This window comes from Pseudoliparis swirei, chromosome 18, assembly GCF_029220125.1.
Source record: "Pseudoliparis swirei isolate HS2019 ecotype Mariana Trench chromosome 18, NWPU_hadal_v1, whole genome shotgun sequence".
NCBI classification, from domain to species: domain Eukaryota; kingdom Metazoa; phylum Chordata; class Actinopteri; order Perciformes; family Liparidae; genus Pseudoliparis; species Pseudoliparis swirei.
Genome location: NC_079405.1, coordinates 17,478,675 through 17,749,239, shown reverse-complemented (window position 1 = coordinate 17,749,239; position 270,565 = coordinate 17,478,675). Strand labels below are relative to the sequence as shown.

The 270,565-nt window shown below is 40.4% G+C and overlaps 17 protein-coding genes, 2 long non-coding RNA genes, 1 other non-coding gene and 1 pseudogene across 68 annotated transcripts; 9 read left to right on the top strand and 12 right to left on the bottom strand.

The window, feature by feature from the left end:
* Positions 1-11,928: 11,928 nt before the first annotated feature.
* On the top strand, positions 11,929-16,158 carry LOC130208878 (transmembrane protein 198-like). Its single transcript, XM_056438265.1, is given in 5 exon segments — positions 11,929-13,054; positions 13,543-13,746; positions 13,749-14,117; positions 14,741-14,889; positions 15,046-16,158. Coding segments are annotated over 5 exon segments (1,026 nt in total). The 5' UTR covers positions 11,929-12,900; the 3' UTR covers positions 15,196-16,158.
* Positions 16,159-16,322: 164 nt separating this feature from the next.
* mmp19 (matrix metallopeptidase 19) lies at positions 16,323-19,848 on the bottom strand. Its single transcript, XM_056438264.1, has 9 exons — positions 19,724-19,848; positions 19,512-19,597; positions 19,255-19,385; positions 18,369-18,581; positions 18,032-18,277; positions 17,739-17,852; positions 17,430-17,594; positions 17,215-17,342; positions 16,323-17,116 (listed from the first exon to the last, which is right to left on the bottom strand). Exons 1-9 carry the CDS (start codon positions 19,814-19,816, stop codon positions 16,886-16,888), a joined length of 1,407 nt encoding a protein of 468 aa, XP_056294239.1. The 5' UTR covers positions 19,817-19,848; the 3' UTR covers positions 16,323-16,885.
* A 4,263-nt stretch (positions 19,849-24,111) lies between these two features.
* On the bottom strand, positions 24,112-27,653 carry LOC130208495 (uncharacterized). 4 transcript variants are annotated; one of them, XR_008834432.1, is made up of 6 exons: positions 27,603-27,653; positions 26,216-26,240; positions 25,813-25,975; positions 25,596-25,684; positions 25,142-25,188; positions 24,960-25,011 (listed from the first exon to the last, which is right to left on the bottom strand). It is a non-coding gene; the product is annotated as an uncharacterized LOC130208495 (long non-coding RNA). The 4 variants fall into 4 exon arrangements; XR_008834429.1 differs by lacking the exons at positions 24,960-25,011; positions 25,142-25,188 and adding an exon at positions 24,112-24,621; XR_008834430.1 differs by lacking the exon at positions 25,142-25,188 and having other exon boundaries at positions 24,936-25,011.
* A 10,173-nt stretch (positions 27,654-37,826) lies between these two features.
* On the top strand, positions 37,827-39,570 carry LOC130208786 (uncharacterized). The gene is made up of 2 exons (XR_008834486.1): positions 37,827-38,387; positions 39,008-39,570. It is a non-coding gene; the product is annotated as an uncharacterized LOC130208786 (long non-coding RNA).
* A 7,103-nt stretch (positions 39,571-46,673) lies between these two features.
* LOC130208547 (cytochrome P450 2J2-like) lies at positions 46,674-52,028 on the top strand (annotated as a pseudogene).
* Positions 52,029-52,101: 73 nt separating this feature from the next.
* suox (sulfite oxidase) lies at positions 52,102-60,006 on the bottom strand. Of its 3 annotated transcripts, none has more exons than XM_056437737.1 (5): positions 59,758-60,006; positions 56,876-56,946; positions 56,538-56,706; positions 55,084-55,356; positions 52,102-54,329 (listed from the first exon to the last, which is right to left on the bottom strand). In XM_056437737.1, exons 2-5 carry the CDS (start codon positions 56,932-56,934, stop codon positions 53,106-53,108), a joined length of 1,725 nt encoding a protein of 574 aa, XP_056293712.1. In that variant the 5' UTR covers positions 56,935-56,946; positions 59,758-60,006; the 3' UTR covers positions 52,102-53,105. The 3 variants fall into 3 exon arrangements, with proteins under 3 accessions (XP_056293712.1, XP_056293711.1, XP_056293713.1); XM_056437736.1 differs by lacking the exon at positions 59,758-60,006 and adding an exon at positions 59,298-59,523; XM_056437738.1 differs by lacking the exon at positions 59,758-60,006 and adding an exon at positions 59,315-59,521.
* Positions 60,007-60,385: 379 nt separating this feature from the next.
* Positions 60,386-60,504, bottom strand: LOC130209100 (5S ribosomal RNA). The gene has a single exon (XR_008834538.1). It is a non-coding gene; the product is annotated as a 5S ribosomal RNA (ribosomal RNA).
* Positions 60,505-63,083: 2,579 nt separating this feature from the next.
* Positions 63,084-67,737, bottom strand: mcrs1 (microspherule protein 1). Its single transcript, XM_056437303.1, has 14 exons — positions 67,604-67,737; positions 66,735-66,889; positions 66,413-66,551; positions 66,151-66,315; positions 65,933-66,042; positions 65,737-65,845; positions 65,386-65,524; positions 65,099-65,174; positions 64,952-64,980; positions 64,718-64,810; positions 64,524-64,606; positions 64,290-64,377; positions 63,590-63,717; positions 63,084-63,502 (listed from the first exon to the last, which is right to left on the bottom strand). Exons 2-14 carry the CDS (start codon positions 66,887-66,889, stop codon positions 63,416-63,418), a joined length of 1,401 nt encoding a protein of 466 aa, XP_056293278.1. The 5' UTR covers positions 67,604-67,737; the 3' UTR covers positions 63,084-63,415.
* A 12,563-nt stretch (positions 67,738-80,300) lies between these two features.
* On the bottom strand, positions 80,301-87,346 carry LOC130208381 (25-hydroxyvitamin D-1 alpha hydroxylase, mitochondrial). 2 transcript variants are annotated; one of them, XM_056437461.1, is made up of 9 exons: positions 87,064-87,346; positions 85,874-86,064; positions 85,297-85,487; positions 84,289-84,582; positions 82,683-82,846; positions 82,423-82,589; positions 82,245-82,326; positions 81,886-82,083; positions 80,301-81,441 (listed from the first exon to the last, which is right to left on the bottom strand). In XM_056437461.1, the coding sequence occupies exons 1-9, from the start codon at positions 87,274-87,276 to the stop codon at positions 81,328-81,330; spliced, it is 1,614 nt and encodes a 537-aa protein (XP_056293436.1). In that variant the 5' UTR covers positions 87,277-87,346; the 3' UTR covers positions 80,301-81,327. The 2 variants fall into 2 exon arrangements, with proteins under 2 accessions (XP_056293436.1, XP_056293437.1); XM_056437462.1 differs by having other exon boundaries at positions 84,289-84,489.
* Positions 87,347-95,152: 7,806 nt separating this feature from the next.
* Positions 95,153-106,962, bottom strand: mettl1 (methyltransferase 1, tRNA methylguanosine). Its single transcript, XM_056438413.1, has 6 exons — positions 106,801-106,962; positions 106,276-106,403; positions 105,985-106,169; positions 101,282-101,395; positions 98,045-98,146; positions 95,153-97,322 (listed from the first exon to the last, which is right to left on the bottom strand). Exons 1-6 carry the CDS (start codon positions 106,878-106,880, stop codon positions 97,206-97,208), a joined length of 726 nt encoding a protein of 241 aa, XP_056294388.1. The 5' UTR covers positions 106,881-106,962; the 3' UTR covers positions 95,153-97,205.
* A 797-nt stretch (positions 106,963-107,759) lies between these two features.
* On the bottom strand, positions 107,760-115,651 carry LOC130208415 (E3 ubiquitin-protein ligase MARCHF9-like). 6 transcript variants are annotated; one of them, XM_056437522.1, is made up of 6 exons: positions 115,376-115,651; positions 115,215-115,282; positions 114,056-114,329; positions 110,691-110,846; positions 109,643-109,835; positions 107,760-108,625 (listed from the first exon to the last, which is right to left on the bottom strand). In XM_056437522.1, the coding sequence occupies exons 2-6, from the start codon at positions 115,232-115,234 to the stop codon at positions 108,330-108,332; spliced, it is 939 nt and encodes a 312-aa protein (XP_056293497.1). In that variant the 5' UTR covers positions 115,235-115,282; positions 115,376-115,651; the 3' UTR covers positions 107,760-108,329. The 6 variants fall into 6 exon arrangements, with proteins under 6 accessions (XP_056293497.1, XP_056293498.1, XP_056293499.1 ...); XM_056437523.1 differs by having other exon boundaries at positions 114,966-115,651; XM_056437524.1 differs by having other exon boundaries at positions 114,056-114,326; positions 114,966-115,651.
* A 3,008-nt stretch (positions 115,652-118,659) lies between these two features.
* cdk4 (cyclin dependent kinase 4) lies at positions 118,660-130,552 on the top strand. The gene is made up of 8 exons (XM_056437696.1): positions 118,660-118,884; positions 125,009-125,243; positions 125,328-125,463; positions 125,632-125,799; positions 126,108-126,217; positions 127,994-128,044; positions 128,126-128,261; positions 129,771-130,552. The coding sequence occupies exons 2-8, from the start codon at positions 125,026-125,028 to the stop codon at positions 129,858-129,860; spliced, it is 909 nt and encodes a 302-aa protein (XP_056293671.1). The 5' UTR covers positions 118,660-118,884; positions 125,009-125,025; the 3' UTR covers positions 129,861-130,552.
* Positions 130,553-133,996: 3,444 nt separating this feature from the next.
* On the top strand, positions 133,997-148,696 carry LOC130207967 (arf-GAP with GTPase, ANK repeat and PH domain-containing protein 1-like). Its single transcript, XM_056436777.1, has 20 exons — positions 133,997-134,038; positions 134,490-135,720; positions 139,585-139,643; positions 139,741-139,828; positions 140,406-140,491; positions 140,610-140,751; positions 140,829-140,963; positions 141,068-141,189; positions 141,388-141,549; positions 141,991-142,074; positions 142,331-142,435; positions 142,525-142,684; positions 143,183-143,311; positions 143,408-143,545; positions 143,800-143,859; positions 144,149-144,300; positions 145,248-145,338; positions 145,796-146,018; positions 146,241-146,544; positions 146,995-148,696. Exons 2-20 carry the CDS (start codon positions 134,574-134,576, stop codon positions 147,283-147,285), a joined length of 3,678 nt encoding a protein of 1,225 aa, XP_056292752.1. The 5' UTR covers positions 133,997-134,038; positions 134,490-134,573; the 3' UTR covers positions 147,286-148,696.
* A 3,222-nt stretch (positions 148,697-151,918) lies between these two features.
* On the bottom strand, positions 151,919-159,575 carry LOC130208470 (phosphatidylinositol 5-phosphate 4-kinase type-2 gamma-like). 5 transcript variants are annotated; one of them, XM_056437619.1, is made up of 10 exons: positions 159,324-159,575; positions 159,131-159,228; positions 157,954-158,050; positions 156,613-156,762; positions 154,998-155,144; positions 154,729-154,767; positions 152,955-153,068; positions 152,616-152,871; positions 152,357-152,460; positions 151,919-152,200 (listed from the first exon to the last, which is right to left on the bottom strand). In XM_056437619.1, the coding sequence occupies exons 1-10, from the start codon at positions 159,471-159,473 to the stop codon at positions 152,120-152,122; spliced, it is 1,236 nt and encodes a 411-aa protein (XP_056293594.1). In that variant the 5' UTR covers positions 159,474-159,575; the 3' UTR covers positions 151,919-152,119. The 5 variants fall into 5 exon arrangements, with proteins under 5 accessions (XP_056293594.1, XP_056293598.1, XP_056293596.1 ...); XM_056437623.1 differs by having other exon boundaries at positions 159,154-159,228; positions 159,324-159,413; XM_056437621.1 differs by having other exon boundaries at positions 159,320-159,406.
* A 1,806-nt stretch (positions 159,576-161,381) lies between these two features.
* On the bottom strand, positions 161,382-162,677 carry LOC130207966 (insulin-like growth factor-binding protein 5). The gene is made up of 4 exons (XM_056436776.1): positions 162,362-162,677; positions 161,825-161,853; positions 161,605-161,724; positions 161,382-161,495 (listed from the first exon to the last, which is right to left on the bottom strand). Exons 1-4 carry the CDS (start codon positions 162,675-162,677, stop codon positions 161,382-161,384), a joined length of 579 nt encoding a protein of 192 aa, XP_056292751.1.
* Positions 162,678-164,288: 1,611 nt separating this feature from the next.
* Positions 164,289-179,404, top strand: LOC130208851 (SPRY domain-containing protein 3-like). Of its 2 annotated transcripts, XM_056438208.1 has the most exons (11): positions 164,289-164,371; positions 165,666-165,812; positions 166,000-166,075; positions 169,317-169,441; positions 169,908-170,040; positions 170,134-170,322; positions 173,431-173,580; positions 175,888-175,945; positions 176,579-176,698; positions 176,793-176,914; positions 177,017-179,404. In XM_056438208.1, exons 2-11 carry the CDS (start codon positions 165,685-165,687, stop codon positions 177,149-177,151), a joined length of 1,236 nt encoding a protein of 411 aa, XP_056294183.1. In that variant the 5' UTR covers positions 164,289-164,371; positions 165,666-165,684; the 3' UTR covers positions 177,152-179,404. The 2 variants fall into 2 exon arrangements, with proteins under 2 accessions (XP_056294183.1, XP_056294182.1); XM_056438207.1 differs by having other exon boundaries at positions 176,793-179,404.
* A 2,286-nt stretch (positions 179,405-181,690) lies between these two features.
* Positions 181,691-194,891, bottom strand: LOC130208694 (LIM domain and actin-binding protein 1-like). Of its 3 annotated transcripts, XM_056437962.1 has the most exons (10): positions 194,789-194,891; positions 191,711-191,850; positions 191,179-191,224; positions 187,668-188,099; positions 185,802-185,853; positions 185,469-185,566; positions 184,934-185,012; positions 184,692-184,723; positions 184,446-184,579; positions 181,691-184,309 (listed from the first exon to the last, which is right to left on the bottom strand). In XM_056437962.1, exons 2-10 carry the CDS (start codon positions 191,827-191,829, stop codon positions 183,223-183,225), a joined length of 2,079 nt encoding a protein of 692 aa, XP_056293937.1. In that variant the 5' UTR covers positions 191,830-191,850; positions 194,789-194,891; the 3' UTR covers positions 181,691-183,222. The 3 variants fall into 3 exon arrangements, with proteins under 3 accessions (XP_056293937.1, XP_056293938.1, XP_056293939.1); XM_056437963.1 differs by lacking the exons at positions 191,179-191,224; positions 191,711-191,850; positions 194,789-194,891 and adding an exon at positions 190,672-190,784; XM_056437964.1 differs by lacking the exons at positions 191,179-191,224; positions 191,711-191,850; positions 194,789-194,891 and adding an exon at positions 188,972-189,030.
* Positions 194,892-196,956: 2,065 nt separating this feature from the next.
* Positions 196,957-220,747, top strand: znf740a (zinc finger protein 740a). Of its 29 annotated transcripts, none has more exons than XM_056436644.1 (24): positions 196,957-197,417; positions 199,929-200,112; positions 200,295-200,498; positions 200,931-201,077; positions 201,759-201,879; positions 202,128-202,211; positions 204,105-204,218; positions 205,157-205,240; positions 206,039-206,122; positions 207,048-207,131; positions 208,269-208,352; positions 208,834-208,917; positions 209,321-209,404; positions 209,752-209,835; positions 210,520-210,603; positions 212,406-212,489; positions 212,856-212,939; positions 213,284-213,433; positions 213,802-213,885; positions 214,504-214,587; positions 215,020-215,103; positions 216,519-216,602; positions 217,000-217,118; positions 217,348-220,747. In XM_056436644.1, exons 2-24 carry the CDS (start codon positions 200,047-200,049, stop codon positions 217,519-217,521), a joined length of 2,355 nt encoding a protein of 784 aa, XP_056292619.1. In that variant the 5' UTR covers positions 196,957-197,417; positions 199,929-200,046; the 3' UTR covers positions 217,522-220,747. The 29 variants fall into 29 exon arrangements, with proteins under 29 accessions (XP_056292619.1, XP_056292633.1, XP_056292631.1 ...); XM_056436646.1 differs by lacking the exon at positions 196,957-197,417 and adding an exon at positions 197,474-197,769 and having other exon boundaries at positions 200,295-200,477; XM_056436649.1 differs by lacking the exon at positions 196,957-197,417 and adding an exon at positions 197,475-197,769 and having other exon boundaries at positions 199,929-200,091; positions 200,295-200,477.
* Positions 220,748-221,422: 675 nt separating this feature from the next.
* On the top strand, positions 221,423-224,360 carry smug1 (single-strand-selective monofunctional uracil-DNA glycosylase 1). Its single transcript, XM_056436819.1, has 2 exons — positions 221,423-221,938; positions 222,906-224,360. Exons 1-2 carry the CDS (start codon positions 221,462-221,464, stop codon positions 223,434-223,436), a joined length of 1,008 nt encoding a protein of 335 aa, XP_056292794.1. The 5' UTR covers positions 221,423-221,461; the 3' UTR covers positions 223,437-224,360.
* Positions 224,361-227,265: 2,905 nt separating this feature from the next.
* On the top strand, positions 227,266-233,699 carry LOC130207991 (calcium-binding and coiled-coil domain-containing protein 1-like). 2 transcript variants are annotated; one of them, XM_056436815.1, is made up of 11 exons: positions 227,266-227,582; positions 227,724-227,823; positions 228,030-228,232; positions 228,398-228,643; positions 228,760-228,908; positions 229,000-229,069; positions 229,250-229,504; positions 229,580-229,705; positions 230,021-230,113; positions 232,556-232,642; positions 233,016-233,699. In XM_056436815.1, the coding sequence occupies exons 1-11, from the start codon at positions 227,451-227,453 to the stop codon at positions 233,016-233,018; spliced, it is 1,464 nt and encodes a 487-aa protein (XP_056292790.1). In that variant the 5' UTR covers positions 227,266-227,450; the 3' UTR covers positions 233,019-233,699. The 2 variants fall into 2 exon arrangements, with proteins under 2 accessions (XP_056292790.1, XP_056292789.1); XM_056436814.1 differs by having other exon boundaries at positions 232,556-233,699.
* Positions 233,700-234,168: 469 nt separating this feature from the next.
* Positions 234,169-268,526, bottom strand: LOC130207993 (retinoic acid receptor gamma-A-like). 2 transcript variants are annotated; one of them, XM_056436816.1, is made up of 9 exons: positions 268,433-268,526; positions 256,715-257,120; positions 240,775-240,923; positions 239,462-239,603; positions 238,846-239,009; positions 238,520-238,696; positions 238,105-238,309; positions 237,805-237,963; positions 234,169-237,314 (listed from the first exon to the last, which is right to left on the bottom strand). In XM_056436816.1, exons 2-9 carry the CDS (start codon positions 256,881-256,883, stop codon positions 236,992-236,994), a joined length of 1,488 nt encoding a protein of 495 aa, XP_056292791.1. In that variant the 5' UTR covers positions 256,884-257,120; positions 268,433-268,526; the 3' UTR covers positions 234,169-236,991. The 2 variants fall into 2 exon arrangements, with proteins under 2 accessions (XP_056292791.1, XP_056292792.1); XM_056436817.1 differs by lacking the exons at positions 256,715-257,120; positions 268,433-268,526 and adding an exon at positions 249,670-251,171.
* Between the last annotated feature and the right edge of the window lie 2,039 nt (positions 268,527-270,565).

Genomic DNA, 270,565 nt, shown 5'->3' with positions numbered 1-270,565 from the left:
TGCCTGTAGTCGTCCACGTTTTGCAGCTGTGTCGGAGGTGGTCTTTGGTCCCCACATCTGGACCATGTTAGTAACTTCCTGTCACAGAGCTTCAAGCAGACCTGACAATCCACAGATACTGCTGTGAGTTAACCATGTGAGCTCATAGCTGGATGGGTGTAGTTTATGAAACTAAGAGGTTAAAGCTGTCTCTCTCTTCCTCTCCACAGAGAACTGTCCCAATACGCCTCCATGTGTTAACTTAAACCAGGCTGTGACAGTCAGTTGAGTTTACAGAGATGACTCATTGTTTTGGAACTGGAACATAAAATCCTGGAGGCTGTATTGTATAAACGGATGCATTATACAGTAAATCATGCAAACTTTCAGTCAAATAGAAACCATACTTTTACATGTGAAAACTAGAATGGGCACTCGGTAGAGCGCATACCTTCGCATATCACAAGATTGGGCATTGAATTATGAACATTTTGGCATTAGTTGCATGCCAATTGGACAAAAATGTATCGTGCTATGGTATTAAAAAAAAAATTGACCTTTCCATGACCTTTGACCCGATTGATCCCAAAATCTAATCAAATGGTCCCCGGATAATAACCAATCATCCTACCAAATTTCATGTGATTCAAGAAGATTTGACCTGTTCATGACCTTTGACATTGACCTTTGACCTGATCGATCCCAAAATCTAATCAACTGGTCCCCGGATAATAACCAATCATCCCAGCAAATTTCATGCGATTCGGTTCAATACTTTTGAGTTCTGCGAATAACACGCATACAAATAAATAAATAAATACACGGCGATCAAAACATAACCTTCCGCATTTTCAATGCGAAGGTAATGAAGACCAAGCTTTTCATTTAAAAGCTACAAAAATCGTCCTCATGTGCTGGAGTTGATACATTATCCTCAGAAATGACATGTTTAGGATTTCACACTTACAATAAAGTAACTGGGTAGAATATACAGGACTGTCAGAAAATTAGAATATTGTGATAAAGTTTGTGCATAAATGAACCTTGAGAAACTCAGCCACTGACGGTGCTAATGTTGCTGCTTATCCACAAATGGATCATTAACTGGTCAATGTGGTGACTATCCTGCTGTATGGCTCACAGTTTAGTTTAGGCAAATGTTCAAGGAAATGTACATGAGGGGTGGAGGAAAAACAACCTAATTTGTTTGTCGTGTGATTTTTTTCTTCCCACAACTCGCTTGGATTGAACTAAGATTCACGTCTCAACACGACACCATTCACCTTTACCTGTTGATCATAGGAACATTTCTTTGTGGAAACTACAAGCCATGTCAAAGTAATAATCATCTGCTGTTCAATTCAACCCTGACTCAACAGATCATAGAATGATCTCCATATGCAAATGGGGAACGTGTGTGAACATGTCAACATCCTGCACATGGTAAACAATGAACACCTGTCGGACCAGGTGTTCTACTGTTAGCGTGGTGGCCTTGTAGTCTATGGCTGTTGCTATAAACTCCCTGGATCGCACGCATGCAACCACTTTTACTTCTGAATGTACCAACAGGGTCTTATGTCAACTGTCACTCTCAGGACTGCAAATACCCAACCCTCTTCCATATGGATAGAAAAAGAGAGTTAGCCTGCAATATATACACCATGTCTGTATAGTTAAAGTCTTTACTACTTTCTGAAATAGACACCCTTTAATAAAGATTTTTAAACTGTATTTTACTAATGGTTGAATTGATACAAATTGTGTAATAGTCCAGTCATTATTAAAACATGGAGTGTTATCAAGTTATAAATGTAAGTATAAGACGATTTATGAGAATGGAACACATTTCTCACTTTCTGATAGCCAACAGCAAACATTAGAAAGTCACTAAGAAAAGTTAATAATAGTGAGCTTTATTGTTATTATTATGTGTATACCAAGATCCCATGAAAAGAAAATTTAGTCATATCACTCAACATCTTTAAGAGCCATCAACTCAGCAAAACCAGTGTGCTGCTTGAGGAGGATAAACACCATCCAACCATTTATTAAAGCCATCAATTACAATTATGACACCTACAAAAAGTGCTTCATTAGAAAGTGGTAGTGTTATCGCTAGCACTTTAGCTAATCCTTGAACAAAAGAGTTAAAATAACAGCTGTACGCAATGTGGGCCATCATTATACATTGTTGTTGTTGTTGTCATATGGAGAGTTGAGGGGGGGGGGACAAAACCCAAAGTTAACAGTTTGTTGTACATAGACTTCTGTGACTCCTAACATTTACTTATTATTTATTCTACGTAAAACTGGGTAGTAAACCCCTTGAAATTAAATTAATTGAATGAGTGGGCTCACTCAGACAGGGGCCTCCGTAGTGATCCCCCCCCCCCCTCTCTCTCTCTCCCGCTCCTCCAACGGACCAACAGACTCTGCTGGATGGAGATAGAAGAGAGAGAGAAAGACAGAAAGAGAGAGAGAGAGAGGGGGATTGCCTTGGAGCGAAACTAACTTTTTCGCCTTTGTTTTTTTGATGGTGCCGTTGAGCGGAGAGGGGAGGCGCGTGGAGGAGGATCGGTAAGATTTTCCAGAGAAGAAGGGGGTACTTGAGGTCGTCTGGTGTGGAGTCACACACGGCAACTTCTCCGGTTCATTTGGACACAAAGTTGTGTGACCGAGTGAGGCGCCGCGGAGAATGGAAACGAGCTAGCCCTCCTCTGATCTGCGGTCACCGCGAGGTTCTCCTTTGAAAAGCTTTCCATGCGCAGCGACGGGAACAAAACCAAAGCCGTTGTGTCGGTTTGATGCGAGTTGAAAAAGAGCCTCAGGAGCAGTGGAGAGAAAACCGGTTTTCCTGCCTCCCTACAGCCGTGTGTGCGCTACTGAATGGTGGGGTGCTTTTCCTGTTTCACGGAGTCAACTGTTGAACACCACCGGTAAGTTTTTGAAACCACTTTCATTAAAATTGTGAATCTTTTATTGTTAAATATGTCAAGCGAACTACATCACGAGGCTGTTTGGTTGTTGTCTGGTTCTTTTTCTCTCTGCCAGTGGAAACTTGAGGCTCATAATGTTATTTATCCTCCATCCTTTCAAGGGCAGGCGTAATGCTCCAGGATAATAAAGGTGTGGACTGAACTTCACATCCTGTACTGCTTTAATCTGTACTGACTAACAAGTGTAGGGTTTAAGTTACTTATGTGGTAGTTGTGCTAATATAGGATGGCAAATGGCTTGCAGCTATTAACTAAATAAATAAATAGTCAATACAGACTTGTTTCATTTACATATATATCATGTATAACAACATAGTATGAACACATAGATATAACGTGTATGTCTTTATCACGCCCATAGTGCCTATGTGTAACTATATGTGGACATCCTCCAACATGTCATGTGCCTTCTGGCCCACATAAGAAGCCTCGGGCCTGTGGTTCTGCTGTGTGATCCAGGCTGGGAGTGCCACTTGGGTTTTTGGCTATGTGATGATAGCCTATAGGTCCTGCCTCCACTGGGGACTGCAGTATGTAGTCCCCCCCCCCCCCACTCGACCTACTCTGTCAGACTGCACCAGATGGTTTTGCCCCTTTGAAAAGGCAGAGAGGAAGTCCTTCCCTGCTTTTGGGGAAAGAGAGGAGGCAGGAAAGGAGACACGAAGAGCAGTGTTTGATGAAAGTTAGACTGCACATGTTGTTTTGCATGGTGCCTTTTAATTAGCGCAGACCCAAAGGTGTCATTTTTGTCTTGTAGTTTGGTTGGAATTTTGGCTGACGTCTCCTATCTTCACAGAAACGTTATTGAAAATACTTTAAGTAGCTTTCAGGAGAGCGCTATTGGGGAGAGAGTGCACAATGAGAACAGCTGACCCGCACAGTAAAGCAGGAATTCCCTTTTTTACGAGGACAAACTTTAATTTGAAGTCTGCGTAATGTGTTTGGTTACATGCTTCTTCTTTAAACACAAGCAGCTTTTCCACACTTAAGACAACAGGGCCATCGGATAAGTTTTATACTTCTAATTAAGGTATGGCCTCCTGGCAGTCGCTGTGTCTTCCGTTCTAAACTGTAGATGGCTGCATTGGTAGTATAAAGTAAAAATGAAGTAAACAATTCATACTCTTTGGTGTACATTATGTCTGAGAGCCCATATTAGACACTTTGGGAACTAGTTTTAGAGATGAACTTTTTAATTTCTATGCTTTATAACACAATTATTACTCAACAAATGTTAAATAGTTATTATTTAGGTGAGTTTACCTCAGAAGTCTTCAGCATTGTTGTGTTATCGCTGCAGCTTTGTCAGGCCACATGTTCAAGCCTCCTGCACTGCACACGGACATGAGGACTGAGCTGTGTTAAGAAAGGGCTGTTCTGTATAATCTTTACAAGACTCATTGCTCTGGTTAATCTTATATGGAGACTTTAAATTAATAAACTAAAGAAGATTAATCGAAAGAAGAACTAACATGGCTGAGCAGAAACCTGAGTTTGTAGTTAGACTCAGCGATGAGGGATTCCTGGGTGCCAGAAAAGACCCATTGTCAAATACAAACCACATACAAACGGACACCAGTCATTTTGAAACATCCACCCATATGCTACTTATAGCACCTAAACATTGGTTATAGTTATGACATGAGAGGGGTAGTGAATTGGCTTGGAAAATAAAGGACACACATGATATTTTAGGGTTGTGAGATCCCTGGAGGAGGTACAATTATTGTCGAGTGGAATTTGACAAAGAGGGTTAAATGGCTGCTCTAAATGATAGAGCTGGAGATGTGCTGCAGACATATTTAGGCCCTGCATGGAGGTCTGAACCGCGACGGTTCTGACTCCCCTTTCTGCCACTACAGCAAACCTATCTACAATGTATCAGAACGCAATAAGTGGCCGATTTGATTTACTTTGGCAGTCTGCTTCAGCAAATCTATTTCTTGCAAACACACTCCCATTGAAAATAAATCCAAACATAAGTTTGATAAGAGCTAAAGACGCTATAATGATATGCCCCACTGACATTTACCCAGCCCGACTTCACACAGAACACAACTTGAACTGGTAGAGCGTTGGTGTCTGCTCACTTGTGCTCTATTAACCTAGTGTTCATCAGAAGCATATATTATCTCATACATAGTGCCACACTGTCATGCTCTCAGTGGCATATGGACATCAGACTCCACCGCGCCGCCCACTAAATGCTGATCTCGACCACAAACCCTAATAGAGCGTTGTGGAACTGCCCCTCCTCGCTGCTCCTTCCTCTGCTGCTGGAACTCCAACGTACTACAGCGGAGAGTGTTTACTTGGTGTATGGATATTAGTACTAGCTATTAGGGATGCACCGATCTGATCGGCGCCGATCCATATCGGCCGATATTCCCATTATCGGTTTTGATGGGCGTTCTCAAAACGGCCATCAAAACGGCCGATCAGATGACGTAACATCTGCGAAAAAAACTATCAGAGACGTTTCAATCGCCGCGCACCGCAACGGAGACGATGCGCCCGGCGAGGGCCGCAGAGTGAGAGGTCCACGAGGGGATCCTCACCACCGAGCGGCGTCCCCGTCCCCCGAGTTGAATCTCTGGGTCAACTCAGCCGACACTCACGTGTCTGAGCCCCTATAGACTGATGTTCACGGTAAACGCCAGGGTTGCCAGGTCTGTGTGACAAAACCAGCCCAATGGCCAATAAAACAAGCCCAAAAAACAAGCCCAATATCAGAACTCAAAATATGCCTGTGCCAAACCATATACACTGCTTTTAAAGTCCAACAGCATTGCTATCATTGCCAAATGTATTGTAATATCTACAAAGTAACACCAAATGGTTAGTATGCCAGCATTAAAAGCAGTTTTCCCGAAACAGTTATTTCACCTAGGTCCTAAAATGGCCTTGTGTAATTAGATACAGTATATTATCATAAATAAAATATAGCTCTGTGAAGGTGTAGTATTGCATCCATCGGTTGCGAGCCCGATGCATCGTTTTGGACACAGCTTGCATTCTTGCAAAAAATTCAGCAATGCTTCTGTTATTGAATTGGCATCTCCGCCGTCTAAATTTTTGATACCAGCAAAAGTAGACACAATGCGCTGCTGTGTTTGGCTGTAGTATCTTATGACAACAGCAAGCTGTTTTTGCATGCCCACGTCGGTACTTTCATCGATAATTAAAGAATACAGTTCTTCCCCTATATCCTTTAGAAGCTGGTGCTGCATGTCTGGGCCGATTACGTTGTTTATGAGTGCAGAGCATTTCGTCCTGTGCAGTTTGATGTCCTTCTGTGCAATTTCACCAACAAGCTCTCCCAGGTGATCCACTGTCAAAATGCTTGAATGGCAAGCAATGTGCGCTGTCATTTTAAGCTCGGCTAACTTCACAGAGTGGTCAATTCTCACTGTGGTTATGCCACTGTCAAACAATGTACGCACTCGACAACTGGAGAACGGAGCAGCATTTCGAATGTGTTTCCCCGTTTTGCTGTGGTTTTGGAGATCACTGTGGTGCGCACGAATCTCGGTTTTGCAGTACCGACAAAAAGCTTTGGTATCATCCCCAACCACACGTTCTATCCATTCTTTAATTCCGTTTTCACTTTCCCATTCTTTCGTATATTTCTTCCCGTATTTAGCCCACTTACCGGGTGGCATGTTTCTCCAGTGTAGCTAGCTACACTAACTACCAGACCAGAGTTGGGATCGAGCGGGAGACTGAGAGCGGCGAGAGCTTTAGGTGCGTGTGTGTATGTGGGCGTGTCCCATGTCCATGTGTGTACTGCTGATCTGGAGTCAGTTTGGTAAGATTTGGGTAGAAATAAATTATTTCATTTAAAATATGGATTTTTATTTAAAGATATTCATGTAATTTGCATGCAAAATAGGTCTACCCGAACCAGCGGACAAAAAATTCAACCCGCGGCAACACTTCAAAAGTAGCCCAATTCCGCGGGAAAACCGCGGACCTGGCAACACTGGTAAACACATTAGATCGGGAGCGCGCGAGGGTTTTGATAAAGTTAGCTGAAGGATTTAAGTGGCAACATCCGGTTTTGCAAAGTTAGCGGAAAGAACCACGTGAAACAACATCCGTTTATCAAAATAAGATGTCGACAAATCAAACACTAACGTATAAAAGTAAACAATTAACTGATTTTGTATCTTTATAGATCGTTTCTGAGATTTAGCTTAAATTATGCTCACATTAAAACATTTTTACTGGACCAAGGAAGAGTTTATAAAAATAAGTCAGACTTTTGTATGTTAAAAAAAGTCCTGTAAATTGATTTCCCCAAGAGTTCCAGGAAATGAATGATGCAGATGTGTTCCATACATATCTGAAATCCCCTACAATAGCAATCAAACAATTTTAATGTATCAATTAGGACATTTTTCAAAGTAAAAGTCCTAAATGTTTAAAGAAATCGGTAATTTCTTTAATGTTTGAGTTGCTTTATATATGTATTTCCTCATAGTCCTAGGCAATAATGCTACACAATAAATAGAATGCTTCAATCGACACCGTGATCGATGATTGGTATTATCAGATTGGCAGATACTGATTTCAGTGATCGGTGATCGGCACCAAAAACCTGATCGGTGCATCTCTACTAGCTATGTTAATGACGATGTGTATTTCTGATATACTGAAGACATTCTATGCACCATCGACATGTGGCTCTTCAAAAGGCTTCTCATTGTGTTTCTGATATTTTGCCATGCCTCAATAAGTAGCTCTCTGCATTTTGAAGTTGAAAGGCCTCCATTGTTATTTCTAAAGTCATGCATGAGATTGAGAGATTATGAGGGGGAACAAAGTCAGATACTACGAATGAAATACTGCCACAAGTGACCGATAATATGGTCCTTGGCCAGAAGCCAAGTTATTTGGCAGTGAGAATTATGAACATGATCTTATTTGGAAATAGGATTCTTCAGTTAAAGTCCTACATCTGCCGGTGGGCTTGTGACTCACATGTTGTCCAGTGGACTTCTGCCAATTGTGTTTCTATGAAGCTATTAAGTGCAATCAAATATTGCAAAATTATGTGATTTTGAATTTGAGAATCTCCGGGCGCTGATCAAGATGTTGGAATTCTAAAATGAAGTGGGTTGGTTAAACTGAGTCAGATTTGGGAGGCAAATAGTTTTGCATAATATTCACAATTTTGGAAACTGGTCACAAATATTTGGATTAAGGATTAAAGTAAAAACCTTTTTTGTTGACCCACATTGAGATACCAAATATCCATTGCAATAGTCTTATAGCTTATATTTATTTGTGTGTGTCTGTGTGTGTGTGTTTTTGAGTTATGACGTTTATAGCTGGAATAAAATGTTTGAGTTGTAGGAGATGAATCTGAATACAAATAACAAAGGTCTAAACCGCATTGTGACAGGAGAGGCTTGTGGCACTGATATAACGTCTGCATTCATTTGTTCATTTTTGCGCACTCGTGATCAGTGCGTCATGTTGGTTGGAATATGCCTGCATGGAGCTCTGACTGAGAGTATATCAACATGAAATTATCAAACCTCTGAGCATGGACGTCTGGAAAAAAGTGTAAGCTGAATATCATGTGGTTCTTTGTTCATTATTCTAGTCGTTACAGCACACCGAGCACAATCTCTGTGCTGAAATGGTTCCAATCACATAAGCAGCGATACAATGGGAAGTGTTATGTGTAGATTAGCCTGCGAGCAAGACACATTACAAACTTGTTTTCATCGTATTGTAAGGGGGCATTTTCTGATGATGTAAGACAACCTAATTGCTCAGGTCCAGTTGTTTGTACTGACAATTCTCACTTTTGAACCAGTCGCTCCCGGGTAGCGGCGTCGTGTTTCCCAGTCCCAGATTCTCATTTGAAATCAGGCCGTGTTGTTGCGACGGTGAATTGATGTTTCAGTGTTGGTGATCTAACGTGTCGCAAACACAGGGGTCAGTTCCTGCTGAAAGCTGATGTTCCACTTCCTGGTCTGGTCCTCAGCTTCCTGCTGTAGAGAGACAGGAAGTGTAATAGGGGGCGATATAATGTCTTGCTCAATAGGATTCTGAGTGAAAGCAGATGTTATTGTAGCGATGAGCACATATTTGTCCACGTTATCCAGTGTTATGCTTAGCACATTCTGGCGTCTGCTTTAACAAAGCCCACTGTGACAGTTGGCTTTATTCCTACGGTTCTTGTCGTAGAGACTCGATCTGTCTTTCAGCTGGTTCGTGGTGGACTGAAGGTTCTTGTATGGCTGCAACTGCATCTCACATCCTCGGTGGAGTCTTCCAAGTGGAGTTGTCAGACAGCCAGGTCATTCTCAGCTGTGGTCGTCACGTTGGAGGAGCACTCGCAGAATCCTAGGCTGTGATCACACACACACACGCCTTGATAAAACACACCCACATTAGCTATGGAGAACTTGTGGTCGACCCTGCCTGTTCCTCAGCAGCTGAACCCTCAAATCTGAGCGACTCAGTCCCCTGCATCGTTTGTTCGGGGGTGTATCCTCTTGGGCAGGTTTGTTTAGAGCAACATCAGATTCCAAGAGCTCATCTGAAGCTAAAGCTTATTGTGTCCTGAGCTGTACTTTGTGTTTAGCTCTAATTAGGACATTTTCGAAAGCCTGAAATATCGCTTGCGAAAACATCAGCATGTTAGCATTGTCATTGTAGCGTGTTGATGTGAGCATATAGCGACAGCTAAGCTAGTACAGCCTCAGAGCTGCTCGCATGGCTGTCGACTCTTAAGTCTTGTTGACTTGTATTGTATTTGTTGCCTGGCAACTTTAGCTAGAAGGAAACTCCACGAGGAGGAATCATTGGGAGGTTTAGGCGCCTGCAGGGAGCTCAGCCATTAAGATAGATAGCTCTGTTTCTCGTCAGGTTCTCCTCCCTTCATCACTCACCAGCCCTCTGAAGGCAAATACTTGTCACCAATCTTACGGCAAACATACAGGATCTCCTGGTCTCCTTGGTGCTCTCAGCCATCTTCATGTGGTCTATTTGGCCGTCTGCATGGTTTCCTCTGAGTGCCACTAGAGGTCACAGCATGGGCCTCAGAGTCTTTGTTTTGACCCATAATGGGTCTATTCTCCCACAGCAGCAAGGACTTCTAAGCCTGTTAGACATAGGACACCATTGTGACTCATGGAAGGGCAGAGACATGGATGTGCATGTTGAGTTCAGTAAATTACGGTTAAATTGGTGTTGAAATATGAAATAGTTCACACATAGTGCTCCCCTTACTGGTTAAACAAAAACAGTGTTTTAACATTTGTAATATAAGATTTAACAATAACAAAATATATGTAGTAAAGCGAAGAAAACTGGACTTTTTATATGAGCCCTGATGACTTATTATGTCGAACTCAATTTAATAAGCCAACCACATAAAATGAATTCAGCTGGAGGTAACCGAGGAAGTTGTGGGAAAATCTTGTAAGTGACCAATCACTGGGAAGAATAGCCTGATGAAAGCCTCAAGACAAAACGTGTTGATCTGACAATACATTTGTTCTATCTACTATTGTTGTTCAAGTTTTGACCTCCTCAAACTTTGACTTACGACTGTCATATAAACCATTGCTCTATAGTGTCTAATTACAGAAATTACTGTAAAAAATACACGACTGTGTAATGTGATGTGTTACTATTTTATCGCTGTATATATATTTCAACATTCTACAAATAAAGCTGGCTGTCAGAAGCTGTGCAGGTGTTCATGTCCAAACCATCCAGGTGGCCTCGTGCTGCATTCATGTCGTATTGGACCGACCGTCAGGGGGCTAAATGGTCTGGGGCAAATCAACGGCAATTAGTCAGAAGTTCTACTGAAGTTTGTCGGCTCACTTTTTAAAATCAATACCTTTTGGGAAGTACACTTTAAACATTTTAAAAGTTCCACAACTCCTCCTCTTCTCATTAGACTGAAACAACACCAACAAGGAGACGCAGACCACAATAAGGAGACAAAAGCCCAGAACAATGAGCTTCCTGTGTCTCAATCCCCTTTCTAACCTCTTATCCTGTTCAGGGTCACAGGGGTCTGGAGGCTTTGCTGACTTGGAAAATAGAAGCCAATCAATCACAAAACATCTACTACAAATTTGGAGTTTAACCTGAGTGTCTTAAAACATAGAAGTACCCCTTATAGATATGGTGAGAATATGAGAACTCCGCACAGAAAAACCCAACAGTCAGCTGTCATATTCGAAACCTTTGTGGCTTCAAGGCGACAGACAGACAGTGAGAACCAATGAGCTTTATAATATCCGATGAAAGAGTTTGGTTCTTTCTTTTAATTCGGCTGGGGTTGATGTGAGCATTGTAGTCTTTATTGTATACAGAGAGCTTTCTAGCAGTGCTTCTTTTGTTTGGAAAAGTTAGAAAATAGGATTGTTACTGAAAAAAGTGTGAGTGATATAGAAGAAAAGAAGACTTTCCAATGGACTCTCTTATTTCGCCATGAAAAGTAATTCATGGGCAGCACGTGTCTGAGAAGAAGGCAAAACAAATGTTGCACATGTCAGTGTAAAAGAGGAATTAGATTGAAAGTAGGAGAAGTTCCAGTTAAGGAAGTGGAAGTGGATAGACAGGGCTGAAAGTGAAATATCTGGCAAATACTAAGAAATAAAGGCAGGAGTCCTATTTCTGACTGTTCGTCTCAAGTAGAAAATGTGAGTGAGCTGTAATCGGATCTCAGCTGTGGTGAGGTCATCCAGGAGGCCTGCCAGCAGCCTCAGAAAGAGCCGTCCACCCATAAGCCTCTAGCCCCACTGCAGCCCTCTGAGGCTCTCCACAGGTCTGCCAGCTTAAATATCATGTATCATTTTTCAAGAGTACTAGTTGCAGTGTTTCCCCTCGGTTTACAGCTTCAGGGGGGGGGGGGGCAGGAGAGTGAAGCAGATGAGTGAAGCAGCGAAATGTTTAGACATAGAAACACTCTCAGACAGCAGCTTGCTGTTACGTGCGTTAAATTAACATTCGGGGCTGAGTTGCTCCTTGAAATTACAGAGGTGAAATGAGAAAGAACTATAAAAATATGTTTGAAAGCCATGTTTTGTATACAATCCGATAGGAAAAGATGGGCTTCATGCCCTAAGTGTAAGCGTGTCGCTATCAATTGAAAACCCGTTATCACCAAATCTGGTGAATCTCTTGGAACTGAAGGATTACGTGTTTCCTTATGAATTGGCTAAATGTTCCTACTTCTTCCACTAAATAAACTGTTTCACAGAGCTGAAAAAAACCTAGTTGTTCTTTACAAATCAAACGTCAACATTTTGGAAATACATGATTTTCACAGGAGAGTAACACCTTCTGCCCTGCAGGACTTTTTGACATAGATACTGTGTCCACTCGTTATCATAATAAATGTTACTGTGTGTGTATTTTTAATAAGCATTGGTGCCACGTAGGATAAAATCATAAAAAAGGTAATTCAGCATGAAATCAAATTCCTTACAGAATACATTGCTTGATGGCTCTTTCCGTTTAATTCTAAAAGGACAATTAAAGTTAGATTATTTATTTTTTGGTTGTTAGAGTAAATCTAATTACTCTTCTCAGATGACTGACCACTTACAGCTGTCAGAGCTCATGACCCTAATGAGTCAGGGGGAACAGAGATAAGGACCAGGGGTCCTGGCACATGAACTATTGTGAGTGAATGAGTTGCATAGAGTTGAGTCTCTGACAGCTGCACATACGAAGCGAAGCTATGAAGAAGTCACAGTTAACCTTCGGATTTCACACTTCATATTTGTGCCTGGAGTACTTTAGTTTTCTGTGTTGATGAGGACACGACTCAGTCTCTTGATTTCCTCTCTTACAGTCACCAGACCTGCTGAGATGGGGTTGAGATAACGCCACCAGAGGTTCCAACCTTGTGCCGAACTCCAGCCTCCCACCTTCACCCAGAATGGCAGATCCCACCGGGCTGAGCTCTGAAGGGGCCGGGTCGGGCACGGCCGAAGTCGACGCCTGTAGTTTGGAGATAGAGAGGAAGTATGATGTCATCCCTGCCGTCATCTGCTCCATGTGTTGCCTGTTTGGCATCATCTACTGCTTCTTTGGTGAGGATCCCTGCTGGCTCACAGACCTTGACATCAAGATGCTGACACGTAATGTGTCTGGCATTACTTCACTGAAGTTACTCAGATATTGATACCAGTATTGAAAAGCCTCAGATACAGCCTAAATCACTGGGTTGGATATCGATGAGGATTGGGTTGGGATATCACTTGCATGCTGCTCATGTGCAACTCTCAACAAAATGAGAAAGAAGTGAGATGGCTTACTTATTGATTATAGTCACAAATAGTATCAGAACATCTCTATACATGACACACCATCATTCCACTTGTAATGTTCTCCATAGTGCAGCCTTTAAATATATTAAATCAAGTTGGCTAATCCTGCACTTTTACTTGATTTGACACAAAACACTTAATTGAGCTTCTCCCCTGTGGACATTATATTCATAGAAAATGATAACTGTTGTTACTGATCTGTCCAACTCCTGATTTCTCATCGTAGATCTCTCCCCTCTCTCCTCTTCTAGGTTACCGCTGTTTCAAGGCGGTCATGTTCCTGTCTGGTCTGATGTTTGGCTCCGTCATCATTTTCTTGCTGTGTCACAAGGAGCATGTGCTGGACACTCAGCTGAGCGTGGAGGCCAGTGCGGGTATCGGCCTCGGCATCGGCCTGCTGTGCGGTCTGGTCACTATGCTGGTGCGAAGCGTCGGCCTCTTCATGACTGGCCTGCTGCTGGGCTCCTCCTGGCGGTTTCCGCCCTACTGGTCACTCAGCAGTTCTATACTCCCATCTCAGTCTGGGTCCCACTGGGTTCACTTCTGGGAACGGGCATGCTGTTTGCTGTGCTGACACTGCAGTGGCAAAAGCTCTTCACCATGCTCTCCACGGCTGTGTTCGGGGCAGCTATCATGACAATATGTGCTGATTACTTTGTGGAGATGCTGGTTTTGGCCACGCATGTGTATGAATGCTTGCGCCTCACACCCGGGCCACCGCTCTGCTGGTACAGCTGGGTCATTCTGGGCATCTGGCCCGCCCTCAGCCTCATAGGAGTACTGGTCCAGTGGAAATTGACGGATGACAGCTTCTCACACACTGATGGTAAGGAGGAAATGAAATGACCCTTTGAGTTTTGTTGTCAGGGCAATTTAGGAACATATTCATCAAACTTCTAAGATTTACACTTAACAAAAGTGGAGTAAAAAAAGTTGTCTTCAAAGTTTTTATCCAACTCAGGAGTTAAATCAGCCATTGCGGCGATTAGCGCCAGGTTTTGTGAGTGTCACTTAAATGGCCAATTTGTGACATCCTTTTTTGTACATATTGTACCATGATTTGTAATGCCTTCATGCCATCAAAAGCAGTGGCGTTTAGTTTTTAAGTTGTCCTTTTATCTTAACTTGATGGAATTTCTTCAAATATGTGGCAAAGGTCCCCTTGGACTGACGGTTGAACCGATTAGATTTTGTGAGTCAAAGGTCCAGTTGGCTGTGACCACACGGCCATCCCACTCTTGTGAGCGGGATATCTCACGAATGCTTGGATGAAATTTCATTACATTTGGCACAAATTCCACTTGGACTCAAGGATGAACTGACACAAAACACGGTTTGGGCCATAACTCAAGAATTCCTATGCTGAGTACGACAATTTCATAAACATGTCTAATGTCTAATTCTAGCATAATGAAGCTGCCTTTGAATTTTCTCTTTTTTATCTTGTAGTCGTTATTAGTCGGAGACAGAAGAGAGTCCAGCTGATGCGAATTCGAGAGAAGGACGCCAAGAAGCGTCAGCAGGCAGGTGGGCAGGAAGGCACGTACCGACGTAAACCCACCCCAGTGAAACGTTACGCTGGGGATCTACTGGCACCGGTCAGTGTCACCCAACATGGCGTGTGCTGTAGATGCTGATTATTATGTTTTCATTAGTTATACCAGTGAACCAAACAGATGCAACAACGTCCTTGTCAAGTTGACGCCACCGCTTTTGTGTACCTGACTCATCTCTCCTTGTGTTGTTCTTCTTAGAGCTACCTGCAAAGTCTGCGGGAAAGACAGATGGGCACAGGTACTTCCCTTAGCAGCCTGGGCACCGCCAACCACACCATGATCGACTTGGACTACGACACCGGGTCCACCGCACCCCTTACAGCTACAACCCCCGTCGTCAGGGTCTGAGCAAAAGGGACTACGTAGAGCTCTCTGGTTCTCCAACTTTGTCCTCCTAACATAGAGTAGAACCAACAAACTCATACCCTCAGCTAAAAGGTGTAGTGTGCCTTTAAATTGATTTGTAAAAAAGAGGATAATAATAATAATAATCATTTATTTTATATAGCGCTTCTCTAGACACTCGAAGTCGCTTTTCAGTCCAGAGTCCAGTAGTCATACACACACAGTCGTCCCGGTGGATGGATTGTTTGGTGAAAGAGAATGCTGCTTTTTGGGGTAGAAGTGAGAGGTGTCACCTGTTTGGTGAACGCTATAATATAACCACTACAACTTCTGTGTTTCTCAGAGAAACACTTAGAAACAGATCCTAACAAAGTAAGGTCCTCAATTGTTTTCATGATGTATTTAATACATAAATAGCAAGTACGAGCCTCAAAAACAGCTCTATTGCTGTTACTGGTAGTGAAGTGAGAAAGAAATGTGTTTTACATTATATGTACTGTACTTAAAAAGTTAGTCATTGCCATGAAGTGTTGTTGTTACCTGTTTAACTGTGTGCTCAAAGGATTTGTGAACGTTTTTCATTCAAATGACTATTTGTTTAAATGGAGTTTGGTTTGGTGAGAGAGTAAAATATGACAGATTGATACATGTATGACAAAGTGAAGCAAAACACATATATATATAATACTTTGTATTTCCCATCAGAATAGATTAGGTTAAGAACTTAAACTGTGGTGTATGATTGTGGAGTGAACTTTTTATCAGTTAATTTATGTATTGACCAAGTACATGATAGGGTTAAAAAAGGACAAATAACAAAGCATGTTTGTTGTTATTTGTAGATTTTTAAAGAATTATCCATTGGGATGTTTGAATTTTGCAGGGACAGTGCACTTGTTACCTGAATCTGTACATAACTGTTGATAGAAATTGCAAAGATAAATAAATGTGTTTCCTACAAAATCAGATTGTCTCTTGTGGCTCGAGCAACACTGGCAGCATTACTCACCCGACGTTTCATGGGCAGTAAAGAGGTCACGGGGAGGATTTCCTATGCTGTAATTGGTTGGGGTTGTCACGGCGCCTCCAAAGTTTAGTTTTTTTTGGAGACAACACAATGCAGACTGGCATTTCATCATAACAAATGCTAAATGTCATTGTTTAATTGTAGAAAAGTTTGCCTTTTAATCATGATATAATTGCAGTGTTTGGTAACATTGTATTGTTTAAGAGCACTGAACAAACATTTAAAAGAGTAAAGAGCAAGAGTTAAAAAAATCATTCTGAACACGAAGAGCACACTCCCATCATATTGCATCTTACTGAAGGTATTAACACACATAATCCAACACATATGTTTGAGAGAAAAACAGAAGGCCTCCCTTGATTTCTTCCTGAGATCACACGAAAGCTGACATAATTCTCGCAGACACAAAAGCACACATGTGTGCACAAGGAGTAAGCCTCACAGAAATCTGCCTGCCCCAGAGGGAAGGACTAGTTTGGTTAAAATCAGATCCAGTGAAATAAAATCAATTCACACACTATTTCTGTTCTCCTTCTTTTTACAAAGTAGATTCAATTTACAATCAATCACAGCTGTTGAGGTTGCCTGGTTGTCACAGCCTCTGGAGTGGAACCAGCATCCCTGCCGTGGACTTATTGACACATGCTGCCCCCTGGTGGTCGGCCCTTAGCATCGCATCCAGCGTGCCCTCTTGCTTAGTGGGTAACCTCTGTCAACACTCAGCAGCTCATTCACGCGCCAGTACTCATCTCCCTTGAAGAAGAAGATGTTGCCATTGGTCCAGGTGAATGCTGCGTCCGGACTGGACGGCACTCCAGTGAAGAGCATAGAGAGCGGTTTGGGGTAGAGACTTAGGTCAGTGTACTTCAACTCATCCCACTGCCAGTGCTCTGAACCCTAAACAGACAGACACAGATAGAAACAGATATAACAACTAAATACTGCTGCAAGGAGAATATTTGAGGACACACTGACGTGTTTAAATCTGTTGATACCTTGATAAAGATCAACTTCTTGTTCTTCTCCAGGTAAAGGACTGCATCGATATTAGGAGGGATCCGTTTGACCTGTTTGGGGTAGCCGTAGTCCAGCAAGAATGTGCTATACCTCCACACTTTATTGTCTGTGATCAGAAACAGTATAAATAGTGAGACAATTAAATCAGCTAGATAACAGAAGATCGCCTGACACAAGTATTGGGCAAATGTACCTTTCAAAAAATATGTCTTGTTGGTTCTTTGAGAGTACACTGCAGCATCCAGGTTTCCAGGGAGGGACCTCCACAGCCTGTCAATCTTTATTGGTTTGCTGTGTCCCAGATCAGAGATTGTCCAGACGTAATCACCACGAAAAGCAAAGGTTTTCCTCCATGGACCTGGTCAAACATACGGCGAGGTACTCTGAGACACGATTTTTCATTTTGCTGTTTGACTAAAAAAGTGTTGAGGAAAAGTCAGGCGACAATACAAACAGGTCCTTCTCCTGTAATTACTCTAGCAACCGCTGATCTGTAAGTTACCTAATATGATGGCATCCAGTGGGGCAGTGCAGGGGTCAGGGATGTTCTCAGTAGCAGGGCTGCTTGCTGTGGTTGGACTGGTTGGACTGGCTAAGGTGCTGGTGATGCGTTGACCTATAATACAGAGACGTTTTAGGATCTATGCTTTCCTTATTGTTTTACATAAAATACAATGATTCAAAGTCATGCAATCACATGAAGTGTCAGGTCAAGTCAAAGGTACCAATTTATGCAAATTCACAAATACTGATCCAATACACTTAATACAAAATTGTGGTCCGTGATGCACTCACCATATAACAGCTGGATGCCTCTGATATCATCTGTATGCAGCCTGAAATTGGAACGGTAACCAGAATAGACTGGAGCCATCAGAGCGCTTCTGAACTGAGAGTGGCCCAGGCCAAGGGCGTGGCCAATCTCATGGGCAGCCACAATACGCAGATTAGTACCATAATATGTTCCCTCAGTCCAGAACTCATCCTCATCGAAATGGACAATACCAGATTCTGGTGCCTCAGCATGGGCGAGTACATGACCTGTGGTTGGTGAAAACAAACAATTTAAGTTTGTGTTTCACAGGATAGTAGGCCCAAAGGCTATATCTATATATCTATATAAAAAACTGACCAGGGCCATCAAATGGGATGGAGCAGTAGCCGTCTTTCTTATGAAAGGCGATCCTGATGTCTGCTCTGCCATAGTTGACCTCTCTGAAGGTCAAAGGAGCCACATCACTCCAGTACTTGAAGGCATTGTGGACGGCCATCTTGACCTCGCCCTTCTTCATGTCAGGGCTGTAGTTGTAGATGTGGTAGGTCAGACTCCTCTTCCTCCAAAGACCTGAAAGAGAAGAATCATTTTTTTTGAGTATCTACAAAAAAATCCCAAAGTTTGTCATATTTTTTCTGTGAGACAGACATAAAAAATTGGAATTAAATGGAACTATGACATTTTTTTATATTTTAATGATATTTTATCTATTTATTAATTACTTTCTATGACATACCATCTTTTTATATTCTAATGACATTTTATAATATGACATTATTCATGACATTTTAATTAAATACCATACCATGATATTTCTCCCTTTTTTCATGCCATACGTTACATTTTGACATTTTAATGACAGTCAATAAAATTACTCTTTGTAACTTCTTTACGCCATACTACACCTGATTGATTGATACATTTGTGACACAGTATACTATCCATCTTTTACATATTATTGTCATAATAATAATAATAATAATAATAATGTCATAAAGGGATGTCTATATGTACAGATTGTAATGCACTCTGAGACAAATTTGTAATTTGTGAAAATGGGCTATACAAATAAACTGAATTGAATTGAATTGAATAATATTGCTCCTTGACAATTTGTGATGACATGTCCCACAGATGTCCAATTTAAAACTACAACACATTTTTACACATCACTTGTGCCCACTTTATTGAACCTGTGCTGTTTAAGAAGTTAACAGATCTACAGCTTATTTTCTTCACTCACCCATCAGCCTGTATTTGTTTTTTTTCTTGTTGAAGGGGTCTTCCATACCACATCGTGGCTGTCTCATCAGTTCCACAGTAGCTTCATCTAATTCTCCAGTAGGGGGCAGGTCATTCACCCCCTGGAAAACCCTGGAGACAAGAAGTGATCAAACATCTGCAAACTGAGGGCTGCTCACACCATCCTTCACTCTATCTCTGACATTAACGTATCGTAGCTATATTTGTTTACCCTGAAATGGCATTATTCTATTTTACCTAAGAGCTTCAATGACCTCTTCCAGGTAATGAGGGTCCTGTGGATCAGCGGGGTCATTCAGGTAACCATACTGCCTCAAATAGGCCTGTGAAGCAAAGGCAGACAATAAGGATCACATAAAAGAATACTTATGCATTAAGCATGTATGTATTTGTTGTTGAGATAAATAAAATTGTGAATGTGTGTTTAAAAAGTTACAAAACACCTTTACCTTTGCTTCATCGAATTCTGTCCATTGCGCCACCTCACAAACAGCTCCTCTGAGGTTGAGCAGCGACAGCAGCAGCATCCATGTGTAGTCCATATTCAGGGTCTCAGTAGTCCGGGGAGGATGTTCAAAGCCAGTCCCACAGCAGACTGTTTGTTCTCAGAGTGCTCCAGCAGTTTTTAACTCAGCCCGGCGCGTGAGTCAGCCCTGTGGCTGCGATGATCCATCCCTGAAGAATGAGGATCACAGGGGAAGCCAGATGACCTCCAGCCAACAGCTGTTTGGAGATGATGCAGAGCTGCAGCCGTGGTCTACACACTCGACCGCTGTAGAGGGTCAAATAAGATTTGACTCTATGAAAAGAGGTCAGTCACCCTGAACCAAACTATCACTATAACAATCACATATTCTTCCCTCAGGGTCAAAGCCCACCTGTAGATTCAACGGTGTCACAGTAGTGGCTGCTCTACAGGTAGGGCTTACAGTTCAATTGTGGGTCTCCCTTTCTACATTCCTGTTGTCCACACCTATCTCATCTGAGAGAAATGTGTACGTCTCCTACTAAAACACAACTCCATCGTTGGACCCGAACAAAATAGATCAGATAAACTAAAAGTATACTGAAGGTATGCTGTTACATATTGACAACAACAACATTTCCTTTTTGTCAAACAAATGTGGTCTGAAAAATGTCAAAGCACACATCAAGGTAAAAATGAAAATTGTCACCCAACCACCAACATACAACACACTGGTTTGTCCTAATATTTAATTGATTGATTTGTGTTTTAATAGACTATCACCAGGCAGCAACTACATCGAAGCTATCAATCTTTTTTTATTTCCATCACTGCATCACATCTGTAAATGTAAATCATTTTAAACACCATTAGTCCATTACCAATCAAATGCTTGTTTTTATTATTATTAAAACTGCCTCAATCAAAATGTTATAGATTAACAATACCTCACATCACTAAGGGAAGTAATAATAACAAAGTTGTTGAGTCGCTCTCAGGGAATCCCCAGTGGATGATTACCCAGGCCTCATATTTACTGTATGGTTCAGTCTCGTTGCGCTTAACACGCGAATACAACTCATAGAAGCTAAAGTATGCTATAGCTCTGGAACACTCGCTCTGCCAGATGCTCAGACAAGCAACCAGCTGGTGAGAGTCTAGCATCTAGCAAGCAGAACGCCCAGATATTTACTTTTGAGGAGTTGAGTGAAAATAGAACTTTAATTCCCCGGGTGGTCAGAAACTCTCCTCCAGAGAGCGTCTGAAAGGCATCAGAGCTAGTTGGCTTATTGCTGTAGATAATTAAATCAAAGAGGAAAGAACTAGGAACTTTTGTTGCCAATTCTTGCTTGTAGTGGCATATTTTAGATCAGTTTGCAGTTGTGAAGAATTGATTTAAACTTTGTTTTAAGCAAAGAAACATTCTACAGAGTTTCTATGTGGATGACTGAAGGTTGATATTTTCTTGTCAAATTAAAGACTTGAACGTGAAGGCGTAACACTTTATGGATATGTGTATGGTGTCTCTGAAATGTGGGATCGGACGACAGCAGACTGTTGTGTGTGTGGAGATGGTATGTTAGAGCAGCTGGTCTCAAGATGTGAGTGCATGGTTAACGTTTTGCATCGTAGCGCCTCAGACTTCAACCTGAGGCAACATACGAACACTCAGGGTTTGTCTTTGTATGCCAACAGCCAACTTTCTCTTTCAGATTTTCCTAGCTACTGCAGGTGCTGTTATGATGTCATGATGTATTCACAAATTGGTGAAGGCTTTTTCTTGTATATAACTTTAAATAATTGTCAGTCTGTTTATTCCCCACCATATCACAACTTATCACACAAACACATTAAACCAAAGCTTTAGTGCACTGGTTTGCATTTACCATCAATGTGACACAAATGTAGGTATTTGCGGACCGAAAGAGAAATACAACTAAGTCATCTGTTTCCTACCTCTTTGACATTGTTGTGACACAATCCTTATTCCTGACAATAGAAGAAGTGGGAGTACAGTACAGAGTTCTGCTTTTATTCTGTTATTCCACAGCAGCACGATAGTGTTTGGAGCACCAAGGGTAAACAGAGCATGGAGGACATTTGGTCCAAAAGATCTAGCTTTGAATCACTAATGTCTGATGTCTCATGACATACAATCAGAAACATGTATTTTCTACGTGTGTTAGACACATGAAGAATTTAAAGATTACATCTACAATGGTATAAAATTTAAGTGCACAAATAGATAACAGTGCTGTAGACAAGGTACTGTAAGTGTGTGTTAAAGTGACATGTTCAATTCAATTCAATTCAGTTTATTTTGTATAGGCCATTCTCACAAATTACAAATTTGCCTCAGAGGGCTTTACAATCTGTACACATAGACATCCCTGTCCCTTATGAAATTAAATATTAACTGTAAAGAGGTGTGCAGGGGAGTGACCGGTAAGAAATACTGAAGAGGGCGGATATTCGTCTTTTATTTTGGCTGACTTGGACTTCTGTCATTTCTAAGTATTAGTGAGTAATCCATGGTTACATCCCAGAGCACACATACTCATCGCATCGTCAGGAGTCTGAAGCAAGACAATACATCAATTCTCAGTTGGGGTCGGCTGCAAAACCACATAAATGTGTTTTCTCTATCCGCACTACAAAGTTCTGCTTGCTGAACTTTTTACTCATTGATGATCGATCAAACCAGGGGAGTCCAACCAGCTCAGTAAAATTCAAGCATGTCTTAAAGACATAAAAAACATGGATGACCTGCAACTTCTTGATGTTAAATTTAGACAAAACTGAAGTTAATCTCTCAGCCCTGAACACCTCAGAGATCAATTATCTGGTGATGTGGTTTCTGTAGACGGCATTGCTCTAGCATCCAACACCACTGTAAAGAATATCAGCGTTATCTTTAACCGGGACTTGTCCTTTAACTCCCACGTAAAGCAAATCTCAAGGACTGCATTTTTTCATCTACGTAATATTTAAAAAATCAGGCACATCTTGTCTCAAAAATATGCAGAACTTTTTTTTCCACACATTCGTTACTTCTAGACTAGATTACTGCAACTCCTTATGATCAAGCTGCTCTAATAAACTCTTAGGTCCCTCCAGTTGATCCAGAATGCTGCAGTTCGAAAAGAGATCACATTACTGCACTGGCTCCCTGTAAAATCTAGAATCACAAAGCCTTGATTGGTGATGCACCATCATATCTTAAGGAGCTTGTAGTACCATATTGCCCCACTAGAGAGCTGCGCTCACTAAATGCGGGACTACTTGTAGTTCCTAGAGTCTTAAAAAGTAGAATGGGAGCCAGAGCCTTTAGTTATCAAGCTCCTCTTTTATGGAACCAGCTTCCAATTTCAGTCCGGAAGGCAGACACAGTCACCTCGTTTAAGAGTAGACTTAAGACTTTCCTCTTTGACAGAGCTTATAGTTAGGGCTGAATCAGGTTCACCTGGTCCAGCCCCTGGATATGCTGCTATAGGCTTATAGCTGCTGGGGGACGTTTAGGATACACTGTAAAATGTAATAAGTTAACTTTACTTGAAAAAGGTGAGGAAACCGATTGCCTCAAATTTTCTAAGTAAAGTAGCTCAATAATTTTAAGTTCTTAAAACTAAAAATAAATGAGTTTTGGCAACTGATGTAATTGGAGTAAACATAAGTTCAGTCAACTCATAATATGTCATTTCAGACAACTTTAAAAATACGAGTGAAGGTAACTTAAAATCTTGAATCATGTAATAAGTTGACTTTACTTGAAAAAGGTGAGGAAACCGATTGCCTCAAAATGTCTAAGTAAAGTAGCTCAATAATTTTAAGTTCTTAAAACTAAAGATGAATGAGTTTCGGCAACTGATGTAATTGGAGTAAACATAAGTTACGTCAACTCATAATATGTCAGTTCACACAACTTAAAAGATACGAGTGAAGGTAACTTAAAATCTTTAAGTATGTAATAAGTTGACTTTACTTGAAAAAGGTGAGGAAACCGATTGCCTCAACATTTCTAAGTAAAGTAGCTCAATAATTTTAAGTTCTTAAAGCTAAAAGAAACTAAGTTTAGGCAACTCATGTAATTGCAGTAAACATTAGTATAGTTAACTTAACAATTATTAGTTACTAGGTTAACTTAAAAAAGACAACTTAAAAGATCCAAGTTATATTAAGTAAACAGGACTAATAAGAACTAGTTAACTTTACTAGTCAATGAGATCCCATTACTTAGAAATAGTGAGGAAACCGATTGCCTTAAAATGATCAAGTAAGCTGAACTAAAAACTGTAAGTTGTTGAAACAAAAGAAGGAGAACAGTTACAATGGAAGACAACGTTTATTTAGAAGAAAACACATGTTTTAAAACTCAAACAACGTGCTTAAAACGCTGAACATGTTGCCAGATTAGGTTTTGTAACGCAGAAATATGATGAACACAGCGTTTTCGGCATTTGCTAAATTTCACGACAGAAAAACAACAAAAACAGACATTTTCTAGAAAAGAGTTCAATTGGAGATAGAAGGGTGAAGTTCTCGGGCCTGACTGCACATCATGAACACAGTCCCTTATGGCATCAGTAGATATTTGAGTGATTGTATTTTAGGGTTTTTGGTCCAAGTGAGAAGCACTCTATGAATAAATTCAGAAGGTGTTCCTCACTCGTTGAGGATACTCCAAATTCAGGGGTAAATAAGTCCGAAGAGTAGCCACACGGCACGGGGAAGATGATCACGGTCACCCATCACGACTGTTCCTCCCAAAACGATGGCAGTAGTTGTAGACTCCAGGTCCAGCGAGTAAGGAGGCCACAATGTCTTCATCACCGTCAGGGTCCCAATGGAGGCGTGGGACACGTCCAGAAGGTCATCAGAGTCCTAATAACAAGAGCAGCATAAAAAACACAATTACATGTCAAATTTCACGTTGCATTTCTATGGTAGAACACACAATGGTTACTTGGATTCTGAGATTAGATAATCAAGTGAAAGATGCTCAGGAGTGAGTGCGATGATTAATTCATTGATCATGTGATTCACTGAATGATTGCAAAAGCTAATAATAAAGAATATGAATTATCATATTTACAAATAGGGATATTTGAATGGAACAACAATAATAGAGCAAATGTAAACAACAGAATGTAGAAGGGCCTGAGAACAGGTCGATGCAGTTGCATCACAACACACCTGATCAGGACCCGTTCGTGGCTTCTGCTGTGTTTCCATAGGGTCAAGTCGAAGCTTCATGCCATCCTAAACTCACACCTTCAATAAAGAAAGACCAACGTTTAATACGTGGGCAACCAACCATATTCGTGGTAAACATCCACATTTCTTTGTCACTGCTGCTTCTGGGAAATGTGCTCCTACCACAGGAGGCTGAACAGGTACCTACCATCTTCAGCCGTCACACCTGCATCATATTGGCTGCTCCTGAACCTCCTGTGGCAGTAGAGCGAGCATATTGCCCAAAAGCAACAAAGAAATAGCGATAATGTTACAAGTGAAAACCCATTTTTGGTAACAGGAGATATTAGTAGAACCCCTCTACCATCATGCAGACATGTGAAGGTGTACAGATGCCCATTTAGGTGTGATATGATTTGTAATTTTTTATTTTGAAGGCCTTTGGGTTTTGAATGGGGTGACTAGAGAGCTGCAACTGGACCTGACTGGAAAGATGGGAGATCCCACTAAAAGGGCCCCAATCAGGGATAAGTGAATCAAAAAGTAGAAGCACTGATTGGAAGAGAAGTAGCCAATACCAAAAGATTAACAGGCAGAACACATGAGATATATTGGGCATCCTGTGGTGTGGAATTAAATAATTTTGACTAAAGTCTACTTACAAATTCTTGAAGAAGTCTGCGTTGTCATCTCCAAGGATGACGGGAGAGCCACGGAGGACTGCTGTTCACCTCCCAGTCACATCTGTACTCTAAAAAAACATTTTAAACACACACAATTCACAAGTGTTAAAGGACAATCATTTGACAGCTCTGCATGCAATGCTGTGACACTACTTTATTAACCACATAAAGAAAAATGACTGCTTGAGAAACTTACCCCAGGTGTGACTTGTTGCAGATATTCAAGTTTCTGTCCGACACTTTCCCCCTCTGGGTTTTGAACTTCTCCAGGAAGCGAGGAGTATATTTGTCGAGATCTTTGAAGAACTCTGATCGCAACTCAGATTTTTGCTTGATAAGCGACAGAACTCAGCCAGAATCTAACGGAAAGAGAAATAAATTAATATTTAGTCATATTAGACCTACAGTAAACACATTACAACATACTACATCACACTGGGCAGAAAACTAGTGGCTTCTAGATTGAACAGATTTCATCAGCTCCCCTCATCGGCCCTTCATGGTCGTCACAGGAGACACTCTGTGAAGACATGGACTCAATCTGGCAACGCTTCCATGTGTTATGCAGTAGTGTGTAGAAGAAAATAAGCAATACTTACAATTCATTGCCAGGTTTTTCAAAGCCTACAAAAGAAACAACAAAAGCAATTAGTCAAACTGCAAATAACTCCTCGTCAAGATGCATTTTACGGCTAAAAGCCATCAGTTTAATGGAAGATTTCACAGACAAATATGATTACAAATGCTTATCCTAGATATAGATAGATAGATAGATGGAAGTCATAAATAGTCTGTAGGAGGTTGGCAGGAGCTTAGTTTCAAACTTGCTATTGGTTATAATGGATGTCATTTCCATTAAATATCACAAAATAAGAAATGATGTTCAAGTAAAAAATAAAAAAACGTTGTACCACATTCGCTGTGGCCGAGAAGTTCTCCATCATACGGTTGTGGTTGAATTATTCCTCGTTACTGTAGTGTTATGGAATAATAGGGTTTTGAGCCCGTTGTATCTCCAAGTATCTTTATTAGCTTAACCATACATAACAACGTGACTGACTGGATTCGGGTAACTCCAAGAGCGGACTGACGACTGTACACGCCCCCCCTCTGATCACACATGCCTTCGTATCACTCCGCATGTCTATAAAGTAGTACCATTACATTATAGTTACATTCAACCTGACATTGCATTCACTCTTAACTCAGTGACAGTAGCGTTGTGTGACTCCCGTAGTGCTGCGTTAATGCACACGAGTGAGACAGCCACGATGATGTCCGCCATTAACATTGTGACTCGTTTGTTTTGACGGTCTAGCTAGCTTACATTAAACGCTTCGTAAAGTTAACATTCAACTACGAATATACAGGACTGTCTCAGAAAATTAGAATATTGTGATGAAGTCCTTTATTTTCTGTAATGCAATTAAAAAAACAAAAATGTCATACATTCTGGATTCATTACAAATCAACTGAAATATTGCAAGCCTTTTATTCTTTTAATATTGCTGATTATGGCTTACAGCTTAAGAAAACTCAAATATCCTATCTCTAAATATTAGAATATCATGAAAAAGTATACTAGTAGGGTATTAAACAAATCACTTGAATTGTCTAATTAACTCGAAACACCTGCAAGGGTTTCCTGAGCCTTGACAAACACTCAGCTGTTATAAATCTTTTTTTTTACTTGGTCTGAGGAAATATTAACATTTTATGAGATAGGATTTTAGAGTTTTCTTAAGCTGTAAGCCATAATCAGCAATATTAAAAGAATAAAAGGCTTGCAATATTTCAGTTGATTTGTAATGAATCCAGAATGCATGACATTTTTGTTTTTTTAATTGCATTACAGAAAATAAAGAACTTTATCACAATATTCTAATTTTCTGAGACAGTCCTGTACATATGAACAATATGGCGAAGATACGACGATGTTTACTAAGGACATGAACGGCAAAACGTTATTGAGACGCTGAAACTTACCTTAAAGTAACTCGCACACCTGCACTGCCTTCTCGCTGCCGCCAATCCGTCTCCGGCAAAGAACGTCTTCAGTGGTCGACTGCGCATGCGTATTCGAGCCGAGTGCTGCCGAGTGCGCCCGAGTTTCTTCCGAGTCCGCCTCACTCATTTTTTTAAAGTAAAGCTTACTTGAGAAAATAAGTTTAATAACTTTACTCACCAAAAAGTGTTCTTTACTAAGTTTCTTAAAGTAAGGTCAACAAAGTAAGCAGAAATGAGTAAAGCTCACTAATTTTTTTAACTAAACTTTACTATTACATTTTACAGTGTACACTGAGCTCCTATCTCATCTTTTGTCTCTACTTATGGATGCATTTTTATCTCTCCATTGCACATTATCTTTGTGACTTCACGTCTCATAGGGTCCATTGGACCTGGCTGGGTCTGATGCCATGGCCCTGCTGATGTGCCCCGCCCACTTCTCCTCTCGACCTCCTAATGATTCCTTCTGTACACATGACATCTATTGCTTCTGCTTACTTTAAATACCTCATTATCTCCAGCAAAAACAACCCCAAAGTGTTATTTAACACCATCAGCAAAATCGTGGCTCGCCCTCTTCCATCGATTCCTGTGTCTTCAGACAAGGAATGTAACACCTTCCTGTTGTTTTTTGTAAACAAGATTGCAGATGTTAGAGCCAACATCACCCCCTCCCCCTGCCCCCCGGTCCCCAGTCCAGTTTCCGTACCATCAATGAGCAACTTCTCACCTGTTGAGCTGGAGGAGGTGTTGGAGGTAGTAAATACCATGAATACCTCCTCTAGTCCCCTAGACATCCTGCCCACCTCCCTGCTAAAAGAAGCTATCTCTTCTGTTGCCCCCAGTCTGGTCAAAATTATAAACATGTCTCTGGTCACGGGTGTGGTGCCTTCTTATTTTAAGCAGGCGGCTGTCCAACCTCTCCTCAAAAAGCCCAACCTGGACCCCTCCTCTCCCCTAAACTACAGGCCCATATCTAAGCTACCTTTTATTTCAAAGGTACTGGAGAAAGTTGTAGCTAACCAACTTAACCTCTACCTGGCCACACACAACATTGGTGACAAGTTTCAATCCGGTTTCCGTAAGAAACACTCCACCGAGTCTGCCCTTCTTGGAGTATCTAATGACATCATGATGGCCTCCGACTGTGGCAAAAGTTCTGTTCTGGTCCTGCTAGACCTGAGTGCAGCTTTGACACAGTCGACCATAGTATTCTCCTAGATAGGCTAAAGAACTGGGTTGGGGTGTCAGGTCTAGCACTAAAATGGTTTGCCTCTTACCTCAGTGAGAGACATTTCTCAGTGTCAGCTGGTCCATATAAATCCGACTCCGCCCCTCTGCACTGCGGGGTACCACAAGGCTCGGTGCTGGCCCCGTTACTCTTTGCCCTATACCTGATCCCATTGGGTCAGCTGATCAGAACATTCTCTGGCATCACATACCACCTTTATGCTGACGACATCCAGCTGCTTTGCTCTTTTAAACCGGAGCAAATGCAGTCCCTCAGCATCCTGATGGAGTGTTTAGCCGCCATCGGGGGTTGGATGGCTAACAACCTCCTGCAGTTAAATGCAACCAAGACCGAGGTGTTGGTCATCGCCTCCGATGGCACCAGAGCCAGGGTACTAGAACATCTGGGCCCTCTCAAAAATAATGTCCACCCAACCATTAAAAACCTCGGTATTCATTTTGACCAGGCAATGCTGCTGGATAAACACGTCATGACTCTGAGTCGCAATTGCTTTTTCCACCTGCGAAACATCGCAAAATTGCGTTCCATCATCGCCCACTCTGAGATGGAAATGGCTATACATGCCTTTGTATCCTCCAGACTGGATTATTGCAACTCACTGTTCACCTGTCTAAACCAGGCATCCATAAACCGCCTCCAACTGGTTCAAAATGCAGCTGCCAGATTACTCACCAGGTCAAAGAAATCGTGTCACATTACCCCTATACTGGCTGCCCTACACTGGTTACCAATCCAGTACAGGATCCAGTACAAAGTACTTCTCTTTACCTTTAAGTCCATACACGGCCTCGCCCCCAGTTATATACATGACCTCATCATACAGCACACCCCCAGCCGGTCCTTACGGTCAACTGACCAGGGGCTCCTGGCAGTGCCGCGCACACGATTAAAAACAAAAGGCGATCGGTCCTTTGCTGCAGTGGCCGCACGCCTGTGGAACACACTTCCGCAGGTGTTGAGAGCAGCTCAGTCCGAAAATAGCTTCAGAAATCAGCTAAAAACACATCTCTACAAACAGGCATTTCTGGGTTAGGTTTCTGTGTGTTATCGGTTTTCTGCTCTCTATGTTTAATTTACTGTTTGTGTGGTTTCTTCTACTGCGTTTGTGACTGCTCAAAAGTCTTATGTACTGGAGGTAATGCACCCGCAATTTGTAATGTAGCACTGGCTTCTGCACCTTGCTGCTATGCTTAACATGATGATATTGATGATGTTGTACTGTTTTTACTGTTTTTATTGTAAAGCACTCTGTGTATTCGTACTGCGAAGGGCGCTATATAAATAAACTTTTACTTACTACTTACTTACTTACTTCTGTCCATCCGGGGAGAGGGATCCTCCTCTGTTGATCTCCTGAGGTTTCTTACCTTTTTCCCCGTGAAAGATTTTTTTTCCATTTCTTGGAGTTTTTCCTGATCCGATGTGAGGTTCTGGGAAAGGGATGTCGTATGTGTACAGATTGTAAAGCCCTCTGAGACAAATTTGTAATTTTTGATATTGGGCTATATAAAATAAACTGAATTAAATTGGATTGATAAAAGGTCATCAGACAAGGAACAATTCCGGCTTCTAACTGCAACTTAAATTTGTTGAAAATAATTATTTCGAGAATGGAAACCAATAGACTATGTAAAGATGCATCGACATTAGTTCACGAAAAAAGAACAGCATCCGTTGATTCAACCAAGATGCATTACATCTCAATGTAGTTCTCAGTTATGCATTATGTCAAACTGCAAAGTACAATAAAAGTACTTTATACTGCTTTGAAAATATAGCGATATAATCTTGAATAAAACAAAAGATGTGTATCTACTTGTTTTTTAGTCTGCTGCTGATCAAATATACAGAGATCCTGCTGCTGCTCATAAATGTTGACATATAATGTGTTAAAACCTCTGACTGAAAACAAGATTTAAAGTTAAGTTGGAAGAATGACTAAGAAAAAACAGGAGAGATTAATGTAATCAGGGTTTTATACCAGTATTAAGGTCTGCTAGTTTCTTTATGTCAGAATGTAACCACTATATTTCTACATACAAAATGTCTACAAAAGGCTGATTCACACATGTTCTGCCCAGAGCGATGGGTCTGTGAAAACAACAAGACAGTTTTAAATGACTGAATGTTTCGTGAAAAATCATCAAAGGGTTATATTTATTGTGAAATCCCTCATTCTAAACAGTCGGTCTATTACATCGCACGGATGAATTTTCATCTCTATTTCACAAAACGGTTTCTCCCCAGAGTCCTTTTGACTTCACAGTCATAGATCCTATCTGCCTGATGGATCATCGAGCTCTGGATCGTGGAATATGACGACTACCAACTATGCCATGGCCCTGCTGAGACTCCGCCCACTCCTCCTCTCTACCTCCATCTGCCTGATGCATCGTTGAGGTCTCGATGGAATATGCCGACTACCAACTATTCATACACTCTGTCATATTCATTGATTGTGTTGTTACTGTGTTTTCATTTGTGTATAATGATTCATTCTGTACACATGGCATCTATTACACCTGTCCATCCTGGAGAGGGATCCTCCTCTGTTGCTCTCCTGAAGGTTTCTTCACTTTTCCCCCCCCCATGAATGGTTGTTTGGGAGTTTTTCCTGGTCCAATGTGAGGTTCTGGGACAGGGATGTCTATATGTACAGATTGTAAAGCACTCTGAGACACAATTCTAATTTGTGGAAATGGGCTATACAAATAAACTGAATTTAATTGAAAGAGACTCATAAATGAGACAACTAAAAGTTTATAACAAACACGATTGGCAAACAACTTCCCCATAAGCCCAGGATACAACAGTCCCACGTCATTTATCATGTGCGTAAACCCCCGGAGTACATCTGGGTTCATTTCATAAAAAGCATCATGATTTCGAGTAAATAAATAAATCACTAAAATGATTCACCGTTATTTGAATACAGGATAATTAACTGTAGTTGAGCAACACATATTACTGTACATATTGTGTAAAGAAGTCTGAGTCACTTCTTTTTTCTTTGTTTCTTCTGATACCAAATCTAATAAACATACACAAGTACATACTTAGCAGGAAAAGATATTTGAAAACCTTCAGACATATTACAATTAAACTTAAGTAAAAACAACAAGAACATTTACAAGTTTAATATATTAGAATTGTCCTCAGCAACAGCATCCTGATGTTGACAGCTACTGAAGTTCATCAGAACAAACTTCAGCTTTCAAAACAACAAAATATAAAATCAACAACATGTGAAAGTGGTCTCATCTTTTCATTTATCTAATTAAAACAGTGAGTCATCTGAATATTTTTCTTAAGTGTCTCTTCCCAGAGTTCACGTTGAGCAAACACCAGTAAAGATGACACATTATAAATCCTATATATCATGTATACAAGTCGTGGGCAACTACAGCCGTTTTCTAGTTTATCTGCAAACATTTTAACCACACCATAGATTCATATTCACACTGTAGAGCTTAAAACTGAGGTTTAACAGTAAATACTCCATACTGTAAATTATTTTATCTGTTGATGAGTTAGCTTTTCAAAAAGGTCAAATATAATCAACAATAATGGGATCTAAAGGAAGAACATTGAACATACATACAGTGGGTACGGAAAGTATTCAGACCCCTTTAAAATGTTCACTCTTTGTTTCATTGCAGCCATTTGCTAAAATCCCAAAAGATAATTGTATTAATCTCATGAATGTTCACTCAACACCCCATCTTGACAGAAAAACCAAATGTAGAAATGTTTGCACATTTATTAAAATAGAAAAACTGAAATATCACATGGTCATAAGTCTTCAGAGTCAGACCCTTTGCTCAGTAGTGAGTAGTTTTGAGCTAGTACAGCCATGAGTATTCTTGGGAATGATGCAACAAGTGCTGGATTTGGGGAACCTCGGCCATTCTTCCTTGCAGATCCTCTCCAGTTGCGTCAGGTTGGATGGTGAACATTGATGGACGGCCATTTTCAGGTCTCTCCAGAGATGCTCCATTGGGTTTAGGTCAGGGCCGTGGCTGGGCCAGTCAAGAATGGTCACAGACTTGTTTCCGAAGCCACTCCTTTGTTATTTTAGCTGTGTGCTTAGGGTCATTGTCTTGTTGGAAGGTGAACCTTCGGCCCAGTCTGAGGTCCAGAGCGCTCTGGAAGAGGTTTTCTTCCAGGACATCTGTACTTGGCCGCATTCATCTTCCCTTCAATTGCAACCAGTCGTCCTGTCCCTGCAGCTTAAAAACACCCCCACAGCATGATGCTGCCACCACCATGTTTCACTGTTGGGATTGCATTGGGCAGGTGATGAGCAGTGCCTGGTGTTCTTCACACATACCGCTTAGAATTAACACCAACAAGTTCAATCCTGGTCTCATCAGACCAGAGAATCTTAGTTCTCATAGTCTGGGAGTCCTTCTTGTGTTTTTTGGCAAACTCTATGCAGGCTTTCATATGTCTTGCACTGAGAGGCTTCCGTCGGGCCACTCTGCCATGAAGCCCCGACTGGTGGAGGGCTGCAGTGATAGTTGACTTTTGGGAACGTTCTCCCATCTCCCTGCATCTCTGGAGCTCAGCCACAGGGATCTTTGGGTTCCTCTCTACCTCTCTCACCAAGGCTCTTTTTTTTAAACGATTGCTCAGTTTGGCTGGACGGCCAGGTCTAGGAAGAGTTCTGGTCATTCCAACTGTACTCTTAGGAATCTTGAGTGCTGCAGAAATTCTTTAGTAACCTTGGCCAGATTTGTACCATGCCACAATTCTGTCTCTGAGCTCCTTGAGCAGTTCCTTCGACCTCTTGATTCTCATTGGCTCTGACATGCACTGTGAGCTGTGAGGTCTTATATAGACAGGTGTGTGCCTTTCTTAACCCTTGTGTTGCCTTCGGGTCAATTTGACCCGATTCAATGTTTAACCCTCCTGTTACCTTTATATTTACTAACATATTTTACCCTTGAGGTCAATATGACCCCAGCTATTAAAATCTCCAGAAAATTATTAGAATTAATATTGTTTTCCAAGTTTAAGTGTGAGGTACTTTATGTTTGTTTGTTGACTCCCGAAAGAACACCGACATTAACATTGAATCGGGTCAAAATGACCCGAAGGCAACACAAAAGGTTAATCAAGTCCAATCAGTGCATTTAAACACAGCTGGACTCAAATGAAGGAGTAGACCCATCTCCAGGAGGATCAGAAGAAATAGACAGTATGCGAGTTAAATATGAGCGGCTCAGCAAAGGGTCTGAATACTTATCACCATGTGATATTTCAGTTTTTCTTTTTTAATATATTTGTTGTCAAGATGGGGTGCTGAGATTAATGAGAAATAAAACAAACTTTTTTGATGTTAGCAAATGGCTGCAATGAAACAAAGAATGAACACATGAAAGGGGTCTGAATACTTTCTGTACCCACTGTATATTCATTTAAATTAGGGCTGTCAGCGTTAACGCGTTAATCTATGGGATTAATTTGGCCGCGATTAACGCACTAAAATATTTTAACGCAATTAACGCAACTTTATTTACTTCCGGTGTGCGTTGAAGTTGTTGCACTCCTGAGTGTCAAGCCGCGGCAGTCCGCCTCCTTCCTCCCGTCTGCTCCTCGATATTCACAGAGAAACAGAGGGCGACGTGTCGGTGACGCGGGGCGGAAGGTGCAGGTGACTTTTTTTTTGCTCCGCCCCGATGCGCGCGCACACGCCGGCATGGAGCTCTGCGGCGCATGAGACGGAGAGCTGAGATGACATGCTGGTGTAGAGACGATCAACAGACGTTTAGTTTAATAAAAGAACAAAGACGTCTTGAAGAAAATAACCTTACATTACTTCTGCTGTAATCTGGCGCGATAGAGAAAAGTACAGGGGGGCGGGGCCTCACCCTGATAGAATGGTGGGGGAAACACTGGGGAAAAGCCTTTAAAAGGTGAATTTACATTGTTTTGTAAAATCGAGAAAATGAGCCCAGACTCCAGAGGGTTAACGTGACACATTTGAATATCAGTTAGTTACCAAGGCCACTGGTTCTGCTACTATTCAATGTTAAAGATGACAGGACCAATGGGGTCTCAAATACACCTTTTCTTACTAATCTGGATGTTTCACTGAAGAAACAATTTATCATCCACGATATTAAATACCTCACTGGCACTTTATAGGTAGCCTCTTTGAAAACACAGCTCTGTGTGAAGTTTTGTCTTTAAAAAAGAATACAATTAAACAAGTGTCTAAAATACACGCTGTCTGAAGGGATTACTCGTTCATTTAGAAGATTTAGAAGGAAAAAAAACTTTTAATCGTGATTAATGAATTTCAAAATGTGCGATTAATTAGTTAAATTTTTTTTATCGATTGACAGCCCTAATTTAAATACATACATATGTATACACAGGCACGTGCACAGACATTTTGGGGGGCAGGTGCTCAAACCAAAAAAAAGGGCACCCAATGCCAAAAAAAAATTCTGACAAAGTTGAAGCATAAGCAGCATTGCACTGATGATGCAATACATCCTCGACCTGCGTTTCCTCTGGCAGCATCGGACAGCTAGCTTACATTTTCTTTCTGAATAAAGATGAATTATTATATAGCAACAACAGTACAAGCGTTCTGATTGGCTCATGGGTCGTCATGCCAGCCACGTATTGCCCTCCTCGCTGGTCTGATACGGATCCGTATTGCCCTCTTACGTCATTTTCAAAATGAGCGATATTGATAGACATCAACAGCCAAGAGCAGTGGTCCTCAAACTAAGGCCCGCGGGCCGGATACGGTCCGCCTCCACATTTGGCCCAGCCCTCTGAACAAGAGAGGCCTTATGGGGTTTTTTTCAGTCTGGCCACGCAAATCCTAGACTAGCCCCTGTTGAATAGAACTTTAGCTCAGTGGGGTAAGAGGGCCGTCCTGCAACCGCAGGGTTGTGGGTTCGATCCCCGCTCTCCCCATTAGTTGCAAGTCGAAGTGTCCTTGAGCAAGGCACTGAACCCCCAGTTGCTTCCCGGGCGCTTCACCGCAGCCCACTGCTCCTTAATAACTAAGGATGGGTTAAATGCAGAGAACTAATTTCCCCTTGGGGATTAATAAAAGTGTATATTTTTATATATTTTATTTTTTTTCTCTCTCTCCCTCTCTCTCTTCTCTCTCGCTCTCTCCTCTCTCTTCTCTCTCTCTTCTCTTACTTCCCTCTCTCCCTCTCTCCCTCTTTTCTCTTGAATTCTCTCTCTCCCTCTCTCTCTTCTCTCTTCTCTCTTCTCTTCTCTCTCTCTCCCTCTCTCTCCCTCTCTCTATTCTCTAAACATAACTAACGTCAGTAAACAGCTGGACGAGGCTTTGAAATCACGGAGTTTTTGTTTGTTTATTTTTTTAGGAACCGTCGGACCAGTTGTGACGTCATGTTTTCAGCAGCGCTAATGTTGTGGTTGATTTATCACAAAACAACGTCAGGGGACAAACACCGTCAGAACCTGTGTGTCTGGTGCTGCGGGTCAGAGGAGAAGGCGGTGCACCCGTTTGGTGGCGCGAGGAGCACTGTGCGGAGGAGGAAGTGGAGGGAGGGAGGGAGGGGGGGGGGGGGTCTAGGCGAAATTCTCACAATAACTCAAATAAATGCCCCGTCGGATATTAAAACACATTTGGGGGGACTTGATGACAAAAAGAGTAACTTTTATTCTTAAATACGGATGAATAAAAAAAATGTGTCTCCAGCAAAAAGGGCACTTTACTCATCCAGGGCAAAGGGGCTGGTGCTTGAGCACCACTAGGGCTCTATCTGTGCACGTGCCTGTGTATACACACACACAGTGGTGGGCCGTCAGGGCCAGCAAGGCCTTCTCTGCTGGCCTAAACATCATCAGAATATTAAAAAAATTTTAAATAAATGTTCCCACAAATATGTATTCAATTATTCCCCAGAATAAGAGTTATACTCTTCATTTCATAGCTTTCCTCTTGGTTGCACTGCTTCCAGCCCCAGGTTGAGATTTGGAGGGCTGGTCTTTATGTTAGATCTTTTATCCAATTATATTCAGCCATCGTGTGTTGCCAGGGGGCTAAAATCTGCCCTTAGGCCTTCAGAATCAACATCGCGGGCGCTGGTAGCTTAAAGTGAATGGAAATGAAAATGTTGTGTCAACCAATCAGCTTTAGAGTTGGCTCCTGTGCCGGTTCCGGGGCCAGCTAGCAGGCGTAGTGCGTGCACGTCTTTTGATTGGATTACCAATATTGAGAGGCGGGGCCTATGGGCAGCAGGGCTCTCAAGTTTTGAAGACAGGCAAGCGTGAGATTTCCATCAGCACCCGATGCTCACCTGTGCGCATCGAGCCGAGAAGAATTGTTGACGGGGGGGGTGCGAGTGACTTTTTCTTTGCTCCGTCCCGATGCGCGCAGACCAGCGTCAGAGCTCTGCAGCGACCGCAATCGACCAATCGATCACAATCGACATATTGAGCACCAGTGGCGTCCCTAGGCTAAAAAACCCGGGGCTAAAGCCCCGGATGTTTTTTAATTAGCCCCGAATGTTAATAAAAAATAAATAAATAAAAAGATTTGGCACACAAGTGGTTAACACCTCCAGGTCGCACGTGACGTCATTCACCCAAAACAGCGGAGTCAGACTGGCAGCAGGCGCACGTAGCAGCAAGCTTCTGTCTGAGAGTGTTTCTATGTCTACAAATTTCGCTGCTTCACTCCTCTGGGCTAAGCCCAGCGCCGCCGCTCCCATAACGCGCATCGCTCTGCCATGATACGCGCGGATCGCGCACACAGGTGAAAAACTCACTAGAGTGAGGAGAGAAGGATAGGTGATAAGATGGAACTGTTGAGAAACTGTTATTTCTGAATAAAAACGAATAAAATGTCCCCTGTCCTGTACATCACTGTCCAAATTACACACGCATATTCAGTCCCCTCTTCCTAGTTACACACACACACGTTCACTGTCCTCTGCCTCATGCCATTTTCCTAAAGTGACATAATAACTTTATTACACAACCTGCCATATCATATGATACGACCATTTTGGGAACATTTACACACACAGAATACATTCAAAAAATATTTTATTATGCACATATGTGATAATTTATGAACAGAAATGATTTGGTCATACATTTTTGTAATTCATAGTCATTCCCAACAGCCATAACAGACACAAAAATTCAATGCATCACATTATGTGGTTCAGATACAGCTGCCTGTGATTATGCACTTGGTCAGTAGGTGGTTTCGTGAGCACATGAAGCTTCGAGAAATGAACCCTTTCTCGAACCAATTGGCTGAAGTGGTTCGATGCCTCATGAAGCTTCATCTCACCATCACTACCTGTAACCCATTTGTAAACAAACTCCCCCGGTGAATCGAGCCCGTCCGAGCTAGAAGAACATTTGTTCGAGATGCAAATGACGGTGGCCTTAAGGGACACAACAACTCTGCCGGTGTTCTAATGACAGCGACCAGAACTCGGTTAGGAGCAGCGGACCAAACACACGTCTGTGTCGCCGTCTCCATTAGCGGCTCGTTGCAGGTAAACAAGCGCACGGCTCACACTAATTCGGCGTAATGATGAGTTGTAGTTTTGGCACTTTATGCCCTTCGTATAATTGTATGACGTCATATTTATTACGTCATTTATATTGCCGGTCCGTGAAAATAATTTCTGATACGGAACCGGTCTGTGGCTCAAAAAAGGTTGGGGACCGCTGGTTTATGGTATACTTTATGCTTTGGAATTAGCATGGTATGTTTAAATACTAAATGTTCTCACTTTTTCATGTATACACTGAGATTTCACAAATTGTTTGATCATGAAAACTTGGCTTAAAGTCATGGAAAAGTCATAGAAATCCATTGGTCGTATGACAAAATGATTTGACTTTTTTTTTAAATGTGTTAATTTGCGAAACATTATGTGCAATTCATGGCACAATTCCAACTGAATCAGTTATTTGTCTCTCACCATTGATCATTTTTTTAATAGTGGTCCAACAGAATGGGAGGGTCTATTTGAACAGTGATGCAACACTTAGCTTGAGCAAAAAGTTTATAAACAACAAAGTCAGTTACTACAAATCTGAACTGAAAACAGTGATTCGAAGCAGGAAAGTGATTTTCACCAAAGTTGCATTTTGGTTGAACTGTTTGTAGAGTGAGATGGCAGCTGGGAGGAAGGAGCTCCTGGAGAGGATCTGGATCCGTCTCTAACTGAAAGTGCTCGACCGGGAGGACCCTGTTCTCCACCACCATGCACCTAATGGTTCCAGGATGGTTCCCAGTTATGAGGTGCCCTTGTCATTTCATAATTTCCTTTTTGATATGTGATATCTCGAATGTTTCATTGATCTCTTCAGGCCAACAGTATGTACCTGACAATACTCTCTGAGCCGGACCTGTTTGTTGCAAAGTAAAAACACAAATGTACCTTTGTAGTTATTTTCAATAGGGTTCTTTATTTTGTTATCGTCGATGCCTCTTCAGTGTTGGTAAGTTCTATCATTTTGAAATAAGCACCCGCAGTGTTATACAAATGATAATAATGATATTAATTAAATTACCTGTTTTCCCCCCTATATTACAGGCATGTTTTGTTCCCTTGCACCTACATCAGTCTATAATGATGCATAAATTACTTTATGTTCTGGTACGCGATCAGTAAAGATAACAATTGTTTATGAGTATATTTGAATAAAATTGGGAACAATCATACTGCACGTTGCTGGCCGTTTCTCCATTTCATTGATATCAACAGTATATAATAATGAACAGTAATAACAATAAGGCCTTTGAGTCAAATGGAAATCAAAAAGGGAGAATATTTATATATAAAGTGTTATACATTGTCAGATATCAACGATCAGAAAAATGATACAATATAAAGAAAGACATATTGAGAAGGTTTGTTGAACATGTATATAATTGTGCTACTCAGGAAATAAACAGTAACAATACTGTACATACATGAACATACAGGATTTTATGCGACAAATGACATTTGAAAGCTTTTAGATGATTATTTCTCGTTCAGCCTGAAGCGTCAGTCTCCTCCTTGATTTCTTGTCAGCAGATGATGCAAACAGCGGATGACAGCTTCCTGTGTGTGAGAGGAACTTCCAGATGGAAACAAACTACGTCCTCTGTGCTGGTGGGGACGGGACCCTCCTCGTCCTCCTGGCTGGCGGGTGGTGTCGGGTGGGGGGGGGCAGCTAGGACCTTATTCACTGAGTCTTGGACTCTCTGGGGTGCTGAGAGGGGTTCAGAGGTCTGCTGGGGGTCTGGGCATCGGGATGGTTGACGCCCACCCTCAGCTTCCCCAAGAGTGAGAAAAAAGCCCAGTGGAGTCCTGCCTGTGAGACACAAACACAAGAGATGAATACTTTTGAACTCAACGACACATTGTTGTGTTGAATCTGGCCTCCATTGATGGAATCGTACTACTTCTGTAGTCTTGGAGAGGGATTACTTACTCAGCCCACTGAAAGAAAGACCACCGCCGCTGTCCATCTGGTGCTGTGGTCCTCCATCCTCCTCATCTGGTCCTCATCTGGTCCTCCATCCTCCTCATCTAGTCCTCCATCCTCCTCATCTAGTCCTTAACCTGGGTAAAAGAGACTTGGAGACTTTTCTTAACGTTAGTTTTTATCACACATCTGTCTGGTTCAGCCACCTTCACCTAACTCTAAAAATAACCAGAGAGAGTCAAATGAACGCCGGGAACATATCTGATTTATTGCAGAGAATACAAATACAGCTCATACTGCAGTCGCACAGAGACCCGACAGCCCGGCACCCCAAACTCTCGCAACACCCCACACAAAAGCCCCAGAGGAACCCAGGAGAAAGCCTTGTCCAAGTCCACAAAACACATGTAGACTGGTTGGGCAAACTCCCAGGACCCCTCCAGCAGTCTTGCGAGGGTAAAGAGCTGGTCCACTGTTCCACAACCGGGACGGTTTTGGTTTTTTGGGTCCCCCTGCTACCGCCTTGTCAGCTTAAGCGTATGATGGGAGACCCCGACTATGCACTGACCAACGCTTGTCACTTGCGATGCCCCTGACGTTAGATCTTCGACCCTGGTAAGAGTTCCTAAATTGAAAGGGAGTCGGGATTTATTAGTAAGGGCCACTATTGAGTATAAAAGAATTTTAAGAAGGAGAGGCTGTGGTCCCAGCTGAGTCCGGCCCCCGAGCCCGAGGTGGTTGAAGTTCGTGTTACGGTTTTTAAAGAATTAAAACCTATGTAGTTCGTTAGGAAGCGACTGAAGGTCTGTGGTAAAGTGGAATGGTGTGAGCAAGCAGGAAGCAGAGCTGTAAGGGGGGATGTGGATACACCAAGAACCCTTACTCACCTGGATAGGCGAGTCTGCAAACCTACCCGTCACTCCATTAGTTGGGAGCGTCGGGAGGTGGGAGGAGTTTTAATTTTAATTCTAAAGTAATTTAAGCGTTAATTTTATTTATTTTGATTCCTAGTTTTATTGGAGGTCTGTGTTATTATTAAGTTGTAATTATTATAATACTTGCAGGTTTTTTTGAAGGTAAGTTTTTAATTAAACCTAATGTGACATTGTATTAATTGTATTGGTGACATGGTTTTCAGGTAAGTTACTGGTAGTGGATCTCAAGTTCGAGCGTCGATGCCTTCATAGTTAGAGGTCAAAGGTCAATTTGTGGACCCATTATTCATTCAAACATCATAGGTCTGTCAAGTTGTTCCAATTCTAAAGTCCCCATATAGCCAACCACGGTCCAGATGCCCGGATGGGACTTGCTCCACTTTACCGAATGCAGAATGCATTTCCCACCAGCATCAGGGAACAATGGCGGAGGAGACAATACACAACTGGAAGGTGAAACTTTGAAATGGTATTTTCTTGAGGTGAGATGTGAGTTGTTTAGGCATCACATCTGGTTGGGTTGTCAAGATTAAGCCTCCATAAAAATGGATCTGAGGTGATGATGTCGTCAGGTGAGCTGCTGTTCTAATTGCAGGATGACCGTACTGCATCCTCCCGTGCCTGGGACTCCAAAGTACACATCTGGGGGCGGAGCTTCTTTAGGATGATCCGCACCAAAACCTTTCCTACAGGATGAAACCTATTGCCAACACCGCCACACGCGAGGGAAGGCTGCCAAAGTGGGAGGAGTCACATCTGAGCCCGGATGTAACTTGCTCCGCCCACTTTAACAGTGATGCATCCTAAATGACTTGTCCGTACTTGGGATAGACAAATATCCCAGAATGCTGCCTCCTTAAAATTGTGCTGGGACAATTTGGTGGCGTGATGTTAAAAATGCTTCACAGGGAAGAGCCCGAGTAAACTCAAAAGCAAGAGCAGCTGATGTGATGATGTCATCAAGTGAGCTGCTGTTCGAAAGGCAGAATGACCGCACTGCGTCCTCCTGACCATGGGACTCCAAAGTGCACAACGGGGACGGAGCTTCTTCAGGATTGACCGCACCAAAATCTGTGCTGCAGGATGAAACCTATTCCCAACCCCGCCAGACGCGAGGGAAGGCTGTCTGGGGCTTTATCAGCCCTGCCAGACATGAAGGTTTAAGATCCTGCAGCAAGCAAGAGGTCGGCCTCAATCCTCGTCGCTGTCCTCATCCGTCCGCCAGTATCTTCGGAAGGTAGCAACGTCCCCGAAGTCCTCTTCTCTGGTCCTCTTGGTGGAGGGTCCCGCGCCATCCTCTTCCCTGGTCCTCTTCACGGAGGAGCCGAGGCCGGAGGTGGAGGGGGCGGAGTCCTCTTCTGGCCGGGGGAAGAAGGGGGGCGGCGCACCAAGGAAGGGGATGGGAGGAAGGAAGGGCTGGTCGTCTTCTTCGTCCTCCCTCTCGGACATGGAGCCGTAGCCGGAGTCCTCGCTGTCCGAGATGGCCTCCTCTCCCTCGTCGTCATCAAATGGGACCTGGGGACGCCACCAACTGCGACCCCAACCACCGCGACCCCAACCACCCTCAGGCATGGCCTGACCCACAAATGCAATAACAGCCTCACCTCGATTACCTTCGTCGTCTGAGGCGATCCGGATGACGTCCAGCGCAGGCAGCGGCATGATGTCGTTCAGAGCAGCTAAGAGGGAAAGGTTCAAACCGTCAGGATTTTTCGTAACAGTAAATAAATATTTCTGTGTTACATTTAGCAATAATATATTATTATTAGAAATAATAGAAAATAAAAAAAACCACAGCGTATCCTAACAACCACAGACCACATAAGAGTGCTTAAGAGCCTTTTATACATTTAACAGTTATATCCAACATAGTGCAGCTCTGTTTAAACAGATGAGGGAATGAGAATCAAGTAATGCTGCTTCCATGTGACACTTCATGTTAAACTTTAATACATTTTGTAAATATTAAAAACATATGTTTCACAAAGATGGACATGTTGACTATATAATAAAGATGTATTATTTTTGGAAATCTTAATAATAATAATAATTATCGTTATTGAAAGTGTCAGCAGCATTTGCATATGCCCCAAACAACAAAGTGGGGTTCATAATGAATTAGTTAATTTAATCATTATTAATTCATGAAGTTTGGGGGCCTTTCACAGCTTTTGGTGGTCAATTAAGCAACAGTTGAGCTCTCGGCAAAGACATTTATTCAGGACGTCGGTGTTTGTGAATAAAAAGATGAATAAAACAATTTCCGGTTGTCTTAACTGTAACTGTTTTAATGTGTTGTACGGCAACCTCGAGCGCCTTGAAAGGCGCCTTATAAATACAATGTGTATTATTAATTATTATAATAAATGGTTCGCGATAAACGGCGTGAACGTATTTAATATACATTAAACCACGCGCGTCATGACGCACAGTGAAACATGGCGACACAGGAACCTCTTTGGTTTATAACTCATTATTCTCCCGTTCACGAGGTGCTGGAGGCAGCGCGCGCTCTGCGCTCCCATCAGTTAACGCTACTTAACAGATCGCTCTCTTGTCCCCCGAAAGCAAAGCACCGCAACAACGAGCACAGTGCATTTCAATGTTAAATGTCAAAGAAATCACTTTAATATGTTAAAGTAAAGGAGCAGATGTGTAGACAGTAAGTCCCGTTTCAACGGGAACAACAGAGCAACTCAGGGTCACGTGCATGCAGGTCACGTGACCGCGGAGGCCCCAGCGCTTCACATCGAACTAAATAAATGCACTTTGCAAATTTTACTTGAAAATTCTATAAAAACGTTCGAGGCGCCATCTTTTTTCTGTAATTGCAAAGTTAAACTTCGACGTTTTGATGCCTTAAATCCACAATCATAGGGGTTTCGATGCCCTACACTAATTGTCAACACACTCCGCACATCTTCAGCAATTTTCAAGACAGTCTGCAACTCAAATATCTTTTTACACGACGAATCATCGACTGAGGCTCACTTTTCACAAAACATCGTTTTCCCCTCATGGCCAGACAACATTTTAAACCTTAAAACTCAAACAGTTTCACTGATTTCTAAACTAAAAACACTTTTATGGATTTAAGGGGACACATTAATAATATAAATGCTAAATTAAATGTAAAATGGGTCTTACCGTCACAGTTATAGTCCAAATCAAAGCCCAGTCCGTTCAGCAGGGGCTCGTCCTCGGCTCTCGGTCGTCGGAGGGCCTCTTTCAGGGTCTCTCGTAGTCCGGATCTGGTGTGTTCGGTTCGCCAACAAGTTTTGTATCCAGCAAAAAGTCTCAAGAAGTGCAAAAGCATCAGAGTATCCTTCACAGGTTTGGGTTCACAGGAGAGTCCACGGGGGTTCAGCTCATGTCAAAGTCCAAAGTGCAAAGGGAAGAATCAGAACGTCCGCGCCCTTTTTATAGCCTCGGTCCGGTTTCCATGGCATTGACGTTAGTGCACGTGCGTGCGTGCGATTGAGCAATACAGAGAGATATTAATTATTTCCCCCATATTTTTCATATATTATATATTTGATTCAAACGAGAAATATTATTATTATTATTATTATTATTATTATTATTATTATTTCTCAGTGATCTATTGCTGTTCAGTATACAGCTGTATGCGCTGTAAAGCCAAACTGGATGCTAATTATATTTTATCATATATTATTATCTCAGTATTTTTTTAAAGGGACCATGAGTTAAAATATAATTTAATTTGTTGCACATACTTCTTCTTGATGTATGATAAATACAAGTGTATTGTCTTCCGACTAAACTACTTAATTTATTTGACAGATACACTTTTACCCTCTCAACTTCTTGAAACTTTTAGAGAGGTAAAATGATTAATGTCCTTTAAAAAAAAAAGTCTGAAGTCCAATATTGTTCTTCTTTTTTTTAAATAAATAATAAATGTGTATCTGCCTTTTACAATAGCAGCACGGGATCGTGGGGGATCCCCAAAGCGACTCGGGATTCCTCAATAGGTAACGTCTCTATGAACGGGCCTGTGGGCAATATCGTGTTAACTCATTCAGAAAGTAAATACAAGTTGAGCTGCCTTTATTTGTTTGCATAGTAATTGTCTTAGATTGTATTCGTCATGTTTTCATTAAGTTACGTATTAGTGTGATATGTGTTTCTTAGCCAGGAATGAATGTGTTCAGTACAGCTAACCTAGCTAACACGAACGTGACTCCGTCTTTCTAGAACCGAGCATGCGCAGTTGCCCACAGGAGATGACGAACTATTCTATGTCCCTTGTGTATAAAGGTATGTTACAGTGTGTTATTAGTGAGTTAGTTGTTCATTATTACTCTGTTACTTCATTTTTGTTGTAAATATGAATAATTAATTAGTTAAGAGAGACCGTTTCTGTTCCTTCTCATTTATTTTATTCACATGTAAAACCACTATACGATCACTTTTTCACTAGATCACTGTTTAGTATATCATTTTATTTTACTGTATTGAAATGGGTAATTCTTCCAGAGCGACTCGGGATTCCTGAATAGAACCGAGCATGCGCAGTTGCCCGCAGGAGATGACAAACTATTCTGTGTCCCTTGTGTTTAAATACAGAATAAACTGACGTTACTACAAGCCTGCCCAGCTCCATGAGATGCATTGACCAGAAGACATGGGGTTACACTTTGACACACTCAAAACAAAGTACCTTTTTTAATGTAGGGCTGTAATGCAGCCACAGTTACTGACTGTACCACTTTGCCTGAAACCATAACTTATTGTGCTGAAGTTGCTGTACTCAGATGAATTTAGGATCAGGTTGGTACGGTTCACCCCTCATGTCCAGGACACTGCTTCACTCACGTCATGACGTCACTGTCACTCAAACTGACTGTTCCCGAAAAAGAAAAGAAAACGTAGCCTTATCTGCACATAAATGTTTTAACGTACCGGTAATAATAATTCACTTGAAACAGGTAGTCTACACTGTCAGCCATGGTAATACACCTCAACACAGACCTCACCTGAAGCCCTGATGGTCCAGCTGCTGCTACTCAACCTGCACTACATCTGCACTGTTTTCTGAATGCTTTTCAAAATAATGCCTCAATGAATATATGAGTAGTATATGTATTTATTTTGAAAGCAATTTAGAATACTTACATAATAGGTTGTAAGATCCGGTAGATACACCTCCTGCTGCAGGGCTTATCTATTTTTATCAGCTCTCCTTCAAAGGGTAAGGACCCCCGTTTACATTGACACCTCTGAACACAACTATTACCTGATAACCAGTGCAGTGTTGCCTAATTTTTGGGGTCACTGAGTAGCAGTGTTTGAAACCCTTTACAAAACATGAGGAGGGCAGAGTCCTCTGCTCTGTTGCTAAGAGCCAATATTGAGTCTCTCCCTCTGGAGAGCAATAGGTGAGCTTACTGGCTCTGGGCAACACGGCAGTCTTTTATATGACAAGCAAGGACAGGCTTTATTTAGACAGGCTTGAGTCCTCGAGTGCAGAATGGATTCAATCTGTTCTGTATTTGGATCCTTAATTAACTGGGATGTCAAAAGTCTGCTGTTCTTCACTGTAGTTTTCATCCTCACTGCAGATTATATCAAGAACCGTCGGCCGGGAAGCTTCCCCCCGGGGCCCCGGGCCTTTCCTATCGTGGGCAACTTATTCACTCTGGATTACACCAGGACCCATGAGAGTATGACACAGGTAACAGATGTAAAGAAAATATAAAAGATCGAACGGGGACTGTTTGTGTTATCTGTCATGTTAAGCATCATGCCCTCCCTCCTCTCACAATTCCACTCACAGTTAGCAGAGAGATACGGAGATGTGTACAGCCTTCGAATGGGCCAGCTGTGGTTCGTGGTGTTGAACCGGTTTGAGGTTCTGAGGGAAGCTCTGGTGGATCAGGGAGACAGCCTGGCAGACCGACCAGACCTCCCACTGCTGCAGGAGATATCCCAGGGACTGGGTGAGCAGACCTCACACACACACATGACAGTAATACACAAATAGAGGTTTATTGTTCCTGCTTAGAATTTAAATGTTGTCAAATCTTCATGATATTTGGGATCAATATCTCCACCAATGTGATTGTTGTAGAATCGATTAGAACATTTCTCTTTCACATAAAAGTTCACACTTTTTTGTTTTTGCAATCATAAATAAAAAGACCAACACTTAATGTGTAAAAAAATAACATTCATTCATTTTCCATATTTCTATATAGTATCCTTTTTCCACTATCAGGTGGACAAAAGGTAACATGTTTAAGGTATGAGATATATGCACGATAAAAACAAGTAGGCTAAATTCATCTAATACAAATGTAGCTTAGTTGGGCTTCGGAACCAGAGATGAGCCGGTTCAAGTCCTGAGTACGAGTTGCTCGGGGCGCTGTGAAAAAATACATTTACCAGAGGGGACAAATAATTCACTTTTTATTATTGTTACTATTATTATTACTATTTAATATTTCTGGAAAAGAATATCCCTTATATATTTCCTCAATTTTAAATAACATTTTGTCCACGATCAGGTGTACTTTTCAGTAATGGAAATCTATGGAAGCAGAAGAGGCGTTTTGCAATTTCAACCCTCAAACATTTTGGGTTTGGCAAGAAGTCACTTGAACCCAACATCTTGGAGGAATTTTCATATTGTGCAAAAGAGTTCAAGAGCCATAAAGGTAAGAAGTACATTCACAGCTACACATACACAATGATACACAATGACAAATACACACATTACTGAAATCTTTTGTTTAATTGTGGAGGTAAGGCCTTCGATTCACACCTCATCCTCAACAACGCGATCTCCAACATCATCTGCTCCGTGGTTTTTGGGCATCGCTTTGAATACGGTGATGAGAAGTTCAGAGAACTGATCTTGTGGTTTCAAATTAATTGAACTCGAAGCCTCCATCTGGGCACAGGTACGGCCATTTAAATCTTAACGCTGATTGATTGTAACAGCGAATATTTCTCCGAAATACGGTTTCAATCTCTATTGTTCCGATCTGCTCTACTCGGCAGCTTTACAACGCCTTCCCTCTGCTGATGAGACGCTTGCCAGGGCCTCATCAGACAAACCATCACATCTGGGACAGTGTGAAGGACTTCGTAAGAGTAGAGGTCAAGAAGCACAAACAGAACTGGGATCCCTCCGACAATAGAGACGATATGGACTGCTACCTGAGTGAGATGGTAATCAGCACAAGACGCCATATCTGTTTGTTTTGTATCTACATCACAACGATCAGCTGTTGAAGAAAAGCCAAGGCCACTCCAACAACATAAACTCCTTTGAATCTAATAAAGCAAAACCGTTACAATATTTTCAAAGGACAAGTTCCAGCATAGATTCAAATATTTTTTTTAAATTAATAGGTCCACATTGTTTTGGGGGGGGAAATTCCAGCACAGTAGACCTAGTCATCGGTGATTATAACCCCGACTGCGTTAGCTGTGACATGCAGTACATTATTATTATTTTTTAATACATTTCAATACATGTATTTGTATTTATTCTCAGAGTAAGGGGCAGGCTGACGAATCCTTTGATGAGGAAAACCTGGTTGTGTGTGTCTTGGATCTGTTCTTCGCTGGATCTGAGACCATATCCACCACCCTGCGCTGGGCCTTCCTCTACATGGTAAAGCACCCCGAGATCCAGGGTAAGAGCCCCGACCGGATCCGTGAATCCCTTCGTTATCATTCAATTTCAGGGAGTGACAGTAATCCCCAATCTGAACTCGGTACTGTTCGACAAGAATGAGTGGGAGACGCCCGACACCTTTAACCCCGGACACTTCCTGAACCAGGAGGGCAAGTTCGTGAAGCGAGCTGCGTTCCTCCCGTTCTCTGCTGGTGAGGAGCAACACGTTCACTTGTCTTCTTGGTGTCTTCACTTGTATATAGTGGAGTTTGTCCCAGCATGCATTGGGACCCTACGGTGATCCTCACATAGTGGGGGGGGGGGGGTCAGCCCTCTCACGATCAAGCAGAGGACACAGGCCAGAGGCCAGGGATCATAACCACTTCCTTCTTGTGGTACATGTCGGTCTCTGACCGTTTCATTTCTCATGGAAGGAACCGGACATGTTCAAGCCAGGCTGATAAATGTTGTTGGGGGGTTTGAAGAGATGGTAATCTTTTTTTTCTCACGTAAAGTAATTTTGAGTCCTGTTAGAATGAGGAACGGGAAGTGTGTATCAACTCTTCACAGTTACCAGAACAGCTAATGTAAAAGAAAAAAAAAAGAAGCCTTATGAGAATGACTGCTACTGTTGCCTGATAGTAGTTTCATCCCTGGGCCCTAAACAGAGTCTCCAGTTTGTTTCAGTTTGGTTTTCTTGTCTCAGGTAAGTGGGTGTGTCTCGGGGAGAATCTGGCCAGGATGGAGCTCTTCCTCTTCTTCACCTCTTTAATGCAGCACTTCATCATCTCCATGCCTGCTGGGGCGAAGCCTGTGATGGACTATTGCTTTGGCATCACTCTGGCACCACTTCCATATGAAGTCTGCCTCACCTCCCGCTAAGAGCAGCTCTAAAAAAAACACAAAACTGATATTTGGCTTTAAAATAAATCGGTTTTAAGGCTCAATTGTTTAATATTGTTGTAAATCACTTTTTATTTACAAATGTGACAGACATTTTTTTTTCCTTCTGTTTCTGTCTGTCTGAAATGTATGATATAAGTAAACAAAATAAGATGTGAACTGGACCAAGAGGATATGAATTATGAATAATGTAGAAACCCAGATGCATTTAAGGCAACTGCAGTCTAATGTAAACCAAATGTATAAATCACATACACAAACACACACACACACACAAAATAAACTGGATATCTTAAATTGTTAGTTTCGGAGGTACAAGTATTTCACAAGCGACAAAGTCCGTTCCAGGAAACAGCCAATCACATGGATCGACTGAGCGCGGTGTCCTCCGCGTGGCTGTGGCTGGACGGCCGCAGCCTGCTCCTCTTCGCTCTGGTCCTGCTGCAGACCGCAGAGTATCTGAGGGCCCGCCGGCCCCGCAGCTTCCCCCCCGGGGCCCCGGGCTTTTCCTCTCGTGGGCAACATGTTCTCCCTGGACCCCGGCAACGTCCATGGAGACATGACGGAGGTAGGACTGAGGGTGCCCATGTGACGTCAGATGGAGGGAAATGCATTACTTTATAAACTAAAACAAAAATATAAACTAAAACAATAATGCTCTTGAAAATAGTTTGACACTCAACATGATCATCATATATTAAACTAAATAGGAGCCTTTTAAAACGTTAAATTGATCTCCACCGTGACCAACTATAAGAGTAAAATGATATTGACTAAATAATGCACCAGTAATAATTCTGTAATATATTTCTGCGTCATGAATACTTCTTTAGACACCTTGTGTATATCTTTTCCAATAAAACCTTTACATAAGTAAGATCGCAGGATAAAGCAGGACTTTTACTTGTAAAATACTTTTTATATCACCGTATTACTGTTTTTAAGAATCTAGAAATGTGGGCATTAATCTCAAGAAAGTCAGAATAAAATAAGTGGGTTGGATACAATTTAATGAGTATTAACCTGTAAAAATGGGTTAATACTATAATAACTATAACGTGTATGATATATAATTATTTCTTGGAAAAAAGAACACGAATATTTACCCTGATACTCGCTTAGTAGCGTTTTTCACAATAAACGAGTTTTCTCTCAAACTAAAACTAGAAATTAAGCAACAGATGTGTTTTATTATGAAATTGTAGTACTCCATCACAATTAATTAACAAAACCCCACTGTACTGTAATGGTTTATGGCAGGGGTCCCCAACCCCCGGGCCGCGGCCCGGTACCGGTCCACGGCTTGGTTGGAACCGGGCCGCGGAAAAAAAGTGAATAAAAAAAGTTGTACTTTAAAAAAAAAAAGTCGGAAAAATATATTATTTTGAAAAAGGACCGGATACACCCGTGTGTGTCGTGTTCGCTTGAACAATACCACAGTGTACGTCTGAGCCGCGTTCAGGAGTCTTAAAGTTCGGTTTATCGCTGCAGGCGAGTCTCACGCGCCGAACCCTCTGCTGGCGGCACATTTCAGTGACAATCTTAAAACATATTCAACCTGCTCAATGAATTCTGTCACTTCAGGGAAATGACAACTGTTTTCAAGTTGGCCGATAAAGTCGCTGCTGTTGGACTGCTGGGAATGCCTATTATTTGCAAGTGATCGATTTGGTGTTTGGAGCCACACTGGCTTTGCACACTTGAGTTGTCTAACCAAGGCGGCAACGAGACACCAGAGTACGGCTCGGCACTTACAAGCAATGGTGCTTTTGAAAACTTTTGTGGACACCCGAGCGGATCTACAGATCAACAAACAAGCGTGCAGGGCAACGGAGCTGCACAATGAAAAGGTGAAGAAAAATAGGGAAATATTGAAAAGACTCATTGTGTCATGTGTTTGGGTAAACAGGAACTTTCATCATCACGGTGAAACTGCTCTGGGTGACAATGCGCTGTTTAGTGAACGCACTGTAAAAAAAAGTTGGACTTAAAGCTCAAAGTTTGTGGACCAGAAATGGATAGAAGAAGAATATTAATATAACTGTTGCACTCGAGTATGTTCTTGCCTATTAGTTGAACTGTACTGTATTGTACTCTTCCCCTGCAATTCTCTGAATAAAAATGTCAATTTCAAGGTGACGTAACGCCTGATTATACTGCGTCTCTGTCTAACTGTTTTGTGTCTAGAGCCATGGCATCATAATGATGTAATAAGAGGTGGATTAATTCTGGTGGGACTGTGTCGGACCTCACTGAAGGCCCAGGCCCAGGCCCACGGCACGTCACTGCACACACATATATATATATATATATTTTAATTATCTTCACAAAGCCAAAGCAGCAGATACATACATGTTTGTACGATGCATGTTATTAATACAATTACTTCAACCTTTTTAATATACTGTGCACATCTTTAGCATAAAAAATGTAAATACAGATTACAAAAATGTGTTTTTTCTACATAAGACTATCTGACTCATGTTCACTTAAGAACAAAGTCTAAGTACATAATTGTCAAGTTCAACGTAGGGTATTAAGCCCACGTACCATCAACCCACTTGCAACTTCTGAGTCAAATCAAAGTAACAATACCACATCTTTTTTTGCTTCCAATTCAGCTGCCTTTAAAAAAAACATTAAACTACTTTTTATTTTAGTTAATTGGATTAGTCACTATTGGGTCATTGAAGAAGTTGCAAAAAACATTGATGTTGGTACTATCAGTCTATCAGAAGATTATTATTATTGTATATTTCTACTCTTTTTGGTAAATATGTATTTGTTATGTTCTATGCTGCTTCAATAAAAGGTAAACAACGTAAACAAAACGGAGATTGACGTGATGCTACAATTTGTTGTATTAACGGTGACCTCATGGGCAAGAACATTTATTGTGCTCGGCCACACGGTCAGCTGCTCCGGCTCGACTTTCTTATTGGCAATTGTGGTACCCACTCGGAAAGTACTGACATTATCATAATCTAGATCGAAGTCTAAGTATAAGAAATGTTTGAATGAATCGGGCGGCACCGATGAGGCTGCGAATGGTTTGGGCGGTTTATGACTGGATCGGTCAAACCCTCACATTACGAGACAATCTGGGCCGAAAAAATGGTTCTGACCAAAGTGTCCGACCTCATTTCCCCTCCGACGTCAAGAGGGGTGCAACCGGGTTCCAATGGGCCAAAGCTCCTGTAGCCTGAGAACAGCTTTAGTGTCAGATTTCAAACAGCGTCCACTCTCTGATGACTCTTGAGTATAAACCTTTTTGATTCTGAATGTGGATGAAACCGCAGAGTCTACTCCTCGGTCTCGTCCTCTCTGATCTTCACGGTCACTCTGTGCCAGGCGTTGCTCAGCACACCCCTCAGATTCCAGATGGGAGCAACCGTGTCCGGCTGCATGTTGTAACTGTCGTCAACCGCCTTGCACACGATCTCCAGCGTCTCCGCCTCTGCGGGAAGAGGAGCCGTGACCTCCCACAGCTTCCAGGCCCAGGCCCGTCCCGGTGGGGGCGAGGGTTCAGGCGCGTGCCCCTTCTCGCCGCTCCTCAGTTTGGCCACCTGCCAGGTCTTTCCTCCATCCAGAGAAACATCGACGCGTACTACCTCTCTGCCCCCGCCGCTCCAGGCGTAACCCTTCACAGCCACCTCTTCCAAACTGCGATCCACCACAGCCCCGTCTGCTGGGGTGGTGATGGCCGACTGAATGGGCAGCTCTTGGATGGCCGGCGCAGACTTGAAGTCCACCGTGTCCCAGTCCGTCCCCGGGGAGAAGCCCTTGTAGTCGTTCTGCTGCCAGTGGCTCATGCTTTCGTCGGCACTCACGATGATCTTCCCCAGCCACTTCACATTGCGTGCGCCCACGGTGCCCGGCACCACAACGCGGACGGGGTAGCCGTGGTCGGCAGGGAGATCCGCGCCATTCATTTCATAAGCCAGCAACACATCCCCTTCCTCACCGACTGCCTTGTTGAGAGGGATGGAAGCGCCGTAGGTCGTCCCCGTCACATCTTTGTCCAGTCCTTCAAACTGAACATGGAAAGCCCACTGGGCCACTTCGGGCCCGTATCCAGCGGCCAGCAGCACATCCCGCAGCCTCGCACCGCCCCATGTGGCGTTACTGATTGCGGCGATGCCCCAGTTCAGTCCCTTTATCTGCTTGATCTTATTCATCTCAGAGCGACGGTTACCGGCACACTGAAGCGTGGCGGTGACGGTGTGTTTAGTGAATCGAGTCTTCAATTCTTCTAAAGACAGCGTCAGCACTCCACCAGGAAGGCCCTCGACTTGCAGCTGATACGAAGCCGGGTCCACCTGAGGAACTGGCAGGTGGTTTCTTTTGAAGAAGACAGCAGAGGGGGTGATGAAGCTGTCAGAGAGGATTTCAGGAGGCGGCTCAGCATTGAAGGGCTTGAGGTTGTTGATGCGCAGGACAGGGTGACGCTCAGGGTCAGAAGAGTAGGGGTCCGATGTCTGAAGGGTTTTCTGCTTCTTCAGGTCTTCTGCACTCAGCTCACCAACCTTGTATCAACCACAGACACGTTATATTAGGCCACATGGAACTCAATGCTACAAGCATTTAGCCTCCAGCCGATCCTTAGTATACAGGAGACCTTCTAATTAGTGACAGACAAAATAAATGGGAAGTTAATATTAGGATAAATTCAACTGACAACCCTCGCTTCATAGCCGCGATAGGTTTACATTCATCATCGTTTCTATTTCTCAAAGAGAAAGAAACTTTTGAAGTTTTAAAGCATATTGAGACTGAATTGCACTTAAAGCCAGTTAAAGCGTTTGTTGAAGCTGTGACACAACTTCAAATACATGGGATCAAAGTTGGACCAAAAGCTCAGTGTGTAGACCGGGATGGATGTTTACAAACAACGGGCCGGGCTGCAATTTGACCATTTACTTTTTTTTCTCCAGTTCTGTTAGATTTTCTAGCCAGACTCAAAGGAACAGAGCGTTTGTAAAGCTGCACACTGGGAATGTTGCATTAGGCAATTTTAAATGGAAGTCAGTGATGACACTTTTGACTTATTTTAAGCTGCAGATGTCGACACATCGGCTTACAAACATCGGCTACAGTGTTTGACGCTTGCAGCCAATTCTCGTCACAGCTTTGTGTTGAGCCTTCGTGTTTGATGGAACCTTTTCCACTCAATGGAAATCTGCTGAAACCACACCTTTCTCCTAGGTACTCTGTTGTAAATACTCTGCTTCTATTCTTTTTTACTGACATTTAGTTTAACTATCAAAAGGATCTGCCCACCTTATACTCCGAGAGCATTTCCAGCACATGCTCCTGGTTGTGGACAGCATACAGCGCCCAGAAGGGTTCGAGGGCTCCACCTGCTGCCAGCAAGATTTTATCCCCACCAGGGTGCATGGCAACAAACGCAGTGATGTCATAGACGCCCCCTTTGTAAGTGACCCACACGCCATCTTCCAGAGAGCGGTGACTGGTGACCTCTTCCTGGCTGAAGATGGGAAAAGCTGAGGTCTTCTCTATTGTCGGCACTCTAATGGTGTCTTCCTGCTCCGCCTGCATCAGAGAGGAAGAGGAGGCGTTCGTTTGGTGATCGATCAAAAAGAACATTTAAAAAAAGAAAACGTACTGGAAACCAGGAATCCGGTCGAGATACTTGAAAAGAGTATGTTGCAAATACACATTTTGCTTCATGCAAGTGGAACACTTCTTTACCCGTCGGCCTTTATGGTGGCAAACTGTCTGACAACAGTGGCAGTGTGTGTGTGTTTTCATGTTTGCACATGCTGATACCACTGGGCTGGGTGTGTTGATCCTGATGTAGGTTTGTTATAAATATCTGGCCTGCTATGGCCTCTGTTATCTGAACAGCTTCTGGACAGGAAACAAAGACTAAAAGGACTCTGGCATTAGACGGATGCCATAAATTAACAAAGTAATAAACACACTCAACCTATGCTGTCATACCAAACCAGCCAGCAGTAACACGTTCCTGAACTTCTGACCAAAGCAAATACTTGATATAGACATATACCACTATACTATATACTACCCCTTGGACGACTCTACTGCAGCTACAAACTCTTCAAACTGACTTTTTGAAGCATCAATGTGTTCATTATTCCCACAAATATATGGAACAGCTGCACTGCTGCTTGGAGTAGTTAATTTTTTCTTACTGTTCATGCTTGATGGATCTGTTTGACCATATACAGAATGTTTTGGAAATAAATGTATCGGTCACGTTGGTGCGCAACTAACTCCACAGTAAGTTTGTTTTTTATATTTATAACGCATTAAAATAATGCCAAAAGATATTTCTAAATTTGCTATACACAGTTTGGAGAGTATATGTCTTATGACTTATTGTAAGTCGCTTTGGATAAAAGTGTCTGCTAAATGACATGTAATGTAATGTAATGTCATAATCTGTTCTGGAACCTGAAATTGAACTGTTGGAATTGGAAAAATTGTACTTTTTAAATTAAGTTCCATATCAGCACATTTACACCATGCTGCTCCATCATCCTTTTGAAGGAACAGACCTTTCATACAAAGCATCTGGCAAATCAAATCAAAGGCTCATCACAACTTGTCAAATTCAAAGTCATCACTTCATGTTGTTTTGTTGAACAGATGAAAAAAAGAAAAAAAGAAGTTAAATAGACACAATTTAACCTTGGTCCAACAAAAGCAAACTAAACATTGACTCTTTACAGATCGAATCCCCTCCTGACCTTGTGGTGATGGAGGCCATAAGCCAGTACAGCCCCGGTACCAGCCAGCAGCCCTGCCAGTGCATGTCTCCAGCTGGGAGCGTGGGCACGCTGGTACGATCTCTGGTCCTCACTGCTGCTGCTCCAGAGACGACCTGCGCACGAGGCCACAGCAGGTGCCTCTCCAAGCCTATACAATGAAACATGTACAATGTTACTTATATGCGGATCAAGAGGAGCACATTATTTTGAAAAACAAATGTATGATTAAAGATAACGATAACATTCTGGTCTATTCACAAAATCTGTTCCAAGTAAAGGCCAGGTAGATCACCTGCTGGCTACAGGGCGGTCCCTACCTCTGAGTGTTGAGCAGGCCAAATCGAGTCAGGCTGTGGCAGCGTCTGAGAAGCAGCATGGCACTGATGGTCTGTTAAGAAAAGTTCATTTCACAATGAAACCAAAAGAACATCTTGCAAATGATTTATATTATTACATTACTGGAGTTCCACAAAAAATATGTTGACAATAAAGGAATCAAGGAACGTGACCAATCGGGCTGCTTTACTGGGAAATGTGTATGACTGATTAACTGGAAGGGCATAGTAAACATTAACCATCATCATTTATGGAGAAGCAGAAACTTACATTGAAAAATAAAAGTAAATAATTGTCAAAAAGTAGTAATTTGGTGAGAAAAAAACCCCCATAACTTTACACACACAATTTTATGCGCTGCAGAATCAATCATTTACACCTTTCTTATCAGTCGACATTAAGTCAGGGTTATCCTTCACTGAGGCAGCACGCCGGGTGAAACCCTAATCTCCTAATCTTCTAATAGTTGGGTTTCACTACATTTTATTCAGACGATGCTGCTCAAAACAACAGTAGGGGCGAGATCCCCCTAGCGACGCTGGCACTCAGTGGCACTTGCCAGCAGGTGCCGCAGCTACTCAGTGGCACTTGCCGGCACTTGCCAGCAGTTGCCAGCAGTTGCCAGCAGATGCCACAGCTAGTCAAAAAGTGCCACTACTAGTCAAAAAGTGCCACAGCTAGTCAAAAAGTGCCAGCAGACGGAGGGTCGGCCGCAGTGACGAGTCTGCGACGACTCAGTGACAAGCTCCACTGAAGTGCCCGGACAGCGGAAGAAATCACTTTCATGATCACACAATGGAGGAGCTGCGGTTTAGCTAGATAGATAGCTAAAATAGCTAGATACACAGATGGATGTGTGTGTATATATATATATAAAAAAGACACTAATTAATATATATATATATTAATTAGTGTCTTTTTGGAGACACTTACTGACAATATGCAATAAGATAGTGCTGTACAATACTGCTGTACTATATTTAATATTGTTTTGCTACTACTACGTTTCACTTCGTAATCTATTACACTTATATGCCATGATATTGTAACGTCTCGGACGTTATGGCACTGATGACACGGAGACGGGACGACGTTATTAATCCTCCCTTTATTGGGCATCCACCAACACAGACAGCGTGTTCCTCTCAGCTTAGCAGGTCGAAAGTCAACAACAACGGTTCCCGTCAACCACCCTTAACTCCCGTTTTCCGACAGGTTAACCCCGCCTCCCCTCTACTCCGCCAATCACAGGCACGCCCCCTCGACCAGCACGCACGGTGCCACACTGTGATTGACAGCCACTTCACAGGGTCGCTACAATATATTACGAAGTGAAACGTAGTAGAAGCAAAACAATATTAAATATAGTACAGCAGTAATGTACAGCACTATCGCATATTGTAAGTAAGTGTCTACAAAAAGACACTAATTATATATATATATATATATATCTAGCTATTTTAGCTATCTATCTATCTATCAATCTAGCTAAACCGCAGCTCCTCCATTCTGTGATCATGAAAGTGATTTCTTCCGCTGTCCGGGCACTTCAGTGAAGCTTGTCACTAAATCGTCGCAGACTCGTCACTGCGGCCGACCCTCCGTCTGCTGGCACTTTTTGACTAGTAGTGGCACTTTTTAACTAGTAGTGGCACTTTTTGACTAGTAATGGCATCTGCTGGCAACTGCTGGCAAGTGTCACTGAGTGCCAGTGCTTACACTTTAGACTAACAGTGGCATCTCCTCAAAGGAGAATTTCATGGAGGTATAACAGTATGACATGGTAAAAAAATTAATTATATATTTTTTATTATTAAAGAAAGGCGGGTACATTATACATATCATGGTATATAAGTGTTATATATTACGAAGTGAAACGTAGTAGTAGCAAAACAATATTCAATATAGTACAGCAGTATTGTACAGCAATATCGTATTGCATATTGTAAGTAAGTCTAAAAAAATACATTATCTATGCAAGTCTGTGGCACTTGCCACAGACTTGCCAGTGAGTTGCCATTGAGTTGTCGGTGCCAGTGATTGCACTCGCCCTCTCTCCAAAACAATGCACAAATATTTAGTGAAATAAAATATATAGAGGAAAAGAAAGTTACATTTGAGGTTTTTAAACGTGAAGTAATTGGGTTTACATAACATGTACTTTGCCTTTTTCTATCAGAAATGTAATTAAAAAAACGAACATTTCCCATTTTCTATAGCATTAACGTGAACGTTATATTCCCAGGTGTTACACAGTACAGCCTCTCCCTACACCGGGAGTTTAGTGACACGTTAATGTCACTTGTAGGTTGTTATGCAGGGAAAACACAGCTAAAGACAACATTTACTCGCCATGTAATTATTGTGTTTTTCCTGCACAATAGCTGCAAATTAACAACCTACGTTGTGTCCACACTCACGTCCCCTGACGCCAGTTAGCAGCGAGCCCGACTGTGGACACGTTGAGTCGTACATCACAATCTAAATATCACTTTCTGCGATGACAAACTTCGTGTTAGCAAACTTCCCGACGAGGGCAGCGCCGAGGTGAACAACCTGAGAGTCACAGGAAAGTCCTATTGACTATCTTAAATAGCTAAACTAACGACATCACAACTAAAGAGAACATGTGACGTTTGCTTGCAGCGTTAAACCAGCGCTTCATCACCGCCATCCTCACGGCTAAGACTAAGTTAGCTAACACCCACGTTAGCGGGCTGGTCACTGACACACACACACACACGCGCGCGCGCGCACACAGCGACAGACAGATTTCTACAACTTATTCAGAACGGTTCCCAAACAGACGAAACGTTCACGATAATGTGTGTTTGTTTATAAACCCCAAGCTACAACTACTCACTCGTTGCGTCAGTCTTGTACTCGGATGCTCTCCACGTTTCACCACCGCAGCTCGGAAACCTCCACACACACTGAGCGAGACGCGTTCAGGGCAACTCACGTTATGTGGCGACCGACGACTGCAGCCTGCGTTTTAGTGGAAGCAATTCGATGTTGTTTTTAAATCAATAAAATAGTGTTTGTCTAAATATTTTGTGTTTGTATCAATATTTTGTGGAAACTTATCGATCTCTTAAGTAAGTTGCCGTGTAATAAGTGGGATAAGAGCGAAATGAAACCTCTTCAGCAGGGATGCCAGGGTGAAATTGGACAGGGGGCCAGATTTTTTTCAAGTGAGATCTCAGGGGGCCGGATTACACATTCGGACTGAAAAGGCCAAACACTGACTCAACACATGGATAGGTAGGCTATTTGAAAGGCCTACACATCATTAAGAAATTGCATTGGCACCAAAATTGCCTCACAATGAGGCCTACAATTACATAGCCTAAAGCAGGAGACAGTTACCCTCTAAAACGTAACATTTTCCTATCCATGCAAGTAGCCTACATATATAAATTAGAAATGCACCAAAAAAGCCACAGGCTTCATTTAGTAAAGCCTGTGGCTTTTTTGAAAGAGTGGGAAAATGCTTACAGCACCTGGTATTCCCAGGCGGTCTCCCATCCAAGTACTGACCAGGCCCGACCCTGCTTAGCTTCCGAGATCAGACGAGATCGGGCGTGTTCAGGGTGGTATGGCCGTAAGCGAAAAGTGAGTCTGCAAATGAGCCTTTTAAAGAATTGGAGACAAAAATTTATTAAAATAAAATAAAATAAAAATTCTCCCCTTATCACCCGCGGGCCGGATATGACGTACAGTCGGGCCGAGTCCGGCCCTAGGGCCGTAACCCTGGCACCACTGCTCTTCAGGGTGATTCAGGATGTAATCAACTTTTATCTTATTGTATCACCGCTGTGCATCAGCACACACACATGATGAGTTGTGCGTGGATGACGATTTCATTCGTTTATAGATGATCACTGCTTACTGGAAATCTATCAAACAAATGACTTACAACTTTTTACAAGGCTAAGCAGTTGTAAATATGCACCCGTCTATGAGGACCAAGATCTCACGCCACACAAACAGATTCTTCCCATCTGCAGTAAATAAACCCCAGGATCCCCACTGACTGACACCTACAGAGCCTTCAGTTATCAAGCTCCTCTTTTATGGAACCAGCTTCCACCTTCAGTCCAGGAGGCAGACACAGTCACCTCATTTAAGAGCAGACTTAAGACTTTCCTCCTTAATAGTGCTTATAGTTAGGGCTGAATCAGGTTCACCTGGTCCAGTCCCTAGATATGCTGCTATAGGCTTATAGACTGCTGGGGGACGTTTAGGATACACTGAGCACCTCTCTCCTCTTCTCTCTCTACTTATGGATGAATTTACATCTCTCCATTACACATTATTAACTCTGCTTCCTTATCTCTTATCATGTAAAGACATTTGTTTCTCTCTTTTGGATTTGATCGCAGTAGAACCTCGGTAGTCTTGCTAGACGGCATCCCTTATCAGCTCCCTTATCAGTCCATAGGGAAATATATATCAAAAACCTAATTGTTCCGGTCAACAACAGATAGGCCTTCGCGCAGAAGATAGAAACTCAGTAGTCTTGCTATCCCTTATCAGCCAAGGGGGAAGTCTTTATCAGGAAACGTTTGCTTCCAATCAACTCCAGATAGACTTCCAAAGAGCTGCTCGATGTGTGTGTTTGTTTGTGTGTGTGTGTGTGTTTTCCTTATTAATTCGTTTAAAACTAATGGTTGATAAACTCTGTCTTACACCATTTCTTAAAACTTAAAACAGAATACCAATAAACCCGTGGCTTTTTCAGTTAAATGTCAACACTTGTCCGCCTTCTCCTTCCCACTGAGTGAATCTGTCTTAATTTTTGTTGGGAACAAGTGTTCAAATATTTTGTTTCTAGTTGCATTCTTTGCCCCATTCCTCCCATTAATCAGTGTTGTCATCCTGGGTTGTGTCACAGGGGCGGTGTAATGCAGGTAGCTGCTTCTGTTCTTGGGTTGTATGTCTTTCTCTAGAGTAAATATGCCCTCTACTCTTTCAATGCAACATTGTTCATTGCATTTACTGCCACTAACCTGAAATGACACATATATGAGAAGCAGAAGGTTACAAAAGAAGTGTATGTTTATATATTTAAACACTGTTGCATAAATCGTGGCAGAGGTTCATCTGTCTCTCTTGTTTAAACTTTACTTGTGTGAGACACATTTGGGGAATTCAGTCAAAACATAACCTGTGGCACGTATTGAGTTAGGGTGGAGTCAACAACAGATTCCCTTGACTGCACCGTCTGTGTTTTGATTACAATATTTCCAACATCCCTGGTTATTTTTTACAGGTTATCCAGGTCTTTTCTTTGGGTGTTTAGATAGTCCAGTGTCCTTAGAGGCCTCTGAAAGTTTGTGAAATAGACCAAACATCCACGTTCTCATTTAAAAATGTTACACATAAAACGGTTACATAAACTCACAGTTAAGGGACACATCTGTCAGTCATTTCCACAAAGATTAGGCAAATTAGGATTTACACACACCTTAAATAAGGTAAGAAAGAAATGTATGCAGTTAAGGGCTATAAATGAAGGTACGGTCAATGTCATTTGTTCTTGAATAATTAAGTTTATCTATTGCATCTCATATGGATCTTTGTATGCTTTTTGTAGTTTGTAATCTGTGTGACCTACTGCCTACTTTGCTTCTATATTGCTAGTGTAGACATAGTTACATGCACTGTAATAATAATAATCTTATACTGCTTGTGCATACCGGGCTCTTTGGCACTGCCTGTTGGTACAAATTCATCACTACGACAAAAATATATGATAGAATATAGATCACAATAACTAATCTAACCATTCATGCTTGTCCAAATTGTTAAATTTTTATTTAAATCACGTTTTTGTTGGTTTTGGTCACTTTGTAAAACTAGTCAATAAAAAGTGCAATAAAAGGTTGTACCACATCCATCATATGGTACAGAGACTTCTGAACATTTGTGTAATTTTGCTTAAGTGAAAAATATATAATTGCATTTCCAGGCTTCAGGCCAAAGATAATAAGCAAGATGATACCTAAAGACCCTTTCTCAAATCTCCACGTGTGCAGAGTACCCAGTGCAATTCATCATTTCGGTTTTAACTACTTGTCTACAGCGGGAGAGATAACATGCAGGATGACTTGTTGCTCACAGTAGGTTTTTGTTGCAATGTGAATCATGTTTCAACAGTAGAATGAAAACAGAACTATATGTATCCAAGTTCAATATTTTGAAAAAGCTTTACTACAGAATTTAAATACAATATTCTGACAAATTGGCAAAAAAACAACAAAAAAAGGCTCCAACATGAGTGTCTACATTACAACGTGGAAACTGTCCAAACAACAAGTAACACCCGTTACAACCTTGCTCCAAGATTTAGCTGTAGTCCGTTTAAAATTCACATTTCATGTTAACATGGCCGTTGGTGTTGTGATTCGCAGTAGCTCCACTGCGCTTCACGAGATAAACTGTTAACCACTGGACAAAGAGGAACTGACTGGACCAGTTTGTCCTGTATGTCCACTTCTCTTCTAGGTGGCGGACCTTCACTGCGGCGTCATCTTGGCTGCTTCAGCTTTTATAAGCGAGATGAGTTCGAGGTTAATGAGAAACACAAAGCGAAGACCTGCAATCTGAAAAGACAGATACAGTAAGTTATAGCCACGTCTCACTCACTGGCACTATTCACATACTTGTAATGGTTGACAGCCTCCACACACCTCCACCACTGAGTTGTTGTTGAGTTTCCACTTGTTTCCCGACAACACCGGTCTGCCATCTATGTAAATGGGTCGTCTGCCCTCATTGGCAATGAAGAAGTCTCCGTTATTCTTGAGTTTAATAATTCCTGTAGACATCAATATGATTTAATGAAAGAAAGCACAGTTTAAAACATCAAGATGGTCGACTGATAATTGGTAGTTTGGTTACTTTAAGCAGCACAAGTACATTTCTGCCAGTTGAAACAATCACTAAGTTTCGACATGAAAATAAATCCAAGAAAATAAATACACTGGAAACAAATTAATTGTTGATTAAAAACTATTAAAAAGCTTTGACCATTTAAACTCCTTGAGACACAAAGGCTTAGCTGGACAAATGCTGCATGCATGTGACTCATTAATAAATTAAACTTATAATGGTTTCTATAACCGTCTACAGCCAAGTCTTTGTAACATGAAAGAAAGCACAATAAATGTCATTCCACCTCAACCAGAATGCTGTGAAGAATTAACCAAGCTCCTAGAGAGCACTACACTGACAGCAGGGATCTTTTGTAAAGTAAAAGTATAATCTACACCGTGGTTCCACTGGTTAAAAAATGCAATTAAGATTCAGTGGAAATGAGCTTTATTTTATGTATCCGTAGCATTAACCAAGAATATAAAGTTGCAACCGACAGCGTACGATTTTATTCACCTTGTTTTCTTGATATTTTCCAGGCAGGTCCCTCTAGCGAAAGATCTACATCTATTGGTTTGTCCTTGGTCGCCCTGCCCAACGTAATCTTTGTGAACACAAATAAAAAGATCATTAGCATCATAGTAAATAAATGAAAAAAACATCTTTACAGGGAAAATTCCTTTAACCTTTTCACAGACATATACCTCCACATGGCTCCTCTGTAACAAGTGTTTCTGAAAGATGTCTTACCTCTCGCGATCTCATGAGGTAGCGTACCATTCTTCCTCGTAAAGCGGCCAGTGTCTGGTTGTCAAAATCAGGCATGCTCATCCCTAGTGACACAAAAACAATTGAGTTGCACTAAACTGGAATCCTCAAAAAAGAAGAAACTAAAAACTCATTAAAGCCATCGGATTGTGCTTGGTGAATGAAAGTTTACAAACCCGTAATACTGTCCACAAGGACCTGCCAACGAGGCAACTCCTGCTCCAAATGTCTGATCTCTTTTTTTTGGTGACGATCAGAAATCATCAGCTCTGAATGTAAAGACGAAGGTAAATCAAATGGAAGGACTTTATGTAAAAATAAATAGTAATATATGAGATTATTAAAGATATTATTTATGCAGTTCAAGATGAATTGTATTCAACTTGTGTCTTTCTAATCTAATTTCTTACCATGTTCCAATACCTCATCTCTACTTTCCCTGTAAAAAACAAACAGAAACATGACAGCGATTCAAATTTGTGGACATATAATACCTAAGTGAGAATATGATGAAATAAATTAACAGCAACCAAAACATAAGATTAAAACTGCCTTACTTTAACTTTACATCATCAACCATCTGCTCAGCATCAGAGAAGTTGAGGACTTGGTCACCTTTCGGGAGAGGCTGGACTGCAACACACAATCAAGCCAACAAGATAATTACAAACAGAACTTAATCTAACATGTTTATTTAGGTAAACAGCCCCAGGGGGTTTGGACTCACAATTTAATTCATAGTCCAATGCTTGCGAGAACAAAAAGGGACTTTTTTGCAATTTGTCAAAGTAAAACAAAACAATGTCCTCAATGCTTTGTATGAATGTGTGGCACCTCAACATACCGCTCTGATCATCCAGGAGGTAGTACTGCTTCAACAACTGCCAGTGTACCAGCAGGCTCTTGGGGGTGCGAGATGGGTGAAAGACACCGGGGTGTTTGTTTAAAAGCTCCTGGAACCCATCCAGTTTAGGCTGACTAGTCTGTTCAATGACAAATGAAAAAGCTTGTGAATGCAGTCGTCAAATGTGAACATTTAAACACTTATATGAAATGAGCTGGATACACAAAAGCTTTTCGAAATACAATTAATTATTAACCATTAATTGTAACGTTAAGCTGATTAGATTGCTTGATATTATATGTTTATTTTACTACAACAGTGAAATGCTCCAAAAGTACCAGTTTCACTTACTGAACCAATCTTAGCTAGCAGTCCCTCCTCAGCCTGACTAAAGAGAGCTTTGCTTTGGATTGCTGCAATGGCCTCCGGGTGAAGCTGACGCATGGCCTGCCATGCCAGCCTGAAGAGAGAGACAGAGAGAATTAAATGTGGTACCTGATATAGAAACTTCGGAGGTGAGGTAAAGCTGCGGGCAGGTAAGACTTACTTCGAGATGACAGGATCGTAGAGGAGAGCGTACCACCTCTCTTTAATTTCCCGCAACGTAAAACGACAGCTGAACTTGACCCCTAAGTGAACAGAGGTCAGGTCTGTGGTCTACAGACAAATACAGACACATTAGATCAGAAACTAACAAACTAGTCACATTAATTAGTAAACAGAATCAATCCTTTCAGACAATGAATTGTACTTTATACTACTCACCTGCAACACTGCATTTATAAGTAGAAGGTCATCAGTGGGTTTCCATCTTCCCAAGTCTTTAGTAATATGTAGAGGCTGCTTGCTTTTCTTTACTCTTTTAGTGATGGGTGCGTGGTTAACTACCATCGTCAGAGGCAGTGTGAGAGCCATTCCTGATTTTGTCAACTGACAAAAGGCACAACAAATATCCATCAAATCTCTAACTTAATCTTCTTTGCCATGAGCTCCTTCAAGAATGTGTGGGCTCTAAGAACTTCTGTACCTTTTTCTTCTCGCTAGATGAAGGTTCACTCCCTGAACAGCGGACAGGCTCTATGACAGGAGGGCCTTTGACTCTACTGGATGACTTCACGAGACTGCTCTCCACCAATTCATCGTCAAACTTCTTCCTCTTTATTGATCTACAGACATAATTGTGTCAAAAATCATCCTTTGAACATCTGCAGATGTGCCACAGAAAATCAAAACAATGTACATGTAGCAGCACGAAACAACACATCAATGTTTTTCAATCCAATAAAATACACCGATTATACACTAATATATAGCTGAAATAATTAAATATACAACAGTATAACTCTAACCTGGATGAACTTCTGCGTTTGGGAACACTAATGCCAAACGCTTGTGTTGCTGTCCTTTTTACATCTTTTACCCCAAGTGACTCTTCGTCTTCCGACCGACTGTGAGCGCCAGCACCTGCCATTGCTGCACCAACCACTGGGTCCCCAGCCTGCATCTGTTCAGCCACAACATGAAACGCATGAAGGAATCACACAGACAGTTCTCAGGACAGAGTAGCTGTACATCTTGGGTTACTTCTGAGGTGAGCAATTGGTCTGTGAAATACAGGAGGAAATCATCTCAATTTGACACGCAGTGTTTATTGGGCTCTACTTTGTAAATGAATGTGGAACACATGCGTTCAGCCGTTTGTATCAATCAAGTTAATCCTAGATAATAAACTTCCTCACAACATTTAATAACAGCATGATCATCTTTATGTTGGCTCAATTGGAAACATAACGTCAACGTTATATCAGGATGGATACTCCTAAAATTAAACTAATGTATACACAATGTTACCTTCCGAGTCTGAGTGAGACACATCATCAAGTATCTGTGTTGATAGGAGTGAGAATGGACTCGCTAACCGACTCAGCTAGCTTGCTAAGCCTTTGTTTACATGCACTGCTAGACGTGGAACTTCTGCTTCTGCATTCAATGTGGAATATTTCAGATTAAATTAAAACCCGCGACCGGCACGGCAGCTTTCACCGACCACGCAGCACTACGGGTTGTTAGGTTAACCAAACCAGTTTGACCCGCATAACGGTCACTTATATCGGCTAGCTAGCGTTAGCTTAGCTAACACAACCTGGTTGCGACAGCTAACGTGAATGAAGCAACGAGTTTACACAGCTGACGTTAGTTACGCTGTTTTGTGACTCACCTTTCCTCGTTATTGTCTTTTGTTGCGGTATCTACTCAGTTACCTGCAGTCTGGATAATCTGTTTATGCCCTTTATAAGCACCTCGGTAGCTAGCTACATGGCTAACTGGCTACATGAATTTGACGTACGCTTGTTAGCATTAGCGTTAACCGCTTTGCTCGTCTGTTTTCTTTCCGCTGATCGCGTTTGGCAGCTTTGCAGCGCATTAGCGCCCCCATCTGGACTGGAGTTGTATTGATCAACTTTATTGTTCGAGAGCATGGGCATACTAATACATTATGTACATTATTGACATATTCATGCATTGGGACTAAACTTATATATGCATGTGCACCAGTAAGGTGTATATTGTTTATAGACCTACTTTGTTTTAATTTAAATAGGCCCACTAAAACTTGTTTTACTGAGGGCAGCATAGTTCATTTAGACCACTTTAGTTTGGTTAATATGCAAAAATATGGATGCAAATGTAAATACACTTTTATTTACAGCCCAGTGCAATGTAGTGAAATGTAGTATCTGCAGGTAACCCATAACAGTATGAAAAGTAGGCCGTGAAGGGCCCTGGGGAGCAGTTTGAGGTTCAGTGCCTTAATTGCCCAAGGGCGAACGGGCACCTCTCTAGCTATCTATCTGCACACCATACGTTGTCAGTTGGCTAGCTGTGTGGAATATATGATGCTCCTGCACTTTTATCCAGTGAAGAGTAACGCAATCAGCATTTCTCTCAACTCTAGTGGTGTTACTCCAACACTGATTTGAGTTTGGAGAGATGGGTATCTCTCCATACTCCAATCCTGTTAAGTTTTTAGCTTCACAGTCTTCCAATACACACACACACACACACACACACACACACACACACATCACATTTAAAGGTTGAATGTTTTGGAGGTGGACCTTTAGTTTTAGATTAAACACCATAGTTCGGCTCTCCGGTGATTTGGGCTGAATTATGGACCTGCAGCTTTTGCAGCAGAGCTCCCACTACACACTCCACATGGTCATGTCACATAAGAACTTTGACACCCCGTGTTCTATTTCTTAGAAATGACTGCCTGGTTTCACGAGCATCAAACTAAGTACACTCATCTGAATGGTTGGACATAATCTGTTGCAGCTGATGGTGTTAGAGCTTGAAGCAAATGCTGCATCATTAGAGAAGGAGATTATTTTTTGTGGGCATCACATTTAGACAAAAGAAACAGGTGATATTATTTATTGATGTAAACTGGATTTTTATTGGTTTGGCCAAATAAAATCAACAAATAATTAACAGTCAAACTTAAAAACATTTAATGACATCTAAAGTAACAGTTTGAATACGTTACATTAAAAATAAATACAGAGTTCAGATACTGAAGCTTATTACATTTACCAAATTGTGGTACATCACTCATAGTAAATTCAAAAAAATAAAGACAGATTAAGTTGCATTGTGGTGTACTGTTGAATTGTTGCACATATATCAGGCATGAAAATCCTTCACCTTTCGGCGAAATTCACCGTTTTGAAACCAAAATAGGTGACTTACGTGAATCGTGTAGATCCGAAGAGTTTTTGTTTTGGGGTGGCCGGCGTTTCTGAGATTGGAGGGGGACACGGAGAAAATGTGAAGTGGTGCTCTTCGCAATAAAACATCTTTGATGGGACGTGTCGCGTCTCGGCCAATCAGCGTTCAGATGTCCACAGCGTTTGGGAAGTTAGTTTAGCTTGAATGTTAGTCCGCTACATCTGCTGCTGTCACGCTGCACGGTGTAGCGATACTAACAAAGTACCCGTACGTTAAAAACGATGTGATTTAGCATATTTTTAGTATCGATCAGCTCTGTGTCAAGCTGTCTGCACGCATTGCGAGTGGCGATAAGTGGCGGAATTTTCTAGTCTTCGGCTTTAAATATATAAATAAAAAAAGATGCCAGAAGTGAAATGTTTAAGTTCTTTGTCTCCAAATGTATATGTGTATATATATATATATTTTCTTATTCATTAATTAATTTATTTTGTATTCATTTATTTTATCTTTCTTCTTCATATTTATATATATTTTAGATTTATATATATAATATATATAGATATAATGTTTGTATGCATATATAATAAATTTAAAAAAATACAAATATATATATATAAATTGTATAATTAATTGCAGATACATATACACATATATATACATATATATATATGTATATATATATATGTATATATATGATATGATATGATATGATATTCCTTTATTCGTCTCACAGTGGGGAAATTTCAAAAATCACAGCAGCGGTGCACATCAGAGCATCAATGAAAAATAAATATAAAACACAAAACAAAATACTAAAAACTAAATACTAATAATAATACTAAATATACAGGGGGAAAATAAAGTAAAGTGCTGAGTAAAGTAAAGTGCCGCGTTTGCCAGGATCTCCAGTGATCTACTGCAGTGTGTTGTGCAGCCTGACAGCAGCAGGAAGGAAGGACTTGTGCTACCTCTCCCTCAGACACCGGGGAGGAATCAGCCGGTGGCTGAAGGAGCTGTGCAGAGCTGAGAGTGTCATGCATGGGGTGGGAGCAGGGATGGATTAACCAACGGGCCTACCGGGCCCAGGCCCAGGGGCCCATGAGCTCAGGGGGCCCCTGGGCCTGAGCCTCCGCACATGACGTCGCTGTTATTAACATTGTATTGATATGAATATGATGATATGACACGATGTGCCGTAGCCGGTATATGCTGGGCTTAAGTCATTCATGTCAGAAACAAGGCCCCAATAGTCCTACTGAGGGATGGATTACCGAACGAGCCTACCGGCACCAGGGGCCCATGAGCTCAGGGGGCCCCTAAACCCAGGGGCCCATGAGCCCAGGGGGCCCATGAGCTTAGGGGGCCCATGAGCTCAGGGGGCCCATGAGCTCAGGGGCCCATGAGCTCAGGGGGCCCCTGGGCCTGAGCCTCCGCACATGACGTCGCTGTTATTAACATTGTATTGATATGAATATGATGATATGACACGATGCGCCGTAGCCGGTATATGCTAGGCTTAAGTCATTCATGTCAGTAACAGGGCCCCAATAGTCCTACTGAGGGATGGATTACCGAACGAGCCTACCGGCACCAGGGGCCCATGAGCTCAGGGGGCCCCTAAGCCAGAGCCTCTGCGTGAAGTAGCTGTTATTAACTTTGTATTGATATGATGATATGACACGATGCGCCATAGCCGGTATATGCTAGGCTTAAGTCATTCATGTCATGGTCATATAATTCGCGTTATGTTGTCTGCTCAGCTCCGGTATCGTTGTTCCATACGGACTGTTTTGTTAGCGATGTTTTTAAAAAAAAGTATATTTATTAATTTTATTTTTTACAAATTTTTTTTTTACTTCATTTGTTTGTTTTTTTTGTTTTGTTGCGGGTGGGGGGGGGGCCTTGACACGTCCAGGCCCAGGGGCCCGTGGTTTCTTAATCCGTCCATGGGTGGGAGGTGTGGTTCATCAGAGACGAGAGCTTTTCCATCATCCTCCCGTCCCCCACCACCTCCACATTATCCAGAGGACACCCCAGCACGCTGCTGGCCTTCTTCATCAGCTTGTTCAGCCTCTTCCTGTCAGCCGCTGCCATGCTGCTGCTCCAGAAGACCACTCCATAAAAGATGGCTGATGCCACCACAGAGTCAAAGAAGGTCTTCAGGAGTGCTCCCTGCACTCCAAAGGACCTCAGTCTCCTCAGCAGAAAGAGTCTGCTCTGTCCCTTTTGATATAGTGCATGTGCGTGGTCAGCCCAGTCCAGTTTGTTGTTCAGGTGAACACCCAGGCACTTATACGATTTTACAATCTCAATGTCCAGTCCCTGGATGCTCACTGGTACCGGAGGAGTGCGTTTACCACGGCGTAAGTCCACCACTTGGTCTTACTAGAGTTGATGTGGATTTGAGAGATGTTTGTAAGTTTACTGTACAAAAGGCTAAAAAAGGGATAAAAAGAAGATGTATTTCTGTTGGAGTAGTCCAATTTTGGACTAATGTTGAAATCGATGTAAGAATGGTGGTTGGTTTTCAAGAGAATTATTTATAGAACAATTCTTGAGTTATAAATGTGATTAAAAACATATTTATATGGAAGATGTATGTGAAAGTATGTCTATGTATGTGTGTATGTGTATATATGTATGCATAAGTATATATATATATATGTATGTATATATATATTGTTTAATTTTTTATTTTCTTTATTTTTTCTTTATTTTACATACATTTTCTGATTTATTTGATATTAATTTAGGATAGGAATATATAAGCATTTTTTTCTTCTACCTATACCTTTTCAGTCTTTCTGTTTTGTATATTATATAGAATAATATTGTATTGTATTTGATTGACTGAATAAAATACACAACAACAACACACATGGTGTATGAAACTTCTAAAGAAATGTCTGAGTGACCGTCAATTATGAAATATTATAAAATTATAGATATTCTTATTTACAGTAAACAGAGCAGGGTAATGTAAAAAGAACATTAGTAATATAAATAATTAACCTGTTTCCAACAGTAGTGACTACAGGCAGTTTAATTCATATTTATTAATGTACGCAGCAACTTTTCAATTAGTCGGTGCATTGTTTAATGCAACACAGTTTCTAATATAGTTTAATCAAAGTAATGTGTGTGTGCGTGTGTGTGTATAGAGTTGTTGCTGTTATAGTTGTCCACCTCATTGTGCTGTTTCTTGAATGAACAAAGCAGAGCCTGAATGAGGAGAAGCAGAGGAACCTTTCTACCAGTAGATGGCAGTATACGCTTATATAAACCATACATTTAATTAAATGTACCCATCGTCTCTGTTAACTAACTAGGTTATTGATAAATATGTATTTAATGCCGTTTATTTCCTCTGATATTTAATGTTCATGGTTAATTTGCAGCATAGTTGTACATACATCATGTACAGTGGCGGTGCGTCAATAGAGGGCGCTAGGGTGCCCCTCTTACAATGTTGAGATGAAGAAAAGAAAAAAGAAGAAAAATAATAATAATATATACTGTCAAAAAACATTATATACCAAATAATTTAAATCAGAAATAAAGCGCGAGCAAACATTTCACGGTCGTTGCGGCAATTGACGGCTTCTCATTGTGTGCGCCCTGGCCAATGACATTGTTTCTTATTTCACGTGATTGGACAATTCGGCCAATCAGAGACCCGTGTCGTTCCCTCACAGCCAGAGCTCCACGTATTTACGCGAGCAAGAAGCTAACCGGAGCTGGTTAGGTCCGTGTACGTTTTGTTAGTTTGTTTTTTCGTTTCATTCCAAATACGGAATACGGAAATCACGTGGTTTTTTCGTTTTCCGTTTGAAAACCAAAAACGGAAAAACGGAATACCACCTCCGTATTTCGTTTCTGCCGTCTGAAACCAAAAACGACAGAACGGAAGTGCTTAAAATGAAGTCAAAATAAAAGCCAGTGATACATATTCGTATTACCTTAGAAGAATATTAATTAATCAATATAAAGAATAAAGAATTAAACGGGGATATTTTAACGATGCAAACACATAGCAGGGTAACGTTAGAAGAATATTAATTAGTCAATATAAAGAATAAATAATTAAACCTGGATATGTTGGCGACAGTGGTGACGACGGGAAGTTTAATATTCATGTACACAGCAAGAATCAACTTCTCACTTAATCGTTGCATTGTTTGATGCAACACAGTTCCTAATATAGATTAATCAAAGTAATGTTTCTGTGCAGAGTTGTTGCTGTTATTATATTTATATTTCCACCGCAGAGTAAACGGTTCACCTTTATACCGCTAGATGGCAGTATACCTGTTCTTGATACATATGTATTTAATGCCGTTTATTTTCTCCGATATTTATGTTCATGGTTAATTTCCAGCATAGTTGTATACATCATGTATTTACTTGTTTTATTTGGGTCATTTTGTAACTAAACATTCCCACATGGAAGAGTGAGGATATGATGACCACGAGGCAATACATATTGACAATTGAAAAATAAAGAGACAGTAGTTGATTTTTTCTTATTAAGCAGCCTTCAGTTAGCACCCAGTCACAGCACCACCTGTGCTTCACCTGTAACCTTCATTACTACATCATCATTACATCAACGGTTAATGGGGACACGTTTTTTGGTTTATGTTTATATGTGTGTGTGTGTGTGTGTTTATGTATGTGTGTGTGTATGTATATATGTGTGTGTTTATGTATGTGTGTGTGTATGTATATATGTGTGTGTGTATGTATGTATATATGTATGCATGTGTATGTACATGTATATATATGTATATATACATACATATATGTATGTATATATATATATATATGATTCTTTGAAATACGTTTTTTCGAGAAATCATAGGTTAGGGCACTTATAAGCTCGTTAGCTTCAGCCTCGACCCTTTCGGTCAGCCACTTTCTTCTTTTGTTGAATTATGATTGTTGTATATTTTGCTGATCGAAATAAACTAAATCATCATCAACATGTAACCTGTTCTGTTGTGACTCTGCTGTCAGTGTCTTTCTCCTCTGACTACATCACATCATCATCAACATGTAACCTGTTCTGTTGTTACTCTGCTGTCTTAGCCCTCTGACTACATCACATCATCATCATGTAGTACTTTGGTCTCAGAAGGATGGAGCTCTGTGTTGTGTGTGAACATGTTTTGAGGAGTTGACTCCATGAGTTATTGTATCAGAGTGAAACATGGAGAGCAAAGCTCCTCTCACATCTCTAACATGTCTCACATAGTTTATAGTAGTGATTGTTAGGCGTTGTTGTCTGTGTTTAGCCGTATGGCTATATCTCTGCATGTACATTTAGATAAGCCATATTCAGCTCAGAGCCTTCTTTAGCTTAGAGCAGCAGGTCATGGCCTTCTTTAGCTCAGAGCAGCAGGTCATGACCTTCTTTAGCTCAGAGCAGCAGCTCACATGTAGCCTACTTATATCTGATCCAATGACATCTGCACACTTCTAGATTAGTAAAGAAAGACAATCTTTGGTATTTTCTAATTCTTTGTCAAGCACAAGTTAACTACTCCCCTAAAAGAGGAAGCCTTCAGAATTAGTGGTAGCATTGCATTAGGATTACATTGCTGGATCTCAATTCCTCTGATTCTTCCATCTGCAGTTAATCTGCTCGCATGATTTACATCATCAAAGTTGTGCCTTCCAAGAGCTGTTTCAAATTAAAAGTGAATGTCAGATGTATGAACCGTCCTGACTGAGCTTCCACTGAAGCTTTATACCTGCTACAAGCTCAGGTCAAAATGGTGTTTAGTATTATGTGATTTATAGGTTGGCTCAGATTGTTTATCATTGATGTTTGTTCCTGCTGTTTGATTGTCGTGCTCAGACATCAGCTGTGTTCTTAGTGAAGCAATAGGTATCAGATTGGCATCCAAACTGAGGGTGTCAGGGTCCTTAAGCTGCCCTTCATAAACAAGCGAGGTTCCCAACCACATAGGGGTCCTCCTCCAGTGGGAAATCTTCACACTGGGTCCAAATCTGTGATATCCGGCTGTCGGGGAGACCGATTTATGAGCCTGAAACAAGTGATACAATGGTGGCTAATGAATGAAGTTATCATGGCTTCACCGCCCGAAACCGGCTGTAACCGTCTTGTGTGTGTATATTTTGGGGTGTACGTTTGTTACCTGGGTCAGAGGTCACTGAACAAGCTATCTTCCAGTGCCTTACTCACACTGGCAGGGGGTCAACACACCGTGTCACTATCAATAGTTGGTGTTACAGGTCCAGCCTTTCCCATTACAGATTAAAAATGAAATTCGTGCCAGACTTTAAAGACTGTTTATTCAAAAAGAACATATTTCTCCCTTTAAACCCCCAACATTTGAAGAAAAGAAAAAAACATCCCGTCAGTTGAACCAATTAATTAAAAAGCACAGACAATAACAACTTAGACACACAAAAAAACATCAGCGTTGACAATTTCTCCTTGAGATGTCGATGAGGCCTTTGAGTCCATCTTTGAACGGTTGTGGCAGATTATTCACTGCATTGTCCAGCAGTACACTTGTATCAGGGCACTGCAGAGCAAATTCCCTCACTGCAGCTTCCTGGTCCTGTAAACTTGGAAATGGGTTGGTGCCAAAGTCTGACACTCGTGTCAGTGAGCCCACTTCCTGGTCGTACCAGTCTGCAGCCACAGATGCATTTGGCAAAAGGTCTGTCGACAGCTTATTTGGGCATCCATCTCTGGCCAAGTAATTTGGTATCCCCCTCCCTGTAATAATAATTCAATGTGGCTGTCACAACCATGCCATGTATTGCAACATGCTCCTTCTAGTATTTGATTAAACATGTTTAAGAAACATTCAATAGTAAAACATTTTGAAAATAATTATTCACATTAAAAAAGGCTTGAAAGACCAACCCGAAGACATACCAGGAATCCTGTGTGCATTCCATGCTTGCACAGTTCGGTTAACACCGATCTGGGCCAACTGGCATGTCAAAGATGACACACAGAACCGAGTCATCTGGTCCTCCATGTCCAGCTCCTCCTGATCCACCAGTTGGACCAATGCAGCTTTCAAGTTCTAGTTAACCCGGTTGTTGATTTCTGGCCAGATTCTCTCGATTCTGTGATTCTGTCATTGCAAAATAGACATTTTCAGATTCTTGATAAACAAATATTTTCCCCGCCCCCCCAGACTAATTTACTTTCACACATTTTAATATCTTCAGTTAACCATTCTGAATAATTAATGAAAGTGTGAAATAGTTATTTAATTACATGTTGATTAACTGTGTTGCATCAAACAATGCAACGATTAAGTGAGAAGGTGATTCTTGCTGTGTACATGTATATTAAACTTCCCGTCGTCACCACTGTCGCCAACATATCCAGGTTTAATTATTTATTCTTTATATTGACTAATTAATATTCTTCTAACGTTACCCTGCTATGTGTTTGCATCGTTAAAATATCCCCGTTTAATTCTTTATTCTTTATATTGATTAATTAATATTCTTCTAAGGTAATACGAATATGTATCACTGGCTTTTATTTTGACTTCATTTTAAGCACTTCCGTTCTGTCGTTTTTGGTTTCAGACAGCAGAAACGAAATACAGAGGTGGTATTCCGTTTTTCGGTTTTTGGTTTTCAAACGGAAAACGAAAAAACCACGTGATTTCCGTATTCCGTATTTGGAATGAAACGAAAAAACAAACTAACAAAACGTACACGGACCTGGTTAGCTGGATGCTTGGTGAGTAATGCGTTGTTTTGTTTCTCCTGTCTGGTGTTCCAAAGTCCTGGGACTCGGTCTCATCTATTCTCCCCGTCGCATCATCCAGCCTGTCGTTTGCTCGCTTCAATTATTGTTTAATGTCCGTGAGTTGGACCCGTTATCTATCTGTTGTGAAGTCTCGACGTTCATTACCTGCTTTGCCGGCTAGCCTCGGAGCTAACTCGTCATGTCTGGGCCCAGAGAGCCGAGAGGCGTTAAAATCGCCAACATTCTGCGTATTTCACAAAAGCTACGGGGGAGGTCGAGAATTAAAATGTGAAATGTTTTTAAAGTTTGTAAAAGAGTTTTTCGGACAATTGTCACGGGGAAAGAGCTCTTTATCGAGGAAACCCACCCTCAGACGGAATTGACTCACGCGTCCACAGACCGCCCGGTCCGGGGCGCGAACCCTTGTCAGTGAAGGATCCGCGTTACATGCGAGCGCGCTACCGCTGGACCATCATCTCAGGCAATTTCTATGGCATTTTTGATTAATTTATCATTATGAAACGCGTCACGTGACCAAGCCGCCGGTTTGAATCAAAGATATTAAGAATAAATTAAAAGAGTTGACGGGTAAATAATACTTAGAATAAATAAAGAGTAACCCAGATGGTAATAATAATAATAATACTGGGAATTTATACCGATTTTCTAGACACTCAAATGTCGTTGTTAGCTAGATAGTAGCAGGCTAACTACCCACACAGTGCAAACCTGCATCCGTGTTCAATGCATTCAGGAAACTCAAATCAGGCTGAGGAAGCAGCAGCTGGACCAGCAGGCCTTCACATGAGCTCGGACTCGTGGCATTTTGTTCATGACCATGCATTAGCAATGAAACTGAAGGACAGTTTGGGGAATCTGACCTCATTGTCAGCACTTTTGGATTGTGTAAATTACGTGATGTTGAATAAAAAAAACCAAGGCTGTTCCATAAAACCTGAACATATTGCCTAAATATTCTAAATTTCTATCCAAAAAAAATACGTATACTACTTGTTGTACTCAAGGTTGACATTAATTCATTTTGAAACGCATTCAGGAAACTCAAATCAGGTTGAGGGAGCAGCAGCTGGACCATCAGAGCTTCAGGTGAGGTGTTACATTGATTCTGTGTTGTGTATTATTATGGTTGACATTGTTAATATCGCCTACCTGTTTAATGTGAATTATTATGTTAAAACATGCATGTGCAGGCTAGGCTAAGTTTCCTTTGCTCTTTAGGGAACAGTCTGGCCACAGTGACCGTCAGCAACTTCAGCACAAGAAGTTACTGTTTCAGGGAAAGTGGTGTTGTCTGTATCCATGGCTGCATTATTATATAGCCCGACACTCTTTGTTTTGAGTAGGATACAGAATATATACTGTTACTGTATTTTAGCAGAACTTTTCTTATTCATTTCTTATTTATTTGGTGCAGAATACGGTTTTGTATTTAAACTAAGGGTTGATAACAGTAATTTTGTTTAAATCAGTTTAAAGAGACTGAGACTGTACTTCAAGCAACATCAACGGTTTGCACTTGTTTTTTTGTCCAAAGAAAGTACTGGTATTTTTCCAAATATTATGTGACTCAGTAGTTTAATTATTTGTTGTCAGTCCTTGAAGTTCAGGCAGGTTGTGCCTCTAAAGCCCCCTGACTTGCATTTGCATTATATTGATCTGGAAAACGATAACTCATAAAAACACCTTTAGTGAGCTTGCAGTGGATGAACAGCCAGCAGCAACACGGCATCGTTCTTTTGTTGCTATTCTTTGGCGTGCTGGTGGCAGTAATAACTTGTGTAACTATGTGTGATGAAGAGGAGGAGTTGCAAGCAGTTGGATCCTCCACAAGGCAGCCTGGAGGAGAGGCTGCAGAGGGACAACGCTCTTCTCCAGGTAATCAAGAACAACTGTTGTCTTCCAACCACTTCTCCCTCCCTAATGTTCATTCATGAGGTTGCCAACCATGTAGTAGACGGACGCCTTCTGGACGCCATGGGGGAAGCAAGAGCTTTCATTAAGAAATTATGCTGTGGTGATGGAAAATAATAAATAATTAAATATAACTATTGTGTGTATTATTTTACGCAACTATACTAGTCCGCATGTAGCATATTCCAATCTGTTAAAAATGTTCTCCTGAGAGCAACCTGCGTAACATCCGGTTGTACTTTTTATCACGGAGGATGGCAATTTTTTTTATGGAACTTTAAAAAGTAAAAAGGCAGCGCCGTCTATTTCTTCTGCTCGTATTCTCTGCCGACCTCACTAAACTTTAGCGCCGCGCTCTCGTCTTTTAAAATGATGATTCCATGCGAATGCAACATAAACACTGCCTCGCTGCTAGCATGGCACGCTGTCTTCACTTCGAAGATTGCAGAGTGTAACTGGACGCTCAGCTCTGTCACCTCGATGTAATGATCATACGGGGCAAGGTCAGAGGGGGTTCAAGATATTTAGACTATGCAGCGTAGTTTTTGTTTGCAGTTTCTTTTGGATAGATGTTTACAAAAGTTCCTTTCTCAAATCTCTCGCTCTCTCCGGAGACATCTTGTTAGAATATATATAGACACACGCACACATATAATTAAATAAGTCATTAATGCAGCTCAGAATACTATTTAGATCAGACTTAGAAACTGGATCACCATAATCTTTTTTCTCACTTGTCATCTTGGGGTTCTAGATCTCAAAGGAAAAAAATAAGGATAAAACGAGTCATGTGTTATTGTACCAGATGTTGACGTGTTAAGAATAAGTTCACTATTGACAGAAATGCTGGAGAAGCCAGCGAGCCAAGAGAGCCAGCAGACGTGTGGCGAGCGGGGGCCGACGGAGGCCTCCAGGATCACTGGGAAGCTGGCGGTGGAATAACGGACAGAAAAACGTCCTTTTTGTCATTTCCTTCTAAAATGTTTGACTAGTTCATATACACTGCGGGTGGTAACACACAGACCGTCTACTATAATGTCACTTTTAAGAATAGCAGTGAAATATATATGTATGATTTAAGGAAACATTTAACTTATAGGAAGATGCAGTTGAAGCACACCATTCACTAGGAAGCAGATGGCAGAAAAATGTGTTGACACTGTCTATAGTGCATTATTAACATACTCGGTATGTGTTTTAATATGCGCACATGCATTATGATGTATATGATATGATATTCCTTTATTTGTCCCACTTGGGACATTTCAAAAATCACAGCAGCGGTGCACATCAGAGCATCAATAAAAATTAAAAATAAATACTAATACTAAATATACAGGGGGAAAATAAAGTAAAGTGCCGAGTTTGCCAGGATCTCCAGCGATCTACTGCAGTGTGTTGTGCAGCCTGACAGCAGCAGGAAGGAAGGACTTGTGCTGCCTCTCTCTCAGACACCGGGGAGGAATCATGGCAAAGGCTGTGAATACTTATGTACATGTTATGTTTTCGTTCTTTATTTTTAACAGATTTGCAAAAATTTGCAAAAAACAGTTTTCACTTTGTCATTATGGGTTGTTGTGTGTAGAATGTTGAGGAAAATAATGAATTTAATCCATTTTGGAATAAGGCTGTAACATAACAAAATGTGGAAAAAGTGAAGCGCTGTGAATACTTTCCGGATGCACTGTACATAAAAATAAAAAAATAAAAATACTACAGACAAAGCCAGGGTGCAGAGGGGCCAGATTTTAAACAGTGGCATTCCTACACAGGAATAATAAACAGCTGCCTTTTTTACAAAAGAAGGAATCTGTCACTAAAAGTTCTCCAAAAGCACCTTTAAAAATACAATCTGATCAATATTTTGAACATCCTGTCTATAACAGCTGAAGAAACATGTCATGTGCCAATCTGGGACTCTCCTAATACTCAAATCATGGACAGCATACTGTGTATATCAGACTCATATACAGAAACACTAATACAATGAAATATTTACACATCCAGGAAACACAGGAAATGCTGAATATAGTTATGAGTGTAGAAGATTACAGGTCATAATCAAATTTAGAAAGGGTTTAAAATAAAATAAAAAGCTTTACATTCAAACTTGTTGCAAATTCTCTAACAGACAACACGATCTGACGCTAACAGCCTGAAGTCTGAAGCTTGTCTGTTGCAACGTACTGAAGGAGTTGACTGGCTTGCTCTTGGCCCTGTGCAAAAAATTCTTCATGGGGATTTTAGTTGAAAAAACTGCCAGTATTTACATTTGGAGTTACACCGCTCCCAGAGTAAAGCCTCAGTCGTGAGCTGTTACTGTTCATCCCTGATTCAGTTGTCCTTCTCCACACACTAGGTGACAGGTACGGAGGGCTTTGGCCTTTGTCGATTCGAAGGTTGAAGGTCCGCTCTCGCTGTGGCAGCAGGCTCTTGGCTCTTGTGATAACTCTGTCTGCTTGCGCTCTCGACTGCAAAGAGACTCACGTCCTCGTACGTGTAACAGATTAGCACAGGAGAGTCGGTCATCGTTCAATAAACTGGAGGCTAATGACATTTTCAGGAACCAGAAGCGTCCGTGTCATGGGCTTCACAGAAATCCCTTCTGGGTCCGGCTTCACATCGAACTCTATGAGAATCTAGAGTGAACAGAGAAAACAGATTTACTCAAAGGTGACTGAATAAAAAAGAAAAACAAGTGCTCCTCATGTGCTAAAGTGTGTGTTAGTGACTATTAACTGAAATCCCTAGATTAAGTAATCAAATAAATTAACTAGGAATTGTTTTAACACGACGGCTTGAATCCCCTACTTTAAATTTCATTATTCCAAGCAAAAAAGCAAGAGGATTTGTTGGAAAAAAGTTTCTGACAAACTGCATTTCATCGGAAACAAACTTGAGCACTTGTTAATATTCTGTTTTGATTTTCAACATATAATCAAACATTCAATTACTGCTGAATATATGCACTTTTCAGTTTTCATTACAGTAATAAAAAGACAAAAATAGAAAAAAGAGTCTCCCTGGTCCTATCCACAAACTACCTATCTATATCAAAGTATTCTCAAGTCCAGCCAACGCACCCTGCTTAGAGCGAGGTAGAGTTCCAGCTCAGCGATACGACGACCTATGCAGCTGCGTTTTCCCACCCCAAATGGTACAGAGGCATACGGGTGGTGAGCCTGGTCCTTGTTCAACCATCGCTGGGGCTGGAATTCATCTGGGTTTGAAAACACTGCTGGATCCCGCGATGTTGCAAAGTGGCAGAGGGTAATCAGAGTCTGGATGGAAAGAGCTTACAGTCAGATATGTGTCACATTCACACGGATCCCAGTATGACAGACTCCTCGCAGTGTGACCACATGACATGAGACAGATTTGAATCCATCGCAGTTTACGAATGATTTCAAAGTGCACAAAGTCCCATTTTTTGCACACTCACATTTTTAGGGATGAGGTAGCCTCCAACCTGGATGTCTCTTTCTGTAATGACTCTTGCATTGGCAGGAATAACAGGGTACAACCTGAAAAACAAAAGTTCAATAATGTGAGTAACATACAACTTGAGGATTAAAAAATACATGTATTCAGGAAACTAATCAGAATCGTTTGACTTATACCTCAGCACTTCTTTGACTGTGGCCTTCAGGAGAGGCATGCGGGCCACATCCTTTGCTTCCGGGATGCTTCGACCCTCCAGCACGCTCAACACCTCATCCCGGAGCGATGCCTGCACCTCGGGGTGACGGGACAGCTCGTACAACGACCAGGACATGGTGCTGGAGATCTGAAGGGGCAGGGAAGGTGCACGAGAGGTTGATGCATCTGGTAGAACTGACGTCACAATCCAGTGAAGAAGGGGCCATGTGACGTGTCTTACTGTGTCGACTCCTGCAAGAAGCAGCTCTGTGATGTTGCTGTAGACGGTCTTCATGGGCAGACCGGTCCGCGACAGGAAGTAGGTGAGGTAACGGCCCTCCACCTCCTCTCCACGGGCAACCTTCTCTGCTTCGGCCGTCAGACGGTGGTCAATGTGACCTTTCGCTAGAAGCACAGAGATTAGAGGTCATTATGACAGTAAGTAATGCAGAAGGTGAGTGTAACGCCCCCTGAATTAACTCCACCCTCTTCTTAGAAGAGGGCTGTCTATCTGTTTCAGGTCTGGCACGCCTCGAGCACCACCACCTGAGAGACATCACTCAATCAGTGGGCTGGATCTATATATTATAGATCTATATATACTATCAGTCCAGTGCTCTCTCTCTTTTCAACTCCAAGCTGCGAACAGTCGGACATTCTGTGGTCTGGTGCCTGAGTGTCGGCAACCATGTGTCATTTTGGGGGAAGCTGTGAGGGGTTGTCTGTTTTCTCCTGTCTTTTGGCTAGACAGGGAGCTCAGTATTGTTTTTGCTTTTACTACGGTAGTCCAGTGTGACCTTTATGTTCTAGGTAGCGTGGGGCTTTTGGTTTATTGTGTTGGCCTTAGATACCCTGTACCTTTTTGCTTCCATTTTAGTTTTACATTTGTTAATCCTTAAAGCTGTCAATAAATCTCTCCCACCCACGACCTGACGACCACTTTCACCATCTCCGTGTTAGCCCCAACCCCGACTGCCAGGAACCTCGGGGTGACACTAGACAGTCAACTCTCCCTGGCGGCCAACATAACTGCGACGACACGTTCCTGTAGGTACATGCTGCACAACATCAGGAGAATACGGCCTCTTCTTACTCAGAACACAGGGTCTGGTCCAGGCTCTGGTCATTTCACGCCTCGACTACTGCAACTCCCTCCTGGCTGGTCTACCCGCTAAGGCCATCCGACCTCAGCAGCTCATCCAGAATGCAGCAGCTCGACTGGTCTTCAGCCTCCCGAAATTCACCCACACCACTCCGCTCCTCCGCTCTCTTCACTGGTTACCGGTGGCTGCCCGCATCCGCTTCAAAACATTGGTTCTTGCGTACCGTGCTCTGAACGGATCGGGCCCCGTCTACATCGAGAATATGGTCAAGCCTTACATAACATACCAGCTCGTTCACTCCGCTCGGCAACAACCAATCGAATTGTGACTCCATCGCTAATCACTCGACAAAATCAAGACTGTTTGCGGTCCTGGCTCCTCAGAGGAGGAATGAGCTCCCCACTGACATCAGGACCACAGAAAGTCTCTACAACTTCTGCCGAAAACTAAAAAACACATCTTCTCCGACTATACCTTGAATAAAAACTTATTAGCACTTCAGTGGCACTTGAATGGCACTTACTTATGGTATTACTTATGGTATTACTTATAATATTACTTTTGGTATTACTTATGGTATTTTGTAGTTTGGCTTTCTTGTAGAAATGTTAGTTCCTTCATTCTTGTTGTTCTGAGTTTGTACTCATGGTTGAATGCACTGATTGTAAGTCGCTTTGGATAAAAGCATCTGCTAAATGACGTGTAATGTAATGTAAACTTGAATGATTAAGATAATTGACTTACCGAATTCAAACATATAGTCCCAGCACTGACAGAAGATGTTCCAGGGTTTTGGAAACAGCTGGTGCAACCACTTTGGCATGGCCATGGTGAGAAGCGTCATTACAAACATGGTGTTGATCGACTGGATGAAACGCTCTGTCTCTTCTGGGACCACTTCATCCAGGCTACCGATCCTGGATTCAAACAACACTGAGGAAATGCCTGTCAAAGAACGCACAAAAGTAAACGCAGACACGGACAAGGGCTGACAGAAATGTACCGTAATCTCGGCGTTGGCCCGGGCTCCACTCAACACTGCACAGACGACGGCTCTGATTAGGAAATATTCTAGACTAACAATCATTTTGACAATGACAGAGAAAATGTTTGAGAGCTGTGCATGTAACCACAATCATTGGACTGAAACAGGCTTTAGGAAAATAACTGAATGAATGAATGTCACTCTTTGATCTGAAAGGAATAACTGTTGAGGAGCCTAGAGGCTGGGAATGAGGAATACATGTGGCTTATTTTTAGAGAATAAGATACAGTGTTAAAGGTTAAACTACTCAAAGGCTGTGTATTAAAGTAAATTAGCTCAATCTTGACAAAATGTAACATGAAATACTATATAAAGTCATTTATTAGTGACGATATTTATATAACATATAACATAACACCCTGAAATAGGCAATTCAGCTTCTCCTGGTTATATTTTTAAATGCAGGACTCTTACTTATACAATTTTGAATTTTGTATTTGCAGAAATGGTACTTTGACTTGCTGAAAGGATCTGCATACTTGTTTTTATCACTGGAAAGGTGAGATAAAGGTTACTTGTTGTTGATACATGATGGAAATGTTGAAACTCTACGCTCTGGCAGGGATCTACATTGAAACAAATGTCAGTTTTATCACAAAATCCAGCTTCCTTCCTGTATCTGTCCCTAATTACTATTATTTACATGGTGTAGTACAGGGTGTAGTGATGCATTATGTTGTCATGCCTCAGACACATAAAAATATTACCTTCAAGACCAAAGCGATAGAACTCGCTGCCGATATCATAGACGAGGCCATGAGAGCGTCTGCGAAGGTGAAGTTTGGCAATGAGATCACTGACCACGGCGTTGAGGGTTTTATCGTAAGCGTCGACTGCTTTAGGTCGCAGCATATGCTTCCCCAGGAGACTCCTCACCGACTGCCACTCCTCCCCCTCACTAGGAACACACAGTCAAATTGAACAAAGGCTCATGTTCGTGGAGCATGTGCATACACAATTCAGCTGCACTAAATCAGGGTTTCAAGATTAGTTAACTGCTGAATTACAAAGGGTTTGTCCACATTATTTCATTCATAATCAGGAAAAAAAACGATTTGTAAAACAGCCGGAGGGTAAATAATTTAAAGTCTTGTAAGTTCTGTTTTACTGTTTTACTTGATCACTGTGTCTTATCTTTATTTGATTGTCTTTGTCTTCAGTTCTTAGTTACTTTCTTACATCATTCAGTGATATTATATGTTTTACCATCGTTCAAGTTTACATTTAGCCGGACCCTATCTTGTGATTCGGGTTTTCCAACAAGAGAGAAGAGGAAGTACTCACGATGTCAGGAGTCCATAGTGGTGTCCTCTGAGCTTCCTGTAGTCCTTCCAAGAGGAAAGGTCAGAGCGCATGGGGTGCTGGCCCTCCTGCCTCAGAACCTGCTCAATGAGCACCGGATCAGCCACATGAACTGTCAGGATGGGGCCGAAGCTGGCCTTCCACATGGGCCCATACCGCCGCACTCCTTCCAGCTGGGACATGAGATAGAAGAGAGACCTTGTGAAAATCACGCTGGCTACGAGGCTTTGGATGCACTGTCCTCGAGTTTGAAACCAAGTGTAGAACGGAAGATGCATTTAGGCTTTCCTCATCCAATAATGATAAGATCTTTTTTTCTGAACTTACATACACGACCGTTCAAAAGTTTAGGGTCACTGAGAAATGTCTTTATTTTTCAAAGAAAAGCACTGTTTTTTCAATAAAGATAACTAATTAATCAAAAATACACTCTATACATTGTTAATGTGGTAAATTAATATTCAAGGTGGAAGTGTCTGGTTTCTAATGAAATATCTCCATAGGTGTATAGAGGCCCATTTCCATCAACGATCACTCCAGTGTTCTAATGGTACATTGTGTTTGCTAATCGCCTTAGAAGACTAATATCTGATTAGAAAACCCTTGTGCAATTATGCTAGCACAGCTAAAAACAGTTATGCTGGTGATATAAGCTATACAACTGGCCTTCCTTTGAGCTTGAAGTTTGAAGAACAAAATTAATACTTCAAATATTAATCATTATTTGGAAGACACGAAATTGTCGGGGTGACCCCAAACTTTTGAACAGTAGTGTAACTTGGAAGGCATGGTTTGATCAGTCAAATAGTGTTCTTGACATGCTGATAACTCCTGGCTAAATTAACTGAACAGACCATAACGTTTTAAAAGGGATCTCTTTAGATTTAGATTAAAGCCCCCCTCCACTCAACAGTATGTTTCACTTTACTTTGAGCTTGATCAGAATTGTGTATATGCAGGGTGTGAAGCTGAAAGGCTAATGTCCCATATATCTGTGCAAGGGGGAAAGTGTATTTGTGTTATAAGTATTTTTCCAACAATTTTTTGCACTCATTCATTATTTTTATTTGTGTAATAACTTAGCCCTATGTTGCAGCCTATACTAAATGTATTCATATTACAAGAAAGTATTATAACTATTAGTATGTCCCTATTGAACAATACAATTATACCTGCAGCTCGTGCAACCGTGACAGCCCGCGTCTAGCGAACAAGTCCCAGGCGAAGCTGGCGACCGACGGTCCAGGCATGTCGTCCAGGGTCCTCAGTGGCTGCGGCTTGGCGGACGCGCGCTCAGCCCACCTCTCCATCCACTTCACAAGGTGCAAGGCGCTCCGGCCGGAGACTCTGAGAGCTTGTTGCAGCATCCTTCTCACAGTGATCATGAAGAGATGGCCGGACGCGGCTTTTTGGGCTGTCGGTGCTCATTTTGTTCCCCCCGGTTGGAGGCAGTATTTATAACGAGCGACCTGCTCCTCGAACCCGCGGAGATAAAGCTGCATTTGTGTTGTTGTATCTGGGCCAATCATTGGTGTTTATGCGGCACAGGTCCCGCCCCCGCCTGGATGAGACTTTGTAGGCGTGAGCTGACAGAGAGGTGTGTCCAATCAGAGAGCTGAGCTCAGACCATCCCAGAGACGGCGCACGTGGAGGTCCTGGATAAATAATACAGGATTTCTCTGTAAAATCGCGGCTGAGGCTTATCTCAACACCCCCCCCCCCCACACCACCATCTCCCTGCAGCACTTTGCTCTCTGGTAGTCCAGCTGACTGACATGTTTCAAGTGATCACGCATATGGGGAAATTAGGTATTGTGTGCTTAGTGCAGACCTAACCCTCACCTCAAGGACACTGCTGGTAGGCTATGGATCCTATTGATTCAGGCAGGCAAAATCCTTAAGCTGAAACAAATGAATCAATAACTCCCCCATCCCCCCAGTCAAAATGCCCTCACAAAGACTGGGACATTATTTTAAGCTTAACCTGAAGAAATACGCAGGGACAGCTTGTGTACTATTTTTAAGACCTAGGGGGCTTTGTTTACCCAGCTATGACTAATTATTTTTGCAGACTTGGGGGTTTCTAGCAAGAGAGAAAATCTTGACCTGATTTCATTGGAACTGGAATTTGTCCAAAGCTCCCAGAATCGGTTGTGACATTTGCTCCCCATATTTGGTTTGTTCTAGGATCAATCAGTTTCACAGAAACACTAAGGCTTGATTGGCAAGCTCAGCGGGATGCATAAATCAGATCTCTACATAAAATGTAAACTTGCCTGACTTTCTTTTCCACTCTGGTAGTTAAACTTTTATAATGTTTGCAGGATAATCTTGTTGCATCCTCTTGTCATCCTACACTGTAAGATGCATACAAAAACATGACAAAATCAATTATATTAATTCATAATTTTGAAAAGAACTACAAGAAGAAAGTGCCACACATAAGGCTAAAAATAGAAGTTTTAGATTTGATGTGTTACAGTAAGTTATTCAAACCAAAGTCTTACATGAAAAAAAATCAATTCAGCAAATAGGCAAAGATGATCAGAGTGTTTACTATATTGAGGCATAAATATGGCTTTAAATAAACTGGGTAGTGTTAATATTAATCAGAATTATTGAATTGGACTGTCATGTCCCAGTCCCTTCAAACCTCAGAATAAACAGCACGTAGCAGGTGAAGTATGTGCCGATACGTGTCATGTCTGGCTGTCGAAGGTTACCACTCCGCCTCACCCAAAGCAACACACACACACACACACATCATGTTGTTACAATGAGAGAGGGGGACGAGGGCCCCCCTGCTGTGAGAAAGAAGCAGACGAGCAGATCCGAGGTCAGGACGACGTCACGGAATGTGGGGGCTGGAAGAGCCGGACTTGGAAAGGCAGAGTCGTTTTGGGTTTTGACATGTGCTGACCGAGAAGGACTCCCGCTGTTATTGCAATCGCATCGAGCTTGTATTTTACATGTGTGATCAGAGAATAAATCCTCCCGTTGGAAAGGAGAGAACGAGAGAAGGTCGTTGGCTGAATTATTACTTTACCAGACATCCAATTTTGGAAATACGTTACAGGAGTTAAAATGAAATATATATTTATTACCCATCAATGTGTCATGTATTATGGTCTTAGATATGACATGAATATTTCAGAAATATGTCCACATCAACTGTAAAAATGAGACTCAGTATTATGAGCATAATCCAAAATACGTACCGACAATTGGGTTCAACATTTTTTGTAATATTGCAATCACACGATTGCAGCTTGAAGAAGACTTAAATCAGGCTTGGCACATGAAAATGAGCCTAGCAGCTTTCTACGGTTGTTAAATAAATAAATAATTGAATGTCTATCCTTCTAATGAAGTGCAGTATCCAGCAGCGTTAACAGGCCTGTACAGTTATGACTTAGTCATAGATTGCGTGGAATTTTGGTGAGTGAGACGTTCCATTATCCATACCGCTTATCCTCATTGGGGTCGCGGGGCGCTGGAGCCGATCCCAGCTGACATGAGACCGTGAGTGAGACCGTGAAACATTAATTCCATACGCAACATCACATGTCGAGTCAGCATGATGCTGAGTGACGTGAAATATGATCTTTAGAATTGTAGTGGCTAGTGTGTAAGGGATCCAGTGCAGAACACTTTGGGTCTGTGTTTTGGAGACATGTGCTGGCATTCTACAAAGGTCAAGTATAGTGTGTGTGAAAAAAAAATAGCAAAAGCAAGACGGTGAGATAAAAAAGTCAGATTGTGTTTCAAAATGATACAAATGTGAAGTCAAATAGACAGACATACAAATCTATGAAAATACTTGACAACAACACACAAAACAAAATGTGATGCTGAGTTATGAAGATGAAAGTGCAACATGAACCAATTGAGTGGAAGTTGCATAGTTACCTTCAAGCATGAAGATAAAAAAAAGGACGTCTGTCAACCCTCAGACAAGGTCCCCAGTGCCTTGATGAGACTCATTCCTGTGCAACACACTGCAAACTAATCAACCCAAAGATTTGATGTTGTAATCCTGATAAAATATCTTGAATATGTACATATCTTCACATTTTTTCTATGGCAATATGGCTCAGATGCTCATCTTCAGTTTCTTGCTCAGCGGGCTGGTAATTTATGACCACAAAAGAAGTTGACAATTTAAACCCTCTTCAAAACCATATTTTATGAATCTGGCCGTGGCTAAATTACAGGGGATTAATATTGCTTATTAAAAACATAAAATAAATCCTGTGAAAGAATGGTTTCTTTGTGCTGTCATGTGGTGTGAACTGACGTGGCCCAGTTGTCGATCATGCTATGGAGCGCAGCGGGATAGTCCGAGAGGTATTTCCAATTACTGTATTGGCCCAGTGCCCAAAAGGGAGGCTGCTCCAAGATTAGTGTGTCAAAGTTCATGGCTGCAGTCTGCCTGTCTGGGTGGTATCAGAAAAGTATCTATGCACACACACATGCGCACACACACACACACACACACGCACACATACCCGTGTGTATATATAGAGGTTCAGATGAAGTTCTCCCTGACTCAGCAGGCTGGGGAGAGGATGGTGTATTTACGTGCGTTCTACTGTAAATGTGTTTTGAATGTCCATGTTTGTGATATGGTACCGCATAAGCAGGAAATCACTTGTTCCCAATCTGTTTGGTTTGATCCATAACCCCACAGTCCAGTCAGGTCAGTTCTCCTTCATCTGCACCAATGTTCCGAAATACCTTTGTAAATGGGTTAAAAACTAAATGTTTATTTCTACATGAATGTTGTTTCACTGTTCAGAATATAATATTCAGGATGTGTTTATGATGTTTTGATGAGTTCAGTCAGAAAGAGGTTTCTAAGTTGAGGTGTGCACATAGTAACGAACGACATTTGCCACAGCTGCTAGTGAGCATACAGGATATGAGGATGGGGTCATGAACAATTTAAAAAAGAGCAACCAAATTACGAAATACTGATTTTTATCACCAGGCATACGGTACTTGTGCAGTTTTTCTGAACACGTTCATGTCATGAATATAAAATAGGTGTTTAAGGAGTTGTAAGTGACTTATGTTAAACTGAGAGCACATCTGGACACAAGATGTAAAAGAAAAGAACGACTGACTGTATAATGCATGCCTACCACAGTGACAGCATACACATGATAGACAATGAACCGTTTATGTCCGTGGGATGTAATAGACCGACTGTTTAGAATGAGGGATTTCACAATAAATATAACCCTTTGATGATTTTTCACGAAACATTCAGTCATTTAAAACTGTCTTGTTGTTTTCACAGACCCATCGCTCCGGGCAGAACATGTGTGAATCAGCCTTTTGTAGACATTTTGTATGTAGAAATATAGTAGTTACATTCTGATTGTCGGTACATAAAGAAACTATAATACTGGTATAAAACCCTGATTACATTAATCTCTCCTGTTTTTTCTTAGTCATTCTTCCAACTTAACTTTAAATCTTGTTTTCAGTCAGAGGGTTTAGCACATTATATGTCAACATTTATGAGCAGCAGCAGGATCTCTGTATATTTGATCAGCAGCAGACTAAAAAACAAGTAGATACACATCTTTTGTTTTATTCAAGATTATATCGCTAGATTTTCAAAGCAGTATAAAGTACTTTTATTGTACTTTGCAGTTTGACATAATGCATAACTGAGAACTACATTGAGATGTAATGCATCTTGGTTGAATCAACGGATGCTGTTCTTTTTTCGTGAACTAATGTCGATGCATCTTGACATAGTCTATTGCAGCGGTTCCCAAACTCAAGAATGCCGCGGCCCAATTTGAAATCTGAAAATCTTCTGCGGCCCACCCAAGCCTTTAATCACAACCAGCGTTGCGCGGATGTGTCGGCTCGCATCACGGCAGAGCGATGCGACCCGAGAAGTGTTAACTGGGGGGGGGGGTGCTGAGCGATTAAATATATCTCTTGTTCTGCCTGTTTTGTGACATACATGCCTAAAAGGCGCCTAATATTTCTAGACTGAAATAATATCGGCATTATAATTATTATAACCATGAGGATTTTTTTAGTTGCCTATTTTGTGGTGCCCCCTCAGGACTTGGTGCCCTACGCGCAGCGCGGAGTGCGCGTTATGGGAGCGGCGGCGCTGATCACAACTCTGATCAAAACATAAACTAGGGATGATTAAATGACCTTCAGAATTTAACCGATAAAAAATGTATTAACCGACAATGTATGTTTTGGATACCATTTTCTCCGGAGCTCATATATATTTACTTTAATACTATAGGGCGCCCCATTTGACATTGTTTTGTTTGGCGGTCAGAAAAATAGGTCAGATAAAAGAATAACACGTAATTTAAATCATAAATATTTTTATATTAATTTCAAACTTTTCAAAATTGAAAATTAAAAACATTTTATTTATTTATTGTAAATGACCTCCCACCTGCAGTACCTTCGCGGCCCACACTTTGGGAATCGCTGGTCTATTGGTTTCCATTCTCGAAATAATTATTTTCAACAAATTTAAGTTGCAGTTAGAAGCCGGAATTGTTCCTTGTCTGATGACCTTTTATCAATCCAATTTAATTCAGTTTATTTTATATTGCCCAATATCAAAAATTACAAATTTGTCTCAGAGGGCTTTACAATCTGTACACATACGACATCCCTTTCCCAGAACCTCACATCGGATCAGGAAAAACTCCAAGAAATGGAAAAAAAATCTTTCACGGGGAAAAAGGTAAGAGACCTTCAGGAGATCAACAGAGGAGGATCCCTCTCCCCGGATGGACAGAAGCAATAGATGTCATGTGTACAGAAGGAATCATTAGGAGGTCGAGAGGAGAAGTGGGCGGGGCACATCAGCAGGGCCATGGCATCAGACCCAGCCAGGTCCAATGGACCCTATGAGACGTGAAGTCACAAAGATAATGTGCAATGGAGAGATAAAAATGCATCCATAAGTCGAGACAAAAGATGAGATAGGAGCTCAGTGCATCCTTTAACGATCCCCAGCAGCCTACAAGCCTCTAGCAGCATATCCAGGGCCGGACCAGGTGGAAACACTTAGCGAGCTGCAGCTGCACAACTCAAAATAATTAGTTGTCCATCCGAAGCAAAGCTTACATTTCCTGACATCTAGCACTTATATTTGGTGCGACAAAAATGGACTATAAATAAAGATGATTGTTAGATTTTTGTATTTGGTACAACCCTATTGGTAATAATCTACACTAAAATACGCTTTTCGTCTATATAAGAATTGTGTTTTCAGAAAGATACATTTTAGTTTTAGGGTGTCAACATTTCAACAATATTTACTTCATTAAATGCAAACTGATTCTTGAGATATACAACTGGGCTTTAGCTGTTAATTCTTATTATAGAATACAAACCAATTTTGGTTGAATTATACGCGGACAAAAGTAGAACAGTAATTTCAGAGGGGAGGCAACACATTTTTGACTTTTTGGGCCAAGGAATGAAAAACTATTGAACTAGAATTTAGATTCAACAACAATTGGATTTTTATTTCCTTCAAGGAGTCACAGGCATTCAGTAGGGAAATAATGATAATTGGGAGAAGTTGGAGACCAAGATAATGTGTTTTCTCTGTTGAGTTGAAAGGTCCTATAAAGATTAGGTTGGAAACTTGGGTCAGTGGAAGTTCGTCATTGGTCCAAACCTGAGAAGCCAAAGTGAGGAAGGATTTGTTTCCAAAAGCTTGCTACAAGATGGCAGATTGCATGTGTGATGAAAGAAAAGAGTGGCAGAGAGTTGAATGCCAGTGCCTTGGCAAATGGAAGGGAATTATGTGATTATGAATGTATCAGGTCAGATACCTTCTTTATGATAAATGATGAGTTCAGTTGGACATTTCTAAAGGAAACACAAATCCAGAGATCCTCTTGTTGGAGTCTGGTGGTTGACAGAATCAAAGGCTTTGAACAAGTCTGAGAGGGGAGACTGAGGAAAAGCAAGGAGTTTAAAGGAATGGTTCAACATGGTGCAAAGCTCACGTGATTGCTTTCTCGCTGAGTTAGATGAGCGGATCGATCTCACAAGTGCAGTCAATGTAAGGCTACAGCCAGCAGCTAGTTAGCATAGCTTAGCACAAAGACTGAAAACAGAGAGGGAACACCTATCTTAGACAAGATAGTATATCATTCTAATTATCAGAAAGAAAGCAAATATTTCTCAAATAGTAGATTGCTTTAACCGAGTGCTGACAGGATTGAGTGCAGCTTGAAGTCTAATTATTTGCACTAGCAGGGCTCTCAAGTGTCACGCATTGAGCGTGAGACTCACGCATTTCGGTCTTAAGTCACGCATCCCGCCACACATCGTATTTCTCACGCTGAAAACAACTCTCGGCTATTTAATGTTTTAATGTGCCGCAGCGCGCAAACATGAGCTGGCCGCGCTGCCCTCACCGTGGAGGAATCAAGCGCTCCCCTGGAGTTCTGCTGCGAGGAGCCACTTATCAGCCAATCAAAAAAAAGAAATGGTCTACACAATAGCCAATCAGAAGAAAAAAAACGTATCTGTTGTATCTGGGTAAGATTTAATCCAGCAACCAATGAAAATAAAACATCCTGGAATTGCGCGCGACTGACTGATAGAAACCTTAGAAACCTTGGACCTCAAAAACATTGCGTTTCAGATGAAAGAAATTATTTGGGTGTGAAGGCAGCATCCGCATTGCCTTACTATCATTAATGAAAGAAAGAAATGTACACTTTTATTTATCCCCGTGGGGGAAATTATTCTCTCCCGGGGGGCAACTGGGGGTTCAGTGTCTTGCTCAAGGACACTTTGATATTAGATTTCTCTTTCTTTGATTCCCCTGTAGTGCATTTAATAAACTCTTGTTTGATGACCTGATGGTACAAACATGTTTAATACTGTTTGTTGGCGTTGTTGCCTCATGGGGATAATAAACGACAGAGCAGTGGGTCCTCGTCACATCCCAGATTGGATGGATTAGATTGGTTCACATTTTCAAACCGTAAAAGGTTCTGTGAATATTTTCTGTGTTTGACAACGGTGTTGGGCAGAGGAATGACCAAACTATTGAACACAGGAGTATAGGCTCGACTACATTGGGATATTTCTTTCTCTTGGATATGAGTCACAGGCAGCCATGTAGTATTGGAAAATAGGACAATCGGAAGAATTGGTTGAGTTGCAGAGCATCAAAAGATTAGGTTGGAAACTCAGGTTCCCCAAAGCTTCTCATTTGTCCAAACCTGAGAAACCAAGTAAATAAGATCATTTTTTAATGTCTATTTCAGATTATTGAAAGAAGGATAAATCAAGTATAAAGCATATCCACAGATAGCGTTTCAAAATCAATTTTCTCTGAATACTGGAAGCAATCTAAATATTGCTACACGCAATAAAAAGAACAAAGTACACAAAATTATTAAACAAATGTACGATCAAATATGGTCAACCGCCAGAATCCAAATAACCTTGTCATACGTAGATTTTATATTATACAGTATATTTATGAGTGCATCAATTGCTCTGCCATTATATAAAGTGTCTGGGTTCCCATTACTGAGGCATATGCAGTCCTGTTTAAAAAAAATCACCAACCCCTCCCTGCAGCGTCCAGAGGCTCAAAGCTGCACTGCCCCCATTCTCCTGACAGACAACGCCAACCTGTAATAAACAGCCAAAATCATAAAATGAGCACATATTATACTGTTTCTGTTGGAGACTTCTGTGATTTGGACTTCAGATCCTCAGCAGACATGTCTATTAGACGAAGATTTTGTTTTGAAAATCCTATGGCATGTAGGAGCACCCTACGTGTTAATTTGTGGGTTTAAATAAGTCATTTCAATATAAATCACATCAGAGAACTTTTGTTCATCAATAAACATGCCAGTATCAATTAAACAAGTTCTTTTCACAGCTTTATCAAAAAATATTCAATTTAAACATAATTGTGTGACAGTTCTTTTTAATTTGAAATAGCAAGGGCTGCGTTCACTTCCCACAGAACGCAGGTTTATTTTTAAACCAGAAGATGAACCGATGCAAATAAGGAAGATGAAGATTGTTGGCAAACATCTCAGTCTAATTCATTCCATATTTTGCTGCCAATACTGCAAATTATTACTGTGAAACCAACAAAGTTGATGTCATCATATGGAATTTGTTGTAATTTCAAATGTTGATAAATAGCTTAATCTAAAGTCCTCTTCAAATCTAAAATCTAAAAATATTGAGCAAAGTAAGAGCTGCTCCTTTTGGTCATTCCTGTGATGAAGGCCCTAAAGTAACTGTAATGAAAAACAAGACATACAGGACTGTCTCAGAAAATTAGAATATTGTGATGAAGTTCTTTATTTTCTGTAATGCAATTAAAAAAACAAAAATGTCATGCATTCTGGATTCATTACAAATCAACTGAAATATTGCAAGCCTTTTATTCTTTTAATATTGCTGATTATGGCTTACAGCTTAAGAAAACTCAAATATCCTATCTCTAAATATTAGAATATCATGAAAAAGTATACTAGTAGGGTATTAAACAAATCACTTGAATTGTCTAATTAACTCGAAACACCTGCAAGGGTTTCCTGAGCCTTGACAAACACTCAGCTGTTATACATTTTTTTTTTACTTGGTCTGAGGAAATATTAAAATGTTATGAGATAGGATTTTAGAGTTTTCTTAAGCTGTAAGCCATAATCAGCAATATTAAAAGAATAAAAGGCTTGCAATATTTCAGTTGATTTGTAATGAATCCAGAATGCATGACATTTTTGTTTTTTTAATTGCATTACAGAAAATAAAGAACTTTATCACAATATCCTAATTTTCTGAGACAGTCCTGTATAGACGTCATTTTCTATTCACCTGTTCTCGTCATCGTTTACATGTGTTGATTAATACAATGAACCAAACCCAACACTTGAATTGTTTTCTGTGGTCCTAAAATAACTTAGTTTTACAGTACATCCAAAAAAGCATATTGGAGTTTAACAAAAGAAATGGAAGTTAATTATTTAAAAAATCATTTTAAAAAAGTGACACGAAACATTTCAATAGTCTAGTCTGAATAGAGATGCTTGTATGATATACTTCCCTTGTGCTGTCTTTTGTGAGATGAAAAATTAAAACACATAAATTATGGGAAGGACACTCAAACCCGATGTTGGGTAATGATGTAACTGTTGGTCCATTAATATCACTGTTCATGTGCTGGGCTCCAGATCCACAGAGCAGCATTATCCTCCATGTATACCGAACTGCATGAGACCATTATTTAAGTTCATCGCACGTCCAAACTGTTCCAGTCTTAGTTTGAATCCTCAATCCTTCGGAAAACTGCGAGGAAATTCTTCCCTCCATTTCTCTGCACTTTCTTTCCTTCCTCTGTACAGATGCCCAACCGATTTATGATCACATCACCAACCTGTCAAGATAAGATATAAAACAATTAAATCAAAAGGATGCAGCATCAGATGAGCTTTCATTTGGTTTCACACTGTTCATTGGTTTAAAACTCATCATTATTAAGACAAGAGTTTGTTACTCATTAAAAAAAGAAGTAACTAAACGTAACTTATTTAGTTAAACCCACCTGTCTCGGTCATTTGTCATTAATGGAAAAATTACACATTTTTAAAAGGAATATACCAACATCGGAATCACACATTTCCTTTCTTGCCAAGTTAGGCGAATAGATTGCTCCTCATGTCTGGAGAGACGGTGGGAACAATCTTCCTATCCAACTCTTCGCAAAAGAGTAAATAAATACATTTTGAACTTGTACTTTAAAGGGAGCTATACACAGCGTGTTTTTGTCAACAAAAACAAAAAGTAGCTAATTTATCTAGTGTGACTTCAAGGTCAATCCTCTAAGAAGAAAGTGTGAACATTCCCAAGTCAAAAGAACGAGAGGATTTGTGCTCGACCAACTTTTCTAACATTGCCTAAATGAAGCATAAGGCTGATGGCTGATGGCTGTAACTTTGCTTCTTAATTAGTATAAAGAGATAAGAGTGATATGTTCAAAGTGTTTATCCCAAAATGTATAATTATTACTTCTTCCAACAATTTCAGATGGCATGTGTTAGACCTCTTTTCCTTCAATAAGCAGATGATGAAGGGATGAAAAGTGCCAGATCAACGTACCAGTTCTTCATCGAGGACACGTGTGAACAGCGGATGTTCACTGAAGTGCTTCACCATCCAGACGTGCACTTCCTCCACATCTGTGTTGGTATACACCAAACCCTGAAATTCACCGACAAACACAGGGAGATTATGAACACAGTTCAGTGAAAAACACGTTAAATACGCTTCACTCGTTTAAAAACACACATCCAATTTTTGATTAATAAATAAACCTATGGCATTTATCACATACATTTAATACACATGATTTATTCCATTTTCAACACAATCTCAAAGATTTCAGAGTAAAGTGGTTTCACCATCCCTGGAGAGCAATGGTCATTGCTAAAAATATATAAAAATAACCTCCAGACAACACAGAGGTTAACCACCGAGGTCACTGTAGTTTACTTTGGTGGCGGAACAGATAACATTACTGGAACGAGGGTTTCTTAGAATTCAGCAATGGCACAGATTTCAACACAAGAGCACACAAAAATATATTCACTTGTGAACAATAGAAAATGTTAATTCTGGTATGAAACTGCCTCTACAAATGAAAATGTTCTTGACACAATCCCCAGCCGTTATGGCTGCATGCCAAGGGCATTTGAAAAGCAGACAAAGATATACACACACACACACACACACACACACAGACATACACAGAGAGAGAGAGAGAGAGAGAAACAATAAAGTTAGACACAAGCCTTCCTTTGTTCCCAAAACCTCCTCAGCCATGCGTCTGATTTGAGTGTTTCCCTGTAGCTCTGACAGGCAGAAGCAGGTTGTGTGTGTGGACGTCAACCAGCTGCAGGCCACACCACTGGTTGCTCAATTTTATTGCAGTGAATTCATGGATTTCTGCACACAACAATGACTTGTTGCTCAACTTGTACAGAAGTTGGGTTTCAGTGCAATTAAGTCAATGAAATCCAATTCATTGTGTTTGGGTGGTGGCAAAAGGCTCAGTGGCAAATATTTAAAAACCTCTGATAATATGACTGACACAATGGTACCTGAAACCATTATGCTGGTAATACTTTCTTTAAAACATTCTATTGTCAACAAATTACATTAAGTTGTTTCTACTTCTGAGTATCGTCTGTGGAGCCAATGCCTGTCAGATGCTATTCCTCTGAGCTCCACTGTCTACAAATGAATAAAGACACATCAGTCACCGTTACACGAGCTCACAAGTTCCTTCATTACGTTGGCAGTATCGTTTATTGTGAGTCGATCCATTGCTGCCATAAATATTCCTGACCGCATTAAATGTGCATTAGTCTTCAGCTGAAAAACATCTGCACAGTTTACTGATGTTTTTTAACAGCACCTGGCTGTTTTTCGGAAATTGTTTAACCATAAAAAATAAAATTGACATTTGTGACCTTTTTTAATCACTTCCTTCTTCAGTGGGAATAAATGGGCTTGTGGCTTCATGCCAACCAACTACACACAGAGTAGTGATGTTGGATAGTACGAAGAGACGGACACAATGTATTGTTGGCTGAAGTCTATTCATGGGATTTGTTGACAATGGACAAATACAACAAAAGGCAAGTGTGATTTTTAAATCACAACGATTATAAAAATGATTGCAGGTTACATTTCATTCGATTGTCTAATCATTTCTGCACTAGCTGGAACAAGTCTTTCACATATTTATATATTGTGATGTCATAAGAGGAATGGTGATTAATGGGAGGTACATTCCTTCCCGGTGGTTGCAGCAGGGACTACAACCAGCATGACATCCAGTGTAAAAGACTACAATTCCCACTCAGCAGTGCAGGCGGGCCAAGGCTGCTGCACAGCTGAAAGGGATGAGGCTGATGAGCCTGCGAGAAGCTGGTGTGAGGGTGAAGACAGGATAGGAGCTCAGGAGAGTTCTGATATCATGTTAAAGACAATGAACCAGGAGAAGACTGAAGCACTGATGTTTGTTTTGTACAACGACTTTTGTTGGCGTTAAGTTGACCTTTTTGTTAAGAAGAATCTAATTACAAAAACTTTGAGTTAAAGAAACCCTCGCCTGTCGTCTTGATTTGTGTACCCACGCCTCACCTCACGATCCCGTCCTCTCAAGACATCACAATATGTACTGTGGCATCACAAGGGGCCAGGCAGTGGAGGGACGCTACATTCCCACTCCAGTACAGCGGCCACCTGACAAAATGGCCACCTGGGCGGAAACTACAGCTCCCAGAATGCCTCACCACTCACCCAGCTGCAGGTGCTTAGGACAGCTAATTGAGGCAGGGCTGGGAAGCTGAAGAGGAGACAGAGGGCAGAGCAGAAGGAGGGAAGGAGCTGGACAAGCCAGGAGTGGAAGGGCCTCCAGGACGAAGACAAGCCCAAGCGGACGAATATAGTTAGGGCTGAATCAGGTTCACCTGGTCCAGCCCCTTGATATGCTGCTATAGGCTTATAGCTGCTGGGGGACGTTTTAGGATGCACTGAGCACCTATCTCCTCTTTTTTTCTCTTCTTAAGGATGAATTTTCATCTCTCAATCACACGTTACTAACTCTGCTTTCTCCCCGGAGTCCTTTTGACTTCACGTCTCATGGGGTCATCGGACCCTATGAGACGACATAGATCCTATCTGCTGATGGATCATCGAGGTCTGGGTCGTGGAATTCCTGCTACCGACTACGCCACTGTCCTGTTGAGACTCCGCCCACCGCCATCTGCCTGATGGATCGTGGAGGTCTCCATCGTGGAATATGCCTACTATGAACTATTCATACACTCTGTCATATTCATTGAATGTATTTTAACTCTAAATCTGTCCTTCTGTACACATTACATCTATTGCACCTGTCCATCCTGGAGAGGGATCCTCCTCTGTTGCTCTCCTGAAGGTTTCTTCCCTTTTTTCCCCCTGAAGGGTTATTTGGGAGTTTTTCCTGATCCGATGTGAGGTTTTGGGGCAGGGATGTCTATGTGTACAGATTGTAAAGCACTCCGAGACAAATTTGTAATTTGTGAAATTGGGCTATACAAATAAACTGAATTGAACAAGAGGAGGACTTTGTTAAGCGGACTTTGCTTAAGATAAGTTTTTGTTGAAGGAACCTTTTTCTCCCCCGGGATGCTTTTTGTTGAGGAATTGACCTTTTTATTATTTTGTTTGAATGAATAAACCTTCCCGTTCATTTTAAACCTTTCTATTTTGCCTGTTTTTACTCCTCCCTTGCACTGCCCCACCCTAGCCGGCACTAGGGACAGCCCGTGACGTGACAGTACATACCTCAACTTTCAGCGTGTAGGCATACTCTGCCAACAACGTGGGACTAATAATCCTCCACTTGTGCTTGGTCTTCTTAAAGTGAGGGTCAGGAAAGAGGAAGAACATCTTACTGAGCTGAAAGACACAAAAAAGATGCGACCGTCAAAATCAGCATATACATTCTTGAGTTACGGTTTTGTGAAGTCACAGGAGCCACACGATTCTAATTTTTCTTCGGATTATAACCCGTCGATTATAACGTTATTATTTAACATTTATTCAAAATGAGGTTACAAAAAGTCTAAATTACCTGTGAACCAATGGTTGCAGAGTGATATGTCTTAGAGATACACCGATCAGGTTTTTGGTGCCGATCACCGATCACTGAAATCAGTATCTGCCGATCCGATAATACCGATCACCGATCACGGTGTTGATTGAAGCATTCTATTTATTGTGTAGCATTATTGCCTTGGACTATGAGGAAATACATTTATAAAGCAACTCAAACATTAAAGAAATTACCGATTTCTTTAAACATTTAGGACTTTTACTTTGAAAAATGTCCTAATTGATACATAAAAATTGTTTGATTGCTATTGTAGGGGATTTCAGATATGTATGGAACACATCTGCATCATTCATTTCCTGGAACTCTTGGGGAAATCTATTTACAGGACTTATTTTAACATACAAAAGTCTGATTTTTATAAACTCTTCCTTGGTACAGTAAAAATGTTTTAATGTTAGCATAATTTAAGCTAAATCTCAGAAAAGATCTATAAAGATACAAAATCAGTTCATTGTTTACTTTTATATGTTAGTGTATGATTTGTCGTCATCTTATTTTGATAAACGGATGTTGTTTCACGTGGTTCTTTCCGCTAACTTTGCAAAACCGGATGTTGTCACTTAAATCCTTCCGCTAACGTTATCAAGACCCTCGCGCGCTCCCGATCCAATGCGTTTACCGTGAGCATCAGTCTGTAGGGGCAGACATGTGAGAGTCGGCTGAGTTGACCCAGAGATTCAACTCGGGGGACGGGGACGCCGCTCGGTGGTGAGGATCCCCTCGTGGTCCTCTGACCTCTGCGGCCCTCGCCGGGCGCATCGTCTCCGTTGCGGTTCGCCGCGATTGAAACGTCTCTGATAGTTTTTCTCGCAGATGTGACGTCATCTGATCGGCCGTTTTGAGAACGCCGATCAAAACCGATAATGGGAATATCGGCCGATATGGATCGGCGCCGATCAGATCGGTGCATCCCTAATATGTCTACTTTTGAGTCTGAGTGGATGAATGAACCAGACATAATGAAATCCCCCCCGATGTGTTCCTGATATATTGCTTTCACGGGAATGGGACAGATAAGGTCAGTGACCTTGACCTCTGACCTCCAACATTAAATCCATTCACCCATGAGTCCAAGAGGACGTTTGTGCTACATTTCAAAAAGTTCCCTCCAGGCGTTCTTGAAAAATCACCCTCATGGTAAAAAGATGGACCAATGGACAGATGGATAACCCGAACACATAACGCCTCCTGCCAGGCTGCTGCTGCAGACGCTGGACAAATAGACTGCTCTCTTAAACTCTCGTCATTACTCGCTGTCATTCACACACAAGATGAAAATAGAATGTTTAATTTGTTTCAAAATTTAAAAAATGCAAGCCGTGTTATATTGTGTGGTTGTTTTTGAAGCACTGCTGACTGCAAAACAGGAATTTCCCCTTTTGAATTTTTTACGCCCCCATTAAGTTCCCCATGTCTGCCAAGTGAAGGCGGCATTGATTCTATTTACTTACTATTTATTATGTCATAGGCAACCGTATTTTAAAGCAATAAGGTACTCGAGGCAGCACTGTATCGTCAATAATGTCCTGTTCAAGGGTGTTAGGCTAGACGCGGAGCAGAGGGCCTGACAAACCCTTGTATTTTAGGTTATACCGACGTGGGCATTTGAGTTGAAATATTTTACAGAGTGTACCTAAATATATATACCCTGGTACACCAAGACCACACTGCATAACCTGATGTGGCTTTCAACAAGTCATAGATTACCAGCTAATTGGGACGGATAAATGGCGTCTTGCACTGTTCTACACTCAGCTGCATTGCTCGACAGTCAAGGACCCCATTGTTGTAAAATCCTGGATTTAATGAGGAATCAATAGACATTCATTGAGATAATATTTTGAACATGAGGAAAGTAATTATTTGTAGTGAGAAGTGTGCATATATTGATGTCACCTTGGCAGCAAGGGAACATACCGTTAGCCTTAATTCAAGCGTATTAGAGGCCATGATAGATAGGCCATCGTAGAACCCCAGGTATTTTGTTTATGAGCTCCAATGGGGTTCAAATAAAGAGTGTTATTTCTATAATCAGCGTTGGTCCACCAAGTGTACTTAATATTCACATCCAGTTGTATATAACAATGCAGATATAGTTTGTTGAAAATATATAACATTCTGATGGTAACAATACTACCAACAATTCCCATAACTGTAAGTCAATAACTTCATTCACATACAGAATCTGGCAAAGGGTCAAGATTTGAGTCAGAAGCTTTCTGGTTTCTGTCTTTAATGAGTCCATGAGGCCAACATCGTAAGAGATGCGCGCGACCGAGTTGTATTAAATAAATCAGATTCAGGGTGCTTAACCTGGTCAGCTAATAATCTTGAATAAATGTAACCTCAAAAAGGTCAGAGGACTGAAACATGGTAAATAAAGTGAACACAAGGGATTGACACTGTGCAGGGCTTTTTGGCACAACTATTATCACCAAAAATAAATCTGAACATTAATTAAAAACTGGACTTATTGTAAGTCGCTTTGGATAAAAGCGTCTGCTAAATGACATGTAATGTAATGTAATGGATGTGTGCATACATAGAAGAAGTAATTTCTTGTCTTATGGACCTGTAGCTGTACTCTTATATTGAAAATAGCGTTAACTTAAGTTAATTCACAGGTTTAAATTATTTGTTTTTAACTAGTTTTGTTTTTTACTGAATGAGCTTCAGAGAATGCTGTTGTTGGTCGTCAAAAAAAAAAAAAAAAAAAAAAAAATGAGCTTCCAACACCACCACTTCAATCTGAACTGTGTCTCCTCTCGCTCATGCTCTGGGTCTGTTCATGATCATGATCCTTTTCACACTTTCAACCCCCTTTCCGACTTTTTACTTCTTACTCCTGATCAGGGTCTCGTCGACATCGCGCCCTGCCAGTCGAGATCGCGGTGTTGGTAGATCGCATGAAATTAAAAAATTTGATTGGCCACTTGTTCAGAGCACATCTTCTTTCTTCTGTTTACTATTTTAAAATTGTGTTGTTGATTATCTCCACAGCAGCATGTCATTTCTTCTTCTGTCTCTTTTCGTTCTTATTAACATCTCCGCGCTCTCGCGCCGCTTAGCTCCCGGCCGCGCAAAAGGAAAAAAAAAAAAAAGTCACTGTCTGTGTCTGTCTGTCTGTGGTGTTTCAGCTTTGCTGCAGCAGGCGTGTCCCCCGTCCCGCCATCGGCCGGCCCAGTCATGACAAAACACACACAGTCAGCCTGCCTCAGCAGCTGCTAGAGGAAGACTAGAGGCCTTTGATTGTATCATGGGAGTGGTTGACAAACACAAAAAAAAAAATGTTGTTGTAACCTCCTGTTACCTTACATTTACTCATATTTTATTTTCGGGTCAGGGGTCAATTTGACATAAAAAAAAAAAAAAAAATTTAAATTAATATTATTGCTTCCCAAGTTTAAGTGTGTTACTTTATATTTTTTTTGTGAAAAACCTAAATAGCCTTTTAAATAAATAAAAGTTGATATTTTGTACTTTATGTCTCACAAAATATACCGAGAATATCGGTAATATGAATTTAATCATGATTAATCCAAAAACCTGTGATTAAACCATTAAAATTTTTAATCGCTTTCACAGCCCCACTGTCTCAAATCTCTTCAAAAAATATATAGAAATATATCGGTAATGATTAATGATTAATTTTCCACAAAAACCTGTGATTAACCCGATTAAAATTTTTAATCGTTTCACAGCCCTACTTATATTATAAACAACACACCTGCTTTTGTGTTTTGGTTCATTTAAAAAGGCTACAATTTACAGTTTAGTTTGACAATCATCATATATTTTAGCACTAATGGTAGTATTTGAGGAAAGTTTGATGTTTAATGTGATATAATCTTACAAACTATCCATTATTGGATACAGTGTAGTCAGATTCCTTTTAGTCCAACCCATAGTTATTAATATATTATGGTCAGAAGTTGAATATTTACTTTTAGTAAACTAGACTTTATAACCTGACACTTACGTTGCAGGTGTTCTAAATGAATGAGCCTCTGTTGAACTGCAGGTAAAGAAAGCAACTGTGAGGCTACGCTAAAGCTGAAAACCAGATGCTGCTGGTAATTTAGGTATATTTCATTAATTGAGGAGATTCAAATGGAATGGAGACTTTAAACGGTGGTAGTCGAGGCCGTTTTGAGTTGGGCATTACCGGTGGCGAGCAGGACAAAGAACGGAGGGAAGCCGTTCAATGCAGAAATGTTCCAATACAACAAATTCCATAAATCTTGAGTGAAAAACACAAATGGGGTAATTTGATGTGGGAAAGAGCTGTGCCAAAACTCCAACTACTCGAGACAAAGAAATTCCTGGAAGGACTGCAGAGTAGTGAATTTAACACAATCGGGTGCGTGCCTACCTGTCCTTTAGAGAAGAAGTTGGGGAGATATTTCATCGCATTCGTGCGAATGCAGGCGATGTTCTGGTAGCGTCCTGGTTCCGCGCCACGCAGGGATACGATACGATCCTGAACATAATCAGACACTTTGACTCGGATCTCCATGCCCAGGATGAGCTTGTCTGGAAAGAGTGGCGATAACTCCACTGGTGAAACCACAGAGAGACATGAGAGAAGGGGACACAAGGTCAATACAGAGCAACACTGTGAACTGTGAAGACTGTTTTGAGGTCGGGAGAGCGACTGAACTACCTAACAGCCCTCCATATCCACATCCAATGTCGGCAAACTCCACTTGGGGGGTCTCTTTGTCAGATGGATTGCCAGTGAAGACATCAGCATACAGCTCGGACCAGTCCATCTCCTCTGGACACACGGGACTGAGGAGGAAAGAGGGGGCTGTTCAATTATACTGTGTTGCAAAGAAGAAAGATAAAAACACATGACAGTGACGTCTGTCGATCATCCAGAGTAACATAAATGTGGTTTAGAAAAGAGATGGTACGGATTACTTGTTAAAGACCGTTTTTCATTGTTGACTGTACATTGTACTGAGGCGGAGACAGTAGACTCACATGAATGACAACAAACTAAACTTGTTGGTACACAACACACCACCAGCCTTAAATGAGCAGCTACTTGACTTTCGAATTAATACCAACGTAGATTAATAACACAGTGGAGACTGATAGCAAAAGGCAGGCAGGTAACATTACACAACAGGAAGTTGCACGACCAGTGTGTGGTCCTGGTATTGGGCACATGTTCCTCACTCACTAATCAAACGTGTGGTATGCCATCGGGTTGGAATGGGCTCGCTGTCTGTAGTAACGTTTCTGCGGCATTGACGACGCCATGTTGTATTGAAATAGAGACGTTACTCCGGACAAGATGCACTCTGTCACTTAATTATTAAATAAACGTAGTCGATTCCCTGTAAGTCACGTTCGTTTCTGTCTAGTTTACCACACCGCTTCTGAGTCGCAGCGACTCTACGTCATCACCATGCGTCTTTTCAGGGTTGCCAGGTTTGTTGTATTCTGTACATCCCCGATGGTTTATCTCACATCTGACCGGCTAACTAACTTACTAGGACTGTACAAGTATAACCCTGCATGCATATTGCACTGAGGCATGCATGTGCTCTTTAGTGTACTGTGTTTATTTAATCTGGTAAAGGGTGGAATATGGTCTCATATATGGCTTATATATATAATGAATTCATTCCTTTATATATGCTTTTATATTTATTTATGGCAACATTTAAATGGAAACTTGAAATGACCAACGTGTTGCGACCATCTAATTTCCCCAATAGTAGTAGTTAAGTAGTAGTTAATACCTCAATAATTATCAAATATTTAACGAGAAAATAAGGCTCGCTTATACAGACTTCTTCTGGAGTCATTCACGAGAGACTTGTTTGTTGTTCATAGGTTCACAGAAAACTGTCTGCTGTAAAGTGACCTAGCCCTTTGTCTTTCTCTGTCCTTGTAAACGTTAATGGATTCTCCACTCAAGCCTCTCCAAGATTGTTAAGATAATTTCTTGATTTGCGGGTTGACAATGAAGACAGATAAACCCAGTGTGTTATTTGATTTTGCCCACAATAATCACATATTTGAGTAAATCCAAAAGGTAAATGCAATCTGCATATAAAACGTTACCTTAGTTGTCAAGCTAAATTTGCTAAGATCCATCTTGTTACCTAAAATGAAATCAAACAAAACATACAGTTCCACTTTGAGATCAACAAATTCTTTATTACAAAACACTAATTGTACTTGTAGGGTAAATTATATTTGCAGCCATTGTGCCTTGTTTTATTGGGCTTTTAAATATCTGATCCATTGATGTGGACCTTCAAGAATATGTTGAAACAATTAGGGTGGCTGGGGCCATTATTATGGTCACATGAGTAGGAGCACAATAATTTCCCCTATCAAACTCCCTAGTATAGAATAAAATCCAAATCAAACTTAATGACAATCATCTTGTTTTATCTTCAAAAGCAAAACATTAAAAAAACATGTTGTAACATTGGTTAAAGTGGTAAACAAAAAAAAGGCTAAGAGCTTTAAGAAGCAAAGCTTTTTCCTTTTCAAAATGTATACATTTTTCTTATTTGTCTTGTTTTCAGTTTTTTTCCCTAGAGTCTCCAAAGAAAACGGCAATGTTCTCCCTTTGCCTAAATAACTCTTGTTGCAAAACGTGAGGCTAGAAGTTACCGGCAGGGTTTCTGTGGCAGATCGGGATCTTTTTTCTCTCGATGAGATCCAATCAAAACTTTGATCTCCTCCTCCGCCTCATACAGTGGTCACCCTCATGACCACCTCATGGTTGGCTCTGCGCAGACTGTTGGGTCTTAACTGGCTGAGGATGTGCAAAATTATATAGCCACAGTGGTGGTGGAGAATAGTCCCATGTCGACTCGCCCTCTGTCCGCTGTCCGAGTTCCTGTCAACATGACCTTTACTGCTGGAACTGATGGGGTCACCTGAGTCCTTTGCTTTCTCATAATTCAACACTTTCCACTGCTGGTTCACCGCCTGCCAGCGCTTAAAGATCCGGTAAACAGACGATCCTTCATGGATTATAAGGCCTGTGCATAAAGGACAAAGGGTGGGGGTGGTCGGGGAAGGAAGCAGGGTTACATATACAGGACTGTCTCAGAAAATTAGAATATTGTGATAAAGTTCTTTATTTTCTGTAATGCAATTAAAAAAACAAAAATGTCATGCATTCTGGATTCATTACAAATCAACTGAAATATTGCAAGCCTTTTATTCTTTTAATATTGCTGATTATGGCTTACAGCTTAAGAAAACTCTAAAATCCTATCTCATAAAATTTGAATATTTCCTCAGACCAAGTTAAAAAAAAGATTTATAACAGCAAAACAAAATCAAACATTTGAAAATGTGTTTCCAGGTGTTTCGAGTTAATTAGACGATTCAAGTGATTTGTTTAATACCCTACTAGTATATTTTTTCATGATATTCTAATATTTAGAAATAGGATATTTGAGTTTTCTTAAGCTGTAAGCCATAATCAGCAATATTAAAAGAATAAAAGGCTTGCAATATTTCAGTTGATTTGTAATGAATCCAGAATGCATGACATTTTTGTTTTTTTAATTGCATTACAGAAAATAAAGAACTTTATCACAATATTCTAATTTTCTGAGACAGTCCTGTAGACACATAGTTGTTTGTTCAATGAGAATCAGGAAATACTAAAAGGTACAGAATGGATAAGAACTATATGTTTTGAAAAATAAAAACATTATTATACTAGACTTGTTTGTGGGTGTTTTGGCTGATGTTTGGTTTTAAAAAAAACAGTCAATGAAAATCCCTTCAAGGGGAAAAAAAGAAGCAGAGAAGAATGCAATATACTCATGCAACACAAGTGTTATTTCATCTGTCTGTGCACTTAGAATAAACTAACAGCACATACATGCATTCAGAACATTGACATTTTTACCAAAAATACATTTTAATTTATTGGAAATGTTTGCGTGCTTGCTTGTAGACCACTGTCTCCATGCGTGTATTGATATCCATATCAACCACCTGTGAAATAACACCGCATGGCAGCATCAGTATGAGTGTCTTACCTATACAAACTATGTCCATGAAGCCATACATGCCGTAGCATATCTGGAAGAGAAGGTCCTGACGCTGCCATTTGGCTGAAGGGCTAAGAGAGGACCACACCAACCAGGAGATACTGGCGATGAGGAACAAAGAGCCCAAGATGATGGCTGCAATCTGCACCTTCTCAATGACAGTCAGAGAGATGTCCTGCCACTAGAACAGACACAAAAAGATGTCAATTTCATAATCCTATTCTACTATGTGAGAAACTGTAATAGTGCAGGGTTGGTTTCAGACATTATTTGAATCTGAAGCTCTACGCCTTTATAGTGATGTAATCACAGTGCTTTGTCATTCACCAAAGTACTATAAAATAACAGCCTCATTAAGCCTCTGCTGCTCAAACTTTCATGATAATGAAACCCTATATCTTAGTGAATTAGAGAATTCCTGAATGAATTAAACAATTTCACTAATACGATCTCAGCAATTCTTCAGAATAAGTATATTTTTCATTTAGAGATGCATCTGAGGGAACAAGGATTTCAAGTTATAGTATATCTCTGTTCCAGCATTTGGTTCATTCTGTCCGTCCATTCTCTGTGTCCGTCCATTCTCTGTGTGCACACTCTGTGTAGTGTCTTTTGTTTTGTTCTTGGCATGTTCCTATAATTCCTCATCACTTTATTCTTCTCCATTTGTCTTTAAAAAAAAAACAGTATAAATAGCTCTGTGAAAATGAGCTATTTATTTGCCAACAGCAACATGCTTCATGTTAGGAATCAGTTGATTAGAGAAAATCAGTCCAAAATGCCTTTGTTGTGTTGGTGATGTAAGTAAGCATTGCATGGCTTCTCATATATGCCATTACATTCACCTTCTGATTAATGACCTCTAATGTGATAACTGCCAATCATTCACTTAAATCTGGCATTGTAGAATTTACAAATGGCTCTCTGCCATGTAGCTTGGCAGTATAATGTCAAGAAGGACTTTATTCATAAAGCTCCTTTCCCGAGAACAAATGTTTCCACATTAAAGATGAAGAGAAAGAGAGAGTGAGAGTACCTGAAGTGGGTTTTTGGTGCTGATGGCCAGGACCTCGAACTTGAAGTAGCAGATCTCACAGCTCCACGAGCCTCTCTCACTGATCCAGCGGATAAGGCAGGACTGGTGAGTACAACGCACAGAGCCAGCACAGCGACAAGGGCTCAACAGCTCCCCCTGCAGGACAACACAAGCAGCTACATTCAGCAGGATCTTGAAGCTATGATTGAATCGGAATCTTCCAAGATTTGATTTGGCGAAGATGACAGTACAAATAAAGATGAAGATCTTTATCACGAATATAACTACTTGCCTCCTCAGCCTTGCCATTGTTACTGTCACAATATATCTACTTAAGGCCCTGTGTGGTTGCTGTTATGAAGCTGGCAAGGGGATTCCAAAAGATAAAAGCTTGGAGCAAGCACCAACGATTATGATCAATATGAAACTACATGAATGCACACAGAATAATATGTTTAGAAACTTAAGATATTAGGAAGAATGGGGCTGTTTTGATGCTGCATGACATCATTGCTTTTGTTTTGTAATGTGTTGGGTTGGAGGTTGATATTAGTATATTTGTCTCCAATTATGTTTTGGTGTACATTATTTGTGAGAGAACAGGTTTCAAAGTTAGATTAAACATCAAGTAATAATGACAGACTTCAAATCATTATTACTATTCAATATAATTATTATCTTCAACATGTGCAGCTTTTTTTTAACCCGTTTTTAGTCAATTTATGAGAATTTGACATTAAAGCGTTGATGTCTGCACAGTAGCTGAATTATATCAGAATAACACTCTTGTACCTTTCAGTTTAAAAAATATATATTTGATACAGTTTCTGTTGAGTTAAAGTTTGTTAAATCGATATATTGGTGTTTACAAATCTTCAGTGACTCTGGTTTGGTTACAGTTAAAGTGTGACAAAGCTATACATCATAATCCAAAGGTCCAGGAAGGTTTTTTCCTCTCTGAGTTTTGCTGATTCAGTAAGATCAAAGTTCCCACAGTTCACTTGTTACGTCTAACGTTCACTTTTGTTACCAATTAACTTCTGTTTTCACGGGGCTTTTGTGTTAATTGTAACAAACCAGAGCTACACTTTTTAACCCCAATGTACTTAGGTTGGGTGGAGAACTTCATACGGATAAAATGAACTCTAAAACAACTTTCACAAACAATTGTTGGCTTGGTCCAGTAACATGGAACTAATGAATGAAAGAACGAGTGAATCTTTACATTGCTCTGTCATATGCATTATTCTGTGCCTGTACAGGTAACCACCCAGTGTTTATTGTCTCCTCCATCAGTGTAAAGGATCCTGTATTTCCAACTTTCCATGTCTCTCTGACATCCATGAATTTGTCAGCTTGCCTTTCTCTCTGATCACTACAGGTGGGATGAGACAACTGGATATACATAACTGGAGTAAATGCTGCCCAGATTGCTTGAGAAAAGCTGAAAGGTTGATCTCCCATTTAATTATGACTATAGGGACGGTGCCTCATTGTTATGATAATGTTTTAAGATGTGGTGGATATGTTCAGAGGTTATCATCTAATCAGAGATTAAAAACATGAATCAAAATATAGTAAAGAGAGAGTTTACATATACTGGTTTTGATACATTTCACTGTGCTGCTTAACGCAAGCATAGATAGTTTACTTCTTTAATGTCACTTTCACGTAATGCCCAAAAGAAATTACAGGTCATCTGCTGCAGGTTTGTGCTCTGTGTGAGACTCCTTAAGGCCCTCGGACTAACAACACTCGCACATCTCACTTCATTTTCTGTCTCACTCCAGGAAATATGCACAACCTTTAATTAATTAGATATCTGGAGGGGAAACTAAAACTTTCTGAGCAAAATCTGTCTCTTAACCCTTGTGTTGCCTTCGGGTCAATTTGACCCGATTCAATGTTTCACCCTCCTGTCGCCTTCGGGTCAATATGACCCGATTCAATGTTTAACCCTCCTGTTACCTTTATATTTACTAACATATTTTACCCTTGAGGTCAATATGACCCCAGCTATTAAAATCTCCAGAAAATTATTAGAATTAATATTGTTTTCCAAGTTTAAGTGTGAGGTACTTTATGTTTGTTTGTTGACTCCCGAAAGAACACCGACATTAAACATTGAATCGGGTCAAATTGACCCGAAGGCGACAGGAGGGTTAAATATTGAATCGGGTCAAAATGACCCGAAGGCAACACAAGGGTTAAGCTGATTTCATCCTTTATTGCTCAGATGCCATGTCTCAGACAAGAATAACATTGTTATACACATTTCAACTTTGAGAGAACACTGTACTTTGTGTGACCTTCCTGGAGCCTAATGATCGAAGGCATGATCGCTGTATTAATGGTTCCTACTGAAGAGTGCTTTAGCAAATTATTGAACTCGGAGAAATGATCAGTATGTCTTTTATGTTGAGGAATCATTCTCCAAAATCATTCTCCAGATCACTGTTGAGGTTAATTCCTTTTTTTGGTTTTACTCATTCTGGATTGTATAAGTAGCAACCTTGATAAAAACACTTCAACATATTTTAAACAGTTACATTTTGATGATTCATTCAGAATTGAATTTGTACAACACATATCAGTTTACTTGTTATGAGGACCACTACGCATGTGAAAAGAGTTATGTTTAAGATAAGTTGTATTCAGTGACTCTTCAGATCTGATCAAAATAACCCTGATGACATTGTGACGTCTTCTGTGTAATCTCAGTTTAATCTTGGAGGATATAACTGCAACAAACTATAATGGACAAAGACATTGTCATTTACAAAGCAGGGAGAGACCTTGACTTGCATTATGGTAAATATTGGATCTTTTTCTAAGCTTGACTCACATATGGACAAAAGTCATGTCTCGTTCTCTATTGCTTCAATGTTGATAACATTTGGAGTATTAACGCTGAAAACTGGTTCAACCGCCTAAAAGGTTTACTTTTAACCAAGCGATCATTTATGTAATGTAAGAATATTTTACAAAAGTATTTTGGATCTACTTCCTTTCAGTAATGTGCGTTTGAATGTATTGACTACAGTTAGTTTTTCTGAAAAAAGAAACTTTAAATTTCACTTTCACATATTTCATTTTCATGGTAGCTGACATTTCTTTGGAGCTCAAACAACAGTAGGGTAGAGAACATGCCCTTTTGAACAGACCATGCCCCTCACATGAGCACCACATGGTTTGAGGCCCCATGAACCAGTAAGCACCTGCATTGTGCAGGTTCCTACAGGTTGCTGGTGCCCATGAGCAAACCTTGAGGTTAGCTCATGGGCACCAGGTCTTGACTGAATGTCTGACTCGTTTTTAAGCACAGGTAACCACAGTAATATCTTTAATATTGAGCCTAACTATACCTTCTCCGGGCCTTGGAAGCAGATCCGGCACTGCGGTGATCGCATCCCGCTTTCTGAGAGACTCGGGAGGGAAGCGGCGTCCAGTCCATCTCCCTCCGATTTGTTTTCTTCTGTATCCTCCAATTCCAGACTGCGTGGCCGGGAGTCAGAGCCATAATATTCCTCCTCATCATCCCGGTGAGAGCAGCTCAACGGCGGCCAACCACAGCCTCCTATAGCGAGCCCTCGCATCCTGGTCTGCGTGTCCGGGTCTGTGCCCGTTTCAGTCCTCCTGCTTGATCCAGAGCGCATCAATAACAACACTTTGAGTTCATTGAAAAACATCCGGATGCGATACTTAAACATTCTTCAGTAGCTTCACTACACAGGCACGACTGATCTGTGAGACAGAACACCCTTCAACTTGACAGCAGGTCTATAAAACATTGAAATACACATTATGTGTAGGCCTGTTATTATTAATACTATGGCATCCACACCATTTAATGTGAGCAATTTACAGTCGACTAAATAAAATACAGATCTCGGGCAAAGAAGCCCGATGGGCTATTGTCCCATCCCATTAGCCCATAGATGTGTGCATATCCTGTTGTTATAGCATGTGCTTCGCAATCCAGCCAATAGGGAAGCATTATTTATCATGGCCAATGGAGGCTGAAAGCCACGAACTGTGAGGCACCAACATTGAAGTCAGACGAGTCCCACATCATTCTCTCAAACGCACATTTCCAACCCGGTTGTTTATAAGCACCCCAACGTTCCTCTTGATGTTTCTAAATCAGCAGAGGAAACACTGTTGGAGTATATTCCTCTTCTGGTGGAAAATCAGCGAGGGTGTCTGAGGGGGTTGCTATTAAATCCTATTAACAACTAAGTCAAAGCCGATTTATATTTGAGTTTCTCCATTTACCTATGGGGAGATATTACGACAACAACGCGTGCATCCTTTGTTGTCTCGCAGTGGCATCCATCAAGTCACAGTGTGTCCTCTTGTCTCCTTTTCTTCGCTCCAGCTTTTTTTGTTCGGTCGAGTGGGTTTCGTCCCACATCTTCCGACAACCCCGTTACAAAGTTACACTCCAGCAGCGTTGCAGGTTAGAGATCGATGCGAGAAAAGAAAACCTGAAGAACAATTCATTTTACGACAACTTGCACTCACAATGATCTGTTTTCAACCATCTCTGCGCCCAAAATCAGGAGGAAGGAGAAGGTGTCAGAAATGGATTCCTGCGAACATAAAAATAAAAATGAGCTGTAAGCAGACTGCCACCGTCCCTTCCGGGTTGTGAACACAGCCGAACATCATCCTCAAATCTTCACCAAATGAAACCAAGGCCTCCGTGAACAATACACTGCCACATGGCAGGCTGCAGCGACGAGTCCACGACCTCCGGGATGCCAGTTGTTTATTTCAGGCACGTCAGCTCAAACTTCTTCATCGGGTTAGTTGCCGCCAGCAGCCTTTCCTTTAATAACATCTTCCCTCTTGCGGCGGAGACGATGAGCTCCACCCGCAGGAGGCTGACAGGCTGCTGTCCGGGGTGCTGATGTGCGTGTGACGTGGCGGCCACGTGCTGATATCCATCGGCTGATGGAGAAAAGAAAAACAATTATTGTAAGACGTGCGTGCGCGTGTGTGTGTCACCATGGTGTCACACGACTGTAAAAAACACCGAACAAAGACTCTCTGACAGCAGCACACGCATTTGGGAAGACGACAGTGCCGCCTGCTGCACCATCAGGAGCTGTTTGCTGAATTCAGCTTCTTTTAAATGAAGAGGATATAGTTATTATAAGCAAGGGTGTCTGTGAAGAGATGAACTAATATTTTACAATAGCACACATTTAAAGTAAACATAAAATGTTTTGTGATTTAGCTGCCCCATATTTTACTCAAGTGTTTGATGACAATAAGGCATTTTCAATATCACAAGAGGTTTGTGTGGTCGTTCTAATCTAAGGGATCAATGATTTGTTAAATGATTGAAGCAATAGACGTTTTCAGGAAATTAACAGTTTGAGTAAAAGTGTGATGTTTAATTGGACAATCTTCTCCATAGCTCCAAAAGTGATCAGTGAATAACTATTGGATAGCTGGATTGGAATGATTATAAGTCAATATAAATCACAGTTGTCAGTGATAAAACAGAGCAAACAGATTTAAATGCGAAAACATTACTATAAAAGAAAGAAGAGGAATTCAAGTTACGAGAGCTCTATAGATGGTTTAATGGCATTCTGTGTCTCATGCAAAAACAGCCATGTGTTAACCTTTCATAACATAAATGAAATAGTGTAGCCCTGGTGTCACACATGTTCATATGTGCAAAGGAGGTAGAGTGGAAGATAGCATGTCCAAGTGATCAGAGGATCGAATGCAGTGTGTAAAGGAGATATGTCAGTTATAGACTTTTGTTGATAATCAAGCCAGCAGTGCTGCTAAACAATGCAGAATGGAAATTTGGGCCAAGAATGAATATGAATACTGGTGGCGTGTCAGGGTCCGAGGGAGGAATCAGTGAGTTGTGGTTATTATGACAGATACATTATTATGTCCTAATGGATGAAGGCCCTTGAAGATATCATCAATTTAAAGAAGACGAAACAAATATGTTCAACACACCGTAATTACCAAACATATATATGTGTGATATCTCTAGCCACATCACTTTCAAAATGTAGAATATGTCTGCTCTATGAAAAAAATAAAAAGCAGAAATGTTAGTTATTAACAAAAACATTTCCTCCTTTGACAAACATTTGTCAACATTTGTTGTGAACAAATGATAACTGGTTTGAGGCATCTGAGAAGCATTTAATGGTCAAACACTTTTTACATACTACAGCTGCTTATTCTATCAGTTTGCTCAAATAAAATTATTTGATTGGGAAAGAAAACATTTTTGAACATGAAATCAAATGAATCACAATATTTACTGACAACACACACTGTAATATTTCCAGGCAAGGATTCACCTACAATTGTGGAATGCACGAACAATGTGTGTTAATTGGATGAAAAAGTATAAAATATAATTGTCAAACATACAAATAAAATATGTACTGTATGTGAATGTGCTCTTTTTATTTTATTTTAAAGGAATTATTATATATTTATATTTTCTGTTTTTCTTTTCCACATGACCATTGAAATATTAAAGCATCATAAACACATAACAACAGCAATATACCCTTTTCACTGAAGATATTTTGTCTTGTCACAGTAGGAATAACCCGAATGTAAAAAATAAAATAAATGACGGCTGAATTTAGCTTCTTTCATTTCAGAGTGCTGGTATTCTTCATGTTGGATCACTACAACACTGTTACTCGGAGACTTTAACAGAAAGGTGAACAGAGTCATTGGTAATGTTATTAGTAACACCTGTGCTTTTTACTATAATTAGTAAACATGTCTGCAGTGAAGAAGGCTGACAAAATACTTTAAACTATTAGAAATGTTGTTACTTCAGCAGTTTTGGTTGGACCAACTTGACATTTTTTTAAATAACTTTTGTTGCAGCACGAATGCAGTGTGACACCATCTGCATGCCACTGTGGCTGCTCTACTTCCACATTTCTGGCCACAAGGGCAGATACTGACAGTATCTACTTTCTTCCTCTCTCACATGCAGCAGCAGTAACACAAGAGAAGGAGCTGTTAGCTGGGAGGAAAACTGTAAAAGCACTCGAACACTGCATTTCAAATGGATTGGTTGTGCCAGACACCAGAACACATAAACTATGACCGTCCAAATAGGAGTTTATTCATAGGCAACCACAAGTCCACCATTCATGTTTTTCTGTGATCACATGCTTTGAAGGCATCATATCCTCAAAGCTGAAAGACATTGTGCAGTTTGTTTGTCACCAATGAATATAACTCCAAATGTAATGAAGACCGTCAGACTGTGACTCACAGAAACTGGAGAATCGCCAAAATAATATGTTACAAAATACATTTAGAATGTAATCAGTATGCACAATACTGACACATGTTTCTATTTCCATCAGTGGTTTACGAATGAACATTTAAATGATTAACAAGTGATTTCACACTTCATTCTTTTTCTTTTTACTTTAGTCCCACATAGTTATTTACATTTTACTTAAAGTTATATGGAATAAATATCTGTGAGTTCAGTTTTTACAAAGCTGTATATCATACAACAAATATTTCTTTGTCAAGAACTCCACATATTTTCAATTACAGTAAATTCAAACTATTTTAATTTAGTTTATTATGATGTTCATGCTCCTAGCAGCTGTACACCATGCCTGTGATTACCAACTACAGTTGTATTGTTTCATTTGTTTGCAAGCTATTCCTTTAACTCCCTTCAATTATTATTAATTTTGCATTGTGTTACTTATACTAAAATAATAAGTGTAGCCTATATGTTCTGTATCTGAAATAAATGCTTTCTCAATACTACAATATTTTAATAATATGGTAGTTATATTATATGATTTGTGTAACTTTTTAAGGCTCAGCAGGGCTTTAGGGCTTCACACATGATCGGCTAAAATGGGAAGATTTTTTTCATTTCTAAGCTCCGCCTCCTCCAAGAGTTGCCAGAAGCAACAGGAAGCGCCGACGCAAAAAGAGTGCAGGCTGGTAGAGAGAAAAAAACACTGGAGGCCGAAAACATAATCTGTTGATTGGCTTCTGCACATCAGACCCACTGCTGCAGCTGTAAACCTCCGCCTGGACCCGAACTGCCACTCCTGACCCGCTTTTGGTGGAGTTCTACGTGGCAGATCAGTGAGCATGTCCGCCTCATAGAGCGAAAGTAAAGCTCACCTGCCGCAGAAAAGACACGGCCGAGGTAAGTGAAGCATCTGAACTGTCGTGCTTCATTAGTGTGACACTTTGGCAGTTTGTGTAATGTGTCACAGATGTGGAAATAGAAGTTTTTGACTGTGATCCGTCTGCACTTTTTACTGTCGTCCTCCGCCACGTCAGTGAGCATGTAGGTGAGGAGGAAAAAGTCCGCGCGGCCTGTTGTGGCTTCACTTTTCTTTAATGGCAGTTTAATTCACAAAGGAGCGCTATGGAGGAGCACCACGTGTCGGGGAATACGGTCTTTCCGTCTGTCCTGGCCTGTTTCTGCCTCCGCCCATTGGCCTTCACTGTCTGACGGCTATATTAAGGGGATAAATGAATTCAATGTGGGCAAGAAAATAGAGCTGATCAATGGGCTACAGACTGCCTCTCTATCAGCTGTAATACGCCTCAGTGTTGTGAGACGTCAGTTAAACTTCCAGATGTTTTGCTCAAATCGGCTGTTTCCTTTGTTGGTGTGGGCTGTTCCGTCCCTGAGAAGAAGGTTTTAGGGTGACAAGTCATGAACAGTCTGACCACTAACTGCAGGACCAGAGGAGGCTTGGCATGAAGGCCACACATAGCCTGATCATTCATTAATGCCAGTGAAGCCCTTTCAACAGGCTCATTCTGTAATGCAGGAGACATGTTGTTCTTCAAGCTGTTGTCAAATAAAGGCAGCCAGATGATAATAACAAGACATTAGAGGCAAAAGTTTAGAGCAGTGACTCTATTACAGGATGTAGTTTGACACCCAGAGAGCACTTGGAGGTTTATGTTTTAAATATAAAATGTTCGGCTCAGTAAATATATATTTCATAAATTACCAAGAATAAGGGATCCTGTAATTGACTGCTACTTTCTACTTTCTACTTCATATTAGAGGCAAATGCTTTGCTCTTTACACCACACCATTTATTCGATAACTTTATTCGCTAGTTACTTAAATATAGCAAACAAGTAAATTAGGATGGAATATTGTATTGTTTAAGATAAAAATGAATTGATAATATATCACACAATTTCATATCTCAACAACAACATATATCACAATATGGGATGTTGTATACATATTTAGTCATTATGAAATAACAACATAGTCCATCTAAAATCACAAAATCGTAAAGCCTATTTTTGTATATTCTGTGTGAATTAAATATTTGATTAATTGTAAGTACATTCTCTCAAATATTTAGACATTTTAAAAAGCATGTTTAATTATTTTCTAAAGGAAGATGTGTGCATAACATATGTATTTGCCTTTAACCACCAGATCCCAATTTGTTTCATGTTTTAATTGTTTACAATCTGTGTTGCCCATTTGTTGCTGACAAATTATTTTCAGTATTTTTGGCCACATGTCTTCATTAATGATTCCCTGAAAATTGTGGAATGTTTGTTTCTACATAAATACAACACTTATAACATTTTTATAATACAAACCTAAACTCAATCTGACTGTACGTTCATAAGTACAATTAGGAGTTACTCGTTGTACTTATAAATAATACATACAGTCAGATTGTTCTCTGTATCTAATGTTTTTATACTGGCCCTCAATAGTTAAGTTAAAATTCACTGGTTTGTTGTTTTTATTTTAGAAATAAAACTTAGAGAATAAAACTAAATGTTTCACTAAATATTTCTTGAGTTGTACTTGTTGTATTTTTATGTTACTCTTTGCTGAATGAAGTCAACCAGCTTATTTTTAGAGGACATTTATTTGCAATATTTCTAAATTCAGGGTTGACGTAGGTGATGTTGACAGAAATTAGTATTTCTTGCAGAAACACAGGAATGCGAGCAGATTGTCTGCAGACTATGTATGACTCAACTATCTTTGCATAAGAGGAAGAAATGTGGTGTGTTCAATATGCATAATGCAACATCTCTTTCTCTTATTAACTACAACTCATATTGACCACTTTAACAGTTGTGGTTTGGCGACCTTTCTGAATAATTTCACCTTTTTTGTTCTAACATATGTAAGCTCAATGCCGGTCAGCATCACGTTCACTTCCACCAGTAAATGAAATAAAAGCATTGTTGCGATAGAGTAGCACTTCACTAAATACCTTTGAGATATAATGAACCCTATATGTACATGTTGGGTTGTAAATATTTAGTAGAACAGTTGATTGTAGCTCTATTGAGATTAGCATACAGATCTGGAAGGCTGTACATAAATGTGATTCATCAACATTTGATAAATTAACCCAAAAATGTGCATGTAAAGTGTTGCTACATTCAGCAATGACTCTGCATTTATCTGTTTTCCTCTCTGGGGTCTTTGGAGCAATAATGTATTTAAAGTTATAGTCTAAACATGGGCCCTCATGCTGTCAACAGAACAAATTAATGGCCATTTCGAGCATCAGATGATGAGTGCCAGCTTTAGAAAATAGATCACAACAGAAGAGAATTCATTTCTCGTTCAAGTTTTTGGCTTTCAGTTGATTGTGTTTCTGCTGTCTAGTTGCTGTTCTTTTTTCACTCTACACTGCAGAAACAATTTTAGCTCCAGCCTTCTTTTCTTTCACAGTTTGTCCGCCCCAATAAACCCACTGTGCTCATACTTAAAACACAGTTCTATGACAGTTTTAATTATTAATAATATATATAATAAATAAACAATATTGAAGAAAAGTATCAATTTAATTACTGTTAGAACTTGAAATCAGATTAAACATGGAAAGAAATTGCCTATAATATGTATTGTCCTTCCAAACCAACACATCAGTCACTAAGGCAGTTTTCCGTCATTTTAAACCAGGTTAAAATGACCTGAAAGCAGGCACATTGTTTTTGTTGAGGAAACCATCCCATACCTCATATGCACAGTGTTGTCTAGATTATGATGATCTGCTCTGTCCTCAGGGCTGCACATTTTGGTCCCATTTACTTTACTGTAAAAGCCTTAAAAGTATAATCCGTGGATTTGAAATAAATGCTGGGTGTGAAGGTGATAGAAGTTAATGTTGAGCAGGCTTGAACAAAGGGAGGGAAGGAGTGGGATAATGCTCTCTGTGGTCGTGTGCTGATGGATGAAGTTGGTGAGGAGGCCAAAGGAAAGTTACACGGGGAGGGACAGAAAGCTGTTTGGGGGTTGGTGATTGAGGTCGTGGTACAGGGATGTCGTATGTGTACAGATTGTAAAGCCCTCTGAGGCAAATTTGTAATATTGGGCTATATAAAATAAACTAAATTGAATGGTAGGTGCTTCCTGTGTTTGCAGAGTTATGGCCAAAAGTCCTGCGTCAAGTATATTTACTTTAAAATGGCGGCCCATTCAGTGAGCCATTTGACTTCTTGCAGGAGGTCAGGTACTTTGTTCTGTAGCTCGCAGCATATAAAATATTTGGAGATTGTCGAAGAGCATTGATAAATTCCTCTTTGGATACGTCTAAAAATATGTACCACATTTCTGCACTCAAAAGGTGAAAGGTGTGAGCGAAACCCTTGTTTGCCTCTCTATGATGTTAACGATGCATTCATCAATGTTTTTTTTAAACGAGCAACAGGTCAAATGTCTAAACTATGAATTGGTACCCTACAGTACGGGTTTCCCGTAGCACTACAGAGCGTTTTAATGACTTGCAGCTCATTGTTTAGGTTTTACAGACCTCAACTTTACTTTTTGGATTATCAGCGATTTTCTCACTCGTTACCAGCAGGATCAAGCTCTCGTCCACTGACTGCACAGCTATTACTACCAGCCCAAAACGGCAGTCAAACAAATATGCAACTAGCTGGTGAACTTAGTTGAACATTTATTTGCTCAGGAACCAGATAATTCCCTCAGAAATCAGTGGAGACCAAAACTGAGCTAAAATGAGAATGAATATTTGATTTGCAACACACGAAATGTATACTTATGTTGCTTTGTGTTTGCTGAGTGTGTAAATAAGCAGCTGTTTGTTAGTATGTCCGCTTTTGGGGTATTCAAACTGGAGGTCTCGTGCTCGATGGAAAATGAAGATCTGAATGCGATGGATAAGTTTAAAGAATCAATTCAGTTTATTTTATATAGCCCAACATCACAAATTACAAATTTGCCTCAAAGCGCTTTACAATCTGTACACATAGACATCCCTGTCCCAGGACCTCACATCGGATCAGGAAAAACTCCCAAAAAACCCTTTCACAGGGGAAAAAAGGAAAGAAACCTTGAGGAGAGCCACAGAGGAGGATCCCTCTCCAGGGTGGACAGATCCAATAGATGTCATGTGTACAGAAGGAAACATTAGAGTTACAACACATTCAATGAATATGACAGAGTGTATGAATAGTTCGTGGCAGGCATTGACCACGATCCAGACCTCCGTGATCCATCAGGCAGATGGAGGTAGAGAGGAGTAGTGGGCGGGGCATCAGCAGGGTCATGGCATCAGACCCAGCCAGGTCCAATGGACCCTATGAAACGTGAAGTCACAAGGACTCCGGGGAGGAGGCAGTTAATAATTTGCAATGGAGAGATGAAAATTCATCCATAAGTAGAGAGAGAAGAGGAGATAGGTACTCAGTGCATCCTAAAACGTCCCCCGGCAGCTATAAGCCTATAGCAGCATATCAAGGGGCTGGACCAGGTGAACCTGATTCAGCCCTAACTATAAGCTCTGTCAAAGAGGAACGTCTTAAGTCTACTCTTAAATGAGGTGACTGTGTCTGCCTCACGGACTGAAGGTGGAAGCTGGTTCCACGAAAGAGGAGCTTGATAACTGAAAACAGAATTACTAAAGTGGAAACACCGCCCCTGAAGAGAATCGTGTTATTCATACATACAATGCTATCTTTTATTATAGATCCACCAAGCTTCTCGCAGTCAAATATGAGACTATTCTATGCCTAATACAGTGAGGTCCATGTACTTGTTTAATGTAGTGGTTTAGATGTTTTTTGTGTAATGCACTTCAACATCTTTAGCCACATTAGTGGAGTGGCTCTATAGATGGCAATCTCAATCTGTCAATTAGTTCACCAGTTTGGTACAGACTTCTCGCTATTAGATTGATTGCCCAAAACTTTTATTCAGATACTCATGGTTCCCAGGCGATGTATCTTGAGAACCTTCATGATCCCCAGACTTTTCGTAGAGCACCACCATGAGTTCACATTTATGTTTTTTAGTGAAATGTCTCAACAAATGTTGTTTTTGTATGTTTCATGATGCATCCCCATGGAATTTGGGACATAAATGCATGTCCCCCCCCACAAGCAGGTCAACACTGAATGGGTTCAATACTTGTTATTATTAATTCCCATCGGCCGCTGTACTAGCTAGCTTTTATGTGAGCATGCTAATATGCTAAATGAAGTGGTGGGCTGGGTAGATGTGACCTGATAAACCTTAGGATGTCATAATTGGGTCAAAGCTGTGCTATGTACAGCCTCACAGCTTCTGTACACTATGTCTTGTTATATTGTATCACATGTAGAAATACAGCTTGCTCATGTGTGGTACATCATTTGCAAACATAATAATAAACAACACTACTATCAAGAGTCCTTTGAAGAAAAGAAAAACAAACAAAAAAGACTGAAATAAAGATAATAGAAAAATAATTCCAAACAAGTTAACAAACACAGTGCTTATCCACTTAACTTTGGGGATTACTGGTTGTTGGATGTTTTAATGTCTCTTGCTTTCCCTGTTTTCTTTCATTGCATCTACTTCAATTAGTCGATTTCTTTAATCTTCAAAGTCTGTCTACTGGGTGGTTTTGGGTAAAGGGTCATTTCGGTTGACAATGGCAGTGAGATCCAAGATGAAAGGTAGTGGGTTTAAAAGTCTGTTGTTTTCTTAAATGGTGATGTGAATAATGTACGGATACGGTTACCCAGGTCGTCCTTTGTTCATTTCCAGTATTTCCAGTAGAACAGCTCCATGCTGCACTTTGGTGTGATGTATCAACATCTCTGCTTCCTGCTTTATTGGGAGAGTTGTTAGAAGGTTTAATCAGAAAAAAAGTGATGTACATATAAGAGGTCAAGTGGGCTACTAAGAATATTCCATTTCAATAAAGCATTGCAAACAATACCGACGTGATTACCTTTCATCATCTCATAATTGTAATTAAACGCATGAACAGCTTTTGCATCTGATCTGTATGTCATACTTTGTCCCTCAGTCTCTTTGATCTAGGCCATGGCCCACGGCACCATGCTCCAGTATGAGCCGGTGGCAGAGATCGGAGGAGGCGCTTATGGGACGGTTTATAAGGCCCGAGATACAGAGAGCGGGCAGTTTGTGGCTCTGAAGAGCGTTCGTGTGCAGACCGACCAAAATGGCCTCCCAGTCTCCACAGTCAGAGAGGTGGCTCTGTTGAAAAGGCTGGAGCAGTTTGACCACCCAAACGTGGTCAGGTAAGACAGCTAAACAAGTGTTGTGTTGTCCACCATTCACTGTGGACACTTCACAGATGTCTCTGTTCTTGTTGTGCTCGGCAGGCTAATGGATGTATGTGCCACCCAGAGGTCGGACCAGGAGACTAAAGTCACTCTGGTGTTTGAACATGTGGACCAAGACCTCAAGACGTACCTAGAGAAAGCCCCGGCTCCTGGATTATCCCCCGGCCGCATTAAAGTGAGAACTAACTGAAACAATATCTAACGAATATATAGTCTGTAAAATAGGTAGAATGGGGGGGAATTGTATGGACTGGACGGAGTGTTTTTCCTTATTTCGGGTGTTTTGAACCCGGTTTTTAAAGTAACCCTGGTTTATATATTTGGTTCCTGTGTGATTCTGCAGGACCTGATGAGGCAGTTGCTGTGCGGTTTGGCATTCCTTCACTCTAACCGCGTGTTGCACCGAGACCTGAAACCAGAGAATATTCTAGTAACCAGCCAGGGCCAGGTGAAGCTGGCTGATTTTGGACTGGCCAGGATCTACAGCTGCCACATGGCCCTCACCCCTGTGGTAAGAACTCACCGGGACCACAACAGTAGTAGGTGTTTGTGTTGCCTATACAGCATTTTCCACAGAATGCCATCATTTGTTTTAGATCTTAACTATTCAGGAAGCATCTGGCTCTCTTGCATTTCAGTTAAATTATTTAAAAAATCTACCGTTAGCCACTAAGAAATGAGCTTTAGAGAACTAATCTATCATACTGGTTGTACTTATAATTCTCACTGTCTAACATGTCTGCTGCCATTAACCTTGTGAATAAAAAGCACAAAAACAAAATAGTCTGCCTGAATGGCTTCCATGCTTGTGTCTGCCAGGTGGTGACTCTGTGGTACCGCCCCCCCGAGGTTCTGCTGCAGACCAGTTACGCCACACCTGTGGACATCTGGAGCACCGGCTGCATCTTTGCTGAGATGTTCAGACGCAAGTGAGTCAGCAGAATAATGTTGAAATAAAGAAGGCCGGCACTATATCCTGTATTTATGTTTTTAAAAAAAAGATTTATATTGTGTCTGTGTTTTACTCCAGAGAGTAAGATTCAATGATTGTGTATATGTTTTGGTGAGGAGAGGGGCCGTGGAACAGTGCTTTAGATTTTGATGGTGATCTAATTAAGTTACAAAGTAGAAGAGATTTAATTACATATCCTGAACGTGTGCTTTCAAAGTAAGTTATAGTTTAACATTAACTCCTAAAGCTAAAAACGAGTTGGAAACTTTAATGAAAATGTCTCCTCTAAAATAATTACTATCCTACTTATTTACAAAGATGTTTTCATTTTCTTTTCTTCAATCCTGAGTGTGGCATCTTTATATTGCGCATAGATCCTACGTAGGGTGGGTAGGGAGTACTATACACAGCCTCTTATTTTTTAGGTTAGGGAAACATTGTGTCTTTAGTTAAATATTGACACGTCTTGTCCCGTCTTCGGTTTCAAGTCAGAAAATTAAAATCATTGAAAATGAACACTTAGTTCAGTTAACAGCAAAATTAATGAATCTAATCATTCCTCTTACGTGTTTTTGTTAATCTAGAGTGTTTTGATGCGAGTTGCCTAGTTTTGGAGATAAACTAGGTACGTTCTCTCAAAACAATGAAATAATATATACAATACAAAACGCAAAGGCCTCTTTTCAGAAAACATGACTCAAGATTACCCACAGTCCTTGTGGTCAGTTTCAGAAAATAACTATTTTCTTTGAACCATAGGTCACGGGACAATAGTATCGCCTTTGAAAATGTGGGGACTGTGTAAAAGGGGCTATAATTCCTAAACTGTTCATGTGGTATTTTTGTTATATCCACTAAATTCCATTAAAGTTGTGTAAAGATACAAAATTGGAAAACTTGTGTCACAGTCCAAATACTTCTGGTCCCGACTGTTTGTTCCACCTTTAGACCCGTTCTATCATTGACGATAGCAGGTGCACTCATTACCTGGCGATGAGTGTCCAGACGCACCATGTGTTTGAGTGGCAGTCAGAGCATCCGGGATGAGTTTGTGGAGCGTTCACATTTAATCTCTCAATGGATCACATAACGAGTTTATCTGCGGCTCTGGCAAAATCTGGTGTGTAGCCTCAGACTGTCGACAGTTGAATTAGTGAAAAACAGTCGGGCTTTGCCTCACTCATTATGTTACAGCATGTATTTATTTCAGCCTTGCCCCTCTTGCAACCCGTTTACAATACATCTACTCTGACACGTATTGTAGTTGTACTTGACATCGTGAAGTCTTCAGCATCATACATGCTGACATAAACACACTGACACACTATTAGGTGTTAACATGTCCAGGGTGTCCCCTGCCTTCGCCCTATGTCAGCTGGGATCGGCTCCAGCGACCCTAATGAGGATAAGCGGTATTGATAATGGATGGATGGATGTCCACAAACCATGACTGCAAGCTGAAGTCATCATGTGACTAAAGCTCTTCTAGACGCACACCAGCTGAGAATCCAGTTCACATGCACACGCAACGTGCTTGCTCGCTGTAGCTCCATCTAGTGGTACAGATGACACAATGCATGATGATACGTTCATAGGATCGTGAACACGTTGATTTGGGTGAAATGTTAAACTGAATTTATAACGGTAGAATCATTCACCTTCACGTCGCTGTTTGCCATCCTGCAAGACGTGTGCAAAACAAATAACAACTGCTTCAATCTATTCAATGAAGTGCAATCGTTCTGTCTTTTAGACCTTTGTTCTGCGGAGAATCAGAAGTGGACCAACTTGGGAAACTTTTTGAGTGAGTAACAAATAGTTTCCATATTTTCTTGACTGGATGATTCATATTGTACTTATTGTATTGAAAACTGTGTCGTTTCAGAGTTATTGGCTTACCACCAGAGGATGAGTGGCCGACTGATGTTACTCTCTCAAGAAAACACTTCTCCCCTCTCTTACCTCGACCAATCACTGACTTTGTTCCAGAGATAAATGAGCAGGGGGCACAACTTTTGCTGGTGAGACTTTGGCATGAATTATAAAAGTCCATCCTGCTTGGTATTTGATTATAACATACTATAACGGATGTAATTTAGAGTGCTGGTTGAACAGAAACGTGTGGCTAAAATCAGTACCTTTCCAATGGATTATTATTTAGATCCAGCTTCCAGATGTGAAAATAGTATCAATCTTCTCCCCCCCTCCCCCCCTTGGTGATTTACAAATCCACACATCTAAAATATCATTGGTAACCTTTCTAACCTAAATATGCCTACGGTATTTACTTACATTTGAAGTGTCTTGTGTAAAATATTCTATTAAAAGGGTTATAATTTAAAATTATATAATCGTAATTTACAGTGCTGGTTAAACTGAAAATAAGAGCTCATAGTATTTTTATGGATTAGTTGGATTGGTAATTTAGTTTTCCAACAGCTCAACAACGGGAAGCTTAAAGTAAAAGTTTATTTTCTGCAATTGAACCAGAGACGTACAATTAATTTTAATTTATACACTATATTTAATCAAGGCACTCTATAATGTAGAACTCTGCAGCTCATCCAGAATGCAGCAGCTCGACTGGTCTTCAGCCTCCCGAAATTCACCCACACAGCTCCGCTCTTCCGCTCTCTTCACTGGTTACCGGTGGCTGCCCACATCCAAAACATTGGTTCTTGCATATACCGTGCTCCAAACGGATCGGGCCCCATCTACATCCGGGATATGGTCACACCGTACACCCCGGCACGTTCGCTCCGCTCGGCATTAACCAATCGACTTGTGACTCCTGCACTTCGAGCTAATCACTCGAAATCCAGACTGTTAGCTGTCCTGGCTCCTCATTGGTGGAATGAGCTCCCCACTGACATCAGGACAGCAGAAAGTCTCTACAGCTTCCGCTGGAGTCTAAAAACACATCTTTTCCAACTCTATCTGGATTGAAACACAGATTAGCACTTCAGTGGCACTTAAATAGCTCTTATTGTGGTACTTTTGTAATTCGACTTTCTTGAAGAAATGTTACTTTCTGTATTCTTGTTGTTCTTAGTTTGTACTCTAGGTTGAATGCACTTATTGTAAATCGCGTTGGATGAAAGCGTCTGCTAAATGACATGTAATGTAATGTAAGGTAACATATAGGTTTATGTGCAAAATAAGCAATTTTATGAAAGAAATGTATTAATTACCAGATCAAAATAACTAAATGCTATCAGTTCAGTAACTTCCTGCACTTTCCACTGTTTGCCTGGCAACTGGTCCTGGCCAAATGACAGTCAACACATAACCTCAAATGGCATATCGTCTTTTATCTTTCATTTTGAACATATTAAAGAGATATAATGTGTTAATTTGTGATTTTAGAAGTGATTTTATTACCTGTGGACAGCTGTATCCAGTCGGTTTGCTAAGCTCACATATATAAGCAGAGAGTAACAACTTCTGCAAGAGATTGGATGAGAGTGTTTGTCAAACTGTTTCTTTAAGACCTGACCCAGCTCTAATATCCTGCTTTCTTTCTTCTGTAGAAAATGCTGACCTTCGACCCCTTGAAACGAATTTCTGCCCTGAATGCCCTAGAACATCCATATTTCCAGGACGAGGAGACATTGACTTGAAATGATGCAGTGAAACGTGCGGCGAGAGGTAACGGTGTCTAAGCTTGCACTTGGCCTTTCCAGAAAGGATTTCAGTTTCATTTAGTGCATTGCCTTTTAAGACGTCTGAGTTATGCTTTGGGATATTTTTGTGTAGCGCCTACATCAAAAAAAGGATTAAAGCCTGAGAAATGGAATTTTAAAAAAAGAAGATGAGTGAACTTAAGGATCACTGGCATGCTTTCCATTGCACAATGATGTTCACATGTCATGACAGTACCAGTGTTTTTGGCTTGTGTATCAGTCTCGTCCGCAGGGACTGATGCACAGAAACGTCTGTCATCTCCTCTGAAATGTTGCTCTTGCTACTTTTGTACTCGTTACCGGCTGACAGATGTGACACCTCAGGGTTAGAGCAGCCAGTCATTAGTGATCTTACTGTATTTGTGGTCATATTTATCATACTAAAGGAGCAATGAGACAATATGTTTTATTGGAAATTGCGAGGAAAGGAAAGAAAAATGCACAACTGACACGCATGACAAAAATACTGGTATTGCCCTTTTAATACTGTCATAAATAGTTTCTGATGACTTATGACTGAAGGGTTGGACTTCATTTCATACTTTTGACCGTTTGCTAAAACCATCTGAAATCAACTGGCACTGCAACTTCAAATGAATAAAAAACTCATATAAACGCATATAAACTTCTTTTGTGTATTATTGTTATTTTACACTTGGTAGTCCATATAAAACATTTTATTACTTTTTTTTAATGCAGCAAACTTTATGAAATACTAAAACATATGAACAGTAAATTATTTGAGGCAGTCTAAATCATCAAGAGATCTTTTCTTTAGTGCAAATCAATTGTTTTTGTGTTTCACATACAGTGGAGGTGAGCAAAGTATTGCAGGTTTATAAAGTTAGTTAGTTGTGATCTTGTAGGTCCTACACTCATTTTGGTTAGATTACATTACTTTACATATCATTTAGCAGACGCTAAATCCCACATCTTTCAAAACTCCAGGATTTATCCAAACTGTTCACAAAAAATGTATCTGATTAACTACTCAACAATAACGGCAATATTCTTTATATATGTATGTATGTGTATATATATACACGTGCATCCGGAAAGTATTCACAGCGCTTCACTTTTTCCACATTTTGTTATGTTACAGCCTTATTCCAAAATGGATTAAATTCATTATTTTCCTCAACATTCTACACACAAAAACCCATAATGACAAAGTGAAAACTGTTTTTTGCACATTTATTAAAAATAAAGAACGAAAACATAACGTACATAAGTATTCACAGCCTTTGCTCAATACTTTGTTGAAGCACCTTTGGCAGCAATTACAGCCTAAAGTCTTCTTGGGTATGATTCCACAAGCGGGGCACACCTATTTCTGGGCAGTTTCTCCCATTCTTCTTTGCAGAACCTCTCAAGTTCCATCAGGTTGGATGGGGAGCGTCGGTGCACAGCCATTTTCAGATCTCTCCAGAGATGTTCAATCGGGTTCAAGTCAGGGTCTGGCTGGGCCACTCAAGGACATTCACAGAGTCGTCCCGAAGCCACTCCTTTGTTATCTTGGCTGTGTGCTTCGGGTCGTTGTCCTGTTGGAAGATGAACCGTCGCCCCAGTCTGAGATCCAGAGCGCTTTGGAGCATGTTTTCATCGAGGATGTCTCTGTACATTGCTGCATTCATCTTTCCCTCAATCCTGACTAGTCTCCCAGTTCCTCCCGCTGATAAACATCCCCACAGCATGATGCTGCCACCACCATGCTTCACTGTAGGGATGGTATTGGCCAGGTGATGAGCAGTGCCTGGTTTCCTCCAGACATGACGCTTGGCATTCAGGCCAAAGAGTTCAATCTTTGTTTCATCAGACCAGAGAATTTTGTTTCTCATGGTCTGAGAGTCCTTCAGGTGCTTTTTTGCAAACTCTAGGCGGGCTGTCATGTGCTTTTTACTGAGGAGTGGCTTCCGTCTGGCCACTCTACTAAACAGGCCTGATTTGTGGAGTGCTGCAGAGATGGTTGTCCTTCTGGAAGGTTCTCCTCTCTTCATAGAACAACGCTGGAGCTCTGTCAGAGTGACCATCGGGTTCCTGGTCACCTCCCTGACTACGGCCCTTCTCCCCCGTTCGCTCAGTCTGGCTGGGCGGCCAACTCTAGGAAGAGTCCTGGTGGTTCCAAACTTCTTCCATGTCCGGATGATGGAGGCCACTGTGCTCATTGGGACTTTCAATGCTGCAGAAATCTTTCTGTACCCTTCGCCAGATCTGTGCCTCGATACAATTCTGTCTCGGAGGTCTATAGATAATTCCTTGAACTTCATGGCTTGGTTTATGCTCTGATATGCACTGTCAACTGTGATACCTTATATAGACAGGTGTGTGCCTTTCTCAATCATATCCAATCAACTGAATTTAGCACAGGTAGACTCCAATCAAACATCTCAAATATGATCAGTGGAAACAGGATGCACCTGAGCTAAATTTTGAGTGTCATGGCAAAGGCTGTGAATACTTATGTACATGTTATGTTTTCGTTCTTTATTTTTAACAGATTTGCAAAAATTTGCAAAAAACAGTTTTCACTTTGTCATTATGGGTTGTTGTGTGTAGAATGTTGAGGGAAATAATGAATTTAATCCATTTTGGAATAAGGCTGTAACATAACAAAATGTGGAAAAAGTGAAGCGCTGTGAATACTTTCCGGATGCACTGTATATATATAAAGAATATTGCAAACAGTTATTGGCAGATTCCTACTCGGCATAACTCGAGGCCTGCTTGTGAGTAGAAGGACATCCTACTAACAATATTTTCACAAAATAAGGAAGATAATTAAATACATTAATATATCTAAATCAAAGAACCATCTATTGGGCAAAAACGATTGCTTTGTTTTGAATGATCCAAATATTAGTTTAATTCAGAATGTTTCTGGAAAAACTCAATTCTTCCTTGACTGAACTTCTCATGAGCTTTGCTTTGGTTACATATTCTAGATATTGACGGGTTAATAAAAAGACAAGCAGAGGGGAAAGACAAGTGGCAATCTCCCTGATTGTATAATGACATTTCTTTGTAGGAACATATTTTTGTTCCCGTTCCTCTCCTCTTTATTCTTCAACTGCAAACCCAAATTAGTATATTCAGTTTCCTCTCCATGTCATTTAATTACATGCTACTTCAATCAGTTTTGCTTCCAAAACATTAGTATTCTCTTTGCCTATTTTATTTCCTATTGCAATGATCCAAAGACATCCATAATCATCTTGTGTATCACCACTTCCTCAGTCCGAGGCAGCGAGAGAAGGCAGGGGCTGCCCATGCATTGCTTTGGGAAAGGAGAAGGGAGAGACGGTGCCAGAGACGGAGCAGATGCATTGGCAGGCGCCGGGTTGAGGGTTTTTCTCTCTCTCCTGTGTCTCTTTTGTTGTATCGGTACAGATAAAAAAATCTGATACACGCTGGCAAGGACCACCACCTCACTGCGAGCCTCTCATCCCAGCCTGTTTGCCGGAGCTTGATCCAGTGTGGAGCTGGTTGTGCGGCAGGCTAACAGCGGGCTAGCAGGGGGGGGGGGGGGCTGCAAGGCTTTGTGGCAGCGAGAAGAGGAGGAAAAAAAGGAGGAGGGGCTTTGGTGAGCTTCCTCTGCCTCACAGACACATTTTATTGACTTGCTAATTGGATGAGGCACTTGGAGGAGAGGATGCGGTGACCGAGAGTAGCTGCTCTCCAGAGGAGGGATACAGGCACAAGGAAGCATTGCTTGGGATGCGTTAATCTGGCTGCTTCTTCTCTCTTTTTTTTATATTTTGGAGACATAACAACAGATGTTTTTCAGCATCTCCCAGTAACCCTCACACCGTGCTTACATAATTTTATGCATGACATTGTCGAATGGAGGCTCCAGCTGCCAGACGCTTCGTGACAAGTGAATGATTTCCATTTTGCCGTTTTTGCACCCTGTTCCCTTTCACCTGTATTTTGTGCTTTTTTTCTTGGACTGATCATTTGGGGCTCTTTTTTGTCAGCGTCGTTTGATGTGCCGTTTGATGTGAATGGTAATCTGGTGAGATACGTTCTTCATCAAATCAAACGTACAAGAAGCTGTGCAATGGATATTCTCCGGGAAAACGAAGGCATGATATGAACAAAAGACAAGACGCACTCTGGTAAGGTGGCGTTTAATTTGAGTCCCTAGTCAAGAAACGTAGCAACTAAATGTATTGACTGTTGCATAATTCCAGTCTGAAATCTGAGGCTGAGACATCAACACAGTGAAAAGAAATGTCTCCTAGCTATCATGGTGTCTACATGTCAGATTTGAGGATTATGAATGAATACGTGGTGGAGACCAGTCGTATCGGTGTGCATTGAAGAGGAATAATGGAGGCATTAAAAAAACAGTCTAGACTTGTTTCACCACTGGGTCAGCTTTTTAAATATATTCTGGAAATGTGCTCTTATTTGCACTGCTTCTTAATTCCTTTATTGAAGGTTTTCCAAAGGAAACTTGGATTCCTGTCAAGTACACAGGCCTGATATGAGACATAATCATATAGACAACGTTTGTGAATATAGAGTCTGTGTTTGATCTTAGATTTTTTTCCTCCTCTGCTACAGTCCTGTTCTGGTTGCCATGACCGAGGTGTGCAGGCCTGGCTTGGTCAGAGAGCAGGTGCCACTTTGCTGAAGTCTGCTGTCCCAATGAGCAAGGCAGGCAACCCACAGAGACGCACCACCTACCTCATTTCCCTCACTCTGGTGAAGGTTGAGGCTGTGCCAGAGGATGTAGCAGAGAACCAGAGAGAGGCTCTTCCAGAGGGGGAAGGGAGCCCTAAGAAGGAGGAGGAGGAGGAGGAGGTGAGCAATGCCCCTGAAAAGGATGAAGAACCTGTATGTATACAAGTGGGTGAAATCGAAAACACACTGGTGGGAGAAGAAGTGGAACAGGTGCAGTATTGCAAGTATGGCAGCCCCATTGAAAACTGGGGAAAGCCTGAGAGGAGAGAAAATCATGGACACCAAAAAGACATTGTATCAGTTGGTCAAAGCAAAGACACTTCTTTTGTGCATCCCCCTGCAAGGCAAATGGTCAAAGTGTATGGAGGACCCTCTGAGGGCGCTGTACGCAGAGAGGGGCCTCGCTCGGAGGCCATGCGCCCCAAGACGGAGCTCTACCGAGAGCCTCCCATGCTGTTCCTAAAAGGCGAAAATGGAGCAGACCTGAACATTCGATCACGTTGCAGCCTCCCTTTTTCCATCCCACCGCAGGTCAGCCAGCGTCCGGAAGTCCTGATGAGGTCACATGCAGGAGGCAACTCTGCATGCTGGAGGGAACTCAGAGAGGCCAATACAGGCCTGTATCACTCTGCTAGGACTTTGGATCGAAGGGATAACCGCTTCGGGGACCAGTCCCCCTCAATGGCAGCTACAACTCTGGGGCCTTACAGGGCGTCATGGGCCGACAGCGACGGCAGGGGCACGCTCATTCGCCCCGGAGCTCCCATCAGCGGAGGGTTTTCAGGCATAATGGCCATGGACAGCCCTCAGGGGGAGAGATTTAAGACTGTCTCTGTTTCCTTGCCTGCACCTCCTGCCATTGACGTGTACAGGTCTCAAAGAAAAGGTACAAATCGTACCCTGGACAACAGCGACCTAAATTCCCTCTCTGAGGACCTGAAGAAGGGCAAGGAAGGCCAGGGAGGAACAATCCAGCGCGCTCCTCCCCGTGACAGAAAGATGCTCAAGTTCATTAGTGGCATTTTCACTAAAAGCACAGCAGTGCCCGCCAGCGTCAGCACCACACCTCCGCTCTACCCTGCAGTGGAAAGGGGCTCGAGTGAGGAGGAAGGTAAGGCTTGATATTTTATACAACATTTCTGTTCACATAATATCATAAGTTTCTTCTTAGGACCCACGAAGCAGCACATACCAATCAAAATACAATGAATAATAAACCATAACAGAGAGGGCAGTTGGTCACATTTAGCAACAGAACAACAGGTGGCAATCATCTCGCTCACATCTGTTGTTTAACTTCCCCCATAATTTCTCATTTGGACTCAAATTAACCCACTACCAAGACCATTTATGTGAATATGTATTTATTGTCATTTATTGCCCTCTCTGCAGTTGTGTGAACCGAAACCGAACATATGTGCTCCCACTCAATTTCACCAATGATCTTCATTCATTTAATTAAACATTTCATTTATTTGGGTATAGTTGCTGTTTATTATACACAGTTGCAAAATTCCATCATTGGTTTTTAGGAATTGAGGCATTCTCCAACTATTTTCTGACATTTAATAGACGAACAATTTCCCAAATGGCCAGATTAAGTGATAATGAGAATCATTGTTGCAGCCCTCTTAAGATCACAAGATTTAAAAAACATTTTATCTCAATGTTAAGTTAATTATCTTCCATGACTAAAGCTGAATCAGTTTCTAAAAATCATTTAGGCCTCCGAGGTCCATACAATATTTAAATATAACAAAAAGAATATATGACAAACATACAACTACACTAAAACTAGCTACACATTACATGACATGTCATTTAGCTGATGCTTTTATCCAAAGCAACTTACAATAAGTGCATTAAACCATAAGTACAAACTCAGAACAACAAGAATCAATAAAGTAACATTCCTCAAGAAAGACATTGGATTTTTAACTTTATTTTTTTAACTTTTGCAGAATAAAATAAACTCAATTAGAACGGATTGTTCTTTATCAGCTTCACTGTATATTTGTTTTGTGAAAAAGGTTAAAACGCTGTATCCACATAAGTTATACGGTTTTCTGCCCTTAAACTTATTTGCACAATGTTTTGGGGAATTCCCAAAACCCTGAAACTCAAATTAGTTCAATATTGTCAAAAACTACGAAAACACTTGAAATAAAGGAAATGATGCAACTTCATCAATCTTGAATCTTTATTGATATATATTCTAAAGTAAATTATCTTTGACATAGAGTGTGGTATCGGACTACGCTCTGAATAATTTGTCAGGAGTAAGTGGGACATGAATAATTAAGGTTGGGCATACACAGAGCTGTGTTCATCGAAGGAGTCAGGGCAGCGGGAACCTGCTCCTTCCTGTTCTGTGCGTGGAGTTAATCAGCCTTCAAATGGAGCCTATTCATTCGTCGATGTGTTTACAAGTGGCACAGTCAACATCATATCTTGTTGAACCTGTAATTTAAGCATGTTACGTTAGTATTTTAATGATATATTTTAATCAAGGAAATATTGGTGATTGTCGAGGCACATAGTTTAATATTATTATCATCATACTTACACAGGGGGACATCGTGTCTTTATGCCTCTCACACACGTCGCCGTATCCATGAGAGACCATTTATTGTATGGAGACCCTGGCTGGAGGCTTCTGGAAAATGGAGTTTCCATGGCAACTGCAAGCCGTGAGAGATGCTATTTGGTCTGTGGCGTGACGCTGTTGATGTAGGAGGGTTGTGTGGGCAGGGGGGTTGCCCAAAGATAGGGGATGAGGTAGAGTCTCTGTGGTTTAAAGTTAGACTCTGTGTTCCCAGAGAGGACAAACGGCCAACGGCGTGGCTACGCCGAGCTCAGCATGACCCAATGGCTTCAGAGTGTGTGTGTGTGTGTGTGTTTAAACAGTATCCGTGGGTCAGATGATGATGGTCTCTGCATTGATTTACATCTGTAAGCAGCTTATCCAGAGTGTGTGTGTTTAGATGTGTCAACACTGGCAGTCATTCATCTTTCACTGTTCAGACACATATCTGCGAGCATGTGCGTGCATGATTTTCTTTCTTGACACCAGTAGATTTATCTGTCCTAAAACCACTGCTACACAATAAACCTGCACAGCTGGTGGACCATTATGATCACAGTGAGTTGATGAAGTGTATATATTAGGCTATAATCTCTGGACTATTCATCATCACGTTGGTTTATGATATTAACACTCAGTCTTTAAACATCATCTTAATGTAAAAGTAAAAATATGATTAAATGAGGTGCATTGAGTTTTCAAAGGGATCTAACACGCAACACTTTTTATGGTTTAGCTGATAGATTTGGTTTTTAATAGCGTTGTCTGAAAAAGGATTATGTTAAATAATCTTCTGACGCGAATCAAAGACTGTCATGAACCGACAGAGGAATGAGATCTTCTATCTCCGGAGATGCTGACGTGTGCGGCAACCTGGATATTATGCTCTGTAAATAGATGAATCACTTGACAGCAGTTATCTTCCATCATTTCTAAAAGAGACATTTCATTTGTATCTGATACAAAATAAAGTTGCACAATAAGTAAGCAAAATCACAATATTGATCCTTCAGTAAAAAAAATAACAGATTCAGCTTCCGAGACTTCTTCTTCTTTTAATTAAAAATCACCAGTGCAATAACTTCACTTTTTTTAGTACAGTTCCCTCTTTTTTTTTAATGGAATGCTCTATAAATTCTGATCAAATGTAACAACGTGCTGCAATAACATTAAGACGCTGGCTGACTCAATAATTGACAATAATAATGAACACTCAAGTAAAAACTCCTATTAAAAATACACCATTTTTATTTCAGCTTATTTGACTTCTCTGCTGCAAATCAGTTATTCATCACACTTCTTTATGAATCGGTTGTCACCACAGAGCACTTCGTGGCATACTCTGTCTTATTTCAGTTGAAAAATGTATGAAAATGGGTCAAACTGCTCTGGGAACAGGATGATGGATTATCTCTAATTAAAGATTAATACATGTTCAAAGCTGAATAATAGAATACATGGCTTTTTAGGAGGGGCTCTGCAGGGTAACCAAAACAAAAGACGTAAAGTGGCATGTTTAACAATGCTCGGGTACACCTTAAATATCTGGCATGCTCCCTAACTCATTTAGACTTGCACATGTGTACACTTGATTGGATTGTCTTGGTGCTCACACTGTGACTGTGGGAGCTGCAGCCTCTCTGCGCCCACTGGGGAGGCTGGACACTCTGACTCCCCTCAGCGTGCACATGCAGTCCGACCAAACCTGGCCAGCAATCAGCAATAACTCCTTTAAAGGAGTTATTGTGTGAATCACATACGATCTCATGGGAGAAAGACACACAATTAAAACATCTCCAGTTACGGCAACATCCAAACCATATTTCTGTGCCGTTTTACCTCTGAGATATGAATTTCCAACATTTACACTTCATTTTTACATATTTTAATTTTTAATGTTTTTTGCTTGTTTGTAATGGATCATCAAACTTCAAAACTTCAAAAAGAAAAAAAAGAAAACTCGGTCTTGTTTAGCTCAAAAAGATAGCAAGAGGCAGCCAGGTGAGCCCTTAGATCTTTTTGTAACCAGTGACTGGAGATATGCTCATCTTTGTGAGGCTTTACACATTTCAATAAATTTCAGGCGACTCATGGATGTGTTGGTGACTAGATTAGATGCTAACAACATACAACGTGTTAATAAGAATGTTATTTTGTTCTTAATGGAGGCTAACCATCTTAATTTTACGTTTGCAACATGGCAGACCCCTGATAGACTTCTTTAAGTGGTTTCACAATTTAAAACTGGTTATTTGTCTTGCTCACAATCGGATGAGAACGCTGATAGTTCAGTATGGATGTAACAATACCCTGTGTCTTGCGACCAATACATGTTTTACTTTGTAGTAATGAATCCTCTCCTCTTTTTATAACGTGATTTTCTTCCTCCAGCTGCATGCACCAGCAGTCATGAATGGACCCTGAACCAAACTGTCCAGGAGCTTCACCTGGTAAGCATCTGGACATTACTTTTACAAACATTGTGAGTGAGATTTAATTCTAAATTAATATATTATCTCTCTCTCTCTATGTGTTTGTGCTCTCCAGGGTGTTTTGGGAGGTCTGTGCAGTGGGAAGTCTGCTCTGGTCCACAGACACTTGACAGGAAGTTACCTTCAGCTGGAGAATGCTGAGGGTTGGTTTCACATGTCCTCATCTACAACCATTATCTGTGTTTTTCTCAGACAGTATCAGTTCACAAATAACAATAGAGCTTGATTACATGATACAGTGGCTAGCTCTGCCACCTCACAGCAACAAAGGCCCGGACTCGACCCCCAATCCAGGGCGGTCCTTCTGTGTGGAGTTTGCATGTTCTCCCTGTGGCCGCGTGGGGTCCCTCCGGGTTCTCCGGCTTCCTTCTCCAGTCCAAAGACGGCCGCTTAGGTTAATTGGAGGATGTAAAATTGCCAGTAGGTGTGAATGTGAGCGTGCATGATTGTCCGTCTATACATGTGCCCTGTGATAAACTGGCGACCTGTCCAGGGTGAACCCCACCCCGCCTTTGCCCAATATCAGCTGGGATCTGCTCCAGCGCCCCCACGACCCTAAGTCAAATAAGCGGTTTGGATAATGGAATGGAACATTCATGCATTTGATTTAGATTATCCACGTCATGATAATAATGTGATTAGTTATGCATGTGCTTTTCTTGTTGAAAGCCGAAAAGCTATAGCCATGTCAAAATTTGTATTCCTTCCATGTATCTGCAGGGCGCCAATACATTAAGGACGTCCTCGTTGATGGACAGAGCCACCTGTTGATAATCAGAGAGGAGACAGAACTCCCGGGTGCTCAAGTGGGTTTGAACTTGGTTCATGTGGACAACTAATTACATCTAATGTAATCGAGTCCTTATTATCATCCTGCTCATGTGTATTTTGAGTGCTTTTCTTCTGCTCCTCTCTTCTCTTCAGCTTGCAACTTGGTTGGATGCCGTTATCTTGGTCTTCAGTTTGGAAAATGAGGCCAGCTTCCAGGAAGTTTACAGCATCTACCACCAGCTGGCCGCCCACCGGCCCGTTTCTGAGATACCTTTCATAGTAGTTGGTACTCAGGGTAAGACACTCACACACAATATGTTCTTTTATTCAATGTTTGCAGAGCTGAACTTACATTTGTGATTTGTTTTTTAGATAAGATTAGCAGCACCAACCCCAGAGTAATAGATGATACCAGGGCCAGGCAGCTCTGCTCAGATGTGCGGCGCTGCACATATTATGAAACCTGTGCAACGTACGGCCTCAATGTGAACCGAGTCTTCACTGACGGTGTGTGTAAAGATAATAGCATCGAGGGGGTGCTGCAGAATGTGCCCATTAACTTGTTTTTGTGTCCTTCTTTCGAGCGAATGCTAAGACTTGTTGTTCAACAGCTGCTCAGAAGATCATGGCAGCCAAGAAGCAAGCTGCTCTTCTGGCTTCCTGTAAATCTCTCCCAAACTCTCCCAGTCACTCTGGAGGCTCCACCCCAGTGTCGGGTGTCTTTCCAGGACAGGTAACACGTATACATAACATCTGTTACGAACTGTCTAAAAATTGTTCAATTTATACATGCTTTTTCTATTTAAGTGTTTGCATATTTTAGTCTTGCAGTCAGCATGTTGTTGTAACAAACTAAATGATCTCCTTTTTCTGCTCAACTATTATTTCTTGGCCCCAAACCCCTCCTGCTCTGGTTATTTCCTCTCTTTAGGCCAGTAACGGTGGTCAGAGCAGCGATTACTCTTCATCCCTTCCCTCAACTCCTGTGATCAGTCACAAAGAAATCGGCAAAACAGTGAGAGGGGAAAAGCAGGACAGTGCCACGCCTGGGTCCGTCCGCAGTGCCACCCGGAGACGCACCTCCAGATTTGTGGTGAATTAACTTTGTTAACTTGCCAGAGCGTTCAGGCTTTTTTTTTTTGTCAACTCAAGAATTCACATTTTCAACTGAGAAAAGGTGGCTGGAGAAAAATTTATTTCTCACCCATCATATAATTGCATTTGTATTAGTTACTCAGTTGTTGATCAGTCTATTGCTTTAAAACTTGGTGGGAATTATCCGACATTACATTTAGAATATTATGACGATAAAAATATTGATTAGTGCAGCTCAAAATATTTCTAAAGAAGTCGCTTTCATTTAAAATCCAGCCTTTGAAGTCAGTAGAAACTCTCATTTCAACCTTTTCTGATTTTGAAATGACGAGCGGAGCCATTCATAAGGGAACCCTCCATAATTCATGAGATCTCAATTATTTTCTTCAACCAATTCAGGCCTCTGATGCAGTTATTGTTTCTCTTGTACTTTGTCCAGGGTCGGAGAGGTAGTGACTCAAACAGAAGGAGTGCAGACTGTAAGGGAGATCTGGGAAGTGGACGCTCCATTCCAACCAAACAGGTGGGACACTGATATCCTCTTGATATAGAAATAAATGTGATGTAATAAATGACACCAGCAGTCACTTCAAATCAAATGTGTGAAAGCAATTTCACCATGTGGAGGGATGAGGTCCTCTCACCTCTCTATTTGGCCTTATCAATAGGATAGTGTTTGTTTTTGTCAGCCGGCAATCACCATGCTGCCAAAATGTGCAAGATAAGGATGGAGACATTTGCGATAATTTCTCAATCTTCTGCTTTGTCACCTACATCAGGGCATCTTGCTAAAGCGCAGCGGGCACTCGCTCAACAAAGAGTGGAAGAAGAAGTATGTCACACTGTCCAATGATGGCATACTGTCCTATCACTCCAGTGTCAATGTGAGTCAGTGTGTTGCAGCGTTATGCTGCTTAACAGCATCACTGATGGCTAGTGGTTAGTGTGTAATGGCTGATGTTTGGCTTGGCAGGACTACATGCTGAATGCACCCGGCAAGGAGATGGACTTGCTGCGAGTGGCGGTGAAGGTACCAGGAAAACGACCACCTCGTGCCGTACCTGCCTGCTGCCTTCCAGTCGGGCTCAACGGGCGCGTTAAAGACGCGCCGGGACCTGAGGGTGTCAACCCAGGTCAAAGATTTAACGCATTCTTTATATATTCTTTAGGGGCCTCAAAAAAAGAATACAAATCTAAATCTGTGCATAAGCATACATGTATAAAGAAAAATACAATCGAATTGCTTATGCCAATGTGCCCTCGCTTGACCCTCCATCCTGCTCCTTTTCTTTGTGGAGTTTTGGTGCATGTGAGTTCGGGGAAATGTAGAGTCTAATGACCCTGAAGAGTAATGAGCAGGTATGGTGCAATTAAGAATCCTCTGTTCCTTACTTTGTAAGACTTCCTTTGTGAATAGGGGTCAAACCAAAGAGAATGCTAAATATTGCAAGGATGAAAGAGCATCATGTCATGACTTCAAAACTTCTTCAGTCGGTCTCTGTATCTTTTATTTTCTCTGCAGCTCAGAAAGGAATCAGTAATGCTTTGTTTTTTTCAGTAGCTCTGCATTATTTTTGATGTTTGCATGAATTATTTTATAATTAAGTGCATGCTTGCTGTCATCTCTTTAGTCCCTGTAAGCGCCAGCAGCCTCCTGCAAGTGGAGGAAATGGAAGGGCTGGGTGGGGCACTGTTTCTGAGGGGCAACCGAGGCGTGCAGCGATGTCCTTCTACACTCTCCAACCACGCTCAAAGTGTTGGTCAGTTAAGGACCTTCATCTGCGCAAATATATTCAGCTTGAAAAACATGCATGATGAATTTCATTTGGTATGTTTTTGTGTGATCTGGGTGCCAGACTCTGCAGTCGAAGGTGTGTCCAGCTCATCGTCCACTAAAGACATAGGTTCCTCATCCCCGTTGACGGACAGGAAGAAGCATCGCAGAAAGAAGAGCATGAACCAGAAAGGAGATGCAAACATTGGACAGGCAGATGGTAAACCCCATAAACCCCTGATGTGATTTTTTATACTCAGCATTTTGCATGTCCCAAACAATATATAAGACCATACGCTGATCGATGTCCATATCAATGTGTTAAATATTTAAGAATCCACATGCCAAAAGTGATGATAATAATTGAGAACCGTAGACTATATTTGATAAATACAGTATTTTCAACATGTAACATGTTTTATTTCCTCTCATACTCTTGTTGACTTTTCGGTCTTTTTCTATCTTCTTGTGCAGCAAAGCGCAAAATGTGGAAACTTAAAAGCTTTGGTAGCTTAAGAAACGTAAGCAAGACAGGTAATGTTGATCTGTCATCTTTCTAACTCTGACTTTCTACATATGTCGGTCTGTCTGCTTTTGCTCTTCTGTCACATTAGGGAGGGACATTATATCCTATCAAGTGCAATAGAAATGCATTCATAAAGATATTATAATTCTGTATTTTAGTATTTCAACAGTTCACTAACTTTCTTAGTTGTGGTCAGACATGGATGCTTAACTGCAACTGATGCGTGCAAACTAGAACTCTATTTTTTGCTCATAATGTTAACAGAATATTATTGAAGTATTTACATTTGTGTGTCAGATGAGGATAACTTTGACTTCCTCATCGTGTCGAGCACCGGCCAGACGTGGCACTTTGAAGCCCAGAGTGTGGAGGAGAGGGACTCCTGGGTCCAAGCTATTGAGAGCCAGATCCTGGCCAGCCTGCAGCTGTGTGAGAGCAGCAAAAATAAGGCAAGAACAAAAGCAATAATTTTATTTATATTTGTTCAATATATATTTGAACAGTCTCATGTTTCATGTAGATGTGCTGATGCAGCTGCAATGCCATTGTGGTACCTTTTTATTAGTCTAGTATTTTATGGCCTCAAATGTTCCTGCTTGCAGCAAGGAGGCAGCGTCAAACACTTGAGGTCGTATATATGCAGATCAGGTGCTGAAGGGCAGTACTGGTTTCCATTTAGCATGAAATAGTGTCTTTCCATCTGCTCAGATCAGCTTTTATTGCACGTCTACATAACAATTCTTTAGGCTTTTCTTGCCAGAGGCCCACACAATAGTAGGGCTCAGCTGTTCTAAACATGTATTATACTTCATGAAAAGTGATATAATCTGCACTTGGAAGTACATTTGGATGGACGTATAATAATTTGTTGTGCTGTTCATTTGCACCCTGGGACCCCTGGATAAAAACAATTTTCTCCCAGGATAAGCTGGCCTAGGATACTGTGACTGCTGCTACTTCTAAAAGGGATGCTGGCAGCTAATTTGATTGGCTGTTACCAAAACTTGGCCCTTTTCAAGAAGTGTGTGACACACGAACATTGTTGTCCACCAGCGGGCTGCACTGGTATCTGTTCTTGAATTGGGAGTACTAACTAGTGTGGAAATTGTTCAATCATCTCTAAAAATGATAATTGCTGCTATGATTCTGAATAATTACTTAAATCATGTGTGTTACAAAATGTTTATTTCCTCAGAGACCAAAACCAATAATTGTACAGCTTTAAATGTTCCTAATAATGATTACCGCCATCTACCGCTGCTTTCTCAGTTGAAGATCTAGAACTTACAATCATTGTTATTAATAATGAGAGCAGTGATCAGAGCTCACATCACAGTGGGTGAGTTTGCTGGTTTTTCTCTCATTTGACACTTTTTATACTGTCTCTTTTCCTCAGGCCCGCAAGAACAGCCAGAGCGAAGCAGTGGTTCTGCAGGCGATCCGCAACGCAAAGGGAAACAACTTCTGTGTGGACTGTGATGCTCCAAGTTAGTGACACACAATATGAGCTGTTTTCCTCTTTGTACATGATGGTATCCGTGTCTAGTTTTGGACTTTCCAAAGAACACTACCTTTGGAGTACATGTATATATTGTCATTTAACATTTTGTATTTTCAAAGACAGTTGTTTGTTGTTAGCTCTGACGTTGTACAATTGTACAAGACAAATAACAAAATGGACATAGAAATACTATCTGGTTTACATGAAAGAAATTCTGCAGCATTGCAATCCTATGGAATTGTAATGTTTGGCTCGTTGGACAAAGATTAAACAGTTCTGCTTTAAAATGTATCCAAAGAGGATTTCAACCAACTTCAGTCACTTTTGTGACAGGACTTGGCAAAACTGGCACATTTGAACGTCACATAGCAAATGAAAATGGAAGAAATCTGTCAACCACATAGTTCTGTTTCAAAAGAGTGCGTGTACCCTTCTTCTCCAAGATCCAACCTGGGCCAGTCTGAACCTCGGCGCTCTCATATGCATCGAGTGTTCAGGGATCCATAGGAACTTGGGGACCCACCTGTCGCGTGTGCGCTCGCTAGACCTCGATGATCTGCCACGAGAGCTCACGCTGGTTCTCAGTGCCATCGGCAACTACATGGTCAACAGCATATGGGAGGCTCGCACGCTGGGCAGCCGTAAACCGGCACCTCATGCTACACGGTAAAGGCCATAATGCTATGATATGTGACATTAGTGATGGAACATAAGCACTGCTTTAGTATATATATGTTACAGTATTTAGGTATGAGCTGCATACTTGGAATTAATATGTTATTTATGTTTTATGTGTCAGTATAAATTAATGGTCATTCCTGAACAGGGAAAGACAAGAAGCTAAAACTGAATATTCATAATATTTGTTTTCTGTCTTTGCTTGTTCAGTGAGGAACGGGAGTTGTGGATAAGAGCCAAATATGAGCAGAAACGGTTTGTGGCACCGTTGCCCCCTCCCACTCCTGGCGAGGGCCCAGACATCACACTATCTGGCCGTCTTCTTCTGGCAGTGATGGAGCACAACCTTCCCAAGCTGCTGCTCCTTTTGGCCCACTGCACTAAGGAGGACATTAATGCCCCTCTCAGCCTGGCGCTCTCCTGCAGGTCACTCTTAGCGCTGCGGCTGCCCGGCTCGGCCCTGCACGCCGCCTGTCAGCAGGCCGATGTGGTGGTGACGCAGCTTCTTGTTTGGGTGAGTTTCCCTCCCTCTCAGATATGGGAAGCAATAAAACCTTTGTGGTGATCATCTGCTTTATATCACCAAAGAAGTTCACTGCTTAGGAAGACAGGTAATGTTTCAGTGAAGGAATAAAATGTTGACATTGTGTAAAATTATTTATGAGTGTAAAATATAATGTAGAGCTATACAAAACTGGCAAGTTAATCATTGTTACCCTTGACGAACCTCTAAGTAATTTCATTCAATAAAAAACAAAAAGCTTTAAAACGGATGACTCAGCAGACCGCTCAAGGTGATCTACAAGTGTGAAAGGCACTAAAGCTCCCTGAGTTACACTTTGTTGGATAATTTAAGACGGGCCATTCAAGTTGCAATTAATTCCACATGATGAAACATCTTTATAATGTGGAATATTACGTAATCGAATCTGCTGATTTATCTTCTTTTTTTATTTCACTTCAGTATGGCTGTGATGTTCGGCACCGGGATGTTCAGGGGCACACAGCTCTGGTTCTGGCTCGCAGTGCTGGCTGCCAGGAGTGTGTCGATATCTTACTCCAGTACGGATGCCCAAATGAACCGGCCTCCTCCTTGTCTGTCGGCAAGACAGTTGGTTTTGCAGCAGCTGCCCCACCCAGCTTCCCTGTTGCCATGCCGCCGAGCCTGGCGGTTGCCACAACACTCAAGATCTCGCAGCACAAGAGCAGCGGCGCCAGCTTGAGTTACAGCACCTCTAGAAGAGCTGTGTCATAATCGAAATGTGGTGTGGTAAAGTGTGTGTGTTTTTGTGAAAGAGAGAGTGTGTCGCTTTGGCCTCATACTGTCCTGTTCCTTCTGCAGGACTGTTGAACATGTGGCCAGATGTTGCACTCCCTGAGGTTTTAAAGAGTGTGTGTGTGTGTGTATCTGGGATGAAAACACACACTGGTAACATCACAAGTAACAACACATTAAGTCAGCTGGAACGATTTAACCAAAACAAAAAGAAACATTTTCCTGACACTTTTTACGTAAAAGAACATGACATTACATCTAGATGCCTCTGCGTTTGGATTCGATAGTAATGTATTGCACTGTATACCAGCTGGTACGATTCATATTTCATCATGCAGTCAATAATCAACTTAATTCTCCACTCGGTTAAGAATGGGAGTTTCGCCTTCGGCCTCAAACAACTTATCTGAGCATCATAGGCCAACAACATCAACACTAAACACATTCACTCTTCTTAACTTTATTTACAACAAATGTCACTTTTAAATTCAGAGTGCATATTTTGTTCAACACAGCCGGTCGTTCACTGCATAAATAATGTAATAATACAGACTTTACAGTGGCTGAAAAACAGAGGCCGCTTTAAAGATAATCAAAATAACTGTATAGAAATGCATTGATAAAGATATTATAATTCTGAAAGTTTTAAAGTGCTTTGTTTTCAAGATTGTTATTTGTACAGTTGGTTCTGTGTAAACAACTCAAAGGGTTACTCGTAGCTGTTCAGATATTTCCTGTACAGCGTCTTGGTTTGGTTTTTCTTTAATAACCAGCAACGGATTAACTCTGACATCCAAGACTGATTTCTATGTTATGTTGTTTGTATCACTGTGTGTGACACGAACACTGTACATGGCGTGTGCATTATGACTCCAGCAGCAGCTCATCATCAAGGCGAGTGTAATACTAGATGTGTAAATGCCTTGATTTTGATTGAATGTATACAAAAACAGATGGTTGGAGTTCTTTTTCTCGAGATGTTTTCCTGGATTATACAGTTTTGGTGGACAGTCAGGGTGTTTTAGTTTTTATTTAACTAATATTATTCCTACTGTGGCTAATAGAAAGTATGGTTGAATAGATTAAAACTAGGTTCTGAAAGGTTCTGATCTATAAAACTGGGCCTTTGAATGACTATGATTATATTTGTGAGTGGATGGAAATCAACATGTAATAGAGGAATGTTGCCGAATCTAGAATGTAAAAAAAAGAGGCATAAAACAACCCTACTGCAGTATTGTATGTATTTTTGTGTTTATCTGAAGACTCAACTGAGTGTACATGTCTTTGATGTAAGCATCTCTCTCCATTTGTATTTTTTTACTCATGCAATGATTCATAGAGCATTCATTATCAATACACTAAGGCTACTGCCCAAGCTGTGGTGTTGCGTACTGAGTTGTGTGAGTTATTCTGTGTCGAGTTTCACAGCAGACCTCCTTCTAAAAGGCAAGCCGAGTTGAGTCTTTGTTATTTGTTCATTATTAACAACAGCTGTTGATGAGGGCGAGGGAAGCTTCAGCAGACAGCGACATCATGCAGCATAGTTGCATCTCATTGCTGCTGGTGCGCAGAGGGTTCATGTTCCAAGCCGCTCATGCTGGACAGGTGGAGCCAGCGGCCATTAATTTAACACTCAACACGCATCTGAGGGTGAGATCTTCTGGATCAAACCAGCGCCTACTCGCTGTGACCCACTTTTATTTTCTAGGTTGATGTCGAAGACTCATTTTGGTACTATAATACCATGGCTGAGATAGTTTCTATTTCATCTATTCACAGTAATAATGTGATTTATGTGGGCAAACACATATCTAGAGACAAGTGACATAATATGGGAACGTTAACATATTGATGAAATGTATAGACGTTGATGTTCAGGAGCTACATGGAAATATGTTCACTGAAATACACAACACACCTGCTATTTATTTTTTACCATAAATACTATCTCTGTTTCTGAACAGAATGTTGTCGGTGGCATTTGGTTTATAGCACTCAAAGTATCAAAAGGAAAGCAAATATACATCGAAAATAAAGAAACATCCGAAGCAACAAGGTTGTTCCTCGTAAGAGATGGACCGTGTTGCCTTCGCTACGGAGGTCTTGTTTTCGGCTTGATTGGATTGTCTGTTTGTCAGCGGGATTACGGAAAAACTACTGGCCAATGTTGCCAGTGGCAATAAACTCGCCATTGGGACATGAAGGGAGGGACTCGACATGTACACATGGTCGGCCCGGCCACCAAAACATAGAACAGAGAAGCTTGAATTACATCACACACAGAGGGAGAGTGAGGACATTCAATGCTCAGGACGCCATTACTCCACTATATCAAATTGTTGTTCACTGAATATATTAATCCAGGAGACTATAGAGAGTTATGTTTAAGTCACTGGGACAAATTTGACAGTTCAACAAGTAAAGCTACAAGGACAGAGAGGTAAATAAAAAAGCACCAACATTGGAAGGACACGCTAGTGTTGCAAACCACAATATTCACTTCAATATGAACAATATCCACTCATAAGAGGCATTGTGGACTTATTTGAGAGTTATTCTCACATGCTTGTCCCTCCTCTGCCTGTTTGTCCACTCAGTTATTAAGAGTGAAATCCTCATAATAATTCAATTCAATTCAATTCAGTTTATTTCTTTAGCCCAATTTCACAAATTACAAATTTGTCTCGGAGTGCTTTACAATCTGTACACATAGACATCCCTGCCCCAAAACCTCACATCGGACCAGGAAAAACTCCCAAATAACCCTTCAGGGGGAAAAAAAGGGAAGAAACCTGGAGGAGAGCAACAGAGGAGGATCCCTCTCCAGGATGGACAGATGCAATAGATGTAATGTGTACAGAAGGACAGATTTAGAGTTAAAATACATTCAATGAATATGACAGAGTGTATGAATAGTTCATAGTAGGCATATTCCACGATGGAGACCTCCACGATCCATCAGGCAGATGGCGGTGGGGAGGAGGAGGGCGGAGTCTCAACAGTGGGCGGAGTCTCAACAGGACAGTGGCGTAGTCATGAGCAGGAATTCCACGACCCAGACCTCGATGATCCATCAGGCAGATAGGATCTATGCCGTCTCATAGGGTCCGATGACCCCATGAGACGTGAAGTCAAAAGGACTCCGGGGAGAAAGCAGAGTTAGTAAGGTGTGATTGAGAGATGAAAATTCATCCTTAAGGAGAGAAAAAAGAGGAGATAGGTACTCAGTGCATCCTAAACGTCCCCCGGCAGCTATAAGCCTATAGCAGCATATCAAGGGGCTGGACCAGGGCAAACCTGATTCAGCCCTAACTATAAGCTCTGTCAAAGAGGAAGGTCTTAAGTCTACTCTTAAACGAGGTGACTGTGTCTGCCTCCCGGACTGAAATTGGAAGCTGGTTCCATAAAAGAGGAGCTTGATAACTAAATGTCAGAAGGAAATTCAGGAATGTGTGCCAGGAGGACTGGGACAGGGGAGAGGGACTAAATAAGGACACAAATGAATCCTTTACCACTGAGAATACGTTACAGAAGAACACATGTACTGCCATGAATCACAATTTGCTAAGCTCACATTGACTTGTTAGAGTTACACCAAACATAACCCTGTGATTTCTTTGATACTTCACTCATGAGTGCTGTTGTTTAACCGTTGATTTAATTCAAAGGTAAAATAAAAGATACAACGCATTGCTTGATCAAAGATACACTATGAAATAAAAGCTCTTTGATCAACTTACAGTTTAATAATGTGTGTGCTATGTTGTCGTTCAGATGATGCCAGTGTGTTTAGTTTCAACTGAACTATTTGCGATGTAGCGCAATAAATACTTAAATGTACTTAAATGGCACTTAATTATAGCACTTTGTCGTTTGGCTCTCTTGAAGAAACGATACTTTCTTGATGCTTGTTGTTCTGAGTTTGTACTAATGGTTAAATGCACTTAATGGAAGTCACTTTGGATAAAAGCATCAGCTAAATGAAATGTAATGTAAAATACTTACCACTGAGCTGAGAGAAGGAAGTGTAGTTTCAGTCTTTCGCAACACAAACATCATGCTATTAGTACTTCATTCGATTTTAATTTCAATTCATTTGGCAGATTTTTATTTCTTTAGTGATAAGGGAAACAAAACCAATATTTGTTCACTCTTTGTGAAAACAGGTTTTAAGAATACGTAATCATATCATAAATGATGATACATTCCCTGATAAACAACATTTCTAATTGATTTGAATAGATTCATTTAACACTTACCTGCTAGATTGTTAAATATCATTTAATTTTCATTTGAACATAGTTTCCCATAAATGGAAGCAGTCAGTATTTACCAGCTTGTATCTCATTCACAACGTTATGTTGGTGATGGCTACTAATTTAGACCCTCTAGATATGTCCTCATTATTCTAGTGTTGTCAAGTGTTGTCATTGAAGAATGAGTAATAAATTAATAGTTAAGAGCAAATGATACATATTTCTCCCAAAAAGCTGCAAGTGAGACTTAAATTAATGTGTAATGTGTTTTTCTCATCATCTCTACCTCCCACTGAGTTTGGGGGTGGAGTATTGCTAAAACTGAAAACTAGTGAAAACAAAAGAAAACTCACCAACAAGACTTTTTCTCCTGTCTGCAAATTCCAGTTATTAATTCAAAATAAATGCACAGTCCATCTTGCAGTACAGCATGTCATGAACGGTGAATGCACTTTTAGAGATTAACAGTACATTTGAAATGCTTCTAGGTTTGAAATGATGTCAGTATTGCATCCAGAGACTCATCTTGTCTTAAATGATGATGAATCATTGAACTAGGCAAAGATCTTTGTGGTAAACTCCCGGAAACGTTTGGCGTACTGCTCAGGGTGAACGGTTGAGATTTCTGCTCCTGCCTGCAAGCAAACACACACACACACACACACACACACACACACCGTTGATTAAAGATTACTGAATGGAAAATGAAAGCAATCGTTTAGACTTTCCAGGATAGAGATGTAAAGACCACATATGCCAACCGATCACTTTAAAGGCCGCTGGTTTCTCACCCCGTGTTTGACAGCCTTGGCAGCATGAGCAGCTTTCTTCTTGGTGTCGTACTGTGTCAGCACGTCAATCAGACCCATAAAATACACCTCCCCTTGGGGTGCACCTACATAGGAGTGAGTCACAGCATTTGGTGAGTGATGTGAACATAATATATTTTCTGCTGCATCCAAGCATGAGATGGGGTTGAGGTGTAATACAGCAAAAGGCCCCTTTAACCTACTTAAATTCACCAGAGGTGTCTCAGTTGTCAGGACTTACCAACAGCGCTCTGAATAGCGTACACATCCACGTAAGGGTCAAATTCTCCGGGACCCATGGGTTTGAAAGAGTTCATGTAGCCACCAATACCCTCAGGTGAGGTGGGTCGTGGAGCGGGCGCCAAGCTGTTTTCATCCTCCTCTTCCTCTTCATAGGATGACTCCATCTCCTCCTCCTCCTCCTCCCTCTCAGCCCGCTCAACATCGTGGATGCCCAGCAGCAGGCTGTATTCCATGATCCTCATACGCACTAGAAACTGCAGTAGGAGGACATGTACACATGTACGAATTATGTCTGAGAAAACAACGCTTGCGTGCTTCTTCAACAGTGTTTTCTTACCTCGATATCTCTGTTCAACTTATCTACGATCTTTTCCTTCTCATCGTCACTTACATAAACCTTTTGCATGTTATTCCTAAAGTCTACATCTTTATACGTGGGCAGCTCTTTCACCTGGAAATATAGAGTGAAGGTCATAAAATGCACATTATATTATATATAATTATACATAAACATGTATTAAGCCTAGTGATCACAATATTCATTAGTATGTTTCTCAATAAATAAGGCAGATGCTTTTGTCGCCCAACTGTCAGAAGCCAACAATGCTATTTACTCGAGGCGTGTTAACTATTGCTAAATTAAGTAGCATATTCTTGGCCAGGCTGAAAGCTGCCCTGTTACTATTAAGTAGAATAATACTCCATGAATGAATTACCCATCCTATTTCCTGTGACATAAAAGTTGAATAATATTACCCCAAATACTGTACTGAATGAACATAGTTGGAAAGATGCAAGTTTTCCACAGCTCTGCAGTAATTGTATTTCTTTTATTATCGGGGTCAAGCCAAACAGAGGTGTTTTGATGCTATTTAAGGTCTATGTGAGTTTTCTCTGAAGACATTTCTGAAAACACACATTTGTCACAAACAATGACAATTAGATACACCTCTAACTTTACAAGAGAAAAGTCAGTTTACTCTAAAGAAGAAATACCGATTGGCCTGTGAAATCAGTTGAGTGTGGCAATGTCTGAGTTGGAGCACATTACAGGCATTTGTATGCAGAGTACTACATCACTGGAGTACGCCTTTAAACATTGTAGACTAGAAAATCAATGTATTGTTGTAAGAAATACTGAACCTAGAAAAAAAAAATGTCCTTTGACAAACGAAGCCATATATCTAAGCCGTGGCAAGCCCTTTTCTTTTTTTTTTCATGAAATATCAATTTACCGTTATGAAAAGGTAACTCGACTTTCCAACTAATAGGTAACTCGACTTTTTATTCTTTCAAATTACATTAAAATAAAAGATCGATGTCAGAAGTAAATTACTTTCTTATTCTCTTTGCTGCATCAATATGCGCAGACTTCACAAGAGTGCCCAACATGTAACAATAAAGATAGAATAAGTCACGTAACAAACAAACAAATAATTTCTGAAATCTAACCAAGTTGTGTTTCCTAAACTCTGCAGGTGCAGTAATACTGATTTGTGTTGCTGGACATTAGTAAAAGCGCACACAATAAAAACTTTTCTTGAGATATCATACAAACCATGTCCAGTGTCGCTTATACTTCGCCATTAGTTGATGGTACTGGGGCCTTAATAAAGCCGTGAAACAAAAACTTGAAGTAGCACAAAACAGACGGGAGAGTATTACTAGGGCTGGATAGTAGGAGTCATATTGGCAAGTCTCAACTCCACGAGCTCTCAGTTGAAGATATCTTAAATGGCCGTTATAAAGGAGTTAGAAAAGGTTCATAATCACAATACAGAGCTAGGATAGCTATCCTGAGCCTTTATAGATCAAACACATGATAGGTAAGGTTTCTTTATCTACGACGGTGCTACGTAGAAATGAATGGAAATAAATCCTTTGTTGTGTTTCCCCCGACAATATGCTAGTAATGTTACTGTATTCTATTTAAATGTTGTCAAATACACTAAACTAAAGATATTCTCAAAGAGAACACACATGCTTGTTAGTGAATACAATGTATCTGCATCCCTTGAGCAAATTGCCAACAACCAACACAGTTGTAGGACTGCAGAAAGTACAGTTTAAGCTGAGCTTGTTATACAACCTTTGCAATAATTTGATCTCACCTTCTCTTTAAAACTTGCTCCACGAGACACCAGGGATCCCTTAGCAGAGAAAAGAAATACGGCAGAAACCACACATTACTTCACGAAACCAATGCTACAATCACAAGCCGCTGAGAGTCGGTGATTGTCTTCACACATGAAACATGAATAGTCATTAATTCAACCACCTGGTGGCAAAATGAGCTGAGGCGAGACAAAAAACACTTCCGATGCTCTGACGCACCAGACTGCTGGTGTGCCATTACCAAGAAGCTGTTCATACTGATTACCTTGAGGTCATACTTCCTGTGTACGTGCAGTCTGTGGCTGAACATGTTCCTCATAACCAACAGGTACGTGTCCTCGCTCTCCACAGAAACTCTGTACATGGCCAGGAACTGAGGGAGCAGCGTACTGCCGTGGCAGGTGACAATATGCTAGAAAGGAACAGCGGTGAACAGACAATGAATGATTTGGAAATAAAAGACAGATCAACCCAGAAATACATAGACCTGCCAACGGTTTCCTACCAAACAGAACTACTGATGGGAGCAACGGCCTAAGAAAGGCTACAATGCACCAGAAAAGAGAGGAAGACTGGGAGCATGTTAACATGGATGTAAACAATTATTTATTCTGCTTAATTCAGTCAGCTACCAATTATTTTAGTAATCGAGTATTCTAGCTATTATTTCATGGATTAATCATGTCATCAGATTTGTTTTAAACATTCTTATTGCTTAAATTGTATGCAGTAGTATTATCCATATGGTGCATTTAGGTGCCATATTACATTCTGGGTTTTACGGCTCTAGTCTAACTTTTGTTACCACCAAAATTATTTTAAGCGTCCCGAAATATTTGCTTTGAGGTGGATAAACATAGTCTCTATGTATAGATTTTGTATTGATAATTTTTGGTAATCGAGTTCCTCAAAGAATCATTTCAGCCTTAAATAGAACTCCACCGGGCACCATGATAACTCTGCTTACTCTATATATTTGTGATGGGGGATTCTCTACTGACTAAGTGGACATTTTAACCACTGATGAAAATCACGAGATGCATTTCAAGGCTCCAAAAAAAGCTCACCCATAGCAGATCTTAAATTATAAGTCAAATAATAGTTCTAAGGAATAAGGTTTGTCTACAAATATGTGTACTTTGCCATAAGACAATTTAACATGTTGCAATAGGAAAGGACATTTTAAAACTCATGGCTGAATTTGATTCAGCCTCAGTTTCAGAGTCCTGGTGTTGTTCATGCTGGCTCACTGTCACACTGTCATGGCCTACTGAGGCTTGAATAGAACAGATCCATCATTAATATTAATCGTAATACAAGTCAAAATGTCTGTTGAGAAGAAAATAAATGGTCTGTTAGGAAAAAATTATAAAACAGATTTACTTTTCTACACCACAGTACATAAGCACATTTTCAAAATTGTGTTTATTTTGCCAACATGTAAAGTCTAATATTGTTCTCTTTCGAGAGTGCATCTTACAGGTTTACTCATTTATAAATGTCAGACAATGTGTATCATTGCTTTACTCAAAATATCTTTATGAACTAAAATTGAATTGTTAAAACGAGAGCTCTGGTCATGTATTATTACGTGTAGAATAAAACCTCTCCGTTTGAAATTCAAACAGTCATCCTTTAGCTTTGATGTTGTAAACACCTTTGCCATGGCAACCAGGGTTATCACAGAAAGAGCACCTTTTCTCCTTGAATACAAACGACGCAGGACCAAACAAGTGGAACATATGTGACTAATGAAAGGAAATGTATCTTCAGAGTTTACTGCATGGAGTTAATCACAGACTAGAAAATGGATTAACAAAGAAAATGTTCTGTTCACTGTGAAGGACATTTAAACCTCCTCTCCCCTGTGTAAGTCCTACCTGGTGATACTCAGAGAGGATGTTGTGCATTCCCTCCACTTCCTCACTGGAGATTTCTTTTATGACCAAAGTGTGGTCGTATGATGTCAGCAGCAGCTTCGTGCCTTGCCCCTCTTCATATTTTAGTGGAGGACTGCGGGCCAGAGACACCTGTTGGTGAGAGAGAGGATGGCATCTCTGAGCAGAGGCAACATGTGATATCAGCTGACAACACATCTGCAGTGAAACCTTTTACATCCATTACACCGGTGTCCCAATTTAAAACTCTTTTCATTCACACTGAAACACAATCTATAATACCAACAGATGGGACATCTTGAAATATGCCACTGATAGTTAGAATAGGTTAAATACAAATATTCAATGTCATCCTGTACATGTATAATAACTAATGTAAAGTTTTTTTTGGAATTATTTTTCTAAATTGCTTTTATCTTTGGTACATGACATTGTTTCATTTTGTGAGCTATTTTGTATTGCCAGTGGAATTTAAAACCATATGATAAAAAAACAAACACAATTCTGATACAAAATAAAAATCTGAATGAAATAATAAGAGCTACATGCATGAAGATTAACTCTGTTTTTATGATGGAGCTTGTCCATTCTTTTATGACGAGACATGTGGGTGTTTTCCACTATTTAACAGCCATTGTGATGCATAGATGAAAACTGAAATTCTTCACTTTGGATTCTGTCCTCTAATAAATATAAATCTTGGAGATAATGGAAATTTCCATCCCAACCAGCCACTGAGATATTCAAATGTCATTCTCCAGAAGCCAGCTGGAGATGATCAGGTGAGATGAGCCCCAGCTGGCTTTTCTGGACAAATTGTAACATCCTGTGCTGAGTTAATGGAGTCCAACTGCAGGGTGAGACCGAGATCCTAACAGATGGAGCTTGTCCATTCTTTTATGACGAGACATGTGGGTGTTTTCCACTATTTAACAGCCATTGTGATGCATAGATGAAAACATTTTTCTCTGATCTATGCTTTGTTGAAAGACATTTGTGGAATCACTCTTGTAGGTGTGTGAAAATAAAACTTTTATCAACCCATATTATCACATAATAATTGTGTGCCAAGCAAATGTGGACTGAGCTGAACAGATGAGGATACTCTGTCTGCCACCTGGCTCATGCAAATAGGACACAAAGAAATGCAAATTTAAAAGGGAGCGGCTCAATACATGCAGAAAATACGAAACAGAGAAAAACCTTGAATGCTTTGTGAGTCGGTTTTTCATTAACGTCTTTTTCCAGGAAGCATTTAGTTGTTTATAATTTATTTTTTGTGGCACAATCAAAGGCTAATCTGAAATGAGGTTATAGTTGTACCTGGTAATCTTGGTCCTCAATTCCAAAGTGCTCACGCAGGTTTCTGAACACCTGTGGGCAGTAGTCTTTGAATTTGAACTGCCCTGGAAGCTTCTCTCTGAGGAAGAAACACATGAAATAAGATCAATGCAGCTGTGCTGCAACATTCCTCACACTGTATCTGATCAGCAGAGAGAGTTGGCTAAAGTCACACTGGAGCTACCAGTGCTTCATTACATATATATCAAAGAGATGTGTCTCTCTTTCTCTCTTCTTCTTGCAGTACAAGTATAGAATGCACAACAACAACAACAACAACAACAACATGTTCAAATCAATTGATAAAAAGGTTCACATCATTAAATACAGCAGAGATAGTGACCAATTACCAATCACATTTATTAAGTGTATGTGTTTTCTGTAATGACACTAAAACATGAATTACCTGGGTGTTTAAGTCTGCTGTTTTTTAACTGTCTAAATTGGCAATTTCATCATTCATTTCATAGTTATTTTAAAACTATTTCACTCTTAAGTATTTTCCGCATAAAGCAACATGAATAACACTCAAGTTAATCCCAGCTGGTAACAGCGTTTTAAAACTTGAGAAAACACATTTTATTATTCCTCTGTTTATAAATCTTTACACAACCTGGATTCCTCAGTGGCTTAAAGGATTATTGAAAGCCACTCAAGTATAGCAACTGAATCTCGGGGCAAACCGAGTGTATAGCACAGCGTTCATAAATAGTTGTGATTTTTAAACAGGCTTTATCTTTGCTTGACTGATCCTCAACCTCTGTGAGCCCCTCAGCATTTTCTGTTTAATTCATCAATGTAGCTGTTTTCTCTCTCGTTTGCATGCATTTCATGAATGTTCTGATGTTCATTCTTTTGCATCACCTTGACAATATTGCACAGTTCACTTCACACCATGTTCCAGACACGTCACATTCATAGCTCTCTCATCTTTGTGGCTATTCAATGTTAGTGATAATTGGCTGTAGACATGCTAGTAAAGGTATTGTTAGTGAAAAAAACACGATTGTTCTCAAAAAAAAAGAAGAAGGGGGTGGGATTTCTAATAAGTACATAGGCAGGAAAATAAATCACAAGTGCCACACAAATGTGTACAAATCACAGGAAGAAGGATGGAGGTTCCTATAATGAGGCCGGCAGAGTTGAGTGAGCGCAGTACTTGTTGAAGAGGTGGTTGCTGACTTTGATCTTGGTGCTGGCTTTAAAGTCGTCTGGAAGCAGCATGACAGGTGCAGGCACATGGCTCAGGTCATTAATCTGCGCATGATCAATGGATGAACAGTTCATCAACATATTCACGCACAGGTATACATACATCTATAATACTCCCAGAAAGCAGCCCACGCACCTACCGAGTGATTGACTCCCCACATCAGCACGCTCAACACGGGGTCACAGCCTCGGAACACCTCCACTTTCTGCTGCACGAAGTGCTTCTTCTTGGTTTTCCTTCGGGGCGCCAGCGCGTTCAGGGGGTTGGCGGTGGCCCCGGGAGAAGACATCGCACCTCAGTCTGTGAGCTGGGTTCTTTCTGCTCGTCTCCCGTCTCTGATGTAAAGCCGCCGTGGGCCGACGTAACGCCTCCGGGTCCGGAGCCTGCGGTGGAGTCCGTGCGGAAACAATCACGTTAAACGCCCTCCGCAGTCAGGAGGAGGAAACTAAGTGCAGGCAAATTCTTTACTCGTCTCGTGAGTGTGAGTGGTGAAATGTATAAGTGTATTTACTCAAGTGGGCTATTTTACACTTTTGGACATTTTGATCTGCTTAACTTGAGTGTGTTGGTGCTCTCGGGCCCCAAAGTAAGGTCACAACATCTTCCACAACTGATGATAGTTTACAGAACGCCGTTGCATTTCATTTGCCACTCATAAAGCAAAAGTTTTTCCCTATAAGCCTAATAAACACATATAGCAATCCAATCGTGTTGTAAAAGGAGATACCTTTGTGAAACTGCAGTTAGTGGTGGTGACTGTGTAGCTTGCTGTTGGCTTGAGTTATGAGCAGTTTAACAAAAGAGCAACGTTTGCTTTGTGTCGTTGCTTAATTTGAAAAATCGGCATAAGGACATGCAGCATTTTTTCATTAAAAAAGGCCAAGATTTTGGAAATATTGCAGTTTTTCCCCACTTATAAGTTAAATGTATCTATATCATCCCTCATATTTATCCTGAAACATAACGAGGACCCTGGCACGTGGTTTGGAGCCACTTAGTGTGTAACTTTGCTTAATTGATGAGAGCAAAGTATTACAAACACCTCTCAGTATTATAAAGTCAATTACAATACTCCCAACAAAAGTTGAATATTTTAAGGAAAGTAGTTTTTATTACAAGGTTTTAATTGACTGTTACACAAATGATGCACATGTTATTTCATACATCATGTTTCTTTCTGCAATTTATAGGCAGATGATAAACTATATCATGTCTATATGTTATAATGGTGTTATTGCAACCACCATTCTAATTGAGTTTGATCCCAAATGGATTTAATCTCCTGTTGAATAATACATATGATGTATGACTTGTTAATTATTAATGTTGTCATAATTAGCCATAATCATAATTATGTACTTGTTGTGTTACATGTGAGTGTTACTGTTTAACATTGCATTGATCCACAGTAAACATGTATGCCTTCTTCTTTTTCTTCTTCAAGACATGATGGATTTACAAACAAATACATTTTTCTTATAGAAATAGGTTGTTTAAATGTACAAAATCCTCAAAGTAACAAATAAAGTTTCTTGTGGACATTTTTGCAATATTGCTCGTCAGGGTCAGTTTTAACTTTCTCAACATTCAAGGTACATTTTCTTCATGAATGCCAAAAAAGAAAAAAATTATGACAGTGCCCCCATATAAATCTGCATTAGAAATTCAGGTTGTTAAAATAATACCTCAGGTAAATGACTTAGTACATCTAGATGTTTGTACAGCAATTACATGAATACAAACATTGTAAAAAAATACTGAAAATGTACACATGAATATGATGCGATCCAATGATCCAAATCCTATTGTTAAAGATGGCAAGACATATTAATGGAGTTAAAATGTTGAAGCATAAAGATAAACAACTTGAATATGCACCTCAAACTGTAGGTGCAGCATATGTGACACACTGTGTCTTGAAAAAGTCACCTGTTAATATACATTTCATACAGTCTACATTGACATCTCATATCAGCTGATATGACAGTAATGTCTAATCAATACACTCCGAATATGTTCAGTAGAGGGCGCAAGGATGCAAACTTACACCTGATTTGGAAATAGCTTTTCATTGGTGGATAGTTGCTTCTGGCTGGTGGAGAATGAAATGTGAGACTGTGTTGAGCTCCATTCGACTGTGTATTGGTGTTCCTTGATCTTTATCTCGTATTGGTAACTTTAGCCTCAAGTCCAGGCATCATGCATTTGAACAACTCCGGCCACCCTTGTGTTTAGTGTTTGAGGAGACCGGCATGCCGTTCTGATTCACACACCAGCACTTGCCGTGCCGCTTGCCTCGAGATGACCAACACTGCACAAATAGAGCAAAAAAAGATTGTTTTTGCAGCTGGAAATACAACCACACATCTACCAGAAAGTCTGGTTCATTTTCCTATAATCTGTCTTATTTGCAAACATACCTGCTTCTTTCTGAAGAAACCACGCTTGTCACAGTTGGGCATGTAGATATCATGATGTGACTTAAATAGATGGGCATCAAGACCTTTGATAAGTGAAGTCAGCAGTTTACGACATGGAGCCTGTGGGGAGAGTTCAACACATACATGTGAAGGTCTGAGTTTAACTCATGTACTGTTTCCCTGAATTATTAAGGTAATTAGATGAAGATGATTTAGTTACCTCATCTGGATCCTGAGTAGTAGTTAGTTCTGGGATCAGACATAGAAGAAAGCATTTAGCATCGATCACGTGTTACTGTGTGAATACATCTACATAACATACATATCCTACATAAAACAACATTAATTTCATCATCAAAAACTGTAATGTGCCTTATTCTTAACTAATATAACTAATATTAATACTAAAAGCACTAATAGATGTGATAAATAACAATCTTGAAGATAAAATCAATTGTTATACTGCAGCCACTGAGCCATAGAAACATTTGTCATGCAGCCAACTGGGATGTTTCACTACACTGACTAAGCATTCGGGCTGTGGAAAAATTAACTCATTGTGTAAAAACAGATGTGTTTCTCTGTTAAAATGTCCTCATAACAATCACAAACTAGATGATCAAATCATAGCATAATGCTCATTTGTGGATTAGATTTTAAATGTAATGTCCTACCCCTCTCAAAAACTGTCAAATTAATCAGGAAATGGTTAATTTTGAAAAGCCAAAAATCACAAACCTCCTGCATTTCATCTTACCTACAGTCTGGACATTTTCAGTCGGGTTGACGCTGCTGGCATTACTGCAGACTCCCCTGCCATCCAGAAGGGCACGGAGGGGCCGTGGCTCATCCTGTGAAGGTGTACAACGTAGACCCTGGGCGCAGCCCAGAGTGTAGACCCCACATGGTTCTCCAATGGCCGGAGCGGTGGAATTTGAATCTACAGCCAGCTGACTCTGTGTGGACTTTAGTTTACAAGTGAGACATCCTCTGGACGGTGTGGTCAGCATCATTGAGCTTGATAAAGCAAGCTGCAGGAGGACCAGCACCAGAATGTTTAAATACAGAAGCATCTCACTCTGAAAGTGGTCCACTAATTAGTGATAACAGTCCAGCTTCCAAACAACTGACTTGTTGACTGAGGACTTAGTCTTAGTCTAGATCCACTGACTGCAGTGTGTCAAAAGGTGGATAATAATTCTCTCAAGCCAAGACAAAATGATAATGACACTGTTAGACTCGACTGGCAGCAGCTTTTAAAGAGTTGAAACCAGTGGGGAAAGGTATGGGAGGGTACACGATGGAGAATGTTTTTACACAGCTAAGCACACCCCGTTTCTCCTGGTCTGTGACACACACACACACACACACACACACACGCACACACACACATGCTCATACCATTTGTTGTTTTCATCGTCACTGTATTCACTGTCAATTCACAAGCAACTAATAGTTATTTGCAGATTAGATAAAAACCTAAAAGGACATCATTACACAACACCTTGAGCATAATTTTAAATACACGTAAATTCAGTAAAAAAATGTATACAAAATATATAAATAAATCCAAATTTACTTATAAAATACTTCAAATAATACCAGCACTGAAAACAATAACCTATTACAACAAATAGAGTAAAAGTAGTTATTTCCTCCCTTTTCGTCCTTGTTTTTGACATTTGTTTAAATGGCAACCATAAACAAATACTTCGTTTCCAGAGCGTGTTTATAAAGTCTATAACTGCAGGGCTAAAGATTTGGAGGAAATGGCCAACACTAAGAGGTTGAAGGAGTGCCGATTAAAGTTGGATGACTAAGACATCAATAGCTACAAGCAAAAAGTCCCACCCTACAAATTCCACTGACTGAGTCACAAACAGATGAAGATGTGATTTCCAACATGTCCTAATCTCTAGTTTGCAGATACAAAAACAATATAGTTATAAATATGAGCCAATACAGAAATACAGTTACTTGACTTGAATATTACTGAGACTAGTTCATCTGGCCTCTGTGGTGATTTTGAATTCACAGGTATCTTGATTTTGTCCACCTATTCTACTATTTTCATGAAATTTAAGTAACCTTTTCTCAATTAAATATATTAATATATCACAACATTAGATTAACATGTGATCGAAGAAAAAGTAAATTAAATAAAGAGGCCACAATTCGTCACTTAAGAATGTTTGGTGATGTATGAAACAATATCTTTTTTTAATGTTTCTCAAATATTATTACCCCAGAGAAAAGATGTCCAAAGCGGGCTTCAATGGAATATCCTCTTTGTGAGACTTTATAAGACTAGACTTTAACCACTGTGTGATTCTTGCCTTTCCAAAAGTAAAAAAAAAAAGCTTAATTACTTATGACTGTAGAATACAGACAAGAAGATATAAGAATAATTCACCCAAAGTTATGTTTTTTATTATGAACCCACTGTATTTCATAAAAACTCTTTCTCTTTGACAAAACCTTAGGGTTACGATGCTTTTTTTCTTACAAGCTCTTAAGGCATTTGATTTCAATATTTATATAGTTGGTCACTCCAAAACATTATGCAAACACAAACTGTAAAAAGACTGTTAAAAGACTACATTAACACGCGGCAGTGCACAGGTTAAAGACTGCAGGCAGATCACTCTGATGTGCTCGGTTAAGTGGGCGGGACTTCCGACTGCGCAGGTTGGACATAAAGTGACAGACTTCACCTCCTAAAATTGGAAGAAAAACCGAAGGACGACGCGTTACAAGTTTTAAAACAGTAAGGAAACCACATGAGACAATTAGGCCTTAAATAGTTTGTGTATAACCTAAGATACAATGATGTTTACAGTACAACATTAGCCGTAATGCTGTAACTCTGAAACATCTAGCCGGCCAAACGAGTCGTGCCTGTAGTTTGGGATATGCAATGCTGCGTTTAGGGTAGGCTCGTAAAAGAGTAAATCAAAGAAGTTAACGCGCAACAAATAATAATCATCTGAGATAAGTTAGTTGTAGCGGCGATCTTTAGACTGATTTATTGACCTTATCGAAACACATCACCAATTAGATCCTTAACTGTACTATTCAGTCGTAGTTGGACTGGTAACTTGGTGTAATTATCACTTTTGGGGGGGGAAACAGACAACTTGTTCAGGCATCGAAACTATGTTACCCATGACGTTGCGTCAGTCTGTGTAATGCTACGATGTGCGAGCCAGTGAAAATAAAAACAATTATCATAAAATTATCGTTTTATAAATGTGAAAGGACCAACAATGCATACTAGTTAATGCACCGACGTTTGGCTGACCGCTGATAGATTAGTTGATGGACAGAAACATAATAATAATCTACAAATATGAATATTAATAACTGGTTTAATAGGCATTCATTACAGTCTGACATTTTATAGACTATCCAATTAGCAGATTTATAAATTATGAAAATCATCAAAGTTGCAGAAATTGAGTTTAAATATTGGCATTTAGGTTTGCAGTATTACAGGCAGAGAAAGACCAGAAACGCATCACTGAGTAAGGGTATTATTAACGGTATTATACACAGGCATCAACATAAGAGCCAGTCGATACTTGAGTCAGTTGGAGTTCACATGAAGTGGAAGACACCCCAGGGAAACACCTGACCATCACAGGGCTAACCCACATAGGAAACTCACGTTCGTGCTTGTTGGCAGTTGACAATCACTGTCCAGGCCTTTGCTTGTCTCTGGAATGTGGGATTAAACGTAAATGGAAAAACACAAACATATCAACTCCTTACAGGAAGGGTTTGGCCTGAGGATCAAAGCCAGGTCCTTCTCGTTGTCAGGAAACAGTGCTAATTATGTTGTGGTCTAAGAGGTTTGCTGTGGTTTTAAGGACCTGCTGTGTTGTGTCCCTTTTCCCCAACAAGCTATATATGGTTATAACCATTGACTGAACATAAACATTTGAATATTTCATTAAGTATAATCATCAGGCACTAATTATATACATCAATTATTTAAAGATTAATATTGAATGTTAGTTGTTCTGTAATACATCTTTTTGATTTGTTACCGTGTGTCCCAGATTGTAATGATTTTCAGACATGGACGACATAAACCTTCATTATCGCTTTCTGAACTGGAGGAGGCGAATTCGAGAAATTCGTGAAGTACGCGCAGTGAGATACCGGGAGCGGCTCAAAAGGATGCTAAGAGAAGGAGACATACTCAGGTAGCAGTGATGAGCATTGGCACCATGAGTGTTTGAACCGGAGACACGGATTTCTTATGTGATTACGTCCCTGGTTTTATGCTAGAGATGCTCCGTTGCTGCTGAATCAGCATCCCACTTTGCTTGTATTTGTTAGAATTCATGATTGCAGTCATATTTAGTTTTTTCTTTTTGCATTTCCTTGTAGGTATCATGGGAATTCAGATGAAGTTGGCTGTTTTGTTGCAGCCAGGCCATTGTCGAGAAGAAATCGCTACTTTGAAGTAAGAGTTGATCATTTCCTTTTTATCCATGACACAGAAGCTGCAATTAAAACAATCATATCCCTATGTCAGGGACATGGGACAGCCACACTCGTCATTTGATTTTAAATCTGATTGCTTTCCTATATTTCTCTACTTTGTGTCCTTACTTGTGTTTTATTCAATGCTGAACCCAAACTGAGCTTAAACCTGAGTTGAGCCGTTTATTTACCACAGCTTATTGTTGAGTAAATTGCCAGTGTAATATTTCATACATAAATAAGCTTCATTCCCACACAAATTTTCCTAAAATTCTACATAATCAGGATTACTAGTCTGCACACAAATCAATATTTTTTTGTGGTTTGGTGGATAATACAGCACACCACAGTCATGAAGGAGCGAACCCCTTGAAGCTGGAAATAACTAGTTTTCACCGCAGTTCATTGGTTTCCAGTACCTGGGGTATCAGCTAAGATTAATTTCAGATAACAACATTCTCTATCAAAATATTGTTTTGTGAAGATTTGTATATCGCGTTAACTTTTATATTTTTAGTATTCATTATGGATTTGGGGACACAGCCCTTGTTCTGTGGTTATGACAGAGACTTGGCAGTATGTCTCATTGCTTCTATTCTTTGCGCTGAGCCATACTGAAAAGGAAATTATGACACAGCTCTTTTATGAGAAACAAAGATCTTTCAGCTTGGAAATGCATTGTCCGCTGGGACTGAACGTGATTACTGAAGCTAATGTTGTTTTTTCAAGTCATATATGCCAAAATAATTTCTACCAAAGTAGTGTGTCATCAATTAAGTCCCTGCACAGAACAAATACCAACAGATTCACCTGTGTATGCTGTACATCTCTTCTTGAACAACTTTGATGTTGACACACTCTTCAGTCAACTTACCAAGTTCAATTGGGGTTCAGAAGAAATGTCTCAAACCTTTGATCGCATTCATTTTTATTGTACAACATTTGTGCTTAAAGTGAGACAACAATACATTTTTAGATTAGAGGAGAAAGCAGAAACTCAATAAATGTATTGACACATTTCCTGCAACATTCATGTTATTAACGTCAATTCACTTCACACAAACGTGTTGTGAGTCCAGCCCCTCTTCGATACTGTTGCTAGGCCTGTCAGGCCTTCAACCCCAGCATGGAACATACGCCGTCTACAACGATAACAAAGGCAGATTTTGAACTTCAAATTCTCTGCACATTTTAAACCAACAAGTCTTGTAATTTGTGATGTTGGGCTATATAAAATAAACTGAATTTAATTGAATTGAGTCCTTGAGTTCAGAAGGCGACAGACAAAACAGGATTCACATCTCTAGCAAGCAAGCAAGGAATTACAACTTTTTATGAAGATTGTATCAGCTGTAGCTAGCTAGCTCAATGAGGTAATGTCTCTTCCATGAGTAGTTTGCAAACGTCTGACTTTTAAAATAGTGTTTCTAGCTGACTCGTTTGAAAACGTGAAATATGCACTTGATGGCTCCTTGCATGGCATTGTGCTAAAATGCCTGCAACAAGTCGTAATTGCCTGGTGGGAGCTAAAGTGGACATTACTATGCTGTTGACATCGGCTAAGTCAGATTCTTTATATGTAAACAGCCCCAGCAAGCAGCCAGTAAAACAACCAGAATACTAGATACTGTAACACTGCATGTACAGCTGCTGCATACAGATACACTTTATTAAAGTTTCAGTCGTGCTTCTGACGTGATGGATGTACTGACTCGATCTGATCAAGGGGCTTTCTTTTCCCAGCCGGGCAAACTGGTTTTCAAATAAGTTGCAGCACATTACAAATCGTGTGCTGGTTTGTTTATTATTTCTCAGTCCTTGGTCGTCTAGACACTGTAGCACACAAACATCCTGGACAGTGACTGTTCCTCAGAATTAACCATGTTCAAACTTGCCTAAAACACACACATCCTGCTCACGTGTAGCGAAACAGTAACTAACCCTTTTAACCTTTAGACTTGCGCGTGCTTCGACCCTGTGACTCAATTTGTTGGAGCCACGCAGGAGGAGGAAGGGGACGATTTGCATACATGAGCATATGTGCTGATAAATGTTAGGAAAGTGGATGCTGATTGTAGATCTGGAATTGTTTTTTAGGGTCTATCTGCATGTTTTACACTGACACAGAAAAAAAGGTCCGCATTACCTCTCACTCTCAGGAGGCCAGCGTTGAGGTCATGGGGAATAACTTTAAAGTTTCCTCTGTTCCATGTCGTGGATTTGCCAGCAGTACTCCGATTGCAGTGCTTCCATGTACGGCTCCCTAGGGATATGATGTCATATGGTCAGTATTCAGTTATGATAACAATGGTAAAGGGCAGCTCTTTACCTCGGGGTTTTCACTTCACCAACATGGAGCACTGTACAAAGAGATGCTATATCGTTTCAGGTTGGTTTGGACATTTTATGAAGTGAAAAGAGAAGCAGTGCCAACCCAAAAGCAAAATGTAAAAAGCCTGAAGGAGCAGAGGCAGAAAGCTCTTCTGGCAAATAAAACTGCATCACTCAAGTCATCAATTGGAAACCTTTATGTCTCCTTATAGGATATTCCTATCAGAAAATCGGAAAAACTAGGAGATTAACTTTAGGATCGATTGCCATGAAATTCTATACAGACATTTGTTTTCTGCAGCGAACGAGTCCCTCTAGCTTTGGTGATCCCATGACATCGGTGTGATAATTAGCACATTTTAACATGCTAATGTGCTAAACTAAGTCTAAGCTAATCATCTGTATAGTTGCTTTGTCATTGGAGCAGGTTGCCATTCCACCATTAGCATTTATCTCAAAGCACGAGTGGAGCTTCACAGAGCAGCGAGCATGGCTGTAGACGTTTAGTCTTGATTGTTGAAGACTACGGTCGTGTTAGTTGTATAGACAGGATTACTTGTACATTGCGTCTTCAACCTCACTCGCTCCTTTCATACACTTCCTCTTCCTCAACAAAGTTTGTTCTGCTGATACACAAAATAGAAGCCTCCCACATGATGTGTAATGATGACCATGACTCGCAGCTCTAGATGTTACCACAGGATCCCAAAAGGAAATGACTCCTCACCTTGTTTCGAAGAAACTACGTTTTGATGTTTACTTCCTTCGTTCACAGAATTTATTGGCACCATTCCCATTCAAATGAAGTCAATTTGTTTTTTGGAGTTCCTTAAACGGAGATTTTGAACTGCAGTTATACCCTCTGTCTTGTGTCTTTGTGGTGTTTTCAGGTGACCATCATCGATACAGGAGTGAGGGGAATGATTGCTGTTGGTTTGGTACCTCAGCTCTACAAGCTGGACCATCAGCCCGGCTGGCTCCCGCACTCTGTGGCTTTTCATGCCGATGATGGCAAGTATGTGACAAAGATGATTTTCTTTATATATACTGTCGACTGAACATATTGTTATTGATACATGGAGATCCAACCGAATAATGTACTTCTAATTGACACAGCGTAATGTTACACATACACACGCTCACAGAACACGTGTCCTCATGTTAAAGGATAAAGGTCCACAATTCTTTCCTTTCTGTCATAAAATAATAGCCACATGAATGTTGAAACAGGTTTTGCTTGCTGTTATCATTCCACCCGTCCATACTTACTGGTCGTTAGGAGATCCCGTCTTTTAGAGAGACTTACATAGAGGGAGGTGACACAAATGAGCTTCTGATTATGTGCCATATTGCCTTCATTTTCAGTTACTGGACATTTTTTCTAGGTGTCTTCTGGTGTTTTTCTGTGAACATCTGCTAAATCTGCTAATGATGAGCCTTAATGATTAGCTATTCAATCTCTCCTACTTGTCTCTCAACAGGCTGTATAATGGGAACACTGTAGGACAGCAGCTTGGTCCGAAATGCTGCAGAGGTGACAGAATCGGCTGTGGAGTTTCTCTGGACTCTGATGATGGACAGCTAACTGTGTTTTTTACCAAGAATGGCAAAGAAGTAAGTGTAATTTGTTATATATATAAATATGAATGTACTAACATTTCCCAGCTAGCTTTCCCTCAACAGCACTGCGTCTGATTGTGTGCTTAGGTCGGCAGTGTGGACATCCTAGCATCTCCCGATGCTCTCTTCCCCGCAGTGGGAATGCACTCTTTGGGAGAAGAAGTGCTGCTGGACCTGAACGCTGAATGGGGGATGGAGGAGGACGATGGACAGATGATTGTGGATAGTCATGAGGAGGACTGGGGCCGTCTCCATGACATCAAGGTGACTGGCACGGTAAGTCCTGTTGCTGAGAGATGGACGAACGAAAATTGTATATACTAAAAGACAGGCACGTGCACAGACATTTTGGGGGCAGGTGCTAGAACCAAAAAAAAGGGCACCCATCGCCAAAATGATTTATCTATTGATCACTGTAACTTGAAGTTAGCAACACCTGAAACACATTGTGTCGTGAGAAGACATGAGAGCTAAACAAAATGACATGTTTTCTATTAACAATTACAATTTATTTTCATTTACAAAATAATAAAAATAAAAATAATGCCAGACAATAAACGCGCCAGGAGGAGGGAGGGGCGTGGCGGGCGCTTGTGAGCGCCGCAGAGCATGTCGGGGCAAAATTCTCACAAGAAGTTAGATAAATGCCCCGTCAGATATCCAAACACATTTGGGGGGAATTGATGACAGAGAGTAACTTTTATTCTTCAATACTTATTAATGAAGACAAAATTGGGCTCCAGCAAAAAGGGCACTTTTCTCATCCAGAGCAAAAGGGCAGGTGCTTGAGCACCACTAGGGGTCTATCTGTGCACGCGCCTGCTAAAAGATGTTCCTCTGTTTTTTGACCAATTCCACTGTGAGCAGCTCTGCCATCAGGGACATTACATATAACATAACAATGTGAGGTTTATGATGTGCAATGATTCACTCGTATCAGTGGGAGGATGACGCAGGGTACGACTCTATGGAAACAAGATTATGGGTCTGTAGTACATCAGAAAGCTTTAATTAAGGTTGTCTGCTTACTGATGTTGTTCGCATGACTCCTTTACCAGATTTCAAAAGTGGGAAATCACTTTTTTGAGTCTCTAAACCACTCCATCACTCCTACATTTGAGTCAGTTTTACCCATTAGTTCATATTAACTCATAAAACATGTTTAGAATACATTTTATTTAAATCAGCATTTAAACTTGTAACATGACATATGCATGTCATTTAAGTATCCCAACCTCTTAAGAAGAACTACACCCATTTTACTCTCAAAAGTCTGTTTTCAGCTCTTGGGGAGTAAAACAGTCGTATAAAGCATTTGTGGCTGCAGAGGGAGCTAGTTTGAAAAATAAAATATCTGGAGGTGTTGGTAAGTGAATAAAAAAGACTGGACAGATTATGTTGCATTGATTTGGATTATTTTATATGTTCATATGTTCGAAATCCAAAACACATATTTTTGATTATCTGTATTGATAGTTATCGATGTAGATTATTTTGGTGGGGGTAGCCTAGTAGTCCCGTTATATTCGAGAGAAGGCGTCCATCTCTATGGCGGATGTGTCCATAACGAGCCAACTCAAAGCAAAACAATCTGCAATGTTATAAATGCCTTTCATTTCTAAGCTTAGTTTCTTTAAAACTATACGTTTACATTTCAGGAAGAAAACATTTTTCTTCAATACCATCATTTACATGACAATTGATTAATCGCGCTACAAGTAAAAGGGAAAAATATGTATTTTATGATAAAACAAATATATTTTGTATTTTTGGAAGTGATTAACAACAAGATGTTACAAGTCAAAAGAGAAATGTTCCCACAAGCAGATGCTTAGAAACCAAGTCCTCACCCAAATTTCCAAAGGGCGATCCAGAAATTCAGACGTACGTATTAGCTTTTTCCAAATACCTGTTATGAACAGACAAATACTTTTTTCTAAAGAACATCTTGATGACCTCTCTCTCTCTTTGTCTTTGTTTGGGACTCCACCCCTCCCTGTGACGCAGTGTTTGTGTGACTCAGGCGTTGTAACACATAAAACCTGAATAGAAAAAGGATGGGAGGAGAAGCGCAATAGCCCTGAGGCATTACCTGTATGCCACCCACACATTTATTTATGCTTTATTTCTACAAATGTCGTGTATGAATTCAGGGCCCACAAACCGCTGTCTGATTTTCTTGCTGTGACTAATTACAAAGCTGTACGGACATAATGACAAAACATGTAATGCAACAAGGCAAGAGTGTTGTTTTTCTTTGGAATTTCAAGGCTTATGGTGGATAGCATAATGTGCTTTGATATTTTTATTTTCATATATCTACATTTTTGGATGAGAGGTATTTGTTCTAAAAACGATTAAGCACCCTTTGTTTTGGGTTTCTTCCTCTACTTGCAGCTGTTTACAGCTGTTTACTTCTTGAGGTTGTACTTTCAATGGACTCAGCTTTGCTGGTGTTGATGTCCTCTGCTGTGTGTAGTAAACAGCTGATGTTATCTCTGCTGACGGAAATGTGCTTTTGGTCCCCAACACTTTGGTGCTGGGATGAATGAATACAATCAAAATCCTGCCCCATTTTTCCAGAAAAGAAAGAATCGCATGACGTCGCATGACCTAGTTTTTTTGCCACATCATCTAACATCCTCAATGTCTGAATAAAACATGCTCTCTCCTCGTATTCAACTCCAACCTGAGAGGGAAGCAGAGACAGAATCTGAAGCTATCATAAACACAGGAGTTTTTTTGTCAGTCTAATAATTTGACTCTTCCTCCAGTTGTCTTCCCTAAACCTACTTGAAGGTTTAACAACCTGCTAGAATAAAGCTAGTTATTAGTGTTTCTGTTTATTTATCTCAATGATAATACAATTTAAATTAATGTTTGATTTAGATCTCATAGCATGTGTTTTCAGGAATTTGCATGGAATAGCAAATACGGAAAGCAATTATTTTCACGCCGTTTGAGCTCAAACTGTGCTGCAGGCTTGTTGAACAAACACTACCTTGGATAAGGGGCAGGACTTTGGATCCCGACATGGGACAGGTGCGCTGCTTAAAGCTCAAACCGCAGCATTATCAGCTGTAACCGCCATATGAGAGCAGTTCAGTGCTATCATGTTATCATGTCACAAAGTTGTTGTGGCTAACACCTTGTGCATGTAGTAACAACGCATTGAACATCAGGATTAGGATTCATGGGGTCATGTTTGTGGCTAGCCCATAGATACATAAACAATATTCACTCTTCTAGCTCTGTTGGTCGCAATCCACTCATGAGAGAAATGTCTGGCTCATTGCATGCTCGGTGCTTCACGGTTTTCACCAAGATGCTAACTTTGTCTGTCTGCTGAGCCGGTAACTGTAGGTGTCTGTGTTCTTTCCACAGCTGCTGGAGTACGTGGGTAAAGGGAAGAGCATCGTGGACGTGGGCTTGGCTCAGGCCCGCCGGCCTCTCAACACACGCTTCCACTACTATGAACTGGAGATCACAGATGCTGGAGAGAAGTGTTACATTGCCCTGGGGCTGGCACGGAGGGTACGAACCACCATCATGATCACGTGTCATGATCATTGACACACTGTGTTCCTTCCTGCACACTCTGCAGTTATCTGTCGGGAAAGAAAACTTCGCCCCCCGCACCCCTCATTGCTCGTCATTGCGCTCTCATATGCACCATTGCGCTCACTGTTTCCAGCCCGAGTGATGGATGACCGAAAGAGGAAAAGCTAACAACAGAATAAATATTCTCTCATTTTACCCCACATCTGGTTTTCCATAGAAAGCAGGTTGTTCCATTTATATGCCAATCTCCCATGTCAACTGCAGTCAAATATGTGATGTGCGTCTCAGATTATACAGTTCCTGGTTTATTATGCCTCCTCTTTCCTTTACAGTATGCAGGAGTTCCTCAGGCTAAGCAATTCCAAGTTCATTCACTCTGTGGGCGGCACGGTGGCTCAGTGGTTAGCACTGTCGCCTCACAGCAAGAAGGCCCTGGGTTCGAATCCCGGTCGTCCCGGTCGTCCCAGGTCCTTTCTGTGTGGAGTTTGCATGTTCTCCTCGTGCCTGCGTGGGTTTCCTCCGGGTACTCCGGTTTCCCCCACCATCATAAAGACATGCACCGCAGCCTCACCCCGGTCGTATGGATGTGAATGAATGTTGGTGGTGGTCGGAGGGGCCGTAGGCGCTGATTGGCTGCCACGCTTCCGTCAGTCTGCCCCAGGGCAGCTGTGGCTACTGATGTAGCTTACCACCACCGGGATGACTGTGTGTGTATGACTACTGGACTCTGGACTCTGTAAAGCGACTTCGGGTGACTTGAGAAGCGCTATAAAAAATAAATGATTATTATTATTTTATAATTAAGTGGTATTAAATCCCAAATGAGTACATGATTCGATGATACATATTTTGGGAATAATTCGGTTTTGAGAGACGACATGTTGAATGTTTACGTGATGCACTCAGCTGCCTTTGGCCTCACATGAAATGTTCATGAACTAATGCACAACCTGTTTAATATGAGACCGCTTATTGGTGGCTGAGGTTGCAGACATCGTGGCATTTAAACAACAGATATGAAATGAAGTGTGGCTCTAGATATTGCAGCACTGCAGGGATTTTCAGTTATTGGATGCTAATTGATTGAGCATCAGTCTTGCTCATCACACTGCCGTTTTGCCAGCTGTGATGGCGCTCACAGCCTGAGAGGTGGTGGGTAACTGTTGCACTCACCCGCGACATTAAGCTCCCCTTGACACCTCTGCTGTTAGTTCCTGTGCGCGGGCACGTTGCGCCCTCGGGTCAGACGGCGTGGAGAATAGAGCGCTGTCATTTCGCTGATTGTTTTCCTGGAATTGTTTTTCCCGATGAATCTGCGATTCTGGTGAAGCATTATGAATCCATCAACGGTCATTCCTGAGGTTTTGTACACATCCTCCGTCATCTCCTGCGAGACGCACCAGTCTGCTGATGGGAAGCATTACCTCTCGCTACAGATATCAAAACAAAGGTGTCTCTCTCAAGAATCCCTCCCATCGTAAAAAGTCGCTCGAATCTGGAGGTGTTTTAGCTCATTAGAGTCTCATTGCTTGGTGAAACTTGCTATTTGTCCATCAAACCACCATATACAAGTAAAGTGAGCAGTTTTCTTAACTTATGCTCCAGAAACCCTGAATATTTGGAGTTGGACTGTAAAAACAGATGCAGATAATAAAAAACTGCCCCCTAAACAAATTTCATATTCAAGGGAAAAATCACTGTCAATACTCTCAATTAAAATGTTATTTTAGTGAATAATATAACCCATAGATGATGTCATCTGTTTCTGTAGCTTGTCAAATCTGTATGATGTGCAACCCCACATTAAATTAGGGGAAACTTCTCAAAATGACGCACATACATATTTGTACTGGTCTTTGCGAGGTATCCCAATCAACATGTAGATTGGTCATATATATTGACATACGTTGTGTGGATAACACATTGTGAGGCGTTAACTCACAGTCGAGTTTTCATGTTTTTTCCGCACCCGTCTGAGATCTGCTTGAAGTCCTAAGCTCCTAACATCACATATCTCGATGCCAAGGGCTACCAACAGTCAGTGTAAGGCCACAGTTATAACAGAAAGAGAGAGAGAGAGAGAGAGAGAAATGTTACCAAATCTGTCAATAAATAAATAAAAAATAGAAGCCACCTTGCGATGGGATCACACCAGCCACCATGATCAATAACTCCCTTCCTACTAGCTTCGTTGATTCGGCTGGTCATAAAATGAATGTCGTCATTGCTGAGACTCGTAGATGTGATATTCAGAATGTTCCTTTCTCTTTTGTCTCACAGGACTACCCCAAAAACAGACATCCGGGTTGGAGCAGAGGGTCTATAGCCTATCATGCAGGTGAGTGTGGACTGAGTGATGATGGTGGTGCATGATGATCTGTTTGTGTTTTCTCTGCATTTAGATGAAATCCAGGCAGTGTCGGTGTCTCATACTATCTTACATGTATGTGCTGCATGCAAAAACATTGGTTATGGCACCAGATTGTCACCAATGTTTCTGGCCATGGAAGAAACTACTAATTTGTTACCATTTATTATTATTGGTGGCCATTTTATGAACAATTCAAATATTCAAGATGTGCTTTCTCACAAGCTGGAAACAGCCGGATCAAGGCATTGTTAACATGGCTCTCAATAAACGTACAAGTATTATTGTTGCAACTCACAATGTGATGCATGTTCTTCCCTGTGTCTGCGTGGGTTTCATCCGGTTGCTCTGATTTTCTCCCACAGTCCAAATAATAATGCAGGTCAGGTGAACTTGAAACTATACATTTTCCGTGGCTGTGGTTAGGAATCAGTTTGTTCGTCTAGGTTTGTGTGCAACTTTAAACTGCTCCACCTAGTGAACATAAGATGTATATAACTGTTAGCAATGGCAGACGTCCTCTTGTGTCTTAATTGTATCACCTCTCTCTCTCTCATGCATGTGACATACAGCTCTGATTAATGTCCCTGTTGTTCTTTGTAGATGATGGAAAGTTGTTCCAGGGCAGCGGGGTCGGGGAAGCCTTTGGACCGCGCTGCTTTGAAGGGGACATCATGGGCTGCGGGATCATGTTTCCACGTGACTACAGCCTTGATGGTGGAGGTGATCATCTTCATATTGTTTCCAAAGAACTGTGCCTCGTCACGTACAGCCTCTTCCAGTCTTTCTTTCTTTTTCTATGTCTGGGTTCTTTCAGAGGACGTAGATGACTGGGACCTCGATGTGGTTCCCAAACCCAGTGAGGTTCAGAATGACTTGTATGCAAACAATGAAGATGAGGACGATGAGGGAGACAATTTGGAAGGGAGGAAGGTCACGGTGAGATGCTGTAAAAATTCTTGGAATATAAAAGCAGGGAGTCTTACTTCCTTCCTTCCTGCATACGTTGTCTTCTTGTTGTCCCTCTTTGTGTTTGAGCAGGTGTTCTTCACCAGGAATGGAAAGGTTGTGGGCCGGAGGGAAGTGGCCTTACCTGTAGGAGGCGTGTACCCCACGATTGGCATGATGAGCTCTGGGGAGAAGGTCAGAGTGGACCTGCACCCCCTTAGTGGCTGAGCAGAGTGAAAACATCAGAGAACGGAGGAATGATTGAGCTCTGCTACATCTTTGGAGATCAGATAATAAATAATACCTCGACATCAACAAGCTCCAAGATGTTACTTGAAAAGTCACTCCAGTGTAGAAGAGGACTGAGGCTCGAGCTGTAAGAATGATGAAATTAATGTATGTTAGTATAACATGCGTGCCTCAGAGAAGTGCTTTATAATTAAATGGTTTGTAAGAAAAGCATTTAATCGGAGGTTTGTAAAGGATACAAAAACAAAAAAGGGTCTCACCAGAATAATGAATGTAAAAATGTAATCAGAGCCGACGACAGCCTACACATGCATCAGCAGTAAATATGTAGCACCCCTTAGACAGCCTGCTGCTACTCATTGCTGGAGGTCCACTGTGCGCCTCCCGATGGAGGGTGTGCTACTGACACTCAGTGGTGAGAGTGGTAAGCTGAGCAATGATGCTCAGAAAACCCTCCAAAAAGAAGTAGCGCACTAAATGAGCCATGAGTTACTCTGTGAAGAAATGTCAGTCAAACGAGCTGCTTCCCGAGTGTCGTTCCAAGTATGAGTGTTTGGTTTGTCCAAGCCACATGCATTAGGAATTATGGGATGGTTAAGTGTAAGAACAACTTTTAAGGTTACATCGAAAACATTTTATTGTTATGTGGGAGTAAGATGTTTTAAAAAGCAAACTTACAAATTAAGTATTTTTTATTTTTGTTTATGACTAGCTGTTGCCTTTTTTTATTCAGGTATGATTTTGACCAAATTGTAGAAAAAAACCCGTGCAGGTCAGTCACTCCAAAGCTTTTTGGAGAAACATCTGTCTCTAAAATATGCAACATGTAAACCAAAATCATGCTATAGGAAGAACCTCTTGATATCACGATATAGAGATATTTAGTGTAGATTGTTTGTATAAATAACTACATTTATATACAATAAACATGTTCTGCAAACACATATTTAAAAAAAGACACATTTGAAGTCATGATATTGACTATTTTCTGTAGACCATAGGGTCGAAAAACCAAGAATAGCAATTTAAAGCCTGAGTCTAGAAGGAAAAGACTAATTAAGAACATAACATGGTAAAGGAGTATATTTTATCCAGTTCAACATTTACATTTCTTGAAATTGAAGCCATACTGTAACTAATAGTTGCTGCTCTCAGGTGTATTGGAAAATCCAAATTAAGTGCCTTGTCTTTTCTATGGTTATATTTGTAATTTTGCTGTTTGTTAAAGTCAGCTAACAAATGCTAAAATCCTGTAATGCATTTTTTCAAATGTTTTATTTGTTTGGTCAGAATTAATCAATGTTTTTGACAATGAATACTGTTAAAGTTGAATCCCCCTGACTCCAATGTAAATAGTAAATGTAATTTTTGTATTTTACACAAAACACCTACCTTTTTACAACAAAATGTGTAGAGCTAAAGGAGGTGCTTCTGGTATCAATTCCCATTCATAGGAGGTTTCTCTGCAGATTTATGTGATGCTAGTTTTGATTTGCTCATACAAATACAATCATATAGGCTGTTAATTGTTACTTCAACTTTTAGAGGATTTATTTTCTGTTTGTTAACATATAGTTTCCATTTTGTGTTAAATCTGACATGAAGAGATGTAAAAACTTCTTCGAGCTTTACAACCAGCCTGCTGTTAAACATTTGACCTCATAAACAAAGTGCCTGTGGGTCCAGGTGGACAAGGATTAAATAATCCATGTCGGTTTTGGAACGTTGGTTCATTTTGACGCTCACGTTTCTGGAACCACATTCCCACTGAAAACCTTCTTCTACACCTCCTTCTAAAGGTGCCACATGTCTTTGAACTCTGCAGGTCACCTTATTGGATTCATGCTGGAGTCTGAATCTTGCTTGGTAATTCAATTGAATAATTGCCTCCGTTAAGTGCCGACCTGGTCAGCAAAAAAATGTAAAGACTGGTATTCATGTTGCTCAACTGCTGCTAATCTTGTGCTGAGGAAACACTGCACATCATGTCAGCCTGTACTGTAAACTGGATGTACTGAAGTTTGTTTCTTTCACTTTTCACCGTCCAGTTTCATGTTTTTGCCACACGCTTTTAATATGTCTCCCGCTTGTATCTTTAGTGTAATTAATTATGAAGGAAGTCTTTCTCAATCCAGCCCTTGTGTAGATCTGATGTTGTTGTCTCTTTTCATTTGAATCATTCAGGTTAAAATGCCAAAGATTATTTAAAAAATAAAGAATATTTACACCCTGCTTTCGAACTTTTCTATTGTGTCAAATGTAATTATAATGAATAGGATTTACTGATGTCTGCTTAATTAGTAATAGGATCATCTTAGTTTTATAAAAAGCAGAACAATATTTCAACCCCCAAATATGTTTTATAATGAATATTCTTCCCACAGTTGTGACTTTTGAATGGTTAAACCTTGATAATTGCACATAGCACGGTAGCAGGTTTTATTGTTAATAGTATTTCTTTTTAAAGGGATTATATTAAGATGCTGTTCAGAGAAGCATATGTATGGTGTTTTGGGGCTTAATGTTAGAGACGTTCTATTTAACTATTCAAATTTAAGGACATACAAATATACATATCTGTAAGTGTATACCCTTAGCATATCTGGAGTCAAAAACTGTTCACACTTGAGGAGAGTATTGCTGCAATTTGGACACACAACACGTTTAATACTAATACACTTTGAACTAGAATGGGCACTCGGTAGAGCGCATACCTTCGCATATCACAAGATTCGGCATTGAATTATGAACATTTTGGCATTATTTGCATGCCAATTGGATATAAATTGACCGCGCTATGGTAAAAAGAAGATGTTGACCTTTTCATGACCATGACCTTTGACCCGATCGATCCCAAAATCTAATCAAATGGTCCCCGGATAATAACCAATCATCCCACCAAATTTCATGCGATTCAAGAAGATTTTGACCTTTTTCATGACCTTGACCTTTGACCCGATCAACCCAAAATCTAATCAAATGGTCCCCGGATAATAACCAATCATCCCACCAAATTTCATGCGATTCGGTCTAATACTTTTTTACTTATGCGAATAACACGCATACAAATAAATAAATACACGGCGATCAAAACATTACCTTCCGCATTTTCAATGCGAAGGTAATAAACAAGCACTCTTGTTGCAGAAGCAGGGCGGAGCGTCGGGCCTCTGCAGACTCGAGCGTGTCGGCCACAGCTTGAAGGTAGACGTGTGTCTTTATTACGCAAACAAAAAAAAGGTTTTGAGATCAAATTTATCGTTTATAAGTACATGCATTGTTAGTTTTGCTGATGAAACTAAAATGTGTTGCTGCAAATCAAAAATATTTGCTCTCAAATTAAAAAACATTTGCTACGACAACAAAAAAAATCTACGATTTGAGTTTGGATGTAGTGGGCGAGGCTTACGCGGTGAGCGGGGAGTTTCTATTTGTGGGTTTGACTTGCTCTTGGCTCGCTGCGCCAACGCGAGGTTCGGGTGAGGACGTCATGGAGGTAAATTGGCTTCATAATGCATATTACGTGCATTAAAATAACTGATAAACCATGTAACGTGGGCTAACATCGGGCTGCATGCCAACACAGCAGCCATCCATGTCGTTCTTTAAAAGTGCTGCTACATTTCAAATACTTTGACAAAACAACAACAACAACAGAGCAATATGATGCGAACGTAGCGTGTTCCTCACTTTCCTGTGGAGAGTCGACTGAAGCGGAATCAGAGTAAGCCGCAACTTCACTGGGGTTTTCCCGCTGAGTAAATCTGTGTTTCTGTGTTTGTGCCTCGTGCAAACGCTGGAATGCCTTATTTGTCACCCTTTCTCTAACTGGCAATGTTGGTATTGACAGTGTTTGAAGAAGTACTCAAGATGATGCGAAAGTAAAACTAGTAACTATTATTAAAACAATTCATAGGCTACCATACAGTGAGAGTCCTGCATTGCTGCCCTTCCTACCTTACTTCACTTTACGTTTCCTTACTTTACTTGGAGGCGTTATCATCGCAATGTATTTTAATTCTCATATAATGCTGGCTACTTTAATGTATAATAATGCATCATATTTGAATTGTTATATTTTGTTTGCACAATCTGAATCTGCAACGTAAACATTAACATTTCTCTGTTAGGTAAATGTAGTAGTACAAAGTATATAACTTTATTTTTTACACATTCATTTTTATTTAAATTCTTAAATGTAATATGCCCTTATATTTTATTGTATTGTATATTTGTAATTTTTTTGCTACTGCTTCAAGTAATTTCCCCCTGGGGATGAATAAAGTTAAATCTAATCTAATAATTAAGTTTCATAGTTTTATGGGCCTTTTGCAATTTCAATTGCCAATGAGTTAAACACAATTGAATCTTTGTCATATCTTTAGTTCGGGTCCACCTTCCCCAGGTTACCTGCCTAATGGTAAATGGGTGTGTGACACAACTACATGGCAGGTGTATTGCTGAGAACCCAAGACAGCAAACCGTTGTTTGTATGAGCGATTATTGAGAAACAACAAATGGCAAGAATTGCTTTATTGCACGTCACTGCTAGTAATATTAACAGGAAAAAGAAATATCACAATTCATTCTGAAGATGAATATCAGAAAATGTTTCAAATCTATTTAACCAATTTTTCTAAATAATATATAGAATAATATAATATGAACCATATCCGTAATTCATTTAAGAGTGATATTTTTACAAATGGCTGGAATATATGAATGATACACGGAACAAGAAGATTAAGAAAGAAAATATTAGTGAAGAAAAAAACACCTGTAAAAAAGTGCAATAATCAGCAGGCTGGAAGTCATGTGGTTATAATATTGGGTTCATTTGTTAACTCAGGTGAAAGACCAGATGGACTGCAAAGTCTGGATTTCCTCATTCATGCGTTTTAATTATGTTTCAACAACAGTTCAGACTGTAATGTGGCATTATACAAATTTGTAAAAAATATATTCGGCAGGACAAACCAAGAGTTTTACATTCGCAATTTAATTCAGTCTATTTTGTATTGCCCAATATCACAAATTACAAATTTGCCTCAAAGGGCTTTACAATCTGTCCCAGGATCTCACATCGGATCAGGAAAAATCCCCAAATAAACCTGTCACGGGGAAAAAAGGAAAAACACTCATTCAGAAGGTCCAAAGAGATGACTTCTTTGCTATTAGACTGAAAGGATAGCTGTCAGTAGAAACCTTGATTCATCATATGTTGTCCTTTTAGTGTAGTTATTGTGATTAGAACAGTTCAGAAGCACATTTTGACCAGGAACAAGCTAATTCTCCACTAAACCAGAGAGCCCCCTGCAGGATAGTGGTATGAGGGTTTCCTGTCTGGATATGTTCGGGTGCTGGGAGTAGTTAATGTCTCAATAACGGTCCAAGCAGGAGACAACTTAGTGTCTGCTCTATAGTATTTAAACATTACCAGTAACTGTAAATAAAAGTAGTAATTGCAGTTTGCTAAACCCCTGTCATTTGTGTTGTTTTGCTTTTCTTCAATTTACAATTCAAATTGAGGCAATACGTAACAATTGGAACTACAAAAGGCATTTACTCTCCAAAAACCGTGTAAAAAATGTTCTTTTTGGTATAAGATATTTCAGTATTTTATGCATTATATGTAGAGCAAGGTTCTGCCTGTCAGCACTTAAAGTGCTGCATAAAGTATAAAGTCTAATGTTTTTTGGACACACTATCTGCAATTATATGCACCATCAGTGATGTATTGTTTATACACCACTGACAGTGCATATAATTAACAAGAGATGATTACATTTAATAGATGCCCACCTTCCAGTATAGTCACAGGTCATTTAAGCTGTATTAGATATTATACAGTATAATTCAAACATATTTTCAAAAATCAAGTATTTGTACTTTAACAATTAAAGGCAGTTATTGCGATAAAAAAGCACATACACACCTATTACACATTTTTTAAACCGCTCCCATAACACTATAAAATCTGGCAAAGCTACATTTGTGATCTATCTATAAACTGAGAAAGTTGGACATGACAGTAAGACTGCACGTTGTTCCTATGAGTCAGAGTCCTCCTCGTCATAGTAACGGTTCCTCTTGATTATATCCTCTGCACTCAGCTCCTCTGCATCACTTCCTTCCTTGTCCTCCTCCCAGAAGCCCACATCTTGGGAGGAGCGGTTTTGTTTTGGCTGTAATGGTGGAGAAGGGGACTGTGAGATTTCTGGGGAGATGCTTTGAAGAGAGCTTTCTTCTACCACCGTCTTCTCTGGCGCTGCCTTTCCTCTGTGTCCTCGTTTGTTTCTTTCCTTCTGTTGCTCGGTCTCCGTGTCCTCCTCTGAGATGGCCTCACGTTCATTTGCTGTGTCTTGGCTCTGGATTTGAGGCATCTTCTCTTTTTTCTCCTGCCGTTTCCCTTGCTGATGCTCCGGCTCATTCTCTTTGGGTTGTTCTCCACCTCCAGATGATTGTTTTTCCTCGAATGATGTTCTCCATTCCAGCAGGGATTTGAGAGGGCGACGAGGTTCCCTGGGTCCCACATTGGTTGCGAGGTTGGGTTTAGCTGCGATCGTAAAAGGCCGGATGCGCTCCTTTAGAGAAGAGCTCCTCCTCAGGCTCTTCAGCTCAGCCCGTTCTGAGCTCTGGAAGGATGATGGCTCCTCGGCCCCTGGGGGCCACTTGGATCTCCAGGGTCGGCCTGAAGACACGCCCTCTGTGACTGGACTAAGTGCTTCTGTCCCAGAGTGGCCTTCGTCCGCTGGGGGAGGCCAGGCGACCATCAGCCTGCGTTTCTCAGCCAGCTTCTCTGTAGACTCGAGCTTCTCCCCAGACCTGCCGTGTGTCTGCACACGTGTCTCAAGTAAGGCGGTTAGGTCGGTCACCTTTACCTGCGGGGATGTCTCAACAATTGGGGTCTCCTGTTGTTCTGCGATACTCTCAGCTGGACGCGTCACCACTGCTGGTTCCTCTTGTTCCTTTGGCTTCACCTCTTCCTCACCGTGGTCTCCATCTTCACGAGGCTCCCAAAGCTCCTTGTGAGGCCGATGGCCAAAGCCCTCGTCGTAGTTGCCTTTAGCTTTAAACAGCTGGCTGAAATGGGGCTTGCAGTAGATGTTGCCATGCAGAGAGGCATAGCTCCCAAGACTTGAAAGAGAGAGCAGCAAATATATTATAAAGAAAATGTCCTTATTTTGTGGTTGTTGAACAGGCAGCTACCGAGGAGGCATTTCAAAGTCAACTTAAAAGACATGGTGTAAATTCAAGGAACAAGCAAACTAACCTGAGCTTTGTGCTGCAGTGAACACAGCGGAAGCAACTTTTGTGGTAGACATGCTGCAGAGCCATCAGTCTCTCCAGCGGGTACACCGTCTTCAGACAAGCAATGCACGTCTCCTTCACCGGTGGGCTGAACTTCTACACACACAACAATAGTAACATATATCCATAATAAACAAGGGTTGAATTGGTAATTGTCTCTAAATGATTCCTGCATGTCTTCTGCCTGTTGGTTGGATGACAGACTCACTCTTGATGCTTTGGATTGCTCGCTGCTCTCCCCTGAAACAGATGAAAACACTCCAGTCACTGTTGTCCCTCACAAGCCAGACAAGCTATCAATCAAGGTCAATCAAACTTTACTTTATTCTAGGGGCAAAAGTTATGTGTGTATTCACACTGTCGTCAATGCTCTATTTTATTATTTGAATTACAGGTACCGTATCAAGAACATTAACATGGTCAAATGTTAAAGAATCCGCAAAGACTCACCATTGCACTCAGGTGCAGGGTTGTGGTTCTGATTTACTAGTGCAGATGTTTTAGGAGCAGGCACCTCTGGGTCCAGACCCTGAAGGAAACACAAAGTGAACGAACAGAAGGAAACAAACACTTGTTTGAATTGTCTGTTACATAATTAACTATTGTGTATTTTCCCAGTTTTTCGTGTTTAGGTAGGAAGAAATGAAAGAAAAGAGAAGACGGCAAACAATGTACAAACAGTAATATTAGCGGGCAGATCTGCAGAGAAAGACATGTAGATCACTCATAAACAATGTTGCGTCCATACTCCCATATGTACACTTGACGTTTGGCTTGTTAACTAATCTGATCGGAGCTCAGTCATCACAAAACCTTGTGCATGGGAAATGAATTATTTCAGATATTTTTTTCAAGCCTAAAGGCATCAATGTACTTACTGTTAATGTAATTTATAACACAATAAAAACTTTAAATAAAACGTTTGAATGTTTTCATGTTGTATGTTTTTGATGTTTTGAATTCAGCTCCGTTTGCATGAACTCACGGAGGGAGAGGTGCCTTGTTTAAAAAGAGCAGCCTTGTATTTGGCCATCTTCTCCTTCATGGATGTGGACTCCAGTACTCGGTCATGCACAGACGGACCTGAAGCAGAAGAGATAATCACACTTCATGCTTTCGCTGTAAACGCAGATGAAATCTATGGCTGCATTTCCCTAAAAACAGCAGGTAATGGCTCTTCAGTTTAAAAGTGCTATTCATGAACCAGTTGTGGCACATACTATTGTGTCCCTAGAGACAAAACTCATTGTAACACAATAGTTTTGAGATTAACGGTTAGGCACTTTATTAAGTATTCTTCAGTATATGTCTTTCCCACCATGTTGGTCCATGTCCTCGGATGAAGTACTGCGTCGTGTCGTCCTGCCACCCTGAAAGAGTAAAATGATCAGTGGAATCAGAATAGAGGTTTACTGATAATAGATATTGTAAAAGTGGTTCAGTTTGAGTGATTTAACCCAAAGGATTTTATTTGAGCCTCTATCGGTTAGTGTGAAGGGTGATACAGAATCAGAAATTAATTCAAGATATTCAGGTATTACGGTTTAAGTTAGTTTCACTGCCTGTCCTGTTTCCGACAAGGATATCACAAGTCATCAGGACAGGCGTAAAAGCATCCCACACAGGTCAGCTGTGTGTTGAGGAACATTGTTTAGCCCAGAAATAATCCTGACACGTGAAGCCTCGGGTACATTGTCCTAGCTCCATATTCTACCTCTGACATGGTGTCTAAAGAAGTTATTTATAACATACTTTCCAAACACCAAATTACAGGCTCCATCTCAGCAACACACCAGGTTTAGTACAAGAGCCACCCATCTTTACCATTGGCCAGTTTGACCTCCGTTTCCATCACAGAAATGCCACACAGCCACCAAGATGTATTCAATTTAATTCAGTTTATTTGTATAGCCCAATATCACAATTTCCTCAGAGGGCTTTACAATCTGTACACATACGACATCCCTGTCCCAGGACCTCACATCGGATCAGGAAAAACTCCAAAGAAATAGAAAAAAGCCTTTCACAGGGAAATAAGGGAAGAACCCTTCAGGAGAGCAACAGAGGAGGATCCCTCTCCAGGATGGACAGAAGCAATAGATGTCATGTGTACAGAAGGAGTATGTGACCTGCAGTCCAAAGAAGCAAGACTATTCCGTTGCACTGACTAAAAGAACAAGCTCTGTGCGTGAATGCCCATGTGCAACACTAATGTGTTAACCAGACAATTTTGACCAATTAAAATAACCCGCTGCTTCACTAGGACTGTGGATTCCTGTTGTGCCACATTACACAACACTCAACATCGGTGAGACGAGGGCAAGGGTGCATTAACCTACAGTTCTCGTGATCACCGGTTAAGTGTTACAACAGTCCGGGTCTCCTCTGTAAATGTTCACCAGTAACGTTTACACTTCTTCCTTCAGAGTGCTATTGTAGTGGTGCGAGTCAGACTGTGAAACACATTTTTTTAAACTGCAACAAAAAGGGCTGTATTCCTTTTAGCTTCAATATTAACATTAGCGTATAAAGTGGTGTGACGACTGCTAATATAAAAAAGGGAAATAAAAAACTAAAACTGAAGGACTGCTTGATCTCCAGAATACACCGTGTGGCTAAAGGAAAGTGAGATGAAGCCAGTTGCTCCTCAGAGCTGATCCTCTGAAGTAAGAAACAGCCCTGGGTCAGGAATGCTCCTGCATTCCTCTGTTATGGAAGGTCTAGAGTGGAGGGCTTGTTGTTTTGGGCTGGGAGGGAGAGAGACACCAAGAAAGAGTGGAAGGGAGAGACAAATGGGTGGGAGAAGACACAGGCCTAAATTCAGGTGGAACAAAACTACTTCAGAAAATACAGGAAACAGATAACTAACACATAACTGTGTTCAGCACTCATAATTTAGGGTCAAGGAAAGAAGCTTGGCTTTAAATAACAATAGAAAATAGTATTACTAGTAAATACTGTGTTCTGTTTAATTTAGTTTTACTTACTTTAAATTTGCTGGAGGGCGGGATAATAGGTGCATAACAAGCCTTGTACATTAGAATCAAAGTGGTTCTGAGTTCCTTCAAAGAGGCTCAATAAAGCAGCTTCAGGCTATGCAACATAAAGTATCATAACACTGTCTCAAATGGATCATAAGAAGATGCTGCCGAAGCAGAAAAGGATCTGATCTGTCTGTAGCTACCTTGCTTATGGTATCCTCTCCCCTCTCAAACTTCATCTTCAGGTTGGTCAGTGGCACTCTGGGTTTTTCATAAGAGGCACAGGGGCTGGTGGGAACTTTCTCATCAAGCTTTTCAGGTCTTCCACGGTGTGTCAGCTCCTTCCTGTCCATCCCCGTCTGCTCTTCACCTTCGGATGCTTCTGGAGCTGCTGCGGGCTGCACGACACGACCGGCTGTGAGCTGACCTCCCTGGTCGGTCGGCAGGCCAGGGCTCTTTAATGGAGGACAGGGCTCAGGGATAGGAGCAGGCCTGGCCAGAGCAGGAGGCCTGCTGCGAGTGCTGGACTGGCTCGGAGGTGGGACCGAAGAAGGCTTCGCCTGTGCCTGCTCCCAGCGCTTCTTCAGAGCACTGAGGTTGCCTAACCGCAGTAAGGATGATGCACTCTCAGAAGACTGTGAGAAAGACGAGAAGAGATTACAAATTAAAAGTGATATTAGAAGTGAGAAACAAAAAACAACATTATACATTCAGTTATTCTAATTTCCATTTGATTTACGGGCGGATTTATGAAAGTGTTTCTATTTGGAAAACCAACACAGCACAGCTCCAAGCCCTATTCAGCAAGAAAGACTAGCGGAAATGCCAGAATCTGAGCTCGGCTTCACTGACAGATTAGGTGAACAGCTGTTTACAGTTGGTCCAGGAAGTCGATGTCTTGCTGAAGGCAATGATTGGCTCAATGTGGAGATGGCTGAGCTGAGCAGGCAGGCAGATCTTTTTCAGCTGCATTCCTTTCCACATGACAACTTCACCTTCCCAAAACGAAACTGAGGAGGGCTCTGTCCCCCACTCAGCCATTCATGACAATGGGGAGCAGCAAACAGAACAACAGGAGGCACACTCGGGCCATGTGACCTCTGGGAACTTCCTTAAGTATAAAAGAGAAATGACACGTTGAAGAAAGAGGGTGTGAACATGTGACCAAGTCCCTCTCAAATAAGTAATCTAATTTGCTAATAGATATTATAAACAAGCCTCCATGTTGAGGCCGGGTCAGTGGGAAACAATTAAACACTATTACATTCTAAAAAACACAATTCCTCAAAAACCAGCAATTACAAATTATAGTTTGACTAAATTTTAAGACGACTTGAGATGAAAAACAAAAACACTGAATTACTCCCGAAAAGACAACTAAAAAGAGCATTAGTACATTAAACTAAATCCAGTGCATCTACAACTATGGTATATGCGCAAACACAGATAAGAACATAAGAATAAAATACAAAACAAAAGGGGAAAAAACTACAAAAAACTAACACACAATTACTGTCTTTGTGAGGCAAATCCAGGGTGAGCGGAGAGAACTGGACAGTGACAAGTTTGTTCCCTTTTTTTAAAGAAAAAAGAGAAACCTCTGTGAATGCGTTGGAGAACCTAAACGAGGTGTAACCACAACTTGACAGCAAGAAAAAATGAGATTCCTTTGGTTCGTTCTTCTTTTACAAGTCGGGATCTCCCAGATGTTTGCAGCCAGACAACGTCTGCTCGTAAGAGCTCGTCGCCCTTTAACTCCAGGAAAGAGTATGAAAGAGAGTCAGAATAACCAGGAAACCAGAGCAGGAAATGATACATTCAGGGAAAAGTTAACTCTTTGTTCGCTGTCAGCTTTTCCACTTGTAAAGTATACCGGAAGATAATGGCACTTCAAAATCACTCTTTCATGCAGATGAACAAAAGTTTAAGAAAACGCAAAGCAATCACACAAAATATATACGATACACACCAAGATGGAGAACAAGAGCTATTAAAAAAAACATAATGTTAAAGCTGAATTGAGCCGTTACAAAGTTGTATACATAATTTGATCACTACTCAGAGCTCAGATACAGGGAGGTTGTACAAAACAAGCTCCAAGGACAGATGCTAAGTGAAGTCAGATCAAGGCAGCGTCAGAAGAGACACATTACACTTTTACAAGCAAAATGTTGGTAATTTGCCTTGGGAGGCCATAGATTTCTAAGCTTTAAAAGTACTCACAAAATATGTTATTTTAATTATACAAACTACAATTTGGAATCTCTTTGTTTAACCAAATTAAAAATGTTTGGGATGAATATTAGTCTGATTTAATTAATGGGAGTGTTAAAGCCAACATATAAGCAAAAAGGGAGATAAAACACGCTGTAAAAATGTGATTTTTCAGAATATTTCTTATTGTGGAGAGCCAAACTAACAAGATCCTGGAAAGACAGAGAACTGTTCCAAACCATTGTGGTTTATGATCACTGGTTTAGGTCGGTAGTTGACCTATTGTGTTCTGACTCACACACTTTGTGTTGGAAGACTGAGCAAAGTTATTAATCATTAGTATTATTATTAAGTAAAATTAGAAAACTTCATAATAATCAATAATAGCAAGGACAAGCAGCAAAGATATTTTAAAACACGTTTTAATGCTGTTTCTATGTAATTTATTAAAATAACTAATAGTTTCTTTGTCACTTTTAAAAAGTCCCCCCTTCCCCCTTCTCTCTTTCTTTTTCCCCCTTCCCCCAACTCCCCCCTAACACACACACACACACACACACACACACTCAGATGGACAGATGGTCTTTTGCGCTGCTCATTCAACCTTGAATATTTGAACTGGACTCCCGTACCCCTGTACCAGAGACATCAGCTCATATCACAATACTATTGGTTCTTAAACAATATTACAAACTATGAATCAATCAAACTAAAATTGCTCTAAAGAATTAACCTAACAACCTGCACTTGTGCAGAGAAATATGCCTTCAGAGCATCTTTTAAGTTGTATTCAACTAATTACGCAGGACAGTACATTCATACCAAGTTTCTACTTTAAAAAGAAAAAGTCAAAAATACAAACAAATTCAAACACACAAACAAAGCCTACTTGGGACATCATTATCAGCCAGATCATTAAACAAATAATACAGAAGCTTTTAAAGCAACTGGCTCACCCTGAACAAATACAGCATGCATTCACATCAATATTACCGTAGATTTCCTCATGATATGAGCTGATCACTTGCTCATTTAAACATAGTCCTGCTTTGTTTATGCGTCTTTCACACTGACAAAGCAGCTAATCTACAATTGGAGCTACAAAGAGCATTTCAAGGGGATTACACTGAAGTGGGATTATGGGTGTGATAGCCTGCCCATCTCAAGAAGTGGCCTATGAGAGGTTAGCCAAGACAAGACATGTTGCCCCCCAGACAGGGTGTTGGCATGGTGAGTGTGTGCAATGATTAGTTTAGCTTCACCAGCTACTGAAGCAAGACATGCAGCATACACACGCTTCATTTAATCATGTAGTTTGCTGGGAGAGGCTTATCAAAATGCTTTACACAAGATGTATCATAGATTTAGATTTTCATGTGAGAAACTTGGTCATTCGTATATCAAAATCCAGAACAACTTTACAATACTTCTTCAAAAACTCCAAGAAATGTCTCTAAACTGAAATAAAATGTCCCCATCCTTCTTTGCAGTTATACTTACTCCTTTTTTCTTCTCGGTACTGGACACCTCAGCAGCTCTCTGGTACCTGAAAGAGACAGACACAACACTGACCTCTGCTGACTCAAAACAAAAACATCTAAACAAGAATTGGAGCCTTTTACTCAAGAACCTTGTAAGACATTGAAACATGTAACACTCTGAAAACCAACATATTCATACATTTTAGTAGTTTAGATTGTATTTAGATCACATCTTGTTTAGATATAGTTTTAGACATATTCTCTATGTATTCTTACAAATATTGAGAGGTAACTTTAATGATTCATCAGCTTAGCCAAAAGGGCAATCTCATGTTTTCTGGCTGCAGAAATTAAAAACAGAAGCAGACTCAACAACAGTCCGAACTAACCTAATGTAGCATTAAGTCGAACTCATACATGTTGTCCAAGGTTTTCCACATACAGTAATATCAATTGGAACACTGAGGGAACCAGAATTGTCACGAGCAGCAACAGCAAGACCAAACTGGAAAAAAGACTGGAAAAAAGACAGAAAACTAGTTGTTACTCACTTAGAGAAGCGTTCAGCAATGGCGTTGTTTTTCCCTCGGCCGCTGAGTGACAGCTCCTTCGCAGTGACACGCACGGACTGTGCCGCCCAGGTCTGTCGATTGAATGGACCACTTTCCATCTTTGGCAGCTATCTAAATACCTGAAATACAAACACAACCAACATCAGACACGAATATTACTACAGCTAACTCGTAATCATTTCTGTCATATTCATTGAGTGTGTTTATGTAACTCTGTAATGATGTACATTCTGTACACATGACATCTATTGCTTCGGTCCATTCGGGGAGAGCGATCCTCCTCTGTTGCTCTCCTGAAGGTTTCTTCCCTTTTTTCCCTGTGAAAGGCTTTTTTCTAATTTTTGGGAGTATTTCCTGATCCGATGTGAGGTCCTGGGACAGGGATGTCGTATGTGGACAGATTGTAAAGCACTCTGAGGAATTTATTATATTGGGCTATATAAAGTATACTAAATTGAATTAATTAACCTTCAAATTACTTCCAAAACCTTCACCAGAGAAAACTAAACTTCCGATATTAAATCACCTTTTACTGAGCTCCATCCTGGATTTGAATTAGTTTGCATCTTGTAAGTTTGCATGTGGCTATAGAATCATCCGACATCCACAAGTTGTGGGTTAGGTGATTGAAACGACCATTCTGAAAGTCCTTTGACGTGTCCCGACTCATCAGAAGGTTGGTAGCAGAGTTGGGGACCCATCTGCTGTCGGAGATCACTGATTTGCTCGCTTGTAACATGCTTCAGTTCACCTCTTGTCACACTAACACACTACCTGACATAAATACCAAAGAGTGGTTGCCCATGCTTATTATCATACAGTTATGCATGCAAACAAACGAGTCAACATGTTCAAACTTGCACTCCGGCCCGTGCCTCATGATAACAAGATGGAAACACAAGTGTGAGCACATTGTCATTATGAGAGGATAACTCGCCATAGGCAACATTCACAAAAGACCAATGAAGAGCAGCGCCCCACAACCGTACTGCATAACACATAGAGCCTTTCTTTAACTTCACTCGAACAAACCTACACTTAAATAAGGGGCGACAGACGGATGATGCAGTTTCTGTGTCTGGAGAGACTGTCAGACCATGAATCCTCCAGTTAGTGCTCAACCATGTGTTTATATCACCACTCTGTACAGCTGACTCAATAATAATTTCTCTCACTACCTGGGCCTTTTCACTCAGGTGCACCTATTACATCACCACTGAGATGCAAAGTGATACTGGTGACAAGTCGTGTGGACTATTGACGAAATTCAATTTGAACATAAAAATGTATTTTTTTAAATGAAGATAAATGATAAACACAACGATGTTAAGAACGGCCCATTGCTCAAGTACTTTTATTAGGTTTCTTAATTCTGAATTGCTTGGGACTGTTTACTGTTGCTACTGGCTTTGAGGCCCGATGGACAATTTAACTCCACTTGTCTGTTGATTAGTTGTATGTTGTGCTGGGTTTAGTTATTAGTCGATGGGTTCCTGGGTTATAAGCACAAGCTATTTTTACTTGATGGCCATGCTGAAATGATTTGTTAACGTCTTATTTCTACACGGTTTGTCCTTTTGCAGGATATCAAGCCAGCATGCACTGCATGGCATGCAGACAGGAACACACCCTGAACAGCTCAGCAGTCCATCCCAGGGAAAACACAGTGGGAGGGAAGTTAAGAGTCTTTTGCATATCCTCGAACTATTAAAGGAAGCCTGACCAACTATAGAAACAAGGGAGAACACATGAACTCCCAAATGATGTGGGTTCAGAATCAAAACTGAAATTGATCTCACATAAAGAGAAGAGCATAGTAGAACAAGGATGTCTTCTGAAAACCAATACACAGCAGGAAATGCTTGTGAATATAATAAGGAGTAGGGTGGGGTCATAGCAAGCTTTTCCTGTATGTAAAAACAATCTCAGTGCTTTACATTTTGAATTTCTTTTGTATTAACTGGTTTGGAAAGCTAAGAGTCCTTACGCATCTTAAATTTACATCTACGTGTGCAAAAACAATTTGCAAGTCCAAGAGATAATAGATAGATTTACATTTATGTGTACTTGATTTGGTTGTGTTTTGTAAACGGAACTTATTCCACATAAGATTCGGAGACATAGTTTGCAGTACTACTAATAATGAGCATTTAATCATTGTTGCATGACAGCAGGTCAATTTAATCTTTTATAAATTACCACACGAACAGCTCACATTGCACAAAGGATTATTTGCGTTTCCTCCCAACTCCCAACCTTCCGGGCATGATGGCATTAATTTGGAGAGGATATTGACTTAAACATTATGAATCAAAGGTGACAAAGTAAAACAAAGGTGGTCCTTTTTCAGCTAGAAGTGAGGTACATGGCAAGTTGTGCCTTAAAACCATCAAAGGCGATATGTGCTTTTAAAGTTCTTTATCGAAACAACAGCATTTAGCTTTATCTACGTCACTTATCAGTGAAAGGCGGATACTGACCTTTGACCTTTAAGCCAAGTTTTCCTTAACAAGTAAAGAATCAGATACAGTACGACTCACAACTAAGGTGGTGTCCCTATTGCTCCACCCACAATTGACCTAAGAAGCATTTCAAAAAGCACATCATCTGTTGATTATATAGAAATAATAGAGTTTGAAACGAAGAATAATTATGAAGGCAATAAAATAAACGTGTTGAAGATCAGCAGCGTGTGTAACACTTCTGGTAGAGAACTTGTGTGACGTAAAAGCCAAACTGTATACGTATTAGTAAAGTTAGAACATATTTCCATTCACACAGTGTCACATGTAACTTGTATCTAGACTCCGGAAAAAACAGTGAAAACAAAAGCCTCCAATAACGACTCAGCAGATGGACTGGTTTGGCATCTATGATCTCGATAGACGGTGAGTCCTCCGGGAGCACGAGTATGTGCACGAGCGTTACTATAAAAAAATATCTGAACAACAACAGGCTCATTTACATTTTCGAAACACTTACATTTGGTATTTTTTACAGCCCTGGCTCGAGTTATTTGTATATATTTTCACTTCCTTGCTCTGAGTTGTATCTTACCTGTGCGAACTTCCGTTGTCACTCTTTTTGTGAACCCTTGAGACACCTGACACGCGCTTCCACCGCTGTGTCACCGCCCGTGAGGTGGAGTGAACAGAAAGGTGTCATGGGAGTGGAAGAGCTGGGTCACGTGATTTTTTTGCACCAATGATCTTAGGTATTGCATTACCCCTACCTGGTACATCTATGCTGGTTTGAGCGCTTGGGTGCGCCCCCCCCCCCCACTCACCCACCCACCCAGATTCCTAAGAACATTTTTCAAGTGAATATAGGTTTTATTACGAGGTTAAATTAAAAGATAATTTGGATTGTTATAATATTAGCAATCCTATAAGTACTAATAGCAATCATCATCAAAAACTGAATATATATAAAAACCTTTTCCGAGAAAATATCACACACACACACACATATATTTATATATATATATATGACCAACAATTTTGTATTGCAGTTGGAGGAGTTACTTAGGTTATTGTATTGAATGGCTCCCTCCAATCTACACCATAGACTTATCAGCTGATTAATTGGTTTGATTTTCATATAAATAAGATAGAGGATATATATTCATAATTATAAATGAGCCATTATATATGTAACATTACTTCATGCATAAAACATATAGCACATATGTATGTATTTACCAGGGACAGTGGTGGACATTCCTCAACATTTCAGTTTGCACCTTAATTCTTCTTCTTTTCGTTTCAGTGAAGCATGGTGGTTATGTGAGTCCCATTTCTTCAGTCCTTTGCATTTTTACTAAACACTGCAAGGTCTTTTGAATTGCAAGGGTTGGGTAGGAGAGGGCAGACAAGGCAGTCTATGGTCTGCTTCTCCACATTCACAGGTGGTTGGGCCAGTCTTGTAGCCTCATCTGACAAACAGAGCAAGCTTCGATCACCCCGTTCTCGTTCTGAGGCGGTTTAGTGTTTTCCATTGAGACCCTGGTGCTTCAGGGACAGAGGAAAGGTTTCCAGTCGGGAGGGTCCTTTTCATGCTTTTCCCTCCAGAGTTGGATTCTGGTTTCTTCAGAGACTTTGTCAGGGGCTGGACACAGCTGAGAAAGCTTCTTCTTGACTTTAGCTGTTGGGACGGAGGGTGACATCCATGGAGAAGATGGCCTTCATCATTAGTAGATGTTGTTTTCTCGGCTTGGCTGGAACTTCCCATCTAATATCACCAGGGGCAGGAGGAGGTGGAAGTTGGTTGGTGGGTTTTAAGCAGCCAATAGTTAGGCGGCAGTGGTTGGAGCAGACTTGGGTCTTTGCAGGGTTGGCATGTCGGTAGTTGCGCTCATAGGCCTACTAGAGAAGAAGCTCATCTAAGGCTAGTGAGGTTGGATTCTGCTCCGAACGAGTTCTCTTGAGATGTTACACAGAGATCGTCAGCATATGAAATGCTCAGTGTTCTGGTCCATTGACTGGTCGTTGGTGTAGTAGATGTTATAAAGTAGTGGGGCCAGCACACTACCTTGAGGTAGGCCATTCCGTTGTTGTCGCCAGCGACTCTGCTTGTTATTCAGGACAACAAAGAAGTGCCTGTCTTTCAGAAGGGCTCCAATGAGGTCTGTGAGTGCCAGGTCTTTTGTCAACTCCATGATCTTTTTTTAGGAGGAGGTGATGGTTCACAGTGTCATATGCGGCAGACAGATCAACAATAACAGCTCCTGTTACCAGTCCTTTCTGGAATCCGTCCTCAATATGTTAAGTGAGGGACAGAAGTCTGCTTGTTGTAGTTTTGCCAGGTCGGAATCCGGCTTTTTGAGGTATGATGGCTGGCTCAGCAACAACGGCAAGCCTGTTGAAAATCAACCTAATGTTAATTTGCCAGAGTGCTAGCTAAATAGCTTATTTTCATCTGTGGTCACTACACAACCATATCAATATACAATGCTTCAACAAGCACAGTACAACACAATTCGATGCAATACACAGAGACCTTCCAAAAGCAAATATGTACAAGATACAAAATCAATACAAGAGCCTTTTTAAAAATAAAAATTGGCCGAACACAACTCCATGCTAATTATTACCTAGTTTCAGGTAAACATCAACCCAACCACTACGCACAAAAACGAAAATAGCAGTGCAAAGTAAAGAAATTCATTTAAAAAATGAATACTTGACACGATTGCGTCACCTCCCAATAAACGACCGTTTGGGAGGAGCGATCTCATAAGCCTTTTTATAATTAAAAGATTCAGGGTCGGCAATAATATCATTATTTTTTAGATAAATAATTTTATTTGGGGCCAAGTACACGTCAGAAAATCAAATGGGCAACTACATCTACCACAAGATGTCTGCACGTCCCTGTTTTGTGTCATCTTAGTGCCCACTCCTTCCTCTCATCTGTGTCTTTTCAGCCGTCGTTTGAATCTCGCCATCTCACACCACACAATGCGTAAAATCTCCCCAACAATACAAACAATGGATTAACAAGCTGATTCTGTCCACACTCTCAACCAACGCTCTCTGCTCACGGGGAGCTGGTCGAAGAAGATGACCCCTTTCTCTTCGCTTGAGGAGGCTTTGCTGCTGTGTGGGGGAGTGGGTTACATCCTGTGGCGTTTCCTGTGTTTGTAAACTAGACGGTCTTGAAAACGTCGGGCGAGTGGAGCAGAAAGGTAGATAAATATATCTTCGTCTTTCTCAAACGTGCTGTGGAGCTTTTTTTTTTACTGTGCATTAAGTGGTCTGCTATTCACTTCGTCAACATTCATGCTCGGAGATTGCAGTGAAGGGATTTTGCTTAATATTACAGCGTCAACGTCGACAGCTAATGCTAGCTCGCTAACAGACGATAGCTCCATCTTCGGGAGGGGGAGGCACTCGCAACGACGGCCATCGCGAATGTCTTTATCGCTCAATCTTCCCTCGAACTAGTTGAGCTTTTGTCTCATGGTGTAACCGCAGTGGACGGATTCATTGGTCCAGTGTGCACGATATGTACTCCCGCAAAGCGATTGTATCCGAACGGTGAGCAGGCGGCCTTTAAATTGTTGGATTAACGTGAATTAACGTTTAAGTGGGCGAGGGCGCCAGCGAGAGGCTAGCTAGCTGTTAGCTTCAGCTAACTTGCGCTAGGTTTGTAGTGAAGGCCAGCTCAGTCGGGTATTTTTTTAAAGCCACATTATAGTATGGATGTAGCATGGCCTCTGCTGGCAACGGACACGGCAACAGTCGACGTAATGCAACTAACGTTCAACGGCCATGAGGTCTTTTTATTAGCGTTAGCCGACGTTAGCGTTACGCTTGCTGTCTATTTTCTTAGCAACTTTAGCTAGCTAGCTAACAACGCTAATGGCGCAACCTGTGTAGCGTTTAAGACGTATATATCTGATATATGTCTGTCTCCATTTGGCCCTCGCTAAACTACACGATGGCTCGCACGCGTTACCGTTAACTTCTCCCACGGTTGAGGAAAAGAACAAACTGAGCCAAAATGTAACATTAGCTACATCTCGAAACGCCATCACACAAATACGGCTGTTTCTTTGAGTAAGATAATGGCCTCCTCCTAACGTGCCTGTTAAACCCAACCAGATTAGCTTTGGTTAATATGCAGACGTAACGTTATATTTCTCTCGCAGTTACTAAATGGTAGCTTTTGCATTTCCTGTTCACAGTTCATGAAGAATTACAACCACTATCACGCATATATATTTTACAATGGCTTCTGCTTAAAATGTAGAACAAAAGTTGTGCGTCCAGAAGTTACACTAAAAGACGAAACGAGGTATAAAGTATATAATTCAGGAATAAGGACTTTTCAATTAGTCACACTATTCTTTACCATATGTTTGTATATTATTGATTATGTGTTGTATTCTCAAACACATTTCTTTGTCCTCCAAAAACCATAATCCCAGTTCACTCAAAATACAAGACATTGTAAACCAATTGAGATATTTGAATTCCACATTTGTTATTATGTAATCGTGGTGTTTTTGGTCCCATCTCATGGTAAGGCAGATAATGGGAGCATTTTCTGATTCACACTGGTTAGTTTGGAACCTCTTTAGACTCTTTGTGCATTTTTCTCCGTTGAATTTGAATTTTGTTTGACGTTTTATGAAAATGTTGTCTATTATACAAATTATGTTTTGAGAAATCAATATGGTGTTAATTTACTATTTTGCCATGCTAGAAAATCTCAGATTTAAGGATGTTAGTGGTTTCATCAATTCTACTGAAACAGTACGTTAGTCTGTGGTGTAGAGATTTACTCCCAGATCCCCTTTCCTACATTTCTGTGCAGTCCCTTGGCTTTACGTTTCAACCCATTTCCCTCAAGTCAAACGAACAATTATACATGATTGGATTGTCAGCAATGCATTTTACTACTAGTTGTAGTGTTTGGTATCTGAATCTTAACTGGCTCCGGATTTACTTGTTTTGTATTTGCTGAAAGTAAAGTCTGATTATTCCATCTGCTTCAGTGGTCGTGTATTCAGCAAGAGAAGTGTGAAGTTTATATAACATAGGACCAACTATTGATGAGCACCACAACAGCACATTTGTATCCCTGTGCGAAGGCAAATGTATTCAACCCAGAGGTTTGTCTTGCGCAATACATTTTAAGAGTAACCTAGCTCAATACTGGCAGCAGTTATAATTGTAGAATGCCAGGCAAAAGTCACAGCTCAGGTTGACTAAATTACCCCGCAGACAAAGACATTTTCCCATTCCTAAAAAGTTATTAATGTTTTATTGAATTATTGAGTTCATGCCAGTCACCCAGCTGCTAATTCGGTATGAATTTCAGCTGTATTCCCAACCACAACGTGGTTATGGACAAATTATTTTATTATTCAGAAGCAAATCATTGGAAGTCCGTCAGTTGCTTACCATGGTCAAAAGGGGTAACTCAAAAAAAACAAAATGTAACCACACAATAAATATACAGTATCTTAATCACTGATTAATTACTATCAACAGTAACAAAGCAACATCTACTCTCATAGTTATTTGTACACATATAGAATATTTGTGTGTTTATATTTTGACCTTAACATGCCATTGAGGAAAATTGCCATAATAACTGGACTTAAAATAATATGTAGTGAGAAAGACAGCAAGTGATACTGTTGTCATTTAATGCTTGTCTGTTTTATCCACATCCTCCTCTTCCTCAGTTTTAATGCTAGATGAGTGAGGTGGGTGTGGCTTCCCACCATCCCGACCATCCTGACTGACGGATCTCTTGATGACCTTGTCCCCACCCCTGTCCCTGCGCTCACATACACCACAGCAATGTCACATCTGCCCAGCAGCTCAGTCCGCGACCATATGAAATGGGTTTGTTTTGAGAACGCCAAAGTGGTTACAAATAACTTTCCTTACAGTCTTGTGTCACTTAGGATGTTGTTGTTGATGCTAGCTTGGCAAATACCATGTGATTGGCAATAATGTCTAAGATGTAGATACTTTCAAATTGCAGACTGTTTTTAAATGTTTGACAGAGTTGGTAAACTGTTACTCTTCATCCTTTTTCTTTGCAGGCAGGGCTGCTTGGCTGCGAGGCTGTCCTCTCCAGCATGGCATTGATGCAGGCTAGCTCCATGGCCGCTCCACCCAAAAAAATGATGGCCCCCCTTGGCCATGGACCACCGCAGAGAGAGGCACCTGACCGCGCTCCCCAGGGCCATATGATCCTCCCATCTGGCATGAGCTGTCCACCCCTGGTTAGGACCCACTTCGGAAATGTAGAGTGGCAATTGAGCTGTTTTTATGCTATTCATTTGAATATTGTGAAGAGTGTACATGTGTAGCCTTTAGGAAGTTGAACATTTTATTGTCCTTCTAATACAGTCATGATGATTTATTGTACTTCAAAACAATCCCCACTTCTATTTGGAAGTGTTAAACTCACAAATTGGAATGTGAGTTCATGTCATATCATACATGCTTTTAAGGACAGAAATTATTCAAATTGTCTTAAATGGTGTTGGTCTTAATAAAATAAAAATGCGAAATTTACAAAACCCACACTATTTAAGCTGGTTTCTTCCACTGGCTGGCAACAATTCACTTAATAGAGGTTCACATGTATCACATATTCAGATATTCTTGGTTACGTTTTAAAGGTTACGCATCTGAAATTGGGAAGTAATCAGGACCGTTTTCTGCTTCTGTAGCTTATCCGGAAGGAAGGTGATTTCCAAGCTCCCCGCCTGCTGGATGAGAAGGAGATGAGGGCCAACGAGGACATGCAGCAGAAAAAAAAGAATAGGAAATCAGTAACGCCCTGCAAAGTGAGCGAACAAGAAGGAATGGGAGGGAAGGTCAGTGGCTGTAGTGGCTAAATAGGGAAGGGTATATATAGTGAAATAAACATTTTCCTCATTTCATAAAATGGAATTGGCTGTTTGCACACATTTCTGTTGAAGCATTTAACTTTATTTATGTGTGCCTCACTTGAAGCTTTCATGTGTGCACATTTTGTTTGTGTGGGGGTGGGGGGAGGAGCTCAGGGAAGATGTGGAGGGGGTGGAGGATCTCTAGAGAGGAAAGAGGGGGAGGGGAGCAGAGTGAAGCGGAGCACAATAACTGCAGTTGTGTGCATAACAGGGGGAGCAGTAACAGGAGGGCATTCGGCCATTCGAAGGGATTGCGGGGTATTTATCAACTCAAATGTTAATTACATGTTGAAGGAAAAAAACTAACCTATTTCTTTCCGGTTCATACTAAATATACATTGGGTTTTAGAGAAGGTAAACCATTAAAAATAGACATAAACATTTAGATTTTGTCTGCAACGTCTCTAGGGTGTTATATAAATCACAGGCCTACATTTATGGAGATTTCACAGGAGTTTTAGATGTTATCCAGTTCTGACCATTTGTGGGTGGGAATGTAATTATAAATCATGCCATTGTGTTTTTGTATCTCTTTGTGTTATTAGTTCACTGTTGAACTGACACATGAAAAGATGTTGAACCATTATTCTTATTCTCCATTAATAGGGCACAGGTGGAGATGAGAATGGTCCGTCATCCAAAGTACAGAAAAACTTTATTTGTGATCACTGTTACGGAGCATTTAGGAGTGGATACCACCTGAAGAGACATATCCTCATTCATACAGGTATGGGTAATGCTTGGAGCAACTTGAGTTTACAGTCAAGCTAAAGCAGCTTTTAATGCCTGATTACATGAATCATTTGTTGAAAGATGTCCTGAAAGCTTCAGTTGGAATGAATCGATTAGTGTGCAGCAACTGTAAGGTTTAGCAATGGCCTGCTTAAAAACCATGTTTGGTAATAGTTTTTTGCCTCACAGCTAATTGGTCGTATCTGTGGGGACTTTGACTAAAACTGGTGCTCTTCGGTTTAGGGGAGAAGCCGTATGCTTGTGCCGTATGTGACATGAGGTTTATTCAGCGTTACCACCTGGAGAGACACAGCCTCATTCACACGGGTATGCGTCCTTTAACCGTACCCATATTACATAAATCGGACTACATCTGTAGTCTGTCACTTGAATCAATGGAAAGATGCTCAGGGTTCATTTTGTCTGTGGACAGTAATTTCCAACAAAGCCACACCCCCAAAATATGTTCACCCCAAAATATAAAGCACAATATTTGTCTTTACAAATATTGGTCCCCCATTACCACTAACAATTTGCAGAAGGCAATGTAATACAGTACAGTCCAGTAGTTCCTGAGTCCACTATTAAAAAATTGTTGTTTCAACATTTAATATTTTTTTGCCCTTTTCTGATGTCTATTATCAATAATAATTTCTTTCATTTTGACTGGCATTCTCATTTTGAGAATCTATATTATTTTAGTGCAATTTTAGAGATCCCAGAGATGTAGGAGGCACATTCCTACTTTTTTTCTTTTCTTCTTCTCTGGAATGCTAAAGGGGGTTGAGCTCTGGTGTCTGTAGAGGGGAAATTAGCCTCTCTTCTGACCATTATAATCTTGAGTGCAAATTTAGACTGTAAATTTGCAATGTAAAAACAACTCTCTGATTTTCAACTATGATACTTTGACTTTGTTTGGCTTGAATTGTTTTGTTGATAAATAGTTTTAATGAGTCAAATAGGAGGTTGAATTAGATTTGTGTTAGTGCAAATGTTGCTTAGTCCGGCAGAGATGTCGGCTTGATACACTGGTAGCTGGAGTAACTACCCCCAGGCTAATAATCCTGCATGTTTTGCCATCCAGCAGTTGCTGCATGCTCCATCAACGCCTACAGCGCTTCACAATGCACTGTTGGGCATTGCTAGAACACAGCTAGTCATGTACACAACAAAGCAGTACACATCTGAGCACCCACACTGTTTGACCATCTGACAAGCACTTCTGTTGAAACATACTGCCCGCTTTATTCTTAAAGTCTGCCATCTCCTGGTCTAGAGGATTTTACTTAAGAAATTCTTTTGAGAGTGCCGTTCCTTTCCATTTGGAAATAAATTGGTGCTGGAAATTTAATTAGTACTTGAGAGAACCACATAGCTCCACATGACTTCTTTCAAATCAACATTCAAACAGTGTCAAGATAGACTTGTTCAAGTAAACACTCCACAATTTAGCACTAACCACACATAAGAGACCATATTTTATTTGTTAACACCAAAATATTTCTGTAATACTAATTGTGCTAACAGATTGAATTGAATGTTGGATCTAAAAAACATTAATTAGCAGTATTAAACAAGGTGTTTTTAAGACAACGGAGAAACTAATATTGATTATATTGCAATATGATAACAAACAGTTCTATAAACAAGACTTTTTGATAGTGGACTTTAAAGTGGACTCAAACTTCTGGACCCCATGTGAAAGCCTCACAGTACAGGCCACTAAAAAAACATGCAATATTTATTTGTTTTATTATTTTTTTATTAAAGTATTACTTTGTCAGTAAAAAATTCTGCATGGACATCAAAGGACTGTTCTTCATTTATAAAAAATTAACATTTAGAACCTAAGTTAAATACATATCTATGCACAGTGTCAATATTCGATTTGCACATTTTCACACAAAATTCTTTGTTTTTCATTGTTTAAGAAGTATGCACTGTGGGTAAGTCAACTTCCAACTTGTTTTTCCAAATCCCTGACTACTGCCCGGTATTCACAATAATAAATGCACCAATAACGTACCCAACTTTGCTGCAATAATTTATATTTACATTTTTATACAGTCATCTTATTTGAGTAAGCAGTTGCTCTTCATGGCAGCACTGTATCTGTTACCTGTATCTGTTTCCCCCATAATACATTCTGTGATTTTATTTTCCACATTTTACTTAATTAATACACTGAATAGCTGATAATTGTATGCTCTGTGTGTGTAGGGGTGAAGCCGTACGCTTGTTCCATGTGTGACATGAGGTTTTTCCAGCGTTACCACCTGGAGAGACACAGACTTACTCACACGGGTATGCGTCCATTTACCGTACCCAGTTCAAGTTAAGAAACTTTATTTGATTATTCAAAAGAACTACACAACAACATACAAAGTGCAACAGAATGTTTAAACAGACCTGTATTACATTTCGCGTATCATAAAAGATTATTTGTTACTATATATTAAGGGAGTTGATTTATTAAAAACATCAGTAGTACACTTAAATATATGCAAAATAGTAACAGCAACATTTAAATGCCAAATAAATAGTAATGCATATACAGTGTAATGCAATCTAATATAGAAGCCCTTCTATAAATCTTAAATTGGGTGGATGAAATATAGAAACATTTTAGCAACCTCATACAACAGTTGATCAGGGTTGAATCATCCACTACAAAGAATGGTTTGATATCAATTATATCTGGGCCATTTATTGGAATGCACTGTATAAATAGATGTAAATAAACACCTGACATTGCTTATGTGGACCCCCTCAAAGTGTATTATCCCACTTTTACCATTGCTGCTTAACAAAACTGATCAGAGTTTTACGTTACTTTTTCATTTTGTGAGGATATTGTTATCGGTGCTTTATCAGGCCAGCAGAGCTGAAGAGATTAAACTCGCTGTTAGCCATAATAAGTTGTGTACATAGTAGGTCACATTGGGTCTCCACATTTTGTGTATAATTTCATGTATTTACTTATTTGCTACGTGTGCATAATTTATTATAAATAGATGTATCCAGCATAGTTGAGCTATTTTAAGGAAGTAACATGGTAGGGGTGCCATATGTGACTTTAATTATTATGTTGAAATAATACACAATAATTTAGTTGTAAAAAAAACCCATTTAAATCACTCTGACAATAGGATATTTTCTTTTATCAAACCACATTGATTATCAGGTTTTAGTGATATAATGCATGTGAGTGATGCTTCCCATTGATGCTTAAGGAACGTCTTAGCTAATTTGTTGATACTTTGTGTATGTAGGGGTGAAGCTGTACGCTTGCTCCATATGTGACATGAGGTTCTTCCAGCGTTACCATCTGGCAAGACACAGCCTCACTCATACTGGTATGCGTCCCCTAACCCTGGCTCATTAGGTAGTGGTGTTTTAAAGGTGCCTTGCAGTGTAAACAAAGATTTAGGGTGTCTAAGTTGACTACCAGATTCACATATTCACAATCAAGAAGATGTATCCAGACATGTATTAGGATGGGAAAATATGGGAAAAAAAGTCATATTAGCTTTTGGTACACACACATGCATACATATTTGGGCACCTGAATGTACACATCAGCTTTTCCCCTGCTGAATGCTTTACTTAGTTCTGCACAATAATGTCTTCAATGGGGTCGATTATTGTGCTAATGTCCACCTGCCTGATCCAGCCATAGTGAAGTAGTTTAATTAGCCACGGTATATTATAGGAATAGTCCTTTGATGTCCACACTTAATTTAGAAGCAAATTATGGCTGTACAACTCATGTGTCCAAGCTGTAAATGCTTGTCTTTTTAAACTGACATTGGTATTGTCTAGTTGCACAGTTCCTGATACAGATGCATCTGCTGTAAATTTGTGGAGAAGAGTTTTTTTTAAAGTTTAGGAAGTTCATCGCTTTGGAGTGCTAGAAAGCAAGCACACTTGCAACACACACTTCAAAAGCACCATAAATCCAAATAATGTGCGCGATATAGATGTTAAACCAAATTCAACTTGCAGTAAAAAAATGTAATCACTGACAATAGGACATTCTCTTTTATCAAACCACATTGATTATCAGGTTTTAGTGATTTAATGCATGTGAGTGATGCTTCCCATTGTTGCTTAAGGAACGTCTTAGCTAATCTGTTGATACTTTGTGTATGTAGGGGTGAAGCCGTACGCTTGCTCCATGTGTGACATGAGGTTCTTCCAGCGTTACCATCTGGCAAGACACAGCCTCACTCATACTGGTATGCGTCCCCTAACCCTGGCTCATTAGGTAGTGGTGTTTTAAAGGTGCCTTGCAGTGTAAACAAAGATTTAGGGTGTCTAAGTTGACTACCAGATTCACATATTCACAATCAAGAAGATGTATCCAGACATGTATTAGGATGGGAAAATATGGGAAAAAAAGTCATATTAGCTTTTGGTACACACACATGCATACATATTTGGGCACCTGAATGTACACATCAGCTTTTCCCCTGCTGAATGCTTTACTTAGTTCTGCACAATAATGTCTTCAATGGGGTTGATCGGGTACAGTCTATCTTGGGACAAACATTTAATTATAGTCGCACAACATTTTCCCATTTACTATCTCACTCAGGTATTTGTAAAGCAATGTGGTTGTGAATGGCTTTACTAGAATGTACACTATTGTGCTTATGCCCACCTGCCTGATCCAGCCATAGTGAAGTAGTTTAATTAGCCACGGTATATTATAGGAATAGTCCTTTGATGTCCACACCTAATTTAGAAGCAAATTATGGCTGTACAACTCATGTGTCCAAGCTGTAATTGCTTGTCTTTTTAAACTGACATTGGTATTGTCTAGTTGCACAGTTCCTGATACAGATGCATCTGCTGTAAATTTGTGGAGAATAGCTTTTTTTTAAAGTTTAGGAAGTTCATCGCTTTGGAGTGCTAGAAAGCAAGCACACTTGCAATACACACTTCAAAAGCACCATAAATCCAAATAATGTGCGCTATATAGATGTTAAACCAAATTTAACTTGCAGTAAACAAAAAAAAATGAATCACTGACAAGAGGATATTTTATTTTATCAAACCACATTGATTATCAGGTTTTAGTGATTTAATGCATGTGAGTGATGCTTCCCATTGATGCTTAAGGAACGTTTTAGCTAATCTGTTGATACTTTGTGTATGTAGGGGTGAAGCCGTACGCTTGCTCCATGTGTGACATGAGGTTCTTCCAGCGTTACCATCTGGCAAGACACAGCCTCACTCATACTGGTATGCGTCCCCTAACCCTGGCTCATTAGGTAGTGGTGTTTTAAAGGTGCCTTGAAGTGTATACAAAGATTTAGGGTGTCTAAATTGACTACCAGATTCACATATTCACAATCAAGAAGATGTATCCAGACATGTATTAGGATGGGAAAATATGGGGAAAAAAGTCATATTAGCTTTTGGTACACACACATGCATACATATTTGGGCACCTGAATGTACACATCAGCTTTTCCCCTGCTGAATGCTTTACTTAGTTCTGCACAATAATGTCTTCAATGGGGTTGATCGGGTACAGTCTATCTTGGGACAAACATTTAATTATAGACGGACAACATTTTCCCGTTTACTATCTCACTCAGGTATTTGTAAAGCAATGTGGTTGTGAATGGCTTTACTAGAATGTACACTATTGTGCTAATGCCCACCTGCCTGATCCAGCCATAGTGAAGTAGTTTAATTAGCCACGGTATATTATAGGAATAGTCCTTTGATGTCCACACCTAATTTAGATGCAAATTATGGCTGTACAACTCATGTGTCCAAGCTGTAATTGCTTGTCTTTTTAAACTGACATTGGTATTGTCTAGTTGCACAGTTCCTGATACAGATGCATCTGCTGTAAGTTTGTGGAAAAGAGCTTTTAAAAAAGTTTAGGCAGTTCATCGCTTTGGAGTGCTACAAAGCAAGCACACTTGCAACACACACTTCAACAGCACCATAAATCCAAATAATGTGCGCGATATAGATGTTAAACCAAATTCAACTTGCAGTAAGTTGCAATAAACATGCTTGCCACAATGCTAAAACATGTAGCGGTGTTGGTGTTTATGCTTTAGCTGGTCACCGTCTTAGATGAGTCTTTGCTATCTTGCTGTTTTGTATCTTTTGTTTTAAACTTGCTTGGCTTATTTCCTCTAGTGGCTTTTTGTTATATAATGTACACAAGATTATTTGAAAGTGCTCCCCGTAACAGAAGACACATGCTAATTAGAAGTAAAACAGATCATCCCTTCGCATAAAGCTTAATTAAAATGTGTAATGTCCGCCATGTCCTAGTGATTTAATGCATGTGAGTGATGCTTCCCATTGATGCTTAAGGAACGTCTTAGCTAATCTGTTGATACTTTGTGTATGTAGGGGTGAAGCCGTACGCTTGCTCCATGTGTGACATGAGGTTCTTCCAGCGTTACCATCTGGCAAGACACAGCCTCACTCATACTGGTATGCGTCCCCTAACCCTGGCTCATTAGGTAGTGGTGTTTTAAAGGTGCCTTGCAGTGTAAACAAAGATTTAGGGTGTCTAAATTGACTACCAGATTCACATATTCGCAATCAAGAAGATGTATCCAGACATGTATTAGGATGGGAAAATATGGAAAAAATGACTTATTAGCTTTTGGTACATACACATGCATACATATTTGGGCACCTGAATGTACACCACTTCAGCTTTTCCCCTGCTGAATGCTTTACTTAGTTCTGCACAATAATTTCTTCATTAATCCAAATTTGTTAAGAATTTTTGTTTGACTGAAATTACCCACTCATGATCACGGTACTCCAAACAATTCTCTGCAAAACAAGAATTTGTTTCTCAGGCTGATGATGCAATAGTCGTGTCATTCGAAGGGAAGAGTTGATGGTTATGTGTTGAAACCTTTTTTCTGTTTCTAGCTCATTTATATACTTTTTGTGTGTGTAGGGGTGAAGCCATACGCTTGCTCCATGTGTGACATGAGATTTTTCCAACGCTACCACTTGGCAAGACACAGCCTCACTCACACGGGTATGCGTTCGCCCTTCTTTGCTGCATTAGAGCCCATATACCCAGTTTACTGAAGTACATCTGTTCTTTGTTTATAGAATGACTTTAGTCTGTTTCCTAAAATATTCCCCCTTATTAATATGTTTTATATATTGGGGCATGCTGGAGGAGTGCATTTCAGTTTTTGCATTACTCCTTTAGGGCTTTGTTTCCATTGAAAAGCTGCACTGAGTTAATTAAAAAGACTTAATCTTCATTAAGTCCCTCTTTCACGCATGTGGAAAGATTAGAAAATAGTAGCCGAAAACATTTAGTGTAGCATCATACTGGTGCCACTGCTTTTGACATGTCTGGATAATAATATAAGTGAGTGTGTTTAGTTCATTGTGTTGTTTTTATGAAATATTTTCCTCTGTGTGTGCAGGGGTGAAGCCATATGCTTGCTCCATGTGTGACATGAGATTTTTCCAGAGATACCACCTGGCAAGACACACTCTCACCCATACGGGTATAAGTTTTTATTCATCCCTCTCATTTGACAGTATAGGGGCTTGTAGAATATTTGTTGTCTGCACACAATTACGATTTGCTTTCACTTACCTGTGGAAACTAATTGTAATTCTTGATTTTGTACGGTTAAAGTTTAAGCACTAGTCGATGTTTTCATTGCATTTCTAACTGCTTTTAAGGTTGACATGACACATTTTATGTGTTGTGTGTGTGTATATAGAGACTAGTTAGCTTAGAAAATAAACCAGACCATATAATGACATGACTAGTGTATGTAAGATGACAATTTTTGTGTATATGGTTCACGAAAACAATTTTCTAAAGTTTGGTACTGTATGCGTTTAGGGGTGAAGCCGTACGCTTGCTCCATGTGTGACATGAGGTTCTTCCAGCGTTACCATTTGGCAAGACACAGCCTCACTCATACTGGTATGCTTGCATTATTTATTCCCCTTTCACTCTGAAACCTTTCCTACAAACAACCTTCACATGCTTTTTAAAATTGATAAGTCCCACCATAATTATGCCATTGTTGTTAAATGAATTCCCCCTTTAAAAAATGTTTAATAAAAGTTTTAGGCTTTGTTGGAAAACTGTCCACAAAAAAAGTGATTCTGTCAGTTACCTTATTTTGTGATTAACACTAATGGTACTATTGCATGTAAATTGTTGAGTACTGTGTTACATATCAATTGAAAGGCACATTACACTAAAAAGCATTTTAAATGCAGGCATCAGTGTTCTGAAAAGGCAAAGAGGCTATGTTTTTCAAGATTTAATCGGGTAAATGCAAACATTTTTGACCTGACTAAATAGTGAAATGGTGCATCTTGAACATGGGGTAACTTGAAAAAGCTTCATCATCAACAGTTTGTTTGCTGGATGACTGAATATTACTCAAACTGGTTCAAACTGCAACGTGTAAGCCCCGTTTCTCCCCAATTGATAATGCACCGTAACTCTTGATGTCTGCAGGTTCTTAGACTCTTTTTCGTGTAATGTCTCTGACAGGATGTTATGTGATAAAGCATTTCTTTGTCTTTTTTAAATCTTGGTGTTCATGAACTTCCACAGTGCGTTGAAATGCGTCTAACATTCTTGTGCTCTATTTAGGAGTGAAGCCGTATGCTTGTACCATGTGTGACATGCGGTTTATACAACGTTACCAACTGGAGAGACACAGTCTTACTCATACGGGTATGTCCTCATTTAATACACCTTGACCCTCTCTTTCTTTGACCTTGGTCATGCATGTGCTCACATTAATGTTTACATGGCTGCTTCAAACTCGAGTTTGTATTGCTTTGTCACTTTCCTGTCAAGAGCTAATGTTTCATGCAGCATCTACACAGAGCTTTATAAACCACTGCATAACATAACCTGTTCCCATACTTTATATATGAAATGACATGATGACCATGAAGCAAAAATGACAACAGTCTTTGCTATTTATCAGTTTTCTTTTCAGAAAACTGTTATTGTGCTACAAAGTTTTGACATTGATGACCGGTTTCCTTTTTAGACTTTTTAGTGTTTGAATTAGCCCAGTGATATTTGACTTTAACATAACACCGCTGTCCACTAGCACCAAAAGCACTTAACATATTGTAATTTTTTAAAAGCAAAAACATAGATCTTAATTAAGTTTATTATTCAATTCAGTTTATTTGATATAGCCCAATATCACAAATTCAAAATGTAATGGTGCTACTTACATTTTTTAAAAACAAACAACCAGGTTCTCATTGATACATGAAATACCAAATGGCTGAGAAGAGCAACACATCTTTCATCGGCACTTTAATCTTCAAAACGGATTGTGTCTGTAGTTTGCAGGCTTTCTTTGCATTAAAATCCCCTTTCTCTATTTTGATACACTTACGTCTATTTTTGCTATTAAATTCAAGTAGAAAGTGTTTACAGTTTTAAAATGTTCACATTATTAATACAAATTAAAGCGGCTTGAACAAAGTTCAAACGGGTCAAAAAAAGATTATCACCTCGAATTAAAAAATAATAAAAAGCTCCAGGCCTGATCACATCTAGATTTTTGCTTTTGTGCCGCAAATTGTAAACGGGAACCAGATTGGCTGAATCCCATTATACATTCTGGGAATGCTTTTCATTTTGGAAAAGTTCTGGAAGTTATCAGTTTTTTAATTAAGGAGTTCTATATGTTGGTAATGTGGCTTGTGTGTAAAAAAAGAAAAAGATAAAATGCCAACTGCTCACACAGCCTTGTCATTATGTCATTTCACATTCAAAGTAACAGAGAGGAAATAACTTGGAATCCTCTCTTGTGAATAGTTAAGTGTCATTGTTTGTCTAATTTGAAGAGTGTTTTTATGTTAGGATATTCTCTATTTTATCAGTTACAATTTTAAGATAAAGCAGAGTTTATTTTGTCTTAAATCACACGCTAAGTTTTGTATGATGCTTTCAATTCATATAAAACTCATTTTCAAGCTAAATGTCTAGAGTTGCTCTGCACGCAAATGTCCAATCTTAATGTGTCGTGCATAGTTGTTTACCAATTGCCTAAAATTGTCTAACCTCTGCGATCAGCGTTACAAAGTATTAATGTTAACAAATCGATTTTTAGAAATCTGATATGTTGAAATTATATGAAGCACTTATTGGCAACGCGTAGTTTGAATGATTTTGGTTTCGCCTCTATTAATTATCTGGTCATTTCATATTTTATTTTTATAGGTTGGAAAATAATCAAATTTAGCTTGCTACACAGGGTATTTCCATTTCCCCCCCAATTTTTAATTTTGGCTTTATACTTTTAGCAGTTAAAGTTTAACTTGGATCAGATGTGAAAATGACATTTACAATTGACAAGAACCAATTTCTAACGCATGCTGGAATTTCCAGTGCAGACAAACTGCTGATAAGTGCATAACCAAACTTTACTAAGCAATTAGTAAAGTTTATTGTGGATCATTTTTGGCAGTTGAGTGTTTCATGCTAAAGTTGGTACTTTGTGTGTGTAGGGGTGAAGCCGTACGCTTGCACCATGTGTGACAAGAGGTTTTTTCAGCGATACCACCTGGCGAGACACAGCCTCACTCATATGGGTATGCCTCAGCCAATCTTAACCCAGTAACAAGATTAGGATGCTGCAACACCTGTATGCTTGATTTATATATCTGTATTCATACACAAATTATTCAACTGTAATATTAAATAAATTACCTCATCATCTCATGTGTTGTGCAGGTGGATTTTAGATCCCCTCTGGGAATTTTGTCATTTAAACAAACATCTAATCATATCATATTGTAACCTTTTTTGTAAGTAATTTTAGGGGAATGAGATTGGTTATTAACCACCGATATCAATTTATACCAGATTAGTAAAGGAGTGCTAATAGGAGTAAAACATATTTTTTTTACCCTGGTGGCAGAGACACACAAATAATTATCTTGATGCTCTGCGTTTAGGAGTGAAACCTTTTGCTTGCACCATGTGTGACATGAAGTTTTTTCAGCGTTACCACCTGGCGAGACACAGCCTCACTCATACGGGTATGGGTTCGCGCACCGTGCCCATGACATTCCCTGTTAGAAATCAGTGTGGACATTTCATTTTGTTCGTTCACTTCAGACATTCATCTGTTACATTTAAGGAAAATGTCAGTATGAAGTTTTAAGAAGGTTTCCTCGTCTTTTATTGTTGGGCATATTTGATGTTGGTAACCACAACACTTCAACATAGTGAGAAGCATTGTGAGAAGAAAATATGAGAAGAATTGTTGTTTTTGCATGAATTGGCAATTGTGTGGTTAATAACCAATAGCGTTGATTTAAATTCCTGATTACAAAAATGCAAATTGAAGCAAAGTATTAAAATATTGCTACTTTGCATTTAGGTGTGAAACCTTATGCTTGCACCATGTGTGACAAGAGGTTTTTTCAGCGCTACCACCTGGCGAGACACAGCCTCACTCATATGGGTATGCGTCCGCACACCGTACCCATGTCACTGAGACAGACTGTAGTTTCATTTTATGAGACTCAAAGTAAGCCATCTTATCAGTACTTTCTTAAATATTTTTTTCAATTAAGCTTACCCTGTTTTCTGTGTGTCGTTGTAACATTAAAGCAAGTCCTTATAAATGTTTAAAGAAATACAGGACTGCAGCATCATCAACTCGTGTGATGTGTTAGTTGTGGATTTGAGAATTGGTTCATTCAGTTGGATGTTTCTTTGTTGTATTTGGAGGAAAAACAAGAATTAATTTGGGGAAAAAGGCATTTCGAAAACGATTGAAACATGTGGTTAACAACCCATCAATTCTGAATATATATTTGAAGAATATTGCTTATTGATGGCTTGTGAATACAAAAACGTACATCTGAAAATAATACCATAATGCTCTGCGTTTAGGTGTGAAACCTTTTGCTTGCACCATGTGTGACATGAGGTTTGTTCAGCGTTACCACCTGGCGAGACACAGCCTCACTCATACGGGTATGCGTCAGTGCACCGGCCCTTCTCACATTTCGTAGGCCATTGTTACACAGTCTGTAAATGCCAGGAATACAGACTCATCTGTTCCCAACCTATGCTTTTCATATTCTACTGCCTTTTTTTGTCACCATAGTTCTTAGAAATCTTTTTTCAGACATTTACGTGACTGGATCTGCTCTTTTTTAAAGGCTTGTTCACCAAGGATGGAATGTCAGTTGCTTAAATGTATACTATGTTTTCACATTGTGATGTGCTTTTAAAGACACTGATCACACAAAATACTAATTAGTTATCAGCATGATTAAAACCCACTTTAGTCAATTGACTTTTAACATGAGGTACACAAAAGTAAAGGCATTAATTGCAGTGCTCCCAGACTTAAATTTATATTCTTAAGAATACGATTGGCAGAATAAAAATCGATTGGTGATGCAGCTACAATGTTCAGTTGTACAGCTGTATTTGTTGGCAACTATAATAAGTTACATTCAAGAAGAAAGCAATTATTTGTTTGCATGAATTGGCAAATGTGTGGTTAATAACCAATAGCTTAAGTATTTAATTCGTATAGAATGGAAATTGAGGTAAAGTATTATAATATTGCTACTTTGCATTTAGGTGTGAAACCTTATGCTTGCACCATGTGTGACAAGAGGTTTTTTCAGCGCTACCACCTGACAAGACACAGCCTCATTCATTTGGGTATGCGTCCGCACACCGTACCCATGTCACTGAGACAGACTGTAGTTATATTACGTGAGAGGGGTCAGCCATCTCAGCCATTATAAATAACTAGTCTTGATCTCGGTTATACTACATCATGTGTGTAAAGGCAACATTAAAGCAAGTCTCCACATGTAAATTATTACAGGACTGTGACATCAGCTCATGTGATGTGTTGAGTTGTGGATTTTAATTTGATCGACACAGTTTGATGTATTGGTAATTGGATTTGGAGAAAAGACCAAAAAGCATAACATGCATTGTTTTTTTAGCAAAATTTGACACGGCAAATGAAAAGTGGTTTAACAACCCATCAATTGTAAATAGATGTTTACGGTGCAGTACTGATTGATGGATTGTGAAACAGAAATTAAAAGTTCTGTGAATAATGTATTGATGATCTGCATTTAGGTGTGAAACCTTTTGCGTGCCCCATGTGTGACATGAGGTTTGTTCAGCGTTACCACCTGGCAAGACACAGCCTCACTCATACGGGTATGGGTCCGTGCACCTGCCCTTCTCACATTATATAGATCGCCTTTTAATCTTTATCGTGCTGATAATAAGGGTACCTTTGTGTGGTTATATTAATAGTCAGAACACAACAAGTGTTTTTGTTGTAGGTGCTCAGTTTAGTTGCTGTTAAGACATTTCAATGCGTCGTAATGATCTTTATCTCTCGTTTTCTATACTTAAAACTCGGTTAACTCAAAATGAATGTTGCCCTCCAGAATTGGTTGGTGAGAGTTTGAATCTCGTTTGTGTTACACACTCCTGGTTAACTGGATTAATTCTCTTAAGAAAAAAACACATAAACCACATTTTTTAGAGAGAATCCACGTAGCAAGTTATAAGGTCACCTAAATTGGCAATTTCCTGCTAGCATACGCTAGCCAGGCAAAAGCTACAAATGGTAGCAATAGCTTGTTAGTCTTCCCTGACTGCCCATGGCATTGCCTCCCTTGACTTGGGACACACCATTTGCATATTAAGATCACAAATCAGAGACAATTGACAGGATCTCATGTTAAGACAACGTGTGAATGGGCTCACGTGTCACAGAAGTAACCCGCCTCCCTCCCCTTAAACTTCTAATTTTGTCTTGATATAGTTGGTGTTCGTGGCCAATATTTAGGTTTCTATTTATACTCGATCTGTTGGCAAAGATTCAGTTTGTTAATTATCAATCCTGCAATACCTTTTCTTTGTTTACCAGACGTATACAGTCATTTTACTGTGTATACCAGTAATACTGGGGGGCAAATCAATAACTATAATGTAGTTGCAAAGAGTTGAGTGTTTTTAGCTAGGATTTAATGTCAACTATTCCAACTTTTGTCAAAAATAAATAAAAATAAAACATTTGTCAAGCAAACAAAAGTTCAATAGCTGTAAACGCTGCTCTCTAAAATCAATAAGCACAACTAAAAAGCACAAAACGCAGCGTTTTGAGAAAAAAATAACTAAAGGTAGACGATGGCTTTAGAAATGTAATAACAGGCCCTGATTCAAACCCAAATTGTTCTGCTTATGTCTTTTTCGTATAAATAGCCATAATGGATGAAAGGTGAGAGGATGCTGAAATAAGAAAGGCTGTTACTGATGTTTCTTCAGACAAAGCATACCATGATTACATGTTATAGATCTAGGGGGTTCTGCTTTGAAACTAAACGGGTTTAAACTCCACATTATGTTCAAATCTGACTTGACTCTACTCAGTTACACTTATGGTCTTAGTTGCATGTCTGAACATTTCAACACATTTTCTTAAAAAGGAAATGCACATTGCATTACACACAAAGAAATGATGAGCTGTTTTCTCTGTTAGTATTTCAGTCCTAGTGCTAGATTGAAAGTTGTGTTGTTGCACTTGTGGGTGATAGGGCTAATACATTGCTCTGTGTGTGTAGGGGTGAAGCCGTATGCTTGTTCCATGTGTGACATGAGGTTTATTCAGCGTAACCACCTGGAGAGACACAGCCTCACTCATACGGGTATGCGTTCCTTTACCGTACCCTTATTCCCGAGAAAGGCTCTGGGGCTTCCAACAGAAGGAGGTCACAACAAACTCGAGTTTGGATTGTCAAGTCATTTGATGGGATGTTGAACCAGCCTCAAAATACTATGTTGCGTAGATCTGGGCCGTTAAAACACAAAATTCCACTCTGATCTACACATAATGAGTTGATGACGAGGCCTTTTAGAATATATACTTTTTCAAATGCTGACATTTCAATGTTGAAATCTACTGTTAAGGCATTTTTCCCAACTGTTTGTCAGTGTTGGAAATGTAGTTTGTAGATAGAGATTAGTGAGTGAAAATTGCACACAGTTTGTTGGTACGAGACGCTAAAATTGATTCATTGACTGTGTATTTGTGTGCTCTTTCAGGAGAGAAGCCCTTTGCTTGTGACATGTGTGATATGAGGTTTATCCAGCGCTACCACCTTGAGAGACACAAGCGTGTCCATAGTGGGGAGAAGCCTTACCAGTGTGAACGGTGCCAGCAGGTATGCACGGATGTAAACAAAGTGACCCAAACTTTATACTTGTGGTATTCATGTATTGTTAAATTAATTCACTGTGGTACATTTGAATGTGTAAAATGAACCATATGAAGATTGATTTTGGGACACTCAGCTACTTAGAATGATTGTAAACAGAATTAGCCAATATGTTTCTTTAGATTATGATAACCAAAATAAATAATAACCCAAGTCCAATTTGTGTGTTTTGAAGAACTTTTCACGGACAGACCGGCTGTTGCGGCATCGGCGACTGTGCCAGGGTCGCGGCGTCGCCAAAGTAGAGAACCAGCCATGCTGCGACCCACGCCCATACCCCCAAGATGCCCCACCTGCACCCCCAACCTGGAGTCCCCTGCACCCCCCTCCAGGCCGACTTGCGGTCTGACATTCAACCTTCCCTCCACCCACAATACCGCCAGAGACGGGACAAGCCACAGGGTTTCTTCTTCTCAGCTCTGTGCGGAGTGACGCCACACTCTAGCGCAGGCTGATCTTGCAGCTCCAGTCTTGGGATTACTAATGACAGTGACATTTGTGTTTTTGTTTTGTTGACTTTTTACTGTGTTTCCTTTTCTCCCCTTCCCCACAACCCCCATTTTTTTTTAAAGACAATACTTTTCTGTGATGAAACAGTTGTTCTGTTTTGTACTTAATCTATTTGATTTTTTTTCAACAAAACAAAAAAGGTTTTTATGGTTGTTCAGATATATCTGCATTTGGTGGTACTCGGGAAGGGCTGTGGGTATTGTTTATCCCGACGCGTTTGCAACAAAATGGGTTGAAGTGGGGAGGAAAAGTATTTGAGCTTCTTTCAATTTTTTTTCATGTGGCTCATTTTGACTTAAAAAGTTTGTCACTTATGTTAGAATTTATCAAACTGAACTTTCCTACCGGGTAAAGCAAGGAAACCCTTCTGTCAACATCTCCATTGAGACCAGATCTTGCTTACCATTGTCGCTAAGATAGTGCTAAGCATTAAGACATTTCACCCAAAGCAGTATTTGGTCTAAATAGGATTTTGACAATAGTATTTCCCTGAATTTTACCACATAGGAGGTACAGTTTTAAGGATTACTTTTTGTAAATAATTGAAAATGCTTATTATTTTACTATGGGACTTAAGTGTTGAATTTTTTTTGTTCACAAAATGGGCCAAAAACCTGATCATTGGAAATAGTTTCAAATGCGGTCTATTCCCACTGTTTCAGGAATATCCTACAGAAACCTGAGTAACTTTGAGTGTTTATTTAAAAAAAAAAAAAAAGGAGAAAAAAAAGTAACATCAAACATTGCTTCATAACTGTAACCCTGGACTTCCAAGGAGTGGATGAAGACGGTAAGCCGGCAGTTGACTGGCTGTGTCAGACGTGAAGGGTTGGGCCACAGGAGCCTGTGGAGCCGGTCTCATGTTCTGTTGCGGGTCAGGAAATGGTGCACAGACTGTCCACGGCTGCCGTCCTCCCACACTGACCGAGTCACGCCCTCGTCAGTGCGGCTGTACGTATCCACAGTGCAGAGATCTCCAGGACAGAAACGCGTTTCAAACTTGCTCTGTCCATAGATGCTGGTCGAACGGCGCAGGTCGGCCCCTTGAAGTCCCATTATGTTGTTTGTACAGTTACTCTCATTGTGAGATTAGTGGGGGTAAACAAAATCTTGTGGCCTTAGTGTTTTTTTTTCTTTCATTTGCCTTTTTTCTCAACCGTTTATTATTGTAGATCAGATGTTTTGACGAAGACGAAGCCTTTCATCGTAGTATTATTATTTTTGTTATCCTAAAGCTGTTAGTTACAGAATGTCTGGTGGCTTCAGTGGCGCGAAAACAGACTAATGTGTTCTCCCGTCGAGAGAGGTTGTCTTTTGATGATGAATATTTTTTGGGTCATTGTTACTGATGTCAGTGTAACACGGTATGTACTCCTTCAGAAGCCCCCTGTGAGTTTGTCCTTGTGAGAAGTCAGTAGTGCTAAAATGTTTCCCACTGCAGTGCTTTGGCTGGTCGCACACCATCGTAGAATCAACACTAGCTTGACTCTACTACACACTAACGATTGCCTTTTTTATCCAAATATTATGTGGTTGGTGTGTAATAATGGATGTCTGACATGTCATTGGGTTTAGCCATTGGTAACTGCAGATACATAAATAATCATTGTAGTACTAAATTATATTGTAACGAACGATTTCTTTTTCCTCGGATGAACTTTGATCGTACCGTGTGAAGTCTTCGACGGTCCGACAGCGGAGAGCCAGTTGATCGCGGCCACTTTGCCGCCTGTTGAAAACGTTTCTCAAACTTGATCCTTTATGTGACCGGCGTCGCAACTTTTCTGTTAACGCCAGAAAAGTCAGCGCTGGCTGTGAAGATGAGTCTGCTCACCGGAACATGCATGTACATATCAAGACATCACACAGAGAGGAACAAACCATCGTGGTTGACTTCAGGGGACAAGAGGGTTTTAGTTCAATGTTCCAGATAATATTCAGTGAATGCCGATGGAATCTCAGAGTGCATTATCTGGTCTCTGATTTCTAAGATGAACAGATATTTGTGTTTGGCACAAACAGGAAGCCGTTTGGAGTAAAGTAATATTTTACCAAAAGTATTATTGGGAGGAGTTTTTAAAATTGTTTTATGGTCAATTGATATCAAGGCAACGTTGTGTAAGTGTGTAAAGAAACAGGATTTCAGTTTAAAGTTGTTTTCTTGACACCAAGTTAAACCCAGTGGCAGCAAAGGAGCCAAGTTTGAGAAATGCATTAATCTGCTCTGCAAACGCTTCAACATCTGGTGAAGGGAAACTGCCGCTGTGAGCACGCACGACAACGGCTGAAGGGCAATACAGTATACAGTTGACATCACTTGTTAATACCTTTTTGACTTATTGTTTTTAGTATTATCAATATCATTGTTAAAATGCAATAGAATCCTTCAGTCACAGATCTTTTGTTTATAAGATTGAGGTTTAATTTCAGACGGATCCAAGGATTTCTTTGTCTGAGAATTTCTCATCCCATTTTGATGATTGTTTCAAGGACCTTTTTTATTCTGATGAACTTGTAAACACTGGAGTGACGGGAGGGGGGGGAAAAAAGACAAAAAAAATGTTATTTTTTTCTTCAGACTGTACTAGATATTAGGTTTTAGACTAAGCCTATTTCTCCTCAACTTGACACCGAAGGTGAACAGAACAATTTGGATCAGTACAGTTGAGAGCCCAGTATGTTTGGTAATTTTGACATTAGAGACGGTAGTACCTCAAGAAATCTTTTTCTTTCTTATACGAAGTCCCTGGTATTTGTAGTAAATTATATTGATAATGGTATTAGATGAACAACAGCATAACAGTAGCTATCACAGATTAGTTGTTTTCTTTTATTAGTCTTGCATGCAGAGTTATGGTCCTCAGTTAAGATAGGATCTTGATATTGATTATTTTGTGTAGGAAAATGAGTGCATAAGAATAACTTCCGTAAAAAAACATTACAATGATTATTGTAAAATGGGCTAACTAATATGTACCCTTGTGATCCAATTAGTTTCAACTATATGAAAATCAGAGGAGAGGCTTCTTACTATTATGCTGAAATAAAAAATCATTTGTAAAGGACTTTTTGTCTGCTGACTGACTGTGTCGACCTAATGGTAAAACATGGGTTAGATGGGGAGAGCTACGTTTTGTGAGCTCTTTTTGGATGGTGTGGTTTGTTAATGAGTTCCACAGAGGGGGTGACGACTGAAAACGCCTCGTCACCCCGGGCCCGCTGCTTGCCTTTAGATGAGGTTGATACAGGCGGAGCTAATAACTGCTGAATGCTTATATACGTGACTTTAATATGGCAGAACAACTCCTCAACCTTGAAACGAATGGCTCAAATAGATTTACTGAGGTTGGATCGAATAGGGGCAATAAAGGTGACTTTGCTTTGCTATTATACATATATATATATATATATATGTGTGTGTGTATATATATATGTGTGTATATGTTAAACATCAAGTTAATGTGCGACATAATAGAGTATTCAAATGGTGGCATGTAGTCTTTAGAGTAAAACTGCTTCTCCCTGTAGTCCCATTGAAGCTGCAGCGTCACAGGACTGGAGCTATGTGATCACTCGAGCCGGAACTGGTAAGTCTTGTTTTTGTAATTTTAGATCTGCTTTTTTTATTTTTAAAACGCTGATCATCTATAGAACAATGTCTTAATTTGGTTTAGCAAAAACTTGAATCCCCACTTAAATTAACATTTGGTATATTAAAATATAATCTCTTGTTAATGTAATGCCTTTATTCCACAAACTCCGAAACCGTAGGTGGCAGTATGCAACTACAGTTTGTTATTGATCCGCCATTACACGGACACAAGAAGAAGACTAGGGAGAAGAAGAATAACAACATCGAGGCGAAGAAGAATAAACCAATACTAACTGGGTCTTGCTTATTATACATACAATTAAAAATGTTCGATGCCAATACATCTGCAAATGACACGGTTGAGCGCGCTTGTGGAGATGGAGAGATTGAAGTGCCTGTGTGTGACTCAAAGAAGCAGGGGCTTAAACCTGTAACGATACCGGAGGTCAACAACACTCCCTCCTCCAGGTTTCTGCAGGTCGAACTGGAGCTGAACGCTCACCTCCGCCGGCTCACCTTCAGCGAGCCTGTTCGGTACATTTACAACCCGCTGGAGTACGCGTGGGACACCCACCGCTGCTACGTGGAGAAGTACTGTCAGGGCGGACAGAGGATCCTGTTTCTAGGGATGAATCCAGGACCTTTCGGCATGGCACAGACTGGGGTGAGCGCAGCATTCAGATGAATGTTCTCTTATCATGTCGGTGAAGTGAGCCGCCGCTTGAAATGGAATGCTCCTCTATTCATGGTTTTACGGTACGGGGGTTGGGCTAGGCCAACAACTACGGAGATCGACCAATTTGATATAACAAGTAAAAAAAAAACATAATACTAAAAACATAATATTTGTATTTCATATAATGATTATATGAAATACAATTATTATCAAATCTGAAGTACTACTACTGTACAATAATATGAATTGAAAAATGGTTCGAAAATGATGTTATTACCGAGTAATAATCTCTGATCTGTTATAAAAAACATGTCCTTCATTGGTTAGCTTACATTTACAATAGTTTTTTGTTCATGATGAGCCCATATATGTCCATGTCAGATTTCATGTGATTTTATTGTACCGTTTTTGAGTACATTATTGGAAAAGCCAGCGCAATAGTTATTCCAATTTTCTTAATTTCCCAATATTTAAACTGTTCTAAAAGTCCTTAAAAAGTGATATGGAAACGTTCACTAGGTTGTTGTTCATGAAGACCAACTTCTATGTATATTTTCATGATATGTGTAATTCTTTTGAAAAAATAAAGGCAAAGTCAGCTAAAATGAACACACCCCTAAATTCCCAGTGCGTCCCTTGGTTTGTAATGTATTGAAACTGTGTTGGAAATATGCACCACCAAAGATCAACTGCAATAAGGGCCTGAATGAAGGCAGGTGGATGCTGCATTATTACCTGTTTTGAATAATGATCATGTGTCAATTAATGTGTCATGTTACTACATGTTACAGTATTACTTATATAACTAGTTGCAGCTATATTTCCCCTGTTTACCATATCAGATGTTAGTTTGCTGGGTACTCGTAGCAAAGGTTTCGTATTTCGATGTAATTTACTGCAAAAAATATGTCTGATGTGTTACGAAATCTCAAATTATTTATGTTTCTTGGCACAGGTCCCCTTTGGTGATGTAAGGTCAGTTGTTGATTGGCTGAAGATCACAGGGGAGGTCGGTCATCCTCCTGACGAGCATCCAAAGCGGCGAATCACAGGACTTGCCTGCACTCAGAATGAAGTGAGTGGAGCACGTTTCTGGGGCTTCTTCAGGAAGTTGTGTGGTGAACCAGGATTGTTCTTCAAGCACTGCTTTGTGCACAATCTGTGCCCGCTCATTTTTATCGGTGCCAGTGGGAAGAATTTAACCCCCCCTGAGCTGCCTGCAGCTGAACGGGAGGCCCTCCTGGCCCTGTGTGACACTGCACTGTGCCAGGCGGTGGAGGCACTGGGCGTCTCCATGGTGATCGGGGTTGGGAGGGTAGCAGAGCAGCGGGCGCGGCGAGCTTTCTCAGCCGCAGGTGTCAACGTGAAGGTTGAGGGCATCATGCACCCGTCACCCAGGAACCCACGAGCCAATAAGGGCTGGGAGGAAGTTGCCAAAGTCAAGTTGACAGAACTCGGTGTCTTATCGTTGCTGAGCAACATCTGAGCTCGTCAACCTTCTCTGATGCGTGACGCATCACTAGCAGCATGGAGCGCGTTCCCTCTGACAATGGATCATGATATGAGGAGTTTGAATAAAAGACTCGGTACAGTCATCATGTCTCCTCACCTCTCAGTCTGTGTCTGGGCAGCTCTAAGAAGTGCTCGTAATAGACCTTTCCACGTCAGCCATCACTACTGCTGTAAACACATCTGTTGAGCAACATGTTCTTCCTCTTTAACGACCTGTCCGTTCTTTTTGAGGTGTCTTCTCTGAATGTGTTAGTGCATGCCGACTACGGCACCAGGCTGGCTACAAATGAATGTTAGTATAAGGTGCTCTGGGTATATTATCAAGTTTATAGTCAAAGTGTAAACTCGGTATGTTGGTGAGTTCCTGCGGGGTAGTTACTGTGGTTTAATTTGTGTATAATGTTTCCTTCTGTACACATTACATCTATTGCACCTGTCCATCCTGGAGAGGGATCCTCCTCTGTTGCTCTCCTGAAGGTTTCTTCTCTTTTTTTTCCCTGTGAAGGGTTATTTGGGTGTTTTTCCTGATCCAATGTGAGGTTCTGGGACAGGGATCTCTATGTGTACAGATTGTAAAGCACTCTGAGACTAATTTCTAATTTGTGAAAATGGGCTATACAAATAAACTGAATTGAATTGAATTAATTGCATTCATTAAACTGCTTAAGACTATAGTTTGGGGGGAATGTCTTCTACAAAACTAAACACTGGTAATAACTTTTCTTCATGGTTCTGTTTCCAAAAAAGGAAACGATGCATTTCTCAGGAAGAAAAGGAATAAAAGCACTAGCTTTTGATTGGTGACATGACAAAACATCAATTATATTATTATATATGTATCGTTAATGCTGAACCTTTTTACCAGACTACTCTTTTGTATTAAAAAAAAAGAAATTATTTTGAATTGTCATTTATTTTGATAATGTATTTTACTTGTTGATGTTTACACACTGATGTTATCCATTTGACCAATTCTGTGTATTTCTGGGATCAGCACTCTTGCAATTCAATTAAACAATAATGAAATATGAAATAATTTTCTACAGCTCGTGGTTCAAAGATGAAGGATTATTAAGAGCTATGTCTCATTCTTTTCAAAATGTCCTAAATGTTAGTACAATAGAAGATGTGAGAGTAAGTTATTTATTCTAAAAATAAAGACATTGATATGAAAACTTCCCCACCAGTCATAAAATAATATACTATGAGCTGGATCTGTGTTAACAGTGATCCTTGATCGGGACTTGTCCTTTAACTCCCACGTAAAGCAAATCTCAAGGACTGCATTCTTTCATCTACGTAATATTTCAAAAATCAGGCACATCTTGTCTCAAAAAGATGCAGAAAAATTGGTTCACGCGTTCGTTACTTCGAGACTGGATTACTGCAACTCCTTATTATCAGGCTGCTCTAATAAGTCTCTTAGGTCCCTCCAGTTGATCCAGAATGCTGCAGCTCGTGTTCTCACTAAAACTAAGAAAAGAGATCACATCACTCCTGCACTAGCTGCTCTGCACTGGCTCCCAGTAAAATCAAGAGTCACTTTTAAAATTATTCTCTTAACGTACAAAGCCTTGATTGGTGATGCTCCATCATAGCTGAAGGAGCTTGTAGTACCATATTGCCCCACTAGAGAGCTGCGCTCACTAAATGCGGGACTACTTGTAGTTCCTAGAGTCTTAAAAAGTAGAATGGGAGCCAGAGCCTTCAGTTATCAAGCTCCTCTTTTATGGAACCAGCTTCCAATTTCAGTCCGGGAGGCAGACACAGTCACCTCATTTAAGAGTAGACTTAAGACTTTCCTCTTTGACAGAGCTTAAAGTTAGGGCTGAATCAGGTTCACCTGGTCCAGCCCCTTGATATGCTGCTATAGGCTTATAGCTGCCGGGGGACGTTTTAGGATGCACTGAGTACCTATCTCCTCTTTTCTCTCCTTAGGGATGAATTTTAATCTCTCAATCACACGTTACTAACTCTGCTTTCTCCCCGGAGTCCTTGTGACTTCACGTCTCATGGAGTCATCGGACTCTATGAGACGGCATAGATCCTATCTGCCTGATGGATCATCGAGGTCTGGGTCGTGGAATTCCTGCTACCGACTACGCCACTGCCCTGTTGAGACTCCGCCCACTCCTCCTCTCTACCTCCATCTGCCTGATGGATCGTGGAGGTCTCCATCGTGGAATATGCCTACTATGAACTATATACACTCTGTCATACTCATTGAATGTGTTTTAACTCTAAATCTGTCCTTCTGTACACATTACATCTATTGCATCTGTCCATCCTGGAGAGGGATCCTCCTCTGTTGCTCTCCTGAAGGTTTCTTCCCTTTTTTCCCCCTGAAGGGTTATTTGGGAGTTTTTCCTGATCCGATGTGAGGTTTTGGGGCAGGGATGTCTATATGTACAGATTGTAAAGCACTCCGAGACAAATTAGTAATTTCTGAAATTGGGCTATACAAATAAACTGAATTGAATTGAATTGTATCCACTGCTTGGCATCAGAGTAACCTAAGGATGCCCAGCACCCGGCAGACATGCATTAATCTATCTTACAGTTTTTATACACCAATGTTAATGTCACATTTCAAAACTGTGCTATGATGAAGGTTAAAGGTTATGTTTTTATTTACTTTTGGCCATGTGACCCCCACGAAAGCACCAACACCACAACTCACTTGTTCAATGTGGCTGTGTGTTAAAGCTACACTGCCATCAAGTGTTCACAAGTGGGTGACCAAGAGTCTTACGCCATCACAGACAGTGTGGAAATAAAACTCCACCTACAGAATATTATTGGTATAGTCTGTATCCAATTAGCTGAATTATGTAAATAGCTGATTAGTTGCACACAAAACACTTGAATACCCATGAAGCTTTTTATTTTCACATTGCATGATTAATCACCCATTCAATAATTTATATCATATTATAGATTTCTGTTAGACTAGTTTTTTTTACTCCTTTCACTGATTCCGGGACAGAGGGCTCACAGAAGCTGTTATGAAGAGACATGTTTTTACTCTTTAGCATAGTGCCCCCTCTCCCTCCCTCCACTGCCACTACTAAGAATGTTAATGAGCAATCGCTACCCGCAGCAGATCCTGTATCCTCTAACCATGTCCTAGAATGGGAGTTGAAGTCCACATCACTGCTTTACCTTGTGATGAGCTGCTTACTCATGAACTGCATCTCCCATGAATCTCCCAGCACCACTCATTTGACTTGGGGGCCCACATGGTTCAAGAGATGCTGGGGAAATTGCACGAGACAGGATCGCTCATCACCGGCTACAGATTGATCCACTGCTCTGTCCTTCAGGAGCGAGCTGAAAAGACATCACATTCATTTCTCAGCAGAATAAGGTAAGACAAAATGAACACCACAAAGTTGATTCATTCGTGAAATCCAAGTGTAATAATTACAAGAGAATTAATACTTACATATAGCAATCGGAACTTTAAAATACCAAATAAGTGCTGATATTTGTGAATACAAAGAACCAGGAAGGATGGTCTTGATTTAGTTTGTACGATATTTCTTTTTTAATGAAAATGTGGCTATGGTTGCTTGGTTTTAGGAATGAAATATAAGACATGGAAAACACTCATTGTTTCAGTATTGGAATATAAAGTGCAGCTAATAATTGGGCAGCCTTATGTTTCAATAACTAATTCATAAGGCTATTTCAATTATTTATGTAATTTATAAAAATGTATATATTCATCCTCATATAGATATAAAATGTAACAGTGTTCTAATGCTTTAAGATGACATGGTAAGATCTGTGCGACCAGTAGGTATATGGGCTTGTTGTTTCTTCACATATTGTGCAGCCACAGGCGACTGGTGTTACGACCACGCTGCATTCCTGATCTGACTCTGCTATCACCTTTCTTCAGCTGTTCTCCACCGGACTGAAACTGGAACACATTTCACCGGATCCAAATATCAGTTCTTCCTAAACAGCACAGCTTCCTATTACCATGGATAAACAATCCACGGTGGTGTTTCGAAATGTGGGCCAGCTGTACTTCCCCCAAACCAGAGTGGAGTGCCACTACAGTCTTACCTCTGACCACCGGTGGAGCAGCAGTGACTGGATCGGTATTTTAGAGGTAGATTTCCCCACTTCAGCCCCATACATCACTGAAACAGACAATATTTGAGCAAAATAAGATCTGTGTCATAGGGTCGTGATGGGGATGCACATTTATATTTTTTAAGTAGTCTAAAACGTGTCTGTTATTGTGTCACAGGGCTGTTCCTCAGTGAAACAGTACTACACTTATACATGGGCGGTTGTTCCTGAAGGCTACACTGAGGGTACCAGTATCAACTGCTATGTCCTTTTCCAGGGTAAGAATCCATCAAAACATTAAAAAACATATGACACAGGTGATAATTCAATAGACCACACCCCCACCGTCAGGGACCTGTCTGTCTCCACTGTGATGTCAGTGCCTCAGTCCTGGGGTACAGTGCCACATCAGCGACTAGATTTAGAAAATATTTTTCTAAAGAACTAAAATACACTGCATATTACATCTGTATATTTGCTACAGCATCCTACCTGCCCCGCCCCAGTGCTGTGCAGTATCAGTTTATATATGTGGATTCGATGGGAGAGGTGTGTGCCCGGAGTCGCTCCTTCAATTTCCGTGCTCCTAAGCCGTTGGAGGAACTGGAGACTGTGAAGGAGGAACAAGATGAGGAGGATGGAGAGGAAGAGCTGCTCATAGTCATCCCCAGGGCTCAGCTGCTGCAGGTGGAAATAAAAAACATCACTCAATATATTGCATTCAACCATTGCTGATAAGCTACTCTTCCCTTCAGGGTCGTAATAAAAAAGGCCCTTAATGTAACTACTACTGTAAATCCATTAGTTACACTGTTTGAATATCCCTGTCCTCTTTCCCCATGTTGTGAACAGAATCAGCTGGATGAGTGCTTTAAAAAACAAGCCAATACACATCAGGCTCTGGATGCGGCAAAAGAGGAGACAGAGAAGGAGAAAAGGAACAGCAACACAGCCATGGTGGAGTGGGAGCGGGAAAGAGAAGCAATGAAGGAGGAGCTCTCAGAGCTTAGAGACAACTTAAGACTCAACTGTGAGATGTTAAAGAAGATGGAGGGAAAACACAAGTTTCAGGCAGATCATGCCTCCAGATGTCTTGGGGTAGCCATCGGATTTTTACCTCCAAAAAGTTCAGAATCTCATTGATAACTAATTAAGAATATACACATGGAACAATAATCTAACTACTTTCTCTTTTCTCTCCACAACATTGAAAGAATGGGGAATATAATCAGAAAAATCTGACATATGAACTGAGTAATCTCTTGGCTGAAAAAGATGAGAGCCAGCAGCGAATTAAAGACCTGGAGGAGGACATCAAGATCCTAAACCACAGGAAGAAAGAGGAAAACGGCGACCTGGAAAGGCACGCGTTTGAGACATATGCTACAATTGATATTCATCATTGGTATATATTTACTTCCTTAGGCCTAAAACAATGTTTTTGTTTCGCACAGGCTGAAGGAGAGAGTGAAGAAAATGTCCAGTCAAATGAAACATGATGAGGAAAAAAGAAAGTGTCTGCAGGTAATTGGTGGTGGAGCTTCTTCTAAAACACAGCTGAACCACAAGACGAACACTTGAATGGGACCAGGTCAGATTGAAGTGGTTTGGTGTTTTGCAGCAGTAAGAGCAAGATCCCCTCAATTGCATCAACTCACAAGTAGAACTTGAGAAATGTGTTATTGTTCCCTCGTCTCCGTGCAGGTGGAGAACCAGGCTGCCCTGGTGGAGGTACGGCGGCTGCAGGAGCGTCTGGAGACGAGTGAGCATGCCGCCGAAGGCCTGCGGAGGGAGCTGAGGAAGCTGGGCACCCGTCAAGGCCAGACCCACACTGAGTTGAATCAAGCCCGGCTGCAAGTGGCCCAGCTAACCCTGTTGCTGTCTGAGGAGAACCTGGTGCTCAGGGAGGAGCGTGCCAGCTGGGCTCTGGAGAGGGAGGCCTACAAACACGCAGCAGAAGTGAGGACACGGCAAAGCATAGAAACACCGACATGTCAAACTATGTTTTATTAAACTTGCTTTTTTAAAATTCAGACAGAGTCAAATAGATTCCAAGAGGTGAGCTGTGAGGTGCAGAGGAAGGAAGAGTGGTTCCGGGAGGAGAGGATGGAGAGGGAGAAACTAGAAGTAACGCTTGAGCAAGAGCGAGATTGCAATCGAGTAAGTAAATCCAAGTACATTGCAGTCATTATTATTCAACACAAAAACACACTCAGCTCTAAATATAACTCCATGTGCTGCGAATCTGCATCGTCAGTTGATCAGATTACATTTTGGAAACTAGAGAGCGATGCCAAAGTTCGGCACAGTTCTTTTATTACTCGCTTGCAGGCACAAATAGAAAAGCTTCCGTGAAAAGCGAGTAAACATTTCTCCTCACTGTCATGCGATCAACAACAGCAGGAAAGAGGACGAGCCGGGTCAGATGGGTATGTGTGGTCAGAGGGTCTGAGTTGAATTCTGCTGCCCCTGTAGGTGCTGCTAGGTGACACGAAGAAAGAGCTCCAGGATCTGAAGGCCAGTGTGAGGACAGCCCAGAGAGGAGAGCAGCTGCAGGTGGACACACAGGCAAGGGTCCACACCAGACTACATAGCCTTATATCACTTTTATTACTTGTATTATTCTGTAAGATATACTTATATTACTCTGTAAGATATAGCCTAACAAGACAAGAGTGTCAAGAGTATCAGTTCCACCTCTTTGAAAAAACATTAGTTTTGTTAATGCTTTTTTCTTCTTTTTTTATATCAATGCAATTTGGAACCAAAGGTGCATTTAGTTTGTTTTTAGGCTCATTAGTGGTGAGAATTTAACCGAGTACATTTCAATTCAATTCAGTTTATTTGTATAGCCCATTTTCACAAATTACAAATTTGCCTCAGAGGGCTTTACAATCTGTACACACAGACATCCCTGTCCCAGGACCTCCCATCGGATCAGGAACAACTCCCAAACAACCCTTTCACAGGGAAAAAGGAAAGAAAACCTTCATAGTTGTACTTTACCACTACTACATGTAGTTGTACCTATTTATTTGGTTAGAATGAGCTCTTCATATCTACACAGAGAGCAGGGACTCTTCCATGGAGAACAGACAAACCAAAAGCTTCTTGTTTTTAACGTTAAGGCAGCAGCTTGAATTTGGTCCTGCAAACGCAACTGAAGGCAGCGTAGGTCCTATACACACTTTGAAAAGGGAGCTGTGTATTCAGTTGTTTTAAATCTCCAAACTCACTGCCTGATGTAACTGAATCCTACACATTAACCCTTGAAGCTACCAGTTACTTTGCAGATTTAGATTAATACGACATATAAACAAATAGATGATGAATTTTTTAGGTTACGGGTCAATTAAGATTTCAAAATGATGCGACACATTGTGTGAATTATTCTAATCCGATAATATAATATATGCAAATGAGTCATTCGCTAATTTACTACTTACATTATATTTTATTGCTAAGACTTTATACTTAAAAGTATTCGACTAGTTTTCCCTCATCCTGCAAGTGTTGGCTCCAGTTCCTTTGTTAGACAGTGAGGGTTGAAACTGGTAAAAAGAGAAAACATGGGACAAAGACTTGCACATTGAAACACCAAAGTTATACATTTACAGAAAAGCGCTAACTTTTAAAAAGTTGGTCAAACAAAATCCTTTCTCAATGTTCAGCATCTTAACTGGATATATTATGACAATCACATATTTTAACATCTGTGGATAGATTTATATGTTTTCCTATCTCTAACGTAATCTTTTAATGACTTATTGACTTTGATCATAGTTTGTTTCACATTACCCACAATCAACAGGTCAACGGTTTTAGACTATTGAAAACAATTTCACAATCTGAATTTGACATGTGATGTAAATCTGATTATTACTGCCCGATCACGGATTATAAGGGTGGATGGACCATGGAGATTATATTTGGTGAGCACATTAAACACAACAATACAAATGGCCAATTATTGAGTGAGGGGAATGGAGGAATGATGGAGGAACAGCTGGATGGATGATTTCTCTGCAAATTAAACTAATGTAAATCAGAATATTATATTGCCACGCATATAACTAAAAACGATAAACAAAATGTATATAACTTGCATTATTAGAGAGCTGCAGCGATGATTTATTTTGTTGGCGTTACACTGGTTCCCTCAACAAAATGCAGATTAGACGTTTTCACTGGATTTCGGATTAATCCAGGAAATAAACTCTGTGGCCAAAAACACTTTTGGTACTAATCTTCAAAATGACCACATTTAAGGTTTGTGATGCGTGAATACAACCGCTAGAAGTAAAAAGATAATTTTAGGCAATAGACAAACTACACCACAGTTGCATCCACGGAACATTTAAAGTGTTGGGCGTGATGACGTTCAGTAGTATCATTTAGCCATGTGCTAGCAACTGCCTTTGACACGTCAAAATAAATAAATAAATCAGGATATGTTAAGACGTCAGATGCACAGATTAGAGTAGGAAAAATAACATGTAGACATAACTGAAATGATATAAACAAAATGTCATTTCAAATGAACTTATCGCTGTGGCCAAACCAGAACACACCCAGCCTTTATACATCCTCCCCTTAACTAGACTCCTCCCCGATTCATTAATTGACAGGCGAATGGCTCCACCCTGTCCGGTCTCACAGAATTGACATTCAAGCGTGAGATTTTTCAACAACTATAGATCAGCCATTTTTGCTACCTTGTAACCAACAGTCTTGTTACAAGAAGCAACGAGTGAAATGTAAATGCCTTACATCAAATGACATGGGCTATATTATCTGTTTCTTATTAGTCCATGTATTACAAATCCACAGCAGTTAAATTACAGCACTTTATTGTGAAATGTGATATTTAAACGCCTCGTCAATTACTTAAACATTACCTTTAAAACTAAAATTACAAACAGTGCTCCCTGTTATTTTGGGTGTGTATATTATTTCACAACAGGTAAATCTCCAGTTTACATCCATCTCTGCTTCTGTCTCGTCACTCAGAATGTGACGAGACAGCGCGGTGAGCCCCCGGCTGCTGAAGGGAAGCTGAGTGCTGATGCTACCGCAACCCGTCGACCCCGTCCTGAGGTGACAGTTCTGGCTTTCTACCAGCCACACAGTACACACCCTGTTTCCCTCCTCCATGACCAGAATCACCTCTGCTAAAATATTATGGCATGACTTCATTCAGTCTCCTCCCTGGCAGACGCGTTGCTGTTTTAGAAAAGCTGCGGTTCCATTTACCGAGCACTTTCTTTTCTTCTGGGAAGAGTCATGGGGAGCACTAGAGGGTAAAAATAAAGATGAAAATAATATGGTAATAACAACATCACAAGAGTAAAAATAGCAGCAATGCTCATGTTACTCAAGCAGTAGATCAGCAGGAGTGTGTTGTCTTTAAAAAAACATTGTTTATCCTCAGCACCTTCAGTAAAACGTTTAATCCTCTTTCTCTTTGCAGTGAACTGGTCGACTCCCCCATGTGGTAAAACAGAAAGAACTAGAACGGGCACTCGGTAGAGCGCATACCTTCGCATATCACAAGATTGGGCATTGAATTATGAACATTTTGGCATTAGTTGCCAATTGGATAGAAATTGACCGCGCTATGGTAAAAAGAAGATTTTGACCTTTTCATGACCTTGACCTTTGACCCGATCGATCCCAAAATCTAATCAAATGGTCCCCGGATAATAACCAATCATCCCACCAAATTTCATGCGATTCGGTTTAATACTTTTTGACTTATGTGAATAACACACATACACGGCGATCAAAACATAACCTTCCGCATTTTCAATGCGAAGGTAAAGATGGACGTCTTGTTTACCACTACAATGCAAGCTCATGCGGCTCATAATGAAACCTTTTATGTTATTCTATTGTTGTTTTGTAGCTGCTCATGTAGAGCATTGCCTTCACAAAGGTCTTATTTATAGTGCAGAGCTTTTTGACTTTTTGATACAAAATGAAGTGTCTGAGAATTTTGCTTAATAATCAGATGTTCATATGCAGATACCAATGGTCTAAAAATATATTTCAGTTTATTTTAGACAATCTTTAATAATAAATATTAAAAATACATATTTTAGCTGATTTAAATGTAGATCTGTTATAGTTGTTTTGAGAAAAGCTTGGATTTAACATCCTGCGTCTTGTTTTGATGGCATATCAGCCCCATGTGAGAGTGAATCCTCAACCTGCGTCAAATGTGCACCTTGTTGAGCATGAATGTTAATTCATGCTAATTGTATTTATTCAATTCAGTTCAGTTTATTTTGTATTGCCCAAAATCACAAATGCCAAATTTGCCTCAGAGTCTTTACAATTTGTACACATACGACATCCCTGTCCCAGGACATCACATTGGATCAGGAAAAACTCCTGAAAAGAGACTTTCTCAGGGAAAAAGGGGAAGAAACCTTCATAGAGCAACAGAGGAGGATCCCTCTCCCCGGATGGACAGAAGCAATAGATGTCATGTGAACAGATGAACAGCGTTACAGAGTTGCAACACATTTAATGAATATGACAGACATTTATGAATATTGAGTAGGCATGGACCACGATCCAGACCTCCACAATCCATGTAACAGAAGGAAGGAGATCTGGGCTTCTGTTGAGAACACAAGGCTCTTTAATAAAATATGATGATAAATACATGTTGATGGCTGTATTTGGACATCTCCGTCTTAAGACTTTCCTTGTAAAGGTGTAAAGTGAAAGACAGCAACAGGACGCTCTAAGATTTAAGAACAAAAAGCGCCTTTATCAAAATACAAGAAATACAACAACAAATAACAAATAAAGCAAAATTCAAAATGTAAAAACACAAACGGATCAGCCCAGTATTTATTTGTCTGTCTGTGTGTGTGTTTGTGTGTGTGTGTGTGTGTGTGTGTGTCAGAGCTGTTTTAGTTGAAGTCCAATTGAATAATAATTCACAAGGTGTCTAAATCCCTGAACATCAGTTATTTGCATAATGTAAATATTGTTTATATAAAAAGACATCAGTTAAAAGAACCTCAACAACAAAATGTAACAGAGATAAGATGGTTCCAGCTTTAAAAGTCATTTGAGATCATGGCATTTTCTCCATCACACAATACAAAGTAAATATATTTCACATCAATTACCATAATAGATATTTTATTTGGTAATGTGGTTTAATTTGTTTTTGTCCAAATGTAATGTAATATCTTTGGTCTTTCTTATTATTTTACTCACATGCTGACATACAGAGCTCAGCCCCTTGAGTGCTCTTCCTCGGCTTATCTATTGCACCAGCTCAAATACAAGAAACAAGTTTAAGAAATAGAAAACAAAGTTGACCACAGGAAAACATTCTAATATGAAATGTCGTCGTTATGTGACATTTAAATACTGAACAAAGTATCTAGGATTGGCTGATGATGTGCAAAATATTGATTGTGTTTCTGTAAATGTGTGTGTGTGTGACACACTGCAGATAACTTGTATTTGTTACCCCAGTCATTTGACTGTGATGCTTTCATCCTAGAATATCACAAATGACAATTGAACAGTCTAAAAACATCATCATGGTTGATTATAATACTTTAAATCCATTTTCTGGCGTAACATCTGGTACTAAAGCTACTTAAGGCCGGTCTGACTTGTATTCATGGTCACTGCCACTGTGGTCACGAAGGATCTGTTTTCTCTTAACTTTCTCCACATCTTCTCTTTCTCTGCTTCATTCAGGGAGTAAACGTCTCCACACATGATCATCACAAATATGCAGTCTTTTCTTCAGATATCATACATTAGCTGTATCCTTTTATCCCTAATATCAACAAACTACATCAAGAGTACGTTGCAGCTGAACTGCAATGCCATGAAGGACAACATGCTGATGGAGAATCTTCACCGTACAACTATCAAAGTGTTTAGTCAGGCTCACATTGTCTTTCATTCCATAGATAATTTCAGATGTATACATCTTGCAGAAAAAAACCGTATAGTCTCAATAAAAAAAGAAATCATAAGTATTTATTTTACAAAATCCATGTATTGCATCACTCTTTAGACGCATCACACATGAACACACATATTTGAAATTATCGCCCTGTGCTTCGGCAGACAGGTCACCCAATGTAAAGCTTTTGTTTGTTTGGTAATTATGTGGATGATTGTGACCTCATTTAATTGATCATGTCAGTTTGCATCGTCATCAATATCCAACTGTCCAACAGACGCCTTTGGGGGAGTGAACTTTTAAACGTTTTTAGCTGTAAAACCCATTTTATGTGCAGTTTTAGCATACTAATTATTGGACATAAATGCTGAGTGTGGATTATGGCAGTAATGGCGGACCTCTACATCACTCTGTGTGTTAATAAATGCTCTCAGTTACACACTCATACACACACACACACACACACACACACCTGAGGTTTTCTGTGAAGTAAATTTGGATGATTCATAGCTCACTATTACAAAATGAAAATATTATGGCTTCACAAAGGGCATGCACATCATGGCCAACAACTTCCTTTTTTAATAATCCTACTTGTTGAAGATGTTGGCGCTGTGTCAGATGTGATGCGGCCCTGATGGAATCAACCTGAGATTGTGTGATGACATTTAATCTACCCTGCAGATTCATGAGTTGAAGTATTACAAACTAATATGTTTTGGTGGAAATATGCTGCTGTGTTTGTTTTGCATTATTGATTAGTTTCTCTATCACAAGCACCAGAGATGAAATAACAGTCTTCTTCTTATTCTGTGTTTTACCCATAAGGGCTTCATGCTTGTCGTATTGTGAGTTTGAGTCCTGTTCATGACCGGCTCTCTCTTCGTCATCTTTGCTTTTCACTGTATCCAACAACTCAGAAATGCTTATTAAAGACAAGCTTGAAAAAAAACTCACTATATGTCCAGTCAAATGCGAGCATGACTGAGTAAAAAGAAGAAAAGAGTCCCACAAACAGGCAAAAAGACAGAAGAGAAATGTTTACATGCTTATAAAAACCATACAATAAAAAAATAAGTTGCAAATCTCTAAATAGTAATAATAGTTCTCAAGACATTTGCGGCAAATGGACACCACCTTTTTTTTTTTTTACCAGCAATTGTATATAAAGCATAGCCCTTATAGATAGCTGAAGAGTGCATTTTCTTCTGTCCACCACATCTCATTCCTCTTTGGGTGGAACAAAACACTTGTGAAAAATCTTTTAGAGTCTCATTTTGGCACAGTGATTTTTCATGGCGCTCTGCTCAACCCACTTACATGTAGTGCTTTTGCTTCTCCCATTCCTTGCTTCCTATACTGAATATAACATATTTTCCTTTGTCAACATTTACAGTATTTGTATGTGCTGTATGCAACACGGTTGTTGTATAAGAGCCTAATTCTGTGAAGTTTCTGGGAGGACTCAGTGATCTGAAGGAGGAAGCAGCATCATCTTGTCTCACTGCGTTTTCCCTGTTCCACCTTTCTTTTGCACGCCCGCTGCCGCCTCCCCCGACAGCTCCCCATCACTGTCTGCCCCTCGCTCTTTCTCCTCATCCCAGTAGTCGTCCTCTTCCTCTTCATCCTCCTCCTCCTCAACGGCTGACTCATCTGTGGCCTTCTCCTCTTTTTTGATGGCTTGAATGGCAGGGGGAGCGGCTGTGGCGCTGTCCCCTGAGTCACTGCTGTCCTCGAAGGCCTCTGGGTTCTCCAGCATCTCCCTGATCAGTGGAGGCATGGGCCCTGGGATCTCCGTCTTCAGTGTGATGGCTCTTTCTGCACCTACAGGCACACATACACACACAAATATATAGTTATGTAATGTGAAGGACAGGCAAATACCTCCTGCTCAATATGAAACATGGTTTCACTAACTGACTGTTGGTGCTCTTATAGGCAGATTATGGTAGATTCTCTCTGACAGAACTATTTTGCGAGCATGACTTAAGATAACATGATTTCAATTCATTTAATTTGTTCACCAATCAACTTTTTAAACATTTTATGTTTCATTTTGAAATGAAACTCTTCACTATAAATAATAAATAAATATATATTGTTGTCTTGGCACAAGTATAAACATACCAGCACTTTGTCTAGAAATGCAGGAATCACAGAAAGCGTACACCAAAATACAAATTTGACCACACATTCAATGCCATTTTTCAGGACTTAACAGTTTATAATCCTCAGTACTGTGAATACATTTTGTAGGTTTATTTCCAAGCCCTACTTCTGATCCATGGTATTGGTATGTAAAACCTCAGCTGACCTTTGGTGCTGATTCCTCGGAGGTCTGTGACTTTCATCAGCATGCGGGGAAACATGTGGGGCTTGTTTGGGCGTCTGCGGCGGGTGTAGATTTTCAGAGCCTCGAGCAGCGGCTCCTGCAGCTTGTCTACTTTCTGTGGCTCCTCCAGATCCATACGGTCTAACACAATGAGAGAAAGAAACACATTTGAAAAGGTAAAGAAATTGTAAAAAGGCGGACAAAATTACAGCAAGGAAATTGCAAACCAATGAGACGAAGTACAAGAAATGTAAGACTGCAGGCTAGAAGAAACAACCTTACCTCCGCAGATGAGGCAGATGGCACTGAGGAGGCCCGTTTCTGTGTCATCCATCTCTAAAGGCAGCAGCTGGCCAGCAAAGGCAAACACCAGTTCTGTAAGTGGGCCAAAGCCAGCGTTATGCATCTGGGTCCTGTTGAGCGTCAGGCCATCTGAGAAGGTCATTGTGTCCTGTTCTGGGGTGTAGCGAGTGCATATCCTCAGCATCTAGGAAGGGGAAGAAAATCACCAGACAAAAGGCAAAACATGTGCAGTCAGTAAAAGGGGAAGGGAATGTAGTCCCAAAATAAATCATGGCAGCTGATCAGAATCATCAACAATTTTTAAGCAGCGTGAAAAATGAGAAAGCGTTAGGGAGGTGGGAGGGTTGGAAGGGCAGTTGGTTAAAAAGGAAGAGTAGGAGCATGTGGTTGGTACCAGGATGTCCAGGCATGCAGATTTGAGGAGGGTGATCTGGTCAGCGATGGTGAGCGTAGTGAAGCCTGGTAGCCGCTTGGCAAACTCCACAATCTTTATAATGCACTTAGTGGACAGCTCACTGAACTTATCCCACAGGCCCAAGTCCAGCTGTACTCTGTGGTCAGCACTTGAATTCTGAGAGAGAGAGAAAAAAGGACACTTTGGTCTCTGTGGCTGTGTAGAGTCCATACAGTGTTGTCTTTCTGGCAAAGCAGTGAGCTAATGCTTGAGTGGAGTAAATATTTAGGGGTGGATGTGATTATGCATTAAAAAAAATAACTCACTGTGGTGTATTTTCCGAGCTGGACCAGAGATGGAAAGGTCTCTTGGTGAGCTTTGCTGACTTTGTTGACCAGCTCCTCTAGTTCTCCACTCAGCTCATAGTTCTCTGGCAAAACCACCTCCTCCTTTACATCCTTCTTCTTTTTGTTCCTGTCGTTACGCACCGCTTCAGGGAAACAAGTGCAAGGTGACACACTTCGCTACTTCACTTTTACTCGATAGTAAAATAAATTTTCATATGAAAGTTATTTAACCCTTGTGTTGCCTTAGGGTCATTTTGACCCGAATCAATATTACACCCTCCCCCCGCCTTAGGATTAATTTGACCCCATTCAATGTTTAATGTCGGTGTTCTTTCGGTAGTCAACAAACAAACATAAAGTGCCTCACACTTAAACTTGGAAAACAATATTAATTCTAATAATTTTCTGGAGGTTTTAATTGCTGGCATCAAATTGAACCCAAAGGGTAAAATATGTTAGAAAATATAAAGGTAACAGGAGGGTGAAACATTGAATCGGGTCAAAATGACCCAAAGGCGGGGGGAGGGTGTAATATTGATTCGGGTCAAAATGACCCTAAGGCAACACAAGGGTTAAGCCCATATTTTCTTCTCACCTTCTTTGGACATGCCAACTTCAAAGCACTTCTGCAGCCGACAGTATTGGCAGCGGTTGCGAGTCACTTTGTTGATCTGGCAGTTTTTGTCTCGGTGGCATGTATAAACCATGTTCTTTTGGATACTGCGCCGAAAGAAACCCTGAAACCAGTTAGATCAAATGTTTTTCACACTGCTTCATGACAGAAAACAATGCTCTCAATAAGATCCCAGAAAAGATTCTTTTTTGCCATGCTAGCACCCAATTCTTTAGTCCAGACTGAAATATCTTAATAAATATTGGGCTGATGTTAAAAACATTCCCATCAGGGTTGTGAGCTAATGAGCAAATGTTAGAAGTCTAACCTGCTAACCTGAGACATGATTTGCATTCTATCAGCATGCTAGTAGGCTATTGTCATTGTGCGCATGTTAGCATGCTGTTAGCATGTAGCTCAACGCACTGCTGTGTCTAAACTCCGTCTCACAGAGCACATGGCTTTAGACTTTTAGTTGATTATTTTAAAATGTAATAATGCTTTCATAAAGCACAATACAAGTGGCCTACTAACACTAGATTGGTCAGTGGTAGAATGAAACTTAGTACATTTACTCAAGTACTGTACATAAGTCCAGTTTTGAGCTGAAATATTATTAGTATAAACAATATTCAATACAAAAATATTTATTTAAAAAATTTATAGAACAAAATATTTTACTGGAATACTTCCATTTGATGCTACTTGGATTAAGCAATTCCACACAAATGTAAATGAGCTTTACCAGCTCCAACATTAAAATGATGCACACATTAATGTATCAATTATTATATCCGAATAGTTGTCGGCCTATATATAGGATTATCTGCTGTTCTGCATAATGAGTACTTTAACTATTGACACTAAGTATATTCTATTGTTATTTTGACATTAATGTTTTGCTAGTTTTACTTATTTTAGCTAAGTACTTATTCCACCACTGCTGACTGCAGTCTAACATATAACTGTCTTATTTCATTGCTTCTATTGTATGTTCTCCAAAGGTATAGTTTTTTTCATTTGATTGTAAGCTCTAAATCTCCACTTTAACAACAGCTTAATGATACAGATGCAGTTGGTGGTCAGTTATGCACAATGTTTAGCTCTGTAACATCAATAATGTGCAGTATTAGTCAAGTTACACTAGAGGGCAGAGTCAAACTAAAGCAAACTGTTCAGCTATGCAGCGCTGACATCTGTCAGGCTCTAAGTGACCATCAGACCTTTCAGGGGACATCAGCTGTTCACTTTATACATGTCCTGTAAACTCTTCAGGTGTCTCTGGCTTATTTTACCTTGCAGCCCTCACAGGAGCTCACTCCATAGTGATAACCAGATGACTTGTCCTGGCACACAAAGCATGGCTTGTAGATCCGGGGTGGTGGAGGAGGAGAAGGAGAGCTGGGGACCATCTCCTCTGAGCTGGTACTCTGGGTCTCCACCGCTGCAGAGAGAGACAGGAAGAATTCATCTTTTATCATATCTTGTTTACATAAGTTCTTAAAGTCTTTGAAACTATGATGAAAGCTAATACACCAATCGATTAAGAGAGAATAGTCAACAAACCACCCCCGACGCCATGCAAGCCACCCCTTGGAGCCAGAAGGCAAGCTCAAAGGCAGACATTTTTAAGAGAAAAGGAGGGGGCTTCTGATTGACAGGGACTTAAAAGAGACACAATTAGCTGATGACCAGATGGCCGAGCTGATAAAATGCTGATTGGCAGCTGAGATTTGATTGGCTTCTCCATTTACTGGTGAGTGGGGGAGCAGCATACCTCTGTTGACTTTTTGACTGACATCTACATTTTTGCATCTGTGTCTGTGTGTGTTTGTGTGCTCACACACACACATACAAGCTCACATTTTTATGTGAAAGGCTGTCGAACCAGACCTGCCTATATACCTCAAGCCCCATGTGAACAAACAGAGGCGGGATGTTTATGAGACTTGGCTGTCTCCCTCTGTTCCTTCTCGTTGTTTCGCTAAAGAAAATGACAAACTGTATAACACCATTTGCTGGGCACAGGCACAAGTCAGTTAACTGCTGCTAATCAAAACGTTCAAAACAAACAATGTAAATCAGACGCAGGGACAAGTACGCCCAGCTGATTAAAACAGTTTTTTACATTTAAAACATAAAAATAATGAAACACACCTTGTATACATTTGAAAGTGGTGACTCCAGAATAACCAGATTCCTCTGAACATGCCTTTCAACTTTCACCTTCAGTCACCCCAACTTCACCTCCCTCTGTCCATTCCCACCCCCACTCCCTTGTTTCCTGGCCCTAAATTCCTCAGTGCTGGCTGGACAGGGTTTAATAGTTGCCCAGGCTCATAAGCGGCCCTATAAAGGTTGTGTCTGGGATGGGAAGGAGGCCCCCAGTCAGGCTGACGGCCTCTTTATTGGGATCCAGTCACCTTGGGAAGCTATTCACATCAACAGCTCCATCTTTGGATCCCTTCCTTATAAAAATAAAGAGTCTGGGGTCAAAAACCCCAAAGTCACAGCTCCTCCTGTCACCTTCAATGGATAGCACAGGACTGAACCAAATGTGGCCCCCACCCCATCGCAGAAACCCTAACCTGAACCCACAGCCTGTCATTAACAAGAGTGGTAAGGTTTCAAAAAACACAGGCAAAAGCACAAAGAATTAATCTAATAAAATCCTGACAATTTAACTTTGACCTTGACTGTAGAAGGCCATTACTAACTAAATGACCAGCAGCTTGCTTTATTAAAAAACGTGTTAAAATAGGACACACATAAAACATTCAATTTATAATGGTTGAATCCGGTGAACAGTACTTACAGCTGTTGTGCTGCAGCTAACAACAAATCAACATTCTTTAAATGTTTTTTAAAAAGAGAAATAAACCTATTTTCTATTCGGATCTGCTCTTGGTTATATTCGCTATATGATCTCGTTTCTCACTTGTGAGGATTTGCTGCTTTTTTTGGACTATTGATAATTAAATATATTTAAATAAATAATAATAAATAAAATAATTGAAGATACTAGCATCTTGGGCTTCAGGAAAATGTGACAGACATGTTCCACTACTTTCTGACATTTTAAATCCCCAAATTAATTCTGATTTTGATGAATTGAGAAACTAGTGATATAGAAAATAATTGTTAGTTGCAGACCTGATGGTAATGTTTATAGTCGACAGAGAACCAGATTATGAGATTGCGATTTCATATCCCTTTCCTCAAAATAACATGCAGGGTTTTCCAACAATGATTGAGTTGACATTTTGTAGTGTTTCCAGGAGAAAGACAATGTTTCACACAAGTTTATGAGTAAACAAAGCACTGCTCATTAGGCAGAAGGTTATTATAGTATGTATTTACGTTTGGGGGCATTAGAGCCCAGGTGTGGGAGGTGGAGCTGAATGAGAAGCACTGTAACTTGATCACTGTTTTCTGTTTATATAGTAACACTGACAATGTAAAAGTGGCCCTGAGAGAACAAGTGGAAAAATAGCTTCCATTGAAACGGAGAAGCAGCATCTGGCGCCAGTCGAGAGGTAATGACTGACACTGTCTGAGGGCGGGGAGAGCGGGTGAGGAGGTCCGGGACTCTGAGAGACATGACGTAGGGAGACAGGGTGAGAGACACTGGGCTGTAAACGGCGAGGGGGGTGGGGTGGGGGTGGGGGGACTTTACCTGGCATGGAGAAAGAAGGAGAGGACCTCAAAACTGTCAAGCAGCTGTCATCACCCTGAACTGAGCTCAGCATGAGAGCCTTGGCTTGAAAAAAATCTGTCTCTTCTTAACCTACAACTCACCCCATAGGGTGTCACAACATCAATCAGCACAGCTCTATTGGACGCAGAGCAGACATGATGAGTCGTGTGAGTCAGCCTCATCAGCTGGCTGGATAAATCTCCTATGAGAAATATGCAACACAAACTATAAGCTATTCGTCATTGGACGAAGATGTAGGATAGGATGAAGATGTGGAAAAAAACTCAAACGTTTTCTTTAACGTGAGTCTACTTGACCTACTCGTGTTTCTGGGTGTTTCCCACTTTCCTCCTCTTCCACTCCATGTTTGTTGTCAGATCAACACATGTCTGTTGAGACAACCGAAGCCTCTCTGAAAGCAGACACTTTCCTTATGATGCCAGAGATTCTTAAAGCACAAGAATGACAATTTCATTCCTGAGTAGTTTTCTAAACTTGACTTCGGGAAATAATTTCTGACCAGAATTACTGTAATATCTGGCAACATAGACCCAGAAGCAGCTACAGCTACTGGGTCCCAAGTTCATACGACATACCAATAGTTTACATGTGTAGTTGTACAGTTCTATACTGTTTATGCACTTAGTACACTAGAAATCAACTTAGCTGAGCTTTTTATACTAACAGGAAATGAAACAATACTTATGCCATCAGACGTCAGTAAGACAGAACGGATCCGTCATTCTGTATTAACGAGCGAATGAGAGACAAGTAGACACAGTGATTGACACCACGTGCCACCGAGCTGCAGTTGTTTAAATTATGCAGTACACAAACACACCGTGAGCATGTGGTTTGTTTTACATTGATATTGAAGGTGTTTTTCATTCCTCTTGGAGTGGCTGTGTAGTCGAGCCAGTGTGACATAAGGCCTGTAAGGCCTGCAGCCTGGCTCAACCTGCCAACATCCTACGTCTCATTGAACTAGCCACGTAAACACACAGACACACACACACGCACACGCATATAGACACATGTGTTTGTTGAAATGTCATGAGAATATTCTTAGCCTATCTAATTTTATATAACAATTGTAATGTTCTGTTTATATTCATATTTATGTTGTTCGTGCATTGTTTTTTATGCTAATCAATCCAAAATAGCTAAAAAATTCAGTTTAAAAAAACAGAAAAATTCAAAAGAAAGCCAAATGGCAATTTTGACTCGTATATCTTTCACACTGAGTCCTTAAAAGATTAATATGGATGGCATATTCCATTTTTACACAACCTCTCTACTCACAAAATGTCCAGCAGCATAATGTGGAATGTGCATGCACATGTGAATATGTGTGTGGGCTGCTGCATGGGGCCACAGGTCAGTTAGGTTGAGTTTGAGGGTTTTCAGTGTAACTTTGAGTGTGGCAACAATCACAGAAACAGTGTGAGGACAGAGAAAGAGGAAAACAGTGGAATAAACACTATTCATCATTAAATAGCCACAACACATAAAACCCCTTTGTGGGCAAAGTTAATGCAACTTGTAAATTAAATTCTGATTATGTGACATGGTCTATACTTTTCATTATACAAATTCATGTCATGCTTAAAATGACTATACTCGTTTGTAATTCATGAGCTGATAAACAGCGGGGGAGAGCCACAACCTCAAATATGCTGATCGAGTAATTACCACGACAGCAGGGAGGAGATGGGGGAGATCTGAGTGACAATGCCTTTCATCAGCTGTTCTAAGTTCAATACCAGTGTCCTGTCCCCTCGCCTGCCCTCCCCCCTCAGCTCAACCCTCACTAATAACCGTCTTCCCCCCTCTGTCCTCTCCTGCCTTCCTGCCCTGCAGGAGGAGGAGTCCTTCCTGTCGTTGGAAGCGCCTTTTAAAAAGGAAAGGCTGTGAAAAACAGGCTACTGTCCAAAGATGGCTCCATAAAAACAGCAGCACCAAACACTTAAAAAAGGAGGCAGCACACAAACAACAGTGCACAAAGGCACACACACACATTAACAAAACAGAAATCCTGGACACTAATCCCTCATACCTGCAAACTCCTAAGCAGTTTTAGTAAAGTATAGAAATGTGTTCCAAAAGAGTATAAAACAACTTATAATGGAACAATACGGGAAGGAACAATTCCCTCTATTTGAGCATGACAGTATTTAATTATAGGAGAGGGTTTTCTGACAAAAACTGAAAAACAACATTCACGTAATATTTTGTTTATTCCATGGTCACAGACTTACGCTTTGTTTGTCTGCTGAGTGTGGGATTGGGGGTGCATTTACGGGACAGGTTGTTAAATCTGGGTTTGTCCCTTCCATTCATCATCATACATACAATACACCCTTTCTTTTTTATAACACCCAATAAACCCTGCTCTTTATTTTTGCTCTTTTTTTCATATTAGTCTCCCACCACAATACTGGGCGCCCTGAATACAACACAGAGACAACATGGCTTGTCAAACACATCTTCTGCTCCAAAGCATGTGGATTTGAAATTGTTTTAAAGCTAGAATGGTAGAATTTCACCATGAAAATATTGAAGTTGCCCCGTGATGTATAGTAACACTGCAGTTATTCACATTTACTTGGTTTCACATTTAAGTCTACCAGCGTTTATACTGACATATTTAGCAGCTAAATCACATTGTAATAGACATATAAGACAGACTAATGATTCAGTCATCACATTTTAAAGTCAATGTGGTGGTGGAGAAACGGCTGGGAGATGTGACGCCCCGATCAGAGACAAGTTGGAACACGACTCACTGATCCTCACAAGATGTTGGTTCCAAGCAGCCTGGGATTGTCTCCACTAGCTTTTATAAGATTGCTATAAATGCAAAAAAGTTGCTAGTGAACATTGGAATAATCAGGTTTCTCCAGGTGTCTATGACTGTTGATAGGAAACATATTGATAGTGGCATATTGATGCCACAAATAAAGACAGTTTGTGTTGTTGAATTCATTTTCATTCAAATATGCAGTTCCTAATATGTCATTTCAAATTTTGACAATGTATCTAAATCTGTTAATCTAGTTATTTCAAGTAAAAACATCTGGTTCTGGTTTTAAGCTGTGTTGCCAATTTCTTTCAAGTTTTTCAAAATTCACAAGTCTGTTTTAAAGTGTTTGATGAAAAATAAAATTTCAGAGCTGAAAAATGAAAATTTACAGGTTTAAAAAACCTTGTAATAGTCTTGCCTTACAGCTGCAATAAGCTGTGCTTTCTTTAAATACACTAACTGAACTTGAATTTCCAGATTCACAGAGGCGTTATAGGGAAAACAAATTCTTACCGTGTGTTGGGAAAGGCATATAGAGTTCAAGAGTATGGGCCAGCAGTTCATGACCCAGTGACACAGATTGGCTACTTTTATTAAAAAAAACTACTGATACTGGGACAGGTGCAGAAAAAATAAGAATCTGAGTTCCTTCCAAGAAATAAAACATGCTGACTAATCTGTTTTATCTTATAAATCAGGCACATATCTCTGTTTTTGTATCAGCTACTGGCAGTAAAAGCATCCCCATTGTATCATAGCTTCTCTCCTCCTATGTCAGGATATGATGGTCAAGGAGCATTGTTAAACTAGCTTTGAAGAACACATTTAAAGTGAAGAGGGTGCCAGAGAAAAGGAGATTATCACTGAATGAAGAGGAGAGCATTTTCCTTCAAGGCCTGAAACACCAAGATACAAAGAGTTACGGGGGGGGGGGGGGGGGGGGTTAATCCCAAATCCAACTACATCCCTCCACTCCTCTTTCAGCTCTCATCTATTTTAACTGCTCGTGCTCCATGCATAGCACCTAATCTTATAATTGACCCTTTGTAATTCTAATTGAATCATTAAAAGCTCTTGGTTACACAACACAAGGCGGGTAAACTGAGCCGAGTTTGAGCAAAATACACACACACACACACACACACACACACACACACATTATTGCTGGGAGGAAGATATGTACACTTACACACACTGATATACACAATTGGAAGAGGAATACCAAGTGTAAAAAGTTGGTAGGTGGGGTTCAAATGAGGATAAAAACAATTGTTACATAGAGGGGGACCACCATTACTGCACAGAGAAAGCAGTCGGACGTTGTCATGTCCCAGCTCCCTGCAATGCCTCCTGACTTTGAAACAAAGGGAAGCAGAGAGGTGCTGAACTGCCTCAAATAAAAAAAACACAGGAAAAGATGACCCCCCTGTTGACTCAAATGCATGCAAACACACACACACACACACACACACACACACCGGAGAGAAAGCTTGTGTCAAAAAGACACAGATGCCAAAATGCTCTGAGGAATTTAGAGTCACAATGTCCAACACTGCATGTTCACTGAGAGAGAGACAGAATAAGCAAACTCGTATTCACTTTCCAATGGGGCCCTTGTTTAATGATGAAAACGTCTATGGACCATGAGCAAAGCTATCAATGTCAAAGGGTCAGTGGAAAAGGCAGAAAGGTGGTGAAGCTGGTTTTTATTTGATTGAATTTCCAGAGGCAAATGTCTGAGACTCAAGAGGATAACCATAATATTGTCTATTTTCAAAGTGAAATCTTATAATGGATGAGGTTTATGATCTACATTATAAATATACATCAGCAGTTGTAGAACAAAGTGTGCCAGCAATACATAAAGTTTGGTATACAGCTATGTCAATGTTACAGCAACAACTGTCGTCATTATCGATTAAACTGCCAATGATATTCCATTAATGCATTTTGCTAGTAAAATAAAAAATATGGAAAAAATGCCTGTTGTAATTTTCCACATTTTTTTCACAGTGACGTCTTCAAGCATCTTGTTTTGTCTGACCAACAGGCCAACAAACATAAATGTTCTATTATATAAAACTGAGAAAAGCAGTAAACTACCAAATTGGAGAAGCTGCAGTCGGAGTTAGGATTTCTTATCTGAAAGATAACAATTGATTATCACAATAGTAGCAGTATATTATTCTGTCGATTGAAAAATCAATTCATTAACAAATCGCTTCAGCTGTAATTACAAGCAGTAGGATTTGCAGTCCACCGGCCCAGCCTCATGTTTGAGAGATATGCTTGATTAATACATAAAGTTGGGGAGTTACGCCTCTTTGCATGCTACTGCTCAATGATGTTAACAGGGTATCAGAAAGGTGCAACCTTCAAAGCAGAAAGTCAACCAAGGAAGCAGCTAAGCTAAACCTAAACCGTTTTTACATAAAGCAAACATGATGAATGAATACTTGTGGACATTCGTCTGTCAGACTGGCATCTGGCGAAGCCTCTTAGCGAGTTGGAACAGGCCCTGCTGTGGTGGTTGTCATCCTGACTGCTCATCCTTCATCATTAGTGAGCACTGAGGACCTGACAGTGCTTGATGTCCTGGTATCTAAATAATAACTGAGAGGACTAGACTCAAGGTGCTCAGTGGGGACACTACGGAGAAGATGTTCCAAACATCAAAAAATCTAAGCTCAGCTCGGTGACACATATTAATAGACTTCAGCTAGTCAGTTTCCATAGATAGATAGAGTCAATGTTTGATTTTCCAAGCCTCAAAACCAAGTGTAATCAAATAGTCTGAGAGTGGACTCCATGAGTATATCAAAAGGTCTGCTTATTCTTTTGCCAGATGAAGTGTATTCTTCTCATTTATGTTGGGTGACTGCTCCTGTGTTGTTGTTTTAACACTGTATCTTAACGCCTGATGTAATCCTTGCCTTGTCTAGCCTTGTGTTAAGAAATGGCTCATATGAAAAGTGATTCAAGTTTCATCTTTCAAAACTCACTTTTAATGCTTACCGCTGCTTCTGAAGAATTTTGTGAAAATGTGTTTGTATGTCTTTGAGCGAGTTTCTCCAATCACATTAGCGCCGATATTAAAAGACTGCTCATATAGTGCAGTTGTTCAGTCCAATCATGTTACTGTTTATCTTTTGCAATCTGTTTCTAACTAACTGTGGTTCTATGTGTGTGACTTTATTGGCCAAATCACAACCACGTGATTTCAAGGCCCATTTGCCTTCAATCTGTCAGTGCTGTTTCTGTTTGGACGTTGTTGTTTTCTGGACACGTCGTCAGGTCCGGTCCCAAATAGTTTAAAAGAACTGTCAATCATGTGAAGTTATTCATAAAGAAAACAAACACGATGATGTATAAATATGCACTCCCCAACTCACTCACTCACTCTCACAAAGCACACTAAGCGCATAAACAAACAAAAAGCAGGGTGAGAATGGGTACATAGAATCGAAAGGAATCTGACTCTTCCTGTGGAGAGAGCTCTATGATAACAAAACCAGGACTCTGATAAGAACACACACACACACACACACAAACACACACACACACACACACACACACACACACACACACACACACACACACACACACACACACACACACACACACACACACACACACACACTCACACACAGCTGCTCTGTTCCAGTCTGATGGACAGGATGAAGTACTCACACTGAATGCTGCCAGTTCCAGTCCAGGCGAAGGGGTCTAGGCCGGAGAAGTAAGGGGTTGCCTTGCCGAGCATGCATGATCCTTGTCCCGACACATCAAAGCGGGCCCGCGGGCCAAGCCCCAGAGCCTCCATACAGTCAAACATGCTCCTCTCAAATCCCAGCAAACAGAACTACAGCCAATTGTTCTGCAGCCAAGCTGTGAGAACGTGGCCGTAAAAAGTGAGAAAGGGCTTCCTGTGACTGGAAGTAACTCAATGCCCTGCTGGTCCAGGTGTTCCCTTTCTTTCTGTATGTCTGTCTCTTGTTGCCCCCTGACTGCTTGTCCTGTGCTGTCCTCTCACAAACGAAGTCCTCTGGATAGACAAAATCCTTCTTTCTTGCCTTCTTTCTGCTCTAGTACCCAGACATGTTGACCTTGTCTTTTCCCAGATCACTTGCCTGCCTGCCTTTTTTGACTTCTTTAACTGATCTCAGCTCCCCTCTTGCGGGCTCTCTGGGCCTCTCACTCTCCACCACAGACTCAACCAACTATCCGCATGCTCTCTCAGAACAGAAAAGGGAGGTGGGGTCGGGGAAGAAGAAGAGGGAGGGGTTGTTGTAAAAGGGGGTATGTACCTTCTTTCTGATTGGGCATGCATTAAAGTTCCTTGACTTGCCCCTTTTCTCCTTCAAGTTTTCCAATTCGGCTCTTCATATTTCATATTCTGCAAATGAAAACAAACACTCTTCACCTCCCCTTACTTCTCCCTTGACTATTTCGTCTTTTTTTACTGTATTAAATCCCTTTTGTTTCATCGCAGGAGGGAACATTGCCTCGCTTCCAAACAGTACAGCTCTACCACCCTTAGCAACAAATTCCTACCTCACAGTTTGTTCAGAGAAAGTACGAAAGGAGCTCAGAGAGAGGCCATGTAAGGAGTCTATAACGTGCTAATGTCACTAAATGTTTACTTGAGTATTGTGTTGCATTTTACTATGATTACCATGTGGTATTGTTTTCACCTTGCGAGTCTGTGTGTGTGTGTGTGTGTGTCATGGAATTTACATGTTGTCAGATTTTGTCACAGTGATGGCGTCACGACAATAAGATGCAGTCATGAAACTTTACAGGTGTGTCATTAAGATCAAAATGAAGGCAGTTTGAGGATGGGTGTGGTTTATATCCCGATTTGGCGTCGCTGCTGGTCAATAGTTTATACTTCCAATTATTCTCAGAAGTTTATTTATACAATTAAACAGAACTAAAGAAACTGAGAATAAAAAATATTGAATAAAAATAACGATAAAGCTTTAATTTAGGTTTATTCTTTCCATATCATTTCATTTTAGAAAAAGAGCAATGCAATGTGATGCTCCTTGTTGGGAATTTTCAGTTATTAGATTTTAGTTGTGCTGCATTGTGAGCAGCTGTTGATTTACCAAAGAAGATTCATTTAAACCTAAACAAATATTTATTTATTTGTTTAACCTTTATTATGTATATTTTTTTAATTTCATTTTTGTGTGTAGACATATTTCTAGCATCTTATTGGAATGAAATAACTGCGTAATGTGTACCAATCGAACAATGACAGCCAAAGTACATTGTTCTTTCCAGGAAATGTCTTAGGAATCGTCCATTAATCCATATAGTGTTTCTTCCATTTGGGACGGAGAATATGACCTATTATTTAAGGTTAATTTCAATTAAAATCTGAACTTTTTCTTTGTCTCTCAATTGTCATTCATCCCCATGTCTCTATTGCAGTTGTATTTGTTCTCTTTCTCTCTTTTTTTGGTCTTGGCATGTGCCGATATCTAATTCAATTTCTTCAATTCAGTTAAAAATGGATTCAGTTATCGTCCCTAGGGGAGCTTATTGGATAGTTCAGCCACACTGAAGTGGGACTTCACTGCAGGCCAATCGTACTTGCCCGAGTCTGGATAGTTTGTATACGAGACATCCTCACCCACCTCCCTCTCCTCCTCCCTTTCCTTCCCTCGTTCAAGAGGGATGAACTCTGGAAGAAACCCCCACTGGGGCTTTAACACCCCCCTTCACACACACATACAAACTGTCCTGCCTGTGGCTGCCTATGTTTCATACCACCCTTGTGTGTTACAATTCTCTATTTTCTTTGTTTTTCAACTGTTGTTTGTGTGTTTTGTTTTTATTTCTGGTTGTTTGTGTGTTTTGTTTTTATTTCTGCCAACCCCCTGAATCCATTTCTTTAGATTTACATTAATATTTGGAGAATAACAACATGCACCCAATATGCTGTTTTATTACTGAAGTTTTGTTCATCTTTTGAGTAATCCCCCAACTTGGTGGAGTTTCTACCTGTCTGTCACCACCATGGCCGGGCGGCACACCAGAACACAATGATACTCTGCAGGGAGCAGCACAGCTCAGTCTGAGCATGCTGAGCTCTCCCCACACCTTGAGACAATTACCCTCCCCGCCTCATAGCGCCATGCCCCCTGTTGCTGCTTTGAGGAAAGAAGGGACATACAAATGCAGGGTGAATGTGAGGGAAGAAAGAAAAAGTTACTTTCTTTCACTTTTAAGAAAACTTAAACTTTAATATATTTTAGTTGGCCAAATGGCAGATTTCTGTCTTTCTCACAAACACACTTTAAATTTGTAAGAGGAGCGAGTCATATTACAACTATTCACAATCAGGTTCTTTTGGCTATTCATCCTGTCGTCATGTCTGACACAAACACACAGAGCTGAACAATGGCCTCTCTCTCTGTCTCTGTCTGTTTCTCCACCAGCAGCTCCGTCGGCTCGGCCGCAGATATTTGCACAAAGTCTCACTGCGGTCATCAGCGAGCGCACAAATATAGTCACAAATGTGAGGCAAGGAGTGCAAGACTGCTGGTTTGTGATATTCATGGGTGTTGGAATGTGCAGCCTTCAGAGTGGAAATGTGTGTGTGTGTGTGTGTGTATGTATGTGTTCAGACGCACAGACAATTATGTGTGTATGTGCTTAAACAGAGTGCCAGTGATGAAAGACACAAAGAAAAACACACAAGCCTTGCTCTGTGCCTTTAGGTTCAAGTTACTAATATCAAACACACACACACACACACACACATACACACACACACACTCACACACACACACACACTCAAAACATTACAAAGAACAAGATGTGACTAGTACAGAAATGCCGAAAAAGGACATTGTGTTCATTGTGGAAAAATACGCTTCCTATCCGAGAGATCACTTTAGCTTCGAATTTTTTATGTAAAAAAAATAGATATATATTTTGAAAAATATTTACTTTAAATCCAAAGACAGTATCATGTATTTACACTAATTCCAGGGAGTACAAGGCAGATTTAACACAAAATAGTTATTTGTGTGCTCTTATATTAATTCCCTTTTCCCACTGCTTTATGGAAAAGAGGAGATCGTTTACTGTCTGACTGAATACACAGCGGAGAGCTTTTGATGTGTGTGTCCACTCATTCTACATCCAGGGATGTTTTGAGTTTCATCTCATTCAAGAACAAAGTCAAGTCTTCTACGCACACCGATTAGGACCTGGTTTGAATTAATTGGCAAATGCCACTTAAACCTCTTTAGTCATTTAGTATCATGTCACTTTGCACTCATTTATTGTCATTTATTCTAGCTTCCCTTAATGGTAAATAATTGGCTCATTATTTGTAATTAGTCTTCCTCATTCAAAATAATGTGTTTGGAAAACCTCTGCTGGCTAATCGCCACATTAAACTTTCAGTTTATATAAGATATTGATTTCCTAAAATCTAGCTGATGAATAACTATGTCAACTCCTTTGCACATCATGATCCAAGAGTGCAAGCCACTCCCCACGAGCAGTCGCAATCAGAAGGTTCAACCCGTCTGCAGGCAAATAACCCAGAAAACTTTAGTGTAGTAGCATGTTGAAGTCGAGGCAGTCTAACCCCTCCGTCAACCCGACCCAATACAGAACAGATACTAACAAGAATCGGTAATAAGTATGGCTGCATACAGTTCCTGAATTTCAAGGACGTCCTGCTGAACTTTATATTTGGCCTCATCCATTATCTGGACGTCTTTCGACAATTGTGTCTTGGCAGGTTGGATTGAGGTACGAGTGAGAAACTAATGGTTGGTTGTGTCAACAGTCGCTCTAGACAGGCCATCGGGGACCTTATTGTATTACGTGACTGGAAGGCTATACTCTTTAACTAGAGTGGATGAGACGAGTGCTAGGTTTCTGAGTTTTGAAAACCCAGACCACAAACAAATGGTTTGTCACAACAGTGAAGGTCCTGCCCACCAGGTAGCAACATCACTTTCCCAATATCCACACCTCTGTCAAACATTCCTGTTGTGGGATTACAACCTTTTTCGCTGGATTTAAATTGAAAGCAGTGACTCAATTTCCGATCCCATTTGTGTGGGCCATAACTGCACCAAAGACTGCCAACGTTGCTGACATCTGTGTACACAATGAAGGAATTAGGTGAAATCTGGGTGCCCACAAATTGATGGGGAATTAAGCAAGATGCTGTTACAAGGTCTTAAAAGCTGCTTGAGAGGCTGACATCCAGAAGAATTTTGACCATTTATTTTTGAATGCATTCAGAAGCTCTGCTATTTATCAGAAGTTGGGAACAAAGAGACCATCCCAGCCAAAGTCTTGCTTTGACAAGGCTAGTCACCTGCCAGATAGATTGTTATCTATAGGGCGGAGACCTTTTCAGTCAACAATAACTCCTTATTAAGGATGTGTTGTAACTCTGTGAATGAAAAAAAGAAATAGAAATACTTCTACTGTGTTGTAACTGTGTAACGCTGTTCCTTATGTACACATGACATCTATTGCTTCTGTCCATCCTGGAGAGCGATCCTCCTCGGTTGCTCTCCTGAAGATTTCTTACCTTTTTTCCCTGTGAAAGGGTTTTTTCTATTTCTTGGGAGTTTTTCCTGATTCGATGTGCGGTCCTGGGACGGGGATGTCGTATGTGTACAGATTGTAAAGCCCTTTGAGGCAAATTTGTAATTTGTATTTCTGGGCCATACAAAATAAACTGAATTAAATTAAATTAAATTGAACAGTATACAATCGTTGGAACAAAATCTAAGTGTTGTGAAAAAAACATTTAATTTGATCAAAAGTTCTGTAATAATGACATTTCTCTGATTTGTAATTACATTTTTGAGGATGAACATGTTTAAGTGCGGAATCTCATTCGTCAAAGTAGACCGAGTGATACATTGCAGAATTAAACATTTACAGTTTAGCAAATGTTATTTGATGGTCTCATTACTTCATCAAGGTTAAGAAACCAAATGTAGTTTTTTATCGCAATGTACTATTTATTTCTTGTTTACCTCAACTGACAGGTGACACTATCACAAGATAGAAAGAAATAACATCGATAACTGTGATTAGTTTAGAAATTCTGCATATACCTGATTAAATAATATTTTTTTTTTTTTTTTACATAAAACCACGTGTATTGTCATCAATCCTCACTGACATAATGCGGCCCGGGCCCCTCATATCTTTCTGTCTCTGTATGTATAAAAGTTCCCGAGGCAACATGTCAAAGATGTAATGACATTGTGATTTCTACAAGCCTGGTCGTAGGGCCTGAGTCTCCAGATAAACAGATAAACCGATATCAGCCGCTCACATTATCTGTGTGCACACAATAAACACACACACATACACACACACAAACACACACACACACACACACACACACACACATTAAACACAATGAATATGAGAGGGATAAAGGAAAACATATAAGGACAGAAGTTCATTTTGAAGGAAATTCTAGAATATGAGAGCCAATAAAAAAAAGAAAGTAATTGACTCTTCAAATCAAGTTATTTTTCAAAGTACAACATGTTGTCAGTCTTTGGACTACTCTCTCTGAGGTCTTGCTGAGTCTCTGTGAAGTGCAATAGTGCCCCCTGTGACTCAAATGGTCTTTATCCAAACACACTGCTTTTAGAGGCACTCTCCTCTGCCAAAAAAACATTCTTCTTTTGAGGAAATCCATATTTTTCTGTTCTAATGATGATTTGAAAGATTTAGATTTGATGAAAAGGGTTTGATTACACAAGGGACCATGCTATGTTTGCTGTTTTTCCAGCCTGTCCTCTCTTCTATCTGCCTGGTTTACCACATGGAAAACTCTTCTCTTCCAATCTCTTCTCAATGCATGATTTAAAGCGTGATTATAGCCTCAAAGTGACCTTGAAGACACAAACTGATGAGAGTCTCAACTGTTTTTATACGAAACAGACCTCTAGCACACTATCTTGTCATGTGTTAGTGTGTAGGATCAGGATGTATTGCCTTCTGATTCAACCTCTGAACAGCTGGAACCCTCATGATGATATACAGGACTGTCTCAGAAAATTAGAATATTGTGATAAAGTTCTTTATTTTCTGTAATGCAATTAAAAAAACAAAAATGTCATGCATTCTGGATTCATTACAAATCAACTGAAATATTGCAAGCCTTTTATTCTTTTAATATTGCTGATTATGGCTTACAGCTTAAGAAAACTCTAAAATCCTATCTCATAAAATTTTAGTATTTCCTCAGACCAAGTAAAAAAAAGATTTATAACAGCTGAGTGTTTGTCAAGGCTCAGGAAACCCTTGCAGGTGTTTCGAGTTAATTAGACAATTCAAGTGATTTGTTTAATACCCTACTAGTATACTTTTTCATGATATTCTAATATTTAGAGATAGGATATTTGAGTTTTCTTAAGCTGTAAGCCATAATCAGCAATATTAAAAGAATAAAAGGCTTGCAATATTTCAGTTGATTTGTAATGAATCCAGAATGCATGACATTTTTGTTTTTTTAATTGCATTACAGAAAATAAAGAACTTCATCACAATATTCTAATTTTCTGAGACAGTCCTGTATATATATATATATTTATATTTTTTTAATTGTCAGCAATCTGTGATTTGCAAATAAAAGCAATACGCTCTTTAACAGTGATGTATAACAAATCTCTGGTTCTTTGTAAGTTGTGTAAATTATGAATAAATGATTTGTATTACTCACACAATGCAGCCATCTCTTTGGGAAGGTCTGTCCCAAACCGGCCGAAAAGGTGGCTACTGGCCAGCAGGTCGAAGGGGGAGTGGCTACGCATGGAGTTAAAGGTGAACGGGTACATAGCCCGGGGGAAGCCGGTCATGTGACGCACTTGGTGCTCTCTGTTGGTTGCCATGGTGAAAAGTGCTGCTGGTGGTTCAGGTGACTTCTCTCTGAATGTGTTGTTGTTTTGTCTCCCTGCGTCGTCTTCGTCAGGGGCCTGCGTTGAGTTTGAAGTGGGCTGCTGCCATTCAGCCCCTCCCTCCAGCTGCTGGCTGCTCCTGTGTCAGGCTGCAGGGAGGCGGGAAGGATGCTGCTGAAACAGGAAAAGAGACCAGGGGCCACGTGACCAAGACCTGACCAGGTACAGACTCTGTAGAAAAGGAGGGAAGAGAAGGTTAGATACTGGAACTAAAGTCAAGCCTAGTAAGCACAGTGGCTTAACAAGTCACCTAATATCAAATCAATTCAACAAGTAAAAGACTAAAATATCAATTGCCAAAACAATCGCTGAAAAATATCAAATGCAAACACCAGACGAGGAATAAAATTATGGAAACCAAAGATTAAAAGGAGAGTGCTGAAGAGGCCGCGACACTCCTCTTATGCTTTTTCTCTCTCTTCAAAGTGGTGCAATGATTTTAGGCAATGCCATATGATTTCAATCAGTAGCACTGTATTATAAAGGGTCTCTCTGTTCCCTCTGCCAGCCTGACTCTAGCCAGCCTACTTGAGAACAGCCAGCCACAACATGGGTACAATTAACCCTTTACCACAGCAGACACACGTGACCTCATTCTCACTGTACCCCACTCCATAAAAAGCACTCCTCTGTGCCCTCTGTGAAGCACAACACACGTTAAAGGTTTAAAATGCTCACCATGTCTCACCCTTTCTGTTTTTTAAGGACTCACGTAGTGACTCTGTGGCCCTGTCAATAAGCTAAAAGAGGGCTGCCCTCCCATCTTTCTCTATGACTCGCTCATCCCCTTCAGTGATTTCATGAGTGGGTGGAGCTTAACTCTCTAGGGTGGAGCTGTGTGGTAAATACAGCTCTGCAAAATAATGTCTTGTTGTTTTGGGCCTGCTTTGCATGGGAATCAAACACCCAGAGTGGGTGAGACACAGAGGGAGAGAATTATGAATTTACAAATGTCCATTATTGAACTACAAAAAATAATACATGATTCACTCAAAATACACAGTGAAAAATATATATTGAGAGGAACAATCTGTCCTCTAAAAGAGCAAACCTCTGTCCTTGTTTCTCAATTGTACTGAGACACTGCTACGGTGCATACATACAAGTACAGCAAATATATAATGTGTGTATGTACTGTATATATATATATATATATACTGTATATATAAATATAATACAAAGGGACGGGCTCCACATGCTGAGATGGACATACCGGCCACAGCAGAGCCTTTTTTACAAGACAGAGAAATGCGAACACATCGACACACATGGTCACACCAAAGCAATACGTCTTAATTTAGCACAATTACACGATTCCGCCAGTTCCATCTCAAAGGGTCAATCCATTAACTGATCTCTTGTGTTCTTCTGGTATTTTAATGTGCAGATTAAAATTGTATTTGCTCAGATTTCAAAATATCTCTTCTGAGATTTTCAAAACCCAACCCAATAGGATTGAGATGAATGAAAGTTTGTTCACATAATTTAACTAGAAGTGGACTCTGCAGAAAGTGCACACAACACCAGGTGGGTCTGCAATGACTACTTTTGGAATGTTTTTTAAAATTAATACAAACTTGCCTGCATATTAGATGTGTTTTTTCATTCGCTCTTCTCACGCAACAGATTCAATTCAATTCAATTCAGTTTATTTTGTATAGCCCAATATCACAAATTACAAATTTGCCTCAAAGGGCTTTACAATCTGTACACATACATCCAGATGCGCTCTCAATGAAATCCATGCAGCTGTCTGCACTTGCTTCAAGCATCTCAGCTGTATTTCACTGTGTAATGCATTTTTCCTGAGAAAGCTTCGATCCTTCAACGTGTGCAGCGTCGGTCAGGTTGCCAGTTTGTGTTGTGTTGTCTGGCTGGGCTTTGCCATTGGGGGGAGGCAGGATGGCCGTACACCAGTGCCGTCTTAGGCTGGGGTTGGAAGGCTCTGCCAGCTGCTCCCCTGCTGCTGTGGTGGTGGGGGTGGTGGAGAGGAGGTCGTTGAAGAATTGGACAACAGTGGACCACGACCACCACACCCTCCACCACACCCAGGAGGGAGGTACTTTACTTTCTCCTCTCGCGCTCCCACGCTCCGCCAAGGAGAGACAGAGGGAGAGAGGCTTCCTGCGGCTATGAGGCTCTCTCACAGATCATCACTGCCAGATCATCCACCCCCCCTTCTTATTTTTGTTTTTTTTTTTTTATTGTTGTGTGTTGCTACTGACGACAAACAAAATTTGGGGATTAATAAAGTATATATCTATCTATCTATCTATTTTGACTGTTTAACCTCTGAACAGAAACAGTCAGTGTGTTCAGTTCTCTTCGATGTATTATCCCTGTTAGCTGTCATCTCTGTTAGCCAGGACTCTTCTGCCTATCGTCTGCTAACAGCTAACATGCCTCCTCCGACCAAAAGGAGAGGATGCATTCTGTTGTAGTCAGATGTTGGTTCAGTTTGTCATCTACTAAGCGAAAGGGAGCAGGCCCTGAAAGCTTGTGAAGGTAGAGGGGAACATGAATATAGAAAGATATTCCAAAACCTGGAGGATAATATGAATACGTCTGTCTGCAAGAGAACTACGACTTGGGAGAACATTTATTTTCCAGTAAGACATCGACTCCAAGCAAACAGCAGAAACTGCACAGAAATGGTTCAAAAGCAAGAAGGTGATTGTTCAGGAGCGGCCAAATCGATGTCCAAATCTCAATCCAATCCGGAATCTGAGGCTGAACTTGAAAAGAGCTGTTCACGCACGATCCCCTAGACACAAAGATGCACTTGCACACATGTACAAATACATAATCTTCTTGTTCACATATTTTTACCAGGAACAAGTTCCGAGTTAATCTCGATAATCCACACATTTCTGTGAGCAGTTTTTTCAGTAGAAAATAGTTCCAAAACCATTCACATCCATTATATTCTCAAAATATGGACTAATATGTCTCAAACTGTTTTAGATGGCTCAGTTTCATAAAAAGATTCATTTTAAAAAGTGAAACATGTTTTATTTTTAAACGTTAGCTGCTCTAACCATGACAATGTGCTCCAGACTTCATCAGTCCAGATCCCAACACAATTAGTTAGCTTTTTAATGAATGCAGTCTAAGACAACAGCAGTGCAATGGGTTCTACCTTCATGAAGATTAAATGTTCAGCTTGTGTTGAAAATGTTTTAAAGAGGTGTTTATTTAATTTGGAGGCTACCATTTGTGGTGCTGTTGATTTGTATTCATACTGAGTGGTGTTTATAATATTAAGTCAAACCTCACTGGCGGACACAATCATAGACTAATCATCTGTGCCTCTGTGCTGCTACTATTGGAGTAAATTTATTCTAAATCCTTTTGTTGTTGCAGCATTTATTACTTCCCACACATGGGAGCACACACGGCACATATTACACATTTACACACTAAGTCAGCGCAGTGAGTGTTGTTTTTAAAAGTCATATTTCCAACATTGACATTTTTTGCTGTAACAGCCTGGCTCTGCCACGGCTTTTCTTCACTGCAAGGGCCAGCGAGGGAGAGTCCCTGCGAATATTTCCACAAAGAACTTTTGTGTTTGTCAAATGTCAAACGTCAAACATAGGTTGGACAAAGTGAATAGGGATTAAAACAAGTGATTACATACATGGTGTGGAATGATCACATTTTGCAAATCATACGCATGCACATGCCTCTCTAAAAGCAGAACACAGACACACACAAGCATGGGCCTGTAGGCTGTGGAAGTGAACACACACAGATATTCTATGACTTTAATAATGTTTGTGGGCAAGTCATCAGTGGAAAACACAGCGTTCACACATGCCTATGTGAAGGTGCAATTGACCTTGAAAAATTAAGGAGATGCAGCCTTACTTTAGTACTTTTTTTACTTTTAAAAAGAGACTTCAAGTTGACTCTTTGACCAATTTAAATTCAAAGACTGAAATCACCAGTATGAAATCCAGATGTATAACAGGATCAGGATGAGGGGAAAAAGTGTTGCAAGCTTAAAAAAAAGGATGGAAAATGGTAGAGGGAAACAGGAAAAGAAAGGGAGGGAGTTTCAAGCATCTGGCAGGCCATGTGTAAGAAGTGAACAGAGTCCTATTAATTGGAGCCATACTTGTAACTGCATCAATAAGAGAAAAAGACGGACTGTGGTAAAGCAGCATGGGAGGAGGCAAACCAAAAGAAAACGGGCCGAGCAGTTGCAAAAAAACATACATAAAAATAACCCAGCGGTTTTATTTCCACTAATAAACTATGAAATAACGTGTGCCGAAGCCAAGGAATGGTTTCTTTCTCTCTAATGAGTAACACCCCTCCGCTCCGCCCCCTCACTCTCCCTCCAGGGGGAATACACCTTGGGTAGGGCAACAAACGCAGTGCTGTGTCTCCGGGCCTCCAGGCCTCAATGCTGCTTTTATGAGACCTAGCTGGGTCAGGTCAGACTGGGTCACCTGGTCCTGGTCCTGCTGACACACCAACACAGGCATCCACACACACAACTGATGCTCCCTTTCCCAGACTATGGGGATTAAAAACAGCTTTAGTGTGAGAATGTTGGGACTTTCCACCTCACACTGTCAACTTTGTTTGTTTTTACATAACTTCCATCAAACTACACTTCCAGAAGTTACCTCGTTGTGTTCAGCCCATTGCTGCCTGCAGTAACTTGTCACAGTTGAAATGACAACTTGTTTGATGTTTTTGATGTTTTAAGTGCTTATTAGCAGAATCATCTGGACATAGTTACCCTGGGTGTAATTGTGACAAAACTTTATGGTTTTTCCAAACCAAATCAATTTGAGATTATTGTTATGAAACACACACACACACACACAGACACACACAGACACAGACACACACACACACACACACACACACACACACACACACACACACACACACACACACACACACACACACACACACAGGAAGTGTCATTACTGAGAGTCGGTCCACACTAAGCTGGTTGTAATTTACTTGTGAAAACGACATGTCCAGAGAGTGTTTTAACCCCCTCACCAAATTTGCAACATGTACTCTGCATGATATCATGTATTTTCGCTCACTTTGATATGTTTAACTAATCAAAGCAAACTGCTGTATGCAAGAGCCTTATAGAACTCACAATTTGTCGGGCAACAATTATTTGTGAAGGTTGACACTGCCACTGCTTGCATGTAAGCAGCACTTGGAAATTTGCCTTAGGTTGTTTTCATAACACAGCCGACCATGACCTATTCGGTGCCTTATCGGCAATATTTAAGCTGGTTTTCCTTGTATCGCAGCCAGTTCCACCACCAATCACTGTGTTCATACACTCACACAAAAAATACATAACTTTATGTCTTTCAGATTAAAATATGCAGATCGGTTCTCAAAATTCAAATAGTGTTTTAAACTATTGGTGTGTATGTAATTTGCTTTATAGTTATGTTGAGGCCTTTTTTCTTCTCTCATTTGGGGTGCTCCTTCCACCTATAGCACCTTTGGCTGACACTTGCATCTCTTTTATCACGCAAAATGATCTGACAAAGTCAACATAAATAGAGCTTAATGACACCACCTGTATTTGGTTCTAAAAAATAATATTAAGTGGCAGAAAGTTGACTTCTTAAATCAACACAATAAAACAGTTAACATTATGGCAGTTAACTGCTTCATTTAGGTCTTAGACCAATAAATTTTGTCTGCACAGATAAATATTTTGATGGTTTGGAGAAAATATAGCACAGCATTTTTAAGGGAAATAGAGGACTGCTTCTAAAGTTAATCTTCAGTTTTATTGTAGAATAAGGTTAATTTTTTAGAGCTGAGAAATGTGTGGTAAAAGAAAGTATGTTAGTTAGTGAATGGAGAGCGACTCGAGTCAACGCATTCAGAAGCTTGAGGCCGGTGCAAAGGTTAAAACTAAATAAACATGTTGCTTAGAACTTGTACTCTTGATTATCAGTGCATCAATGCTAAGATCAATGCATCATGCAAATATTAAATAATTTTACAGTCTTAGATATTAGTATAATTTCAGTGAGCATGGAAAAGCAAGTAATCATATAATTCTCAGTAGTGCAGAGTAAAGTTTTAAAACCTACACGTTGGCTGAGTTGATTGCCCCCAGGACATAAACCAGTTCTTTTAAAGACCATGTAACAGTATCCATCTGACAGGACTAATAGCCCCTCGTTTCCTGCCCAGTTCTTACTGTTTGGACAGACTTCACAGTGGCAGCAACTAAACCGCTGCAATGCTATAGTGTACTTTATATATGCATGGTGCAGCACTACTTGTCCGCATGCATCAGCCTTTTTTGACAATTATTTTACTCTTTAAACAGTCCCTCTTCTTAGAGTAAAGTCTCTTGGCCACTCTAAGGTGACCAACAGACATTTCAAAGTGAACTCTCATTGTAATAGAAGAACAAGAGTTGTATGGATTGAATTAATTTGAATAGGTCTAAATTATTTGGCGAGGGCTGAAAGCCTGAGTAGTATCGTTCATCAAGGCCTGGTCAGTGGTGGATGTTGGTGGTTTAAGATGCCTCTTCTGTCTACGCTACTGGTCCTTTTTGCCTCAGTGCCTCCTGTTTAATGCCCCCGCTCGTTACTCGAGAACTCGTCAGAAAACCTTTTGGACTTAAAATGAGTCTAAACTCTAAAGTTCTCTTTAAGTCGTGCCACTAAATCTGTAATGATTCCTTCTGTACACATGACATCTATTGCTTCTGTCCATCCAGGGAGAAGGATCCTCCTCTGTTGTTCTCATGAAGGTTTCTTCCCTTTTTTCCCTGCGAAAGGTTTTTTTCTATTTTTGGGGAGTTTTTCCTGATTCGATGTGCGGTCCTGTATGTGTACAGATTGTAAAGTCCTCTGAGGCAAATTTGTAATTTGTGATATTTGGCTATATAAAATAAACTGAATTGAAATTTAATTTAATTGTAATGGTATAAACTGTGTTATGAACTAAATCTGAGAGTAAATACAAAATTGTAGGTGTCTGGATAGATTATCAGTAAAATAGCTGTACTTGATGTAAAGGTGATCATGTTAAGTATGTCATTTAGGTTTTTTTAGGAACTCTTTACTTATGTCAACTTAATTTTCTAAATGTATGGTATCAAATTTGCTGTTCTGTCTCATTTATTCTGAAATCAATGAAAAGATCAGCTAGCAGATGTATATCTATACAGACATTAGAATGTGATATTAGGAAGTAAATCACGGAATTAAAAATAAAATGTCAGTGTTCGAAACTAAGAACACAGAGTTTCTGTACATGACATCGAACCACACAGTAAACTAAAAGTCTGAGTGCATTTGAAGACTAAAAACTACCCAAAAACCAACCAAATGCAAGGAAAAAAATTAGCTGTAAACCATAAAACCACAATAAAATATGGCTTATTCTGAGAGGATACAGCCAGGAATGATATATGCTGAACACACTATTTAGAAAATGCACATACTGAGACACAGAAATTTCAGAAATATTTCTGGGCCATAAATAATCAGTGTCTGACAGATGTCTTTTTACGCCAAAAAGTTTCTGGCTGCGGCAAAAACATATTTCCATTATGTTGTTAGATTTATTTATTAAGCTTCAAAACAACATTTGATATGTGATCTTCCAAGTGTTTTTACTCAGAATCTTCTTTCAAAATGATTGCCAGATATTCATTTTATGAAAAATGTTTCCAGTAAAGGGGATGGATCTGATCTGCCTTGCCTAGTTAAGGCAAGGCAGATCCTATAAAAGATCCTATAAAAAAACTATGTTTGAAGTTTGAAGGAGACGAAGTTGACTATCCATTTGGTCCAAGTGACGTCTCGGCCTAAAGTAAATAATTTCACATTTTGGGAAATAGATGATTTTTCTTCCTTACTGTGAGTTAGATGTAAAAACATAATCAATTTAAATAATTTTGTTTCACTTTGTCTTATTTAGTCTTCAGAATTACTTCTGAACCCTCTCATATCACTTCTGTTCATCAAAAAACCAAGATGGCGCGGACCAAAACCAAGATCGCGATAAACAAAAAATAAAAATGGTGACGGCCAAAATATCAAATACAAGGCCACAGTCCACAAACCAATGGGTGGTTGTATCCAAATCCTATTTCAAGTCTATGATTTTTATTCGAAGCTAAGCTTTGTAGTCAGGATACAAACCCTATGGTATCATCTTCTCATATAAATTAATAAGTAAGCCAATAAACATAATTCCAAAACAGAGGTAATCCTATAACTTCCTTTAACTTCACGTCCAAACTTAGACTTTCTTAGAATTCAGTTTTCAATTCACAAATATCTATTAAATAAACTACAATATATCTCCTAATGAGATGTTTCCATCATAACGAACTGTTTGGATACAACTACTGTTCCCAGAAAAGAGTAGTGGAGTGAAGTCGTTATGCTGAGTATGCTGGGAAATTAATGACATTAGTAAGCATTGTTTTGTATAGGTTTTGTGTTTTACTTTGTAATGTAATGTGTGTAGAGCAACTAGAATAATTGTATTAAGTAAAATATATGTAAAGCTAAAATTATTAATTTATGTGATTGACAACAACAACAAAAAACATTTATACTAATTGATTAATCATTTACTCCAACATGTATGTAGTTTCTTTAAATCTTCAATGATATCTGGTTGGTCAAAACAGTCAATTTGACGATGTTAGATTGAGCTCTGGGATTTATAAACCAAACAATGAATCAATTAATGTAGATTAATGTCACTCGACTCTCAACTAATTTACAGCTTTACTCTTGTGCACAAAATTAAACTGTCTGTCATACCTGGAATAACACAGTGTGAATTATGTGTTAGCCGTACTAATGGGGATGATGTTTGTAATAGTAACGCTTCATAAAACACACAATGTTGTCATTATGTAGAAACAACCCTGTGGGCTGCCGGGGGTCTCCAGGTCAGAGCCGGGGTCAGCTCCTGTCGCTCCAGGCCCAGCAGCTCAGGCCATGGGTCAGGCCTAATTGAGGCATTTGGTATAGGCAGCTTTTCATTCAAATTAAAGTGAAACGTGTGTCTAAAGATTGCCTCAACCCCCCCCCCCCCCCCCCCCCCCACCGTCTACGTATTACGTGCCTTGCTGTTCCTTCGCGCAGCAGAGGATTAGAAGTGTGTTTAAAGGGACTTGTAGCCTGCACTGAAGAGAAGCCTTGGGCCACGATTAAACATGCGGAGAAACTCTTTAGACACACTGAGACATATTCAGCCTTGAATTTAGAAAAACGGCAGCAAAAGCAATCGTGAATGTTACAAGTGATGTCCAAATCTCTGAAGCCAAGTGGACACCTCAAGCCGAACCAGAGCCAGTGCTTGACTCTCAAGATAAATGTGGACCGTATGTAATTCTGTAGAACAAGAAAACATTTGTGTCTTTTGCTCTTAAAAACAAGTAGCAAATGCTTGCTTCTTCATTTAGTAAGGTCCAAGTTTCCAGTTATGCGTAGGCAGCAACCCTGTAATTAAACTCAGCTGACACGGACCCGCAGAGATGGATTCTTTTTTTTAATAGGATATAAAGAAGAAAGAAGTCAGTGAGACCGAGAGAAAGAGAAAGAGAGGCCAGAGAGCCTCCCCAGCCTGAGGGGCTGTCAGTCTAGAGGAGTACATAGAACAAATGCATTTTAAGAAGTTATATCCAACACTACCAAATCCATGAACACGCACATTTATTTCGAGAAATGTCGATCTCCTAATGATGAAACTGAAGAAGAAAAACAAGACTTAACCAAAAGCAGATGCATCAATCATAAATGTTAGATTTCAAAAGCTGAACAAAGTCTGACCCGGGATCCGAAAGACAAAGTTCACTCAGTAGCCGGCAGTGTGCGGACGTCCACCGGCAGAGAAAATGACCATGAGATGAAAAGGATGATTACTCAAATCTGTTCAATCAGGAGGGTAGAAGAAGAAGAAGGAAAATAAAATAAAAATAAGAAGAAAAGAAGAAAAAGAAGAAGAAGAAGAAGAAGAAGAAGAAGAAGAAGAAGAAGAATAGTTATATTTAGCGAGTGTGCCACTGCTCTCCAGAATGTGGTCTCTAATATACTATGTATTGTTTACACCCAGCTGTTTATGCCCTGCTTATAGACTCGTCCACCTATTCCTGTCGACGTGCTGATGAGAATTCCTCCAGACATTAAGGAAAATCAACCTGGAATAGATTTGTCAAGACTTTGCTAGAATAGCTCACAGCGGGGCCACGCATTGGAGTGCATAGCGTAGATGCTCAGCAGTGTGGTGTTAGCGGACAGACGAGGGCAGCTCGGATCAACTGGAAGAAGCACTTTGCAGATAAATAGCGTCCTAATCACAATCATCAATCATGCAATGTGTTCATATAGCAGAGACCGCACAAAGGGTGCTCTTGGAAATGATTCATAGACCGTGTAAAAGGGAGGACAGTATGTGTATTCAGACACACACACACACACACACAGACACACAATGCAAAGCGGCCGCATCAGTGACTAGACACACAGCAGACTGTCTTGTGATATCCGGAGTAGCCTATTTCAGTGTTTCCATCCCGCTTATGTAATTGTATGGATGGAAACCTGTTTACATAACCTTCGGGGGGATGAGTGACTGAGGGCGCTCATACTCAGGTACACCAGACCTGCGCAGCCATTTGTGGTGTTGATGGAGTGATTCATCAAGTCTGACAGGCAGTCTGTTGGCCGAGAGCCTGCAGGCTAAAGCAGCCACTGTGTCTGCTGCTGGAATAATGGCCTATCGAGCTCACCTGTAGCACTCAGACTGCCCCAAGATCGCAACAATATAAAACAGTATGTGACTTATTCTCTTATTTATTTAATTCTTGAGGGGAATTCCAACATTCATCATTCAACATAACACATTCCCCTTTCTTTGTCTGTGTAGAGGCCTTTAGCAGTCATTACACACCGCTTGTGAATTAGAGTGTATGGAGTCAGGAATAAACTGATGTGCATCCTTCAGCAGGGCACACAAATGAGGACACACACACACACACACACACACACACACATCTCCACAAGCATTCAGCTTCTCACATGGAGCGGCCGCGGAGCACATGCAAGTCCTGATCATCTTTCATTCCCCTCCTTAGCTGTATCTGTCTTTCTTTATTACTCGCTTGAGTTTCTGTTCTCAATTAAAGTTGTCCTCAGGAAACATAATCTCTCCACTCGTGCAGTCCCAGAAACACACACACGCACAAAGAGAGAGAGAGAGAGAAAGAGAGAGGGAGAGATCACAAGAAAAACACACACACAGACACACACATCTCACTCATGCTCTGACATGTCTTCTTTTCCCTCACATACACACACACACACATACACACACACACACACACACACACACACACACACACACACACACACGCACACACACACACACACACACACACTGCCACCAGAAGTTATATGGAAACAAAGATCTTGAGAAATGGAATTGAAAACCAAACTTACCAGAAGTGGGCTGTGAACACGGCAGTGTTTGGTTACTTGATCTGAGAAGGAGCGTTGTAGTTGTGTTTGCGACGATAGAGCTCAGCCTGTTGCATTCCGCCTCCCTCTCCTTTTCCCGTCTCTCTGGCTAACACACACCCTCTCTCTCTCTCTTGCTCTCTCTCTCTCTCTCTTTCTCTCTCCTCCTGAAATCATTGTGTACTTTGATTCACAAACCCTGCCTTTGTCATGTGATCCAACACTTCAAATATACAGCACATTTTTTACCAGCCACAGAATGCCCGAAGGAAAGGAAAACGGGGTCCAGAAAGCTTAGGTTTCAACTTGCTGCCCACCCCCTCTCTCTTCCCCTGTCTCTCTCTCTCGCTCTCTTTGTCTTACAGTCTCTTTCTCTCTCTTTACCTCCACTCCTTCTACACTGTACTGTCAGTCAATGCTCTTTTGTTGGACTTCAACTATGTGAGTGTTTGTTTTGCATTTCTAAATGTGTTCCTCCTCTGCTCACCATCCAAAGATAGGCCGGCACTTACACACACAGCAAAGCGTCACTTGAACGCACACACACTCGCTGAAATGAAACAGTCATTAACTCACAGACATACACAAACACACATGCTGCAGAGGGCTGCACACCTTTGGGGATATCAGTATCAGCCCTTGGCTTTCGCTCCATGTTTACAATGCCGTGACTTTGGGACCGTGGCCAGCCGATGTGGGAGTCCAGGGGCCAATCAAGGGCCACTCAGAGCTTTATTGTGACTACAGATCCCTGATGGGAAATGAATACTTTCAGCATCAGTGTCATTACGACTCAGGACAATGGAAACAATAACTTAGAAACTGTAAATGTCAGAACATAACAATATGAAAAAGGAAAGTGAAATCTGTACAGACGGATCACATGTAAACAACTGTACACATTTAAATTGTTCAAAGTAACATGAATTGAAACTAGTATTAAACACTTTGCACATTTGAAGGGCCCCAAATAAGAAGAGTATTATGTACAAAACAAATCCCACAGTATAGATTTGTTCTCTGGAAATCATACAGAGCCTGGTATATATGTTAGATGACTTCATTAAATCTTCTAAATGCAAACTACCTTGAGCTGTTTTCCATCTTTTCTACCCTGAGAAATACAAAGGACCATTCTCCCGACGGTTTCCGCACATTTGAATCAGTTTAAGTGGACTCTTTTCCTCCTACAGGGTTTTCCTAACCAAGTCAACCCAGTGGTTTTCTTGTAAGGCAGCATTTCATGGCAATACATTTGATGCGTGATGGGATCAAACCTGGCCAGTCGGCCCCGAGGGTCAGAGCTACCTGCCTCTTCATGTCAGAGATAAAACGGCCTGCTACTGTCTGACTGGCTGGCTACTACTGTCAGGTAACCTTCCAAAACAAAAGCATTTTTTTCACACTTCGGTAAAGGATTCATTCAGTTTGTCCTAAAAGGACCAAGAACATTGCATAATCTCACCAATATTGTAAATTAAGTTTGCTCCAAATCTGTGTGAATAATTTAAATTTAGTACGTCGAAATAAATGGATGCCTGGATACAAAAATTAGAGATTTAAGTAGCATGAAACTTTTGTAAAAATATCTAAAGAAAGTCAAATTTCTAGATTACATATATACAGAAGCCATTAATTTGAACGTTTTTGCTAACTTTTTAATAAAGCTTCACTCAAAGCTTTCAACAGTTCCGGTACAGTTTAATAAAAAAATACTTCTCTTTAAACAGACTACAGTACATACGGGTACAAAGGGAAGTCTTTTTGCAAGAAGATTTCGCTAGAATATTCAATATAATTGGGAGTTTTACACAAGAACAATTGCTGAATTAAGTACTAAATGCATATTCACATAACTTAAAAAAATTAAAATACACTTTTGAGAAATGTACACTACCGTTCAAAAGTTTGGGATCACTTAGAAATGACTTTATTTTTCAAAGAAAAGCACTGTTTTTTCAATAAAGATAACATTAAATTAATCAGAAATACACTCTCTACATTGTTAATGTGGAAAATGACTATTCTAGGTGGAAACGTCTGGTTTCTAATGAAATATCTCCATAGGTGTATAGAGGCCCTTTTACAGCAACTATCACTCCAGTGTTCTAATGG

What these genes read in the sequence shown, in the direction of transcription:
- mmp19 (XM_056438264.1), bottom strand. Translation starts at nt 19,816, where the DNA reads ATGGACTACACATGGATGCTGCTGCTGTCGCTGCTCAACCTCAGAGGA. An exon ending in ACTGGATGCCATCATATTAG is followed by an intron (nt 17,595 to 17,738) that starts GTAACTTACAGA and finishes ATGTTTGACCAG; the next exon opens with GTCCATGGAGGAAAACCTTT. An exon ending in CAAGACATATTTTTTGAAAG is followed by an intron (nt 17,343 to 17,429) that starts GTACATTTGCCC and finishes TTCTGATCACAG; the next exon opens with ACAATAAAGTGTGGAGGTAT.
- suox (XM_056437736.1), bottom strand. Translation starts at nt 59,369, where the DNA reads ATGTACGACTCAACGTGTCCACAGTCGGGCTCGCTGCTAACTGGCGTC. An exon ending in ATGGCCTCCATCACCACAAG is followed by an intron (nt 55,357 to 56,537) that starts GTCAGGAGGGGA and finishes TCTCTGATGCAG; the next exon opens with GCGGAGCAGGAAGACACCAT. An exon ending in AAATGCTCTCGGAGTATAAG is followed by an intron (nt 54,330 to 55,083) that starts GTGGGCAGATCC and finishes GGTTGATACAAG; the next exon opens with GTTGGTGAGCTGAGTGCAGA.
- mcrs1 (XM_056437303.1), bottom strand. Translation starts at nt 66,889, where the DNA reads ATGCAGGCTGGGGACCCAGTGGTTGGTGCAGCAATGGCAGGTGCTGGC. An exon ending in TACGATCCTGTCATCTCGAA is followed by an intron (nt 65,846 to 65,932) that starts GTAAGTCTTACC and finishes CTCTCTCTTCAG; the next exon opens with GCTGGCATGGCAGGCCATGC. An exon ending in CCTTGTGGACAGTATTACGG is followed by an intron (nt 64,607 to 64,717) that starts GTTTGTAAACTT and finishes TTGTGTCACTAG; the next exon opens with GGATGAGCATGCCTGATTTT.
- LOC130208381 (XM_056437461.1), bottom strand. Translation starts at nt 87,276, where the DNA reads ATGATCACTGTGAGAAGGATGCTGCAACAAGCTCTCAGAGTCTCCGGC. An exon ending in CTATCGCTTTGGTCTTGAAG is followed by an intron (nt 84,583 to 85,296) that starts GTAATATTTTTA and finishes TCGTCTGTGCAG; the next exon opens with TGTTGAGTGGAGCCCGGGCC. An exon ending in TCTACCTCGCTCTAAGCAGG is followed by an intron (nt 81,442 to 81,885) that starts GTGCGTTGGCTG and finishes TGTTCACTCTAG; the next exon opens with ATTCTCATAGAGTTCGATGT.
- mettl1 (XM_056438413.1), bottom strand. Translation starts at nt 106,880, where the DNA reads ATGGCGTCGTCAATGCCGCAGAAACGTTACTACAGACAGCGAGCCCAT. An exon ending in ACTTCTTCTCTAAAGGACAG is followed by an intron (nt 101,396 to 105,984) that starts GTAGGCACGCAC and finishes TGTGTCTTTCAG; the next exon opens with CTCAGTAAGATGTTCTTCCT. An exon ending in GTGTCCTCGATGAAGAACTG is followed by an intron (nt 97,323 to 98,044) that starts GTACGTTGATCT and finishes TTATCTTGACAG; the next exon opens with GTTGGTGATGTGATCATAAA.
- LOC130208415 (XM_056437520.1), bottom strand. Translation starts at nt 114,400, where the DNA reads ATGTTTAAGTATCGCATCCGGATGTTTTTCAATGAACTCAAAGTGTTG. An exon ending in GCTTCCAAGGCCCGGAGAAG is followed by an intron (nt 110,847 to 114,055) that starts GTATAGTTAGGC and finishes GTTGTCCTGCAG; the next exon opens with GGGGAGCTGTTGAGCCCTTG. An exon ending in CATGGACATAGTTTGTATAG is followed by an intron (nt 108,626 to 109,642) that starts GTAAGACACTCA and finishes CTTTATGCACAG; the next exon opens with GCCTTATAATCCATGAAGGA.
- cdk4 (XM_056437696.1), top strand. Translation starts at nt 125,026, where the DNA reads ATGGCCCACGGCACCATGCTCCAGTATGAGCCGGTGGCAGAGATCGGA. An exon ending in GACCACCCAAACGTGGTCAG is followed by an intron (nt 125,244 to 125,327) that starts GTAAGACAGCTA and finishes TGTGCTCGGCAG; the next exon opens with GCTAATGGATGTATGTGCCA. An exon ending in GCTGAGATGTTCAGACGCAA is followed by an intron (nt 126,218 to 127,993) that starts GTGAGTCAGCAG and finishes TCTGTCTTTTAG; the next exon opens with ACCTTTGTTCTGCGGAGAAT.
- LOC130207967 (XM_056436777.1), top strand. Translation starts at nt 134,574, where the DNA reads ATGAGCAAGGCAGGCAACCCACAGAGACGCACCACCTACCTCATTTCC. An exon ending in GAACCGAGTCTTCACTGACG is followed by an intron (nt 140,964 to 141,067) that starts GTGTGTGTAAAG and finishes GTTGTTCAACAG; the next exon opens with CTGCTCAGAAGATCATGGCA. An exon ending in ACCTGAGGGTGTCAACCCAG is followed by an intron (nt 142,685 to 143,182) that starts GTCAAAGATTTA and finishes TCATCTCTTTAG; the next exon opens with TCCCTGTAAGCGCCAGCAGC.
- LOC130208470 (XM_056437619.1), bottom strand. Translation starts at nt 159,473, where the DNA reads ATGTCTTCTCCCGGGGCCACCGCCAACCCCCTGAACGCGCTGGCGCCC. An exon ending in TTGAGGACCAAGATTACCAG is followed by an intron (nt 156,763 to 157,953) that starts GTACAACTATAA and finishes TCTCACCAACAG; the next exon opens with GTGTCTCTGGCCCGCAGTCC. An exon ending in ACAGGAAGTATGACCTCAAG is followed by an intron (nt 154,768 to 154,997) that starts GTAATCAGTATG and finishes TTCTCTGCTAAG; the next exon opens with GGATCCCTGGTGTCTCGTGG.
- LOC130207966 (XM_056436776.1), bottom strand. Translation starts at nt 162,677, where the DNA reads ATGCTTCTGTATTTAAACATTCTGGTGCTGGTCCTCCTGCAGCTTGCT. An exon ending in TGAAAATGTCCAGACTGTAG is followed by an intron (nt 161,854 to 162,361) that starts GTAAGATGAAAT and finishes GTCTGATCCCAG; the next exon opens with AACTAACTACTACTCAGGAT. An exon ending in CTACTCAGGATCCAGATGAG is followed by an intron (nt 161,725 to 161,824) that starts GTAACTAAATCA and finishes CTCTCCCCACAG; the next exon opens with GCTCCATGTCGTAAACTGCT.
- LOC130208851 (XM_056438207.1), top strand. Translation starts at nt 165,685, where the DNA reads ATGGACGACATAAACCTTCATTATCGCTTTCTGAACTGGAGGAGGCGA. An exon ending in AGAGAAGGAGACATACTCAG is followed by an intron (nt 165,813 to 165,999) that starts GTAGCAGTGATG and finishes ATTTCCTTGTAG; the next exon opens with GTATCATGGGAATTCAGATG. An exon ending in CCCTGGGGCTGGCACGGAGG is followed by an intron (nt 173,581 to 175,887) that starts GTACGAACCACC and finishes TTTGTCTCACAG; the next exon opens with GACTACCCCAAAAACAGACA.
- LOC130208694 (XM_056437962.1), bottom strand. Translation starts at nt 191,829, where the DNA reads ATGGAAAGTGGTCCATTCAATCGACAGACCTGGGCGGCACAGTCCGTG. An exon ending in CGAGGACATGGACCAACATG is followed by an intron (nt 185,567 to 185,801) that starts GTGGGAAAGACA and finishes CTTCTGCTTCAG; the next exon opens with GTCCGTCTGTGCATGACCGA. An exon ending in CCCTGCACCTGAGTGCAATG is followed by an intron (nt 184,724 to 184,933) that starts GTGAGTCTTTGC and finishes CATCTGTTTCAG; the next exon opens with GGGAGAGCAGCGAGCAATCC.
- znf740a (XM_056436644.1), top strand. Translation starts at nt 200,047, where the DNA reads ATGTCACATCTGCCCAGCAGCTCAGTCCGCGACCATATGAAATGGGTT. An exon ending in ACACAGCCTCATTCACACGG is followed by an intron (nt 202,212 to 204,104) that starts GTATGCGTCCTT and finishes CTGTGTGTGTAG; the next exon opens with GGGTGAAGCCGTACGCTTGT. An exon ending in ACACAGCCTCACTCATACGG is followed by an intron (nt 212,940 to 213,283) that starts GTATGGGTTCGC and finishes CTTTGCATTTAG; the next exon opens with GTGTGAAACCTTATGCTTGC.
- smug1 (XM_056436819.1), top strand. Translation starts at nt 221,462, where the DNA reads ATGCAACTACAGTTTGTTATTGATCCGCCATTACACGGACACAAGAAG. An exon ending in TCGGCATGGCACAGACTGGG is followed by an intron (nt 221,939 to 222,905) that starts GTGAGCGCAGCA and finishes TTCTTGGCACAG; the next exon opens with GTCCCCTTTGGTGATGTAAG.
- LOC130207991 (XM_056436814.1), top strand. Translation starts at nt 227,451, where the DNA reads ATGGATAAACAATCCACGGTGGTGTTTCGAAATGTGGGCCAGCTGTAC. An exon ending in ATGCCTCCAGATGTCTTGGG is followed by an intron (nt 228,644 to 228,759) that starts GTAGCCATCGGA and finishes CAACATTGAAAG; the next exon opens with AATGGGGAATATAATCAGAA. An exon ending in GAAAACGGCGACCTGGAAAG is followed by an intron (nt 228,909 to 228,999) that starts GCACGCGTTTGA and finishes TGTTTCGCACAG; the next exon opens with GCTGAAGGAGAGAGTGAAGA.
- LOC130207993 (XM_056436816.1), bottom strand. Translation starts at nt 256,883, where the DNA reads ATGGCAACCAACAGAGAGCACCAAGTGCGTCACATGACCGGCTTCCCC. An exon ending in AGCTCGGAAAATACACCACA is followed by an intron (nt 238,697 to 238,845) that starts GTGAGTTATTTT and finishes TCTCTCTCTCAG; the next exon opens with AATTCAAGTGCTGACCACAG. An exon ending in CTGCATGCCTGGACATCCTG is followed by an intron (nt 238,310 to 238,519) that starts GTACCAACCACA and finishes TCCCCTTCCTAG; the next exon opens with ATGCTGAGGATATGCACTCG.